The sequence below is a fragment of the Phyllostomus hastatus genome, unplaced genomic scaffold, assembly GCF_019186645.2.
Source record: "Phyllostomus hastatus isolate PE091 unplaced genomic scaffold, TTU_PhHast_1.1 phas_contig_254, whole genome shotgun sequence".
In the NCBI taxonomy this organism is placed as follows: Eukaryota; Metazoa; Chordata; class Mammalia; order Chiroptera; family Phyllostomidae; genus Phyllostomus; species Phyllostomus hastatus.
Genome location: NW_025333810.1, coordinates 20168838 through 20414242, shown reverse-complemented (window position 1 = coordinate 20414242; position 245405 = coordinate 20168838). Strand labels below are relative to the sequence as shown.

Genomic DNA, 245405 nt, shown 5'->3' with positions numbered 1-245405 from the left:
GCTCTGACTTCAGATCTCACGTTGAAACTACAGTGGGCTGTTCCCTTTGGTGGTGACACTTATTCTATCCACTGAGAATGTATGTAGGTGGCTATCTGGGTTACTCTCCAGAAAGTGCTGTTTGGGGTGGTGCAGAAAATAGTTATCATCTCTATCCTCTTTGGTTAACACCCTTAATAGCTCAAAGGTCTGTTGGTTTCTTCATTCATTCACCAAATGTTTACTAGTGGCTGCAGTGTGCTGAGCATTGGTACCAGAAATGTAGCAATGAACAAGACAGACAAGGTCCTAACACATAGGGAGGTTTCATTCTCATAATAGAGAGAGGCTATGAACAGGAAAATAAACAAAGCAAGTACTGTTTGTTATGAGCACTTTGAAGGAAATTGTTTGGGTGATGTGATGTACACTAATTGGGGTAGACCACTTCGCATAAGATGAATGTGAGGTACTTCTCTGAGGAGGTGGGATCTGAGAACAGACCTGCAAGGAAGCAGATCTGAGGATATCCGGATAGGAAGCAAAGCACTCAAAAGCTCTGAGGGAGGGTGCTTGACACATTTGCAAAACAGTAAGGAAACTGGGACTGAGAAAGTGGTAAGAAATCACCTCAGAGAAATAGCAGAGCCAGATCATATCCAAGCTTGTGGTCTGTGATGAGGTCTTTAGGTTATATTCTAAGAGAAATGAGAAGCAGGTGGAAGATTTGAGCTGAGGACTGACAAGATTTTACTTCAATTTCAAATTACACTCAGATTGCTATATAACTTTAAGGAGTGCAAAGACTAAAGCAGGATGGCCAGGAATGAGAAAATGGTGGTTCTGAGTAGCTAACAGGACAGGAGGAGGTGGTGAATGGTCTTGGACACATTTTGAAGGTTGAGCTGTCATGACTTACTGATGGATTGGATGTGGACTCTATTAGTTTCCTAACACTGCCTAAGCAAATACCATGCTAGATGGCTAAAAACAACAGAAATGTATTCTGTCACAGTTGTAGGGGACAGAAGTCCAAAATCAAGGGTTTGGAGGGCCTCAATGAAAGCTCTAGAGAGAATCCTTTGCCAATTCCAGCTTCTGGTAAAGCCCAATGTTCCTTGGCTTGTGCCACCATAACTCTAATTGCTGCCTCTGTCTTCACATGACCATCTCCTCTGCATCTCTGTGTCTCATGTCTCCCTCTGCCTTTCTCTTATAAGAATACCTGTCATTGCATTTAGGGCCAATCCAAAATCCAGAATGATCTCATCTCAAGATCCTTGAGGAGATAGACCCCATTTCCAAATAAGGGCACATGTACAAATTCTAGGTGGATATATCTTTTTTTTTTGCGGGGCGGGGGGGAGGGTGGAGAACTATACCACCAAATGGGCCATGAGAGAAAGGAATCAACTAAATAAAAAGATGGTTTTTGATGTTGTTAACCTTGAATTCCACTTATAATATTTTGTTTTATTCATCACTTCTTATTTAAATTTCAGAAGAATTCTATGTGGCAGGTATTATTACTACTCCAATACTAAGAGTTATTATTCCTAAGGAAACTAAAGCTCTGAAAATTCTCTGTAAACCTGGAACTGGAACTCAACATTATTTAGCTGCACCCCAACTTCTTGCCTGCTTTTGGGGTGGTAAGGTAAGAGAATGTGGTAGATGGAGGGCAATGAAGGACATCAATGGAAAAATTACAGCTTAATGACAGAACAAAGATGGCTTCATGGTTTTATTTAGTTGTCTCTTTTTGTTGTTGCTAACAGAACACTTGAAGTTATGCCTTCAGGAAGTTTCTGATATATAATAGAGTTCATTTTGAGCTGTAATGTGAGATACACTGTAATGGTTGAATTTTCCTGTTACTGCACACAGGCGAACAAAACTATTTTCCACTTCAGTTGAAGGTTTTTTTCTAGCTCAATTCAGAGTTAATAGATCTGTCCTTAAATATCCCTAAAACAGTTCTCAAAGTCTGAAATATTTATGTTAATAGTGAAATGTATATTTTCAGGTGGAGAGAAGCAAGGCTGAGACTGAGCATCTGCAGTATAACCAGGAATAGAGGCAAAGCCTCTGGTTTGAGAGATGACGGCTCTGCTAAAAGAACAGTCAGTGAGTTATACAGCCACAAAGGACACTTCAGCAGATGTGTCAAGGGTGTGGGCCAATACAGAAATCAGGCCCATCCCTACACCCAACCCATGCAAAGAAGATAGTTAATTCAGCAACTAGGAAGGAGGTGGAGGGTTGCCCCCACACATTGCATGGGACGTACTTGTACTAAAAACTTACTCGTTGTCTATCTGGAATTCCAATTTAGGAGCCAACAAGCCAGTGACTTAGAGTCTAAAAGGCAATGTATGGCTAAATGATTGGGAAAGAGATATTGGTACCAGACAACCTGGATTTCAATCGTGGCTTTAGTACCTGCTAAGTCTGCAGCTCGCCTTGGGCTTGACTTTTAAACTCACTGTGTTTTGATTTCTTCACTTATAAAATGAGAGCTTATATTAATATGTACCTCACAGTTTTTTATTTGAGGATTAAATGATTTAATATGTGTGAAGTGCTTGCAATGGTACCTCACATAGTAATTGGCATGTGTTAGCTCTTGTTCTTTGACTTTTAAGTTATCTAAATATTCATCTGGCAATAACTGATATAAACCAAAAAGATTTTTATTGAGTCAGTCTGAATTCTAATTTCTGAATGAAGATTTTATTTGCTGTTTTTAAAACAACTGAAGAAAATTTAGTTTAAGTATAAATGAGTGACTCTACCACTTAATTTGCATAGGACACTCCCAATTTAGGGATGCTGTCCCAGCATAATTATTAAGTGTACCCACCATTTATTCTCAAAAGTGTTCCAGTTTGGGCAATAACTCTTAAGGTCATCTTAGTTACAGAGATATTAACAAGTTATTCTTTTTGCACATGTGAACTACAGGGGGGAAATGTCAGTACCTGTGCCTACCTGCACGCACATAACCCTTATTACCAGAGTCCATTTCACTTTGCTTTAAAGTCACCAGTGAACTATCTTTCTAAAATATTTATTTATAAAAACATTCAATGACTCCTCATTGCTTACACTGTAAAATCTTAAAAACTCAATTTACTCTTACTTTCTAGACTCTTCTCCTCTTCCTGCATTTTCCTCCACATTCAGCTGTAAGGATGAAGCCATGTGCTTGGTCCCTTTCCTTCTCTGCTGGTAGGTGCTCCTCATTTCTCAAGGACCAGATCAAAGTTTTCTTTCATCACGAAACCTTTCACATTGCATTTCTGTTGACTGTACATATCTATAGTCTGTATTTGTTTATGAGCTCCTTGATAGTAATACTTTGTTTTCTGAATCCTGATACATTCAAATTTTTGCATATGATTACTCTGAGAATATTTTTAAATTGATTTTAATTTCCTAAAATTCATGTGTAGTACATACATCACAAAAAGTTCTCAAAATCATCCTTTTCCCTGCTACATATGATTTTACTAAAAATAATCTTGTCAAAGATAGAACAAATATGTTTCTTTTGGAAAATTTGAAATTTTACTTTGAATAAGGAACCATGCAACTAAAATTAGTTCCGAGGCCAAGGAAATACTGTTAATATGCAATAAAACATTATAAAGGATTCTAAATTTTTTCTAAGCTTTTGTATTTTTATAAAGTTAAAATCTGCATGACTTCAACTAATAGCTCTCAATGCATCATAAATCCTAAATAGTTATGCCTGTGGTAGTGTTTCTTAAGCTTTTGAATTCACAGAATAGTACATGTTTCCCCTTCAGATTTTACATCATAGTTTAGAAAAGAAAAGGAAACAGCCCTGGCTGGCGTAGCTCAGTGGATTGAGCGCGGGCTGGGAACCAAAGTGTCCCAGGTTCAATTCCCAGCCAGGGTACATTCCTGGTTGCAGGCCATAACCCCCAGCAACCGCACATTGATGTTTCTCTCTCTCTTTCTCTCTCTCTCTCTCCCCCTCCCTTCCCTCTCTAGAAATAAATAAATAAAATCTTTAAAAAAAAAAGAAAGAAAAGGAAACAACACAATTGTTCTTACAAGCATCTTCATCTTCAAGCAATGTTTAAAGCTGTTGTATTCATTCTTTTGGCAATTTGGCATTTCTCTAAGGCTTGGAAGAAAAATCTGGGTAGACAGCCTAGGAGATCAATGGATCCAATTCACATAGTCACATATCAACCTACCAACCTCACTGCATGTAAATGCCCACTTTGTGCCCTCCCACTTGTCACCTCACAGAACTACTTCTAAGAAGATCATCAGGGTAAGGTGGGCAGCACACTGGGTTAGGGATAGAGCACTACAGTCATTAATTAACAGTGCAACTCTAGGGTTATCTTCTCTGAGCTTCACTTTCTTCCCCGGGCAAGTGCAGTAGAGCTAAATGATTTCTGTAGTGAGTGTCAATCATGATTAGCTTCCTAACAGGACAAGCAAAGAAGCTGAGAAGTCATTACTAATGCAGATGAAATGTTAGAAAATGCAATTGAGGAGTTTGTGATGATGATGACAATATTCATTGTGATCAAGTAGGTTTTCTTAAGGATGGTTCTACTTCAGAAAAATTTGATCATGACTTAATACATTTCAAAAGAAAAGAAACCTGATAATACCAATCAATAGATGCAGGAAAAGGCATCTGATAAAGTTCCACTCTTATTTCTGAAAACTGTTGATAAATTAGAAATAGAAAGAAACTTTAACCTGATAAAGGACATCTATGAAATAACATAGCAAATATAATTATGAGAAATTAGAAGCATTTCACTTAAAGTTATAACAATGTAAAAGGAGATAAAAGTTTTTACAATGAAAGGAGAAGCAAAATTATTCTTATTTGCAGTAAAAATTCCTGTTTAAATCTCCCATACATAGTCCTTTCATCTCTTTTCCCAAGTGCCTAGTAATCTCCCCAAGTCTGTGACTTTAAACAACATCTACATCCTAATGATTCCCACATTTATATGCCCAACCACACTTCTCTCCTAAATTCTACAACTATTCAATAGCTTTACTTTGGTGTCTAATTAGGAGGTTAACTAAAACTCTTGATCTTTCAAAAAAAATTCCTTCTCCACTTTCACTGTTCCCACTCAGTAAATGGCAGTGATAAAGATGGCACGTTACCTCTGTGGTCTTCCTCCCCCAAGTCCATAATCCTGATATAATCGTGAGAACAGAGATATCTATAACATATCTAACCAGTATTTCTCAAAATGGTCAAAAGTCAGGAAGGTCCAAGAAACTGTCTCAGCCCAGTGGAGCCGAAAGTGACCATGACAACTAAATATAATGTGGTGTGGAAATAAAGAACACCAGAATGAGAATGAGAATAGACTATTTAGTCAGAGCCCCCAAGGGATTCAGCCACCATCACTTGCATTTGGCAGAGACTCAAAGGCAGAGGAGTGGAAAAGCTTTATAGTGGAAAAAGAAAGGTTTCAGGTACACCTGATTAGAGGCTGTGGGCAGGGGGAGGCTGGGAGCAGGCTAAGTAGAAGTGGGGCACTCTATGCGTGACTGCTTAGGGGTGCATATTTGGCTTTCTCCAGTTGGCCCTAAATTGGAAGTAGGGCAAACATTAGGGAAGCTGTCAGCTAATAATTAAGTCCTGGCCTTTTGGGGATGATTGCTCCAGGTGTTGCTGTTTGGGTTCCTAGGCAGGTTGCTATATATTATGAATCAGAGCTCTATTTTTATATATGGTGTGGCCAGTATCCATTTGTATTTTCAGTCTCTCATTAGTATCTGGATGAGATCCTGCAACTGAAAAAGGACATTAAGTAAAACTAAGGAAATCTGAATAAAAATATACCAATATATCTGTAGTAGTGTTTTTCAAGCTTTTGACTTCACAGAATACTACATTTTTCCCCTTTAGATTTTTACATCATAGTTTAGAAAAGAAAAGGAAACATAACACAATTGCTCTTACAAGCATCTTTATTTTCAAGCAATGTTTAAAGCTGTTGTATTCATTCTTTTGGCAATTCAGCAGTTAATACTATACTAATATTGGTTTATTAATTATAGCAAACGCACCATTGTAAATGTAAGATATTAATAAGAGAACTGAGAATGGGGTATAAGGAATTGTCTGTACTACCTCCTTGGGTTTTCTGTGAATCAAAATCTTCTGAAAAACAAAGACTATTTAAAAAAAATAAACACCTTTGAGATATCCTGGACTCCTAACTTTCTCTGACCCTCCATCTCCAATCCTTTAACAAATCCTTAGTCAGTATTTGACCACACCCCCTCCACTCTACTGTTATCATCTCAGCTCTGACTTCATTATCTCTCATTTGGAAGTCTTCATTAGCTTCCTGAGGGCACACTCTGCTTCCATTCCTGCCTGTAATGTACTTTCTCACAGAGCTTTACTGTGGCCTACAAGTTTCCCAGGACCCTGCCCCTGGAACCTCTCCACCCGTGTTTCCCACCCCCCCACCCCCACTAACTCTATTCCCCTTGCTGTTCCCCAGGTGCACTCAGCTCCCTCACACTTTGGGCTTGCTCCCTCTTCCTGAGCACTGGTTTGCTTCCTTATGTCATTTCAGTCCTAGAGAGACCATTGCAGTCCCTAGACGCCTGATTCATGTTTCCTTTTTTTAAAATAATTTTTTATGTTTTCACCATAACACTTAGCACTTCTTAACATCCCCATACATCTATTTGTTTACTGTTCATCTCACACTGAGAATGTAAGTGTCCATGAACTCAAGGACAACTTTTTGTTTTGTTCAACATCATATCCCTGTTGATTCCAAGTACTTCATAGGCACTCAACCAACCATTGACTTAATAAATGAATGTATTGAGTATCATAATGCTGCAGAATGCTTTTATCATTCTTTACACAAAGCTCATAATTTCAATTCCATCCAATCAAAAGTATTTTTTGCAGAGACATTTTGGTTCTTTATTTCCTTCATATATATCGAGTGTATTTTACCCAGTGTGGGTCAATTTGACTTGGCCTCAGAAATGTGATCTGAAATGGAAGTTAAGATTCCTTATATAATTTGTAAGTATACACACATGTCATTGTCCATGACTTAAATTCCTAGATGGCACAGTTCCCGAAAACACTTTGAAATATTCACTCAACCAATGCTCATTGACCAATACACTGTTCTAGAAGCCATGGACCAGAAAAAAACATGAATGGATTCCTGCCCTAAAAATGATCACAGTCAGTAGGAAAGCTATGTACCCAAAGCACAAATATCCAAGAAAGAAAATTTGGGGTCTTTTGACAAGTACACATGAAATGATAGGGGAGAACCCAAACCATGTAACATAACTACACAGAACTATACAAAAAAGTTTACCTTTTCATACAGATTTTGGGGTGGGTGTAATTGCAGCTGGTGATTAGGAAGTGGACCTGTGGGTATGTTTGGGTGTGCACCATTGCTTTTGTGGAACAGGCCATCCCCCTTTGAGATTCTCTCTTCCCTTGAATCCATGTCTCTGAACTAATCTTTTCTCTTACTCCTTTCTGACCACTACTTCTGTCTTACAAAATTTATTACTATTTATTTTAGGTTCTCCTGTCTTCTTATTTGAGAAACACCTATTTCACATGCACTGGAGTCATTTAACAAGGGTTTAACTGGCTCTGTCAGATTTTGTTCCTGCTGTCCCCAGACACACTGTTAGAGCCAACACTGGGACTCACATCACATTCCTCCTGGTGAGGAAGGCAGCAACCAGCATATAGTCAAGAAATCTTACTCTCTGGCTTGCAAGAATCACTGTGTATCACCCACCATTGCTCCCCCTGCCCCACTACCTCAGATGGGAAGGGTTCAGACTCTTGGCATAATGCTTTTAAAGACTGCCAATCCCACTTGTACATTCCCTACTTAGGAACAAGAGAAAGAATCTATTCTTTCTCTTTTTATATACACAAGAGAAACCCTCTATTCTACATGTCTGTCTCTATTCTTTCTCCAAAACTTGAGTTCCAGTTTCTAACTAACTAGAAAACTCACCATCTTTTCAATTTCAATCAGGTGAGAGATAAATTCATCACCTTTTCCACAAAACTATTTTCATATTTTGCCTTTTCAATTTTGTTACTATTATTATTTGTATCCAGTCTTCAGAAAAAGCATTTGATAGCTCTCCCTCCTTCACCAACCATATTCATCAAGCCCCCAAATCTGTTAAAGCATTTTATTGCCTTGTATACCACAGTAAAATTCAATGAGAAAGTACCTTAGAGGCAGGAGAGAAGGCAGGTGGGCTCTTAGGGGGATTTGCAAGTGAGAGATGATCATGGTCATCTAACGTTGTAGCAGCTGTGTAAAGGAGACCTGGTAAAATCTGGACCATGTATAAGTCAGCAGTTTGCTCTTTTCAGAGGCTGTATTCTTCAAGTACAGCCCCCTCTTGCTTAGCAAGCATAAGTTCAGATTTTTATTTCAGATGCTATACTTTTTAAAAGTTTGATTTGGTGTTCTTTTCTCAAAGGTAATATGTGAACAAAACTCAAAGGTACAGAAAAGTATGTAGTGACAACTTTCTTTCATAAGGCTATTCTCCTTATCAGAGACAACTACAGCTCTTTATCTCACAAGTATATACACACATTCTTTTTATGTGGTTTTTCATAATTAGAAAATACATCAGGTAGGACTTCTGGCCAAGATGGAGGCGTAGGTGGACACACTGTGCTTCCTCACACAACCAAAATAAGGACAATAATTTAGAAACAAAAAACAACCAGTACTGACAGAAAATGGAACTGTATGGAAGTCCGACAACCAAGAAGTTAAACTAGACATATTCATCCAGACTGGTAGGAAGGGCAGAGTCTGGCAGCTTGGCAGAGAGGGGTCCCAGCAAAAAAATCGGTGGCTGGCAGACCCTCGGGCACACAAGACAGCGGTGGGTGGACCCAGAGAGGTGGCAGATTGTGGAGGAGTGCCATATGCAAGGTGGCAGATGGTCCCACATTCGCATGCAGATAAACCAGGTGAAACTGGGGAGCGAGACAGACTGCACAACCCAGGGTCCCAGCATCAGGAAATAAAGTCTCAAAACACTGATTGAAAACACCTGTGGGAGTTGAGGTGCCAGGAGAGACTCCCAGCCTCACAGGAGAGTCCATTGGAGAGACCCACAGGGTCCTAGAGTGTACACAAACCCACCCACATGGGAATCAGCACCAGAAGGGCCCAGTTTGCTTGGGGGAAGCGGCAGAAGTGACTGAAATCCGTCAGAGAGCAAAGCAAGGGCCATTGTTCCCTCTTGTACCCCTGCCCCACATAGAGTGCCACAACCCAGCAACTAGGTTGCCAGACCCAGGTGAATAATGAAGGCTCCGCCCCTCACTACGTAACAGGTGGGACAAGACAAAAAATAAATGGCCCAAATGAAAGAATAGATCAAAGCTCCATGGCAAATACAACTAAGCGATGAAGAGATAGCCAACCTATCAGATGCACAGTTCAAAGCACTGGTGATCAGGATGCTCACAGAATTGGTTGAATTTGGTCACAAATTAGATGAAAAAAATGAAGGCTAAGCTAAGTGAAATAAAGGAAAATGTACAGGGAAGCAATAGCAATGGGAAGGAAACTGAGATTCAAATTAATGGAGTGGACCAGAAGAAGAAAAAACATACAATCAAACAAGAATTTTAAAAAATGAGGAGAGGCTTAGGAACCTCCAGGACATCTTTAAATGTTCCAACATCTGAATTATAGGGGTACCAGAAGGAGAAGAGGAAGAACAACCAGTGGAAAACTTATTTGAACAAATAATAAAGGAGAACTTCCCCATTCTGGCTAAGGAAATAGATTTCCAGGAAGTCCAGGAAGCTCAGAGAGTCCCAAGGAAGTTGGACCCAAGGAGGAACACATCAAGGCACATCATAATTACCTTAGCCAAGATTAAAGATGAGAGAATCTTAAAACAGCAAGAGAAAAGGAGACCGTTACCTACAAAGGAGTGCCCAGAAGTCTGTCAGCTAATTTCTCGAAAGAGACCTCACAGGCAAGAAGGGGCTGGAAAGAAGTATTCCAAGTCATGAAAGGCAAGGACCTACATCCAAGATTACTCTATCCAGCAAAGCTTTCATTTAGAATGGAAAGGCAGATAAAGTGCTTCTCAGATAAGGTCAAGTTAAAGGAGTTCATCATCACCCAGCTCTTATTTTATGAAATGTTAAAGGGACTTATCTAAGAAAAAGAAGATAAAAAATATGTACAGTAAACTGACAGCAAACTCACAATTATTAACAACTACACCTAAAACAAAAACAAATACAAACTAAGCAAACAACTAGAAGAGGAACAGAATCACAGAAATGGAGATCACGTGGAGGGTTAGTAACAGGAGAGTGGGAGGGAGAGAGAGGGGGAAGAGGTAGAGAACAAGTAGCATAGATGGTAGGTAGAAAATAGACAGGGGGAGGGTAAGAATAGTATGAGAAATGTGGAAGCCAAAGAACTTATATGTATGACACATGGACATGAACTAAAGGGGAGGAATGTGGGTGGGAGGGGGGCAGGGTGGAGGAAAATACAGCAGATATATTATATTATACCTTAGTGCTTGATGTATGTGTAAAATACTGCATGCACACACACATATGGGAGCTCATCCCGTATCACTGTATTTATGCCACTTCACTTAAAAAGAGTTACATATGCTTCCATCGAATGTATCTCTTTAACTTGTGCCAATTCCTGAACATTTACCATAGTTTATTCCAATCTTTTGCTAGTACCAACAATGCTATATTGATTCCACTAAGATAGATGCCATTTTACACATGTATAACCATATCTGTAGAATAAATCCCCTTAAGTAGGTTTGCTTGATCAAATGATATGTGTCTTTGGAATTTTAATAGGTAATGCAAAATTGCTCTCCAATGAGGATGTATCAGTCTGTACTCTCCACAGTGAAGTATGAAGCCTGCTTCTCTACTCCTTTTCCAACTACGGTTTCTTACCAAATATTTGAATCTTTGCTGGTTTACAGGTTGAAAAGATACCTTTGCATTTATGTTTTAAAGATTGAGATTGAGCATTTTATGTAAAAGCCATTTGTATTTCTTTTAATGTGATCTCTTACATTATATTATTGATTTTAAACAGTTTTCAGAAGGCCTTTATGCAATAAAGAGACCTATTCATGCAATACATATTGCAAATATTTTGTGTTCTTGATAATTTCGACTTTGCCTGAGTGTGTGTTATTTTCCATGCAGAAAATTTTAATCCTTTTGAGGCAAATTTATTAGATCTTTACAATCATTTCTTCTATATTAAAATAAAACACAGCTGACATTTTTGAGATCCTATTAAATAGAATACATCAGAGAGAAATGACATGTTTATAATACTACACCTTCTTATCCAAAACTCTTTTTATGTGTCCTGATAGCATTTGATTATCTTAAAAGATAGAGTTTAAATATTTATTCATAAGTTTTTCTTAGGTCAATAGAGTATTGGAATAGAGTATTTTCTTCTATTATACTTTGTAATTTATTATTGCTCATATATAGGAATGCTCTTTAATGTAACATTAATTCTATAAAGGTCACCTTACTGAATTGGCTTGTTGTCAATAGCCAATGAATTGATTTGTTTTTATTTACTCATCTTTTACAATATTTACACTTATTTATCTTATAATTTTCTTAAATTGACTAAGGTTTCATTTGTGTCCTAAAATACGGCCAGTAAACTTCAATGAGTCATGGGTACATGAAATGAATGTCAAATCATGAAATGTAATTCCATGCAAAGCAATTACACCTACCCACTACTTGTGTTATTTATGTGTTCCATTGACAAATATTTCATATTTACTTGCTCTGCCATGAACTGAGATATGAGAATTAAAATATCCTATAACGAATGTGTTATCTCCCCTTGTGTTTCCTGTAAGTTTTGCTTTAATTATGCAGATACAAGGTTAGTTGATTCATAGGTATCCAAAGTGATGAGATCATCAAAGAGGATTGTACCCTTTATAATTTTCTTCACATTTGTCTGACATGCTTGTTCATCCTTCAATTTTTAATTTTTATGATTTAATCTTAGATGTACCTATTGAATTTGAAAGTATAATTAAATATTGCTTTATGATTAAATTTGAGATATTTTTCTTCCACTGAGGAGTTCTCAACTTTTATTTACATGACATGTATGTTTAGTTTTCATCTGATATATTTTCATATTATGCTTTCTGTTATATTGATTTTTTCTTTTTTATAATCTTTTATTACATTGTCTATAAAGTTTTGTATGTTTGTGTATTGTCTGATGGTCTACAGTTTATGGCCTTGTTCTAATGATTTCCTTTATAATCATTACTTTATGAAATATATTTGACCCTCTATATATCCTTTATTGACCCCCTGCTGTGAGTGAAGACAAAACTAGTTTATGCTCCTGGTCTTTCCTAACTGCTACCATCCCCTTTCAGTTGATCATATGTTTTGGGTAGTATCTAACAGGTGGATATCTACTTGCGGTTTTAATTTTCAATTCCCTAACAACATGATGGTGAGCATCTTTCTATATGCTTATTGCCTATCTGTATGTTTGCTTCAGTGATGTGTCTGGTTGAATCTTTTGGAATTAAAAAAAATTCATGTTGTTTTCTCATTCTTGAATTTTAGGAGTTAACTTTTGAAGATGTAGATTGTATCTTTTCAAAGAATTATTCCATTCATCTGGGTTCTCAAGGTTGTGGGCATAGAGTTGTTCCTAGTATTCCTTTATCATCTTTTTAATATTTATGAAATTGTGGTGATGGTTCTGTTTTATTTCTTATATTAGTAATTTGTGTTTTCTCTTTTTTATTCTTAGTTGGCCTTGGTAAAAGTTTATCATTTTATTGGTCTTTCTAAAGAACCACTTTTGGTGTCATTGATTTCCTGTCTTAATTTGTTGTTCTCAATTTCATTGATTTCTGTTCTGATTTCTATTATTTCCACTTTCATTTAGTTAAAAATATTTTAAATTATCTCTTGAGATTTCTTTGGCCCTTGTGTTACCTGGAAGTGTGGTGATTAATCTCAAGCATTTGGGATTTTCCAGTTTTCTTTCTGTTATTGATTCACTGTGATCTGAGAGCATACTTTTTGTGATTTGTATTCTTTTAAATTTCTTAAGGTGTGTTTTATGGCCCACAATGTGGTCTATCTTGAGATAGACCAGGTAAACTTGAGAAAAGTGTATATTCTGCTGTTGTTGAAGTAGTCTATAAATGTCAATTAGATTCATCTGATTGATGATGCTGTTTAGTGCAACTAGGTCTTTATTGATTTTCTGCCTGCTGGATCTGCCAATTACTGATAGAAGGATGTTGAAGTTGCTAATTATAATAGTAGATTCATTTCTTTCTCCTTGCAGTTCTATCAGTTTTTGCCTCACTTCTTTTGATGCTCTGTTGTTAGTTGCATATACAATAAGACTGTTATGTCTTCTTGGAGAAATGACTCATTTGTCATTATGTCATGTTCCACTACAGCTCTGATAATTGTCCTGGCTCTAAAGTCTACTCTCAGTGACATTATTAAAGTTACTCCCATTTTCTTTTGATTAGTGTTAGAATAGTATATCTTTGTTCATCCATTTACTTTTAATCTATATGTGTCTTTATATGTGTAGATTTCACATAGCAACGTAGAGCTACGTCTTGTTTTTTTTTTTATCCACTCTGATAGTCTGTCTTTTAAGTGGTACATTTAGACCACTGATGTTTAAAATGATTATTAAGATATTTGGATTAACATCTACCATATATTTTTTATTGTTTTCTATTTATTGCCCTGTTGTTTGTTTCTTTTTTGTCCTCCATTATTTTTCTGCCTTCTGTGATTTTAATTGACCATCTATATGATTCCATTTTCTTTCCACTCTTAGTATATAAATTACACTTAAAATATTTTTGTACTGAAACAAGCCAGGTGGTGAAAGACAAATACCATACGATCTCACCTATAACAGGAACCTAATGAACAAAACAAACAGGTGAGCAAAATAGAACTGGAGGCATGGAAACAAGGAACAGACTAACAGTGACCAGAGGGGGGTGGGTTAAAGAAGGAAAGAAGGAAAAGGACCTAGTCAACAAATGGGTATGAATGACCCATGGGCATGGACAACAAGGTGGGGATTGACTGTGGGATCAGGGGTGGATGGGGTGAGGGAGAACAATGGGGGAAAATTGGGACAACTGTGATAGAACAACAATAAAAATATTTTTGTAATGCTTTCCCTAGAGTTAGCAATATATGTTTACAACTAATTCAAGTTCACATTCAAATAACACTATAGCACTTCACAATAACAAAGTATTCTCAATTCCTCCCATCCCTTATAACACTATTCTTAATCATTTCACTTAGCCATTGGTTATAGTCACTGAATACACTGTTGTTATTATTTTCAACTATTAAATTAAGAATAAGGAAAATAAAATATTTTATTTTACCTTCATTTATTCCTTCTCTAGTGCTTTTTCTTTATGTAGATCAGAGTTTCTAACCTATATCATTTCTTTCTTTCTGAAGAACTTCTTAAACATTTCTTATGAGGTAAGTCTACTGGTAGCAAATTCCCATGGTTTTTGCTTCCTCAGAAAGTTTGTATTTCTCCTTCACATCTGAAGAACAATTTTGCTGGGTACAGGATTCTACATTGGTGGTTTTTTTTATTTAGTGCTTTAACTATTTCAACCACTCTGTTTTTATGCATGTCATCAGGCTACCTTGAATATGTGCAGTTCTTATTTTTCTGTCTTAATTTTTACTACTAATAAATACTTTATGAGCTAACATTACCTCATGAACATTCTATTTCACAATTTGAACTTAAGTACAACTTATATATGTGGTACACAATATTTCCTAAGTGCTGACCCAAGCATTTTGCCTAGACTATATTCTTATCACAGCAACCCTCTGACGTAGGTAGGTGTTATTATTGTCCCATTTTACAGCAGAGGTACCGGAGACACAGAGAGAGTAGCTGAGCTTACCAGGTTACAGAGCATGTACTGCTGGCACCAGGCTTCACCCGAGCCCTCTGCACCCAGAGGGCTGTCATCAACTCTTGGCATGGCCAAATCACTGATGAAAGAAGCACTGCTGGCCTCTAGTTTACCCATTATAAAATACCATTTTTCAACTGTCTCTTGGTTACATGGAATTTATTAAAGTTGACATCTCTCTCTATTAGACTATAAAATCCATAAGCCCAGGGGCTTTGCTTTATTTATTGTTGCAGCTCAAGGGTCTGGGTACTCAATAAATATATGTTGGCTTGAAATAAATGAGATCATGATGCTTTACCAATAATTACACACTTTATAAGAACATTAAAAGAAAAACGGAACTCTTTTGTTAATAAAGTGTAAAATAATCTAAAAGAATTTAGAAATACAAAAGTGTTGTTTAAAAATAAATATTCATCAGCATATACACATTAGAAGACTTTCACCTCTTTTCATAAGTAGGTTTGTTATATCTTCTCAAACACAAAATCACAGATTGGACTAAATAATATCTAGATTCTCATCCAGTGCTATCTAAATTCTAGCAATAAAACCATAAATCTTCTAGAAGAAAACATAGGCAATATACTTTTTGATATTAGTCTTAGCATCTTTTAGATACATCTTCTCAGGCAAGGGAAACAAAAATTAATAAATAAATGGGACAACATCAAACTAAAAAGTTCTTGCACAACTCTGACTGGTGTGGCTCAGTGAATTGAGTGCCAGCCTGTGAACCTAAGGGTCACTGGTTTGATTCCCAGTCAGGGCACATGCCAGGGTTGCAGGCCAGGTCCCCAGTAGGTAGTGCTTGAGAGGCAACCACACATTAAAGTTTCTCTCCCTTCCTCCCTCCCTTCCCCTCTCTAAAAAAATAAATAAATAAAAAATTTTAAAAAAATTCTTGCACAGCAAAAGAAACTATCAACAAAACAAAAAGACAAGCTACTAATGTGGGAAGATATTTGCCAATGATACATCTGATAAGGAGTTAATACCCAACATATATAAGGAACTCATACAACTTAACACCAAAAAAATTGATTAAAAATTGGGCATGAGGCCTGAATAGACATTTCTCCAAAGTGGATGTACAGATGGCCAATAGACATATAAAAAGATGCTCAATATCACTACTCATTAGGGAAATGCTAATCAAAATTACAATAAGATATTACCTCACATCTATCAGAATGTTTATCATCAGTAAATCAACAAAAACCAAATGTTGGTGAGGATGTGAAGCAAAAAGGAACCCTTGTGCACTGTTGGTGGGTAAATAGTGTAGCCACTGTGGAAAAAAGTAGTTTCCTCAAAAAATTAAAAATAGAACTACCACTTGTCCCAGGAATACCACGTCTGGATATTTGTCTGAAGAAATCCAAAACTCTAATTTAAAAAGACATATGCACGCCTATGTTTATTGCAGCATTATTTACAGTAGCCAAGGTAGGAAGCAACCTAAGGGTCCATCAATAGATGGTGGATAAAGAAGATGTGGTTCATACATACAATGGAATACAAGCATTACTCAACCATAAAAAGAATGAAATCTAGTGACACAGTGGACCTAGAGAGTATTGTGCTAAGTGAAATAAGTCAGACAGAGAAAGACAAATGTCATGATTTCACTTACATATGGAATCTAAAATACAAAATAAACAAAACAGAAACAAACATGTAGTTACAGAGAACAAAGTGATGGTTGTCAGAGGAGGAGGAGAGAGTTGGGGGGGTGAGTAAAAAGGCAAATGAACTAAGCACAAATAGCCAGTTTTAAAATTAGTCATGGGATGTAAAGCACAGCATAGGGAACATAGTCAATATGCATGGTGTCATATGGGCACTAGACTTATTGGGATGATGACTTTGTAAGTTATTTAAATGCCTAACCAGTATGTTGTACACACAAAACTAATGTAATATTGTATGTCAACTGTAATTGAAGGTTTTTTTATTAAATAAAAACAAATTCTAATTTAATTTCCTAGTTTGAAAGTATCTTTGTGTCATTTTTGCAAATACCCACTAGGGGGCGAGACAATGTATCCCTCATGAGTTACTAGTTGAGAAGGACAGACTATTACCCCTGCAACGTCTTCATCACCAGGGAGGCTCCACTTAAAAGTGAAGCAGCATTTGGAATTGTTCTAAGAATTTTTAAATATCTTTGTGTGACATTTATTACTTAACAGAAGTTGTCTTGTTTCTGGGAATTGTTTCTGGGAATTTTCTCTCTGGGCCAGTAGAGGGAGCACAAAGCTTAATTTTTTTTCTCTCTGTCTGAGCTTTTAGAGCTTAATTGCAGCTGCTGACTTCTCATCTTTCAAGACCCTGAATTTTCCTAAAATTTTTTTAGATCAGCTGAAATGTAGGAAACTTGCCTTCATGTGTCTACCTAGTTGAAGAAAATAAATTGCTTTTAATGAATTATTTATTGTAATAATATGAAAATATTGTATTAACAAACAGTATTTAGAGAATAATATGCTTGTTTTCCTTTTAACCATGCAAAGGATAAGAAATTACTTTAGACATCCTCAAAAATTAAACTGAAAAAATAATGAACCATTTTTCTAAAAAGGCACAAAGACTGTACATGGTCTAATACAATATAAAATCGATAAGCAACATCCTATTGACATAGAATAAACATTGGCATAGGTAAATATTTTTACTCTATACAGGTAAATTTTTTCCTAGTATAAACATTTAAATTTTCCTTTAAATTAGATTTTAGATGCATAAGTTTTGACACATAGAGATATTCTTTGTAATTCTTTCTAATTATTTTCTAATTTCATTATTTATCTGTGACCCATGACTGACAGAATTATTTTAAATTTTTCATTATATGAAGATTTCTGTCTTCTTATCAATTGATTTCTAATTATATTGTAAGATAAAATTAAAAAGAACATGGTCAGTATCACATCAGTTCTCCAATATGTGTGGAGACTTGCACTGGGTCTTTTTTTTTTATGGGGTTAAATCGTGTGTGTAGGGTGGCGTGTGTGTGTGAAAAAAGATGTGAACTCTGAGTTTTTGTTGCTGCAATGTTTCAGCTGAAAGTGGTAAAGCTCATCAATGCATAGCTTTGCTAGCCATTCTAAGAATATGTGAGCCAGCTTTTACAACCCTTAGGTCCTCACTCACTTCAAGGTTGTGTGAGGCCAGCCTAGGGGATTGGTTGTGTGTGTGATAAGAGGTCAGAAAGGAAATGCTTCTTTAGAGAGTTTTGAGAGCCTCAGTGTTTCTGCTCTCCATTCAGATGTGGTGCTACTGCTGCTCTCATTTTAATCAAGGAACCCATTTCAAAAGAACCAATCAGAGAGCTAGACAGAGCTCCCTAGCATTTGGGACACAATAATTGGTACCTGACTCAGGAATAAATATTCTAAAGGTAAGACCCTGGCTAAAGTGGTCTTCCTGGAAATGGACTGCACTTTCATAGGGCAAATGTGGATGCATTGTTTTCTCAAGATTTATGGATGGTTGGGAGGGAGTCACCCCAAGGGCATGACTTAGGGGGATTGGGTGACTGCAACAGAAGGGTGGATGCCAGAAGCTAGTGGCCAAGCTATGGATTTAGAAACTGCCAATAACAAGGGGGTCTCTTAAAATTTTTCATAGGACTCTTTAAAGACAAGGCCAGAAATTGGTCTGGCACACAAAGCAAAGCTTCATAACAGTGATATACACATGTATAAATTAAATTTAACTTCTAAAATTCTGTGCGTGGGTGGATAGATAGATAGAATATCTGTCTATATATCAGGACTACATTTTTATTATGTAGAAGTAACTGGAAGAGCTGAATTTGTCAAGATTATATTCAGGAGCAAAGTCCTTGAAGTAGAGGGATTAGCTGGTTTCTCCTTGCATTTTACAATAGCCAGCTTGAGAGTTCAATAAATCAGATATAAAGACACAAAAATATATACCTACATCTTTACCCATACATATGCCTATATATTATATACACATACATACAGTCACACATGTATCAGCCCAAGATAGTCAATTAGATTTTAAATACATGTTATGCTTTTCCAAAACGTTTGACATTTTCCTCTCTTCCTTGAAATTCTTTCAATTTTTTTTTATATAGTTTGATGTTGCGTGGGTCACCGGCCAGCAGTGACCACAGAATGCTGCGGATGGCTCGACGATAAACACGTGAGAAAAAACATGCACAGAGACAAACTAGTTTCTGTGGGGAAGTAGGGACGGAATGGCCACCCCCCCTAGTGGGGAGCGCGCCGATTTACAGTCCATACCTGCTTTTATTGGGCTCATTCTGCATAATAATTCAGGTAAAGTACAGTACTCATTAGGGGGAAGTAAGGAATCATAGAAAACAAAGAACTCTGCTGGTCTATTGAGTCGGGGTCAAAGAGCTGTAAGACTGAGGAACAAAATAACTTCCTCCTAAGACCCTTCTCATTCAACTGAGAGCATTCTAAACGAAGAAGGTTTCACAGTAATTTACATATTGTTTCTTAGGCCTGATCACCCCGGGGAATCCGCACTTCTCAGTACAGAGCTGCACCACCCTGTCATTGTTTCAGGCTTAGGTGGAGCAAGGGAACTAAGGCAACTGGGAGACAAGGAGGTTTTTTTCCCAGACGCTGAGAACTCAGGCTATGTCAAAGCCGAGGAGTGAGGGTCCATCACCCCCTTTTGCTGCAGCCCCCAAAGTCCTTCTTTTGGCGGCCTCCCAAAGTGATCATGCCTGTCTTAGGTCGTTCCCCCCGTGGGGAATTTTACCCGTCTTTGGCTAACTGACCAAGCTTTTTGGGGATTCAGTTATGAATAAAGCAGCAGAAGCAGCATTCCTGCCAGGAAGATAAGCTTTTGTCTCCTTGCTGGCTTACAGTTCCAAGGGCGTTCCCTTAGCCTTAGCCTAGGTGGGGGTTTCAGCTTCTGATACCAGGCAGGGTGGTTCCCAACAGTTTGAGGCTGCATTATTAGGCTTACATGAATTCAGAATTATTACTTCTGGGTAAATTATTTTAACCATATGTCAGAATTAGTTGCTCCTAAGCCTTTTGCCTTACAATCTGTTTGGTTTGACATTAATATAATAACAACTTTCTTTTGGTTATGTCTGCTTGCATGCCTTTTGCTGTATTTGAAATTTCTATTTTCCTGTATCATTATGTTTAAAGTACTGTATGCCTCTTTTAAATAGCACAGAGCTGAATTTTGTTATTTTATACAAGACTTTGACTTTTATCTGACTTTAATCCATTTTATTATTTTTATTTGTATTTTAGATTTATTTTTATCAACATTTTTGTGCTTTTGATACATAGTTTTGCTTTTATTTTTATATGCTTTTATCCTCCTTTCCTGTTTTCAGTTCATCAAAATTTCCACATTTCCTTTTTTCCACTTCACTGACTGCCGCCCCACTGACTTTATTTCCATACTTTGTGGGTACACTTAATCAAAAAAGTTATTTTAAAAAAATATTACAAGAAGGTTAAAAAGTCAAAGCTTTTGTGTTTAGGCTTATGATGAAAAAGAGCAGGCCCAGCTTCCCTGTTCTTTAATCCCACTTCTGAGAAGCAGCCTCCTCAAACACTCTGAGCTCTTTCTTCTAATAATTATCTTCATATTTCTAAATAACATTGTTATGCTACTTTCAAATATTTTTAGACATTACTGACTCACTATTTTGACTGTTAGGCAGTGTCTATTGACTTACTACTATGATCATTTTCCTGGGTTTTCTGCTTTACCATTATCCCATTATTTCTAGGTTGGCTCCCCTGCCTACCAGACCCAGTGATTCCTGGTTTCTTAGCTTGCCAGCTGGTTTTGTGAGAATGCACCCTTCTATAGATTACTAAAGATGGGGTGCTCAGGAGGCCAATTTTTCTCACAACTTGCATGTCTAAAAACACAGGGTGGTCAAAATAAGTTTACAGTTATGAGTACATGAAACAGAGTTTATTCTTGTATTATTAATTATTGCTTTATTTTATATATGAACAACTGTGAATCCTACTTTTGCACCACTCTGTATATATATATTGTCTGTCCTTTCACACTTGATTATTTGGCTGGGGATGCAGGTATGAAATTCTAAATTGAAAATAATTTTCCCTTAGAATCTCTAAAGCACTTTCCCTTTGCCTTATACCACGGGTGGCAAACACAAGGCCCACAGACTGAATCCGGCCTGCTACCTTTTTTCTACCTGGTGGCAATGCCGAGCTCCTTGCCCCTAGTTAAGCAGTAGTTACATTTATGCAGTCCTAAAATTACTTTCAGCCCTTTGAAGGCAATGGAGAGGCTGATGTGGCCCCCGGTGAAAATGAGTTTGACACCCCTGCATTATACCATCCAGTATTTCTGTTGATGAGTGCAATGTCATATCCTATCGGATCCTGTGATTATTTTTCTGGAAACTTTCAAATTTTTGTCTTAATTATTCATGCTCTGGTAGTTCACGGTGATGTGCTTTGGTAAGAAAGTTGTTTCTGTTTTTGTTTTCCTGTTCTGCTGTGCATACAGTAGGATACCTGCATCTTAGAGTCTCATGTCCTTTGGTCCTCAGATTTTTCTGTATTACGTCTTTGATACTTTCTCTTCCTAGGTTTTCTGTTCTCTTTTTATGAAATCCCCATATGTGGAAGTTAGAGCTTTTGAAATGGTCATCTAATTTTCTTGTAAGTTCTCTCCTATTGCTGATCTATATTTTGTCTCACTTTCTGGAGTGTATTTTGAACTTTGTACTCAAATTCTCTAATTTATTGGTGAAAACCCCTGATAATATTTCCAGTGTGTAATAAGTTTTATCTTTCATAGAATAGTAATCATAATTATATTAAAATTTTGTGTTTCATCCTCCAAGTTCCTTTTTTAATGTTTATTCAATTATTTTTATTGTTTCACATTGGAAGTTCTTTAATTTCTAGTGATGGCTGGCTGGCTGTGTATTCATATTTAAGAACAAGACCCTGATAAATTAACTAGACTTTGTAACTCTCTTGTCAACATCCAAATTTTAGAGGATCCATAGTTGTGGTTTTGGTTTTAACTTTGTTCTCTTGAGCTGGTCAGCTTCATCATAAAAGGGATTTCGTATCTTCCATCTGAGACTGTCAGCCAGGTTTTCAGCATTCCAAGAGCCTGGAGACAGGAGAGCTGAGGAGAGAGCTTGTGGAGCTGAACTCCCTCTTTGCAGCTCAGCACCTCGCCTCTGCTCCCAGTTACGTCCGGCATCCATCACATGAGAACTTCTGTTGGTCAGTTTTTTCAGAGAATAAACTTTCTATTTTTTGGTGTGATGAGGGAAAAACAGTTGCCTTGTATGGATCATGAAAGCCACTTGAGGTTCACACTGTTTTTTTTTTAAGCTGTCTTTCCATCAATCCTCCCACGATATTCACCCCACCCTCCAACGAACAGTTTAGCCATACCTGTTGCCTCCAGTTTGTTAGCTTTTCTGATTCTGTAGAGTGAATGAAACTGTTTTTTATTGGCTGCATCCATTAAAGGCTCTTGCACTTCCTTCTTCTCTGCTCTAAGATAGTCTCTAGTTCACACATTTCAAGTTGCCATTTTTTTTTAAATCATGCTGTTTGCTGCTGTTTTATTTTTCCTTGTGGGCTTGTTTTTCCTATTCATTTACTGCCAGTTTAATGGGATTTGGACAATAAGTGGTGATAAACTCGTATGTTCAATCTGGCTTGCCTAGTTGACTTATAAAGATATATTTATTCAAATATATCTACCTTTTTCCTGAGTAATAAAAAGTCCATAGACTTAAGTCACTCTATGTACTCTCCCATCTTTCTACAACCTAATATCTTGGGTGGTTAAAAATAATCATTGTTGTACTTGTTTTATATTTAACCCTCACTTAAAATATCCTTATATTTATCATTATTGATTCTAGGATGAATTCCTTTATTTTGGGCTCAGTGTTCTTATTCCTGAACTACATTAGCAAGGGTCTATGAGTAAACTGTTTATCTCTCTCTCTCTCTTTAAAAACTAAAAGGTTTTCTTTTTGCCCTCACTTTTAGATGAATACAGCTTATAACATGCTTTCACATTCTGGATAATTTTTCTCAGATCTGTATTTCAGATCTTGTTTTACATTGATGGGGTCCCTTGAGAAGCAGACATCAAGAGGAGATTGGACTGGAAGAGGTTTACTGAGGGGAATGGCGGTGAAGAAAAAAGGGAGGGAGATGGAGTCTGAAGTAGTTCTGACTCCTGTGAAGGAACTAGGGTTGGGAGGAGTGTTGAATAAGCAGGGCCTTGAACTGCCCGAGAAAGTTGCAGCCCAGCCAAGGGGAAGTCTGGGGAGAAAGTCACCCATCTGAGGAGTCCTGAGTCTCACAGGACTAGGTCTGCATTAATGTCCCTAGAGCACTCAGCCATTGGCTGGGATCTGGCTGCTGGAAGCATGGACTCAGCACAGATGTGGTTCTAGCTTCAGAGCAAAGCACCTGGGCCGTCTGTCTATTTTGGTCCCCATAGCAGATCTAAGTGACACAGTTTCATGGCTGATACAGATTCCTTACTTAACTGTGTGGCATCTGCTGTTTACCCCTGACTGTTTCAATGATTGTGCATTTTGTTTCTAGAAATATCATTTTATTCTTCCTCAAACCTGCTTGTTCTTTTGTATTGCCTTTATTTTCCTCATGAATTTCACTCCTTCTCTTATTCCTGTGTTTAGTATAAGCATAATTATTTGGTTTTCTCATACAGATCGCTTTATTACCTCACATTCCTGGAGGTGTTACTCCTCTGTTCACTGTGTTTGCTGATTTCCCCTCATGTGTATCATTTCCTTATAAGTTTTGTAATGTTTCTTGTGAGCTTATCTTTAGTAGGAATTATTTTATCTTTGATAGTCCTATGTGGATTGGCTTGTGGAAGTGACACTCCACAGTAGTATTGATTATTATAATGTCTGGCACCCTAGGGCTCTCACTAGCCTCTGAATGACTTCTATGTCAAATCTGAATCTTGATGATTGTTTTACCAAATGAATTACATACATTTTTTCTGGATATTTTTTTCTATGCATTGCTCTGGACATTCTTTACCATCCATGCTCCTAAATATGTACTTTTTCTAGCTTCTTTTTGTGAAGCAAGTAGCTTGTCCTACCTTTATGGTTCCAGCTCCTATTTTTCACTAGGAACAAAAGCTTTGTCTCTTGTTTCTCTGTAGACACTGAGCCTTTAGCTTCTAGGACTGTAAGACCTAATTGTAGGTCTAATATCCCACCTGCTAATCACAGTGTATCAGCCTCTACTTCTACTGTTCTAACTTTCAAGGGACTCTTTTTTTCCCCAATATCAGGAGGATTCAAATTCTTTCTTTTTCCTCTTACAACATCAGCCTTGCATTTACATTATTTTTCTTACATATTTGTTCAGAATCCTCAGGTGTTTGTAATATGAAAGGTTCCATGTTAGCCAAGTCTATTGTGTTTTGGGAACCAGAGAAGTCCTGACCACTTTGAGTATCCCTTCTATCTGAAATGGCCTTCTGCATCTTTTTTTGTAAGTCATTCTTCATTCAATCTCATTTAAAGAGATATTCTTCTGGGTCTGTTGTTCTTTCCACAGCCTACTCCATCAGTCAGAAATGATTATTTCTCTGAGCAATAATGCTACATTATTTAATATCTGCCTTAAGCACAGCATGGGCTCCTTTGATCATAGCTATTGGATTACTTAGAATTTTGAAGAGAAAACATGTATCCATAACCAAGCACCCAACCCTGTTTTGTCTAAATATGCACAGTGTAGAGGAAAAACTACTTAATTGTTACACACTTGTGAAGTACCTTAACATCTTTCCACTTTAATTATCTATAAAGTGAATTATTACACCCACCCTTACCTTGCAGCATTGTAGGGAGATAAAATAAAAACTGTACATAGAGGAGCCTTATTAATTTCAGTGAGTTATGTAAATCTGAGATATTTTATACCAATGTTTGTTGAATCAATGGGAAATATGTAGAAGGTTATACTTTTATGATTTCATTGTATGAAATGCAGTGAAGGACAATCTGATGAGGAAGTGATTTGCATGTTAATTAATATGAATTATTTCATTTAAAGAGAAATAAAGTTAGTGATGAAAATAGGAAACTTAAATTGCATATGATATTCTAAGAGAACTTATAAATGGAGAGTTTTTCAACACATACAAAAGAAATGTTGCCTTAGTATTTATTTAATTTGGAGTAGCACAAAATAAATTAGGTTTGTGAGAATATAATCCAGCTGCCACATCTGTTGAGTTATCAGATCTCAGCACCCCAGCAGCTTTCCTCATCACCCTTTCAGCAGTTTGGTCCTGAAATCTGTGAACGTGTGCGGCAGAATCAGTCAGTTTGCTGACATCCATTTGTGGGAGTATGCCGACCTCACTGGTTGAGAACACGGGACTGGGAGACAGGCTACCTCAGTTTTAAGGCTGGCTCCTCCACTTTCTAGTTATATGACTGGGACAAGTAATTTCACCTCTCTGTTTTGTTATCTGTAAAGTGGGGAGAATAATAGTTCTTACCATTAATGCTCCTTGGTCTGAGTATTAACTGAGTAAGAACTATTATTATTCCTCATTATATTAAATGAGTATATATAAAGCTTGGAACAACATCTGGCACGTATGCCGGTAAGTACAATGATAAGATCTACTACTGGCCAGCCACTGGGGTAAGTATTGGAAATACAAAATTGAACAGAGTTCTTAAGAAGATAGGAAACTGATCTTGAGCTAAATATTTGTCAGAGACCATAGATTAATGGTTGGGTGGAAACAGAAATGAAAGAAACTTGGCAAAAACCTTGATGTCATTCATCAAATTACCTTTGATGCATTTAGGGGGAAGTGTGTTTAACTCTTCCACCTGTGGCAACAGAAAAGCAGGAGCAGTGGTGCCAATAATTGCAAACAGAAAATGATCTGAATTCATTTTATTTGACTTTGAAGAGCATGATGTTATCATTAGGGGCCAGTTTGTCTTAAAGTGTCTTGCTGAAGTCAATTTAAAATGATTTTTCATTTTACGAAGACGATAGTCCATCATAGAAGGAAGCAGCGTGTAGCTTGGCAGGGGGAAGCCAGTCTGAATCACAAATTGATCGCAGAGCCTTTGCAAAGCACACAGCATGGGTGGAGGGAAATCAGCATTGTCAAACCCTCTCAACTGCTGTGTAAAATCATTTTTGTAAAGAGAGGGGTTAAAATCTAAGAACCTGTTCTATTACTGTATTAAACTAAATTTTCAATGTCAATGAAATGGAAGTTTATTTTCATTTAACACAGGTTAGGTTGCATTCTTTGTGCTGTTGTATCATGTGCTCTTAGTAGATACTTAAAATGATGATCAAATAATGTTATGATAACTTAGTTTCTAACATCATCTAAACTCTATCTGTTATGAAATACAAAAAGACCTGCAGCTTCATACTGAAATGGAAGGTTCTAATATTAGAAATAGTAATGTATAAGACAATGACAAATAAGGAATGATTCTAAGTTGTGTTTGTCATTTTTATAATCTTCATTTTGAGTGAAAAATCTTTTTGGAAATGTAGAATGTAATGTTGATATAATTCTGATCTTCATTCAGAAGACTTGTAAATTCCTATTGACTTCATTTCCCTTTTTGCTTTGTCTTTTGTTGCAGACTGGCTGTTAAATAAGGCGGAACAGTATACAAATTTCCTCAGTATAGGTATTTTCTGCTTTTACCAACTAGAAAGCTTAAAGGGGTCATGGGAGAACACACAGAATATTCAGCTGGATATTTTTTCCTATTAATTTTGACTATATTAATTAATGGAATTATTTTCCTTAGTAACAACTGAGATGAACTCTAAATATAGGAAATAAATTCACTTTCAGTGGTTTTTTAGACAGCAAGAAGAAAAATAGAACAACGAAACATGCAGACACATAAAAACCAATCAAGCATCTTTTTATGACAGTGCAGAAATGCAGTGACTTTGGAGTTGAAGTACATTTTAGAATTAAAGGAATCAAAATTCAACATGAGATCCTGAAACTTGCAAGGGAAAACTGTCAAATGAGGGCCTAACCAACACAGTGCCTTCTTCACCCATATAATAAACTACTATGTTTCGCACATTTAAGCATTCCATTCTTTTTTTTCTTTTAGAAGCATGGGATTCTGAACTCTAGCAGACAATGAACAGACCCACAGATCAATGTTTCTAAAGGATTGTATTGCTGCCGATGCTTCCCAGACTGTTTATTGTGAGAAACTTAACTCCTCAGGCTTTTCAGGAATTCGCCCCTTTTGTCCAGGCCAAGATGAAGCGGCCCCTTGTTTCTAACAATGAACCGCAGCATCAAAGTCCCTGGACGTGCACAAAGCAGGGAGCATGTCACACTGTGCAAAGGGCCTTCAGCACAACTGCAGCGGCACTGTCACCATTGCATCACATGCGGGCAGAGCAGAGTGGGCGCCACAGAGCAAACGGAGCCATCGGGCTAAGGCCGTCACTCCAGATAGAATTCACTTAAAATACAAACACAGGTGTGACCATTTGTGGGACATATTTTACTTTACTTATTGATAGCAGCAAACTGTGAACATAATTCTCAATGCTGCCGGAAAGATGCCTAGAAAGAAAAGAAGACAATGGGGAAAATAATCAGAGAACACCGCATGAAAGAACGCTTCTCCCCCACAGCGAGAACGGCGCCTTCTATTTAGAAACAATTCCTTTTGGGTTTTTGCTCCCTTTGTTCATGGGTAGAACAGAATTTCATGTTTCAAATTGGCAAATGAGGCCTATTTTCCAAAAGAGTTAGGTGCTAACAGTGTAGGAAGAAAAGAAGAGGGGGAGGTACCATCAGGCAGCACTTTCTCCTATTTCGTAAGAAAACCGCTGCTGCAGTGAGGCGCCTCCTCCAGGCCCCGTCTGCAGGGATCCGTTTCACCGTCTCTCTCTTTGCATTGTGTTTTGATGTGCATGTCTCCTCCACTAGCCTATTGGCTCCTCGGGGGCACATAGGGTGCCTGTCTTATTCATTGTTTTCTAGTCTTTTTGAAAAATTGCAGAACTAATATTTAGACATCAAAAATCAGTATAAGGGTATATTTAATAAAAAATAACTTTCCTTCTCTCTCCATAATGACTATCTTTTCACCAGAAGCAACCACCACTGGGATTTGTGTACATGTCCTTCAAGAAGTTTTAAGTGAGCATCGAGTGTTTGTAACATGATGATGTAGGGTACAGAATGAGCCACCCAAGATATGACTCAGTTGTGCAGACTATTTTGAGCTAAAAGCAACCACGACCCCTTGGGCTAAAGGGAAACTTCTGCCCCCTCTCCCTTAACTATTAAGAAGAATTTAAGTTAGTGTTCTGGCCCATGATAAGAGTTAAGGGAGAGGGGGGCAATAACTTCTTACCTCTCTATACAGCAAAGCAAACTAATAATTATTGATCACGTGCTCACCCAAACTTACCTCCTGAAGCCCCTTGCTGCCTCACCTTCCCCATAGCTCAGAATGTCACAGACCTCATTTTCCCTGTCTGTCCCTGAACCTCTCACATTTGTGGTGTCCTTGATTCTCTGATATGTGTGGGGTTCTGATATATATGTATGTAATTATATTTGGTTATTTTTTCTTGCTCATCTGTCTCATATTTGAGGGTAGAGGAATGTTTCTTACAACAGATGTAACAGAACCTATGCTGAACATTCTTTATTTTCCTTTAACAGTATTTTTACGAAGTGTTTCACATGAGCCTCTGCTCAACCTCGTCGTTCCGAAAAACAGCATGGCGTTTCTTTTTATGGATATGGTCTCTTGCAAAGGGGCATTTGGATGGCTTCTAGTTGTTTTTGTCATAAACATGCCTCACTAACATCCTACTTATTTCTATGAGCACGTATTAAATTTCTACGATAGAATTCTTAAAGGTGGATTACTGAATTTTACTTCCATTGACAGTGTATCATATTCTTTTTCCATGTCTTTGATGATACTGTGTACTACTAAACACAATGGTCTTTTCCAATCTGCTGAATGGCATCTTGTCTAAATTTGTGTTGTTAAAACTTATGGATAATGTGAGCATTTAAAAATACGTCTTAGTCAGTTTGGGCTGCTGTAGCAGAAGTGCCATAGAGTGGGGTGGCTTAAACAACAAACACAGTTCTAGAGGCTAGGGAGTTCAAAATCAAGGTGAAAACTGATTAGGTTCCTGGTGAGAGCCCTCTGCCTGGTTTGCAGATAGCCACTCTCTTGCTGTGTCTTTATGTAGATGAGACAGAAAGACCATCTCTCGTGTCTCTTTTTACAAGGGCACTAATTATATTTACAAGCACTCTACTTACATGATCTAATTACCTTCCTAAAGGCCCCACCTCCAAATACCATCATTTTGAGGATTAAAGCTTCAATATATGAAGGGGGAGGCATAGACATTCAGTTCATAGCATATGTATATGTGCCACTTGTATTTTCTAAGATATTTTGTAGCATAATTGTGAATAGTTTCATAAAATACAACATGGCAGAATTTAATGTCTGTTCTGTGCCTTTATAGAGTTCAATGTATCCTGTGGGTTTTTTTATTTTTTTTATTGTTGTTCAAGTACAGTTGTCTCCATTTACCTGCCACCACTTCCCACTGGCCCCCCCCCACCTCCCACCCTCAATCCTGCCCCCCTTTCAGCTGTGTCTCTCCTTAGTCATTATGTTCATTGGGTCCCTTCTATCCTTACCTTCCAGCCTGTCTTGGACTGACTGGAAAAATTCAAGTCTCCCACGTCTATTGTATTTCTCCCTTCTGTAGCTTATGTTTCAGATCATTTTGATTTATTTGCTGTATGGTGTATTTGCTTGGATAGTTTACCAAATCATGGTTTGATATAAATTGGCTTTCTTCTTTTATTTAGTGCTTTCTACTCTGAATTAAGCATAGTTTGATATTAACATCAAATTCCTGATTTTCTGTAATATTTCCCTGTTATATTTTGCTCATCTCATCACTTATAACATTTTGGACTTCTTTTTGTCAATATGCATTTTGTATATCAAATATGGTTGGATTTTACTTTTTATTTATTCCTAAAACCTTTTATTTAAGAAACATTTTATAGTATTTACATTTGTATATGACATCTATTTTCAATCCTTTTTTTGCCATTTTGCTTTATACCTATTTCAAATATTGATTTAAATTTTAATATTTTGCTCTAATGAATAGGTTTTGTTTACTTTTATTCATGTTTTCCTTCTAAAAATTTGTTCATTTTCTTTTTCTTTCAGTGAATTGTATATTTTATTTTTGACATAATTCACTTATGGTCTTATTCCTTGATTTATGATCTTTTTGCAGCACTTATTAACTTTCCACTACAAAAATGAGGAATATACTATCCCCTCCCACTGAGAGGGGGCACTCCCCACACTGCACCATCTTATTTTTTGCTTATATTCCTTCTAGTTCTTCTCAGTTTTTCTTTAATTAACACATTATAATATACTTTTCCTGAGCTATCACCTGGAGACAACATATTTTTAATATTCCCCACTGTGAAAAGTATGTCATCAATATATTTAAGTTCATTGTATTTCACCTTTTCTCTCTTATTCCACCCATCTGTTTTTGTTATCACATTGCTTGCTACTTTTATGCTGTGGTGGTTTACAATATTTATATTTTACTTAAAAACTTTAAGTCCAATTTTTATTTAGCCTATATTTTATCCTAAAGTGACTTTAATAATAGTCAACTGTTTTTTCCTGTGTTCATATTGAGTAACCATATTTCTTTCTTAAGTTGATTTTTTAGGTATTGGAAATGTCTTCTTAGTATCTCCCTAATTTATTGAGTATTTGAACATGTCTGTGGAGGATACCGGCCAGCAGTATCCATCTCAGCTGTGGATATTCGTTGAAACATGCTAAAAAAAACATACACAGGGACAACCAAGTCCTGTGGGGAAGTAGGAACAGAATGGCCACTCTCTCTGATGAAGAAAGCGCCCCTTGCCCACTCTCCCTGGTGGGGAGAGCACCCCATTCCCCCTCCGGAGAGGCTTTTTATTGGTTTCATTTGAATAAGAATTCAGGTAAAAGCTTATTAAACATTGTCAGGAAGTAAGGATCAAACAATAGATAGTAAGGAAGTCTGAGGGCCTATTTTGAGTCAGGATCAAAGAGCTGTAAAACTTTAAAGAACAAACTTACTTCTTCCTTGGACCCTTATCATTCAACTGAGAGCATTCTAAACAAAGCAGGTTTCACAGGATTTTACATATTCTTTCTTAGGCCTGATCACCCAGGAACCCACCCTTTCCAGCACAGAGCTGCACCACCCTGTAGTTGTTTCAGGCTTAGGTGGAGCAAGGGAAGTAAGGCAGCCAAGGGATAAGGAGATTTTCTCCCAGACAATGAGGACTCAGGCTATATCACAGCCGAGGAGCGAGGGTCCATCACCCCCTTTTGCTGTAGCCCCCAAAGTCCTTCTTTTGGGGGCCTCCCACGTGATCGTGCCTGTCTTAGATCGTTCCCCCCTTGGGGAATCTTACTTGTCATTGGCTAACCGACCAAGCATTGGGGTTCAGTTATGAATGAAGCGGCAGAAGCAGTGCTCCTGCCAGGGAGATAAGCTTTTGTCTCCTTGCTGGCTTACAGTCCAAGACCACTCCCTCAGCCTTAGCCTTGGGGGGGGGGGGGGTTACAGCTTCTGATATCAGGTAGGGAAGTTCCCAACATATGTCTTTCATTATCTCCCTCTGCCGTGACTCTGCCTCCCCTGTGGAGGACGGAGAAGCCTGCTTGGGTAGTAGAGCTCCATGTGTTCAGATTTTCGTGTGATTAGGTGACCTAACTATCATCTTCAGAGCTGGAAGGTCATCTGCTCTTTGCAAAGACAGCATCTCTGATTGTGGCCCCCTCACCTGCCCTTCAGTGGTGTGTATGGAATCCAGGAGACTTGGGCAGCTCCCACACAGTCAAACTAATTGTACTTTTCTAGACAAGAGGTTGGTTCAAACTACTTTTTGGAAAGCTATTGCCTGGGATGACCAAGATAAAAAGCATCCTCCTGTGGCTATCTCATTTGACCACGCCAATTTTCACAGCTCTTACCAACATTCCTCCGTAGATGGAGGCTTTGGGCAGGGCTGTTGCCAAAGTTCAAAGAAAATAGAGCACAGGGAGCAGAAATAGCTTGTCATGCCATATTTTAACTGAAGTCTATTTATTTTTCTATTCTTGGTACCTAGCACAATGCCTGGCACAAAATCTTATTCTTGGTCAACATTTGTTAGGTTAAGGCAAAGGATACATAATATTTCTGGGGCATATCTATAGTATAATGTATAGTTTGCAAATAAGTGATATGAACTGTTAAAGAAAAAAAAAACACAGACCTAAAACGGTGTCACTCCTACTAAAATCCCATGATAACAAACCTAGATTGAACTCCTGATCTACTTGCAGTTCAAACTCTCCCAGACACATAATCTTAATTAACCAGTCTGGAATTTACGGGTCAAGCACCAGGAAGGTAACCTGTCCCACAGGCCCTCTCCATCTGCCATAGAAAGAAGAGGCAACCTGCATGATACAAACCCTTCCCCTTGCTGCCCCCAAAGAAAAGATGTCCTGGCCCCTGAACCAAAATCAATCTCTTTTTTTTTTTTTCTTTCACCAACAGCTCCCTTGGCCCACCCTGCTTCCTACACAAACCTTCCATTTCATACCATCCCTCAGAGCACCCTTCTAGCTGCTAGGTGGATGCTGCCTGATCCATGAATCACTAAATAAAGCCAGTCAGATCTTCACATTTATTTGGGTGAAGTTTGTCTTTCAACATCACACTTTACCTTAATGTCAATTACCTTGTCTCTGTGAGTCATGATGTTGTTTTTGAAACTGTGTATTTTCTTGTATCTTTAAGTCCAGAGTCAACATTCATGACAAATGAGACAACATGGATTTGGTAAAGGAAATGCCTTCCCCTTGGTAATGACTAAATGTAAGAAAATTAACTTTTAAAAACATAAATCATCTTTCACATTTGACTTTAGTCATTAACTGATAGTGTGATTTATGGAATCACATTAATAATTATTAAAAATATTCACTTAGAAAATTATAATAATCCAGGGAAGACCTCATTAAAAATAGTTTTGTTTGCTCTCTTGCTTGTTTTTGCAATTTAAACCCCCAATTTTCACACTTCACAAGCCTGTCATCTACAACCCACACCCTGCGCTCCCTCACTTCCCTCCAGCCACTCCTTTCCCGGACACAGTCAGCCCTCGAAAGCGTGTGGTCTTGACAAAAGTGGGCTAGCAGAGGCTTTTAAGTGTGAAGGGCTCCTTGGAAATCTGGCCTTGTTGGCTTTTCCCAGTAGTTTTCACCGAATGTTTAATGATCGGAGAAACTCAAGGGAAGGAAAGTAGCCTTCTTCTAGGTCCCCTCGTCAAGTTCCGACCATTTGTCTGGATGGGAGGGCTGCTTCTCAGTGTGCGCTCTGAACAAACATGCCTCCACTCTGGTCTTTCCTCCCCAGACCTCTGCGAAATGGCCCTATCATTACCCCCTTTGCTGCTAAGTAGCCCCTCCCCATCAATTTCTTATGGTGGGAGGCACCAGCAAAAGGCTTTGCAGGTGATTTTGCCTTAGGTGTTTGTCCTTCTAATAAAGGAAACTTGGCTCACTCTGCAAGAGAGAGGGGCAGCGAGAGAAGAGGAGAGAAGCTGGTGCTTTCTGTTAAATGCATGGCCCACAGGTCGACATGTGTCACCAGACAGGAATCTAAACTCTACCCAATCTTGTAGCAACCTCTGAAATTTTCAAGTAGGAAACCTAGTCACTTACTCGCTGTGGAATGGGAATTTACTATCCACTTGTTCCCCAGCCCTTTCTAAAAGGTTAAAACATAGTATAGATATATTGATACTAAAACTTCCAGAGAAAAATAGGGCAGCAGGCAGCACATGCTTTGGACTATTTGTGTGTGTGTGTGTGTGTGTGTGTGTGTGTGTGTGTGTGTCCTTTGAGACAGAACTTCCACATTTAAACACTTTTTTTAAGTTTATGATTAAGGCTAATGGGGTCTGTATTATAGGGCTGCCCCTTCATATGCACTGGAAATTTAGAAAGTAAATATCTGAAGATAAGTAATTACGTAAACTATATGAATAAATAGAATGGACTAGTAAAAACTATTACAAATATGTATAGAAGAATATTTAATGATAAAAATGCACAGCTGAAAAAGAGTACATACAATATGATTCTTTGTGCTGTGTGCTTAAGAACAAAATGTTCTTATGGCTGTCTCTGAAGGTGACTTTCTTTTATATTTTTCTGGACTAAAAAAATTCACAATGAGCAAGTACTAAGTTAGTAAATAAAAATAAAGTAAAATAGTCATAAAATAACAAATAAGATGAAGGAGTTTGGGTTTAAAACATATTATAAGATTAGGTAAATTGTTTTCTAACTTTTTTTTTTACCATTTTATCATCCCCAACATATGTTTACCGATCTTATGACAATGGATTTGAGTACACACACACACACACACACACACACACACACACACACAAATCATCTAAAACTCCTATGAGACATCCTCAGTTATAAATTTCATGCAAATACAGAATCAGTTTTAGGTACGTAATTGGAATTTTTCTTTAAGTTTCCCTTCCCATTTTTGACCCTGTAATCTTGACAGTTGAGTTAAATTCTTTATCAAGTCCATGAAATGAGTATCTCTGGTCCCTTTTAGAGAATCTCCATTGAGGACTATAGGGTTATTTCCTCACAATGAAAACAGATTAGTAGGTTTAGAGACAAATATTAACTTATATTCCCAACAGCACATGACAAGGCAATTGCTGCAAAATCCCAGCTCCAACCTTTGTTCTAAAAAGTGTTAGAACCGTTCAAATTAATTGCCTTTTATTAAAAATTTGCAACTACCCCAAGGCCAGACATCTAAGAAACTCTTTAGATCCAGTCATATCTTCACAGCCCATTTCAGTTCAGGCACAGATGCTAAGCCAGAATTGAAGTGAGCATTAGCTCACTTCAATTAGGCTCAAGGCAAACTGTTATCTCCCTGAGTCTTGCTTGACCTGGGTGTCCACACATAGGAATGTTTGCCAGATTAGGGAGCACTCATCAGATGCTTATGGGATGCTTTTGCAAATCAGGTTGTTAGTCTATGCTGAGTTTCTCCTCTGATTGGATACAAATCTATGACAGCATAGATTCTTCATTCCGGATCTGAAAGGATTTTGGCTCCTTCCTGAGTTTGCACTGAGGCAGAATTCTACTTCCTGCCTAACCCCTGTGGTTTCTGACTGAAGCTCTGAGCTAAGAGAATTCAAAGCTCTACAACAGAAACTGCCAAGTTATCATGAGCTTGGACTTTATTTAATATTGGCTGCCTCACAGAAAACACAAGTAGTAAAGCTGTGGGGCATTATAACTGTGTGGACATGATAATACATTACACTCCTCTGTAAGCTCTGAGCTGTGGATCAGCCATGGAAAGCCTAGCCCCATCTCATGGGTAAGCTGAAGGACTATGAAAAACTCATTAGCTTTCAAAAGTGATAAATGACCATATACCATTTTCATTTAAGTCATGATAATACCTTAAAAAACTTGAGATTGATTATGTATGATTCTGAATCTGGGCAAAACATTCTCTGATAGAGGAGCACAAATGATAGCAAATACTAAAGAGAAATGAGACCATTGAACAAGATATCTGAAAATAATTGCAAAGAAATAAAAGGTTTACAGAGATACTCAACCCCTATTTCTCTTGGGTTTGTCTTACCAATTTACGCAACTGTTTGGACACCCTGATCAGAGATAAATGAAGCAACTTACTGCTTGAAATAGAAAGTGATTTATTACCTAGCAGTGTCCTGACAGGAAAGGATTCAGCCACTATTTCATACATGTTTGGATGAAAAAAACCAAAGGAAAAAAGTGTAGAGTTGGGCAGTTTGAATGATTTTTACACTCTTTTAACAGAATAAACAATAGTCTGTCTCAAATCAGCTTACATTTATTTTAATGACTATTTTAATAAATATTGTGACCCTATATCCTTAGAAAAGCTGCATTGTTGCATTTTAACACTTGAGGGCTTTTAATGGAATCTAAGACTAGAGGTACTGAGAGGAAAAGGCATTGATATTTTTTCCTCTGGGCTTTTCTGTCATACACCAGAAAGAATGGTTGCTATACAAGAGGAAGAGAATTTAATTTAGACTACAAGTTCCCAAAAGGTAAGAACAATTTTTTAACGTACAATGTTCCACACCACACTATATACATATATATGTATGTATATATATATATATATATATATACCATTACATGAAATGATAAAAATGAAAATTTCAAAGTGCACGTTTCTTCTGTTATTAAAAGGAGGAACAGCTGAAATGTTAATCATTGAAAATTGCCAGTAACACACAATAGTCCCTCCTAAATATAGCACTGACCCAAGGACTAAGGGTCTTTTGCATATTCAAGAAGAAAAAATTAGCATTTATTCTGCATTGCAATTTCATACTCATTTTAGGATGTATTAATTTCCTTGATATAAAAATGATATCTTGGACTTCCATTTTCCATTCCTTCATATAAAGATCTTAGAAGCCACCCCACCATTTTACAACCAGTATAAAGCTGAACAAACTGAAAACCAACAACTTTTCTTAGCTCCATCAGTGAAGTGAGGTCACAGGGTAAACCACTCCTCCCACATGTGAAGAGACAGACAGGTGGATAAAGAGTCACAACCCACCCGAGCAGAGGCCTCCGCACGGACCAGAGCCAGTAGGAGAGAACGAACTGCAGTGAACCTGTTGCTGGAGGCTCAGGATGAACAAGTCTTGGAGAGCAGAGGAACCCCAGGGGACTCCGTCATCAGGGGCACCCATACTTCTGCCAGTTTTGCTGCCACGACCTCAGAGCAGGTTCTCACAGAGAATAGTGGAGACAACCCCCCTGGTGCCTCTGTCAGGGGAAAAGGAGCCATTTTGAAATGTACCAGAACATGCTATTCTTAACGAGGCCCAACCTCAGGTGAAACTACCTAACCAGAGCCTAACTCACCTGGGCTCATCTCCAGGCACCCACTCCAGCCACGTTTAGCCTGTCCCACCTAACAGGAGCAGGGAGGGAACTGAGGAACTCTTGTGAGGTTCAGAGCCCAGGGGCACAGACTCAGGAAGAGACTGAGAGCCATCATAGGACTGTATATAGAAGACTGCCCTGGCCTCACACTTTACCACTGTAGTACGGCTCCTGTTTACCTGACATATTATGTTCATTGTTCAACAAAAAGCTATCACACATAGTAAAAGGCAAAAACAAAGTTTGAAGAGACTGAGTAAACGTCAGACCAAAGTCAGATGTAGCACAAATGTTGAAAGTATCAGACCAGGAATTTTGCAAGGCTATGATTAATTAATATGCTAAGGGATTTAATGGAAAAGTAGACAGCATGCAAGAACAGGTGGATAATGTAAGCAGACATGGAAATTTTAAGGAGGAATAAAAAAGAAATGCTAGAGATAAAAAAACACTAACAGAAGATTGCATTCGATCGGCTCTGACTGGCCACAGCTGAAGAAAGCACCTCTGAGCTTGAGGATAGGACAATGGAAGCTTCTCAAACTGAAAAGCAAAGAGAAAGAAGACAGAAGAAAACAGAACAGAATTTCGAAGACCTATGGGGTGACTACAAAAGGTATGACATACAATGGGAATAGAAGAAGAAGAAAAGAAAGAGACAGGAAGAGAAATGGTACTTAACCAATAATGACAGAGAATTTCCCCCAAGTTAATCAGACACTCAGTCACTCAGAGGAAATGGAGATAGTTGGTGCAAGAGTAGACCAATAGATTAGCAGAACAGAATCAGGAGCCCAGAAATGACCCACGTAAATACAGTTTACTGATCTTTGACAAAAGAGCAAAGGCAATATAATGGAGCTAAGACAGTATTTTTTAACAAACAGCCATGGAACAACTGGACATCCACATGCAAAAAAAAAAAAAAGAATCTAGACAAAAACCTTACACCCTTCACAAAAATTACCTCAAATGGATAATAGACCTCAGTGTAAAATGCAAAACTATAAAACTCCTAGAAGATAACACAGGAGCAAACTAGATGACTTTGGATATAATGATGACTGTTAGTATATCATCAAGTATAATCTGTAAAAATAAATTAATAAGCTGGAGTCCATTAAAAACTTCTGCTCTGCCCTGGCTGGTGTAGCTCAGGGGATTGAGTGTGGGTTGCAAACCAGGCATCGTAGGTTCAATTCCCAGTCAGGGCACATGCCTAGGTTGCAGGCCATGGCCCCCAGAAACTGCACATTGATGTTTCTCTCTCTCTTTCTCTTTCTCCCTCCCTTCCCTCTCTAAAAATAAATAAATAAAATCTAAAATAAATAAATACTTAAAAAAACACTTCTGCTCTGTGAAAGACAATGTCAAGAGACTGAGAAGACGGGCAGAGACGGGAGGAAAAGATTTCCAAGAGACATTGGATAAAGAACTATTATCCAGAATATACAAGGAATTTTTGAAACTCAACAAGAAAGTAAACAAGCAATTAAAAAATGAATGAAATATCTTAGCAGACAGTTCATCAAAGAAGATACATAGGTGGCAAATAAACATGAAATGGTGCTCCACGTCATATGTCGTTATGGAAATTCAAAACAAAAACAGTTAGATACCACTGTTCACCTATTAGAATGTCCAAAAATCTGGAACACTGAGAGCACCAAAGGCTGGTGAGGATGTGGATTAACAGAAGCCTTCCTTCATTGCTGGTAACAATGCAACATGGCACAGCCACGTCAGAAGACAATTTGGCAGTTTCTTACAAACTGAACATGCTTGCCATATGATCCAGCAATTGCACTCCTTGGCATTTACCCAAATGAACTGAAAACTTATATCCACACAAACTAAAAACCTGCATGTAGAAGTTTATAGCAGCTTCATTCACAATTGCCCAAACCTGGAAGCAACCAAGATGTCCTTCAACAGGTGAAGAGGTAGAATGTGGTACATCCAGACAACACTCAACACTAAAAAGAAATGAGCTATGAAGCTATGAAAAGACCATGGATGAACCTTAAATGCATATGGCCAAGTGAAAGGAGCCAATCTGAGATGGCTACACAGTTCCAACTCTGTGACATTCTGGAAAGGGCAAGACTATGGAGACAGTGAAAGGACCAGAGGTTGCCTTGGTTATCAGGGAGAAAGGGATAAATAGAGGGAGCACAGAGGATTTTTAGAGCAGTGAAACTATTCTGTACAATACTGCAATAGTGGACACATGGCATTTGTCAAAGCCCATAGAATGTCTAACACGAAGAGTGAACTCTAATGTAAACTATGAACTTTGGGTCCTGATGCTGTGTTGATACAGGTTCCCCAATTGCAGCTCAGGTGCAGGAAGTCACTACTAGGGAAGTTACACACGTGAGGGAAGGAGACCTGTGGGTACACTGTACCTTTCCTCAATTTTGCTGTAAACCTAAACCTTTACTTAATGAGATTATCCTTGTACTAAAAATTATATTTATTGTTTTTATAGCAGCATTATTCCAAAAAGGTTAAGACCTTTCCAGAAATTATCTCATGGACATTGTTTTCCATCCTTTTAAAATCTGATGTGGTCAGCTTCTGGAAATGCCAGATGTCACTGATATGCTGGGAGGTAAACTGATTTTAACAGATATGCCTAGAAAGTTTACTTTAGAATTGAACAGGTTAAATCAGGATTTGGGCCTACTAATTTTCTCTTTCCATGACCCCATTCTATAAGAATCTACAGAGTGAGGAGTCAGCCCAGTAATGTATTTTATGCCATTCTGCTAATTTCAGAAAAGTCACATTTATGTCTCTTTCTTTTTGATCCTTCTACGATAATAATTTTGGCAAATTTCAGTTTCAACAAAACATTTCAGTAACTGTTAAGGCTAATTTATATCATTTTCTAGTTGAAGTTTTAAAATATATTACGCCACTTCCATGAGAAAAACAGTGTCAATATTTTTCAGGTGAATCACAACTAGAGTCAAGTGAGATGAATTACCTTGATCAAGACCTCATGAGGTGTCAAAACTGAACTCTGTTACCAATCTGAACAACTACACATTCCCTCGTGTTTCTATCATTCCCAAATGATATCACTTTAGACATCATTTCAAGGATATTCCTCTCAATCCTAGAAAGAATTTACAGTTTACAACAAAAGCCTCATCTATAGCAATGCAAAAATAGACAATGAGTATAGTAAGGTATAGCACGAGAGGGCAAAATAAATAAATATGGACATTTAAATAATGACTGTGACTAACCATAAAATGACATCAGAATTCTTTAGGTACAAGAGCGAAATATTCTTTGCATGGTAAAGCAATGCTTGGAAGTGATGGTGTGGTCTGTGTGTGGCGGGATGAGAGGGGTGTGGGGAGGAGTTCAAGGAAGGGTGAAAAGACCCTCCCTAGACTAGCAGAGAGAAATCACATCGACATCTATCTTTAAATTCTACTTTGGAATGCTGGGAGACTTCTGTTCTAATCAGCGAAGTAATGGCTGTGTACAAGTGACATTCTCCACTTTTGCATGCTTGAAGTAACAAGACGCCGAGAACAGCTGTGAGTAAAAATGTCAAGAAGGAATCCATCACGACCAGAGGATTTGGGTTCTGGCTGATCACACCCATAAGGGCCGAAGTCACCAGCCAGCTCTGTCATCAGACCAAGGGCCACCGCTTCTCCAAGCAGTTGCTAGTTTTCTCCGGTTCCTCTAAGGCTTTCCTTGGAGAACTTGTTTTCCCTTCGCCTCTGAGCCAATTTCTAACAATGTAAGAGCTCTGACTATAAAGCAAGGAGTCTAGGTTTTTAAAAGTGAATAATTCAGGATGCAAATATCCAAGGAAATGTTTTCTTTGAAGTCATTGTCTTGGGTGGTGACAAGATTAGTCTAAGACAGGCTGTCTTGGCCTAAATCAGTCTGCCTTTAGAACCAGTAACAGTCAAAAAGGAAATTTGTCTTGTGTTATATAATATATAGAATTATATGATGATATTTTCATAGATTATGCTCAGTCTTTAAGGTTTTGTTTAAAGGCACTGTGACTTTTCACTGTTCGTTTATATTAATACTGACTTTTGATTTTAAATTGTCAAAAACATTTAATGAAGTACATAATGTTATGTTTGTTTATTTAATCAAAATCACTTAATAGAAATGTATTTTATATATATCAGGTACTGAGTTCACAGAAGAATTAGTTACCTTACTAAGGGAAATGGCACTCTTTGAATAACCAAAAGGCATTTTCTCATAATTAATATGTCCACATGGTTCCTCATTCCAAGTTTAAGGTTATTCATTGGTAACCACCTTATACGTTTCTTTACAAAAGCAAATAGCAATGTTTTGGGCTTCTGCTTATTTCTCCAAGCTTTTCTCCTTCCTTGTCTCCACTTTTTAAATAATGCATTCTTTCTAGAGATCAACGTTTCAGCTTAAGCTGTCAAGATTTTCTTTTAACATCTCAGACATGTAAGAAAACTCCTGCCTTACATTCTGGTGTTTTAAAATTATGTTTGTGTAGTGACTCAACACTAGTTTACTTTCTATCAGAAATAAAATCTACCAGCAATGCAAATAAAATATTCAGGACTTTTAAAAAATAAATTTGCTGACATTATTCAAGCACAAAGGACAACTGTTGCTTTTATCAATGCCCAGCTATTTAGTGAATAGAAATATTAAAGTGAATCTTTTTAAAACAAGTACACTATGAAGAAAACAGTCGATCCAGTTCTTATAACAGTCATCCATTTTTAATAGTCTCTGACAGTTGGGCATTCACCCTGGAAAAAGTGTCCTGTGGGTTCTGTGACAAAGTGAAGGAATTCTGTATAGTTATAAGCAATGGCATCATTAAATAGCTTTGTGCATGTGTGTTTTTTTCTGAATGTCAATCCATTAATAAAGTGTCAGGCTAAGAGTTCATATATTATAAGAAGCCCAGGACCCTTGAATAAAGTCACCCTTCAATTCAAGGCTTTGCAGAAAAATCACTAATGAGGAGGACTCCTTCATGGCCAAATTAGTCTGAGAAGATTTTAAGAAAGAAGGAATCTAGTTTCTATAATTTTTTTTCTGGTAAAATGAGTATATTGGACATCTTTACATTTGAGAAGACACATCTCATGGTATTTTCAGGAAATAAATGCTTGTTTGAATGAATAAGTGAATGAACCTCAGTTTTTTTGGATGTAAAACTAAAAGATAGGAGAAAATGTACTCTGCTCTCCTTGTGTGAGTTAGTGTCAGTCTCAGTGATGTGGTGAGGGTAGGAGCTTGTTGAGAGCCAGCCAACTGTTAACTTTTCAGGAATTTTGTGAGCTAGTTGTTAGACATAGCCATTATTAAAATTAAGGTATATAAATTCATAATTCAGTAAGTTACAGCTTAAAAAGCAATACTTAAAATTCAACAATTTTAATGATGTTACTATTTTTTCCATTAGCTATGCTCTTGGTGATTTTGCATTTACTGCGTCTACATCATGGAGATGCTCTACAACAGTGTGCTACTGGGCATCTGTTCCTAATCCACACCCAGTGATGTCATGTTTGTGGCTTCAAATCGGCCCTGGTGGGGGTATGTATGTCACGGAAGTGGGAAAATGCTGAAGATCAGTGCTGTTCAATGTTTTTCAGAGACCTGATTGTTAAACATTGACTCCAAACACTGCTGGGGTCACCAGGCTGAAACTAATGAAAGGACAGGCCTTGGATTTCCATGAGAGAACCAGAGTGCCACCTTAAAGCTGACCACACAGGTGTTTCCACAGAGCTGATTCCACAAGGTATATTTTTACCTCAGTGCACCTGGGTCATATGTCCTCTTTAGCTTTAGGCCAGTCTGGTCCTGTGAGGAAAAAGAAAAAGAAGAGTCTTCAATAGCAAGTGCAGTTCTAAGGAAGCCTAGGTCAGGCCCATAGGAGTCTTTAAGCCAAAGACACCTGTCAAAGGAGTCCCTCATTTTGCAGAAAAGGGTGTTCCTTAGTTTTCCCCTAGCACTCAATCACTGACTGAGAGCAGCCTGGTGATAGCATGACCTTGGTGCACATGTTACAGGAATAGCCACAGGGACAAAGGCAGAGATGGGGCAGCACAGGGAAGAAGATGGTGTGGACTGGAAGGAGAATGCAGACCAGCAACTAGTACAACTTGGCTGTAATGTAGGGCTCATGGGAGCAAAGAGTGAGTGATGCTGAGTGTAACATTTCCAATTAAAATGCATTCCCTAGCAATAGCTATTGAAAAATACAATGGAAATACTCAACATTCAACACCTCTGAAGCTGGGGCTCCCTGCTTTGTTGTTAAAGTATCAGAAAACTCACATGAGCTTTGAAGTGAAAGAAGAAAATATTTTGCTAGATAGACAAGCTTTTGTTATCCTATATTCCCTTAGGTTGCCAGTTTCCTGAACTTGTAGCCCTCATCATGAATTATTGCAACTGTGGGACGAGACAGAAGGGGCAACGCTTCCAAGTCACCTAAGAAGAATGCTGAGGAAGAGCAAAGCCAAACTGGCATTGCCAAACTTAGCAGAAGCCATTAGTCATTCATTCATTCATTCATTCATTCAACAAATAATCAATGAATATTTATCGAAACCCTGGTATGTGCCAGATACTATTGAGTGTTTCTGGTGATACAGCAGTAGACCATACAGAAAAAACTCTTACCTTCATAGAGCTTACATTCTGTTTGGAAAGACAAACAAACAATAAACAAAAAGGTTAACTAACTTTCCATTAGGAAAGGCCTTCCTCAAGAAGTGGTGACTGAGCAGCAGCCAAGATTAGAGCTTCACCTTTTCCTTTTGAACCTATACCGGTACTTGAACTCCCACTATCTCAGCTCCCCTTGACTCAGAAAAATTGCATACAAACTAACAGAACCTCCACTTTATATTGACTTCATTTCCATTTACCACCAGCTCAAGAGCCAATAGATGTTCTGGATGAACACATTGAAAGCAGAATTATCTGTACTAGTTTCTTAGTTCTAAAACCATTTATTTAAAAAAAAATTCCTTCCAATATTTTTGGGTGATAGCAAATTTTTAAGACTGATAATAACTAGAATTCCATGAATGTGTAGGCAAGACTATAGGGATATTCACATTTTTAAATTTTTTCTCTAAAACCAACAGTGTCCCTTTTGTACTTTCTCCTCAAAGTGTAAGAGGTGTGAAAAATAAAAAAGTTTTTGTATATTTAGACATATATGACTCAAGCATTATTATCTTGAATTATTACATTTCATCCAATTTTAGATAATTTTTAATATTCAAAACATCAGGGCACATAAAAAACTAAAACTGTCTTCTTTTAAAAAACATTATCTTATTGTTGTTCAAGTACAGTTGTCTGCATTTACTTCCCACCCCAGCCACCCCCACCTCCCTCTTTGTTATTGTTACACATAAGATTTAGATATTTAATCTGAAGCAAAGTAATTAGTCATTTAGGCTTTTTTCTACAGTTGCATATTGATATACTGATTAAATTATTATATAGTATGAAAATATATTAGTGTCAAACCAGGTTTACCAGCATTTCATGTGAAATAGGTAATAACTATAAAATCAATCTGCAACGTGACTCCAAACATTGGAACGTGGTGACAAATACTAGCTCCGCTTTCTTCATAGTCCTTTGTGCTGTGAAATGATTGGTAGAACTCAAGAATGGAAGCCACCACTAAGCCCCCAAACCTGCATACAATATGTAATAACTACTGTGTCAATAAAGTGTGGCTTTCATTTACACTGAATTCTTTACCTTATTTCAGTATGGCATCTAAAATTTTATTCTAAACACTTGGGAAGCAATATCCCAAGTCCCTGATCCCGGCTGGACCTTCAGAGAGCACAGCGTTCCTGGCTGTTCCCCTAATTGTCCTAATGTCCAAGATGCATCTAAAGTGAAACTAGCCTACATACTTAGGTAGAAGCCTAGAAAATAGAAAGGCTCAAGTGTTAGTTCAACATATATTGTTTTATGGAGTTTTTAGTAGAGCTTACCAGTAATTAATGGGCTTCAAGTTCCACTTTTAGGTATTTATAAGATCTCTTGTTTCATTACTCTATCATATGTCAATCATCACATATACCATGGCAGAACGGCCACTTTGTGGCATAGCTGGGTTTTTCTATTGCTTTATCATCAGTAAAGAAGTGCAGGCTGTCAGCTAATATGGAGTCAGATTATGGTCTAATCTTGGCTGCTCTTCAAGGCTTCTAATTTTGATCACACTTTTGCTGATTCCTTGATAGCAACTCAGTTAATAATAAAAGAAAACGGTAAATTGGTGCTTTCGGATCTGTAGCTTATCCTGCATCTGTCTTCCACATAGGCTGCTTTTCTTTCTCCTGCTGCCACTGATGCTTCCTGGTTGTGCCAATCGGGCCAGAGAGTTCAGGCAGCAGAAAATGGGGCCTAGTTACCAGTCAGTGTCCAGGAGCCAGCTGTCACGGGCAGAGGGGCAGCCACTGCAGCAGGAGCACGGCGGGCAGCCACACAACCGATCTGTCAGGTAGTCTCGCCCTTTCCCACCCTGCACTTTCTCTATTCAGTCTGATTCTCTTTTCTTTGGAACAGTCTGTCAATTCTGCTTGTATCATTTTAGGTTTATTTATCTATCCTTAGAGTTCAGCATTTTCACCAGGCTGCGTCCATCCATACTTTTTCATTACTTCTGGTTCATGTGCTCAGCAGGCCCCTCCCGTCTGAAAGACTGGAGTATCTGAAAAACTCAAGTTATGGAAGGGCATAGTTCAGGAGCATTTTCTTCTATCATTTATTTGATCACTATGTCTCCATGGTTTCTTTTGTTCTCTTTCTGGATCAGCCTTTCCTGTTTTTCTCACCCATGATTACCACTTTTGGGGTTTTACTTTTGATTGCATTTCACCTTTCAAGACAAGAATTCAGTCTCTGCAGTTACCAGACTCATTTGGTTTCCACTTTCCCCATCAGTGTTTTTCAAATTGGGAAATCATTGTCTTTCAGTTCCAGGAAACCTTCCCTGGCCCCAATTATATCCCTCAAAGAGTTTTAATTATATTTTATCTAGGTTTTCTTCCTCTTCCAACTCCATGATAGAGGTTTATTGTAGTTTTCCAATTTAGCTTTTCCTTCTACCTGAGCTGCTGTTCCCCTCAAGTGGTTTGTGATCTTTCTCTGCCAATTCATGCCAGTTTTCAACACTCCCGTGGATCTCTCTGGTTCTTTCTTGTGTATTGACAGTGAGAGTAGGGATCTCCCCTGCAGTGGGCAGCCAGTGGTCCCCACTGCCCCTTTGCCAATGTAAGTGGCAGAGGCCTCTCAGTATCCAAGTCCAAGTAGGGAAAGTCCGTTCATAGCCCAACATGGAAACTAGCCCTCCTGAGATGCCATCATGCGAGGGACAGTCCGCCTCTCTCATTATTGCAGAAGCAAACAGCAGAGACATTCTTCCCTTTCTCTGTCTCTGTGCCTCTCCCAAGCCGGCTGGCTCTCCCTGGACACCCTCTCCGCAGTGCCCCCAGCAACTCCCTTTTACATTTTACCCCTACCTACACCTTCTTTCAAGGACTTGTTGTCTGTGTGTAGAACCGGTCCAGGTGACCAAGGTCAACCTTTGACGTTTTCTGGACAGTTGTATTTGCCCAGATGGGAACGCAAGGCCAGGCGCCCCTCTTCCTCGAGTCCCACATCCCAACATTTTAAAGGCATTCACGATTCTTAGGAAGAGAACATATTACTGGAAGATGAAATCATATTATTATTGTTTTCCTAAATTACTACTCCAGAAATAAAATATGTATGGATTTTTTTCTAGCACAAAAGTAGATTATGTTATAGTCACATGGACATGTAGGTTTTATAATATTCATTTAATGCTCACTTCTGATTTACCAGCCTCATAACTCATCTGGTTATTGTAAAATGGGTCATATTATTAGCTAATTTTTCATAAGAGGCACACAGCTAACATTTACCAGCTATCTACCACGTCAGGCACTGTAGTGTTTTGTGTGTATCAAGTTATTAAATTCTCACAAAACCCTTTGAAATGGGTGCTATTATTTCCAGCATAATACAATACAGAAACCAAGGCCCTGAGAAGTCAAGTAACTAACAAAACTCACACAGCTAGTAACAAGCTTTATTTCTCTAATAAATAATAATAATGATGATCTACTTGAAAATAGCCCATGTCTTCTGTTTCTCTGCCTCCTCAACTGTGCCTGCCACTTGGACCCTCAGTCAAGAAACAGTTACTGAGAGAAGAGGGAAGAGGCAATGTTTTATTCATGTTTGATACCTAGAACACTGTTCTATAAAGTGAATGTTTCAAAAATGTTTTAATTATAAAAGAAAACATTAATAGGCTACTGAGATTTAAAAAGCAAATGCACATAAGATAACCCAAAACTGTGTACAGAAGACCTAACTATCAGCCACTAACCAGGGTTCCAGGGATCCAAATGTGAATGAAACGTTGCCTCTGTCCTTAAAGAACAAGAAGTCTGAAGGGGAAGCAGGTACACAAGCAATTCAATATAATAAAATATAACTGCTCTCTAATGTATATATAAAGTGCTCTGGAACCACACATAAGGAAAAAACATTAATTTTTCCAGTAGGATCATAAGTTATTTCCTCTATTTAACTAATAATAGAATGAAACATGGAAATAAACAGTATTTTAAAATTTTTTATTAAGAATTTATTGCATTAATCTATAACTGATGATATAAATGACAATGTAGGCTAATACTGATGAAAGTTTCTTATCTTTGGAAATGAGATATTTTAACACCAAAAGCATTTTTTTCTTTGCTACAATCAAGAAAACTTAATGTATTTTAATTTTTTTCCTTTTTAAAATATGTTATGATTTTTTCATATCAAAATGAAGCCTGGTCTAAATACTAAACCTGAATAAGCAGACCTAGTGTTCGAACACCAATTTCAAGCGGACCCTAAAGGGCAGTTTGCCGTCCATCTTTAGCTGATGAACAAGTGCCCCTCCACAGCGTGTGATTCACACTTGCATATCTATATACACTTCCATGACAAAAAGCCTTTGCATTTATTCTGAATGATAAAGGCATTACCCAGGGATAGAAAATTCATTATTTAAAAAAAAGTGACCTCAGTCCCCCCTCTGTGGAGAGGGCACAGCGCGGACCTCAGTGGCCACATCGGTGCTGGAAGCACTTGCTTTGGGGGAACCAGAGTGTCCACTGTGACATGTCCACACCACAAATGACAACAAGGCCTGGAGAAGTCCTTATTGTTTAGATTCAATTGAAGAACAAAAGGAAGTGATGGAAACACAGGTAGATGCCTAGTAACCAATTTACGAATTCTCTGACACTCTTTGGCATTTCCCAGAGTCAGTCTTTCAATTGGTTACAACTTTATATTGAATGTTGCAACCTGGCCTGATAACTCTAAGTTACGAGGACAAACTGAAGCTCTTTATATACTAACAGGGTGAAATAGCACTTGTTTTGAGTTTATGTTTACAAATTTGGTTCCTGAAAATTTTAGACTTTATGTCTGTGACTGCAGTACACAGAGCATGTGAAACTTCTAACATGTATTGTGATTTTAAATATAGAAGTACATTAATTCAAAATAAGCAACTAAAGTTAATACCAGAAGAACATGTATATTATAAAGTCAGTGGAGTATGGAATTTATTCAGTAATCAGGGAAATTTATGAACCTTTTATGTTACCAACATGAGAATTATGTGGTGTGCAAATATGAACAAGTTTCAACGTCAGTATACCATGTCTGCAAATTCCTCCAATAAAGTTTAGAGATTCAAAATTTAGTTTAGCTCTTGTCACTGAAAGCTCTCAGCACAGTGGAGAGATTCCAAACTTGGTTTGCTCTTGTCACTGAAAGCTCTCTCAGCACAGTAGAGGATATGTTCTTCACTTTAAAATAGACCCTGTGGAAAAACTACAAGTATTAGTTAAGGAAATCAATCCACTTCACAAAGTCTATTCTACCAGTCCTGTATTCGGAGTAGATTATGAGATGGAAGGAAAGTCACAGCCCCTTGAAGTTCTGAAAGTTGCACAAATTCAAGATGATGTAGAAATAGATTTGGATGAGCACACAGATGATTTTGTGGCTTATTTTGCTGATGGCAATAAACAATACAGTTGTGAACCTGTATTATCAGAACTGGGGCTTGCAATGGAGAAACCAAAGGAGAGATTCACCCTACATGGACTTTGGGAAGTGATGGGTTGATCTTGAGTTGAGCTGGATTTTTATTTAAAGATATTTCAAGATTAAAGATGCTAGTGCCTGCTACAAGGTATAAAATAGTTTTTACATTTACAGGAAGAGCTTTTAAGAAAGAATTTTTAAATGATTAAACAAAACTCATTTACCTAAGATTTTACTGTCAGTTTTCTAGAAATTATATTTAAAGCTGCAATCAAAATGTATCTGGTTTGTAAATATGTTTATTTTATAGCTAATACTTGTCAACTATTAGTGTGCAGATCTTAAATCACTGTATCATGTTGGGTTTAATTAACAATTTGTGCAGTACCATTTAATGTTTTGAAAGCATTATTTAAAAGAATAGGACTATTCTTATAAAGTCATCAAAATAGTTTTTAAACTATAAAAATCTACATTAAATATATTATATAGCTCCAAATGTAAGCCAGCTCTAACATAAATTACAGCCCTTAAACTTGTCATTTTTGGTGATCATTTATCTAAAAACTAAAAATTATAACTAACTATGGAATATATTAACCCCTATGTAAAGTTTTGGGCACTGTTTTGTAAATAATGTCAATATCATTTTAGCAAAAGTACACTTATTTCATAAGTAAATAATTTTAAATAATTTGTAAATAAATAGTTCATTTATTGACTTAAAAAACATAACCTTAAAACTCATTTTTTATGACTTAATCTTATTTTAAGGGTAAGCATATATCTAATACTAGCATGAATTCTAAATGATAAAGTGATACTTTTGAGAGGTTTTTGCAATATTTATGGTTTTAAAATCCCAATAATTTAACTACTACTGTGGCTTTTTGGAGTCAACTTGATCATATCTTCATAAAGTTGTCTACATTTCTCACAACACAGAATCATTATGTTAATAGATTTGATTAGAATAGGTTATAACAGTGCATTATAAAATTTTATTCTGGTTTTCCTAAAATTTGTGAACATAGTTTTTCATAGAGATAGTGCTAAGCACTTTAAACTCTCTGTTAACATTACTCTTATACCATGGGAGAGGAATTTATATCAAGCATGGTAAATAATTGTGAAATATTCCTTATCATATAATTAACTGAAAATAACATTCTCCAATTAAAGTAAACCTGTGAGCTATCATTTGGGCCAGTTCTGATGTATTTATAGATAAATACAAATACTAGTTTAAAGTGTTTTCTGAAACATCAACCACTAGGGGAAGAACGGTAATTTTACAAACACTTGTACACGGAAGGCTTGAGCCAGGCAACACCAAGACCACCACTGTTTTGAGCACTGTAGGACATAGAAAATCATCTTTAGGATCCCAAATCAATAGGGATTCAAAAATCATGAGAATAGACTCACTGTGTATGAAGAATCATATCATCATCAAAGTATGTTTCGTGTATTTGGAACAATTCCTAGAGATCATAATTTCAGGGAGGAAACTTGCCAGGTCCTTTTCACTTCTCTTTAGTTCTCATTCTGACCAAAGTATTTCTTTCTTTAACCAACTCTACGAGGTCTGTCCAGAAGGTAGCCAGCCATGTGATATGAAAAATAGAGACATTTATTGAGGAAGATACAAGAAACAAGAAGCATTGCACGTAGGACAATGATGCCTCAGTCCCCTTCAAACTAGGCACGGTGGGACCTCACACGGTTTTCCCAGTCACCATCAGCTGTGCTGTTGTATTTTCTTGAATCTGATTGACAGTCTGAAATCTCTTCCCTTTCAAAGGTGATTTTACTTTGGGAAAAAGCCAGAAGTTGTAGGGTGCCAAATCTGGGCTGTGGGGGGGCTGAGTCACCTGGGTGATTTGATGTTTCACCAAAAAACTCTGCTGGGTACCTTGTTGTGAGGGAGCTGCCAATCACCAGTTGGCCATAGCTGTGGCTGTTTTTTGTTTTATTACATCTCTTAACCAACAAAGAACAGGGAGGTAGTATTCCTTATTAATTGTTTGGCCTGGAGGGGTGTACCCATGGTGCACAACACCTTCCCAGTCAAAAAACACAGTTAACATGTTCTTGGTCTTGCTGCAACTTTGCTGTACTTTCTAATGGCATGAAGAACCAGGTGACTAGCATTGGGACAACTGGGCCTTGGTTTCCAGATCGTAGCTGTAGACCCACAGTTCATCTCCAGTTACGACCTTCTTGAGGAAATCTGGTCCATTGGCAGTAATTTGAATCTAGTTATTAGCAACTGCAGCACAAGGATCCTTCTGCTCTGGTAGCAGAAGCCATGGAACGAATTTGGCCGCAACATATTTCATGCCAAGATCCTGTGTCAAAATCTCAGACACAGTAGTTTTTGGAATCCCCAGATCAGCTTCTAGTTCTCACACTGTCAGTCACTGGTCTTTGTTGATTGCAGCCTATAGACATTCAACATTCTCAGGTGTTCTGCTTGTTGCAGGCCTTTCAGTACATGGATCACTTTCAACAGATTCCTTGACCATCTTTGAAACATTTGTGCCACACTTTTATCTGTGCTGCACTCATTGCATTGTCCCCAAAAGCCTTCTGAGTCATCTAAATAGTTTCCATGGAGGAATGTTCAAGCTTAATGCAAAAGTTAATGCAGATTTGTCACTCTACTCGCTCATTTTAAATGCAATGGCCACAAGGTATGCAAGCTCACTCAACAACATCTATGCTCCCCACCGACTAGTTGAGTGAAGTCATCATTGTTCACACATGTGCATTCCAGTCCACTCTCCTTGGCTGCCAGGTTACATCAATGTTGTGCAAACCATCCTTGTTGTATTAGCGATGGCTGGACTTTTTCCGGACAGACCTAGTAGTATATCAAAATATCTAGAAAATTTTGACTTCTCAGCTAGATCTCTCCAAACATAACATACAGTTTTACAATATCCAAAATGCTGTGTTCTGATTTTTGAAAAGTCCTGAGTGAACCCTGATCAGTAAGAACCCCTTGCTCAGGACAGTAGCCATCCTGAGCAATTTATTTATCAGCAAGAATGCTCAGGGAGAGGTGGTGGTGCCACTTGGGAGTCTGTATCTGCTGCCCAGGTTTTTTACTTAACTTGCTGTTGCCCTTCCCTCCCTTTCTTTCTTTTTGTAGTAGAATGAAAAAAGAAATAGGTGTTTTTCTTTCTTTTACTTATCTCTAGGGAATAATGAGGAAACAAATTTACCATGGAGATCTGAAGAGATGATCCTTAAAAAAGAAGGGGAAAATGTCATTTTTTCTTACCAAAAAGGACTGTTTATGGCTATTGACTAATAAGTGCCTCCATTAGATGCCTACCCGCCATTGTCGAAGAAGAGTCAGGGAGTGGTTAACTGTTGGAATAAATCAATTGTTTCTAAGGTGTGTTCCAGGCAATTCCACATTTTCTTGAATGAACTTTGGGGCTTCCTAAATGAAATAGACATCAAAGGAGTGAATGCTCTCAGTGTTTGTTCTGTCATCCAACTGACCAAACCACCACTGCAGGTGCACGTGTGTGATGTGAAGTCACTGGACTTCCCCACTTGGTAACTGGCAGGGACAGAGCCATACTACCGGCAGAATGGGTGTACAATATATATTTTTAATTGACTTACTGAGACAGGACACCACACAGGGTGTCTTTAAAAGATTGAGGACCACTGTTTTCTTATGATGTTGCTTCATCTCTCAGCCCTCACACCATCATTCTCATGAGACAACTGACCTGCAGTGAAAATGTTAGCGCCTGGTAAGTACGCACAGGATGAGCATCTGTTCTGGTCTGCCTGGAGCAGTCCAGATTAAAGCCCACTGCAGGATAATTATTATAATGCCCTCATTTACTCTCAAAAGTGTCCCAGTTTGAATGACCAATTGTATGATGACCCTAATGAAGGTGATCATCTTTTCAGTTTGAGGCACTCAGTTTGTGGTACTCAGTAACAATAGCTTCCTACTCTCCTCCTCCTTGGTTTAACAAAGACTCAAACCCCACAGATCAAAGAACTCCATTTTGGAATACTAAAAAGCTTTTCTGTTTCAATTATGTCATTCACCTGTGGTTTCTGTACTATTTTAGTAATGACCAATTATAATATATTTGATTTATGTATGTCCATCTCCTCCCTCCAAAAGAAAATAATGCATTTTTATCAAGCAAAAAGTGGCAGTAATAAAAGAAACAACAAACATATAATATTTTTCATTAACAATTCAAACACTACAAAACATAGAATATACAACTTAAAAATGAAAATACAAATTAAAGAAAAATGGGGTACATGTCATATTAGCAATGCAAAAGACCAGCTTAAGCATACTTTCTCTAAATCAACAATTAATAAAAGAAAAGTGCCCTTTTCTCAAATACGCAGAAAAATATTTCAGTCACTTCTAGGGGAAAATTAATAAAAACTTTCTGCTAATTCTATATTACAGCACGTATTACTAATGGCTTATAAAACTTAGGTGTCTCCTTACACTTAAAATTTACAACCTTTTCCAATCATTATACACTCATTCAATCCAGCCCATCAAAAATAAAATGATTTCATTTCCATATTTATGAAATAACTAATGATATGCTGTGGCTCTCAAGTGGTGTGTATGACGGGGACAGTGATCGGAATAAGGGCATGGATCTAAAGTGGGCCAACGGTCAAACAGAGCGAAAAATCACTTGTCTGGCACATAATGATTCCTGTAAAAATTCCAGTATTCCTAAAATAATCTAATCATACATTCTTTATTCTAAAAAAAGTCTAAAGTGTTCATATTTAAATTTTCTATCCACGTCTAGAGTTCATTCAGTCTATCCAGTTATGCCACTTGAGAGAATGTTTCCTCCTGGGTTTATATTATCCCTACAACTCTGAGTCCAGCTGAAAAGAAATAAATGAGTAATTGGGACTCGATAATATGCCCCATTTCTCCTACACGTTTAGTGATTCACACTAAATTTTGTGGTAAACTGCATAATCCTAGGTACAGATCTACAATGCAAGTGAGAAAGAAAACATTTTAACCTTAGTATTCAAGCAATAATACCAATGTCCACTGCAACCCACATCTTTGAAGGAGTTCTGCAAGTTCACGCTCATAGCCAAGATTTTACAGTAAGTCATACTTCATGGGTGCAGTTCTAAACTAACAAGAATGGAAAAAAAATCACACTGACATTTCCTTCCAAGCCACGTGTACAAAAGGCCTTATGTACAGGTGGCCTGTACATAACTGCCAAAGCCTCAGTTTTGACCTTTCTGGTTTACATCCAGCAACTGCCTACCAAGTGGATTAACATTCACATAAGGTGGCAAACTTGAGGATGGAGAAGAACTGAACTGCAGTTCTGGAAAGAATTCCAGTGGCCTCCAAGTGGTCCTTTGGTGTCATTCCCTGCTGCTGCTGCTGCTGCTGCTGCTGCTGCTACTGCTGCTGCTGCTGCTGCTGCTGCCTGCATCCTCTTGCATGGGGGAGGATGAACTGTCTCGGACTGGCAGCAGGTCATAATGGCAAGGGATGTGACTGTTCTTTGGAAGGTCATATGGATCTTGGATGAGATGCCCATTATTGCTGAATATTCCTTGGACCACACTCACTGTAGGTTCTGTGACAACCAGGGACACATTAATTTATCAGCAATGAAAAACACTTAATAAATAGAATATGGCATTGCTTACAAATATCAAACACATAGGAGGAGTTTCTTACAAAAATAAAAGAAAATATTTTAATGACAAATTATCCTATTAAAAGTAATCACTACAATACTGTGAGCAGACTCACTGGTGCCCACAAATGGCATTCAGAACAAACATCATTGGTTGGGATACAATACCATTGGGTACGGCTGGGATGAAGACATCAAGGGAATATACAGAAACCCTGGATATGAACCACTGCCTGAAAAACCCTGGAAATAATCTAGTGCAACCTCTTACTCTACATATAAGAAGACTGAGATCCTTAAAAGTTATCTCAACTCAGGAAACGCACATTTATAATGTTAAAACTCAGGCTTTCAGTCCAGTTCCAATCTTACTGTGGTGAGTTTATGGGACAGTTCAAAGGGGACTTGTTACTGACTTTTCTGTAACATTTAGTTCCCTATGCCTTCCATTTAAAAAAGCTGTCTTAATACTTTTAAAATAGTTATATGTGTTCAGTGACATGTCTATAGCATAAAATGAATTACTAGCTACTGGAGTTAAATTAGCCACTTCATTTACAAGCAGTACAGAATTTTTAAAAATTTAAATAATAAATACTGATAAAGAGATAGAGAGTAACAAAAGTTAATATATATATTATATATATATACTTATATATAAGTATATATATAGTATATATATATAGTATATATATATACTATATACTAGTATATATATATACTATATATAGTATATATATATATACTATATATATATACTTATAGCCCTGATATATTTCAACTTTCCCCAAATTGTATTTGCAAAGAACAATCAACATATCTCTAATTTTAAATTGAATTCTTATTCATTTGTATCAGATTCACATCTTAGACTCTTACTGATATATTAGGCAAATTTAAAAGTAAATTGCTTCAATCCTGCTAAAAGCATTATATGAGTATAATGAATGCAGCCAGGAATTGGAAACACCTGTTTAATCTGTGGAACCATTTGTTTTGGCTAAGTTGACATATTAGCTAATACGGTGTACATGCTAGCCCACATGCGGGCTAAAATACTCACTACGGCTTCAAAAGAAAGGCTGGATGACCATGGGAAATAAGAAAACCTTCCTTTAAATGTTCTAAATGGTGTTACTCTGAATAATTATTCATTTGACACCAATTAGTATGACCACAGTAAACACAGCTTACCTTAAAAATATGGGCTATTATTGGTATGTGAAATGCTATTGTATAGTCAAAGACTTTGAAGCTGTTTTTTTTTAAAAAAGGTCTAGAGGTTCTTTTTAGGTTAGGAGAACTTACCAACTTCATAGACATTCTTGTTGGCTGAAGTGGAGCTATTGATCTCTGCATACGGGGAGTCTCGCCGTGCTGGGGACTTCATCTCCACGTAGCCACACTCTGAGTTTTTGGGGATAAGTACAGGTGGGTCTTTAATCGTGGCATACGGGTTTTCAGAGCTGCTTAGGGAGCAGTTACTTGAATTATACTCAGAATTCTTTCCCAACTCTGTAAAGAGAGATGGTGGAAAAAATGAAATGGTATTTCATGAATGTTATTTTTTCATTTTACTTTGCAATTACAGTTTACATTCAATATTATTTTGTATTAGTTTCAGGTATACTGAAAAATGTTATTTTTTTTCTTAGTGATAATTAGTTGGACAGTTTTTCTTTGTAGCTAGTTTTCTAAATTACATACACTGAATATAATATGAAATGTTTTTCACTTGTGTTTGGAGCATATTTGCTATAAAATCAGTATAGAATATACTAAAAAGCTACAAAGTAATTTTAACTCTCCTCTAAGGTAAGTACCAATATAAAAATCATGGATTTGATTTCATTTTGATGATCACACTCAAATAAAATTAATTCCATTCTATTTTACTAATAGTCTCCAAATTCTGAAAGGCTTCCATCAAGAAACCACCTATTGATGGATCCAGGAGCCCAAGAGGGTTCTGTTATCATAGTGAGGAAGGCATCTGTGCTGTGAGGGTTCCTTGCAAAACTTTCATCCTGGGCACCTGAAGTTATTACTCAAATTCTTCCTGAAGAATAAATAGGTGAACATGTAACCATGCTGATCTCTTCCTATTTTCCCTGCTATTTCTCTTTCTCCCCCATCAGACATATTTCTTTTGAAGGAAATATGAGTGTTTCCCTAGCAAACTGAAACCTCTGTTTTGTCGAGATTTCATAGACTTAAGCTCTAACTAGATCTACCTGTGGCCACTATCTTGCAGTCAGTTAGACTTTGTTTATGTGTTTGTTGGAACAACCACATGAACAATTCTACATTTTCTCTACATTGCCACTCTTGTTCATTTAGCAAATGAACAAGATTATTTCAGTCTCTGAAATATATTAAATTGTGATTTTGATCAATGTATTCCTCAAATTCACACCATACCTTTCAAGGATTTTCCCATATAACCTCTGTCCAGTCCAAAAGCACCTGTGTTAAAGGAAGAAAAAAAATACCCAGTGAGCCCTGGCTGGTGTGGCTCATTGGATTGGGTGCTGGCCCTGTGAACCAAAGGGTTCGATTCCCAGTCAGGACACATGCCTGGGTTGCAGGCCAGGTCCTTAGTTAGGGGTGCGCAAGAGGTAACCACATACAAATGTTTCTCTCCCTCTCTTTCCCCCTCCCTTACCCTCTCTATAAAAATAAATAAAATCTTTAAAAAGTACCCAGTGAGAACTGAAAGCAAGAGAAAGCCCATCTGACATCCCAGGATCATATCAGAGGAAGGTGGTTGGGCAGCCACTTCCTTCCCATGCAGGTGATCACCTAGGCTGCTGCTTTCCAAACCGTGACACCAAATCTCTCCTGCCACATAGCCCCAGTGTTCAGAATTTAAAAACACATGTATATCATTCTCTTCTGCTCAGTTACTGTGACTTTGGGAAAGGCTGGTCAATATAGGGTAGAAACTGAGGGTGAGATGAATCAGTACACAGGATTCCAAGTTGCACCGTAGAAAGTACATCTCAGGACTGGAACTGAGACGAGAAACTTAAATTTCATCACTTGCTAGCCACACAACTTTTGGCAAGATGATTGACTCCCTGACTGTCAATTTTCTTAACTCAAGATGAGGAAAACAAAACCTGCCTCCCAGGCCTCACAGGGCTGTGGCAGTCACCACGTGAAAATGAGCGCAGGCTTGGTAAACTTGGACGTGCCACAGAAACGAATGGTGTTTCAGCCACTGTAACATATACTGTGTCTCAGCTTCAGTCTATCTGTGAGCCTTCCATAGCCTTTTAAATTATCTTTGAAGGGAATGTGATGAATTTGGCTTAAAAACAGAGTAAGTAATGACTCGTGATGAATGTTCAAATAAGCATGAGAATGGAAAAGAGATGAGTCCCTACCTACTGTGTGTGTGTTTCTTAGAGTGATGTTCAGCTCAAGTTCTGGTGGTGATTCCCTGTTAGGGGCACACATTTGTAGACAAAGGGGGGTTCAATATTTGTGGGACAGGAAATGGAAATGTTTTCCTTTCTCAGGCACACTTTCTTTGCTTTGGGCTGTGAAGACTAGACCAACTCTCGGCTGGTGGGAAAGGCACTGAGTTACATAGGAAGGCAGAACAAAAGGATGTGTAGGGAAGAATTAACCTTACCTAAGAGAGGTATGGCCCTTGCCCTTGGTTCCTGGGAGGTGGTCTCTAAGTCCTTGGAATGTCCTGCCCAGTAAGAGTGTTTTTGTTTACCTGGGGGCCTAGGGCTACACTGAATAGTCCAACAAAGTGATTGATGGGGGAGGGGGCTGGGCCACTTGGTATCAGCTCAACCTCCAGAGGGGCTGGAGACTAAAGGTCAACCCCATGGGCAGTAAACCATGTCTACGTGACCAAGCCCCCATAGAAACTCCAGACACCAAGGCTGAAGTGAGCTTCCCTGGCTGACAATATTTCATGTGTACTGCCACACACTGTTGCCAGAAAGGGTCAGTACTTTCCATGATTCCATTGGGAAAGGACGACTGGAAGTGTCATGCTTTGACCCTTCCTGAACTCTGTCCCGTATCTCTTTCCTTGACTGAGTTTAATCGGGATCCATTCATTGTGATACACTGTGACTGTGGGGATAACAGCGCTTGGTGAGTCCTGTGAGTCTTTCCAGCAAGTTACTGCTCCTGAGGGTGGTCATGAGGATTCCCAGACTTTGTAAAGGGACCCAAAGAAGATGGGCAGGGGCTGTGGCTTCTGAGAGCCACCTATCAAGGAACTCTATATTACTCTTTGCCAGATTCCCTTAGCCATTTCCAAAGTGTGCCACAGTCTTATCAAATGTACATCTTGGCTTTAGCTTACAATGGGCCTTCCCCAGAGGGTTACAAAGAGCAGCATGGGGTGGAGGGTAAATTCGGGAACAAGAGTTGGGGCTGTGAGACCAAATACCCCCACCAGATTCACTTCACTGCCTTTGAAAATCAGGGTGCTGTTTTAACAAGGGAGCAGGTAGGTTTCTCCATAAACTCCCATCTGTCCAAATCCCTGGACAGGTGCTTTCAAATGCTCAGTTTAATCGACAATGAGCCAGAACATGATCATTATCCTGATTTTACAAATGAGCAAATCAGTCTTGAGAGGAAGCTTGACCTAGTGTCATATCAAAGAACCAGGAACTGATCTCTGGGCTTTTTTGTCAAGTTCAGGGCTCTTTCAACAATATCACCACATCTTTCCCATCATTTAAAACACCTACACACTTCATCATCTACCATGTGCCTTACTCTGTTCTTTGTAAGAGAAGACATTTTCTGTGCAGCAATTTTAAAAAGACATTAAGTGCAGAATTGTTCTTGGAATAGAACAAACCAAGGAGATCCAGAATTTCCAATGAAGATGTTATGAGCCCTGGGTCTCACTGAGACAGAAAGCAGGGGTTTATTTGTGACAACTGCAATGACTGTGTGTTCTGGAGTCAGAACAAATTACAGTAGGTGAAGGTGCAAACAGAAGACTTTTCCCTGAGGAGTATTTTGTTGTATTTTACTGAATGTCAATGTAGGTACTTCTTTGAGCTAAATTATTAATGTAATTTGGAATTTTTCAAAGCCTCCTTCATGTTAAATAATCTCACCAAAAAGTATGTTATAAATCAGTATACTGTGAATAAGTATATCTTTATTTTTGAGAGAGAGGAAGGGAAGGAGAGAAACATTGATGTGAGAGAGAAACATCAATTGGTGGCCTCTTGTGTGCACTCCAACTGGGGACCAAACCCACAACCCAGGCATGTGCCCTGACTGGGAATTGAACCCATGACCCTTTGCTTTGTGGGACAATGCTCAACTGACTAAGCCATATCAGCCAGGGCTAAATATACGTATCTTATAATTTTACTATAAGTGTATAGAAATACCATTCAATTGATAATATTGGTATAGAATGCAAATAAAAATGAACAATTTTTCCTTCTCATACTCATACTCATTTTCCTTCTTAAACATTTGCATTTCTGTAGCAAGAGGGGATGTCAGAGCCCATGGGATGGGTTCCCACATCTGGCTCAGGAGACTGAACACACACGGTGTTCACAGAAAGATCACAGGGGGAGCAATCGGAAGCCCAACTGTGGGACCTAGCTGTACCTGCTTCCTTTCGGTTAACCTGTCTGTGCTTCCCAGCTTTTCCCTCCATAAAACAATGCTCATGGAAGGGCTCATCCATTAGCGGTGCCAGACTTAGCAAACAAAAGCACAGGGAGGCCAGCTAAATTAAATTTCAGAGAAACAAGAAATAGTTTTTAGTATAAGTATGCCCAGGCTTATTTGAAATTCAGATTTAACTGGGCTTCATGGCAACCTTACCACTAAATACACACACATAAAAGGGTTTGTTAATCATAAGGCACCACACACACGTTAGTTACTGTATCAACAAGCTCCTCCTTAAAAATTAGGTACACATGTTTGGAAGTGGCACCCCCTACTTGCTGGGGTATCACAGCAGTTCCTTGTGTGTGGTCCAAGATCCTTAGCCCCTTTGCAGAGGGCTGTGTGATCAAAGCTTTTCTCGTAATAATATAACAACACTTTTTGCCTTTTTCGCTGTCCTTCTCTCTCGAGTACATGGTGGAGTTTTCTAGGAGCTGTACCACGTGTGAGGTCGCTACTGTTCGAATGCAGAAGCAGAATGAAAGTCTAGTTCTCCTTTACTAAGTCATATGTTAAAGAGATTTACAAAGGTGTTAGAGAGTGCCACTCTTCTCACTTTTTTTGGAAAATGAAGTAATTTTAAGAAAATGCATCTTATCATGATATGAGATGATTATTATAAACAAATTAATAAATATTTTAAATGTTCTCGGTTTTAATTTGTAATATGGTTAATATCAACAGCTATTCCCCATGTTGACAGAAGTTCTTTGGGGTCCTTGATAACTTTTAAGAATATGTGAAAAGGTTTTGATTCCAAAATGCTTGAGAACCACCGACTTACTCTATTCCTGTTGGTATCTCCATTTCCTCACCAAACAGGGGAAGGGGCCTCAAGTGCGGGTGCCCACATGAAAGGAGAACCAAGAAGAGTCCACAAGCTGGAACCCAGCTGATTAGGTTTAACTCCCAGGTCTACCATTCAGCAGGATTTGAGACTTTGCACAAGTTACTTAATCTCTTTAAGACTCAGTTTCTTAATTGTAATGTGCAGATGAGGATGATAAATAATAATGCCTCACTATTAGAGTACTTAGGATAATTAAGCAACTTAAAATAGAGAGTTCAAATGTAAGCTACAAGCAGGCAGACATCCTTATTTCATTTTATCATTCCTCGAACACAATGGAAACTCAATTAATGCTGAATAAATAAGGCACTTGGGACAGTATTAAGCCCCATATGGGGGCTAGGTATAAGTCTGTTATTTTGTTTTTTTCATGCATGTTTGTAAGAGATCACTTTGGCTCTGTGAGGTGACTGAGACAGCGTGATGAGCACAGTGGCGGAGAGCTCACCCAGCTCGTTGAGGTAGCCACCGTGTTTCCAGTCCGCGGGCAGCGTTCCTGTGCAGTCCACCACGGGGCCTCGCTTTCCAGGATTCACGTTTTTCAGATTCACAAACAGCTGATTATTTTTTGACTGTTAAAAATATAAACAACAAAAGGTGTAAGAAGAGACCCCAATGTGGCACAGCACAACACTGCTGATCTGGGGGAAACCAGTCCATGGCAGGTGTCACGACTGGTTCTTACACGAGGCTGGGCTGAGGGCCAGGGGTGCCCGTGTCTGACCTGCAGGGACATCGAGGGCAGCTGGAGTGGATGTCCCGTGTCCCCAGCTGTTTCCTCTACTGCCTTGGCTTCTTCATTTCATGTTGTTACTCTGTACCAGCTAGAGCTTTTTGGGGTTTACACACATGGAACTTGAAACGGAAAAAAACAAACTCCTGGTTGGATCTCTCCCATCAAACACTGTATGATCTTGTATGAGTCACAAGTGACTCTTAGCAATTTTCTTAGCTATAAATATGAGGATAAGATTATCTACTTTGCCTCTCTCCCGGAATGTGAATGAGAACAAATGAAATGATGCACATGAAAGTCTCCGGAGAATGTGGAGTGCTATTTAACTCTGAGGCACTATAATTAAAATCCAGCTGCATTAACTTAATTGCAAGTGAATTCATCTTATTAGCTTGGTTTTCTTCTAAGAGAGAGCTGGAATTCAACAACGGAGACTGGAAATATAATCTGGGTGCAACTGGAAGGGAGAAGTGTTTGGGATTTCGGAGAGCTGTGGAAGGGACCTGGGGTGTGCTGGGTGGTTCTACAGAAACAGCTCAGGTCCCCGCCAGCCCTGGGTCTCCACCCTCTCTGTACATCTGCGAAACAGGGGTAACACTTCTGATTCATAAGATTGGTATGAAAATTGAGGTAGTTTCTTTTGTAAAATAATTAGAAATGCTTGCTATTTTGTTTCTGTTTGATCATTTTTGAGCTACAAAAATGCAGTTCCATGTGGTTCAGCCTAAACAAACATAAACATACACTATTGTTGCCGTCATAGAAGTACCAGCCAGGAAAGGGCACCAGGAGACAGGTGGTCAGAAAAGACAAACTTGGCAATTTTACCCAGGATTGAGCCTGCTATAGTTCTTCCATGTGGGATATTATTTCTACACCTCATGCAATATTAGAAACATTTTTCCAAAGAGGAGCAATGGAAACAGCACACACTGCAGAGACAGGGAGGCCTGGACGCACAGTGCAGCTGCCTCCCCTGCTCGCTGGGAGCTGTGTTTAGAAGTGACTTACATCCTCCATTACTCAGGGTTTTTATCATTAAATTTGAGATCCTGACACACACACACTTTCCGGATTGTTTAGAGGAATAAATGAGGTAATAGGGAGAAGAGCCTGGAAGAGCCTCTGGCAGACAGCGGCCATCAATACCTGCCATTCGTTTCCCTCCCCGCTGCCGACCTGCCACGCCGGAGCCATTCCCTCTCACCTTCGTGATGGTCATCCTGTCCCTATTGTCCACGTGAGGGGATGTGGCGCACTGCGTAAGGGTGTGGTAACTGGGGTTGGTGAAGTAATGGCTGTTTGCGTGTCCGCCATTGCTGTGAGGAAGAGTTTCTGCAAGCAGAGAAGGAGAGGATTAGGATGGCAGGCTCCCCTAAATCTGGGTAGAAAAAAAGAGAAGGGACAATGAGAACAAATGTTTGGACTGCTTCCATTGCACAAGCCGGGCAGAATACCCTCCTGCCCAGTACACTCAGCAAAACTTCTAGACGCAGCGGGAGTCTGACTTCCTACCTGTCTCCTCGAAAAGTGTGAAAATATCCAGAGATAACAACCTGCTTTTTGCTGTGGGGCTTGTACAAGCTGGGAATGCATCACTTTGAAGCCACTTCTGCTGTAATTTTCCTCTTTTTTCTTCTCTTTTTTAAGCACTTGAATTCTTGACACTATTTTGCACTACAGCACTCTGTACAGCTACTTCATGCATTCCCACAATCAGTACACATATAAACATGTGACACCCTTGAACTCCTTGAGAAATTGCCCCAAAACTAATAAATATTTTAAGTTTCTAAATTCTTCATTTTAAGTGGCTACTTCTGATGACTGACCGTGTCACTTAAAAATTTACTTTTATGGGGACTTGTTACCAAAAGGAAGATTTAATAATTTTCTTAAAGAAATGCCCTGGTTCTTGCTAAAACCAAAATACTGTTTCTTATATATCTTGGTTGCTGTGTAGTTAATGATGGGTGTGGGCTCAGGGACAGGCTGCAAGGAACGTGGGAAGAGCCCAAGGCCAGAGACAGAAGACCTGGCCCTCCTGCTGGTCCGCCCCATGGCCTTGGGAAAGTTACAGCCACCCCTCCTCTCCTCTCCCTGTCCCCCTCATCTGACAAAAGCTCGGGACTGGGCACCCAGTGAAGCTTCTTCCAGGTTAAAATCTAAGTCTAAGCAATCGCATAATGAATCTAACTTAAAAACCCTCCCAGAAGATAACAGTAATGATGTTACTACTGTTAACATCCAAACCACATCTCTAACAACATATCTTTTCCAAACATAAGATTTTCTCAGGGCTAACTGACTGTAACAGCAGACAGCACCACCAAACACTCAGTTTCAGAGGGCCAGGTAAGAAAACCTTACTTTTCAAGGAGGAACATGCTTCTGAGGACCGCAGTCTTACCTGAGATGGCATAGTCTGCATTCATGACCCTCAGGGCGGGCGTGTAGGTCACCGCGGGCATGCTCGACTCCTTTCCCTTCTGCTTGTGTCTATAAATAATGAACAGCGCCAGCAGGAAGAGGACAACCAGGATGAGAATGATGATGCCCGCAATGGCCCCGATCTGGTAGGAGTCAGCAGGGAGGGCCGTACTGGTTCTGCTTAAGCTATTCAGATTTCCAACTATTATAACACCAGCTGAAAAAGGGAGAAAAAGAGATTGCAGTATGGATGACAATGCGCTGGAGAAATGTTTGATCTCTAGCTATAAAACTCTCCCACTGTGCTAAGACCTGGATATTTTCAGTTCATGAAATGTTAATTTGGGAATAAAGTGGGAAGGAACAACAAACCTTCCCTGTTTTCAGATGTTGTTGGCTTGTCTGTGCCCAGAGAAAGGCTGCTTTAAGCCTCAAAAAAGAGGAGTTCCTGAACCTTAAGATTCATCAGTAGGATTTGGGAGCTTCTCATATATTTCAGATTAAACACTTTGACAATGAATTGGGATTAATACCTCATCTAATTTTTATTGTGCTTTATTATACAGTATTGAGGTTATGAAGGGCTAGCGCCTAAGAGTCTCAACTAACTTAATTTTATGTCTATCTTTAGCATTTTTAATAGTAATTTTCCTTCCAAGAAAGAATAACCCTATTTTAAATCTAGTCTAAGACCAGGAGTTATGTTGATTTCAATGGGTTTTTACTTCGGAAGATACTGTTCTATGCAGTTATTTTCCATGATAAAGATCTGTTCCAATAGTACCTGATAACATCACCCTAAAATCTTACTTATTAAAAGTCAAAATTCAGTTTTCCACAGCTCTTCCCCTTGTTTCATCAAGTGAAGACACAAAAGGTATGGATTGGGAGTCAATAAAAATTGATCCAGATATTCTGAACCTCCCCTTAAGTTCTTAATCTGCAATTTTATCACCTGAAAATGGGGAACTGGCCTCCATGAAGGTGCTTCTAGCTCAATGTCCCTACAACCTTACGATTCTCCATGCCAGACCCTATTGTAAGACAGCCTGCCCTGAAAACAGGGCACCAAGGCCAGCGTGGTGTGGCGACAATGCACGTGTGATGACGATGTGACTGTGGAACACAACCCCCTGCTGCTGTGGCAGTCAAACATAAGCCAAGGCATGTAAACGTTGCTGCGTGAGCAGAGAGGAAGTGAGTCCCTACTTGACCTACAGTCCAGGATGACTGCCTGCAACGCCAGGTGAACTCTAAAGCCTTGACACCCCGTGAGCTCATTACACTTACCACCTCTGAAGGGCACTGCACACAGTAGGCACTCTCAGGGGTCATGCTTGGAACCATGAGAAGCACTTTCTCAAAGGCCCCATTGACCCAGAAGCCGACCAAGTGGGACGATGATGACTAGGAGAAGTGTCCCCAGGTGATTGTGACACACATCCTAGTCAGAAACTATGGGTACACGTTTCTTAACAAGATAGACACATGACTATCACGTGACCCAATCATTCTACTCCTGCTAATTTACTCAAGAAATGCAGGCATGTGTCCATATAAAAATGTGTTATGCTATTGCAGATAGCAGCCTTATCTGTAACAGCCAAAGGCTGGAAACAATCCAGATGTCCATCAACAGGTGAACAGGTGCACAAAATATGATATCATCCATGCAGTGCAATGAAAGCAATGAAAGACAGTGGAACCACTGACGTACACCACAACACGGTTTCATTTTGAAATAATTACACCAAGTAAACAAAATCAGACCAACAAAGTATACAGTATGATTCCATTTATATAAAATTCTAAAAACTGCACTAATCTATAGTGACAGAAAGATCAGTGATTGCTTGGGACGCAGGGTTCTGTAGTGGTGGCAGGGAGGGACAAGATGAAACTTTTGAGAGTGATATATATATTAATTACTTTTATTGTGGTGACAATTTCATGGATGTGTACATTTCAGATTTTATCAAATTGTATAATCTGTGTTACTGTACATATGTGTTGTATATAGGTATATATATTGTGTATCTTTATATAGTATAGTTATATGTGTATTGCTTTTTATAGGTTATTTATATCTCAGTAAGTCTGAAAACAATTGTAGGCACCATGGAAAGTTCATGAACTTTGGAAAACTTGACATCAAAGCCCTGACATATGCTATAGGAGCTGTATGAACTTGGGCCAATTACTCAACCTCTCTAAGTTTTAGTGTTTTCATCTGTAGGAGATCAACAATCAGGCATCCACCTGGCAACTAAATAAATACCCAGCTGTGCCTTGCAGAGTCCTGGAGAGAAGAACGTCAGAGAACACAGGTGAAAACCCTCAATGCCAGGTGGCAGGTGGCAGTCAACATGCGGTGCTGGCTATTATTTACTAGCATCCTTACCTTGATCACACCGTGCCCCCTTCCATCCTGGGCTGCAGTAACAGGTCCCAGTGATGTGGTCACAGGTGGAGTTGTTCAGACAGTCGCATATCTGGCGGCAGCCGTAGCCATACGTGCCTGCAGGGCACTCTGAGAAGGAAATGGAAGTCCAGGACAGCTCATCAGCCCTGGGAACCTGGGGTACGGCTGCCTCATACAGTATGACCCTGTGTGTCTGAGGGCCAGCTCTCTCCGGGGATCCCTGTTCAGGAAGACTCATACGCCTGAATCACAGTGGGAGTCACAGGCCAGGTGACACACAGCTGGAGACAGTACCCCTTGTCACAGCTCCTAATACTTCCAGCCTCTATGTCCCCACCTCGAGGATGGGTGGGTACAGAGTCTGTGGCATCCCAAGGGGACTGATAAAGATGGTCACTAAGGGCGGCCTGAGATGACCTCACCAGACAAAACTGTGGGATGGAAGGGGGCTAGACTGAAAAGTAAAGTAAAGATGCTTCTTCATGAACAAGCATATCCTACTATAGACTCGGGATCCTACCAGCGGCACATTCTGACTCGGGTTAGCTGGCAGAGGGGAAAGAGGGAGGGGATGAGTTTTGTTCATTTTCTAGGTAAGAACTTCACTTACCATAGAATGGCTCAAAAATAGGATTTGCAGGTGGAAGGCTGACAGACTGAAAGAATGGGATTTTTACAATGTAGTCTTACTAAATTTGGACATAAATTTCAAAGACTAGCATAGGTATATGAAATCTAAAAATCATGACAATACAGTGATGTTTTTGTAAAGTGAGCAGCAGGGGGCAATGTGCCATTACTCTCGGAGTTCTCTGTCCGACATGGGGCTTCCGTCTGGAATGAGCACTGGGACGGTCTAATGTGACATTCAGAATAATCACCGAAGCACTTATGAGTCTTTTATGTGATAAAACTGGTTACAGTCCACCATTCAAGTGAAAGTCATTTTAGAACTTATTTTGGTTTTCATACATGTACTGGAGTGGGCAAAAGTAGCTTTACAATTGTTTGCAAAAAAAAATAATTCCATAATGAATAAATAATAATATAATAAACTGTTTCACCTACTTACAACTATAAAGCTACTTTTGCTCACCCCTGTATGCATGTGCACACATGTTTAGACATTTGTACACATACAGACAGTATTTACATATACATAGGGGTGTGCAAGTAACTCTGACTTGGTACCTCTTTCATGATTACATGAACTAGCAGAGCAAAGCTAAAACTCGGCCTTCTCCATCCAGGCAGCTTTCTGGACGCCACTCTTGTCATAACTGCCAGGCGGAAGGATGCACACAAATATTCTAGGGTTTAGCACATGTCATCGGGCAGTCCAGTGGTGCAGTGAGGTGCTGGGGGGTGGCGGGAGAGTGATGCTTTATTGACAAAGTCCTGCTCAGCTGATCCATCTCTCTAGGCCACGTGGCTCCCACACCCCATAATCTTTGCTTCTTCCTTCCCAGGACCATGCCCTCTGGTGAGCAGGTAATCTCCTGCTCCTTCCCCTGCCAGTACGATTAGAAAGTGAGTCCCACAAAGCTCCTCTGAATACCAGAAGTCACAGAGGAAAAGAACAATAAACTAGTCTGAAGTACTTAGTCTAAGATGAAATGTTCTCATAACCCTGTGAGCAGAGGCACAGCTGGTGGGACAGAAATGGGAAGCCAAGAGTGGGTAACTCCAACGGAGCATATTTTCCCAGGATGAGGCTTTTGGAACAAAATTTTAAGGCAATATATTGTCCTGAAGGAGGTCGTTGAGATTCCAATGAGAAGCTGTTAGTAGAGATGTAGAGAAGCACTTTCTAAATGAGGTTGTTAAGAGTGTGGCTGTGCTTGCATGGCCTTACGTGCTCACCCTTAGTGGGCCCCTGCCTCCTGCACACCCAGCCTGGCCCCACCAAGAGCACCCTCCTCCCATGAGAGACTTTGGCTCTGCCTTTGCCGTGAAGAAAGCTCAACTGGCTCTTTTAAAGCTCTGAGCATCCACATTCCAAAAATAAGGAGAGGAAGAGGGAGCCAGGATGAACAGATGGAAAACTTGAATTCTGTCTTCAGTTGTGTAGCCACACCCCCTCCACCCAGAGCACTGAGTAGTTGGTTACTCAGAAGAAGAATTTCAAGAGAAAAGACAGCCAGCAAAGATCCGAAGGTGGCCAGGCCTTTGAAGGGGAAGTCAGCTATGCTGGTGACCAGCCATCAGCTCACACAATTTCAAAGTTGCGAGTGCTGCCTTATTATCTTCAGGCATCTAGGAAAAGTGATTCTGGACGGAATAAAGACCGTCGAGAGATGTCACGCTCTCATACTCACTCTGTTCACAGTGCTTCCCCATGAACCCCGTGCGGCAAGTACACTGCCCAGAGATATGGTCACAGTCTGCTCCGTTTTGACACTGGCATACCAACGCACAGTCCTTTCCATAAAACCCCAGGGGACATCCTGTGTGGGGGAAGAAGGACAGCAGGGGTCAAGAGGCTGAGAAGAAACACAGCTCTTGCTTCCAGTGTTTTAAAAAACCTTGAGCCACTAGAGAGTGAATGAAGACAGTAATACACATGTCAGCTTGTCACAAAGCCTTCTTTGAAGTCCCAAGAAGGGGTTCTTGTGAGGAGGTTGTCATTCATAAGCAGGAGGCAGAACAGTTTTATACCTGGCAGTTTAACCATTCCTGGTACCCTGGAGGCAAGGCTGGTTGGTGTCTTCTAACAAGGCATCCTCAACCCTGCAGAAGTCTGGGGCATTTCCTTTCATTCAGCTACTAGAATCCTGGACTCAAATGCCATGGACTGAAAAGAGTAGTTTATATTCAAATGGCCTGTATATGCTTTTACTTTTGGTACAGAATGTCTTCAGTTCTGCTACTCACCCTGCCTGCTGTATCCGGTACTAACTTCCGCGATATGATCTCCTGCACCAGCGTTATGTGGTAGAGTGCTGAAACCCTGCACTCCACAGGACCTTTATAAACAAGCAGTAAAGCTTCCCACTGCTGCAGAGTTTTCAAGATGCAGACCACTGGGACCCTGGGGCTGAGCACCTGCACAAGCCCTGCTGGTGCTCACAGGCCTGCAGCCGTCCTGTGAGAGGGTTTCACGTGGCACGAAGAGGGCCCCGTGGCACAAAGAAATCTCCCATACTTGGTTCATGGCTGTTTCCCAAGCATCACGTGTGTCTTTTATTTTAAGTGTTTCTTAGAGGGAGTTGTGTTTTTTTTTTAATTTTTGAGAGCTCAACTCTCAGAAACAGAGGCAGACACAGATGTCAGAATGCGACCATGACCACCATTGCCATTGCACTTATTTAGAACCAACTTGTGCCAGATTCTTCTCGCACATGCTCTCACTGCAGCTTCACGGCAGCCCAGAAATGCAGGGGTGGGAGAGCCCCCCCTGCATGTGGGGACTGAGCCCTGTGTGCCCTGTCTCCCAGCCAGCAAATGGCGGGGCAGCAGGGCGATGACCCACACGCAGGGGGGCCTGGCTCCAGACCGCGGCGCCTCCCACTGTGTTGTGGTAATTCACTTCAGAAGTGCCTCCGACTGAGGCAGGTCCTAATTCAGGAATTATAAATAATAACATAAGTGCTTTTCCCTAAGGAGCTCAAAAACCTGTGTGTACATATATAAATAAATATATATGTGTACATACACACACACACCATCTCAGCAGAAAATGCCTGGGACAACCTTCCTGCTTGCCAATTCTCCCTTTCAAATCATGGCTCAAGGCCCTTACCTTTTCCCAGAAAGTTTCAAAAGACTTGTTCAGCCTCTTCTTTATGTGCTCTCATTAGTATTAAACAAGAATTGCCTAATTTCTAACTCATCTTTCCTCCTCCACTCATCTCTATGATTTAAAGTTATATATTAGTACTAATGATAATCATAATACATGCTTTCCTGTCTTTTCTCATTTATTCAATCAAAGACAAGGGGGAAGAGAATAGTTTTTTATCCCCAATGATGTCGAGCTGTGGAGTACTTTGCACATTATGACCCGTGACACTAATAACCTCATTGAAGAATAAATGGTTAGGAGACAGTGGAATATAAAATGGACAAAAAAAAACCCCTACTGATTTGAAAGCATGGTTCCACACTGGTATCACCACCTGGAGAACTGTAAGAAATGTGAATTCTCAGGTCCTACCCCAGACCTGCAGAACCAGACAGTCTGGGAGTGGGGCCAGCTAAGCGAGCCATCAGGTGGTTCGGAAGCCCCCTGAAGTTCGAGGCCCACTGAGCCCAACCTTCTCCGAGAGCACACATTAGGTTGGGCAGCCAGGCTTCTTGTCTTCACTACCTTTCTAATCACTGTCACTTATCCTAACCTCTGTGCTGATAGAATGAATACTCGGTAAGGAGTTTGAGCCACATAAATTGGGTCTGGTTACAGAAGAGAGGAGAAACAAACTGCCCACCATAACACATAGTCCTGATCCACCTCAGTGCCCTGATGGGACACGGAGACAGAAAACTTGGAATGTGGCAGCTCTTAACCTCTCAGAGAGACTTAGATGCCTAGAGGTCATGGGTAGACGAAACACTCCAATGCCAGGAAAGCCTTCTGAGCTCTGCTCGTGTGTGCAAAGGGTGAGGCTGTGTCCTCCAGGGGTGTGGTTCTCTTGGTGGGTTTGGATGGCTGGCCGCTTACTCTGAGTGCAGTAGAGCCCCGTCCAGCCGGGAGTGCATTTGCATTCCCCGTCGTAGGCGCTGCAGAAGGCCCCGTTGTGGCAGTTGCATGTGTGGATGCAGTTCGGGCCCCAGTGGGCGGGTGGACAAGCTGAAACCACAATGTACATGGGGGGATCGGTTAGAGTTCTGAGGCCAGCACCTGGCAGGGAAAATTCTACCCACTCTCCCATACCCTTCATGTGAGAGATATGCTGTATGCATCAGGATTGGGAAAGCTAGCTGCTCCAGATCTGACTCAGACCCAGATGGCAATGCTGACTGCAACAGGACCCTCATCCTTGACACATGCGTCCATTTGCAGACTGCAGAGTGAGGCAAAAATCATCACCAGTTTACAGATTTGGTCATTTGCCAAAGGCACATTTAGCACCTCTGTGCCCAGCACTGTTCAGGGGACAAAGGAGATAGCAGGGCACAAGATAAAGTCCAGGCTATCCTCTGGAGGTTTATAATTAGTAGCGAAGGCATGAAAACCAACCAGCCAACCGAAAAACCAATGGCGATAAATACTATGAAAAAAAATAATAAAACAGGTTCAGGGGGGAAAGAGTGATGAAGTTGCTTCTTAATGCCTCTCTAAGGAGGGGCTGTTTAAGCAGAGATCAGACAGAAAAAATTATGTGACTTGAGAGAGGTTAAGGGACTCAAGGTCATGTAATTCATGTCTTTGATCTCGAAACCTAGCACTTGTCAGCCTAGAGTTATCACTAGAGGCTTGATTTAAATGTTAAGGTTCCCAGTTGTATGTAAGAATTTGTTTATTTGTAAAACTTCTTAATTAGAAAAAGCAGAAAACCATACTAAATCTTCAGTTACCTGAGATTCAATCTAGGAGTTTTAAAATCTTAGGTTTGAAAAAAGGTGAATTAAGTCTTAGAAGGGGGTCATAGTCCATTGAAGGGCCGTCAGAACCTCAGATAAAGCGTCTGTGAAATCATAATGTAAGGTTATGGGGTAAAATGATTTCATTTACAAAAAATAACAATAAAAATCCTTTCATTCATGCTAATGCTCCAAGAACATAGCTACTTAAAAGGAGGACCACCTATAATTTCTCCATGGTCACCCAGTTGGGAATATGGCCCAATACAGACAATGAATAAATCTGAAATATTTTTTTAAATGAAAAAAAAATCTTCATGGTTGTGTGACCATTTTTCCCCCCTAGAAGCAAGGGAAAAATAATATCTGACACTTGGGGTCTGGAATGAATCTTAGAATAGATTTTCTGAGAACAGGACCCCAATTTTACAGATGAAGAATCACTAAAAAGTAAATAAGCAAAACTACTATTTATTTAGGTTCTTTTCAAGACACTATTTAGATTTAACTATAGGACCATTGCACAGAATTCTTAATGGGGAAAGAAAGCCATTTAAAAATTAAGATAATGTATCTTATAATCACTCACATACTTTGCTTGATTATGTAACCACTCACACTCATACTTCAACCCTAAAGAACGTGAAAATGAACGAATAAAATGGTTGGTGAGTTGTTCTCAAACAAGACTCACGCTGAGAGCAGTCACTGCCGATCCACCCCGGGTAACACTGGCACGATCTGTCGATGGGGTTGCAGGTTCCATTGTTGGTGCAGGTACAAATTCCTGCACAGTTTTTTCCAAATCTGCCACTGGGACACACTGTGAATAAGTTAGAAGTCAGAAACTCATCACCACATCTGATCACACAGAACTCTGGACTCTTGGGTCAGGAAACAGCTCTAAAGGTCATCAACCCAGGTGTGCATTTAGTAGCTGCCTCCACTTCACAGCATCCCGCATCCTCAATGGACTCATTTTTACAAACACATGGAGCCAACCACCCCTATGAAGACAGCATCACATTTCTAGAAATCTGACTTCATAACTTTTCACTCAGGAAGCCAAAATCCTTCCTCATACTGATTTTTCATGGGAGGCTGTTTCCAATTAAAACTGAAGAGGAGCACAGCTCAGAGAATGAAGAGGTTTTGCTGGAGTGGCAAGCCAGCTTTTCCAAAGCTCCAAGTTGTCTTTACAGAAGCTGCAGACACAGCGCAGCAGAGTCTTGGGTAGCTGGTAACTGCAGACGTGTCCTCGGGGAAGCCCGAGAACAGGCTGCGTGGGGCTTGCTCCTCGGCAGGCGGCTCTCCAAAACTGCGCTCACCTTCGTTACAGAGGGCGCCGGTGAAGCCAGGCAGGCAGTCGCACAGGCCGGTGATGTGGTGGCAGGGTCCGCTGCTGTGCACGCACTGCGGGCACGTCTGGCTGCAGCGGTGCCCGTAGAAACCAGGGGAGCAGACTGAAAAGAGAACGGAAACGGACAGTTCGTCTTACCGCAGATGTGTTTCTTTCATACGCCACATCGAGATCTACTTCAAATTTGGGACAAAACATTTTTTTAAAGATAGTTAAACTTTTCCAAGTGTAAAATAACGGCCACCAAAGAAACAAGAGTATTCTTTAATGCTGAAAAAAGCCATTAAATTCTGAGTTGCCCGAAAGCAGGTAAATAACTTAGTCTTCTTTATTTTTCCATTTACTGCCCCAGTTAGCTTGAGGTTTGGCATGGAGCTAGAGGCTTTAAGAAATAAATGAAGGAAGGAAATAACATTCTCCATTCTAACAAGGCCCAAATAAATGTTCTCAAGCCATGTGCTGATCCTTTATTCTTTGAGTCATTACTGGCAATAAATAGATTTATAGCCAGAATTAAAAGATGGTTCCTCCTCAGCATCATCCAAGTTAATGATTGTGGATGAAAAGTGAATAAGCAAAATGCTTCATAATTAGGTTCTTCCCAAGGCAGTATCTGGATTTAAATATAGGAAAACTGCATAGAACTCTTCATTTAAAAAGTGATTAAAAATTTAGAATAACGTATCTTATAGTTAGTCATATATTCCTTTCCTGAGAACATTTACAAGAAGATGCAGTAAAATCTTATGGCATATTTCCTAACTTAAAATTTCAACTGACCAGTGTCAACAGCCCCCATTTGTAACTCAGCAATTCTATTTTCCCCACAGGACTAACTTCAAGACTGCTAGCAGGATGCGTGATTTGCCTCAAGGTTTGGCTGATGTTGACTTCTAGTAATTGAAATAGGTCCAGTGCCAAAACTGCTGAATAAAATATTTACAGGTCACTGGATTTCTGGAACACCATTTGCAAGATTTAAGGCAGGATCAAGAAACATATCCTATCGATGATGCCAACGAGGCAATGAAACCACTACTGGGAAAAAATGGTAGAGCCACAATCTGTTCTGCTGGTCCTGAAGGTTGGACGGAATAAAACTCGGGATGTGCTATCGAGGACAGCTCTGCAAAGGACAAGATGACCTATTACACTTCCTTCTGCCCTCGACTACAGCAGCACATCCCTACGAACTGAGGAGCGGGACAGAGAGGACGCTGCGCACACACGGTGCCCTGAGGAGAAAAGGGAGCTGCTGCCTTAGGAGCACTTACTTCTCTGGCAGGTGGTGCCTCGGAACCCCGGCGCACACTCACAGATGCCGTCGTCAGGGGAGCACGAGGCCCCGTTTTTACAGTAGCAGGGCAACGAGCAGTTGGGGCCCCAGCGCCCCTCGGCACACACGCTGTCACAGTGGATACCTGGAAGAGCACAGATGGGCAAGGCTAGTGAGAGGCTGGGCAGGTGGGCGCTTCTACAATGTGAAGTCAGAGACAAGGTCTAAGGTCAAGATGTCAAAGCTGGGTCATCCCAGACAACAACGAGCTGAGGTGGCATGAGGTTTAAAATCCACTTATACACATCAACGTGCCACCACATAGTGTGTGATCGAGTATCATCCTAACATGAAAGTAATCCCGAGACTATTTTCTATAGTCATAAAAAAGAAGGAATAAAACACCTTTGTTATACCGATGATTATTCCTCTTCAGGAGAAGAGAACAAAGAAGGAGCCCAATGGTTCTACTAAAAGCAAAATTTATAAAAAATATTGTATCCTTTAGCTCATAGTGACTTCCTGCCTTCCCCTCCATTCTTTATTTTTACAGATAAATGGGAAAAATGTAAAAAGATAAGGAGAAATTGCCCTGACTGGTGTGGCTCAGTTGGTTGAACATTATCTTGCAAAGTGGAAAGTCGCTGTTTCGATTCCTGGTCAGGGCACGTGCCTGGGTTGCGGGCTAGTGTCCCACTGGGGCGTGTGAGAGAGGCGAGGTTGCGCTCAACTCTTGATGTTTTTCTCCCACTCTTTCTCCCTCCCTACCCCTCACTCTAAAAATAATAAATAGAATCTTTTTATAAAAAAGATAAGGAGAGATAAAAGGTGTTTAAATTGTTTTACATTTTTTAAAAAAGTCCCCCTGGAGCAAGGAAATAACACAATTTTAAAGTATTGTGATGATACATTGTGTAGTGCAGAAGTCTGTGCCACCAATTCCTCTTTAAAAATTTAATCTGATTCTGGCAGCTATAGACAATATTTTAACAGGGTGCAGCCAAGAGGGGTGCTCCAAATAAGGATTTGGAATGGGGTCCAGAACTCAAGGTGTCCAGGAAACATTAGAAAGATATATAGGATGTCCTCACCCCTTCCCCCCCACAGGTGTGAGTTGGGGGAAGGGACACATGGAGCAGGAACATGCAGAGCTGTTTTATACAGCCATAGCTTTGCAGACAATCTCTGGCATGGTCATTTAACATATCTATAACCTTTAACTGGTTTCATAAATATGTTAAATAGCTGTGGCCATGCTTTGAGCCAGGGGGATGAGAGTGACTTCCACCCAAGATGTAAGTGGGAGGCAGCTCTCCCTGGTTACAGCACCTGCATGAGAGCTTGGAGATGATTGGCTCCACGCCATGAGGCCACGCCTGCCCAGACTCACTAGGGCACCCCAGTAAAGCTGGAAGAATACAGGAATGCTGGCAGGTGTAACCGATTGTAGGAGTACTCAGAAATGGGGCTGTAGAGGAAGATTGGCGTGGGGATTTAAACCCAGACTTGGCAGCCATGTAGGAGAGAATCATGTGGCTTTGGCAGAGTGGGGACCCTGCAGCCTTGATGAGAGTGAGGGCCATGTGGCTTTGGGGTGCTCCCTTTTGCCATGTGGCTTAGGAAGCAGGAGAGACTTTGCCTGGAAGAAAGGGGGTAAAAGGACTCTTGCCAGTGGGCCATGAGAAGTTCCACATGGCTTTGCATTAACTGGAGATCATGGCAGCGACACAGGTGATGGTGCTGGGAGCCCAAATCACAGACTTCTGCTTCTTTTCCTGAGATACGGTACCCCAGATTAGGGCAGAGGGAGAAGGAAGGACTGTGTGCATCTGTGGGTATCCTAAAGGACTTTAATATTTTAATGAAGACATTGGGTCACTACTTTAAGTCTGTATAGCTTTAAATAAACATTTCCTTTCCTTTTCACAAATCTCTGGCATTGAGAGACTTCTTTCCTTTGGCAGCAGGCATAGCAAACCTAGTGGGGGGTCCTTCTGGTAATAGTATATCATACCCGCCCTTAGCTCTGTTCTCTAACAATATCACAATTGATGTGTTTTACAGCTGTTGTCTAAGTTATTGATCACTATGAAACTATGTAGGTGTTTAATTCTCACTCTGGACATAGAGAAATTTCAGAGTCAGTCATGAATGATCAAAATGCCTAGAGAAAACATAAAGAAAAACTCAAGTTGCAAAAGTACAAAATACAACTAGGTTTTACTGGAGGTAAATGGAAGTGTCTTTTGTAAGTCTGCATTTGCAATACAACAGGGAACTCCTTTCTTGTAAGTCTGAATCCTTCACAACTCAAAGAAATGCTCTTTGCATTGACAGGCAATAAGAATGAGTTATAATTAGTAGTGAACTGCTGCCTGCTGGCCTTAGACCAAGAAAAAACACAGTAAGAACAAGCATGCACGCACTCCAGAACACTAATACAACCCAGCACCAAGGAAGCTGAGAAAGCAACATTCGTATTATAGGTTTTGCTTCTATGTTGATTAGGAGAAAAGTTACCATGGCCCAAGCCTTAAAACAGAAGTAGTCCCAAACCAGAATGTGAACATTGCTGACTGATACACAGACATATCTGCTGAACCACATATTCCACTTTTGACTGTTCTGATTTTTCCTTCAGAAAGTCTCCCACATGGTAAGCAGGCATGAAAGCACACTGGCCTCACTGTGCCTGTCTTGAACCAACAATAGATAATTATTTAAGCTCGGACTGCTGGCTGGAGAAAGGAGATCAGGCCTGTTCAAAGCTGATTAGAGTGTAAGAGTTCCCCATAGACTGAGATATGGAATTTTGGCCTACTACAATTATTTTTTGTGCTCACAAATATATAATCTTTTTAAAAAAATCATATCTTTTTTTGAAAAGCTGAGACGGAATTGCAAACTCTATGCCTCCCACACGTAATTCACCAGCCATAGAATCCTATCTGGTGTTTTGACTGACACCCTACAAGGCAGAATGATCAAATGTGTAGAGGAGTGAACCATTTCTAAAGAACCTGCAAACCTAAACTTCGCTTTGTGAACATGAAGGAAGTACCAACAGAGCTAATCTGCTACAGGCTTTACTCTATTCAAGTTCAGGTCCTGAGCTCTGCCCATGAACCAGGACTCCTGTTGATCAACAGCTAAAATAGGGACTCCTGCTCCACAGAGATTCAGACGACGCCCTTGCCCTTTTGGTCTGGAGCCACCCAGGCAACTCCCCGTTAGGACTTTGATGTGGAAGCTGAGTAATGACTTTGCCACTCTGAAAATCATCGTGAAAATTAATCTTGATTTTTGGCACTTTTTTTTGTGGGGTTGGAGCTTGGGGAAAAGGGAGATTTAGTTATTGATAGTGATTTAGTTTATCAGCAGACTGCCATACCTCTCCTCACATTGCACTTAATCAATGTTGTTAAGATGGAATGGAGTACCCTTCAGGTCAAAAAGTGTATGCTGACTTTTGCCATTATAGATCATCATGATTTATCTATGACTTAGCACATTCTCAATCAGAGCACGTTAAGAAAAATGACTCATGGGCAGACTGACAAATGTGAGTAAGTGATCTTTTATTTCATACCTGATTCTTCTTGCCTAATAGGTTTGTTCAGTTGATTAGCATGAGCATCAGTCATAATCAACTTTATCAAGATAATTATCATACATGTAACCAGGCCCACGATATAGAAGGAGATCCATTGCAAAGATAAGCTTTTTTCACATGATTTACTCATCATTTCATTTGTAGACAATCACAGGAAATTCTAGAGATCACCTATCAAATCTTCTGCCTCCCACCATGTACTCTATACACACATTTCAACAGAATCAAGCTTCCTTTGACATAACTTTTATTTTATGATTGCAATGAAGTCTTTCCTTGGAAAGTGTGTTATAATAATTCTATTACCAACTTCCCCTAAACATTCCATCCATTTTCTTTTTCTCTGTCATCAGTAGAAAGGAGTCATTATTTTGCAGATATTAGTGCCTCATCTGCTTGAAGACAAACATAAAGGATGTCACAGTCAGGGGGTGACTCCAGGGGAGAGTGTGAAGCTGTCTTTTCTGTGCTCTTGAAGCACCAGTTTCTCCTGTTACTGTATTTCCCCTTTCACGCCCCTTGTATCTTCTTGCTATCTTTCCCTTCATCTTATAGCCAGGAAAGGATAAGACAAATTTATTATTGCTGAGGTGTTACCTTCTCTAGAAAATATTAATATTTTAAGAAAACATACATTAAGAGCCTTAGAAGTAAATCTCTAAGTGTGAGGTTTTAAGCAATGAGACTCGCAGAGGGGATACCAGAGTCCGTGCTACCAATGTGACTTCTATGCAGGCATACAGTGACATTTTCTCTGGGACAGGGAGCCATAAGTTTGCTTTAACCATTATTTTTGGCTCTGTGTGTGTGTGTGTGTTTTATTCCTGAATTATTTCCACTGATCTCATCCTCATCTTTGCCAACTTTGCTAGAGTCCTATAAGACATCTTTTTATTTCCTTGCTTGTCAAAGACAGAAGAGAGACTTCAACTCAATAAACATTCATGGGGCCTGATGGCTGCTGGCTTGCTGGTGAGGGGTCCTTTCAGAAACAACCTCTAAATCTAGGCTGACAATGGCCCCAGAACAGGCACAGCAACCCTGCTGGGGATCACGGTAGGAGAAGCAGGTAGCCTGTGAAGGCTCCAAGCTAAAGGAGAGTTGGGTGTGAGGCTCAGAGGCCCAACGAAGTTATGTGTCTCATTGTTCAGGAATCCCAAGTCGGGGACCACTGAAACTGGGGCTGTGGAGAGTGGGGGAGTCGGCAGGGCAGCCAGGCAGTGGGCACGGAGAGAAGGGCCAGGAATGCCACACTGTGGAGTGTGAGCTTCCTCCTGGTGTTGTGACCCCACAGAAACTTTGTATCTTTAACATGATCTTTTCTCCTTTCCATCCTTTTGTTAAAACTAGCCTCATTCAGTACCCTGGCTCAGCCACCTCCCTCTCCCTTGCGTGTCCACTCCCTTAATCATAAAGCCCTCAGGACAATGAAGTTTCGATCAGCATCAAATAATCTTAGGAACAAGACTGCAGGTCTGTTGATCAAAGAGACAGAGTTTTAGTCAAATTATAGATAACATCTAGTTTTCAGTTGTGCTTCAGGTCCAGACCCAGAAAAGCGGAATGACCCCACCATCCCACACCCTTGTGAAATCAGGCTGAGAGACACGGTAGCCGACATCAGGCCCAGAGACGCCTTGATCAACTAACTATGCCTACCCTAGCGCTGACCAATCAGTAGGGACCATGACCCTAACTCCACCGTGATTCATAGTTTTCCTTTTGGGCGCCGTCGGGGAGCCAGGTCTTAGAGCAATGGCTCACCTGTGACTCCAGTTTGGTGCCATTTTTAAAATAAAAAGCTACTTTCTTTGCTGCAAACTCTTGTTCACATTTGATTGGACTTTGATGCACACAGGTGAGCAAATCCCTTTAGTTTGGTAACGGTGCTAATAGGGACCAAAGGGACAATTAAGTAGGGGATGTGTGTAATTAAACCTGTGTTTTGAAGAAGAGCAGAAGATGCTTTGATGGTGAACTTGGAACAAAGACCTGTCAGTAATGGGAAAATATATATATAATAAAAATAATGGCAGTTGGGATGCAGGGAAAGATGAGTTCCAGATAAGTACAGGAGAGGATGCAGATGCAAGGAGCAGCCCCCGCCCCCCACCCCACCAGGGTAACTAATGGAGGCTGGCAGCTCTGTGAAGGAGAGACAGAGCCTGTTTCAGTTCACTACAGTGCCTGGCACATGGAAAGTGTCAAGTATTTGCTGAATGAACTCACAAGCCCAGTCCCTTTTTCGATGTGATATTTAGGACCATTTCCAACCGGATGGAGGAACCAGGCCATGCTTTCCTTCCCTGAAGAGGTGCTGAGAAGTACTTCACCAAAAGTAGGAAGCCAGCATGTTCACATTTTGTACACCTAGAAAGGTGGCCCTTCCCTCAAAGGGGGTGGAAATGTCTGCCTTGCTTATGTTTGAGAAGATTCACTTTCATGAGCTCAGGTCTGTGTTCTTTGATGCTAGCCCAGATTATAAAGCAATGGAAGAATTATGGGACATCTTGAGGAAATCCTTGCGGAATGTTTCCTAAAGTACAGATAAAGGCTCTAATATGAGTTACTTCAGGAAACAACTTCCTAAACTATTTGGCTGAAGAGACAAAATAGGAAGTGGGTATCTTTAAATTTGCAGGACTCTGGCTCAAAGGAAGCCTTTTTCCCTGATAAATGTTCTGATGCTGATAAGGAGATGTGTGAGGGACTGTTTTTGCCAGGCCCGAGGACAAAGAGCTCTTTGATAGCCTTCACAAGTTGCTAGGCAATGGCTGAATGATCGTGATAAACTTCAGCTAAGCAGCTCTAAAGAAATGTTCGTGCCTTTAATGCCTGATGCCGAATGCCAGGGGCCTCAATGTGAAGTCAGCATTCACTAGGCACTTGTGATTCCATGAATGTGGTAAATGAATCATCTGGGGTGTCATTATTTCCCCCTCTCGGGGGTAACACCCAAACTCCTTGTCCTGTTTAATTGTTTATATTCCTTATGCCAGTATTGCAATATTTGGGGTGTTAGCAAATGAAGGAAATGATTTCAAGTTGCTGTCTCGTTCCTGAGCAACAAGCTGTTAAACATACAGTAGAGCCAAGAGAGAGATTTGTTAATAATCGTTGGGCTTGGTGATTATAGAAGAAAGGGACTACAGTACTTAGTCATAATACTTTTCTGCTTTTTCTAATCCTCCGGCCAATGAAGAGGCAGAACACTATAGTGTGAGAAGTTATTCGCTGGTGTGCCTACCCCTGCCTGTGCAGTGCCTGCCTGAGAGACTGGGAACGTCTTTCTGCAGTGTGGCAGCTAGTGGCACTTAGCTTCATGTGCCCAGCACCTAAGCATTGTGGCTGACACAATTTGGAGACACTCAACAAATGGTTGTCAGGTATTTAGATACTGTGAATTTCAAAGATCCATTAGAAAAGAATCTACTTTATACAAAGAGCCAAGTTGAAAAAAGTACTGAAAAGTCATATAAATCAAGCCCTGGCTAGCGTAGCTCAGTGGATTGAGTGCAGGCTGGGAACCAAAGTGTCACAGTTTCGATTCCCAGTCAGGGTACATGCCTGGGTTGCAGGCCATGACCCCCAGCAACCGCACATTAATGTCTCTCTCTCTTTCTCTCTCTCTCCCTCCCTCCCTCCCTCCCTCCCTTCCCTCTCTAAAAATAAATAAATAAAAAATAAATAAAAATCCTTAAAAAACAAAAAAGATTGCTTAAAAAAAAGAAAAGTCATAAATCAGAGATGTTTGCATTTGCATCTGTAAGACAAACACATCAGAAAACATGGCCTGCCTTAGAGTGGACCCAGACAAAAGCAGAGAACAGACCACGAGGCAGGCTGGGAGATCTGGGAACTTCGTGTTTTTTTTTCCTGCAGCCTTTCTTTTGTGAAGGTGAGCCCTTCCCTCCACCACCCCCCCTTTCAGGGACCCCACATTCTGCTTTTACATGACCCCTTTTCCCCCAAAACCATGTAAACAGAGAGACATATGCTCCTGCATACACATTCTCCACCCTTCAATACCCTAAGGAGTCAGATACTGTGTCACTTGCACTTGTGGATGATTAGGTATGTTCTTTAAAACTCACTTGCACTTGAATTTGCACTTACATGTCACTGGACAAGGAACGGGATGTCTCCCCTTATTATAACAATTCAGGTATCTCTCAGCTGCATGAGAGATCACTTTAGGATAGATCAGTAGTGCCTGAAGTAGCAGATCACTTACTCAAGTGGTCAAACTTGGTGTGTTTGGGGAAGGTTTCGAAGAGGAGGTATCCTTCTGGAGAGGGGCTGGTACCACTACAGGCCTAGTTCTGCTTGCTGGGCAGAGTAGAGAAGCCAGCCTCTTCTCATTAACTTGCCTCCAGGTTTTCCTTCTTCCAATGCCCCCCTTCCTGGCTGGGCTCAGAAGAGCAGCCCACCTCTCTTCCTCCTCTCCTTTGCACTTCTTTCCATAATACCATGCCCTGCTAGTCCCTTCCTCTTTCCCAAGACTCCTGGAGGTTGATGTGGCATCCTAATCTCTTTTCTCTCCCTTTACCAAATAATGTGTTTTTTTTTCCTCACATGAATTCATCCCTCAACCTCCTATAGTCTTTCACAACTGCTTGTAAGACTCTGTCACAGAAATGGTCTCCTTCAATAATAGGAGTAGCAAGGCAGAGTAGAGGCCAGTCTACAGACTGGGAACTGCCAGTGCATGGACCGGGGCAAAGTCAGGACAAAAATCCAGCCCACGCTCTACCTCCCAAGAAGTACACCCTTAGGAACTTCCAAACCTTTTCCAAATTTGTACAGAAAGTGCTTCTGAGCTGGCAATGGCACCATGCTCCTCCTCACCCACCCTCCACACTGCCATTCAAGAGGCAGTAGATGTGCAGTGGAGACTGGGAACATGCAAATTAAAAGAGTTCCTAGGTCACAGTAAGCTCAGCCAGGGTTGAGAAACAGGCTGGGACTGCATGTGTTCCAGAACGCTGGAATGAGATCTCGAAACCCTGGCTGACTGAAGTCACAGCAGAAAGGAAGAAATGTCAGCATGTTTCTACTGGTTTTGAAAAATACTTTGTGAAGCATACCGCTCCACTGCTTTGGGAATACATACACACATGCCTCAAATTATATTTCATTGACATCTGGAATTTCAGAATGCTCATTTTGAAAAGCCAGTCTTATTTTATAGCTCTATGTGTGTGTGTGTGTGTGTGTGTGTGTGTGTGTGTGTGTGTGTGTGTGTTTGTGTGTGTGTATGGCAGAGGTGTGGGAGAAGGAGCCCAGGACATAGGTTAGGACATCCTGACAGGTGTTTCATTTTCCCCCCATGTTTTTTACTGAAATCTGCCCCTTCTTGATAAAGCAGTCCACTGGTTAAAAATGTCAATAAACTGGGGTTTTAAATAACCACATATAATAGAAGTGCACGTGTTTTCCTTTGGAAAATGGGACATTTCTTTTGGAAATGGTATCTGGGATGTCAGATGCAACTTATGTTTTGCTTAACCTATGTGGTAGTACATCATGAAGAATTTTTTATGACTACATAAAATGGGGCTATCAGTTATGGTAGAAATAAACAAGAGTTCTGGTTCCTTTAAGCGAAAAAGACAGTCAAACATTATGAAAGAGGGTGAAGTTACAAGAAGTGGAGGATGAGCTCAATGGTAAGAAAGCAAGGCGAATTCCTTAGTGTATCAGGCTAGCACACGACTTGCTCAATTTAGGTGTATCCGTTTCTTTGGAAAGACGGACACAACTCTTCTGACCCCTGTCTCTGGCTCCAACCTCAGAGGCCTGATCAGCCTCCCTCAGCCAGTGACTGAGCACCGCCAGTGCCCCTCTGCCACCTTGTTGGCTTGGTCAGGGGAAGAGCCCAGGTCCCTCTGTTAGATTTTACTGATTCCATCACAAAAACCTCACTGTTATCCCACACATTGCTTCCCTGTCTGGCAATTCTTAACATTCTACCTCCAGCAATCTCAGCAATGGGGAGCAGAGGAAACAGAAACACTTGTTTCCCTGAGCTGATGCTATTGATTTGTCCCTGAAACTGGTGTTTAAGTAGAAAGCAAACCTTTCTTTATACTGGAGAAGGTCCTTTCGAGGTACTTAATCAAAACAAGTTTGTGAGGAAAAATCATGAGCCTACACAGCGTTGATGATGTGATGATGTTCTGTATAAATATACAGAGGCTATGCTTCTTTTATTTTTTCTTTTAGAAAAATAAGCCAATCCTTGACCCAATTGTAGGGTGCTTTCTGGAACTTCAGGAACTCTCTTTCCTTGACAGACATTTGCTTATACCATGTGTGTTCTGTGAGTAGAGGGGTGACCTCTCTAAAAAAACATTTCACGGCAGCCTTCAATACGTGCAGACCCAACGCCGACACCGGAGCCCCAGGTGAGCAAGTCTCTAGGGCTATGAGCAAAGAAATGGCGGGCAACACGTGACAGAGCCACACGAAGCAGCAAGGCTTCCTCTTCTTTGGGAAGCAGACCAGTCACAGATGGACAAAGGATTACAAGATTATGTTGTGTGACAAAGCCACTGCATTCCCGCAGGAGCTCCCAGGGTCTAAGGCCAGATGTGATAATTTGTCTTACCCCATGACCCAGACTGTGGAATGCAACGAGCACATTTTGTGACTGGCTCCAGGCCAAATCCCAGCTCCTGGTTTTCTCATGTACATAAGAGTATGCCTCTCACAGGCTGGTCCTAAATCATCGAAGCAGGTGGATACTGGTGTGTTCAGGAACACCTCACATTTCCTCTATATTTAAAAGACAAGTGTAGATTTGGTGGAGTTTTGACCAAGCAACTAATATGGCCTCTCTGTAAGGAAATTTCTGAATTCACTGGGGATTAAAAATACCACTTAGCTTCATGGTGGTCATTGAGAACTTAGTGTTGATCACTCCAATTGAGAACTTCAAGAACTCATGTATCACAAAATCAGCTCTAATTCCTGCAGTAATGGTTTTAACATTTAGTCACTGAGAACCAAACAGAAGCATGAGAAGAGGGAACTTCATATTGTGAAGTCTGAGTTATCTCAGCTTTTGTAAATGAAGGAGGAACTAGAAGGCCAGGGAGTCCTTGTGTCTGTGGGCAGCTCCTATTAACAGAAAAGACAGGCCATTACACCAGCCACAGCCTGTTTCCCAAGGTAGCTCTCAGATGCTGGGAATCAAGTAGTGACAGTTGGTCTCAGTTCATTCCTGTCAGAAGCCAATGCAGCTCTCAACAAATTCCAAAGGACAGAAAGACACCACTGAAGAGGTTACTAATGACATCCTATGTTCAAGGATCTGAAGACCTAATGGTGTTAAGTTGGCAATACTCCCCCGATTGATCTATAGATTCAATCCTCATTAAATTTCCATCTCATTTCTTTGCAGGAATTGACATGCTGATATGTAAATTCAGGGGAACCAGAATGGTGAAAACAATCTTGAAAAAGAAGACCAAAGTAAGAGAACTCACACTTCTCAATTTTAAAGTTTTCTACCAAGCTGTAACAGTCAAAACAGTATGGTACTGGCCTAAGGAGAGACCTATATATATCAGTGGAATAGAAGTGAGAGTCTAGAAATAAACTTTAACACATTCATGGCCAATTGATTTTTGACAAGAATGTCAAGACAACTAATTGGAGAACAATCTTTTCAACAAATGGTGCCAGAACTAGATATTCATATGCAAAAGAATGAAGTTGAACGCTTAACTCATATTATATATAAAACAGTGAACTCAAAGTGGATCAAAGATCTACACATAGAGCTAAAAGTGTAAAAGCTAAAACTTCTAAATTCTTAGAAGAATAAAGAAGCATAAATCTTTGTGGACTTGAATTAGTCAATGGTTTCTTAGATTTGATGGCAAAGGCATAAGCAACAAAAGGAAAAAATAGACAAACTGAACCTCATCAAAATAAAAACTTTACTACTGCAAAAGGCACCATCAAAAGTGAACAAAATAGGTTATAGAATGAGAGAAACTATTTGCAAGTCATGTGTCTGATAAGGGACATATATCTAGCATATATAAGAACTACTACCACTCAATAATAAAAAGACAAACATCCCAATTAAAAATAAACAAAAATGTGTATAGATATTTCAACAAAGAAGATATACAGGTGGTCAATAACCACATGAAATATATTAAACATCATTACTCATTGGGGAAGTACAAATCAAAACCAATGAGATACTATTTCCCACCAACTATAATAGAATGGTTATAATAAAAAAGGCAAATGATAGTGTACACATGAAAAACTTGGAACCCTCATGCACTGCTGGTGGGAATGTAAAATGGTGCAGCCGCTTTGGAAAAAATTTTAGCATTCTTTCAAATTTTTAAAAAGGTTAGAATAATCATATGACACAGAAGTTCTAGTTCTAAATATATATCCAACCTATATATATCCACACAAAAACTTATATATAAATGGCCCAAAAGTGGAAACAACCCAAATATCTATCAATGATGAATGGATAAATAAAATGTGGTCTATCCATATAATGGATTATTATTTGTCAGTCAAAATAAATGAAGTACTTGCATAGACTCCAATATACATGAAACTCAAAAACAAATGTTGAGGGAAGGAAACCAGTCACAAAACACCACAGACTGTATGAGTCCATACAATACCCAGAACAGGCAAATCTACAGAGACAGAGGGTAAGATTAGTGGCTGCTTAGGGAGGGGGAGGAGGCAGTAGAAAGGATTGGGGGTAAATGGGGAATTAATGCTACTGAGTACTAACTTTCGAAGGTGATAAAAATCTTCTAAAATTGATCATGATGTACTATTATTTGAATACGCTAAAAACTACTGAGTTGTATACTTTAAATAGGTGAATTCTATGGTATATGGTTATATGTCAATAAAGCTATTATACATATATACATATAGAGAGAGAAATTGATTGATGGACAGATAGCAACACCGATCACCATGGTCCTCTCATATAATTCCTAGAAGTCTTCATCCAGAGTGAAAATAAATCTCAACATAACTGCCCTCTGCACCAGCACCTCCTGGAATAAGTCTGCATACAGCAAGTGGGTGCAGTAGTTAAAAGAGCTACATACGCAGCAGGGAGCATTAGTGCAAACCCTCTCACATTCATCGACTCTGGGACCTTGGCTCAGGCACCTAACATTTCTTTGCTTCAGCTTCCTGATCTGTAAAAAGGCGAAAACAAATATTTCCTAGGGTTGTGAGCCTGTAGTAAGCACACAGTAAGCTTTACTTGTTATTACTTCTCTAGAGTCTTCTTTGTATGTGTTTTTGCTAAAGAGTAAGATCATCCTGATGCCACAATTTCCTAAATGTGACATCGCTGGTAGGGAGGCTTAAGAGTCTCTTCTCAAAGATCCACCTTCTGAAAATATGGACATCACTAAAAGGATATTTAGCTCATTACTACCAATTTCTTTTATAGGATAAGTTGAAAATGTTTTGAAGGACACTGAACCATCATCATGGAAAGAGTGCTCTTACAAATTTCCTCTCCTCTCTAAATTTAGATACAAATATATTTAGATATGAATACAATATATATAAAATCCACATGCACACACCAGTGATTTACAAGGGAAAGTAATTGTAGAAGGAAGTTCTGGTTCATTTATCTACCTCTAATCCTGTCCCTAGTATAACAAGGTTTCACTTTAAATTGGCAAATCAGCAATCAGTATTTTATTTTACTTCCAGCAGAAATGGTCATCAATATGTTTAGTTCATTCATCCCAATATTCAGTCACTGTTCTATTGCCATTTGTAGCTTTTCCTAACAAGCATTTAAAAAGGTCGTTTGGCTTTTTTTTTTTTAAAGGATAGGCTTGATTTGATGTGTGAAAAAGAGCAAGATTCCAATTTGCTTGGACATTTGGTGCCATTCTTCCATGTCTATACACCATGAGCAAAAGCTATTCTTCTTTAAGACCCCCATTAATTTGTTAAACTTCCTGCTGAAACCATGGAGTTATATAAATCAGGAGAGACTTGGTTAGAACATTGGTATTCAACCATATTATGAATTTTTATGACAAACATTATTATAAGAAAAGGCAAATTTGACAACTTTAATTTCTAGCATGACTATTTTAATATTTGCATATTGACCATATTAATATTTAATATTTCTGTCTCAGTAAAGTGAGCTTAATTACATTTTTATGGTTCAACAATTCTTTTCTTAGTGCTCAAAAATACCACAGAGATCCTGCTCCACTCTTCAAAGCAATTCACATTTTCTCCTCTCACTGGCCTGAATTCTGACAGTTGGACCTTCCATGAAGGCTCCAGAGAACTGCCCTTGTACCATTCAACAAAAAGTCACTCCTTGATTACAGATGAATTAGGCCCAATAGTAATATTTCTTGGGTAAAAATCTGTCAGCTTACCAGAGACAACTGCATTTTCATTTTTTCTATACAGCTAACCTGTATGTGTGTCTTTGCAAGAACAAGGAGCAGTGCTAGGCATAGAGTGGCGCGCTCCTGTTTCCTGGGCTCACCTGACCATCCGGGGAGGCAGCGGCAGTGGCCCGTGGTGGGGTGGCAGCCATCTGCGTGGCTGCAGTCACAGCGCTCAGCGCAGTTCAGCCCGTACGTGCCGTCCTGCGTGGAAGACAGCAGTGAGGACGGGGGGAATCCGACAACGGGAGATCAAAGGGGCCTCGGTCAGTCGTTTCAGGTGCAGCACCCTCCTCTTCTCCCAAACACCTGTCAGCAACATCATGCCTTCCAGCCACCTCTTTCCACATCTTCATGGCCCCCAAACTATAGGCTCCAGGAGGCCAGTATTTTAAAGTCCCTCAGACCTTATTTTAGCATTGACGTATGGTTGGGACATACGACTGGTGAAATCAATGACACTAATATGCTGATATGCATAATGCAGAGGTATGCATATATGCCAACTAATTCAAATAATCTTTTTTATCTTACCGTAAGCCGTGACTTATTAACATATTTTCTTTGCTCCTAAAAATTTTTGTAAAACAGTTTAATGTTCCCTACAAGGCTTTCTATTCTTTACTGCAAGGTGAGTAGCCTGACCCACATAGAGAAGCTCCAAATTTTTAAGAAGTTTTATAGCTCTGAGCTAAGTTTGTTTCCATAAGTTGCCAGTGGGATATGTGGAACTGTAAGGGAGACGAAAGTCTTCTGTTACTTTTCCTAAGTAACACCCCCCTTTTGAGGCAGACATCTAGACAAAATGGGGTGTTCTGATGGAGGATTCTGAGGACACAAAGCCCGTGCTGGCTCGCCCTCCTCCCCGCCCCACCCCGGACATCCGCGTTCTCACGCGCAGTCAGTTTGGGCGTCCACGGACAGGAGGCTCTTTGTGGGCGTGGCCACTTAGTCTGTGGGCGAGGAGTGGAAAGCTGTGCACTGACAAGCCCTGCTCTTTCCTGCCAGATCCCAAGGAGCGGAGGGCGAGTGCTAGAAACCTCCTGCGCCACCCAGCACTGAGGAAAGCAGGGGCTCACAAGCCCCAAAGGGGAGGAGCCTGTGCACCACCACAAAACACCCATGGAGTTTAGGTGGCAAATCATTGTCTACCAGATTATTAAACTTAATAAAATAAAATAAATAAATGACTTTTTAGGCCCACTAATGTTTGATCGGGTTGCATAGGATATAGCTGTGCTACCATATCAGCCGCCAAACTACTGGCTTAGCTGGTTTAATAATGCACCTAATATATGAAAAAACAAATAAATGAAAGGATGAGATTGTGACAGAGGCTTTGCTCCAGCCACAGCCAGGCTGGGTGTGAAAGGAGATCTTCAAGCCCTTTTAAGAGCACAGATACTGTGCTCACTGGGTGAGAGGCAGCATGGCTAACTTAATTTTGTCCCCTTTAAATGTTCGCAGGACAGGAAATAGGCCAGGGCAGGCCCTCTCTGCTTTGGGAAATGGCTTGTACTTAATGAGGAGGAAGCCCAGGGAGAAAAGAACCCCTGTGGATGGCCCTTCATGAGGGGCTCTGTTCAGGAAGTCACAGTGTCCTCTTGGCTATTCGACATTCTCCAGGAAGCAGAGAACACACACCAGGGAGAATGCTTAAGGGCTCAGGAGAAAAGAAGTGTAATAGGAAGAAAGAATGATGGAAAAGAAGGAAAGAAACGGCCACGTGCTTCATTCAGGAAGAAAGAGAAATCACGTGACTATAGAAAGCACTTTCCAGTTGCACCCTTTGTCAGCTGGCCTGCAGTTGACACAGTGTAAGATTTCTAGTGATGAAAATCTCCAAAGCAGGTTAAGGCACTAGAGTCAGCACTGGAAATCTCTGTGGACTCTTGTGACTCCAGAGGTATTTGCATTAAATGATGGCTGTTTCCAAACCTTCTCTTACCACCTCTGTGAGCATGTCTGTGACACCTTCACCACCCCTTCCACTCCCTGCCTCTTTCCAGCCCAAAGGCTGGAGGATTTCCATCACAATGGAAACACACTATTGGGAGAGTAGGGAGACATACACTGGGTGATGGACAGATGCTGCTGATTGGCTGCCAGGAAGCGATGTGTGTGTAAAAACAGAAAAAAAATAGACAGGGGTGGGGGTGGCATTGGGGGGAACCTGAATAGAGACGAAGGAAAAAAAGAAAGTGATTCTCACAAAGCTACCTAACCAATTTCCACGTCTACCCCTTTACCTTAGTTCTTCTAATAATTCCTGAGGTTTGGTTTGCACTCAGATACTTTCAATCAGGGAAACTGCGAGAAGAGGCTAACCCTCTGGCATCAGCTCCCAGGCATTCCCAGCTGGGGTACTGGTTTGATCGTACCTGGCAGGGCAGCTCACATTTCGCCCCGCGCCATCCAGGTGCACAGGTGCACGTCCCATCCAGGGTGTTGCAGGCTCCGCCGTGGAGGCACTGGCATGTTAAATTACAGCCAAAGCCCCATGTGCCACTGGGGCAGCTGATGGAACAGTCCACACCGTGCCAGCCTGCCACGACAAGGATGCAGAACGTGTGAGGGAACAGAGGCAGCAGGGGCTTTTGCTCAGCCCTCCCATGTCACTTTCCCTTGAGAAGCATCTTCGAGATGCACAGCGGTGTCCCGCAGCCCCAGCAGAGATGTGCACTGTTGATCCGTCACACAGATGCTAATATGGAAAGTGCCATTGAGTACAGAGGTATGGAGTGCGGGTCCCTTTAATGCACAGTGAGACTGAGTTTTGTTCAGGTTGGGAAAGTGAAATATTTATCTGCCTTTAAGGCAGGACCCTATTAACCATGAACACTGAGTATCTGGGATCCTGGCCACTGCAGGGACTCCAGACAGACCATTCTGGTGCTCACGTGAAATCGGTGCTTGGCTGCACTTCTCATCATGACTCCAGGTCAGTGAATTTAGGGGCATGAACACCTGTCTGCTCGGCTCACTCATCCCCAAAGTGCAGAGATGCACAGACTGTTGGAGCTGGCAGCAGCTTCAGAGATTATCTCCTAAGAATGAGCCTCTGCCCTTGACTCAGGAGCGCAGGAGAACCCACCCTGGCTGAAGGGCTTACTGAGGCCAGGCACTGAATTTTGGAACAGCTGGACCTAGAAACCTAGTCAAGTTTTCTTCCCTGCGATTTCAGGACATGGCAGGGCCAGGATCAGATAAAGGACTCTAGTACTCACCTGCCTTGCAAGAACACAGCCCATCCACAGGAGAGCAGACAGCGTCGTTCTTACAGCCACAGAGAGAGGAACAGTTCACCCCGTAGGTCCCCAGAGGGCACGGGGCAGAGCAGTCAGTCCCCTAGATGGAGGCAACCAGGAAAGTGCACACAGTTCTACCAACTGATATAAGGCCCACACCAGGAAACAAAAATATGTCTTGGTGATGCTGATTATAGTCTCTCTCCAATTGTAACACATTGTATATTAAAGAGTTGCTGTAATGTCACCACTATACAAATTTAGAAATTGAAGGGCAATGCTGGTTGGCCTGTTTATGATGCAGTATTGAATAATGCCCAAGAAAGCCTGCTGCCTTCATTACTTTTCCTAATGTATTTGTAGCAGATACAAAACCTTTTGTCCTTGCTCAGGCAAGTAGATATATAACAATAAACCATAGCTGTAAAATTACTGTCCATAAATAAACATAAATATAAACTGTACATTACATTGCAATGCTTCCTAAACTTCCTAGTATAATAAGTATGTAATCTGATCAGTGGGTGCAGCAGAGGAACGGCCCACATGATTCAATTTATTATCTGACAGCGCAGTATCTGAAACATAGAAGTTGGTTACCAAAGGTGACTGGAGGTCACTTACTTTAAAAACAGAAGGGACTCTTTAAGTCAGATTCCTGGGCTCAAGCAAAGGATTGTGACATAGATTAGAAACCCCTGCCCTGGCTGATGTGGCTCAGTAGATTGAGCACCAGCCTGTGGACTAAAAGGTCAACGGTTTGATTCCCAGTCAGGGCACATGCCTGGGTGGCAGGCCAGGTCCCTGGTGGGGGGTGGGGCATGAGAGAGGCAACCACACAATGATGTTTCTCTCCCTTTCTTTCTCCCTCCCTTCTCCTCTGCCTAAAAAGAAATAAATAAAATCTTTTAAAAAAAGAAAATGCACCCTGGCTGGCATAGCTTAGTAGATTGACCTCGGGCTGCGAACCAAAGTGTCGCAGGTTCGATTCCCAGTCAGGGTATTTGTCTGGGTTGCAGGTTATGACCCCCAGCAACCCCACATTGATGTTTCTCTCTCTCTCTCTTTCTCCCTCCCTTTCCTCTCTAAAAATAAATAAAAATAAAATCTTAAAAAAAAAGAAAAGAAAACCCTGTAAAGATTCCCTCAGCTCAAAGACTTTATGATCCCCTTGTTCTGCATGATGTGCCCTGGAATAATCATCAATGTCCTTCACAGTTTAGTGTCCTCCTTTTTCAACTGGGAGAAAATTACTCAAGAATAATCCATTTTCCTTTAAAACAAATATTCCTGGCCCGTAGCTAAGATAGCCTAGAATCTAGGCAAAATTCTGCTCTATTGGCATATGTGGGCATTTTTGTTAAGTCCTAGATTCTCAAAGAGACCAAAAGGCATATGTATTACTAACCATTGCATGTAAATACATAATACATGCTAATTTAATACATTATGTGCTTTCAAATTATATAGAATTAAGACAGAAACTGTTGACAATAAGATATATCCTACTTGGAAAAGTAATTTCTTTGTTACCTATAAAACAGTAAAACAATTATGTAAAAATAACTACAATACACCATATTTTATGACATATATTAATAATTAACTATTAATGGCACACTTATTGTTTTACCAGATTTCTCAGTCATCATTCTAAGGTAATTACTTATATCACCTATCACTAGTTTTCTCTTTCCTCTTCTTGTTAATTGTGGGGTTGATTTTAGCATATTCATTGCACTTCAGGAAAGGTCACGGTATCAATGGACTCCACCCCACACCCTTGTCTCCTTCCTCCTGAGCCCTTGCCACTTACTTTAAATCCTGGGGCACAGGTGCACTTTCCCGTTACACTGTCACAGTCGGCCCCATTCTGGCAGCTGCAGATCTGCTGGCAAGCTTCCCCATAGAATCCAGGAGAGCATGTCTCATCACAGTAGAGCCCCGACCAGCCAGGCTTGCAGGCACACTCCCCAGACATGGGGTGACAGCTGAGAGCACGGATGAAAGGAGCAAGTCACTCTCGGGCAAACATGACACCCAAGGCCCATGCAAATGTGGCTTCAGTCATGATCACCAAATGTGTGGGTAATTCCATGCACAATCATTTAAACTTCATTCCCAGGCTTGGCGTGATTTAATTAATTGGCTGAAACTTGATGGGCACTACAGAAATGTTGCATGAAATCAGCATCACACTCTAAGGCAATGACTGTCACTCAGTGTCCTTTTGTCTGAAATTCACTTTAATTTTCATAAACCAAAAGCCCTGATGCAACAAAAGGGTGACACGATGAGAAGGTCTAAAGGACCCCATCCAAGGAACAACACCAAATTGGTTCACCAGGGTAATATCCAAAGAGCTCCAAAAGCTGCAACCTTTTCAGCCTGTTTCTTTTCTCAGCTCCCCCTACCTGGTGTCAGTGCAGCTGTCCCCACCTGAAACAGCAGCCATGCTGATGGGCCAGGCAGCCGGCTGTCACTCCACAGCAAATGGACACGTCAGCTGTGCTGAGATGCACTCGTTACTGAGGTTGACACAATAGGGCACTCTGTGGCACTCAAAACACATGTGCTTCCCACCAAGGAAAATGTTCACAGCCAAACTAGCTCTGCGCACAATTGGAAGACTGTTGGAGATGGGCTTCCTCTCCAGAGGTTAAACCCTCCCCTTACATAGAGGCAACAACAAAACCCATGGTTGCATCCAGACAGTTGCTGAAGAACCTCTCCCTGGAGGACTGTTCCTAGATTTTCTACACTTGGAGAGAGAACGCTTTCCCGGGGTGGATGAGGGCTGAGGGTTTAAGTCCGGCTGTCCCACACCGAGGTACCAGAATGAAGGCACACAGCCTCTGGGCCCCATGTCCCCACCTGTCAAGTGAGGGTCTCAGCCACACCCTTACAGCGGAGATGGTTTGTTCCCCACTTAAGAAATTTATATAAATATACTTTTAGGCCCCTATTGCAACTAAATTCCCGCAAGCAAAGGCCTAGGCATCCATCAAAAGCTTTACTCAGAAACCATGGCATAAAGAAATACCTAAGTACCACTCTACATTTAAGATGGTCACTTAGATATAAAAAGTTTGAATTTGGGAGACAAGGGTCCGAGTCTCAGATTTCCTTACATGGATGCAGATTTCGTTATCTGCTATTTATCTGTGGGCAAACCCCTGGCATCTCCGTGGCATCTCCAACTTAACCCATCGAACACTGCGCCTGTGCTCTTCCCCGTCTTCATGCCTCACTGGGGGCTGCTCCAGCTGTCCCCACCAAAGTAACGGCGCCTCCGGTCTCTCGGTTGTTTACACCACACCTTGGAGTTTTTCTTGATAACACCTCCTTTCTCATCGCCCATACCCACTCCATCACGAGGACCTGACCACCTTGGATCCAGCCACAGCTCTTTGTCCTCACTGTCATCATCATGCTCCCAGCCAACACCATCTGTCCCCTAAACTCCTGAATAGCCTTCTCTAACTTCCCTCCCTGCATCCACTCCTGCCTCAGTACCTGAGAGTAGGTCATATTGTATCATTCTCCCTGAAACTCGTCAGATGCTCCCCACTACACTTAGAATAAAAAATCCATACTGTTTAATAGCTAGAGTGATCATATAATTACAGAAACCAGGACATTTTTAAGAGTGAAAAAAAGTTACTGATAAGTACATTAGGACGACAGTCCTAAGCCGGATGGCCCCTGGGACACCAGACATGGGGTCGCCCTACACAGAGTCCAAAGGCCCGCCATTTGACCAGCCTCTTCTTTCATCTCTTTCTCCTTATTACTATGCTCAGCTGTAATGGATGTGTTTTAATTGATTAAAAAAAAGGAGTGAGATTTTCCAATTTGGGGGCCTCGCATGGGTTATTCCATATACCTGGAATGCTGTTTCCCACTTTGCCTAGCTCCCTCCACCCTCCCCTTCCAGTCCGAGCTCAAATAGTCTCTTCCTTCGAGAGGCCTTCCCTGACCGCTCATATTTAAAACAGGCCTCTCCTGTCCTGCTCTTTCATAGCACCCTGTTCTTTCTCCTCTCACTCATCATGGTCTACAATCCAGTTTACTTTCACAGTCTTTTAATGCCTTCCTTCCCCTCTAGATTCTGAGCTCCATGAGGGCGAGAGTTAAGTGTGTTTTTTCACCTGTCCCTGGTGCATAGGAGGCCCATCGTATATACTGGTTGAGTGAATAAGTGAAAATGTCACAGTTGATGTGTAGTGGGGGTCTGACTCCAGGGATCTTATTTCCCTGAGCTAATCTGCTTCTCCCTAATCTCTGAGTCATCTAGCAATGTTAAATGATAATCTGTATGTATCTGAATACAAAGGCAAGATCTCCCCTAAAAATAGATTTTAAAATGTCTAAGTCATGGCTTAAAGGGGATCGATCACCATGGAACACTCACTTATATGACACTTATGATGACATTGCAAGTGAGGGCACAGACTGGTGTCTAGCGTGTGCTGAGCGCCGAATGAGTGCTAACACCAGGCGCAGCAACCCATGTGCATCACTTCGCTGAATCCCCACAGCCGGCCTAAGTATTAGGTATGATTCCATTCTATAAATGAACGAACAGAGACCTGGAGAGAGTAAGTAATTCATTCAAAGTCTCACACAGGTGCTGACTGATCAAATTCAAACCCAATTTATTAATTATTTGTATACCAAAGAAAAAGAAAGTTTAATAGCAGCCTGCTAAGAAGACTAGCTTATGAAAAAAGAATTGCTATTATTTAGGAAATAGCCTAGGTAAAAGGTTAGTAGGACCAATATAAGCCTGCACTGTGCAAAAAGCAGGGACAATTTAAATTTACTTCAGTAAGGCCCTACATTTGAGAAAAGGAAATGTTTCAAGTAATGGATTGGTTATCTAAGCATGCTATAAAAAGGGCATCTTTTAGTATAAAATATTACTTTTTCTAAAAGTGAGACAATAACTTTCATGGTATAGACATAACTGTTAAATAAAACAGACAATTTGGAGACAGGGAATTGAACGAAGCTAGAGGCAGACGGAGAAATTGACATTCAATGCCCCCCAGTGAGTATTAATGCAGCACACTGGTTCTCAGATTGATTGACACCAAAATTAGTATTCTGCAATTTGTAATTAGGTATAGGAAGCCAGAGCACTTCGGAGGCATTTGATGTGTTCTCACGCAGGCAGCTTAATTGGTAATGAGATTTGCGTGCTGATGTTAGTGCAGCAGATTAGAGGCTGAAGGATAATAAATATACTCCTACTTTGTTCCTTTCTTCAGAACAGGTGGCTTTATGTATGGGAAAATAGGATTATACACATGTAGGAATACTGATCATTTTATACACATATACAACAAGATACCCATCTTCTAGGGAAATTTTCAGTTTAAGAGTTAAATTATTATAAGTACAATAGAATATTGGCTAAATAGAATGAGTTGTTGAAATTCCTTTTATTCATTTCCTTAGATGTTATTAATATTCAAATGTAATGACAATTAAGTAGCATTTGCAAATAGGCATATCCTGATTGCCCACAGCTAGTAAATGTCCTTATTAACAAGAGCTAATACAAATATCTCATGTGGAATCTTACTAAATCTCAAATTTTATTTTCAAATAAAATCATTTACTTGATTTTTATCAAATGTGATTGTTATCAACAGATCAAAATCATTTCTACCATAAAAGTCTTCATTGGAAAAGTCCAGGTTACAGTGTCTGTCTTTAGGCTCTGAAACAATGCTAACATTTTAAATACGAATATCACCTATAACTGTATTTAAATTTATGTGAACCCTATAATAGATACTGAAATAAAAATGGCTGCAACTCCTCCCATCACGAGGTTGAGTACACTGCATCTGGACTTGGTGGTGTGACTGGCTTGGTCTAAAGGAACATTAGCAAACATGCCATAACCAACGTCTGCAAAGTGTCTGCTGAGTGGAGTTCGCCCTGTCGCTTGATGCTTTTGAAAGCCAGTCACCATACTAAGAAGGCGAGGCTAACCTGCTAGATGCTGGGGACATAGGGCTCAGTCACCCTTTGTCACCCAGACGAAGATCAGACACGTGAGTGAGGATTTTCAGGCCCGCCCAGGCAGGCTCTAGTGGATCTGCCATCTGAACATAGGGAGTCCAGCAAGAGGACCACCAAACTGAGCACCGCACAAATAGCCACACGAGAGATCACCAGTTAATAAATAGTTGTTTTACATCACTAGACTTGGGAAAGAATTTTAGTTTTAACGCAGCAAATGCTAACTGAGATAAACCTCTACCCAAATATGTGGCTGCAATATATGTGAATGTGTGTGTCCACATAACTCAAAATGTACCTAAAGATAAGGTTAACTAATAGTTTGCATTGTAGTGGTTATCTCATTAATTATAATGAAAGGTTTTAGGATAAATATACATCATGAATTATGGAATAGCAAGCTCCACTTGCTTGATTAAATGATAAAATGAACAAGCTAGACTTTCAATTAACACAAAGATTCTATGCCTTTTAGCTCAAAGGAACAGTATGTTTCCAGGAATTTCAAGATACAAAAAATCAGATGGATGGCACCAACTGTGAGTTCAGCAAGATACAGCCATGTAATCAACATTCAAATGGTTTTAATATAAATTTGTAAAAGCTAATTTTTAAAAGTAGCTTTTATTATTAGGGAAGCACTGCAGAGACTATTGGATTTTTAATCTTCTGATTGTCATACATTATGAGACAGGTTTTAATGTTCTTTCCATCTATGTGACTGCCAAAGAATTTCATGTACAGTTGGCCCTCTTTGTCCAGGGGCTTTGCATTCAGGATTCAACCAAATGCAGATCCAAAATATTCACGGGGGAGAAAATCCAGAAAGTCCCAAAAAACAAAACTTGAATTTGCCGTATGTTGAGCACTATGCTGAATCCACCTGAAACAGTGATGTGTAGACATACCCTGATATAGCTTATAAGCAAATATTGATTTGCTCTATAAGCAAAATAGGGTTGTATTTGCAAATACAACCCTATTTTATATAAGGAACTTGAGCATCTGCTGATTTAGTACCAGGGTGGGGGTGGGGCTAAAACCAATCCTCCAAAGATACCAAGGGGTAACTATACTTCCTTGTTAAAGCATGCATGTGAAGGTACACATGAGCTATGTCAAAATTATCATGGTGTTGATGCCAATCAAATGACTGTCCATGTGCACCTGCCACTGCTAATATGGGAGCCAACAACAAAACCAACATTTTACCTGCCCCTCCAATTCTTCCCAGAGCAGAGCTCCTTTGTAGGGCATAGTAGTCTATTTGACTTCAGGCTGCACTTCTTCGATATGTCCCACTAAAATGTGTGTGCCCACACATACACAGAACAAAGTCCATTTTTTTTTTGTTCCTAACAATGGTTTAAAGAAGAGACTAACCATGGGCTTCTGTTTACTCTTAACCTTTGTGCATTTGAGATTTGATGTGGCCACAAGTTGTCTTTTAGAATCATGAATGAAATAACAGCTGTGCTGAATGCAAATAAAAGTAATTGTTATAATGTCTGAGCTGCTGTATAATGCACAACATTTTTGTCAAACTCAACTTTCCCAGCAGTTTACAAATGAAACCCAGAATTCTAAGTGATATGGATCTGGTCCTTGGGGAAGGGAGAGGAAGTAAGGGGGTGGGAAGATATTTTCAGGGGCAGACAAAGTACAGTAGGGTGGGTGGGATCATGGTTTCCTGTTCTTAAATTCTTCAAGAGTTTTGAGCTAAAAGACCCCTGTGAGTTCCATGTCAGAGTAATCAATTCTGAAAACATATTTCACATGTGACAGCCACATGCGAAGCACTTTCACAAAACTTCCACCGGTACACTTCCTCTCCACACAGATGTTCTTTCTGTCAAGCACAAGATACTGCCGTGAGAATCATTTTGTGAGATTTTTACATACTAAACTGGACTTACCCCATCTCTCTCACTGCATCTTTGCTTCTAAGGGAATGTCACAGAATCCCTCTCTTAGGGAAACATTCTATTAACCTCAGCAAACTTAATTTTTGCTAGTAACCATTAAGAGAGGATAGAATTTAATATCCACTGACAAGCATCTAACAGCTTTAGCACCTTTGATTTGGACCATCACCCACTCAGGACAAAAGTCTTCCATTTCCTTAGTGGTTCCTGCCCAGGAAGACTCAGAGGCAATGAAGGTCTTGGGGTGGGAATCTCTCTGCGAATCTCTCCTTTCAAATAGTGGACATGTCCTTCCAGGGGCAATGGACCCTCACCTATGAGTGTTGTCCAGGTGGCAGGGGCACCGCTTGTCACACTTGATGCCGTAGAGCCCTTCTGGACACAGGCGTGCCTCGCAGTGCTCGCCGGAAAAGCCTGCTTCGCAAAGGCAGGAGCCACTCACGTGATAGCATTTCCCTCCATTGACACACTGGCAGGTCTCGGCACAGCGAGCTCCATAGGAACCCACAGGACACTGGTCCTGGCACCTGCCAAGCATGACAGAGGGTGGTTAGTACCTTGCGGAAACATTCAATTCAGACAATTTTACATATAAATTGAAACTACTTTTTGAACTTCATTATTTATTTAGTGATTACCCCTTTACAGGTATGAAGAACATTAAGATGAACTCCTGTGAACACAGCTAGTAGTAACAACAATATGACCTGATCAAAGAAATAACATAAACAAAATAAAATTATGAGCCTTGGACACGAAGCACAGTTTATACATAGTGCTTGCCAAAGGTTTATAACATTTTAGTAGGTATCAGGAAAGAGAAAAAAGAAATTGTCCAAATGTTAGTCCCAGTCCAAATCGGGAAATTAAAAAATGTGTTTCCCAGTTCCAAAGAGAAAACTTTATAGCAAATTCAAAACTAAATTTTAATTCTGTTGGCTTTCATGCTGACATTAATTTTTAATCTCAGCCATGAGATTTAGATCAGGGGAGCTCTGAGCTATTGAAATCAGGTGTCCCAGATTCCGACCTGGGAGCAGGGTACCGGTAGGTTGCAGGAAGGCGTGGAGTTCCCTAACACAAAATTTTTATTAAACAGGGTATTGTCCTCTGCTGGGAGGAAGGGCTGCCAAATGGCAAGGAAAAAATATCAGACCTCAAAAATTCACTTTATTGTCTTTTAAAAAAATAACGTTAGAGCTTAGTCCCAGAGGAGAGACTGCTCTGGATAAGCTGGATCAGGTGGGAAGCAGAGTTGTTGAAGGGAATTGTGACAGAGAAGCGAACATTTTCATCGCTCCACAGAAAGCAGGACTCGTTCCTGGCCAGCCAAGCCTGTTTTCGACCAAGCAAGGTGACTTGATGGAGCTTCCTGCAGCAGAGGGAGTGCTTTTTGCCAAAGGAGAGGGAGATGGGTCTCACCTAGCCAAGCACTTGCCACAAGTAGGGCAACATTGTGAGTCTCAGCAGCCACTTCCCATGTGGCTCTCGTCATGCCAGACCCCGTGTCTTAAATGTAGGTCAGCACTGCGCTGTTTCAGATGGGCATGGGGCAAGCAGCAAGTGCAAAGCAAACTCAAGCATACTTCAAAGCAACTGCAAAGTGGCCGAAAAGGCAACATTTTTTCCACATGACTTTGCATAATTTTAATGGTAGGATGTGATTACTAGCAATACCAGGGCTGGGCAGGAATTCTATTTAAGAAGGATAAATCTTGAGAATCCTTTGATACTTTTCTGGTAAACTCTGGCTCTCAAATATATATAATGTGATAGAGACAAGAAAAAGAACCTTTTGCAAATTGGGTTCCGCAGACTCTAGGCATGTTTAGGTGTGTTTGTTAATAGGCAAAGCCTTCAAATCAACAGCTCAACAAATTATTAGATAAGTTCTTCAGTAATTGCTCTAACATTTAGCATAAAATCAGATGTGTGCTTTTAAGTTACATGAGTCTGCCTATTTTTAGAGCAGAGTGTTTGTAAAAGGTACCCTATTTTTAGCTTGTAAGAAGCTTTCGTAAGTGACATCACTTAATTTTTTCCTTAAAGATGTAAACTTCAGAGAAAGAAATGCTGAGGTATAATAATTGGGCCTCATCATGGCTCTGCTAAATGTTAGCAAGACAACATATCTATACAGATTTTTTTGCAAGTCAGTATCAAAAAAAAAAAGAGAGAGAAGGTACAAGGGTTTCTCCCTCTTGTACGGATTTAAAACAAACCCAAATGCTAAGCGTTGGACTGCATGATTGTAACTTAGTACAAAGCACAGCTCTTTCTGGGTGAACTGAGTATAGATCGGAAGACTGGAAAAGCATCAACTACCAAATGACAGGGAACCAGTGTGCATATTTTATCATGTCTTGGCAGAGACTTCCTTTTCTCTGGGAAAACAATATTCATAATAGCTGGTCCTGGCCATATTTATCTTTCTAACCTATAATTAAGTATACTACTAGTTTGTGTTATAAATGGCAAGAAGCCATTTGAATTTTATTTACTAAAAAGTAGCCATGATGTAAAACTTGCTTCATATTCCTGCTTCTTTTTCATCAATGTTGCACTTGTAAGAGAGTCCTGTTAATAACAGTTATGTCTATTTCCATCTACCAAACCAAAATGGTAGAGTATCTTTCTCGAAGTAGACATTTTCCATCTTGAAAATAAACACAATCAGAAAGTACCGTCTACTTTTCTGATTGATTCAATGAAAAGTCTTTGTCAAGCTGTCATATCTCTCTTTCTCTCTCTTTTCTTTTTGGCCCCTTTATGGAAAAGAGGCATCATTTCCCAGCCAAATTAATGCCCTTACTGTTGCTTTTGTGGTACCAAGTGGAACAAGAAACACTATCTTAGGAATCAGGAGAAGAGGAAATAGATGGCAGAGGCAGATAAAGATATTGCAATAAATATTGGCCACAGTAGTACTATAGAGATACACAGTTTCTGTGTATTTTTTAAGATTTTGAATAATGCCCTGGAATTAGGAAAGCAGCAAATAGAGATAAACTAATAAAGCATGACACCAGTCCTCATTGAGGGTCATGGGATTGTCTTAACAGCATTTCAATAATTACATTACGTCTCATTGTGAACTTGTGGAAAAGGAGTTGAATTTGTATGGAAGGGGTGTCAGCTTCTGCTGTTCCCTTGTCCTTTTGAACATGAACCTTCCCAGGGTGCCTGGAAAAATTAATTGGGCCAAACGATGATACAGTGTGAAAGAATCACATCCCTCATTAAACCTGGATTGATGAATCAGACCCCTGCCTTTCAAACTTCTGGAACTGCTGCTCAAGAGAAGATATAAAAAGCAGTGGGAAAAGAACAGACCAATCAATACATGAAAAAGAATAAAAGTCCAGGAAGAAGCAAGTGTATAAATCACAATTTGCTCTTAAAAAACTTGCTCTTAAAATCCTCCACAAAAGTTAGTAAGTGGTTTCTGTATAAGTAAGTGTAATTTGTGGATTAAATATAAAATGCTACTCTTGCTATCTTTAACAAAAATAAACTTTAGATGAATGAAAAATTTACATATAGAAATATAGATTACTAGAAGTAAATATGTGGTAGTATTTTTACAATTGGGTTGTGAAGAGCCTAAGAGTGGCAAAATTTCCAAAAAATAAAAAAAATTATAATTTTCACTATTTAAATTTTTAAAAAATTATATTGCAACCCCCATCTATAAATTTAAAGCCTAATGAGACTTGAAAATTATTTGCAATACATTTCATACAGGACCAATATCTTTATATACAAAAGGTCTCTTACAAATTGATAAGAAAAGGAAAAATAGGGGGAAAAAAGCAGCACTGGACAAGAGCCAACTTTTCTCCAGTCCTGATACAAGAAAGAGTTCCTCCACTGGAGACCAGCACTGCACCCTCCAACTTCTGTCTGTGATTTCTGGCGTTACCTCATGTCACACACATTCTCCTTTGCTTTGAGGGTGATATGGACACAGGCTGTCTTGGGATAGTCCACAGCTGACCCAGAAGTCTGTGCGCCCAGCAGACATTGACGGAGCACCCACCTGTTGAGTGCAGGGACCCCAGCTATGCATAGATTCCATGATAGCCCATTAGCATTAAAAACACTTTTAACCCCTTCAGAAGCATTTTTGGGAGGATCTGGAAACCATCTTCTTACTCTTGCTTGGCTGTGACACTATACATTTCCCTAGCACAATATCCGCTCAACCTTTCCACAAACCACAAAGCCTATTATTTAGGCATCCCACGAGCTGCTCTGCCTGCCCACACGGTGCCTGCTTGGTTTTTTCTGTTCACCCTCTGGCTGGGAAAGCTGTTTTCACGTCCTGCTCCTGCGTTGCTGGCGCCACCTGTGGCAGTACCTGCTCCTCCAGGCAGCAGCCCTGGCCTTGCCTCAGTCATTGAGTTACCGCTCTGACTTCTTGACACAGGGGAAATAGCAAGCTGAGAGCCTAGGCCCTGTCCCCACACCTCCTGCCACTAACTGCCCCAGAGCCATACATCTATGTTCCTTTCACAGTGACAACTACGCTTGTCCTCACTGTGTGTGTGTGTGTGTGTGCATGCGCACACGTGATCTAGAACCCAGATGGGGAGAGTCCATCTGAAACACAGATCAGGTCATCAGTTCATCAGAAAAATAATAGTTACAAGAACAACAACTCAAGAAGCAAGTCCCCTCTTCATTTTTCTTCCCTTTCTCTGGCTCTCCACCTTCCTTGCCTCAGATCTAAAATTCACCTGAAAATGAGCTGTTATTCCCTTTCCTTGTATTCTAAGTAAAGTGAGTATAAGCTTGCCTTGTATGTTTGTTATTTTTGTGTCACCTTGAATTTGAAACTGAAATCCCTAGAAGGCAAAAAACAACTGCACTTAAATTTTTAGTGCCCTAAAATATTACACAAACTATTATTTAGGATTCTGCTTGATCTTGTGCCCCTCCTTCCCTGACTCGCCTTTCTACGATAAGATGTTAATGATACAGGGAACTCACCTAACAGCCTTCTCTATCTGAATACAACCATAACCAGGATGCAGGCCACAAAAACCTTCTGAGTAGCCTAAGTACACATTATAAAAACCATGCAGTAAAGGTGTCAATAATTCATAATATCAAAGAATTAAAGGAAAACTGCATAATAATATTAACAAAACATTTAAAAGCCTTTAATGAAATTAAATATATACTAACAAAAATACAGTGCCATATATAGATCTTATATCATAGATCACTTGAAATCTATATGATTCTATTAACCAATATCACCCTAATAAGTTTAATTAAAAAAATTTTTGAAAACCCACTTGTGCATGAAAGACAGTCTACTAAAAACCAATAACAAACATGAAACTATACTGAAGTCATTTCCAATAAAATGAGGAGCAAGACAGGAATTCCCAATTTTACCTCTTTTTGTCAAAACTGACTTAAAGGTTTTAAACAATGCAAGAATTCAAAAAAAATGAAATAGTCATCATATATATTGAAAAGAAGAGACTAATTTCTCTTTATTTGTAGATGATGAAATAACTTTAGCATTTGCCAAAAAATAACATTTAACTAAAAAATGTGTAGAGTGACTGAATAAGCAAGTGAGTACAGGGTGGGGCAGAAGTAGGCTTACAGTCTTTGCTGTGGAAAACAATACAATAATTAATGAACAATAATACAAGAATGCACTCTGTGTTTCATGTACTCACAACTGTAAACATACTTTGCTCCACCCTATATTCAAAAGTAAGTTTTCCTTTATATAAAAATACCCAGTGAGAAACTGAAGTGGGATTTTTCAAAAATTGTAAGATGCTTACAAGTAAATTGAACAAAGTGCAGAGTCTAACTGAGGGGAAAAACACCCCGCAGTGTCTTATCAAATGTCATAAAATTAGACCAGAATTTTAGAAAGAAAAAAATTAAGGAAGAATGTCGAAGGAATTCTTAATTCATAGATATCAAAAATAATGACATCTAATATTTATACAGCCCTAGACATCCCTCAAATTGAGATCACTAGTATTTATACAGCTCATAGAAATCACTCAACTATAGTAACAGCTGATACTAATGTTTCAGCACTGTTCTAAGTGTGTCAATATACTCATTTAATCCTTAGAATAATCCCAGAGGAAAGTGCAATTATTATTTGAACATTATTGATGAGGACACAGGTTCCAAAATCTTTGTTTTTAGCCATTATACTCTTCTGCCTCTCAAGTCTCTTTTCTTTAATTTTATGCACACATCCAATGAGCTTGATTGCCTTGCCTTCCAGAATGTAACAGATTACAGAGCAAATCAGAAGACCTAGGGAGAGCAAAGCTCTCTGGGTTAACAGCTTATCATCTACAAAAACTGACCAACAGTGAATGTAAGAACCACATGAACACAGAGTACAGGGTACAGATGATGTAATGTAAATTGTACACCTGGAACCTGTATAGTTTTGTTTTTTTTTTTTAAAGATTTTATTTATTTATTTTTAGAGAGGGAAGGGGGGAGGGAGAGAGAGAGACAGACAGACAGACAGACAGACAGACATCAATGTGCGGTTGCTGGGGGTTATGGCCTGCAACCCAGGAATGTACCCTGGCTGGGAATCGAACCTGGGACGCTTTAGTTCCCAGCCCGCGCTCAGTCCACTGAGCTACGCCAGCCAGGGCACCTGGAACCTGTATAGTTTTGTTAGCCAGGGTCACCCCAACAAATTCAATTAAAACAAACAAGCAACAACAACAACAAAGAATCACGTGAGCTCAGTCCCTTTCTCCTATTTCATGAGGGACCAGAAAGCCTTGTGAGTCCCATCCAAGCACAATAAAATGACTGATATTCTTAATAGAATTCTGACTCATAAGAAGGCAACATTACGTGTCACATACTTTTTAAAGATATCTAAGTACACATCTCATTTAAAAATAAATCTATCTGAAAATATGTATATGGTAAAAAGTCTGGTGCTTGAAGTGGCTGTCCCGAACACTCAACTGTTCACAATGACACATTCATTGTAGGTTTTGAGTGGTTGACATTTTTGTTGTTATTATTTTTAGTGCTTTCTCTGTATCTTCAATTCACCATCACTGTCTATGATTCAGTTTCTGTGCACTGAGTTGGGAAAGAACCTGCCAATTATTCAAGCACCTCATTAGTGCTGTGGAGTATTAGAGAACAGTCACAGACACACGGTAGCGGAGGTGTTCTCCAGACCTTTCAAACATTTTCCTTTCACGCCATTACAAACAGAAATACAAGACTGTCCCTTACCGTTCCCCTGTGTATCCTGGACTGCAGTGACATTGGCCTGTGGCAGCATCACACGACCCTCCATTATGGCACTGACATTCTTGTGAACAGTTCTTTCCAAAGCGACCCTCGGGGCAAGGCTGACCACACACTGTGCCCTGCATTCAAAGAGACTTGGAAAATTAGATGGGCCTCCAGCCAGGGAAGGGCCAAAGGAGGAGGGAGAATCGAGAAAACAGAAAGGGAAGGGGAAATATGGGAACAGAGTTGCAAGAAAGTCGGAGGAAGGGGATTTTAGAACAGAGAAACTCTGTTCATTGTCTTAAAAAAAAGTTAGAAATTTTAAATTGACTTATTTACTTGGTAAGCCTAAATCTCAAGACACACTCAAAGGTGCTGGAGTAGCCCTGGCTGGTGTGGCTCAGTGGACTGAGTGCTGGTCTGAGAACCAAAGGGTCGCTGGTTTGATTCCCAATTAGGGCACATGTCTGGGTTGTGGGCCAGGTCCCCAGTGGGGGCACACAAAAGGCAACCACACAATGATGTTTCTCTCCCCCTCTTTCTCCCTCCTTTCCCCTCTCTCTAAAAATTAATAAATACAATCTTTTTTTCAAAAGGTGGCAGAATAGTAATCTTAAGAAATGCTGACCCATATAAAAAAACTAAACCTTAAGATAGAGTTACATCAAATTATTACAGTAACCTAAGGAATGTATAAATCCTTCTAAGTGTTCTTCCTTGTGTCTTACACATACAATAAGTCAACAATGCTGACTGAGCAGCCAGTACAGAAACAGCAACATCTGGTCCAAATGGAATATCCAGATGCTTTCCCATATGTTCTAGAGAAAATACACATTATCCTTGGCTTTATTTCTTGTCATGTAGCATAACATAAGATTGAAATTTTGTGTACCTGAATTAACAATAGCATTGCCCAATAAATACTTCTAAAGGAATGAACCTGGACACTTTATTTCAGAAGAAAAACACTTCTATTTTCAGCAGGTTCAACAAACATCACTGGGCCAAGATCAATAGGAAGGCTTCTTTCCCAGTGAGAAAAATCAAGAGTAACTTGGACATGTCTCCCACCCTAGAGACTGTCCATCTTGTCGTATTTATTCCAATCCCATGCGGAAGAGAATAAGATACTGTACCCATAAATCTAGGAAATATTCTGCTCTTTTCTACCTCACTTGGCTACATAACTTGGCCTTATAGCTTATCTATTTATTGGGGGTGTCGTTAGAGTAAACAACATGTCGCAAGTAATAGGAATTTTAAAAAATGTTTTTTAACTGTTGGAAGCTGTTGCTTTGTTCTCCTTCTCTCTAAAAAAAGGCAGACTGTGGGCACTGTGAAATTGGAGGCTAGCGAGCACCAGATGGTTTTGTAAATGTTTATTCTGGAGAGCATAAGAAAATACATTTCCTCTAACTCCTGGCTACCCACAAAGGCAGTTGGTGTGCTAATTAAGTCTCCTCTGGTGGTTTCTATCTATCTACAAACAGGGAAAGTTCTTCCACAGACTCTTGGAACAGAAAAAGCCTTTGAGAGATGATTCAAATCAATGTCTAACTGAGAATCATCTGTGTGCCAGGCAGAGTGCTGAAACTCGGAGAATCAAAGATAAGGTCACAACCCTTATTAGCTGACAATGTGGTGAGGGGGACGGATGCAAAAATAACTCTAATCCCTCCATGAGCCCAACGTATAAACATGACTGAAGGAATAATATACTAAGGACCAATCTGGGGAAGCAGGGGTTCTGGTAAAAATTCTACTCTCTTAGGGATTTTATCTGCTCAGTTTGTAACAGACTGAGCAGCAGAGATGCTGTTGAAATGTTTATGAATAAGGATTAATGTAAACAAACAGCTTTAAAGAGGACATTATTTCTGCTCGTTGAAATACATATGCATGTGTAAGTGAATAGAAAGTGTGTTCATCTGTGAAAAACACCTAGGATGATGGAGCAAATAAAATGCTTAAAGTAGAAGGATAAGATGGAAGCTCAGTCGCACACTGGGAACAATGACCTGAAGCACTTGGTAGGGAACATCGACCGAGGTAGGGGGCCCAGAGTAGAGGCGAGGCTCCCCCGGGCTGGTGGAGACTCTCTCACCTACTGGGACGCACAGTTTAAGCCTGTGATTACCATTGTGCCACATCATGACCTTAATCAAGAAAAAAAGAGCTTCAACCTCAAGATGAGGCAATACACACTTAATGACTACACAAAAGTCCTAGGAGTAGGAAGCCTACAGCTCCTCATTCAAAGAACACATAGTTCTCCCCAGCAAAATCCTGCTCCTACCAGGGACAAAGCAACAACCAGTGTTAACAAAAGGCTGAATATAAGAAATGAAAGAAGAGAGAGTAAAAGATAATTCAACATTTCTACCTTGGGCCACTAAGAGAAAAATGTTGGTTTTAACTAAGATTGTTTTTTTGTTTTTGTTTTTTTTAAGGTAGGAGAGGAGTAGCCTTAAGGAAGCCTTGGGTGTGCCAGTTTGGTTTCATCAACCTTGACTTTGGTGGGCCTGCCTGAACCACCTCAGTGCTCCTTCCCCTGTTCACCTTATCACTGGCACTCAAGAAAAGGCCCCCTCGCTCTGACTTTGCTGCTTCACTGAATTTCTTCAGGCCCTTCCTCTAGAATCAGACTTTGTCTTACCTGCTTACCATTCCCATCTTGGGTCTGCTGTTTGTTTTTCGCTTGTCCCATTGGTCTGAACATCTTGACCTCCCCCTTACTTCCTGTGACTGCCACAGGGAAGTGGACTCCAGTTCTCCTTTGCTCTCTGCCTACCACAAGGGCAATACCAGACCAATTCCATCCCAAGTCTGGGTCCTAAGGCTCCAACTTGGGCATCTCCCAGGCAGATGGTGGCTTCATCCACAGGTAATTGAGGTGGGCGTATCTAACAGGATAGTGAAAGATACACGTCTGGGCAAGTTAAGATCTGGGAAAATCAGCATATGATTGTTAATGCCACAGGTCTGGGTGAGATTTCCAGAGATTTATAGCAAGAACAGAGAAGGATAAGACTGAAACTAGATAATACTGCAATCAAGTGATTTGGAGGAGGGGGAGGATCAGGAAAGAAGATCTCTAGTGGGAGGTAGGAGAGGGGATTATCAGAAAAATGGAAGGAAAAGAGATTAGGAAAGGGAGGGGGAGAAGTGAGGAGGTCAAAAGCTTTGGAGAAGTGAAGCTAATGAGAATGGAAGAGTGGAATGAGGATGGATTTGGCAATTAAGAAGTCACTTCTCTGTAACCAAGCAAGAGCAGCTCCCCAGCACTCACAGAGATAGAAAAGGACCATGAAGTCAATTGCTCTTTTATTTTTTGTTTGTTAATGAAGGAAACAGACATTGGTCATTCATTCTTCTGCCTTCACAGACTTATACACAAACCAGCTGAGAGAAATATAAACCAATAATACTTCCCCATTTCAGAGAAATCTAGTTAGTAAACCAGTTCTGACATTGTGCATTCCACAGAACATTAAGCTTCTGTGATGCTACATAAAGGAAGAGTATCACGGTCAAGGTCAGGGAAGTATGCTGAGTTATAGCTTCCTCTTGCCTTATGATTCTAAAGGCTGAAAAGTTCTATAACACTTGGGAAACCTGGTTTACCTGACAGTGCCTCCAGATTTATATGACCAGATAACGCTTTTCATATAACACATAGTCTGTTGAGAATAATGTTCTCAAAGAACAATAGTGGTCCACAGAACATAGTTATGAAAATGATTATTTAAATATATCCAGAGTTTAACAGCTCTGGCTGCCGGGTGTTAAGAGGAGTTTATATCCTGAGGGGAACTGCAGAACAGATGGTCTAGTATCTTTTCCATGAGGACCCTTCATGCATTTCAAGTTTAGGATTGAATCCTCTTCTGCCTTCTCTGGACTGAAGTATTGTAGCTTTGAAATGGTTCGTATCTCCAGCCATCAGTGTAACTCTACTCTGTGCTAAAATCTTCCACATGCATTTTCACTTGAGTTTCATGAAACAGGTGACTTTGGAAGGGAGGAGGGGAGCTTACCAGCCAGCCAGGAGGGCAAGAGCACTCCCCCGTGACGTGATGACACACTCCTCCATTTTGGCAGGGGCATCTCTGCTCACACTGTGGACCGTGCTTGCCAGGGGGACAGAGATCCTCACAGCTGAGGGATTAATGGGCAACAAAGAACACCATTATTTATCCAACCACACAACCCTTAGGTTCACAGATACAACGGCACCCAGGGCCCTAACACAGACACGCTTTCTCTGTTCAGTATTGTCCATTTCATCAATTTCAAGAGCATTAATCATATTGGCTGGTAGGGCCTCAGAGGGGTCACCCAGTCCTTCCCTTTGTTTTGGGGTATTAGCTGTGGAAAACATTTCAGTCCGAGGAGAATCTGTCCTGAGAGTACCAAGGGTGACTCTCAGCTGGAAAAACACTCCTCAGTGTCAGGAGCTTTCCACGTAACTCTGATAAAGCCCACACGCTATGTTTGAAGTCTACTTTTGTTTGTGCATTTGTTCTGATCTCAAAGGAAATTGAAATGTTTGCACATCCCTGCTTTGTGCACATGTTCTTCATAATCAGTTTCCAGCATTCTCTCCCTCAGACCGACCAGTTTCCATGCCTTCAACCCCCTGCCCCATGTTCTGTGAACAAAACTTCTTCCCTAAGCTTTTGTCTGTTTTTGCTCTCCTGTGAAATCGCTCCAAGTTTCCCAAAGCCCTATTCAATTGCGGCCTTGATAAAAACCCATAGAAGCAATATTAACAATTAAGTAGGTTGGGATGATCATTCATTCTTCTGAAAATCAGAGTTTTCTAGGCTAATGCACTTTTTTCTTTAGCTCTACTTTAGAGCCCTAGCACTGTCAGCAGGAAGTACTTACCTAATCAGCCCCATTTCTCCCTGCCCCCAAGTTTTAGTTCTGTGATTTACAAGTGTAATTTTCTCCGCAAGGGAACAAAATTTTTCTGTCTCCTACTTTTTTGGCAAATTCTGTCTCTTACTACATTTGCTAATACAGATGCTCCTCAACTTACAATGGGGTTACATCCAGATAAACTCATCATACATTGAAAACATCATCACTGCAAAATGCATTTAATATACCTAACTACTGAACATCAGAGCTTACATAGCCCGCCATAAACATGCTCAAAACACTTCTCTTAGTCTAAAGTTGGGCAAAATCGTCTAACACAATGAATATACTACAGAGAATCAGATGTTTCTGAGAGGCGGCTGGGGAGTTGCAGCTCAGTGTAACTGCCCAGCATCACCAGGGAGTATTATAGCACATATCAGTAGTCTGAGATAATGTCAAAATTCAAAAATTCAAAATCTGAAGTACGGTTTCTACTGAATGTGTATTGTTTCATTATCCTGTAAGTTGAAAAATCACCAAATTAAACCACTGTTAAGTTGGGGACCATCTGTACAAGCGAACCGAAGAAGGCCCCTCCCACAAAAGGAAGTAGGGGAGGTCAAGGGGTTGCTTCATCGTTCTCCAGAAGAAGTTAAATGATCCATGTGCACATATCCCACACAGATGTCATGTACATGCCTTGTATTCACAAAGCAGCATTCGTATCTATGGGCATTAAATAACCCAGTTAACATTTTATCCTGGGCTATTTCTAACATCTTCTCCCTTTCCTCTTTTCTAAGGCACTGAACCCATCCACAGAGAACAGAGCAACATGGACCATTAACGCCTGCAGTGTAAAAGGAATGTGGTTGTGGGAGAATCAAAGTGGAACTTCAAATCTGCCCCGAACAACCCCCAAATATTGCCATCCAGTACAGCATCCTGCCAAAGCAAAGCAGGGAAGCTGGCCCATAGACTCTGCTGGGCTCTGGCCCATAGACACTGCTGAGTCAAACAACAGGATCATCTCAGCGACCACTGCTGGCCTCCAGATCTGTGCCTGGACTCAGGCAGCTATGGAAACAGGAGCCCAGGAATAAGACAGCAGCAGCAGCAGCGGGGGAGCGGGGATGAGCTCTGCGTGCTGCTCAGCACTATGCCACTTACAAGGCTCCAGTGTATCCAGGTGGGCAGCGGCATTCCCCTGTGACGTGATCACAGGTGGCTCCGTTCTGGCACTGGCATTTCTGGTGGCAGTCGTTACCGTAGGTGCCCTGCTCACATCGGTCCTCGCAGCGCCAGCCCCGGAAGCCTGCAGCGCAGTGGCAAGCCCCCGTGATGGGGTTGCACAGAGCCCTGTTTTTGCACTGGCAGCGGCTGCTGCAGTGAGGCCCCCAGTGGTCGCCGTCGCAGGCTGAGGTTGGGGAAGAAAACGTGGCATCAGAGTGTGGGATGGGTAATGGCAAGCTCTTCAGAATTAGCCTCCCTCTCCCTCGGAGAAAGTGGCTTGATGACCCCTTCATCACCATTCCTTAACTGAGCATCAGGGCCCCAGCACTGACCCAGGGCAGTGTCTCACACACTAAGGCTCAGTACTAGGCGAGCCACTTCCCATCTCGCCACTGCTTCAGCGTGGCTACCTTTTCCAGCCGCCTTCACTCAGCCTGTTCCATGCACTTGGAGTGTGGAGTCTGGTGTGACTAGAGTGACTGGCCAGGGGAAGGCGTGAGAGCTTGTGGGTAGAGATGAGGCTGGCTAGGTAGGTGGTAATGGTCAGCTCATGCAGGGGTTTGATGTGTGTAAGAAGTTTGTACTGCATCTTTTCGACAAGGAATTGATAGTAAAGGATTTTAGACAATGAGGAACACTACAGATTTGAGATTTGTTTCATGGTAAGGTCAGCTGGCTACAGTGTGAGGAAGGAGCTGCCACTGAGAGAAGGGCAGTAGACCAGGAACTCAGTGAGGGGCTGACCTCAGGTGGTGGTCATGAAGACGGGAGGGGGGGGCTGCCCCTCTCCTGCTGCAGGGCCGGGCTGAGCTCTCTCAAGGGAATAACTGGTCTGCTTTCCAGGTATCACTCAATTGGGAGGCAAGCAGAAAAGGCTGGGGAATAAAATGACTAAAATGTTTAAATTCACTGACTTATTTAAAAAATAAGACAACTCTGACACAGAAAATGAATAGCAAATAAAGAAATAATAGGTCCACAAAACCAAGTAAGACAAAGGCAGAAAACAGCATTTGAAAGATAGATCTAAAAGTACAGTTTCAAGGAAAAGGATGAATGGCTGTAACTCATGTCGGTGAGTAGGAAAAAGGGGAGCGAGGAAGGAGAAGAGAAACTCAACCCCAAGCAGTCTAAAAATTATAAAGGGCAACAATAAGCAAAACCTACTCTTAATATGCATTGCCTAGCCAGCCGTGCATTTATTTATTAATTAGATGCTATAAAAATCACTAGGGAAGATGCACCCTACCTAGAGCTGTTAGGATAAATTGCTTTTATGATTAAAAAAAAGTATTATTTCATAAAGAGTTTGTGACTTAAACAGATCTGGAAAAAACTATTTTAAAAAACTAGGTACACAGCAAACAATGTATTAGACATACAGGATTCATCTTCCAATATGAGCACCTACCTTTCATTTCATAATATCAAAAGGTTTAAATGAATAATTCTGTTTTTAATCAGTGTGGCTTTCATCTCATTAGTACTTTAATAAACATACTTTAACACAATTAAAAACAATGAGAGAAAATTATTGAACCTAAAGCAGATTAAGAAAGCAATTACCTAAGAACTCAACAGTCTTCTTTCACAAAATAAGATTAGGAGGTAGTTTCAAGATGAGATTTAAGCCTAATTGTTATTCATAGGAGTTGTTGCTTTTATTGCCTACAGATATGAATAAAGAAATTTTTTTCCAATTTTAACTCTTTCCATCTAGAATGTATTCTTTTTTTTTTAAATTACCTCTCCTGTTCCTTTATATCGTCTCAGTTATCCCAGTTAGAGAAGTATCTAGCCTGTTTTTAAGGTCCACCAAAATAAATTCCATAGTCCTATTGTGTTCCCTGGTTCATCAACCCTAAGAATACAGAAAAAGCTACACTCCATGCAAGCCGAATCTGATATCCTATAATTTGATCCCTTTTCCTCCTTTCCTCCTTACAGGACAGTTGGTTCATCACTATTCTCTATACTGTATATAAATGATCTCATTCCTGGAACATGGATGCATCCGTGACCCTGCTCTTTGCTAGACTAAATACTATAGCCCGATCCTTTCACTTATTTTTTGAAAGTTTATTCAGCTTCACTCCTTTTCTTTACTAAACCCTCTCCAATGTTTCCATATCCCTCTTAACTTCCAGGAGCCCCAGATATTAAATACCTATTTTTTTCCCTATGTATAATGGAGGAATAATCAATTGACATAAAAAAAAACAATTTCAGCTAATAAAATTACCTTGATAAGGGCATCAAGATCAAGTGAAAAGCATTCAAACATGATCAGTTATCCTTTTTCCCCACTACGCACTGTGGTGAGAGTGGGCCGGAGCCCACACATTTTAGGGAATACGACGACGACAACAGGCGCGTGGGAGGAAGAGGTGCTGAGGGGACAGAGCTGGTCCTCTGACCCGTTTCCACATCCCATTCAACAACTTCCTCCCAGCAGAGCAATCAGGCAGAAACCAGTTCTATCTTCTTGGGATTCAGTTTAAAAAAAAAAAGGGAAAACCCTAAATATATCTCATGATAGAAGCAAGTTTATAGCATGAATTGATAACTATCAGCATCAAAGAAAGGGTTTCAGGCTTTTAAAGAATCATGTCGATGCAGCTAATGTCCTGGCTATGATGAAGCACTGTGGCATGCTTTGAAGTGACAGTTTCTCCCCTCGGGGCTGGGTTTCCCTAAAAGGTCCCTGATACATGGGCCTCGAAACGTGTTCACTGGGCACCAACATGGGCTATGCTGGGCGTGGGGGGGATCCATATACAGAAGTTTACAGACGAATAGGCAGGAAGTGGAAGGAGTAGGACACAGAAGCCTGGCTTATAAATTTAGCATCACTGTGACTTCCTTTCCTTTCTTCAGTTGTCATGTTTAACCACTACAACACACCCGTCTTTCAATGTATCCCAGTGAAATGCACAGTTCATCGCACGAAAGCAAGCTTTCTTCTCTGGTTACTACAAATACAAGGGTCTGTAGACTGTGTAGACAAGAGGCAGAATGTGTTCCTTATGTTTAGTGCCAAGCTAACCAATTATCCTGAATTTAAGTACTGTGTTTGGAAAGACAGTTTCAAGAGAATCTGAATTCAAATCATCTGACATCTTTTACTTAACACTTCACCCTAATCTCAAGGGACGAGTGTTCCACTCCACAAGAGAAAGTGATTGGTGTGTTTGCTCAAGCTGACCACTTTTTTTTATGTAGTTAACATTGAAATAGCTTGAATATCCTAATAGGAAAAGGTAAATGAACAAAATTTTGTTTCAGATTTGAAAAAACCCAAATGCAAGTAAGGGAGTGATGACTCACTTTCAGCATCACTGTCATTTTCTGTTAGTACAGTTAGAAATGAGCTGTTGGATGCAAGGCACCCAGATTCCTGCAGGCATTTCAGGAGACAGCTTAATGAGGGTCCAAGGCAGCATGGACAGCTTGCTCTATTAGGCTCTTCTAATAAGTTGGAGATAAAAGGGATTTATACTACCGAGCAATATCAGAAGTACACGGTCCATGCTACAACCCTTGGTGACACCTGGCAGAGCACCGAGCCCTCTGACCCTGGAGCCCTGATGACTGTAACTTCCGGTGACTACAGGAACCACAGGTCGCATTCATGGGCTGGGTGTGGAAATTTACTCAAATGATAACCCTTAAGTACCTGCCACGTGCCAGCCCTGGTACCAGGCCTAGAGCTGAAAGAAGAACAAAAGGGCGTGCTTCTAGAACCTTAGACTTTAGTAGCAATGGCAACAAGTTACTAGGCAATAAAATAGCCTGGATAAGCAGTAAGGTAAGGATATGGACTCAGTGCAACTGAAAACGCAGAAATGACAACCAGTGTTGGTGAGTCAGGAAAGGCTGTCCAGCTAAAATGATGTCTCAGCTTGGACTTAAAAGCAGAGTGTGCCATGTTCAGGTAAAGGGTAGAGGATTTGTACTCACAAAGAGGGGGGAGTGGAAGGGGAGGGAGGTTGTAGGAGGTATTACATTTAGAGTGAATGATATATGCAACCACCCAAAGGCTTTTAAATAGCAATCTATGAATGCCTTCTTGGACTTCTACACTGTGGTGCCATGGCCATTATCATCTCTCTTAGCCACGTGCACAGCAAGAAGAAACAGAAAATACGTAGAGATGGAGAGATACTAGACAAGTCCTTCCCTCCATCTGTCCTCCCTAGTCTTTTAAAGTCTGCCCAGAAGCCTCCGGTTTTCAGGTGCATTTCTCAGACCCAATCCGAGATGCTCTCTGAAAACAGCACCATATATGTTCTATGACACCCACTTATATCTCCTCATACCTCTCAAATAAGACTGAATTTCACAGGTGTTTAGACACACTGATACCCTTTCTTAATCTTGGCAGTTAGCAACAGAAGGTTCCATGCCACCATGGTCCATCAGTCACCTGGCTGACTGTAGTGGTTGGAAGCCATCTGACCTCAGAGACACCAAACTGTGGAAAACTTCATACCCTGAGTGAGGAAGTAGGGTAATAACAGTGATGAAGCTGATACAGTGGTGGCAATAACCTCTCCCTTCTCATGAGAACCAGTGCTCTCAAGTGCTACTAAGGGTGAACAGATTACCACATCCATTTTAGAGATGAGTCTGGAAAAGTGGATCAAAAGCTCTTCATTCACAAATTCCTCTTTTGGTATTTTTCCAAAAGACATAAATTTATGTGTGTAAAGACAGTAACAATGTACAATAATTAACTAATTAATAACATTCACCATGCACCCATAGCCACCATTCGGAAGCACTTGAAATAGAGGAACTCTCACAGGGACCCTATGAGGTGTTGTTATTTCTGTTTTATAGATTAAAAAACTGTGATCCAGGGGACTTGCTCAAAGTTGCACAGATGGCAGGCAGTGAGACACAGGACCTCCTGTCTTGCGAGTCTGTATTTTAAACCACTGTACAGGGTGGGAAAAGGAGATTTACAATTGTGAGTATGCAAAACACAGACTTTTATTCTTGTATTATTATTTAATTAATGACTGTATTATGTATTTGTGTTATGTCCATACAAACAACTGTAAAACTACTTTTGTCCACCCATGTATTTTACATTTTACTCCTTCCAAAGCTATAAGGATGTTTATCCAAGCACTGTTTATAATAACAAAAAAATTAAAACAACCTAATTTTCTAGTGATAGAAGACTATTCACTTGGAATAATCATATAATGGAATACTATGTATCAATTTAAAGTGATATTATAGAAGAATATTTAATGAATTTGAAAGACATTAGCAATATCATAATTATAAAAAGTAGATTAAAAATGATAGGTACCACATGATTCAATTTTAGCATTATATTAGAATGAACCAGATGAAACTGTCATTAACATTAATTTTAACTGTCATTAATAATTTAGGTCAAAAATGGCCAAATATCAGCACTTATATACAGCTGAATCCAACGTCTGGGGAGGGAGGGGGAAGCAGGCTAATGAGAAAGACAGAGGCAGAGAGACAGATGTTGAAAAGCTCCATTGTCAAATGGTCCCGTCGGATATCTCCAGGTCTTAAGAGTGTTTCTGAATTTGTGATTTTTTGTATTCATTCACTAACTAGATGTTCTACATTTTCTGCAATCAACATGTGTCCTTTCGGCACTCTGAGAAAAGCAAGCAAAAATTAGGCTTAAGTGGTTTGATATGCTGAACATTTACGTTGTGCAAGGTCTGTGCTCCATGCTTCGCACACCTCCTTCCATTCCTCACTGCAGTTGTAACAAGGTGGGCATCATGATCACATTTACCACCTGGAAGGTATTCAGGATGAGAACATTTCGGTAAAATGTCCCAAGACACCCAGTTAGTAAGTGGTGACACCAACATTCAAATCTAAGACTTTCTGCAAACAAAAGTCCAAGTACTTTTCAGGAAACCATTCTGCTGCTGAAGTAGTAAAATTATATATTTTGGTTAAACATAATTTCCCACAATTGTTTTTCATCCAATGTGATCTACTAAGGCAGAGCAACAAATGATAAGACCTTTCATGAGCAAGCCTTCGGGGGGTCAGCCAATGACTCGATATTTAGGGGCAATGAAAGGAGGAAGTTACCTCAGCAGTAGGAACACAGGGAATTTCTCAGAAAGAAAAACACTTGAGGAGATGGACAGATGTGAAGAGCTTTTGTAAGCTGATAATGATTGTATGCAAACAAAAAAGCCAATAAGCTCACTGTGAAAACAGTATTGATGTCATTAGCTTCTGGAGTACACAGATCTGAAAACCAGGCCCAGTATCACTGAGCACACGGCTGGTGTGAGATGTACTTGGTGAATAAACGAGTGTGCCTGTGAATGTAGGGCACTGGAACTCTCACAGCACAGAAGCCTGTAAAACCACCATAACAATTCTAGGCACATTCTCTTCTCCTGACACACTTCAGACCCTCAGCCTACTTTTCCATGCAAAGGATGGGGAAAGAGAGAAGGGGCTCTAAGACAGACTGAGTTGCATGCATTGTCAGCTTTATGCAGCTATTTTACTTAAACCCCACAATAACATTCAATGTTATCAGGTATAATTATTCCTACATTTCATGTGCAGAATGGACTCATGATAATTTTGCTCAAGATCACTCAGTGCTTAAGGGGCAAAAGCAAGGGAGAGGCTTCCATCTACCACAGCCTCCAAAGCTGTGACCTTCCCCCATCACGCAGACCATCCCCAGCAAGGGATGCTCATCAATTAAAAAACTAGTCTCAGTGCATATTAACTGCTTCTGCCTGGTTTCCAGAGAAGAACATTCTTGGACAAAAGTCTCCCATGTGTTGGGGAAAGAATACTTGTTTGCTCCAAATGACAGTTCCCAGGCTTCATTAGTAGCAAGTTCGTCAGAATGGTGTTGATAAGGAATGTTTCAACGTGTCCACAGCCACATAAAGTATTAATAAAAACAAGGCATTAGGAAACATCCTTGAACAAAAGGAAGACAGGTTAGTAAATAACTTGCCTTTGTGTAGACAAAGAATAAGGAAAGGAACACAGTTAGTCCTTTCTAATGTGGCTCAGTGGATTGAGTGCCAGCCTGCAAACCAAAGGGTCACTCACTGGTTCGATTCCCAGTTAAGGCACATGCCTGGGTGCAGGCCAGGTCCCCAGTAGGGGGTGCATGAGAGGCAACCACACATTGATGTTTCTTTCCCTCTCTTTCTCTCTCCCTTCCCCTCTAAAAAGAAATAAAGTCTGTAAGAAAATAAGAATGCCTATTTTTTTTAAAAAAAGAATACAATTAGAGATAAACAGGAAGGCCAAGCTGAGAGATGCTGGGGAGAAGAAACAAGGGCATGTTAATACATTGTTTCATTCAAAGGGCTCCAGTAAAAAAAAAGGGGGGGAGGAAGAGGATGAAGTCATTTTTCTCTTTGAGAAAGGAGTGATGGAGTCATGTTTACCACCAAGTTCACCTTGTTACAAAATTCATCAATCACCAGCTGGCTCAAGGAGGAAGTACCATGATTTAGCATCAGATGCACCTGGACTCTAGCTAGGCCACCCTCACTTCATAGCCTTAGAACCTTGAGCAAGCGCCCGATCTTTGTTCTTTGATCTATTTCATTCTTTCCGTGTAACATGGGGATGGCGGAACATACTAATTACACAAAAAGTACTTGTTGTTGTGTGTGACACAGCACAGACCTAACAGGAGCAGAAATTTTATTCCACGGTTGGCACACTGGAACATCCACCCTAGGAAAAAGAAAACACAAGAAAAACATCCTTCAGCTGTACGTGAAGCTGGAGTAGCAGGCCTGTCGGTGGTTTGTGTTCTTTGTTTGTCTTGCATGAATCATTCATGCCAAAAAGGACAACTTGGTTCTCACAATGTGAAGTTCAAAAACAAATTTACCAGTAACTCCATGAAGTAAAAACAAGCCCTGGCATCACCCTTTTCATCGTGTTCACAAAGCCAGTGGGATAACACTCGGGCCTGCAATGAACCCCTGCATTTTACATCATGGCCTTTATTGCCATTTCAAACTGGACTTAATCATTTCCCACTTGAAGACTAATGTGTCCAGAGGCAGAGGCGATGGGGCCCAGAAATGGAAAAGGAGAGTCTTACAAACAAACACATGAACTCCTTAGTCATCCCCCCTTAGCATAAAAAATAGACAGTCATTAACAAAATCTGGATAATCTTGCCATTTTCGCAGGCACCAATCCCAATGACTTAATTTTACCTCAGGTAATCTGGGCCCACTAAGACCACAGAGTGGCTGGCCCTGAAACATGTTTTGAAATATAAGATGCTTTCTAAAAGTAATTGGTTCTGAATTACAAAGAACAACAAAAGTGCCCAATTCCATGTACTTGTGTTAGGTCTAAACAAATGCTAGATGAACAAACAGTCCATCTTTTATTGTTTTTGTTGTTGTTTGGTTTTGTTTCTGTTTTTTTTTTCTTTTTGTATTGATTTAATACCTCTGGGATCTAAGAAATCAAACTGTAGAACTATACAAGGTTTGGGAACCTTGTGGATACATCTCTATCAGATACAGCAGGATAATGTACTGAATCTTGGAACTCCAGTTCATCATAGGAAAAGTGGTATCAGCTAATAATACACAACTACCCTCACCAGGGTTGCTGTTTGAAGCAAGGAAGACTATAAGTGCTCTTAACACATAAATGTCAAGTATCTATTAGGACACATCAGTCAGCTGTGCTAACTTGAAAATAGATTTTCACATGGCATCTTGCCATGACGCTCTCCATTGACTTTAAACATAGGAAAGTTTGTGACTCTGAGAGAAATTAATAGGGAAGAAAATCCAACCCTTCATATTCTAATACATGGATAAAGCACAAATAAATCACTTTTAAGAAAATATCTCTACAGAGTGAGTGTCTTTTAGAAGAGACCAAAATAATTTTCTGTTGTCTCAAAGGACAGAAAAGCACGGTTCTTCCCTGAAACACGCACCCTTTCTTCCTAAACCGGGTTCCCTCAGGGGCTTTCATCTCCCTGCGATTTGGCTCCCTGTGCTGCGGGCTACCCAGGCTACGGTGTGTCATTCCCTTTGTTAACACAGAAGAAAAGATCCTCATTCAAAACATCAAGTGCTTTAAAAATAAAACAACTCTGTATAGCTTCTATATCCATGAACAAGAACAATAAAAATGTATTTTCCAGATCCTCTGAAAGCACTAAAACCTCATGTCCTTCACATGTCAAAAAACCTGCTGGAGAGCTGACATGGTGCCAACAGTCCCTGTGGACAACCACCCAGTGCTGTGCGTATTAATTTCATTCAGTGGCCAAGGGAGGACCTGCCTTCTTCTTTTAAAAAATGGTAGCTAAATAAGTTTTCAAAGCAACGCTGCCAGGTTATAAATTCAGTGTATGCTTATCTCAAATTATAGGCCAGCATGAGATGTTTATTCCTTCATGTGACTGAATATAAATTCTCACGTCTCCCTAGGGGAGCACAGCAGTGACCCTATTCACAGTTTGGAGGGGATCTCAAGGTTCTGTATACTGCAGGCTGGGACTAAGTAAGGGATTTGAGGGCATCACATTTGTTCACTGAACTCAAAGGAATAACAACCTCAGGAGCCATCCCAGGATGTCTTGCTTTTTTAAGTTTTGTCGTATTTTCATTTTTTGCTCATTTATTCTGTTATTACAAATGGATTGAGCATCTTCTCCTTATGGATCACTTCCTCCTTACTCCTACATAACACATGTTCTACAGCTAAGGTTTCCGTATCTATCAGGAGAGACTGGCCCACAGTGAGGTTTATCACAAAAGACCGCGTAAGCGTTGCGTGCACAGGGTGCTGGGGGAATACCGAGGGCTCTGTGCACTGCCCCTGTGGGCAGAGGGAGAGTCGGCTTCCAGAGGAGGCGGGCAAGGGGTGAGCACCAAAGGGTAAGCACTGAGAACCACTGCTATGAAAGTCCTTAGCATCTTTATTCTGGATGTGAGAGACCAGAGGGCAAAGGTCTGAAACATTTTGTTGAAAATCCCACAGTAAGAAGCCTGTCCTCACACCCTTAATGCTAACTGGATGGTCTGAGAAATTTAATAACATTTCCCTGAGAAAACATTTTAACTACAGAAGACTATAAGTAACACTTAAACAAAGGCCCATGAATCCACAATCTAGAATTAACCTATTGTAAATGAACATCCCATCATGTCTAAGCAGACATGGTTGCTTGTCTAGGTTAATTCTAGTCATCATTTGATGCAAGAAGTAAAACACGACAGATACAGTTAAAGTCTCCTCGGCCTCCGTCAGTGAGTTCTCAGTTCCTCCCTCCTCCTTCCCCAGAGGGAGCCCCTGCCATGGTTTTAACGTGATCCTTCTAGTCTGTGTGTGTGTCTAGAGACATACTATGTTATTGTATATATTTACTAGTTTTATGTAAAATGTACATGTTACTGTGCATCTTGCTTTTTTACCCAATATTATGATATTGAGATCTACTAATACTGATACATCTGGTAATATGGTATAATACTACACAGCAGTTTATAGGAGGAATTAATGGCTGTGCACATGTCACTATATTAACAGCCTCCAGTAAATCAATCTTTCCCCATATTCATGGCCACTTTGTTTTTCTAAATTCTCACTATTACAAAGATGGAAAGACTATATCATCTAGTATATGTATGCAAGGGTTTCTCTAAAGTATATAGATACATTATAAAGAGGTAGAAATAAAATTAATGAATCATATGGTGTTTACAAATTAAAATTTTACTCTAGAGATAGCCAAATTGCTCTCTAAAGTTACTCTGCAAATTTACTGTCATGAGAGAGGTGTGTGGAAGTTTTCTTTCACATCCTTGTCAACACTCAATATTGTCACACTTCTTATCTTTTGTCAATCTGATGGCAAAAATGACATCTTGTTCTTTTTTATGCATTTCACTAGTTTTTACAAAGATAATCATATTTTCATATGATTATTAGTCAATTACGTTTTCTGGTCTCTGAATTACTTTATTGTATCCTTAGCTTATTCTAAAGTTAGGAGTTTTTTCTTATTGATTTGTGGAAGTTATTTACATCATCTATATATGAATCATTTTTTTATACATTGCAAAAATATTTCCCCACTCTCTTGCTTCACATTTTGCTTTGCTTGTGGTATATTCTGTCTTAAAGAATTTTTTAACTTTGGGACTTCCAGCCAAGATGGAGGCATAGGTAGACACACTGTGCCTCCTTGCACAACCAAGATAGAGACAACAACAATTTAGAAATAGAATAATAACCAAAACTGACAGCAAACTAATCTGAATGGAAGTTGGAAAACTAAGAAAATAGACATGTTCATCCAGACCGGTAGTAGGGGCAGAGTGAGGCAGCCAGATGCAGGTCTCGGTGTGGAGAACAGAGAGCCCTGGGACCGGGTGTGTAAGGCAGCTGGGGCACACAGGACCTCAGCGGGTGGACCTTGAATGTGTAAGCAGCAGCTGGCAGACCCTGGCCAAGGGGTGGCAACTGGCAGACCCAGCGAGGTGGCGATTGTGCGCAACCCAGGATCACAGCACTGGGAAATAGAGCCTTGGGTCACTGATTGAGGACACCAGCAGGGATTGAGGAGCAGGGAGAGGCTCCCAGCCTCATAGTAGAGGTCCTTGGAGGGTCCCACAGCATGCACAAGACCACCCACATGGGAATTGGCACCAGAAGGGCCCAGTTTGCTCAGGGGAAGCAGCGGAAGGGACTGAGGTCCCACGGAGAGTGGAGCAAGTGCCCCTGTTCCCTCTCGGACCCCGCCCCCACCTACAACGTCACAACCCAGCAACTGGGGTGCCCCGCCCTGGTGAACACCTAAGGTCCCGCCCCTCATACGTAACAGGTGCAACCAGACCAAAGGGGGGGCGGGTGGCTCAAACAGAATTGAAAGCCCCTCAATCAGTTTTTTTAAGCGGCTGAGAGATAGCCAACCTATCAGATGCACAGTTCAAAGCAGTGGTGAGCAGGATGCTCACAGAACTGGTTGATTTTAGTCACAAATTAGATGAACAAATGAAGGCTACACTAAGTGAAATGAAGAAAAATGCACAGGGAACCAATAGTGATCAAATGAAAGCTGGGACTCACATCAATGGAGTGGACCAGAAGGAAGAAAAAAACACTCAACCAGAACAGAATGAAGAAACAAGAATTCAAAAAAATGAGGAGTGGCTTAGGAACCTCCAGGACATCTTTAAAAGACCCAACATCCGAATTACAGGGGTACCAGAAGGAGAAGAGGAAGAGCAACCAGTGGAAAACTTATTTGAACAAACAACAAAGGAGAACTTCCCCAATCTGGCAAAGGAAATAGACTTCCAGGAAGTCCAGGAAGCTCAGAGAGTCCCAAAGAAGTTGGACCCATCGGACCCAAGGAAGCACACACCAAGGCACATCATAATTACATTAGCCAAGATTAAAATGAAGGAGAGAATCCTAGATGCAGCAAGAGACAGTAACCTACAAAGGAGTTCCCATAAGACTATCAGCTGATTTCTCCAAAGAGACCTTACAGGCAAGAAGGGGCTGGAAAGAAATATTCCAAGTCATGAAAAGCAAGGACCTATATCCCAGATTGCTCTATACAGCAAAGCTTTCATTTAGAATGGAAGGGCAGATAAAATGCTTTTTAGATAAGGTCAAGTTAAAGAAGTTCATCATCACCAAGCCCTCATTTTATGAAATGTTAAAGGGACTTATATAAGAAAAAGAAGATTAAAAAAAAACATGTATAGTAAAACGACAGCAAACTCACAATTATTAACAACCACACCTAAAACAAAAACAAAAAGAAACTAAGAAAACAACTAGAGCAGGAACAGAACCACAGAAATGGAGATCACATGGAGGGTTAGCAACAAGGGAGTGGGAGGAGGAGAGAGGGGGAAAAGGTATGGAGAATAAGTAGCATAGATGGTAGGTAAAAAATAGACAGGGGGAGGGCAAGAATAGTATGGGAAATGTAGAAGCTAAAGAACTTATGACACATGGACATGAACTAAAGGGAGGGGAATGAGGGTGGGAGAGGGTGTGCAGGGTGGAGGGGAATGAAGAGGGGAAATAGGACAACTGTAATAGCATAATCAAAATATATTTAAAAAAGAATTTTTTAACTTTGATATCAAGTTCAAGTAAATTTCATTAAAATTTAAACTTTCTTTGGAAGTTACTTTGCTACTTCTATAGAACAGTAGTGAGTAGTAAAAACATCAGGTTTTCACAAAATTTTAAGTTGATACCATTCATTTACGGTCCAAGAGCAAGGATCTCATAACCTCTACTATTTACTCTACTGGAATAGTTTTCATTGCTTTATTGCTTTCTAACCCTTATTCGTTTTATACATATGAACCATGATTAATTTGCTCCAGCACACAGATACAAATATTCAAAGCTTAAAAAATCAACAAGGTTTTCAATGAATTAAAAGATACATGGACCAAAATAGGAAAAATTGTGGTTAGGGTTTTTTTTCTTATTGTCACTGAAGTATTTTTTATTTCAAGCATTAAACAAAATTCTTTGACACAATCGCAACCAATAAAAAACCAGATGTAGTCATGAAAGGTGTGTATGTTATGTGCATTGAGTCAGCTCTGACTCCTGGCCACCCAAGGAGGAGTGATGTCCATAATGCCCCGTCCTCAGCAGCCCCACTCGGCTCCTGCAGACTCATGTCTGTGGCTCTTTCACGGAGTCAGTCCACCTCATCGTTGGTCTTCCTTTTCCCCCTTCCTTCCATTTTTCCCAGCATTACTGTCTTTTCCAAAGAAGCCTGCCTTCTGCTGATGTGCCTGAGGTAGGACAGCTTCAGTTTTGTCATTTTGGCCTCCAGCAATGATTCTGGCTTAATTTGCTCTAGGACCCACTTGTTCATCATTCTGGTGGTCCAGAGTGTTGATAGAGCTCTCCTCCAACATATTTCAAATGAACCAGCTTACATAATAAACCAGAGCACTTAATTCCAGCCAATTAGCAACATAACCCCATCAGAGGAGAGGTATGCATCTCTACTAAAATCGGGTATCAGCCTATCCCATTTTACAGGTACAGTAACAAATGAGGCTAATACATACAGTATCATTATTTCCCTCTAAGCAGAATGGCCAGGAAGCACATTATTGCCTCCACCAGAAAATGGCTGATAATATGATTTGGAATAACTTGTAGTTTGAATTTCTTTGCCTTATTTGTTACTGTCCATACACTGTGTTTGTAGAAGTTCACAGGTAAGTTCCATACTGTCATACCAAATGTCTGCCTTGAGAAGCAATATGTGAACGTTGAGATGGCACATTGTTAAACACTCTCCTTTCAAATAAGGGCTGACTTTAAACGCTGTTCACAGTCATGAGGCTGCCCTTTCAGGAGTCACTCCCCCACGGGGTTAGAACCTTGATGTTTATAGTACAACTTCCCCCTGCTAAGGGTGAGGAGCTCCCACAGCCACCTCTTCCTCGCCATTCATGGAAACACACCTGGTGCATCTCTCCTGTCATCTGCAGTGTCAGGGCAGTGGCCGGTGGATGGACAAGGAAGGGATCTTCGCTAAGTCACAGAAATGAGTGAGCCCGCAAGGTACAAAGCCACAGTGAACCCTGAAGCCAAACGGGCCTGAGTTACCTTAATACCACTGGAGGAAAGACTTTCTCAGGAAGACCTCTGACCACTTCTCAACTTCTCTGAATACTTTGCTTATACACTTGTGTATGTACTTCTAGTTCCTCTGTTAAAGTGAAAGTACCTTGAAAGAAGAGACAAAGTCTTACTCATTTCTCATTTGTCATTTTTATGTCATTCCTGCTTCTGGAATGATTATGTCTTTATTCCTTCCTTCCACAAATATGTATTGTGCATCACTGTGTACCCAGCACTGTGCTGGATGTTAGGTGAATAAATGAGCTAAGAAGCAATGAATAAAAGAGACAAAACCTACATTTTCAAAGGGCTTGCATTCTGGAGGGGAACACAGACAAAAAACAATAATTTCAAATAGTGCCATTAAAAAAAGCTAAAAAGGAGATGTGATAGAGAGTAACAGGGGAACACTCTTTATATGTGGAGGTCAGGGAAAGCCTCTCATGGTGGTGGCACTTGGGCTGAGACCTAATTGACCTAAAGAAGCCAGTCATGTGAAGATCCAGGGAGAAGAGTTTTCCAGGCAGAGCAACCCCCAAATGCAGAGGCAGAGGTGAAACTAGTGCGCTCCAAGAAAGGAAGGCAGAGGCCAAGCAGTGTGATGCCCACCCAGAGCCGCAGTGTGGTGACAAGGGTTCAGGGAAACAGTGTGGGACAGATCCAATGGGCCTTAGTGGATCGAGGTCAAGGCTATACTGCAGTTTACTCTAACTACAATGGGAAATACTAGGGAGTTTTGAGAAGGGGAGCAACATCCTCTGAAGTACATTTTCATAGGTTGCCTGGTCTCACTAGAGAGAACTGACTGTAGTGGGGCCCTAGGAGATAAAGCAGCAAGGATATTATTGTGACCACCAATTAAAAGAGCAGTTCCACTTTGGGGTATTTATCTGAAGAAACACAAACACTAAATCAACAAGACATATATACCTATATGTTCATTGCAGCATTATTTAGGACAGCCAAGATATAGAAGCAACCTAAAGGTCTATCCATACATGAGTGAATAAAGAAGTGGTGCATGTATACAACAGAATACGACTCAGCCAGAGAGAAAGATCAGTCTTGCCATCTGCAATAACATGGATAGATCTGGACTGTATTGTGATCAGTGAAATAAGCCAGAGAAAGACAAATGTCACATGATTTCACTTCTATGTGAAAACTAAAAACCAAAATAAACAAACAAGCAAATCAGAAACAGATTCGTAGATACAGAGAACATTTTGACAGTTGCCAGACAGGAGTGTAGCTGGAGGAGATGGGTGAAAACCTGAGGGATTAAGAAGTACAGATTGGTAGTGACAGAATAGTTATGAGGATGTAAACTACAGCACATGGAATATAGTCAGTAATATTGTCAAAAACATTTACGGTATCAGATGGGCACTAAATTTATTGGGGTGATTACTTGTAAGTTACATAAATATCTAATCACTAAGTTGTATACCTGAAACCATGTAATATTGTACATCAACTGTAATTGAAAAAATATTTTAAGTGAATAAATATATTTTGTTACTAAAAAATTAGAATATCTGCAAATTCCAAACTAATCAAAATATAGTAGATATTTTAAATTGCTGTCTGTGAGAACAAAAAGGAAGGATCTAAGTCTTTTTTTCTTTTTAAATATATTTTATTGATTATGCTATTAGAGTTGTCCCATTTTTCCCCCCTTTACTCCCCTCCACTCTGCACACCCTCTCCCACCCACATTCCCCCCCTTTAGTTCATGTCCATGGGTCATATATATAAGTTCTTTGGCTTCTGCATTTCCTATACTATTCTTACCCCCGCCACCCCATCTATTTTCTACCTACCATCTATGCTACTTACTTTCTGTACCTTTTTCCCTTCTCTTCCCCTCCCACTCCCCTGTTGATAACCGTTCATGTGATCTCCATTTCTGTGATTCTGTTCTTGTTCTGGTTGTTTGCTTTTGTTTTTGTTTTAGGTGTGGTTGTTAATGATTATGAGTTTGCTATCATTTTACTGTTAATACTTTTTATCTTCTTTTTCTTAAATAATCCTTTAACATTTCATATAATAAGGGCTTGGTGATGATGAACTTCTTTAACTTGACCTTATCTGAGAAGCACTTTATCTGCCCTTCCATTCTAAATGAAAGCCTTGGGGATACAGCAATCTGGGATGTAGGTCCTTGCCTTTCATGACTTGGAATACTTATTTCCAGCCCCTTCTTGCCTACAAGGTCTCTTTTGAGAAATCAGCTGATAGTCTTATGGGAACTCCTTTGTAGGTTACTGTCTCCTTTTCTCTTGCTGCTTCTAGGATTCTCTCCTTCATTTTTACCTTGGCTAATGTAATTATGATGTGCCTTGGTGTGTTCCTCCTTGGGTCCGATGGGTCCAACTTCTTTGGGGATTCTCTGAGCTTCCTGGACTTCCTGGAAGTCTATTTCCTTTGCCAGATTGGGGAAGTTCTCCTTTATTATTTGTTCAAATAAGTTTTCCACTGGTTGCTCTTCCTCTTCTCCTTCTGGTACCCCTGTAATTCGGATGTTGGAACATTTAAAGATGTCTTGGAGGTTCCTAAGCCACTCCTCATTCTTTTGAATTCTTGTTTTTTCATTCTGTTCTGGCTGAATGTTTTTTTCTTCCTTCTGGTCCACTCCATTGATGTGAGTCCCAGCTTTCATTTGATCACTATTGGTTCCCTGTACATTGTTCTTCATTTCACTTAGTGTAGCCTTCATTTGTTCATCTAATTTGTGACTAAAATCAACCAGTTCTGTGAGCATCCTGCTCACCAGTGTTTTGAACTGTGCACCTGACAGGTTGGTTATCTCTTCATTGGTTAGTTATATTTTTTCTGGAACTTTGATCTTTTCTTTCGTTTGGGCCTCTTTTTTTGTCTTGACGCACCTGTTACATAGTAAGGGGTGGAGTCTTAGGTGTTCACCTGGGCGGGGCAACCCATGTCACAGTGTTGTGACACTCTATGTGGGGGAAGGGTATGAGAGGGATCAATGGCACTTGCACCACTCTCTGCTGGATTTCAGTCACTTCCCCCACTTTTCACCAGCAAATTGCACCCTTCTGGTGCTGATTCTGGGTGGGTGGGCTTGTGTACATTCTAGAACACTGTGGGTCTCTCCAACGAACTCTCCTGTGAGGCTGGGAGTTTCTCCCACTGCTGCCTCAACCCTCCAGGTGTTTTCAATCGGTCGTTTGAGGCTTTATTTCCCTGAGCTGAGACCCTGGGTTTCACAGTCCATCCTGCTCCCCAGTTGTTTCTCCTGGTTTATCTGCTTGCGAATGTGAGACCACCCAGTCCGCAATCCACCACCTCGCCGGTCTGCCCACTGCTGCCTTGCCGGCCAGCTGCAGCCTTACATGCCCTGCTCCACAAGGCTGCTGCCTCACTGGGTCTGCCAGTCACCCTCTTGCCATGAGTCCTCTGCCCAGTTCCTCAACTCTGCCCCTCCTACCCATCAGAATGAATATTTATCCTTAAACTCCTTGGTTGTAGGACTTCCATACAGTTCGATTATCTGTCAGTTCTGGTTGGGTTTTTTTTTGTTTTTAAATTGTTCTTGTACTTCTTTTGGTTGTGTGAGGAGGCACAGTGTGTCTACCTATGCCTCCATCTTGGCCGGAAGTCTCCTCAGGATATGTTTTACTAAAAACCAATTTTGCCTCTAAACGAAAAGATGGTGCCTCGAATTTGGCAGCAGTAAAGACAGTGAGAAAAGGTTAGATTTCGTTACATTTTGAGGTTGAATAAAGAATTTCTGATAAATAAATGTGGAAATATATTACACAAAGCAAAAAAAATCAATAAATGATGTGCAATGGAGTTACAGCACATGACAGCCCAGCCTGGTCTTTACGCCCATGGCGAGTGAACTGGTCGCATGAGTCACATAAACATCCAGCATTCTCACTGCACCCAGAGCAACATGAGCTGACACAAATTCATCTTGTAAGGAGGACACCACGGTCAGAGGCTGGAAATCACACAGAAGGATCTGCACCAGGGCTGTCTGGGGAGTCCTGGCATGCAACTCTGGGCAGAGAGAGATTTGCACTAACAAAGGGTGTCGCCTGCAAGATGAAACGAGAGGGCCACAAAGGGCCACCCCATCCGTTGTCCAGTTTAAGGCCTAGAACGATGTTGAGAAGCCTGGTGGAAGCCCACTTGCCACACAAGACAGTGTAAGTACCACTTACTTAGCCATGCGTATGCTGCCAGGCACAGTGCTGAGCACTGAATGGGTATTGCGTCATTTAATCCTCACAAGCAAATAAAGTAGGTACTCTTCTCCTTATTTGATGCATGAGGAAAGTGAGGCTCAGAAACAGCACAGAAGGGTGAGCAGCAGGACTACTGCACTTCAGTTCCAACAGGGGGGTTGGAAGAAGCAGGGACGAGGCTCCGTGACCCTCCAGAGAGTAACCAAGAGCAGCCCAGATGTCAGACTCCTTCAGAAAGTCAAAATCAGCAGTTTCTGTTTGTAACCTCTATCAGAATATTTGGGCAGTCCATCGGTGAAATTGCTTTTGGGCAATTCTGCTCGACCATTCTGAAGTCAGTCCTTCGCACCCATCATCAATGCCCTGCCCCCATGCCAGTGAACCCAAATGATCTAGTCTTATTCTCCCTGCTCCATCAACCTGATTTCTAAAGTACTTCTGACAGAGAGATGGGCATGTTAATGACTTGCCTCCAGGGCCGGGCTCTGAGTGCCTTCTCTTCCCAGACAACATCGATCTGGCTATTGTGTCCAGTCAATAGACCTTTACAACAAATCTTGCTGGGGGATAAGTCTGCTTTTTGTGTCTTATGTTTCTGGCTTGCAATATCCTTCAAATGAATTCCCCAATTGGAATATCCTGCAGGCGAAGTCTTATTATTTACTCAGTGCTTCACAGCGGCAGGCCTGCTTTCTGTAAAAGCTTATGGGTATTCCTAACCTGGGCCTGAAAATGTTTGAGCTAGTGTTGCCTCCTAGGCAAATTTTCACCACTTCCAAGTACATTTAACCAGAAATGCTATTGGTGACTAACAGTTCCAGTTTGCATCTTCTAAAACAAAGCAAATTTCCACTGTTGCCTCTATTTGGGCCTAATGTCCAAATCCTGGGGACCAAGCATTTGAGAACACTTTGTTGGCTGCTACTGATTTAGGACTTTCCCATGAGTTTTGGAGGTGCCCTATAGCCAGAGGGGAGATACATTTCTCTACAGACATTTAGAAAATCATAAATAGGATTATACAGTTTGAGAGGACAAACGAGTTACTGCTACTCATATAAAAGTTTTAAAGGGTTTCCTTTGAACACAAAGTCAGGTTTTGGGGACTGCATACACGTACTGATCGGAGTGAATCACTCACAGAATCACAGACTTGAAAGGGATCGTCAATGTAATCTGGCCCAACATTTTTAGGAAATTAAAAATTACAAATGAGGCCAACCAAACTGGTGTCGTTTGAAAGTCCTCACCTTTAATGTTCACGTGCCCCCCTCAACGTCTCTCAAGAAACTCGTTTTAGGGTTTGCCTGGCGTTTCCATCCCTGCCTCCCGCCGTCATTCCTCTCAGTCCCGCGTCACTTTCACTCAACCTCCGTCCCGACTTCAGGAGGCACAGACCCTTGTGGTTAAAGTTCTGGCTTTGAATGAGATGTGAGTCTGTCTCCACCCTTTACTAGATGTGTAAGCTCAGGTAAGTCATTTAATTTTTCTGCACCATTGTTTGCTCATCTGTAAAACAGGAACAAGAACTGTAACTGTTTCTCTGTTGTGAGCATTAAATGCCATTCTTGTAAAGCCCTTATAATGATGCTTAGCACATACCGAGTGCTCAGTGAAGAACTGTCTGTCATTGTCATCATCAGTGTGACCCCACTTCTGCTCCCCTTAGTATCAGCAGATTACCTCTCTTCCAAGTTCACCAAGAGAAGAAAGGTCATCAAATATGAGCTTGCTCGCCCATGAGCACCCCTGATACTAGACACCCGTGGACATCCCTGCCCACCACTCTTTCCTCCTTATTCTGTTGGGAGTGGGAAGTACTTCTCCTCACTAATCAGTTGCTGAGATCCCAGCCCATCCCCCAGATGTCTTCTCAGAAGCCTTGTTCCCACAATTACATGAGCTTCTCTTTCACCTGAGTCTCTAGCCTCTCTCTTCTTTCTTTCACCTCTCTCTCAGCCTCTAAGTCTTTCTCACCTTAAAACACAAACAAAAGCAAACAAACATAAAACTTCCCTTGAGCCTACATTTGCCTTTTTCCTAACTCCCTCTTTGCTCCTCCTTGCTGGAGTCTCAGCTAAGTTTCTGGAAGGGCAGCCTACACTTTATCATCTTCGTTTCATCCCCCCTCACCCCACAGCAATACATCAGGTCCCTCTTGCCCTAGTCCACCCAGGAAACCTTGCACTACCTTACCTAACTCCACTTTGTGTTTCCTCAAGCCATGGCTCTGGCTCAGGCTGCTCTCTTTCTTGTGATGGGACACTCACACTGCTGTCTGCTTTTCTCCAAGCATGAGCTTTGTTCCACATTTGTTTCCTACCCCGGCATCCAGTACAGTGCCTTGCACGCTGTGATCTTTCCGTGGAAGTTTGTGTCATGAATATACAAATGACCTTCTCAGAATCATAGAGAATCATATGGTTCATTTAATCTAATTAAATGGAACAAACCAGGTGCCAGGCACAATGGAGGCTAAAGAGATTAATAACATGCAGCCCTTGCCTTCAGCAGTGGTTTGTCATCAATGAGGGAGGAACAGGTAGAGGATTGATGATGGGACAGAGAGACGGATGGGGGAGGGGGACAATCAGAGAGCAGGAGAGAGAGGAGCAAAGAGAGAGATGGAGGTAAGGTAGATTAATGTCATATAGGCTGGGGTATACATTTGGGTGCCAATAAAAGTAAAATATATATGGGCTTTTTTAAAAAATCATTTAATCAAATCTAAAAAGAAGCACTATGTCCGAGTCTAGTCAAATAAATCCTGATTTCACTTTGGGGGCACAAACGCTGTGCAGTTCTCTGACACACTGACCAGGGACAACACTGGTTGTTTACACAGAGAACACACTGAGACCCAGGGACACTGATGATATATCACAGACAGGAACCTTCCCTCCACTGACAAGGAGAACAGATTCAATCTCCGAGGGAAGCCTTTCTTAACCTGTACATGCAAATGTATCTGTAGTTCCTTAATCTCCCAAGTATATTAGGAAGAAAAAAAATACAGATAGTTCTATGTGACAGTTACTAATTTATTACCATCTGGGTATTTTAATCTCTCAATGTAAATAAAAGTACTCCCTCTTCTAGATGAAATGATCATCCTGACGACCCAGAGGAAACTGGGGTGCCACTACACAGCGGGAGGGAGGAAAACCACGCCTGAAAACCGAGGGACTCTGGGGGTCACCTCTTCATACCTCCATGCCCACTAGTAAAGGGTAATAGAAAACATCAACAATTTTTTTAAAAGGCAGGACAACTGAGAATTCAGGCCCTTCAGGAATGAAGCTTTAGTCACCCACTAACGGAAAGAACCCCAAGCAGGTGGGGTGTGGGCTGCCAAGGGCCACATACGCCCTGCTGAGCGAAGGAAGGAGGCCGCACATAATAGCACAGCCTTGTGGCTAATTACAGAAAAGGGGCCTGTGGTAGGCTTTAATACTTTCCATTGGTTTGCTATATGGATATGTTAATTTATAGATGCTACTTTCCTTTTTCCTCTTTCTATGTTTATTTTACTTTATAAACAAGTTGTTGGGTATTAACTTTAGTATCTAAATAACAATATTCAGTGGAGCTATGACTGAATTTGAGAAAATTTTAATTTAACCAGCAGCAGATACACAACTGTTGGGACTTGATCTCATCATTTGAGGAAGAGGGTGAAAAGGTCTTTACTTAGAACATGGTAGCTGTATCTTATTAGATGGAAATGTAGAGTTGCTTTGTTGATCAATAAGAATTCAAGTGTGTCTAGAAATGTAAGTAAAGGAGCTGTGTAACCCAAGGCATGGATTGCAATAGTTATTACTCTATTGCTGCTCAGTGCTAAATTCATTCATTGCCTGCTCTGCAAAAATGGATATGGGCCCTTTAAATATTTTTTCCTTTTCCAGCTGGCCAGATCTTGAGCATTTTCTTTAAAGGGCACTGGAGAGACATTCCAGGAGGAAAGTTTTCCATGGTGGATCTAGTGTGCTAGCCCAACTGACTCCTGAGGCGCATGTGGCTACGCCAGCACCCAGATCCTGCCCTGTGAGCACAGTGGGTGGAGTGACTTCTCCAGCATCCAACTCTGTGGCACCTACAGCTTTCACAGTGCCAGGTTTCTGCAAAAGAGGCTCTAGCTTCCTGCAGCAGCTTCTCCAGCATCTAGCTCCTGCCAAACACCAAACACCATGGCTAGCAGTCCCCATCAGCCAGCAACTTCCCTGAGCATCCCTCTGGGGCTATTTTGTAGCAGAGAGCTTCTGGTAAGACCTTTTCCATTAAAAGCTTTCCCAAGTGTCCTGTAGGGTAGATTTCTAGCAAGTTCCAGAGGGCAAATTTCTAGCAAGTTCAGTAATGCACTAAGGTCAGTTTCTCAGCTGGACAAGCCAACGGTAAGATGTTAACAAGGGGGAGAACTAGATGCAAGTATATGGGGACTCTCTACTATGTCTGCAACATTTCTGTAAATTTAAAATTGCTCCAAAATAAAAGCTTTACTCAAAAAAAAACATTGTGATTTCTGTCTCATGATTGGACACTGACTGATATAAGGAACTACTCTTATTATCAATGCAATCATTTTATGGGTCTAATATGTATTATCAAATATATTTATAAGACTAATGAGAAAAATAAGATCTTTGAAAATGAGGCCATTCTAGCTATGCTACTCAGTAGATTACTAGAACATGCATTTCATTTCAATAATTACCTGGCCAAGAATAAATAAATTCTACCACCCCAATGAGAGATAGTAGAGTAACAGCAGCAGCTACAACCCAGGCAATGAGACACAGTGCTCTGGCTCAGAAGAGCATTTTCTTATGCATTTGAAAAGGTGCCAGAGAAGTTTTTCTCTGAACATCTTTGAAGATGTCAGATATCTGTCCATGTTTATTTATGCTTTTGTTCATTATTAGTAAGCCAAAACATGAGTTGTAGAGAATAAACTAAAAGTCGTAGCAATATCATCTTCCAGGAATGAAAGAACACGTGTTCTCAGAGTTCTAGAGGCTTCCTTTAAAAATGAGTCAACCCCAAAATAAAGCAGTTACTTTCGAGAAGGCCTACCCTGAAAACAAAGCACCCGTTTACTTTAGAGATGGCCTGAACCAGTTCTTGGGAATCTGAGACCCCTGTGCGCCCTGCTTTGTGTACACAGACACGCGTTGGCCTGACGTCTGAGCCCGACATGGGTGCAGTCCTCAGGAGATGGTGCTTGGACCCACTGGAACTCTCCAGAACACACGCTCGCCTTGGAATCAGCAACGGGCCTCACTTTACAAATGACAAATACATCCACTCTTCTCTCTCCTACCAGTTTATATAAGAATGTTATTTTTCCTCAAAATGTGTAGGCACAACTGATTTTTATGCTGGAAAAGTTCATGAAAGCCACATCACATTTGAGGTCAGTCGGCCAGAAAAATGGACATGAGCCAAAGCCCACATCCCAGACACTCTGCCTCCACGGCATGTGAACAGAATGCCCCCTCTCCTCCCGATCTCCAGCAGAAGCAAGACAAAACCCTGCGAGACAGTTACCCATTGGAATTGGGAGCCTGTCAGGGGCAGACACACACACACACACACACACCTCCTGTCTAAGATACAATAAAGGGCTCTTTCAGGCAAATGTTCTGTGCACAGACAGCGCAAGGGACGGCCAAGCGATCGCACAGCTGAAGCAAACAGCTCTAACAAGATCACAAGATCCCGACTCCAAGTGCGTGCAAGTAAAAATTCTCCAAACTGGCTCCCTAGACGGCAGGAAGTCCTTTCAGACTAGTTTCAGAACATTGTTTCATAGCCATGAGGACACATTCGTGCTGTCGTGAGGCCCTGCCAATTTTTAAAACTATTGTTTCCTTTAAACATAATGATTTGTGCATTACCATTTAGTTGCACTTGGATTCCTTCTCATATTTTCAAGGGGAAACGAAGTATGAAGGAGCAGGAAGTGTTCACAGTCCTACACACAGCAACAAGTTAGCCGGAAAACTAACATTTTAACTGTGAAATTTAGAAAAGCAGCTGTGTTCCATGACATCCCATCATTTAACACTCATAATAAAGAAGATGAGACTTTAAGTGCAACCTGCTTATAGTGCAAAACATCATACTGTACAATTGTAATTCTAACATAACAGAGACAGGTTATATACAATATTATGTTTTAATTAAATACCAAACTGTTCATGAATTTTCATACCAATATTTCTCCCCAAAGCTATCTCAGCAAGTGCTCATTATTTGCATTTCAGAATGTACAGAAAAATAGCTTCAGCACTGAAGATATCAATTTTACTTCTGAGTTAAAACCAACAAGTGGTACATTTTCATCACCAAGAAAATATCATAGATAAATTAACAAGTAGAAACAGGAGCCAGAAGACAATAACTATGTTACCACCGCTGCCCTACTCTGGAAAATGCATTCGTGTTCACAAAAATAGATTTCACATCAGATTAGTGAAATGTCCTTTATCCCAAGTACCTTTCTCTAAACTCAGTTCTGTATACAACGCATACACAGATTGAGAGGAAATTGTATTGCTGAGTTGAGTCCGGGAATCCACAGCACATTCTGCAGAGGAATGAAGAGGGAAGCCCGTGGTTCAGGGTAATCTGCAGACAAGGGGGCCCTTCCAGCACAAACATCCCGAGACAGACAACAGCAGGTGGAAACTCACCACTGGAGCAGTTGGTGCCCCCCCAGCCAGGCTCACACTGACAGGTGTTTGGAGCAATGCAGCGACCATGGACACATTTATCAGCACAGTGGGCTGTCAGAAAGAAAAATCAATCAAATAAGGAAAGTTGGCACAAGAAACCGCCCCCCACCCCTCCACCAACAACACAGCTGTTTCATATCCCGGTCTCGAGTATCTCTTAAAAACAACATGCATGCTTGATAATTTTCTTCAATCCATTCCTCAGCCCTCCTACAGTCTGCGGTGTAACCAAACAATTCTCCTTCCTATTTTGATATCTCCGAATAAATTCCTTCATTTCTACTATTTAATTCTACTTCATGCTCAGTTAAGAAAGAAGTTTCCAGGAAAACTGCCTAATCCACTTAAAAAGTTATCAGTGACTATCAAATACATCTTCTTTGTTTTGGAAGAAGCATATGGGCAATGAACGCAGAAACAAATCACAAAGCAAGGTGTTAGGACTCCAGGGTGACCAAGCAGGCCGGGAGGTATCCCCAGTCAGCTTCACCAGAAACAACAGTCAGATTTCTTTGGGCACACGCTGTTCACAACTACGACACAGAGGAACTACATGCCCTTTTCCTATTGGAGGAGAATATTTGAAAAATGTCACCCAGGTGTTGGGAAACAGTAAATCTCAATTCTTCTCTCATTAGTGACCATCCTAGGTGTCACCCAACCCGTGGAGGTTAGAGGTGTCATTGAATTATGAGCAGATGGGCAGTCTGATCATTTCCAAAGCAAAGCTCAGTGGACTGACAGGAAAGGACATCAAAAATACTATTCTGTGCTGCACGTTAATGAGCATTACTTTCAACCTTAGTACCCCTAACACTGATGAAACATTTTTGAAAATACCTGAATATATGAGTAATTTTGAGAACAATATGAAAGAGTTTTAGGTTAAGATATTCTAAAATGTTACATGAGGATGAAATAAGATACCACATGGTTTAGAGATAAGTTTTTAATTCATGCCTTATTACATAAACAAAAATAAAACAGGTCTACTGTCAAAACATACCATAAACAAAATAAATTTCATCTCCAGTTCCACCAACTAGTAACATTTTTGTGTAGGTAGAAACTTTCAGCAATGTTTTCCTATAAATTTTTCTCCTCCAGGAAAAGAAAAAAACAAAATAATATTTTTTTCAATTTGCCTTCCCACTTAATATAATGGGGAAATATTTCCATGTTATTAAAAATTTTTATGAGCTTTCTATTTTGGGCATGTATGTGTATCTATATTACCTATATTGCTGCACCAAAAGTGAAAATGACAATCATTTCTAAGCTTTTTATTAAAAAGATTTAGACTTAAGGGAAAGTCATTTTAGGTAAGAAGAAAGCAAAGCAAAATGCAGAAAGAAAAATAAATGAAAATGAGGTCTGTTTGGGTGCACTGTTTGGAGAAATAGCTTTAAAAAGCAAGAGAGGGACCTTGAAAACCAAACTAAGGTGGTAGGGCTTTAGTCTGAGAATTAGCCTGGAATATGCTAATGAAAAATATAAATTTATTACAAAAATCCATCAGGTAGAGGGCACCAGAGCAGAATAAAGGGACCATAAATTTCAGGAAAACACAGGCTCACTTATATCCCCAGAATAATTTTTTAGCACCCAGGCAATTTGGTGAGGGGTTCCAGGCCAGCTGAGCTTGGGATGTTGGTACAGAGCAGAAATTGTGACATTAGAGTTTGAAGGAGATGCATGGGAACCTCCCAGTATTTGATTCAGACAATTACATGTTTATGCATGTGTTTGACTATAGATGTGTTGTTCATTCATAAGGACATAGCTCTGCAGTGTTCTTTCTTTAAGATTTAGATGGGTAAGGACCAATTAAATGGCATGGATGGCTCAGGTCTAGGGCATGCTCTGGACGCTGTATCGCACTGTGCTGTGTGGTGGAATGCGCACAGGACACTGGCTTACAGAGAGTGCTCACACCCACTGAAAGTGTGCAAATGCAGGAGTGCTCACTTGTCATACATACTGATGACGTCGCTGTTTGCAACGTGCAGCAATCAGCTTTCAGCCCCAGATTTACCAATTTTTCCTCCTTCAAAAACCTAAAACTATTTAAAATCCTCTGTGTATGTCTTGAGAAGTTTTAACAGTCAGATACTATTTGCTTTTAATATGAAACTAGAGTTTTCTAATACACTGCATTTAAAAAAAAACAAAACTTGGGCATAGTGGTTGACAAAAAAAGAAGTGTTACCTATTCTCTCGAATTTCAAATTCTTATATTTATTTAAGAGTCCTGTTGTTCTTGACAATTTTATGCTAAGGCAATGTTACAAATGTTAACTTATAAATTTATATCAATAAAACACTAACTTAGAAGACACACAGATGGCCAACAGGTACATGAAAAGACACTTGACATCATTAACAATCAGGAGAGTGCAAACCCAAACCGTAACGATCTAGGTATCACCTCGCAGCTGTTAGGATGGCCATTATCAAAAAGACAAGACACAGCAAGCGCTGGCGAGGATGTGGGAGCAGGGACCCCTGCTGCACCGCTGGGGGGAATGTCAGTTGGTATAACCAGTATGGAAAACAGTATGGAAGTTCCTAAAAAGTTAAAAATAGAACTACCATATGATCCAGCCACTCCACTTCTGGGTATGTAGCCAAAGAAAATGAGAATACATTTGAAAAGACACATGTACCTCCATGCGCACTGCCGCATCACTTAACAACAGCCAAGATATGGGAGCAATCTAAGTATCTGTGGATGAATGGATAAGGAAACTGTGGTAAATACACACAAGGAAGTATTATTCAGCCATAAAGAAGTAATGAAATCCTCTCATTTGTCACAATACAGATGGGACTCAAGGGCATTATGCTAAGTGAAATCAGTCAGGCATTGCAAGACAAATACCGTATGGTCTCTCTGATATGTGTAATCTTAAAAAAACAAACCCAAGTTCATAGGTACAGAGAAGAGATTGGTGATTAGGAGAGGCAGGGGGCGCAGAGTAGACGAAATGGGTAAACTAGTTTATTTCTAGTTTAAATGAATTTTAAAAACTACTACTTCACTTGTCTTTATATTTGGGGCATCTGTATAAGACTTCTTTGGACGAAAGAATCAATTTCACTACTTGAAAATTTGAAACCCAAGACACTGGGTTGGGTAAAGGCAGCCTGGCATTTCCTCTCTGCCTGGGAGAAAGGCCATGAAAGGAGAACGTGGGATCTCAGTTTCTTGCTGTCCATCTTTTCTATGCTTTCATTTTTTCATTCCTTTTCTTCCTTGTACATTCTTTTACCACTCATCTTTCTCTCCCCATGAACCACTTCTTTGATATGCATAGTTACCATAGAGACTGCATATTAAACTTTGGGTTGAGTTGTAGTTGTGTGGACTCTTAACCCTGGTGTGACCCCAAATATCCTGAAGCACCCACCTGAATCAAAGTAGGAAGAAAGTTAAGATTAAACAAGCAGGTCTAGTACTCTTCGTCCAATATCAAGATGGGTAAAGAAATGCATATGTTGAACACAAGCCCCAGAGGGTAAACACTCAGAATTGCGTGTGCTAGGATTCCAATCAATTGTTTCTTGTTGCTCTTGTTTTGTTAATTCCAAAAGAGGGGATAGTAAGCAAATTTCTACATGTAAAAATCAAAGATCTGCTTCAAAATGCTTTCAGATGGCTGAATAATCATATGAATGTTCTCACGTTTGATTCCGGATGATACAATGTTTGTGTTTTATGACATGAACATCAAGAAGTTTAATTATAATTGAAGGGGAAAAATCCTATGCAGTAATTTGAAATTCCACATTATATTTATGAGAACCTGGAAGTAACAAACTAACATGTGGCCAAAGTCTGAAGCAAAATGTGAATAGATAGCAGAAAACAAATTTGTCTGTAAGTTAATTAGGAATTAGAAGGGGGAATCAGCTTTTCTAGTAATTTTCTTAATTAAAGCTTAATGCCAATGGAATTGCTTCTGAGCACCGAAGCCTAAAGTCAAATAATGATCTAAATGATGAGCATTACTGTTGGTAGGGATTCTAAATGGGAAGAACACCAAATTCTACATCCATGGTGCAGAATCTACACACAGCACTAGACTCTGTCACGCAAGTGCCACCTCTGCCCCAAGTCCTTAGCCCACCAGCTCCTGGCTCTGCACATCCCCTGACAGCCTTCACCCAGTCCCTCTAAGACCAGCAGGGGCGACCGGAGCTAACAGGTGAACAGAGGGAGCTGTAACACTCTGTGTTCTCTGATGCCCAACTCACCAAGTTGCAGGGAGACTGACTATGGCATAAGTGGTGGCAAACACAGACTGTCCCCTCCAGGAGACCAGCTGTGCTGGATCCCCACCCCAGCCTCATCCTCTCTCTTTCAGCTTTAAATGCCACCTACTTTGGATGTTGAGGTTCCATGATGAAAACACGACATGAGAAACCAAGGTACATTAAACCCATGAATTTGTCGTGTGGAAAATCCCAAAGTGAGCTAGCAAAGAGAAAGAGAATGGAGGTCCCCTTAGCAAATGTTCAACAGCTTAGATTTCAAGGACAGATGCAAAAGAGGCATCATAAGTGTGGCTTGGGCATCAGTGGAAACAGTCATTTTATTTCTGTTCACATCTTTTCTTTCTCTTGTTCTTAAGAGTGATTTCAACCAGGAAAAGCTAGCAAAGGTGATATGACCTATATGACTGATCTCTCACATCTCCCCCTAAGAAAGTCATTAAATATCATATTCTGAGTTTTCAGTAGTCTCTGTTAGAGGTCAGATGGAAGCTGAACCTCCAGACCCACAGTAAGTACACTGCTATGGGCCCATCAAGTTGTAAGGGACAGCCAACCCCTCTTTTCCCTTAAGAACTGGAAGGCAAGAGACACTGATGAGAAGAATCCGCCACGTGTTTGAAGTGAAAGCTGCGGACAGCCTGTCTGCCTGACGAACAGGTGAGGACTGACATGACGACCCTGGAATCTTTTCTAATTATGCTCCTGTTTCAGCCTTAGTTCCTAAATCCATTTAAATCCCATTACCAGTGCCATGGACCTCATTCCTTTCATTTGCAAATATTTCGCTTTAATACTGAGACCCACTGACTATGCTCAATAGCTTTCTCTTCTGCCACGTACATTTGCCTTTGTATTTACACCTAGGGCATGACAAAGAGGGGAAAGCAAGAGTGGGCAGACAAAAGACTCCTCTGTAAACCAATTATCTCTCTAAATGTGGGCACCTACTATCGTCCTAAACGATATAATATAATCAATTCATTTAAATTAATTTGAAAAATGTTTCTATGATCCAAGTATTCCTCAAAAATAACTAAACAAAGCTTCCACCTAATCCATCTTTCCTCAGAAGTTCCTTTTACTCTGGTCTTATGAATAAAAAACACAAGTCACAAAACGTATTCTTGCTCATTTATTTATTCTGAGCTGACATTGAGGAACACAGATGTTTAGAGTTAAGGATGCCTTCACTGAACATCATTCCCACATTTTTCTGACAAGGAAGCTGAAGCTTGGGGAATGGAATGATTGTCCCAACATCTATAGCTGGTATGAGAGGCAGACGTAGGATTAAACCCTGGTGCCTGACTCCCACAGGAACAAAAGTGGTGATAGGTTTTAAAGGGTGGGGGGAGAGGCAGGGGTAAAAAAGATGGGACAGGTTGTGCTGAGCCAGAAACCAGAGCAGATGTGCTACTACATGGCCAGGAGTCAGAAGTTAGAAGATTCAAATGAGGAAGACGTAAAAAGCAGAGAGTCGACCTCCAAAATAAACTTTATCCATTTCATACCTTTGTTAGAGGACAACTACATGCAAAGTCTCTACAAAATCTAATTGCCTCAACAATGTTGATGTACAGAGAGGAATAATTTTGTTCCATATTTGTTACATTGCAGTCTACCCTTCGTGTTTCATCTTTACTAATGTAGCAGACACCTTGCTGCTGTGGATATAAAGACAGCAGACGAGGAACACAGTCTGCAGAGTTAGTCACCTACAGGCCCCTTACACCGAAAAAACAGAGAGCAGAATGCAGGGGTAATAACAGAGGTGTGAGCACAATACTGTGAAAGCACTTTTAATAATTCCATTAATATGAAATGTCCGTGTAGTCAAATCTATAGAGAGAGAAAGTGTATTAGTGGTTACCTAGGACTAGGCGGGATCAGGAGTGAATGTGGGGTGGTAGCTAATGGGTACAGGGTTTTTTTGTTTGTTTGTTGTTGTGTTTGTTTTTTTGAGGTGATGAAATGTTCTAAAATGGTGTGATGGTTGTATAACACTGTGAATATAAGAAAAATCATTGAACTGCACAGTTTACATGGTTGAATTATATGGCATATAAATTCTATCCCAATAAAGCTGTCATAAAGAACCCTGCGGGTGCTGTGGGAAGGAAGCCATTAGTTCCAACTCCAGCGAGATCAAGGTGGGTCTCACGAAAGAGAGAACATCTGAACAGAGAAAGTGGACGCCTTTGTAAGCAAGTTGCAGGGTGAATGGCAACGACAGCTGCCTCATACTCCGTTCTCTTTCCATTCCATCCTCAAAGTTGCATAACCCGCCGTGTGGGGTCAGGGACTCTTGCCTCCCACTGCTGGTGGTTCATGTACACAGCCTGCATACGTGGCTGATCAGTCGCGGAGAGTGAGACAGCACTGGGGGTCCACCAGTTTGCACCTAGTAAGTATAATGAAAAAGCATCCACATCTGAAATTCCTTTTCCTCCATTCCTGATAGGGCCTTTAAGACTCTTAAGGACACGTACTAAGGGTGATGACTAGCAGTGTCTTTGGCGAACGTTGCTAATCACATACCAAATGCGCATTCTTCCCTCCACTCTTATTAACAGAATGCCACTTTCTCTGGGAGAATAATGTTGCCAGGAACACAGGAAATTTCCCAGCCCTCATTCTGGCCTGAGGTGTCCCTGTGGAAAACAGTGCAGGGGACAGACTTATTTGTCGGTGTAATGTCCCTTTTATTTCTCCTTTATATGCCTGATGTGCAGATAAAATGACTGAATTTGCCAAAATCGGGCAAGTCTAAGGGAAGGACCCAGAGAACCATGTGAACCTTTGCTCCGAATTCCTTACACAGATGAATAAATACCACAAAGCACCCAGTTTCAGGCTTGCCAGTACATAAAGATAATGAACCCCAAGTGTGTATATGTTCCCATTTTTTCAGATATCTATTTATTGTAGACAAACATGATTCCTGACTAATATACTGCCTCTTTGGGATACATTTCAGGTGAGTCAGTTCCTAATTAAAAAAGAAAAAAAAATCCATGATAGCAGAAAACTATCTCCAAAAATGCCAGAAGAAAAGCATTTGGCAAAATCCAATACCCATTCCTGATAAAAAAAAATCTTTGCAAACTAGGACCAAAAGGAGCTTCCTTACACTGATAAAGGGCAAATACAAATAACCTGCTACTGATACTATACTCAGTAGTAAAAGAATGAATGCTTTCCCCCTAAGATTCGGAACAAGACACAGATGTCTAGCCTCATAATTTCTATCCCGTATTGTGCTGGAGGTTGCAGCAAGTGTAATGAGGCAAGAAAAAATTAAAGAACATCCAGACTGAAAATAAAGAAGTAAAACTACCTTTATTTACAGATTATGTAAATATATGTATGTAGAAAATCTGATGGAATCTACAAAAAAAGCTACTAAAATAAGAGAGTTTAACAAGGTTGCAGATAAAACCAATGTACAAAATTTAATTATAACCCCATATACTAGCAATGAACAATCAGAAATTGAAAATTTTAAAGCCATTTACAATAGCATCAAAAATATGAAATACATAGGGATATATATGACCAAAAATGTGAAAGTAATGTACACTAAGAACTAACAATACTGCTGAGATAAATTAAAGAAATGAGCAAAACTATCAACTGATCTGACCTACTGCATGTTTAAAGAATATTCCATTTAACAACAGTAGAATATATGTATTCTCTCTACAGAGACAGCCCTTGTCTATGAGTCGGATGACTCAATACTGTTAGGATGTCAATTCTTCCCCAAACAGATGTATAGATTCAATATAATACCGATCAAAACCCAGCAGCATTTGTTGTAGAAATTCACAAACTGATTTTAAAATTCATATGTAAATGTAAAATACCTAAAATAGCCAAAACAACTTTGAAACAGAAATACAAAGTTGGAAGACTAATGCTATTTGATTTAATGGCTTAAAAAGCTATAGTAATCAAGAAAGTGTGATGTTGGTGTAAATGTAGACAAACAGATCAATGAAACAAAATAGAGTTCAGAAATAAATCTACATGTACATGGATAATTATCTTTTGACAGAGGCACAAAGGCAATTCAGTGAAGAAAAAAAGTCTTTTCAACAATGCTGGAAAAGTTGGATATCCATACACAAATAAACATGGATATATAATTTCATACCATATACGAAAATTAACTGAAAATGAATCATAGACCTAAATGTAAAACCTAAAAAGTATAAAACCTCTAGAAGAAAACATAGGAGAAAATCTCAGTGACCTTGAGTTAGGCAAAGATTTCTTACATATAGCACCAAAATACAACCTACAAAAGAACAAATTAATGAATGTGTCCATCAAAATTAAAAACTTCTGCTCTTCAAAAATCACCATTATTGAGAGAATAAAAAGATAAATCACAGACTGAAAGAAATGGTTTCAAAAAATACTATCTGATAACTTGTATCCAGAATATATAAAGAACACTAAATAAAAACCAAACAGCTCAGTTACAAACAAATGAGCAAAAGATTTGGACATATCACCAAAGATATACTAAGGGCAAACGAGCTCATGAAAAGATACTCACTGTCATCAGTCACTGGAACAATGCAAACTAAAACTATGACACGGTAATGCTACATGTGTAGTGAAGAAACTGAAATTTAAAAAACAACTGGATCAAGTGTTGTCAAGGGTTCATCTGAAATAAGTGCAGCTCTCATACATTGCTGGTGAGATTATAAAATAACAACCACTTTGGAAAAGTTTGGCAGTTTCTAAAAAATATTCACAGCCCTGACTGGTGTGGCTCAGTTACTTGGTTGGAGGGTCGTCCCACAACAGGAAAGGCTGCCAGTTCGACTCTCAGTTGGGGCATATTCTTGGGTTGTGGGTTTGGTCCCAGGTTGGTGCGTGGGTAAGAGTCAACTGATCGATGTTTCTCCTTCATATTGATGTTTCTCTCCCTCTCTTTCTCCCTACCTTCACCTCTCTCTAAAAATAAAATCTCTAAGAAAATATTCAAGGACATTCAGATGATTTCCAGTTTGGCTATTTCAAATAAAGCATCTCTAAATGTTTGTGTACTAGTACCAAATGATACAAACACTCCACTCCTAGGTATCACACAAGGGAAACAGAGGTAGATGTCCATATGAAGACTTGTACAGGAATTGTCAGAACAGCTTTATTTGTGATTGCCAAAAACTGGCTACAATCCAACTGTCCATAAATACATGAAAGAGAAATAAATTGTGAGATATCCATACAATGAAACACTACTCAACAATTAAAAAAAGAAAGTGAACTAATGATCCAGACAAAACAGATGAATCTCAACGTGACTACTCTGAGTAAAAGGGATCAGACATTAAAAGAAAAAAACAGGCTAATTCCATATATATAAAGCTCTAGAAAATACAAACTAACTTTGAGTGACAGAAAGCAAGTCAATGGCTATCTGCAGCAAGCGGGGTGGGGGCAGGTAGGAGTGGATGGGAGGAATTACAAAGGGGTGTGAAAAAATGTTTACACATTATGAATAGTTTAGCATAACTGAGGTGAAAGTTTCATGGTTGTACATGAGTATATATGCCATACCTATCAAATTGTATGCTTAATTTGTATAGTTATTTTATGTCAATGTTAGCTTAACAAAGCTTTTCCAAATAAAAGCTACAGTGTGAAGAGAGCTTCCAGGGAGGGACAAAAAAAATTCTCTATATACAAATGAAGGCAGATTTTTTTTATATAAAAATATGAGCTAATACTGAAATACTACACACACTTTGCAATTCCAGTAAGAGTCTTTGGTCACTGATGGATGAGCTCTCCAAATGCTTATGAAGGTATTGGCTTTAGACCTTCCCAGGAAATATTTATTTGAGGAAAAGCTAATACTAAAATTCACAATGCAATACTCTACTAAGCTTTTCCTTTGCAAAGTGAATGACTTACACAGGAAAAAAAAAGTCTGTGTTGAAATAGACTATTGTAATGGATTCCACACAAGGGATTGAAATACCATCTGTGGAGCACATAATCCTATTCATTTATTTGAGAATGGAAAGAGTTTTTAGCTTAATTCCACCCATATACAGGCATTATCTATTTTGGCCATGACTCTTGCATTGTGTCTCTTTAGGTTAAATTAGATTTGAGTAATAAGCAATATGATCCTAATGGGCCATAGTTTCTAAAAATCAGCAAGCACTGAACAACTTTCCTAAGCACAACTTCCTAACAACAGACCCTGTCACTGGTCTGATGATACAACTACAAACTGATTCAACTGGGAAAAGATTTCAAAATCGTCAGCATACAGCTTACAGAAGAAACCAGATGGAAGGTGCCTTCATTTGGGATAAATTACTTCCCTCCTGGAACTGTTATGTTTATGTCTGTGAGGAAAGAATGGCAATTCTACGGGAAGTGCCGCACCAGGCTCTTCTGTTTTTAGAATGGCATTCCTCTTGGTCCAGCCACTGTCTATGGAGTCACGGAATTCTTTCACAAATATTCTTCCCCACAGCATGTTTTCCACCACATGGCATTTCCCCCAGTCTGTCCTATTTCATCTTGCTGACACTGGTCTCCAATACTTTGCTTCTGGTCCTCCACTACCTCAACCACATGTTAACAGGAGAGGCCGGCCCAAGGGGAAGTGAGGGGGGCAGTGGTGAACATCAATGTCACCACTTTCCCATTCACTGTCCTGCCCCTCCTCCCTCCTCGGTGCTGGTCCCTGGACATTTCCTTTTGGGTTCTGGTGCCCTTAGGTTCTTTCTACTCCCTTTTCCTCTCTACACTAACTTCAGAATAAGTGGAATTCTCTTACTCAGTGGTGAATGACTAATAATGACAGCTTTGCTTATTTCCCTTGTCAGGGACATCTGCCTTTCAGTGTCATAGCCTTAAACCAAATGTGTAAATTAGGTGGTAAAATTTCTTCAAAAAGGGCAGGATTAAGGGTGTGAGAGAAAGCTAGTAGCAGGACCTTCCTTATTAGAACACTCTGCCAAAAACCAAGGAACACAAACTCAGATGCCTCCAGAAACCAGATAGGATCAGAGAGACGGAAGCAGGTCATGTAAGGCCTGGGAAAACTCAGGACCTTACTTGTTCATCTGAAAGTACAGCTCTCGGGGATTGAAAGGTATAAACTTCAGTTATAAATAATGTCATGAGGATGTAATATACAGCATGCTGACTATAGTTAATCATTCCATATTGCATATTTGAAAGTTTCAAAGAGTAAATCTTATAAGTTCTCATCATACAAAAAATTCGAACTTTGTATGGTGATATGTTAATGAGATTTACTGTGGTAATCATTTTGCAGTATACACATATATTGAATCATTATATTGTACACCTGAAACTAATATAATGTATCAATTATATCTCAATAAAAATAAATAAATGGAAGGACAGCTCCCTTTCATTGTCTCCTGTCTATTGGCACATAAGAATGTCAAGCCATGAACCCACAGAGGCCCATGCCCAGGCACATCATGATTAAAATGCCAAAGGTTAAAGGCAAAGAGAGAATTTTATAAACCACAAGATAAAAGCAGTTACTTACCTACAAGAAAGCTACCATAAAAATCAGCTGATTTTTCTACAGAAGTTGCAGGCCAGAAGGGATTGGCAAGAAATAGTCAAAGTGATGAATAGCAGGGACCTACAGCCAAGATTACTCTACCCAGCAAGCTATGATTTAGAATCAAAGGACCAATAATGAGCTTCCCAGATGAGGAAAGGCTAAAGGAGTTCATCATCACCAAACCAGTGTTACAGGAAATGTTAAAGGGGCTTCTTGAAGAAGAAGAAGAAAACAAAAGATAAAAATATGAATACTAAAGTGGCAATAAGTACATATCTATCAATAAGTATACTTGAAATATAAATGGATTACATTTACAACCAAAAGACATAGGGTGGCTGAATGGATAAGAAAACAAGACCCTCACATATGCTGCCTACAAAAGACTCACTTGAGATCAAAAGACACACACAGACTGACAGTAAGGGATGGAAAAAGATCTTTCCTGAAAATAAAAACAAAGAAAAAAAGCAGGGGTCGCAATACTTATTCCAGATAAAGTAGACGTTAAAACAAAGGCTATACCAAAAGGCAAAAAAGGATCCAGCAATTCCATTTCTGGGTATTTATCCAAAGAAACCCAAACACAAAATGAAAAAAATACATGTATCCATATGTCCATTGCAGCATCATTTACAATAGCAATATATGGAAGCAACCTCCATGTCCATTGATAGATGAATGAATAAAGAAGCAGCGCAGATATACAATAGAATACAACTCAGCCATAGAAAAGAATGAAATCTCGCCATCTGCAATAACATGGATGGACCTAGAGGGTATTGTGTTGAGTGAAATAAGTCAGACAAATAAAGACAAATGTCATATGATTTCACTTATATATGGTATCTCAAAAACAAAATAAACAAATAAGCAGAACAGAAACAGACTCATAGATACAGAGGACATTTTGACAGTTCCCAAATGGCTGGAGATAGGTGAAAAATCTGAAGGGATTAAGAAATACAGATTGGTTGTCACAGAATAGTCATGGGGATATAAAGTACAACATATGGAATATAGTCAGATGGGTACTAGATTATCAGAGTGATCACTTTGTAAGTTATATAAATGTCTAATCACTGCGTCATACACCTGAAGCTAATACAATATTGCACCAGCTGTAATTGAAAAATAAAAAAAATATTTAAGAGGAAAGAATGTCAAGCTGTCATCAATCACTTGTTTTTCCATGGAAAATGAAACTTCAAACAAAATATGGTTATACATCAAATCATCCAGCCTGCTAGTCTGCCATAGCTGGCATGGACTATTGGCCTACTTTATTAAAAACATCACCCTGGCTGGTGTGGCTCAGAGGATTGAGTGCTGGCCTGCAAACCAAAGGACCATTGGTTGGATTCCCAGTCAGGGCACATGCCTGGGTTGTGAGCCAGGTCTTCAGTAGGGGGACAGAGCACAAGAGGCAACCACACATCGATGTTTCTGTCTCTTTCTTTCTCCCTCCCTACCCCTTTCTAAAAATAAATAAGTAAAATCTTTTAAAAAAAATTTTAGAAAACATCAGTGAAGGTCCTAAAATGTTCAGAATAAAGCTTTTAAGATCTTTGACAGGTTGCATTTTAAACTTAACTGCCCTTTTTTCTTAATTTTAGTTTTTCCCCTGTAAATCAACTGCAAATCTCTCATTGATAGAACTGTTTTGAACTTAATATTGATATGTTTCATAAGCATACTAACTGACAATTTTACTTTTGGTAAACAACTGTTGCTATGCATACCTCTGTTTAATCACAGTTCAACACTTGGAGGGGATGCCCAGCAATGCTGAACCCAATTGGTAAAGCCAGTAAATGCGTACATCTTCTATACCATGGTAAAGAAGGAAGGAAGTGTCTGCGACATCCTGTCATGGCTCAAATAAAAACTTCCCTTTCCCCAGTTGTGCAAACAGACATGATTGTCCTTAGAAGTTAAAGAGGAGTCACATCAGCAACATGCCCGAAAAAGACATGCATCACGGTAACCCCCTCTATCCACAAGAATTCAGCATCTATCTGTGGACAAAAGTGCCTTTGTGGGAGCTGTGGGATCCAGCACCAAAGGCCAGGGACCCGGAAAGAGCCTTGCCCACCCACACATCAGGTAATAGTCATGAACTAGTCCCAGCCATGAACCCTGCAGGGGTCATGAACTGTCTCTGGTCCATTTTGGCCATGGTTCAGGAGAACACTGTCTTAAGACAATCACCCATGGATGAAAGACCCTTTGTGGAAGTCTAGGTTTCCAGCAGAGAAGCTCCAGCACATCATTGGAGTAAAAAAATACAAGTTTGGACACACTGGAGAGGAAAAGAGGAACAGTTAGACTTTACCCACATCACCCCTCCCGCAAGGTGGCACAACTCAATGTCTTCTCAACCTGTGATTTCTCAGGCAGGGGAAAGTGAGAACGTATGAGTGAGAGCTTCCCCAGCTGTGGACTTTGTCAAAGAAGCCCATTTCTATCTCACCACATCCAGAGCATGGAGGTATGAGCTGCATGACTGGAGATGGGAAAGAGGCTAGAAAAGCAGCAGGTAGGGATCTCAGAGGGCATTAAAGGATGTAGATCCCACTAGCTGTATAGCAGAGTTCATCAAGGAGTCCACCCATGAGCTACTGGGAATGCCTAGGTCGTGGACAGCCCAAACTGGCCCACAGGTACTCTCAAAGCTCTCTGCATATAACCTACAGAAAACCCCACTCCATCCAGCTCTCTGTCCATGCTCTCAACAGTGGTGAGAGTGAGCTTTGTCAGATGTCTAGTGAGCACAGAAGAAAGCCAGCTCATATCCATGAGCCAGGAAGACATCATGAACTTGAGCTTAGCTCCACCCTTGGGAAAGCACAAAAGAGAGGCTGTCAGCACCTGGCCTGGTGTGTTGCAAGATGTGGAGAAGGTATATGAGCTTAAGAATTCTGCCACAAGAGGGAGCAAAAAACGTGGAGCAGACTTATCAATAGTTCCGAGAAAGCCTCACAGTCCCCAGCAGAGCTGACAAAAGATAGTTGTCCCTTTTTTTTTCAGGAAAGGATGAAGGTGGCGGCTGCCATTGGCAATGTGAACACGGCGATACAAGATCTTTGGGAATATTAAATATCAAGGAAACATGACATCACTGAAGAAACAATATTCTTCCAGGAACCAACTGACCTCAAGGACGTGGAGATCTATAACTTACCTGATTAAGAATTCAAAATAGCTGTTTTAAGAAAGCTCAGTATGTTATAAGAAAACACAGAAGACATTTGACAAGATCAAGAAAACAACACATAAACAAAATGAGGACTTTAACAAGAAATAGAAATCATTTAAAAAAGAATCAAATAGAAAGTCTGAACCTGAAGAATATAATGAATGAAATTTTAAAAATGCAAAAGAAAGCATCACGAGAAGAATGCATCAAACAAGATAAGAAACTGTGAGGTAGAAGACAGATATTTTGATATTATCCAGTTAATGGAGAACAATGAAAAAGAGTGAAGAACGCTACATAAGCTATAGGATACCATCAAAAGAGCAATTTGTGAATTATTGGAATCCCTGAAAGAAAAGAGAGGGGTAAGAGGGCAGGAAGTTTATTTAAAGAAATAATGGGGTATTACTTCCCAAATCTGGGAGATTTAGATATTTTAAGTCTCCAAACAAACTCAGGTAAAGAGAAGAAATAAAAGTCATCAAAATCAGAAAGGAAAATAGAAAACTGTCTCTGTTTGAAAAGAACATGATTTTATATACAGGAAATCGTGAAGATTCCACCAAAAACTGCTAGAACTAGTCAATGAATTCAGTAAAGTTGCAGGATACAAAATCAACACATATAAAGTAGTTGCATTTCTATATGTTAACAATGAACTCTCTAAAAACAATAAGAAAAACAGTTCCATTCCCAATGGTATCAAAAACATAAACTACTTAAGAATAAATTTAACCAAGGAGGTGAAGACCCCACTGAAACCTGTAAGACTTTGATGAAAGAAATGAAAGGAAATAAACAAAAAGATATCCCATGTTCATGAATCAGAAGTACTAATATTGTTAAAAGGCCCATATTACCCAAAGCCATCTACAGCCTCAGTGCAATTCCTATCAAAATGATGATGGCATTTTTACAGAAATAGAGTAAGTAATCCTAATATTTGTATGAAACCACAAAAGACCCCAAAGAGTCAAAGCGGCCTTGAGGGATCAAACTTCCTTATTTCTCACTGTATTAAATAGCTATCCTAATCAAAACCGTATGGCATCATCATAAAAATAGACATACAGACCAATGGAGCAGAATGGAGAGCCCAGAAATAAACGTTTGCATTTATGGTCCACTAATATTTGATGAGAGAGTTAAAAATACTCAACAAGGAAAGGATAATCTCTTCAATAAATGGTATTAGGAAAACTAAACAATCACATGCAGGAGAATGAAATTGACCCCTATCATAAGCTATTCACAAAAATTAACTCAAAATGGATTAAAGACTTAAATATAGAGCCTAAAATCATAAAACCATTAGAAGAAAATATAAGGGAAAAGCACATGGACATAGATCTTGGCAGTGATTTTTTTTTATATGACACCAAAATCACAAGCGACAAAAGCAAAAACAAAACAAAACAAAACAAAAGCAGGACTACATCAAACTGAGAAGCTTTTGCACAGCAAAAAAAACAACAACAACAACAATTAACAAAATGAAATGTCAACCTGCTGAATGGGAGAAAAATATTTAAATATTTTCTAACCATCTATCCAAAATATATAAAGAACGAATACACTCCAGTAGCCAAAAAAAAAAAAATCTAATTTAAAAATGGGCAGAGGACCTGAATGGATATTTAAGGTTCTTGATATCACTAATCATCAGGGACACACTAACCAAAATCACAGGGTGTTATCACATCACACCTGTCAGCATAGCTATCAAGAGGTAACAAGTGTTCGCAAGAACGTAGAGAAAGGGAAACCCTTGTACACTGTTTGCACAAGGGAATGTAGCTGACACAACTACTTTGGAAAACAGTGTGGAAACTTCTCAAAAGATTAAAAACAGAACTACCGGCAATTCCACTTCTGGGTATATATACAAAAAAAAAAAAGAAATCAGGATCTTAAATAGATATCTGCACTGCCATGTTCATTGGCAGTAGATGTAACAGCCATGATGTGAAAACGACCTAAATGCCTGATGAGTGAGTACAGACAACGTGGTTTATAGGCACGTCTCAGAGACGCTGCAGGTTCCATTCCAGACCACTGCCATAAAGCGAGTCCTGTGAACTTTCTGGTTTCCTAGTGCATAAAAAAGTAATGTTTACACTATACTGTACTCTATTAAGGGTGAAAAATAGTTTTGCATCTTAAAAAAACAATGTGCACACCTTACTTAAAAAATACTCATAGGTAAAAAAAAATGCTAATCATCTGAGCTTCCTCAACTGTTTTGCTGGTGGAGGGCCTTGCCTCGATGGGGACAAAAATGCAATAATATACATATAATGGAATATTATTCATAATATCCATAAAAAAGAAGGAAATCCTACCATTTGTGACAACACAGATGGCCCTAAGTGCAATAAGTCAGAGAAAAACAAATACTATATATGCTATCACTTATATATGGAATATCAAAAATTGAACTCCTAACAGCAGAGGGTAGAATGGTGGTTGATGAAGCTGGGGAAGGCAGTGGCACAAATGAGGGATGTTTGTCAAGGGGCACAAAGTTCCAGTTATAAGGTGAGTAGGTTCTGGGGAATCTAATGTACAGCATGGCAACTTAGTAATGCTGTATTATAGACTGGAAGTTGCTAAGAGAGTTGATCCTAAATGTTCTTACCACAGAGAGGAAATGGTAATCACAATATGCCAGATGATGGGCGTGTTACTAACCCTACTGTAGTACTCATTTTGCAACATATAAGTGTACCAAATCATCACATCATACCATTTGTACATGTTAAACTTAACAATGTTATATGTCAATCATATCCAATAAAACTAAAAAAAAATTCAAAGAATCTCTGATAAGGTTAAATATTTACAATTACCAGTCCAAAATTATTTAAAAGCAAAGTAAATCCCTTAAAACATTGTTTTCCAATAAGTACACTCTGAGGATTATTAGTTCCATCACGTTCTTGAAAAACATGGGGACGGGGGAGGGACAGGCAATTCCATGGTCAAATAAGTTCGAGACATGCCTTAACTCAAAGCATGCTCAGAGACTTGAACAGACTACATAAATCTTTGAAAAGGGGGATCTAGCAGAAGGCATTTTCCAATCTTGCTGGGCAATATGACAGTGAATTTTGCAGGACGAGTACTCAGTAGCTCACAACAGGGGCATGCAACTACCAGGTCCAGGTTTCTGGAAACCTAGTCTTCTCTCTAGCAACGGGGGAGGCAGATTTTATTTAAAGTGGCACATATCCTTTTCTGTCCCTCAATTACACGCTAAATACAGTAAATTAACTGAGTTCGTTTTTAGGCTTAAACATCAGGTTGGCTGCCATGTCTTCAGAATCCCCGTAACGGCCTTTGCCCCTTCAATGTGCCCAGTTGGCCATGGAGGCCCACCTTCAGAGCAGGCTGCCCTCTGAGACCTAAATGAGAAGCTTCCTTTTCTGCAGGGTGGTTCTCTTGGAGCTCTAGCTGATTTCTCTCAAGAAAAAAAAAAGAATTAGAATTTGGGCTATGACTGCAGATTAAGCAAAGAATAGTCTCAGTGCCGCTTTGCTTGTATCAATGCATGGGTCTCTCTCGTGTTGGCATCCCTGTGTGTTGCCCGCAGGTGCACTAGGTGTACCACTGGATCATCTGTAAAAGAATGAACAGTTGCTATCTCAAACTAAAAAAAACTCAAGTTCTGACACCACCTGATGATGTGAATGTTTTGCAGTTTGTCACTTAGATCAAAATATGTTTGTTTTCATCACTTTCAAATTGCTTTGCTCTAAAAAGGTTTGAATGATTGTACAATAAACATTGCTTCTCGGTTCTGAGACTTTATATTAGCTATTATTTATCCCTCTAAGGGGACTGCATAAATTATTAGGCCTATAAAAATTCTACCTGTCCTGCAAAGACTGCAATTGCAGGAACTCATTTTCTAGTGAGAAGGCAAAGGAATTTTCACTGTTTCCCTCAGCCTTCTCTCCATGGGACTCTAAAGCCAGGCTTCCTTAGCGAAAAAGAGTAGCAGACATGATTTCCGTCTGTTTAGACTGAGCCCTGACTTCCTCTGTTGAGACTGAGAATATCTTAAATTTCTAGTACTTTTAATTATTATTAAGTTCATGGTTTCTACTTATAAAATCCTAACTAATGAGCATACATCAGCAATTAATAAGGCAACAAAGGTTTTCTGCATTGTTTACCAGATGTCACACCTTCACTACTAGCAGAGACCAAGGACCAAAATTGGAAAACGGAAGTTTAGGTTCCAATAGATGAGTGGGGAAATTGGACTTTCTGCTAGTGCAGTGTGTAGACAAAGGACCTTCCCCAGTATTTACTGGTAGGTTCCTCTGAACCAAGTCGGGCTCCATAGCAACAGAATACAGGGTCCCTATGGAAACATGAAAAACTCCACTGTCCCTGGCAGAAAGGGCATCAGGAGCATGTATACTTGAGAACATACCATCTGATCACTGTCAGTTCAGGGTCTCTTTGGCTAGCCTAACCGGATTATCTCACTTTCAGCTGTACTCAAAAGGGTCTGCTTAAAAGGGTCCACACCCTATGCTGTTTGAAAATATTTAACAAGATCACAACTTTATTGTTAAACAAGCCTGTGAGAGTCAATTGAACTCAGAGCAAAGAGTTCAGATTGCCTTCAGCCTCTCCTTAAACCCTGCCCATGCTCCTCTAAGGCCCCAGAGAAGCCCAGCTCACCCATACGCAGCCCTCACTGAGGGCTGAATGTTCACAGCCCCGAACACACATCCTGTCCCGCATTCCAGCTCTTCTCGGCCTGAAAAATCTGTGCCCCAACCTTTTCAGCAGCCAAAGACCAGAGTGACATGATGCCTGGATAAAGAACTAAATGTCTTTCACTGCCCGCTGCATAGAATTCCATTGTGTAAATGTAGCATAGTTTTTGATCCATTCCTTCACTTAAGGGGACCTAGGTTGCTTCCAACACTTGGCTATTGTAAATTGTGCTGCTATGAACATTGGGGTGCATAGGTTCTTTTGAATTGGTGTTTAAGGGTTCTTAGTGTATAAACCCAACAGTGGAACTGCTGGGTCAAAAGGCAGATTCATTTTTAATTTTCTGAGAAAATTCCATACTGTTTTCCACAGTGGTTATACCAGTCTGCAATCCCACCAACAGTAAAGACAAATACCATATGATCTCACCTTTAACAGGAACCTAATCAACAAAACAAACAAACAAACAAGCAAAATATAACCAAAGACACTGAAATAGAGAACAGGCTGACAGCAACCAGAGGGGAGAGGGGAGGGAATTTCAGGGGAAAAGGGGAAGGATTTGCAGGAAGAAGTACAAAGGACACACATACAATAACAAGCGAGGATAATGGAAATGGGAGGGAGGTGGGGAGGGCTGGGGCGTGGGTTGGGGTGGGGGTAAAAGGCAGAAAACTGTACTTGAACAACAGTTAAAATAAAAATAAAATAAATAAAATAAAATAAAATAAACTTAAAAATGGAATTAAATGTACCCTTCCATGATCTCCGTGTCAGAGAAACAAGTCCCTGCTGCCCAGCTCTTCCCAAAAGCATGACCCATTTTAGTCAATTTGCCCAAGTCTAAAATAGCCTTCCCATCACATCCTCCTATGGCCAACACTGAGGCAAAATGTAGCTATTGGACATCTTTTTTCATTCCTAAACAAAATTTCTGACAATATAAGCCTGAATTAACTTGGCAAATATTCCAGTTCACAAAAAGGAAGCTCATTTTCTGGAGACAACAGCAAGAACAAGTGCATAGGACTTCCCAGTTAAATGGGGAAGCTAGGTGTAATAGGAGCCTGTGGCCAAGTGCATGACTCAGGAACCTCAGCCACCTCCGTGACTCAAAGGGTCCAAAATGCCATAGGATGTCAGACAGAGTCTCATACAGGGATGAGAAACATGGGGTTCTCAGGCGAACCCAAGACCATGACAGAAATTACCCATGAGTCATTCTGTTCTCTCTCTCAGCACAGACATAGCCTCAGAATCCTTCCAAACACAATGCTCCAGGTAGCCACTTCCAAGAGATGGTGCCCTTACTCCCCAAGGGGAGCTTTTTGTTAATTTCAGTCTAACAATATTCCAAAGTAAAAAAAAATAAATGGGGGAAACATGGATTACATGATAAATAGCTTAATGTGGTCCCCTAGAGTGCTACCTGTGTGGTATATCTGTGACCTGGAGGGAAAATAGTCCTGGTTAAGTAAGCAGCAGATGTCTCTAAGCCTTTAACCCAAAGTTTGGGTTTAAACCCCATTGCTTACCAAAGCATGACATTCAAACAAAAATTCTTCTGTAGGAATTATTTTTATATAAACACCAACCACAGTTCCAACTCCTTATTTGCCTACAGCCAATTCACTTTTTTTCATAAAGTTGGCCAAGTTAAAAATCAGCTGTGAATATTCATTCACTGCATGGTAATCAATTGTCACACTCATCTCTGCTAAGAACAGGAAATCATATACAGTTCAGTGTGTGGGAGTTAAGGCTTCTTATTTACGGTTCCAAAGTTCTCTTAACAAGTGCCAAAGACATGCGGGGCACATCCATGGGAACTGATCTTCTACCACCAGAGCTGGCCTACAAGCAATCGAGTGGGTGCCCCCATCCCAGACCTCCCCTGGGTCTTCCTTGCAAGCCACACTGGCTGCAGTGCCCGCATCACAGCTGTAATGTGAAGTTAGCATTTGACCTCCTCCATCTAACAAAAACAGGGTAACAGAGCTGTCTACCACAAAGGAAACTTTCTCAGAACATTCCCTTCCTTTGCAGTAGCATCCAGCAGGAGAAGACTGGGCATCTTAGCAAAAGATGGAAGCTGGACTGTAGAAGGGACTCCTCCTTGGCCATGCTTTTTGTCCATTCACAGTTCTGCTGCAAGTAGCCCTGCTTAAAATAATTTACTTTCTCTCCCATCAGCCAAGGTGAAGCCAAGGACGTTGGAGTGAGAATGTATGGTTGGCCCTGTCTTAGGATCAACTGATCCTGCCCAGAGAGGGTGAGATGCCAACTTCCCACTCTGCTGCTGCTTTTCCTGTGATCTTTCCCTGGTCCCATAAAACCAAGTCTGTAGGTAATCTCTACTTGCTAATAGGTTTGGTTCCAAAGATGTGTTTGGAAATCAGTTGTGCATACCTCTAAACACATTTTCCCAGAATTCTAATGTTGTAAATAATGGTTAGGTGCCTAAGGCAGCCTCAAATGTGCATTTACTCCATTATTTATGGCAGCAATTTTCAACTGGTGTGCCACGGCACCTGCACTGGTATGAGAATTTTTAAAACATGTAGTACCTGACTATATAGTCAGGGGCACTGACCTCTTTTCCCTTAGATTGTCAAACAAAAAAATGACAAGAGCCAAGACAACAATAGCCATTGGTGTCAATGAATCAAAATTATACCTACATTTTTAGTCAGATAGGGGAGAAATATTATTTTTGGAGTGCAGCAGAATTTTAGCAATTAGTTTATGTGTGAGGTGAGATGAAGAGGATTGAGAATCACTGATTTACAGAACTGTGGACATTAGGAGGGTGGGCCTCTACTTTGTCCCATGGACCAGACCATTCACACTTCAGTTTGGGCTGCCTAGAGCACTCCTTGCTGCCACAGGACCAGAGATTAGTCCTCTTGTCTCAGCACTCATGATGGGGGGTCATGGAAGAAGAGAAGAGGCAGCTTTGGCTCCAAATCACCCTTGGAGTTGCAAACAGTTGAGATCTTGGGAGAGAGGACCCGTGGAACTCTCGGGTGTGGAAAGAATGGACCCCTACAAACTTGGTGAGGGTAAGGAGCTCCAAGGGCTAGGCCTTCCTCTGGTTTTTCCCTGCTTTTGTTATTCAAGTCTCAGTCCAACTGTCTCCTTTACCAGCCTCCAAATCAGGCGGTTTCTTTCTCCAGTGCCACCTGTTGCTTCTAGTCAGCACTTCTGTGGCTCTTTGAGAAACCAATCAGTCTCACTTCATTCCCAGCCTGTTCCTGTCACTGAAACTAAAACACAAATGGCACTAGGAACTTAAATCTAAGTGATACAGGATACAGCATCTAAATTAGACAATGGGCTCAGTATGTTCCATCAAGGCAAGGCTCAAGGACCATGTTTTCTGGCATTTAAAAAACTTCCAAAAACTGCAAAGAAATATTATGTAGCCCTAAAAAAAGAAATCCTGTCACAGGCTGCAACATGGATGAGGTTGAGGATATTACATTAAGTCCATCCTAAAAGGCCAAATACCATATGATTTCTAAAGCAGTCAAGACTCTAGAAACAGAAAGTAGAAGCAAAAGGTGGTTGCCAAGGGCTGAGGGGAGGGCAGAGGGGGAATCCTGCGTGTCCACAGTTTCCGGTTTGAGAGATGAAAAAGTTCTAGAGCTCTGTTGCCCAATGACATGAGCATACTTAACACAACTAAACTGTACACCTAAAAATGACTAAGACAGTAAATTTAATGTTATATATTTTTTACTAAAATCTAAAAACAAATAAATCACTTCACAAACAGAAGAGACCACCAAAATTTTATTTAAAAGTGAACTGAAAAACACGAGATGACAAAAAATATTTGCTTAGAAATTAACTATCTTTTAGTCTTGTGAATATTTTAATTTAATGTAGAAATGTGTAAGAATTAAAATATATAGTGTTTATCATTTTAGATTACAAAGATATTTGTAATATTTAAAAGAATGTGACTTATGATAAAAGGTTAATCTTTTAATTTCATTTTTAAATGTGCAGTGAAGTAATTAATTGGAACTTTTTAAGTTGCAATCTTACAAATACAGTATTACAACATTTAAAAGAACTTATTTTACCTTATTGATAAGTTGAACTTATTACATTTACAAGAAGTATTTAAGCACATAGGACAGTTTATCAGCCTGGAGGCTGGGTTACTTAAAATGAACATTAAAGTTGCTAAATACACACATTCCATTTTTAAAATTTGATGGTGTTTATATCTAGAAAACATTAGTCAAAGGCCTCTTAATGTGTTTTTAAAAATTTGTGAAACTAATCAATGAAACACCTATAAGCTAAATTTAGCTTAAGAAACAATGAAGTTTTGGATTTATAACTTTAATAACTCAAAAAGTAATTAGCACTACTAAAAAGCTATCAGAAAGAGAAATTAGGAAAAATTTCATTTAAAATTTCATCAAAAAGAATAAAATACCTAAAAATAAACTGAACCAAGGAGATGAAAGACCTGTACACTGAAAACTATAAGATATTGATGAAAGAAATGAAAGAAGACACAAATAAATGAAAAATATTTCATGCCATGAATTGAAAGAATTAACATTGTTAAGATGTCCACACTACCCAAAGCTATCCGCAGATTCAATGCAATGGTCATAAAAATTCCAATGGCATTTTTCACAGAAATAGAACACACAGTCCTAAAATTTGAGTGGAATCACAAAAGATCCCCCTTAGTCAAAGCAATCTTGAGAAAAGAGAACAACAACAGAGGCATCACACTTCTTGATTTCAAACTACATTTCAAAGCTATAGTAATCCAAACAGAATGATACTAGCATAAAAGAAGACACATAGATCAATGGACCAGAATAAAGAGCCCAGAAATAATCCCATGTATATATGGTACAAGAAATGGTGTTGTGAAAACTGCACAGCCACTTTCAAAAGAATAAGACTTGATCCCTATCTTACACCATACACAAAAATCAACACAAAATGAATTAACTTGAATGTAAGACCTGAAATCATAAATCTTATAGAAAAAAAAATGTGGTAAGCTCCTTGACATCAATCTTGGCAATAATTTTTTGGATTTGACACAAAAAGGAAAAGCAACAAAAGCAAAAAACTAAACAAGTAGGATTCCATCAAACTAAAAAGCTTTTCTGTACAGCAAAGGAAATTACCAACAAAATGAAAAGGCTGTCTCCTAAAAAAAGAAAATATTTGCAAATCATATATCTGATAAAGGGTTAATATCCAAAATATATAAATATCCAAGTTATATTTGTGTATAAAATATATATAAACACAACTTGATAGCAAAAAGCAATCCAATTAAAAAGTGGGCAGAAAATTCGAATAAACATTTTTCCAAAGCATACATACAAATGACCAACAGGTACATGAAAAGGTACTCATTGTCACTAGTCATCAGGAGAATGCAAATCAAAACCATGATGAGATATCACCTCATGTTAGTTTGAATCTTTGTTCACTGTTTGTCAGAATATAAATTGATGTGGCCACTATGGAAAATCGTACGGAGGTTCCTCAAAAAATTAGAAACAGAACTACCATATGATCCAGCAATTTCACTTCTGGATATTTATCCAAAGGAAATAAAAACACTAATTTGAAAAAGTATATCCAGCACCCCATGTTCACTGCAGCATTATTTACAAAATAGCCATGACATGGAAACAACATTAGTGTCCATCAAGGGATAAATGGGTAAAGAATATGTGAGATACACACACAAATGCACACAATGGAATACTACTTGGCCATAAAAAAGAATGAAATTTTGCCATTTGTGACAACATGGATGGACCTTAAGGACGTTATGTTAAGTGAAATAATTCAAACAGGGAAAGACAAATACCATATGATCTCACTTATATGTGGAATCTAAAACAAACAAATGAACAAACAAATGAATAGCTAAACTCATAGATACTGAGAAAAGATTGCAAGTTACCAGATGAGGGCAGGTGAAATGGGTAGAATTGCTCAAAGGTACAATATTCCAGTTATAAAATAAGTAAGTCCTGGAAATGTAATGTACACCATCTTTATTATAGTTAACATACTGTATTGTATATTTGAAAGTTGCTAAGAGAATCAGTAATCTTAACAATTCTCATCACAAGAAAAAAATTTGTAGCTATGTGTGGCAATGGATGTTAACTAGGTTCTTTGTGATGGTCATTTTGCAATATGTACACATATTGAATCATTATGTTCTATACCTAAACTAATGAAATATTATATGTCAATTACATCTCAATTATAAAAACATGTAAATACACAAACACACATATACAGATATGTACACACACTATATGCACATACAAATGTACATATATACACACATTAAAAACATTTCATTCCTCTGGGCATTTCTTCATTAGTACTTGAATTTCTCTAAATCAAAAGTAATGAAATACAAGATTAGGTAAGAATAGCAACCATGAAGAATGAGTGAACTTAAAAGTTTAATTTTATGAACAGGTTAAAACATCATCAAGGAATCACAGGCATCTTCATGCCTAGTAATATTTTCTTTATGGAAAACATTTTAACCCATTCTTTTTTTAAGCCAGATTCCTAAGAAAGGCTATTCCCTTCACCATCCTTTTGGGTTCTTCCCACCTGATGGCATACATTTGTCTTCTGGACACAGAGCCATAGAGCCATATGACTCAAGTGTGCTCTGTACAGCAGGAGCTTTACACAGCCCAAGAGTTTAGCAGAAATGTATAGTCTTGGGAAAGATGAAGCGGGGGTGGAGAGGTACGGAAAGATGGGACTTGGTCTCTGGAAGGAGCTACTACTTCTACCTAAGAGAAACTTTGTTCAAGTACAAGTTTTTCCATGAAAGCATCCTTTATTGCCTTCTAGGTAAACTGACTACTAAAAATTAAACAGAACATATAACTGGCTCCTGTGTCTAAATTTATTGGTAACAAGAAACTGTTAAAAATAGTGACTGTGCTTTGTGCCTGGCAGCAAAACCTGGTTGAAAAAGAGGTTATGAAAGCAGAACCAAGAATGGTACGTTCTCTTCTTCCTTCTCTGCCTACAAGGGTGCCTCACCAGCTCATGAGCTGTTCAGAGTATGGATTGACTGCAGGCAATCCCAAGAACAAGGAAGTAAGGGGAGCTTGACTGCTCCCTGGGTTAAGCTATGAAATCAAGACATCAGAGGGAAGATGCAAAACACCCTTAAAGAGACCGAAGAGCTCCCAGGCCTCTGAGACTAGACAGTACCCTGATCAAATATATTAATGTATTTGATTGCCAATATTAACAAGAGAAAAGTGTTTCAGTCTCCGGCCAAGAAGTCTTAGAAAAAGGAGAGCTTTATGGACAAATGCCAGCGATATCCTTCGAAGCAGGAGGAAAACACCTTGCAACCTGTCTAAGGTAAGATAAAGAAATTTTTTTCCCATTGTAATTTTCAGATACAACAGAGCAGATGGAACTGCCCAGCATTCTGAGATGGGCTGCACTGCTGAAGAAGGAGACAGAGATGCTGGGCTGTGGCAGCGCTGAGACTCTGTCTATCACTGGCCTTGCTTGGAGCCACGCTCTCCATACCAGCTTGCCGGTAAAATCTAGTTTCCCACGTGCAAGATCTGCCTGAAGGCAAGCCCAAGCTCCTGGCTACATATGTATTTCCATGACCTGGGTGAGCAGAAATAAACCCTGGGAGAGAGAACTACTCGCCCAGTATGCTGACCATTGTGCTTGTAAGTTTGAACACGTGCAAAGGCACCAACATAATGTTACCCCGAAGCCTGGCAGCAAAGCTCTGAGGAGCCCGAAGCTCTGAGGAGTGGCCGCTCGGCCAGCCTGGCCTCCCCGCTCTCCACTCTGTGTGCACTGAGACCTTTCCTTTGAAAATGTCCCCTCAGCCGGGGCCACAGAAACCAGCTCATGATTATCCTTGAAGGTGTTCATTATAAACACGGAATTTTTCTTACTAAGCATCATTTTAATCAAAGACATGCAAATTAAGAAAAAAAATTAGCCAAGAAAAAAACTGGCACAGGGTATAAACAAAAAAGCATTCCCATATATTGCTGGTTGGAGTATAAATTGGAAGCATACCACACATCTTAGAAATGTGTGTATGCCTTTAACCCAGCAATATTACTTCTAGGAATTTATCCTTACCTATTAAGGATATGAGCAAAGATTTAACTACAGTAATATCTTCTAGACCAGTCAGTACATAATAGGCAAAACTTGGAAATCACAAATATTCAACAGGTGAAACTGGTTAGGTAAATATCTATAAAGCAATAACACTAACATTTGCAATATGTACAGAAGTACATTTACTGACCAGGACAGACAGTCACAATGCACTTTTATTTCCTTCTTTTTGTTTAGTTACATTTTCTAACTTTTTTCAATGAACATTTATCATCATATATAGTCCTGGCTCTGAATAGAATCCCGGGGTTGGAAGGAAGAGAACACATACACTGATCCAAGCTGTGTGTGTGTGTGTGTGTGTGTGTGTGTGTGTGTGTGTGCGCGCGCGCGCGCTATGTGCCACTGAGTCGGCTCCAACTCCTGGCAACCTTATGAAGAAGTGACGTCCATGTCTGGTTCTCAGCAGCCTTGCTCAGCTCCTGTAGACTCATGCCTATGGTGTCTTTTTTGGAGTCAATCCATCTCATATTTGGCTTTCCTCTTTTCCTGATGCCTTCTCTTTCAGAGGAGCCCCAAACAGGTATTAATGACTTATCTGAGGTCACCCAGCTGAGTGGTGCTATTGCCCGGCTCTGCAGATTCTTAAACCAGATGTGTCCAGTCATTTCTAGTTTGCCTTCAAATTAGAGCAGAGCCTTGTCTCTCTCTATGCTACTAAACACAAGTGTCTCGGCTCAGAAGCAAAGGTGCCCCTCTAGCTGTGTATTGAGACAAGACATTTGAATGAAATCATTTTTAAGATCTCCCTTCTATGTGTCCTATGCACAATAGAAAGAAACTTGCAATTGCAAACTGCATTCCACATGATAGTCTAGGATTTTCTAAAGTGTATGACAAAATATCAAACTTCTCTCAAGACATCTCAGAGTGGATTTGTGACATGGGGAGGGGAAGGAAGAGAGAAAATGGCAATGAAAAAAGATCTACTTTGTGACCCAGATTTACAGTCATTCTCATTGTGAAAACTCCCCTACTTTTAATAAGCCTCAGGATTGTATTCACCAGCAAAGAACACATTGGCCTCTCAGGAGCTGACTCAGAGCTCTGGTCAGCCACTATGGGAAAATTCTCTCTGTTCTCCTCTGTGAACTGAATCTAATGACTCCTTGACCAATTTCCAGAGACATTTATTGAAGAACTGTGATTAACATTACTGCATCCGGCCTTGAACCATTCTTTTATAACATCTGTTTTCTCCTAAAGTGACATTCTTTTGGAGAATTTTAATAGGACAGAAGGACAGAGTTAATGCTTCCCTCTTCACACAGAGCAAAAAAGCAGCGGCCAAGAGTGAAAGGGAAAAACCCGAGACACCCCATCTCCCCAGGCCTCCACCTCTGCTGCCATGAACAGACGCAAACCAGCAGGGGGAGAAATAAGTGAGCCTCAAAGCAGTGAAGGTCTTACTTACGGACACACATTTCCCTGCTTTCATAAAATCCAGGACAACACTGGGACTTGCGCCTGTACATCGTCTTCTCCCCGTGTCGGTAGGCTGTCCGGTAACTGATTCTGTATAGAGGGGAAAGCACACTGTTACCTCTTTTGACCTGCTATTTGATTAGAAACAACAAATTTACATTTTAATACAAAGAGCTATTGAATATAAGTACAAAAGCAAAGTACTCCAAAATCATTAAGAAGAAACACGGACTATCTTTCTTGACCAATATTATGCTAGCTCTTATCAATTTGCTAAGAATATATTAAGATTGCCCATTTAAGCCAACCTATACTTTATTTCAAGAGTTCTAGCCCTGGCTGGTGTAGCTCAGTGGATTGAGCATGGGCTGCGAACCAAAGTGTCGCAGGTTCGATTCCCAGTCAGGGTACGTGCCTGGGTTGCAGGCCTTAGCCCCATCAACCGCACATTGATGTTTCTCTCTCTCTCTCTATCTCCCTCCCTTCCCTCTCTAAAAATAAATAAATAAAATCTTTTAAAAAAAAAGAGTTCCAAAGTTTTATGACTTCCCTATTTCACTAATTTTGTGATACCTTGAAAAGTACTGATTAAATAAGATATGTACTCATCATTCCCTTAGCATATGTTTTAAAGGAAGAGTTCAGAGAATTCCTTCAAAACTCTATGCCATGCAATCTCATCCCACCATAAAATGCAGGGAGGGGCAAAAGTAGATCTGCAGTTGTTCATATGGAAAATGATACAATAATTAATAAATACAATACCAGAATAAAGTCTGTATTTCATGTACTTACAACTGTAAACTTCCTTTTGCCCCACCCTACAGAAGACTTACAGAGAAAAACCCTTAAATTTAACTAAAGCCTCATTCACTCACTGATTCATTTATACAAAACATGTTTAATAAGCACTACTATCTTTTACGTACTACTCTAGCCATCAGAGAAATAGCTCACAGTGAGAAAAAGAAAAGAAAAAACATAAAGCCCACCCTCAAGGAACTTAATTCTACTGGGAAAGACAGACCTGAAGAATTTAATAGAGATACACATTAAACAAATAAATCTATCATGTAATGATTGGTAATGGCTAAATGGTGAAGAAAATAAAGCCCAAGTAGAGGAATAGAAGGGAATGCTGGTTTAGACAGAGTGGTCAAGGAAAGCTTGTCTGAAGAATGACATTGAGCATAACATCATTTAGGGCAGTGTCAGTTGGCAGGTGCTGCACTAGCCCCATGACTCATACTGTTGTAAGGATTTTACAAGTGAAATTAAGGTAACACAGGTCACTCTACATTAACCTTAATATTTAATACATTGTTTTGTTTTCTGTTTTCACATTTATGGGAAATATATATATAGCTTATTTTACTAAGTCAAAATTTAGCACATTTAACTTAGTCTAAATTGAGTCAGATGTTCAAGTAGAAATATATGCTGGGATACGAGTTTCTTGAGAGCTGGTGATGTCCACATTTAAGACTGTCTCCCCCAATTATGCACAATACAAAAGGTGGATGAATCCTTAACAAACAATGGTAACCAGTGGACATTTTCTCTGTAAGTTTCTTAAGAGCACAGACAACCTTTTTGCTGTTCTGTATCTCCTGTGATCTGCATCAAGGGCGGGACAACAGCAAACACTCAGTAAGTACTCACTAGATGGATGCATACACCTGCTCAAGTATTTGATGACTCTGTTATCAACTCCTTCCCAGTTAGTCAAAGCCATAAACCTATCTGTGCTTTCATTACCTGTGCCGTGTACATTTAAACCAATTCAGAATGTCGGTGCAGCTGGTGTAGTAAATTTGATCAAAGGGATGCGGGTATGACTCTTGCACAGTTACTGAGTAGCTGAAAAGAAGAGGGAAAGTAAGGAATCAGTATTTCTCTTTCTTACGTTAATTACATACCATCTATATCAATTTGTTTTCCAATACATTTTCACTAACAATTCTTTCTTTTTCTCTTTTTTCATTATTGTTCAAGTACAGTTCTCTCTGTTTTCCCCCTACCACTACCCCCCACCCCAGTCACTCCACCTTTCACCCTTGATCCTAACCCCCTTTGGCTTTGTCCATGTGTCCTTTATACCTGTTTCTTAATGACCCTTTCCCATCCCCCCCAATTATCTCCTCCCACCTCCCCTCTGGCAGCATCTTATTAAAGTAAAACCATGCACTCCTCTTGGCTTAAGAATGTGGGTGAAAAACACCCGTAAAATATAAAGAACTTTCAATGTTCAATGCCACACTTCTCCATTGTAAAGCAGTCATTACATGCTCAAAGTTTTGAATTCCTACCTACAGGCAAATCTAAAGAATCCTCCTTTCCAAACAGTTTTTCTTTTCTTTAACATTCTTTTAAAGATTTCCACTAAAATCTTTAGTTCACACTAACAAATAAAATGAGCCACAATCACGAATTCACTGGCTACAAATCAATAGCCTAAGTTTATTAAAAGGAACTATCAACTAGAGAAAGTATGGAAATAATGAGGTCAAAATTTCAGCACGAAGAATTCAGGTAAGATATAGGGCAGAACCTCCTCATTTGAAAAGCTGTGTGGCACAGGCCTCACAGAGAGTGGGCCTTCTTTCCCCAGCTGGTCTGTTAGTCACTACATACTTAGCCAGCTGGTCTGTTAGTCTATAGGCTTCAACAGGACATCGGTGAAATAATCATACAATCAGGGGTGTCCAACCTGCAGCCCACGGGCCTCATGCGGCTCCGGATGGCTATAATGTGGCCCAACACAAGATTATACATTTACTTAAAACATTATGAGATTTTTTTTGTGATTACGTGTCACAATGTATTTAATGTGTGGCCCAAGACAATTCTTCTTCTTTCAGTATGGCCCTGAGACGCCAAAAGGTTGGACACCCCTGTGTCACTTTTGAGTTCACCCTTTGGAGCATTGCAACTTGATTTCTAGGTAAATTTAGGGATCCTCCCCAGATCTTTGGCAGATGTAATAGGCCCTATTGAAAAGATCACTGGATTAGAAGCAGTCAGGGTTGCATTTCTGACCGGACACTGAAAAACTGGATGCCCTTTAGAAGGTAACCTCACTTCCCTGGGTTTTATGATCACATCTTAAAACCAGGGGGTCCAAGGTGATCTTGAAGATCCCTTCCCACTCAGCTTTCTGAATTTCTACCACACATTTTAGATGAGTATTCCCTTCTACTCTAGTCAATGACACCTGCTGTTACCTGCAAGAACAGGTTCAGAAAAGCATGGAGTATACATATATGCAATTGCCTACCTCTGCAATATTACTACTTTTGGGTAAAGCGAGAGGTCTCCATTAAAATATAAATGTTCTTGGAATGAAATTTCACATTAAGCTATTAATATTTTCCTCAGACCCCTAGAAGTATCCTCAGGTTTGGTTGATGTAAACTCTGGGACTTTCTTGCCAAATTTTTGTCCTTCCTAAAGTTTGAGGCCTGCCTCGTTATTTCTCCATTCCATTTCAGGTGAAGAACACAGCCAATGAACATCCTCTGTGCATGAACTGTTGTAGAGGTAAGTGCAGTCCTACGTTACCTGTGACCAAACAGAGCAACTTTCCACATGTGCTACTGGAATAAGAAACCACTCTAAATTAGCACCAGTTGGGGAAAAAATGCACTCTAGTGAGCTCTACGGTACTAATTTAGCTTAACTAAATTACTTCGTTGGAACTAGGCCTGATGCAGTTTTCCTAAAATTTCAAAGGGCATGGTATGTTGTTAAGGTCTGAATGCCTTAGAGCAAAAGTGATCATCAGCAAATAATCCTGGCCAGGCACATCCCATTTGATGTGGATGGGGGCACTGATTCCATAAGCAAACATGAAAAATATTTTCACTGACTTCTAGCAGCTTAGAAGAGGGCTTAAGTAAGAGTACATTGTAAAGTACAGGAATTTCCTCTTCTTGCCAGCTGCTGCTCACCAATAGTATGCATTTGCAGGATGCTTCTCTGGTTTGAGGATATAAAAAGCTCTTTCCTATAAAAGGATAATCAAAGCATTTAGGATTCCAATTCAATAAACATTTATTGAACAAATTCTATGCAATTCCTGCTCTCAAAGAGTTCCCAAGAAAAGCTAGCCTGTAAATACTAAAAATAATGTGATACAGCATGAATGTGATACAGGCAGTTTGGGGAAAACAGGAGTATAAAATTCACTATGTCTCGAGCATTTCTCTTCAATCTTGACTCTTCGCATTAGAATTACTCAGAGGTTCAAACTCAATTCAGAACTGACTGAATCTGAATTACTTTTCACTTGGTCAGAAACTGAGGCTTCCACCTAAGTTTACAGGAGAAGAGTTTTAAGCTCTGCTGACCCAAAGTTCTTATTATTCCTTCTGTTTTTTAAAATAAATTTTTCTTTTCTATACAATCTTTCTTTTTTTCATTTTTAGTGGTATTATAATAACACTACAAAATTTCAAAAATAAATTTTAAAAAAGAGAGATGAGAGAATTCTGTAACTCCTTATAGCACCATCAATAACATTTTGCTGTACTTCTTTTAGTTTTAGTTTAGTTTTTTTTCTTTTCATATTCTTATAATCATGCTGTGTACCTGATTTTGAAACCCACTTTTTAAACTTAACAGTACATATTTCATAAACATTTTTCTATGTTAGTAAACAGTCTTCAAATTTTGACTGCCAAATACTCCCTAAGTGACTCCACCTGATTCACTCAATACCCACCTACTGTTATACAATTAAGTTGTCACTTTTCTAGGGGCTGTTTTCTGGAAGCTGTGTGCTCGTACCATGAAGGGAAACATCCTCAATATTTGGCCCGCCCCCTCCAGTCTTTATCATGGCTGCTCTGGCCAATGCCTGGGCTGCTGTTTGAAATTAAATAGCACCTTTGCTAACAGTCCACATCTTCACATTCATCAACAGCTGCTCCAAAAGTCAGAGTGGGATTGTCTAGCCCAGGGATTTTCAACTGGCATGTCGCAAGAATTTTTAAAAACATGGAATGCCTGACTATTTAGTCAAGCGCCCTGATCTCTTTTCCCGTAAACTGTCAAATTAAAAAATGATAAGAACTGACACAACCATAGCCAGCCAGTGTGAATGAATCAACACTATACCTACTTTTTTATCAGATCAGCAAAAAATAAGGTAGTTTTTGGTGTGCCCCAGAATTTTAGTCATTAGTTTATGTGTGCCATGAGATGAAAAGGCTGAAAATTGCTGGTCTATTCTAATCCCATTCTCACCACAAACACTGAGCCCCCAGTGCTATGGGCAGTCTAGAGACGACACTAACGTCACCACCCCAGACACCCTTCTGCCCCTCCGTCTCCTCTCAAAAGTCACCAGAAGACCTGAAGCTTCTAAAGCGGAGAGTGAGTGGCAAGTTGTGGTATAAAAGGAATCTAATCTCAATTCTGCACTATTTGAAGTATCCAGATGCAAAACCCTTTATCTCCTTGTTTGTTTAATCTTCTCAACACACTGAAAACATTTCATCACTGTGATTTTAACCTGTTAAGTATTATCCGGGGAGAAGCCCTAGCAAGATAATTTAAGGTCAAAGAACAGGGGGAAATCAGCCATCATCACTTGGACAGATTCCAAAGTGGTTAATTACATTTTATCTGCTTAAATTATCCTGTTACTTTAATCAGGTATGGTAATGATCATCATTTCTTATCTCTGCTTGCTGCAGGACTGCTGCTTCCATTACTGCCAGGTCTGTGCTCCACCCCCAAGGGGTTGGTTGGGCAAAGAATGGCTTCTCTTCCTCTGTGTCTTCTTTAGAAGAAACCCCGGTAGATGAAAGAACTTAAAATCACAGTACGAGGAAAGAGGATGGAGAGAAGAGGCAGAATGGTTCATGAAATTATTCACTTTCCAAAAGAATGCTGTGCAGAATTCCTTTAATAACATGCACCCCTGTGTACTTTAAATTAATTAATTGTCCTTAATTTCATTTTATGTGCAACTTTGGAGGATCAGAATTGCAGCATTAAAATGAGGCATACTTTCACTTGAACATAAATCACTCAGTAGGCCGGGGGTGGGGCCTGAGACCTGAATTTCCCACAAGCTTCCACAGGATGCTCACACTGCAATCCCACACACCACAGGAGGAGAAGCGAGTCTCCAGGTGACCCCATGGCCCAGAACCACTGGGGACAGGTGGGTTTCAGTATGAGGGAAGCCCACACTGAGCCCTCTTCGGCCCTCCCACCAAGGCTGTTGTCTCTGAAGCCAGTCATCCTCTCCCCATTTCATTTCAAGCCCATTTTAGTTTTTGAAAATACACAGGAACCTGTCATCTGCACCCTTATTTGATCATTTTCATTCATGCTCTGTTCTGCATGCTTGTCAAAGTAATTCCACTTTGTTTTACCTTTCTTCAAAAAATCATTATCTAGCCTTGTAACAGAAATCTATCAATAAGAAAATTGTAGCTGTCTATCCTTCCTTCCAGTAGTCCATGTAATGTAGAAAAAACATAGTCGGGAAAAAATATCTATCATTTCTCTATTTTTTTCATGGTCAATTCCCTGCCTCATTAGTGGACATTTTAGAGGTTACTCTAATTACTTGTGCAACAGTGGAATTACATTACATTTAAAAATGAATGCGCCCCTTGTCTATCTCTCTTTGCCCTCCCCAGCGGATGTTCATATTAGTCATTCTGTTTCCTATTAGGAGGTGAAAGCTCACTCAACAGTTATTTACTGAGTACATGCCATATGCGAGGCAGTGTTTTAGACATGCAGAATAGTCAGTGGTGAATGAAACAATGCAAGTAAGTGTTGGCAAATTTGGTCAAATACTGAGCAAGGAATCAGGACAAAATGTGTACATTGGAGTGGGTGCTAGATTTTTTGAAGTCTTAGTCTCTTCTTTTCATAGCCCTTCCCTCAGAGAGTTCATCTGTTCACATGTTATCATGATCCCAGATCTACATTCTCAAACACTTCCAGGCCCATATTTCAGATTAATTTTATAAACACAGCAGGGCAAACCACACCAATCTCTTCCCTCTCAAAGCAACTCTCTTCCTTTTATTTTTCCATATGTGCAATGACACCTCCACTCTCTCACACAGCAGGTTCTAAATCTCAGCTTCTTCTGCCTCCTTCACATCCTATCGTCAGTATCTCACCAAGATCTATTGACTTTTATTTCACTGTATCTCACAAATTCATTTTTCCTTCCATTCCAAAGCTATTCTCCTGCACGAAGTTCAACCACCAGTGGACTCTCCCTTTTCTAAATTTGCTGAGTACCCATTCATGTATTAATTGATTCATTTTTATTACTTTAATAAATATGTACTTTGTTGGTGAAATGTTTTATGAAAGGTGCTATGGTGATTGTAAAGATAGTAAATAGGAGGTCCCTCCTCTAAAATTCCATATAATATAGTTAATACCACAAATATATAGAACTCTTTTGCATATACATATCTCTTCTACAGCTTAAAGTTTCATAGTGATATATAACTTCATTGATAGCTCAGGAAAATATATTTTTGTTATCCTGGTTGTAATACTGCCAGTGGAGATGGGAACAAGCCCTCATTGAAAAGCAATGCTGTGAGTGAAGAACCAGGGTGCCCCTCGAATAACAGAGCTGCTGCACTTGAAAGAAAGGCTCTGAGCTTTGGGCATCCTACCAGTGAGTGACAACAGTGATGAGAATGCGTGCTCTGTGGGGTAGTGATCACGGTGCTGACGGTGACAGGAAAAAGAGACCAAAGTTTGATGTCATTATGCTTACACATATTAAAAACATATATTACTCTCTAGTACTTGATGCCTCCTATTTGCTTGAAAACTCCCATTTGCCATGTTATTTTCAGATAAAGATACTTTCTTAGCAATACAAGTGGCACATCAGAGCAGAGTAGGCTGCATATGACCGTACTGCACTCTCATGGGATTTGTGCTATTTTTGTGTTCCAGAAGGGACTGTAAGATCTCCGAGAATGGCTTAGTTTCTGTACTTCCTCTATGTTTCCTACTGCAGATGGCCCCGATCTGGACATTACCTCATCTGCTCTTGTATAATCATTTGAACCTTGCCACCCTCCAGTACTGCACTGGCTCTAGTTTTGCTGGGCACAGGCCCTAGGGGTCTGCACATCTCTGGCTTCAAGCCACCTCCCATTCTCAGAACCCTTCCCAATTTCTGCCCCCACTCATCTCAGTTCTTCAAGAACATCTCGGGTGACACTGCCTCCATGGAGCTTTGCTAGTGTTTCCAGACATCATATGTCCTTTGCAGGCCACCTACAGCACAATTTTTTTTCATGCCATATGTTTCAAATACATTATTACATACTCCTTTCCACTGCTAACTCATTGGTTCCCATACAGAAGTTCAACTTCCCCAAATTATTGCAAATAGACTCAGAGCAGGGAGAGGCCCGGAGGGAGCTTATTTTACATGAGCTTTTCATGTTTCCCCCGAATCTTACAATTGCACCTGTGTAAGGATCAATATATCAAGTTTTATTCACATAATATATATTCTGTAAGACCAAGGTGAATAATACTGTCTGAGTTATTAGGCATAACTAATGATTTTTAATAAAAGTAATTTTACAATCTGTTGAATTCTAATTTACATATAAAACTGATAAGGACAATATATAAAGGAATTTATCAGAAATTAGTTCTATGATTACTTTCAGAACCATTACCTTTCCCAGTGGCTACACACATTGGGGTCTTCGAGATTCAGAGGTGACGCTGTCCTTACCCAGTGGCATAACAACAAACAGACAAAGCCCAGGCATGTGTTCAAAGAAATAACCATTTTTTTTTCTGAAGAACAACCTACAAGAAAAAAGATCCAAATCAGATATTCATTAAAATGACCCACACAGAATTCCTTTCAGTAGAGCAACCCTTCGGTACCAGTTGTCACCAGGGCTGAACACGCATAACAAGCCATGTATTCAAGCAGACGCGGCACCAGATTTCACGGTCCAGGGGAGAGAGGTATTTCTTATGTTGTGCAGGGTGGCCACCGTTTTGTAAATTACTAAAATGTGCACATCGTCATTAATTGCCACCACAACCAAAGCCCTTCTCATCCACGCCAGCTAACATGAAAGGACTCTACCCGGACAACTCAAAGCAACACAGCCTTCCAGATTCTCTCACCAGGCATATTTCCCTTCTGGAAGAAGAGGGCTCAGAGAGGAATCTGGCCTCATTTGTCCCAGAGCATCAGTGATGAAACAGAAGCTCCATTGACTCAAGAGAGAAGAACCTCAGGCTCAAACAGAGATTCATTCAATAATTCATTCAAATGCGCTGAATATCTACTCTATCTTCAGCACTGTGCACACACCGGACATAAAATACAGATCTAGTTCCTGTTACTACCCTTTAAGATGTTTATAATTTAATAATCATGACATATATTTCTTACGTTTAGTGCTTCAGTTTTCCCATCTGCGAATAGAAACAAAACCAGCTATTTTACAGAGGTTTTTATATGGATGTACTGGGGGGAAAAAAGCATAAAGCTGTTTGGAGGTCAGTGTTAGAGAAAATGAGCTTGGTATGATTTAGAGGAAGAGAGACCCTAATACAAAAACAAATAGCAACATGGCATTTTTGCAAAACAAGCCAGCGAAGGAGATAAAAGAGGGAGGAGAACATTCCACAGAGAGGGGCTGAAGGTGAGGAGGGTCAGGCACACTTAGGGGGTCAACTTACTTCAGTGGGAGAAAGAGACAGTGGGCATATCACGAGTTTTCTATGCTATTTCAAAGAAGGTGAACTGCACCCATGGATAGGGGAGAGCTAGTAAAAGGTGCAGAGGGACATCAGAAAGGTCACTCTGGCTGCAGGGGAGAGTGGCCTGAAGGAGGAGACTATTAGAGGGCGATCAGGAAAGACAGGACTGCAGGGTGAACCAAGGAAGCAGCATTGGGATTTCAGGGAACTGACTGAACCTGGCACATTTTTACAAAGTAGAATCAATAGGGCTTGGTGACTAAATGCAGGAGTGAAAGAGAGAGAAGGGACTTCTGGTATAGTCCTTTGCGTAGAGGTGGGTCCCCACTGAGAGGGGAAGCCCAGAAGCTCTCCTCCTCTGGGGGATAAGCTTTAGTTCAGTTTTAGGTATGTCAAGTTTGAAGTTCCTGTGAGATATTCAAATGGAATCAGTGCAGGCACTTATCAAAACCTAGCACGTGCCAGGCCATCCCCATCGTGTCACAGCTGTGACGGCGTGTGCCTGGGGATCACACCCATCTCTTCACCACCAGGGACAGGAAGAAGGAGAAGTTTGTAAAACTATGTAAAATGATGTTATATAATCATTATACAAATGGACCTGGAATTACAAACAGCTGATCCATTTACTAATTAAAAAGAAACTAAGCAATAACTAAAGCTGAGTAAATAATTAAAATTAACCTGCCTGTTGGTATACCAGTGAAACCAGCCACATCAGGCCTGATTACGTGACCCAAGCAGTTATTCTCTGAGTGACAGCTGCATTTTTAGATGTTACCCGAACATTCCACACCATGAAGTTATCAGCCTTTAGTATTTCAGAACCAAATTTATTAAAAAATAAACTTGTGGTTTAAAAGGGTAGGTTTATCTGAAAACAAACACATAAACAAAAATGCCAACAAAAACCTAACCTTAGGAAATAGTTTATCCTTCAAATTTGAGAGAAGAGATGACAGGAAGAAGTATTAAATTCTTCAAAATCAAGATTGCTTATAGGGACAAGTACATTTAAGTATATTATGACAAGTTACCTATATCTAACCCCACAAAGGCTAAACCCACAGAAAATGTTTAATTGGAAAAAAGAAAAAACATACCACGAATTTGTAGAATAATTAAAAGATAGTGTAAACTACTGTGAGAGATTATGAAATTTTTAGAGGGGGTTTCAACCACCATGACATAATTCCAACATGTAGATAATAAACGGGTAGTGAAAACATGGCTTGTAAATTAATTCAAGCTATTGACGCTTCTCACAGGCTAACCATCATGCAGCTATAAAATCTGAGGCTTAATGTTATATAACTAAAGCTATTCCACTTAATAGGAGTGAATAAAAAGTAATGATGACAATAAACAGCTAACATTTCCTGACTGATTACTGAGTTCCAGACCTAGTGCTGAACATTTTATTTGATTTATCTGTTTAATCCTCACAGTAATGTACCTAAGAAGTAGGTATTTTTATTACCTCATTTCATAGTTGAAGATGTGTAAATATACTGCTTGTGATTTCCTCATCCATCAAAATAAGAAAACCTTTAATACATTTGATTTTAACAAATAAGTTTGGCAAACACCTCTCTGCCTCATGGCTTTATCTTTGTCGGGATAAGTATTTCATTTCAATGAAGTGTGAAATGTGTATATTAACTTTCCTTCTTTCCTCAAAGACAAAACGAGGGTTGGTCAGCAGTAATCGGCCATCCACTCACAAACAATTGGCCCAAATTGAAAAGTTTATACCCTGAGTCACCATCTCAGATTCAAACCATCCATTTTCCAATTAGAAGTGTTTAGTCTGCAAAGTTAGAAATTGCTGCAAGCAATGAATCAAACTGCCAGGGGGGAAAAACAGGCCCGAATGCTCTCTTTTCATGTAAAAACCTTAATACTGATCTTTGGTTTCCCGTCTTGCTTTGCACTTGATGTGGGGCTATCTGATGGCTTGAACTTCTCTAAAGCAATAATGAGGTGGGGGAGGGTGGGGAAGCAGAATTTAGTCACCTCATTGCTTTTGTAATTCGGCATACGGAAAAATCAAACTGCATTGCAAAGTGACTGGCTGTGCTCATGAAAAAGAAAATATCAGTACATTTAAAAAATATATATGTGCTCCATTTGTTTTCTTATTCCCAAAGCATTTTCCAAATCAAAATCAGAAATCAACTGGGTTCTAGAATAATATACAGTAAAGTGTAAAATGTCAAAAGCAAAAGGAATTGCTAGAGCAAGAGGCTCAGATCATGCAAACTCAAAAACAAGTCGAGAAAATAACTCAAATGTTATGCAGGGGGTGGGAGGAGCAGACAATCTGTTGCAATGCCACTGCACCTCAGAGAACTACGGACGGGCAGCACTGCACTCGTTCAGAAACACGGATGGTCTTTTCTTTGGTTCCAGCTAGTTTAATAAAGGCACTGACAAATAATCCAAATAATAAGTAGATAGGGCATTACATATATTCTTTCCCTATCTTATTTGTTTTCTTTTACAGGTTTCCATGAGTAAATGTGGGTATCTTTTTTTCTTTATGTCAACTTTGAAGGAAGAAAGTTCGATGCATTTTTCTTCTTCATTTCTCTCGTTTAAGCTGTGTCATCATGTCTCACGCTATAATCTTCCGCTCTGGAATGCAACCGAAAATGAAATACTGTCTTCAGAAAATTGCATTATTTCTATTGAAAAATAAAGGTAAGACTGTGGGGATTTACTTTATTGAAACAGACAGTTTGAAAATATTCAAAACTCTAAATTGGGTGTTAATCTACTCCACCCACGCAGTCTTTGGTCTTCAGATAACTTTCCTTACGGTTCCATTTAACCAAATTTAAAATGTAAAAAAAATAAAGTCATTTGCATGAACCCCCTACTGCCAAACTTGATTGCATTCTATATCATTTACTTAATTATTATGGGAAAATCAAAACAGAAAATCAGTACAACTGATTAGCATTGCTAAAGTGCTCCTATTAGAGAGAGGGAACAGCAGGCAGAGTTAACTCTTGCTGCCTATGAGGAAGTCAGGCTTTGCTTCTGCTACCACAGAAACCTCAGTAATAATCAGGTTGAATAAGACCCTTAGACAATGCACGAGTCCTGAGTTCTGATGACAGGGAGTCATTTCTCTATCAGGGCATTGGGGAGAAATGGATAATGGGGTGCTGACTAGCTAATTTATTTTTGCAGCAACAGAGAGATAAGTGATTCCAGACGATGCACTCTAGCTCTAAAATCAATTTCCTTCCTAGAATCATTAAGGGCACACATAGAAATAACTGGGGTGCCCTCACTCAGCTTTTGTCTCAAGCTCATTTCCCTAAAATCCTCACACAGTTCTCCAAATGAAAACTAATCTCTTGATTAAGAATAGCCATATTTCCAAAATTAACCCACCCCCACCCCAGGGTACCAAGGGCCACCTATGTTCACTGTACTTTTGTTATCTGCAAAGGATGTTCTCACTTTTCTCTGATCTACTCAGAAAGGCTGCCCAGGTGGGTCAGAACCTGGTGTGCCGTGTTCTTCCTGCAGCTTTGAGCCTGGGAATAGAGTATTAGATAACAATTTTAACAGAGTACTAAAGATGTCAAAAGAGTAATGCTTGCTGCTTGCCCTGAGGAAAGCCCAGCGGGGGACTCCCCTGGAAATACTACTTTGCTGATAAAAAGAAATCCTTGAGGCACTGTCATGATTTCTATTTTCACCATCCAAAGCTAGGTATTCTACTAGCTTGTTCCTTTTCCCAAGCATATGTTCATCTGGAGCAGCACAAGGGTTATATATACTTTTTGTCAGGGGAGGGGAAGGGGGCTCATGTCCTTATGCAGACATCAAATATCACAGCAAAGATATTCTTCTAAGGAAAATTAAATCATGTTGTAATGGCAGTCCCTCAGCCTACCTTGGAAGCTTCTAAGAATATAAGTTGGATGAGTGCAGCTATTAACATTAATTTTAAAAATTCTCAAATCCTATTTTATAAATTTATAATGGTTCCATAAACAACCCAAAAAATCCCTAGATATTAGCATGAAGTGAGTGTTTAGTAATAGTTCTGGCACTTCACATCAAGCGAACCTCGGCAAAGCCCTGAGGATGCCCGGCACTGAGCTACCCCAAGGGAGCTCACCACCCTACATGGAGATGGGCCACAAACAGGCCATTTCAACACACATGATGCAGCCAAGAATAAGAGCAGAAGAGGATGCTGTGGGAATAGAGGTGCAGCTTCATCAGCTTACCCAGCCAACCCCACAGAGATTGCCTGGGGAGGGCTTAGTTCCCACTTGTCATCAACTTTGGGAAGTACTCTACAATGTCCCTATGAATCCATCACCCACAACACATGGGGAAAATCCCCAAACAAAACTCACTAAGGGTCTATAGTGCAGGCAACTGTGAGGACTATTGAGACTTAAAAGGCAGGGTTGCTGCCCTCAACAGTTCAAAATGTACTAGGGAGAAGAATTATAAGTAAAATGTGATATTTGTCTGATGAGCCAATGTGGCAATAAATCACTAGAGTTTTAAGAGGAGGGAAAAAGGTCAATGTGAGTAGCAAGGGCTCATGACAGAGGTCAAACCTGAACGAAAGCTCACAAAAGAAAACCAGAAATCACTGAGTTACTTACCGCATGCCTCTCATCTTATATATGTAATCTCATTGGCTAAGATTAATATTTCACCTGAAATCAGACAATTAGAGCGGAGGTTTGAATGAGTTTGGCTGATGACCAGTGTCCGCAATCTGCCCTCAGCATCACATGTGGACCAACAAAAAGAGCAGTTGGGTAAATGAAAGCCATGGCTGTGATGCAAAGACAACGGTGTGAGCCAGGCCCTGACAGTGGGGAATCTTGAGAAGTGGTGCTGGAAAGGTAAGCAGAGTTGGTGATGAGGGATCTTGAGCACCAGAACGAGGAGTTAAGATGTATTTTTTCTTATCTACAGTGAAATACACTTAAGTCTTTGAGCAGGGTGAATTTTTGACAAAAGAGCTGTGTTGGAGATGAACACAGAGAAGGTGTGTAAAATCCAACACGGGAACAGAGATTGGGGGCTGAGAAAGTGGGCGGAGGTTAGTGCATTCAGGTGTGGGGTGGAACTGCCCATCCCAGGGTAGTAGCCGAAGGAATGAGAAGTATATGAGACACCAAGGAAAGGGAGAATTAGCAGGACTGGGAGAAACAGTACAAAATATGGTTGACATTAGAGACAGCTGTTGGGGATTTAAACCGTTCTGAATCCCAGTTCTATTTTCTCGGTTCATTCTATCTCCTACTGGGAAAACAATCTCTCTCTTTTTTAGTAGAAAAAAAAAACTTCAAACACTACTTCTCACTCCAGAATTTGGTGGGTAAAATCAAATTTCCCTAAACTTCTCATGATTTAATATTCCACAATAACATACCCATTCATTCTTCTCAACCTGAAGAGTCCTTTTTTTTTCTTTTTTGGCCTTTCCACCAAAATTTTTTTGAAAAGCCCTTTTTATCCCTTTTATGAAATGTACTCCTTCTTTCCTTTTTTCAACAACTGTGCTCCAGCAGCCCTAACTGTATCCTATTGGTATAGCTAGACGACGGGCCAGTTTCTAATGATCCCTGCCCTCTGTGACCCACTTTTCCAGTGAATACAGGGGACTTCTGTAACCAATGGGACATGGCAAAAATGACAGAGTGTACTTCCAAGCTAGGCTACTGAAGGCACTGCACTTTGCATCTTGCCTCTTGGATCACCATTCAGCTTCCAAGTCATCAGGACACTAAAGTAGAAGATATGAAGATATGCACAAAGTGAGGAACTGAGGCCTCCAGCCAACAGCCGTGTGAGTGGATCCTCCAGCCCCTGCCAAGCCTTTCGGTGACCACAGCACCTGTTGACACGGTGACTCCAGCCTTGTGAGAACCTGAGCCAGAACCACAGCCAAGCTTCTCCCAAATTCCTGACCCACAGAAACAGTGAGGTAATAAATGTTTGTGGGCTTATGCCACTAAGTTTTTAGGTACTTTGTTACACAGCAATAGATAACCAATATGTCTGTATTTTAATATGTCTATACCAAAAATACTTTGTTTGACTTCTAAAGAGCTCTCAATAATGCCCACTATTTTGCTGCATCTTCACTGGCACTAGCACACAGAAGAAACCGCCTGCAGTGAATCCAAAATCTTCTCCCTACATTATAACTTCTGGCAAGAGCCCATCACCTTTTAATTGCAGTTTGAGTTATTTTGTTCCTAGAGGCATGATCCTCAGGATGCCTGCATCTGAAGGTGCATCTGCTGCTTCTCCACACAAAGCACTGCCCCAGATTATCCTGCCATTTATCCTTAACCATTCAGCATTTGACTCTCTGGAGAAGTGACCTGCCTCACAAAGACCCAGAGAGGTGACCATGTGTTCACCGTGTGTTCTGTGGCATGGCGCGTGCACAGAGTGTTGTGTGAGTGGCTTCTGGACTCCTCTCTGGGTCACCTTTTTGCCTACAAATAAATGTTTTCTTTTTTAATTTTCCTGCAGTTGAACTAGTTTTCTATGATTATTTCTCGTTAGGTGGTATATATAACATTTAATTATTTTTTAAAACTTTTTACTTTAAAATAACTTCAAATTTATTTGAGAGCTACAAAAATGAAAGAGAGAATGCTCTTCACCCAGATTCGCCAGTTCCTCACATTTTGCCACATTAACCTTATCAGTCTCTATCTATATACACACATAAATGTAATATATTGGAGTAGATGCATATTGTAACCAGTTGAGAGTAATTTGTGCACATCATGCCCCTATTCCTCTAAATACCTCAATGTACATTTCCTGGGAATAAGGACATTCACCTATAAAATTCTAACACAATTATCTAAATGGGAAAATTTAACACTAGTACAATACTACTACCTAATCTACAGACCTAATTCTATTTTTGCCAACTGTCCTAATAATGTAATCATTGTAACAATATTTCACACAGAAATTTTTCAAAGCCTTTGCTGAAGAACAAACATTTATTCTGCCAATCACCAAACACTGGTGAAAACCATCTTTGCCCTCAAAGACTTGACAATGTAATGTGAAAGTAGTATCGTGTGGAAGATAATGACAAGACAATTTAACAAACGATTAGGGTCCAGAGAAAGTTACAAAATAAGTATGGGCATTCAGAAAGTATTTCCAACTAGTGAGTGGGCATAAGCGATAACATGACTGAAGATTTTGCTGAGTACATGAAGCTGGGGAGGTTGCACCCAGAAGAAGTAGTAAGAGCAAAGGCAAGAGAGAAGAACATCACAGAGGGAATGGCAGATGGACAAGGTCATCTGGAACACAAGAGTAGAAAAAGGAGTGGAAGAGGAATTTTGGAGCCACGTCAGAAATAGTGTTGAATATCATGGTGGAAGGTAAAATATCCAAATACTTCATGAGAGCTCAGGTAGTCCAAGAGTGAACAGGTTTGAAAAAAATGAACAAGAAAATAGAACTTTATGAGCCCAGGAACAAAGGGGGACTTATTAATTTTTTTTTTCAATCAACAATACTGATTAAAGAAGCTGAACATTTCAGGTTTAACCAATCCCTCGATAAAATAAGCAAGGAAAAAATCCAATTGCAACACCATAAATGACAAAAGAAGGCAATTTCCTTTAGAAAGAAAAAATCAACTGTAATAAAAAGAAAGAGAAAAATATAATTCTGTGACATGAAGCAAGCAGGATGCCAAGTGTCATCAGACTCTTCGGTCTCGTTGCATGGAAGTGGGACAATAATGGGAAGACTAAGAATTTGCACAGTCCCTCTCTTGGGAAGGTCCTTTTCAATTGTGTGTGCTGATAAGGTAGGAAAGATGACAGCACTCATTCTGTCCCCATCGCTGGCATGACAAGGGACATATACATGGTCACCTGTTTCCCTAACTCTGGGTCATTATGCTAACCCTCAATTTCTGAGATACTCACTATTAAGGCACAGCTGAGCAACCCAAGTCAAGCCACCCTTTTTATCAAAGGCCATTTCTTAGAGATGAAAACACAGAGGAACTAAGACTCTATGAGGAAAAGAATTTCTGCATCTATCCAGATTCTATGAAAACACACACAGCATTCCTCTGTTTTTAAATACTTCAAAACAGATCATATAATTAAGTTTTTAGCCTTTATTTGGCTTCCAATAGTTTCCAAAATACCACATATGTCCTGGGTTCTATGCAGCTCTTGTGCTCAAAAATAGAACAGAAAGTTACAGTATAAGACATTATGGGATCCCATCAAAATCTTTCATTTTATGGACAAAGTAATTGTCCCAGGTTACGGTGACTTGACCATGATCACAGAGCTAGTATGCGGGTGGTCAAACACGAGCACCAGAACTCAGGTTTCTTACCTACAGTCAGATCATCTCTCTGTCAGGTAAAACAGACTCTTTCTAAAACAGTATTCCATTTGTGTGTTGAAGCAACAAATACTTCTTGAAATGTAAATTCACTAAAAGTTAGATTCTGCAAGTGACTAAACTATTTCCCGGTCAAACTGATAATCTGAATGAGAGAGTGCCTGAGGTATTTCCACATTTATACCATACAGTTGTTTCAAATAATCAGTGGCATCAGGAGTCAACTGCCCCTCTTCCCAAGGTTACGCAGTTCTGAACCACAAATCCACGCCAGAATGCAGAGTGACCACAGACATCAGTGGGCATCAGACATTCCTTTGTGCCACAAAGGAATTTGGACACATTTATCCTTGTGGTTTTAAGTCCACATGGTCTAAAGCTTTGAAGATTTGAGGCAAAATGTGAGGAAACTGCTGAGGAAGTGTAAGTAGGTGGAAGAAGGTAATTATTCAAAGTTGCATTTGGCCAGGACGTGCAGGAGAAAATTCTTGGGCAGCCTTTCCTTCCACCTCCGCTTCCTCAGCAATCATATATACATGAGAATGTAAGAAGCCACAACCCAAACCCCAACTTCATCACTCTTAAAATAGGGCTTTGTTTTAGTAGATAAAGTGCCACATGCTGAAGTAGCAACACCACTTCCTGTGGTAGCCAGACAGATCTTTTATTCAGGAAGTGACCCTGTCTGACCCTAAATAACAGTTCAAGAACAATCAGACATTGATAGGAAAATTAAGAGCCATTCTCCATACTACTTTCCTTCACTCACATTATTCATAATTCTCTCTTCTTACTTCTCTGAACTTCCTTACTTGTCATTCTTTGCCATTTATAGGGAAATCTGGGACCTGGGTGCCATGGGGACAGAAAGAAATAGAGACAGGTAAAGTCTATTCTGGCTCATTGTCAAACTTTGATCACCGATGAGTCACTCTGCTTTACATCCCTTTCAGAAATGTCAGCCAGAAAAGCAAATGCATTGGCACATGCTTATAAGGAGAGTTGTGTTTTCCATTTTTTTCCTTAGAAACTTTCAGAATACCTAAGATTCACTAACTTTTGTGTGAACATAGCCATTAGCAGAAAGATGGGCCAGTATCTAATTTTACAGATGATGATGCTGTGGTTCAGAAAAATTAAGTGCATGCTCAAGGTCATAGAGTGATTGCATCAATAGCTTCTCCTTAGGATAATATTGGGCCAAAAATTCAAGACCCTATCAGTTTGTCTTTTGCCATATTATAAACTGCTACATATAAAAAATAATAAAGATGAAGTCACATTTGTTTTCTGCAGCTGGTGCCACTCTACATAGAGTGGCAATCTACATATAATTTGCAAATATACAAATTATAAACCCTAGGGCTTTTAATAAAAGTTTAACACTAAAGGAGTGGTGAAATGACCAATACTTTAATAAGGCAATTTGTGAATGCTCCTTTTCATTCCAAGGAGTAGGTGCTCACAGTGAGTTACATTTACTCAGCCTCTATATCAGAGGAGCAGATTAGACACAGGCCTCATAAAAGTTTTTTAATACCAGTGGCAAAAGAGCTAATGACAGATAAATGGTCATCCCCCAATTTCTTCAGTGCCATGGTGCATTTCTAGTTTTCTGTGGTATCTTTGGTACCTGGCAAAGAGGAGGGCAAATGGATAAATGAGTGAGGGAAGGATGGAAGGAAGAAAGGAAGGAAGGAAGAAAGGAAGAAAGGGAGGAAGGAAGGAAGGAAGGAAGGAAGGAAGGAAGGAAGGAAGGAAGGAAGAGATTTAGAGAATAAAAAGCATAGACAGGAATGCGAACTTTAACAGAGAAGTTAAGAAAAGAAAAACTCATTTGAAGAAGAAAAGATTGGAGTCTGGTAAGACTTCTCCAGCACGTTTACAATTGGTCAATAGGACAAGTAAAAATCCCATTGAAAAATCCTGTTGAAAAATGTAAATCTCAAGTCACAGTATTATCAAGATTTAATACTTTTCATGAGCCATAAAGCAGTTGTGCGTTCCTATATGCCCTTAAAACATTTCTTTTATTTTTTAAAAGCTCTAGGGATGACTTTCACTTGTTAGTTTAAAAATAGGGCATAGTTTTACAGGTTTTATGAACACTACAGTTATTTCTCTCATCATCAGCCAATTATACTTCATCTGCTTATCAGAAATGTTTTTTTAAATTTACTTTTCATTATTTTTCAGACTTAAGTCAATTTCCCAATGGCAAGATTGCTGCAAGAGTAGTCATCTCCCACCTCATGTAAGTTTTGTATAATTAGGGTGCATTTACAACTTTTTAAAAACATATCATTTGGCATTTTTATCTGCTTTTCAAAGTACTTTTAAGTTCATTTCAGCCAGTGATGCCGACTGTACCTACTTATTATAGTCCTATCATTTTAAATTGCTTATTGCTTTTATATTTTAGGAAAACCTTCTATCAGAAAATAGGAAATAGCCAATTTTTAGTTAGCTAGTCCTAAAAGAGTAAACTTTTTACATTTTATTGTAACATTGGAAAATGAAATAAATAGTTGAGAAATATATGCCTCTATCATTTATCAATAATTTAGTTTTATTCCTCATTCTAACTACAGCAATAGCAGTTAAGTAGTATTAGTTCTTAAGTTTGACTTCTTATGGTAAAGATAAATGGGTTTGCTGATAGAATGTTTCATTTATTTATTTATATCTGTATTGAATTTATTGGGGTGACACTGCTTAATAAAATTATGTAGGTTTCAGGTTACAATTTTATAATACATCATCTGTATATTGTATTGTGTGTTCACCACCCCAAGTCAAGTCTCCTTCCATCACCATTTACTCTTCCCTATACTTGAAATAAAGAATACACTAGAAAGAATAAGCAATAGGTTAGATTGAATCAGCAATCTGGGAGACAAGGTAGCAGAAAACAATCAGAGCAGCAAAAGAAAAAAAGAATTTTAAAAAATAAGGATAGTTTAAGGGACATTTGAGAAAACAATAAGCATAACAACATCCATATCATAAGGGTACCAGAAGGCGAAGTGAGAGAGCAAAGAATCAAGAACCTATTTGAAGAAATAATGAACTTCCCTAATGTGGTGAAGGAAAAAGACATACAAATTCAGAAACCTCAGACTCCCAAAGAAGATGAGCCCAAAGAGGCCCACACTGAGACACATCATAATTAAAATGGCAAAGGATAATGACAAAGAAAGAATCTTAAAAGCAACAAAAGAAAGACAGTTACTTACAAGGGAGTACCCATTAGACTGTCAGCTGATTTCACAACAGGAACATTTCAGGCAAGAAGGGACTGGCAAGAGATATTTGAAGTGAGGAACAACAAGAACCTACAACCAAGACTACTTTAGCCAGCAAGCCTATTATGTAAAATTGAAGAAGAAATAAAGAGCTTCTCAGAGAAGAAAAGCTAAAGGAGTTTATTACCACCAAATAAGAAATATTAAAGGGTTGTCTTGAACAAGATGAAGAAGGAGGAGAAAGAGGAAGAGGAGAAGGAGAAAGGAATAGAGCAATATACTTACAAAGAACAAAATGACAATTAATGCATACCTATTGATAATTACTTTTTTAATGTTATTCATTTATTTGTAGAGATAGGGGAAGGGAAGGAGAAGGAGAGGGAGAGAAACATCGATGTGAGAGAGAAAAACCAATTGGTTGACTCTCATAAGCACCCCAACCAGAGACCAAACCCACAATCCAGCCATCTGTTCTGACCAGGAGTCAAATCAGTGACCTTTCATTTTGTGAGACAATACACAACCAAATGAGCCACATTGGTTGAGGATATCAATAATAACATTAAATTGAAATGGTTTAAATACTCCAATCAAAACCCCAGAAAATATACAACTAAGCGATGAAGAGATAGTCAACCTATCAAATACAGGGTTCAAAACACTGGTAATCAGGATGTGCACAGAAATTGTTGAGTGTGGTCACAAAATAGAGGAAGAAGTGAAGCCTATGTAAAGTGAAATAAAGGAAAATATACATGGAACCAACAGTCAACAGGAAGGAAGCCAGGACTCAAATCAACAGTTTGGACCAGGAGGAGGAAATAAATATTCAACTAGAACAGAATGAAGAAATAAGAATTCAAAACAATTAAGAGAGAGGCTTAATAACCTCCAGGACAACTTTAGACATTCCAACATCCAAATCACTGGGGTGCCAGAAGGAGAAGAGGAAGAGCAAGAAATGGAAAACTTATTTGAAAAAATAATGAAGGAGAACTTCCCCAATCTGGCAAAGGAAATAGACTTCCAATAAGTTTAGGAAGCTCAGAGAGTCCCAAAGAAGTTGGACCCACAGAAGCACACACCAAGGCATGTCATAATTACATTACCCAAAATTAAAGACAAGGAGAGGATTTTAAAAGCAGCAAGAGGAAAGGAGATAGTTACCTACAAAAGAGTTCCCATAAGACTATTAGCTGATTCCTCAAAAGAAACCTTACAGAAAATAATGGGCTGGAAAGAGGTATTTGAAGTCATGAAAGGCAAAGACTCACGTTCAAGATTACTCTATCTACCAAAGCTATCATTTAGAATGGAAGAGCAGATAAAGTGCTTCCCAGATAAGGTCAAGTTAAAGAAGTTCATCATCACCCAGCCCTTATTATATGAAATGTTAAAGGGACTTATTTAAGAAAAAGAAGATGGAAAATATGAACAGTAAAATGACAACAAACTCACAACTATCAACTGAGCCTAAAACAAAACAAAACAAAATAAAAAATGAACTAAGCAAACAACTAGAACAGGAACAGATTCACAGAAATAGAAATCAGATGGAGGGTTATCAGCGTGGGGGGTGGAGTGCAGAAAATGGGAGATAAAGTACAGGGAATAAGAAGCATAAGTGGTAGGTACAAAATAGACAGGTGGTGGGGGTTTTAAGAATAGTATGGGAAATTGAGAAGCCAAAGAACTTATATGTATGATCCATGGACGTGAACTAAGGTGGGGGAATGCTGGTGGTGGGGTAGCAGGTGGAGGGGAATAAAAAGGAGAAAAAAAAGGGACAACTGTAATACCATAATCAATAAAATATATTTAAAAAATACTCCCATCAAAAGATATAGGGTAGCTAATGAATAAGAAAACAAGACCCATATATATATATATATATGCTGCCTCCAAGAGACCCACCTGAGAATGAAAGATACATCTAGACTAAAATTAAAGGAATGGAAAAATATATTTCATGCAAATGGAAATGAAAGAAAAAGCTGGGATAGTAATATTTATATCAGAAAAAAATAGACTTCAAAACAAAGGTTATAATATGAGACAAAGAAGGACACTACATAATGGTAAGGGGAGCAATCCAACAACAAAATAAAATGCTTATAAACATTTATGTACCCAATATAGGAGCACTTAAATATACAAAGCCAATCTTGATAGACAAAGGGAAGATATCAACAGAAATACAGTCATAGCAGGGAATTTTAGCACCCCACTGACATTAACAGGTAGATGTTCCAGACAGAAAATGAACAAGGAAACAGTGGCCTTAAATGGCACACTAGATGAGATGGCTTTAATGGATATCTTCAGAGCATTTCATACCAAAGCAGCAGAACATACATTCTTTTCATGTGAACATGGAATATTATCTAGGAGAGACCACATGTTAGGTCACAAAACAAGTCTCAATGAATTTAAGAAGACTGAAATCATGTCAAGTATCTTCTCTGACCATAATGGTATGAAATTAGAAATCAATTGCAAGAAAAAAATCTGAAAAACACACAAATACATGGAAACTAAATAACATGTTATTCAACAATAAATGGGTTAACTATGATACCAAGGAAAAAAATCAAAACTACCTTGAAACAAATGAAAATGAGAACACAACCACCCCAAACCTATGGAACACAGTGGAAGCAGTCCTAACAGAAAAATTCATAGCATTACAGGCCTACATAAAAGGCAAGAAAAAAAATTCAAATAAATAATCTAATCTTACACCTAAAGGAATTAGAAAAAGAACAACAAACAAATATCAAAGTGAGTAGAAGAAAAGGAATAATAAAGATCAGAGCAGAAGTAGATGAAATAGAATAGAACACTATGCAAAAGATCAATAAAAACAAGAACTAGTTCTTTGAAAAGATAAATAAAATTGACAAAGCTTTAACCAGACTCAGCAGTAAAAAAAAAGAGAAAAGACCCAAATAAATAAAATCAGAAATAAAAGAGAAGTAACAACTGACATCACAGAAATAAAAAAGAATTGTAAGAAAATATTACAAACAACTATATAACAACAAACTGGGCAATTTAGACAAAACAGATAAATTCCTAGAAATATACAATCTCCCAAGCTTAATCAGAAAAAATCAGAGAATCTGAATAGACCAATTATAACTAATGAAATTGAGATTAATCAAAAAACTCCCAACAAACAAAAGTCCTGGACTGGATAGAGTCACAGGTGAATTTTACAATACCAAACATTCAGAAAAGATCTAACATGTTTCCTCCTCAAACTATTCAAAAATATTCAACAAGAGAGAAGACTCTCAAGCTCATTTTATGAGGCCAGCATTATCCTAAGTCCAAAACCAGGTAAGGACACTACAAAGAAATAAAATTATAGTCCAATATCCCTGATGAACGTAAATACTAAAACACTCAACAAAATGTTAGCAGACCCAATCCAGCAATTAAAGAGATCATACACCATGATAAAGGAGGATTTATTCCAGAGATTGCAAGATTGGTACAATATCCACAAATCAATAAATGTGATACATCACATAAACAAAATGAGTGATAAAAACCATATGATCATATCATTAAATGCAGAAAAAAACATATAATAAAATCCAGCACCAATTTATAATAAAAACTCTCAGCAAAGTGAGAATAGAGAGAACAAACCTAAACATAATAAAGGCTATGTATGACAAACCCACTACCAGCATTGTACTCAATGGGCAAAAACTAAAATCATTTCCCTTATGATCAGGAACAAGACAGATATCTGCTTTCACCTCTCTTTTTCAACACAGTGATAGAGCTCCTAGCCACAGAAATCAGACAAGAAGAAATAAAAATCATCCAAATTGGAAAGGAAGAAGTAGAACTACCTTATTTACAGATGACATGATACTGTATATAGAGAACCCTAAATATTCTATCCAAAAATTAGAACTGATTTAAAAACTCAGTAAAGTAGCAAGATACAAAATAAATACACAGAAATCAGTTACATTCTTATACACTAATACTGAACTATCAGAAAGGGAACATGAGAAAATAATCCCATGTACCTTTAAAAATACCTGAGAATAAATTTAACCAATGATGTAAAAGACCTATACTTGGAAAATTATAAGACACTGAAGAAGATACAAACAAATGGAAGTACATACCATTTTCAAGAATAGGAAGAATTAACATCATTAAAATGTCCATACTACCCAAAGCCATGCATAGGTTCAATGCAATTTCTATCAAGACACCAATGGCATATTTCACAGAACTAGAAAAAATATTCCAAAAATTTATATAAAACCACAAAAGGGCACTGGCAATAAAGAACAAATTTGGAGGAATCACACTACCTGATATCAAAGTATACTACAAGGCCAGAGCAGTCAGGACAGCATGGCACTGATATAAAAAAGACATATAGATCAATGGAACAGAAGAGAGAGCCCAGAAATAAACCCACACCATTATGGTCAATTAATACTTGACAAAGAGATGAGAACATACAATGAGGTAAAAACAACCTTAAATAAACTGTGTTGGGAAAATTGGACAGATACTTGTAAAATAATGAAACCAGACCACTTTCTTATACCATACATAAAAATAAACTCAAACTGAATTAAACACTTAAATGTAAGACTCAAAACCATAAAAATGCTAGAAGAAAAAAAAGAGGCAGTAAAACTTCAGACATTTCTCATTGTAATTTTTTTCTGATATATCTCCTCAGGAAAGATAGACAAAAGAAAAAATAAACAAATGGGACTACATTAAACTAAAAAGTTTTTGCACAGCAAAGGAAATCATCAACAAAATGAAAAGACAACCCACTGAATGGGAGAACATATTATTCAATGATACATCTGATAAGGGGTTAATATCCAAAATTTATAAAGAACTTATACAACTTAACACCAAAAAAAACAAACAATCCAGTTAAAAAACAGGCAAAGTAACTGAATAGACACTTCTCCAAAGAAAACATACAGATGGACCACAGACATATGAAAAGATGCTGAACATCAATGATCATTAGAGAAATACAAATTAAAAACACAATGAGATATCATCTCAAACCTGACAGAATCAATAATGCTGGCTATCATCAATAAATCAACAAATGTGTTGGTGAGGATGAGCACTGTAGGTAGAAATGCAGATTGGTACAATTTACTGTGGAAAATAGTGTTGGGAACCGCCCTGACTGGTATCAGAAGCTGAAACCCCCACCTAGGCTAAGGCTAAGGGAACGCCCTTGGAACTGTAAGCCAGCAAGGAGACAAAAGCTTATCTTCCTGGCAGGAATGCTGCTTCTGCTGCTTTATTCATGACTGAATAAAGCTTGAATAGACCCAAAAAGCTTGGTCGGTTAGCCAAAGACGGGTAAGATTCCCCACGGGGAGAACGACCTAAGACAGGCACAATCACTTTGGGAGGCCCCCCAAAAGAAGGACTTGGGGGGCTGCAGTAAAAGGGGGTGATGGACCCTCGCTCCTCCGGCTTTGACATAGCCTGAGTTCTCAGCGTCTGGGAAAAAAACCTCCTTGTCTCTCGGTTGCCTTAGTTCCCTTGCTCCACCTAAGCCTGAAACAATGACAGGGTGGTGCAGCTCTGTACTGAGAATTGCGGATTCCCCGGGGTGATCAGGCCTAAGAAACAATATGTAAATTATTGTGAAACCTCCTTTGTTTAGAATGCTCTCAGTTGAATGAGAAGGGTCTTAGGAGGAAGTTATTTTGTTCCTCAATCTTACAGCTCTTTGACCCCGACTCAATAGACCGGCAGAGTTCTTTGTTTTCTATGGTTCCTTACTTCCCCCTAATGAGTACTGTACTTTACCTGAATTATTATGCAAAGTGAGCCTAATAAAAGCAGGTATGGATGGTAAATCAGCATGCTCCCCATTGGGGGGGATGGCCATTTCGTCCCTACTTCCCCACAGAAACTAGTCTGTCTCTGTGCATGTGTGTTTTTTCTCGCGTGTTTATCGTTGAGCCATCCACAGCGTTCTGTGGTCACTGCTGACCGGGTGACCCATGCGCAACAAAATAGTATGGAGTTTCCTCAAAAAGTTAAAAATGGGACTGCCTTATGACCCAGTGATTCCACTTCTGGAAATATATCTGAAGAAACCCAAAACACAAGTTCAAAGGAATGTATGCACCCCTATGTTCATTGCAGCATTACTTACAATAGCCAAGATTTGGAAGCAGCCCGTGTCCATCAGTAGATGAGTGGATTAAAAAGCTGTGGTTCAACGGCTATACTTTCAGGGATCATTTCTATAGTTTGTTAAAAAAAAGCTGTGCTTCATTTATGCAGGGAATACTACAAGGCCATAAAAAAGAAGGAAATCTTACCTCCTTTGACAGAATGGATGGACCTGGACGGTGTTATGCTAAGTGAAATAGCCAGTCAGAGAAATACAAAGGCCATATGATTTCCCTTACATGTGGACTCTCATGAACAAAATAAACAAACACACAAAATAGAAACAGACTCACAAAAAAACAGACTGACAGCTTTCAGAGGGAGGGAGTTGTGGGGCTGGGTGAAACACATGAAGGGATTAAGCACCCCCACAAAAAAAATCTCATGGACACAGACAACAGTGTGGTGATTACCAGAGGAAAGGGGAGATAGAGGGGAGATAGAAAAAGGTAAAGGGATAAATGGTGATGGAAAGAGACTTGATTTTGGGTGGTGAATATACAATGCAATATACAGATGATGTATTATAGAATTGTATATTTGAAGCCTATACATTTTATTAACCAATGTCACCCCAATCAATTCAATAAAATTTTTTAAAACAAAAGAAAACAAACAAAGAAAAAGAATCAAATGTTTCTTCTTTCTAGAAGAGCTGCCAGGCCAGTGGAGATATCCATCTTTGTGCCCATAACCCCCGAGGCATCCTGGGAGTAGATGACATGGACTTTGTCAGAGTAGTAACACACTATTTTACTCACCATTTTCTGGCTCATCTCTTGCCTAGGTAGAGAACTCCCTCAAGTCAAAATAGCACAGTGTTCCTCTCTACATGTTCTTGCCACATATGCTGTGTGTAACTTCTCAACTACTGATTGACTAATTGAATAAATGAATAAACTATAGGGAAAATAAAGCTCAGATTATGCAAATCAATTGTTCTGGATCTTGGAATAATTTTCCCAATATAAAAAAAAAGAAATAAAAGGTCAAGATTATCCCATTGGATTTTTAAACTATACACTTGCAAAGGAAAATCCCAGAGTTGCAAAATGGTTGCAATACCAGTGATTATAAATACAGGAAAACCATGAAAGCTTTGCTATAAAAATATTGTTTTAATTAGAAAAAAATTATGTTGTTTCTGAAGAGAACCTATGGATACTTTCAAGTGCTTAATTAATAGTTATTCTGTAAATTCATTTAAAAGTTTAAGGCTTTCTTCTCATTGGCATTCCTTTACTCTCAGTAAGTAGGCCTGCTCAAACATGGGTCACAGTTGTTGTAGAGCTGGGATTCATCTCAGCTGTGGGCAAAGTGAGGAGACCATGAGCAGACATTTGGGAGCAGCAAAGGGAGGGTCCAAGATGTGCTGGGAGTCGGGCAACAGAAGCCACAAAGGAAGGTGCAGGCGTCAGGAGCAAAAGAGCAATAATAGAACCAAATTCTCAACGGGCTGTGCTAAGAACTCTTTGGAAGAGTAGTATCCCCATGAATAAAAAGCACAATTCCTAAGGCCTGCCAGTGCAGGCTGGCAAAGAGACCCATCTCAGCAAACTTCATTAGAAAAACAATGTCTGGGAAAACCCCAGAATGAACCCTCAGTAATTAGCAGATTATTACTGCCTAACGTAACTGAAGATCATCCTGCTTCAACAAGTTCATGGAGAGTAATACAAATACAGTTTAGAAATGAGAAAGGTTATATCATCAAGTGATTTAAAACATATGCTTGAAATATGGATGGAAAGGAAATAAAGGGATTCATATATATTTTAAGACTTAATTTTGAGAAGTAACTAAGTAACTTTGATGGTTTTCAGTGAAGGTCACATTCTGATTACAAGTAAAAGAATCTTGTAATGGACCCCAAATGTACCTGTGCTTGTACATTACCCAAATGGGGCAAGAAATGAAAAGCCCAGGTGGGCACAAGTGTATACCAAGCAGAATGTTATGAATAAATAACTATAACATTAACATTAAAATAATTACAGGTTTCATGGTAAATATCACCTTTACTTGTAAGCAGATTCTGATAACTCTTCAAGGGCAATCTGAACCAAAGAAACTAAAGGTGTCTGAACTAAAGCCTTGAGTTCTGAATTCTGCGGGGCCATTGGCTTTGCAACTTACGACATTTTCTTTAGTCACTTCCCTTCTTCCATTCATTCTCTTTTAAAATATCATTTCCCTTTTGCCTTTACAATAAGTTCTCTTCCTTGACTCTGTTTTTATTTTCAAAACCTCTAATGGCAATATCTTGACTTTATCATAAATGTTGGAAACTACAATTGGCAGAAAACATTCAAGACTAACTTGACCCCATCACACTGAATACATTAGTGTCCTTCTTATGAAGAAGCAATTCCTATAAACTGTATTACTGTAACTTATTCAAGGTTTTTAACTTTCTGATCATTTAATTTAAAAAGGAACAATAAAATCTAATGAATTTAAACTATAACATGAAGACTATCTCAACTGAAAAATCTATGGAGGATGGAAATGGTTTCCTGAATTACACTCTTCCTGCCCTGCTAATTTGAAAGGGCCTATGATTCATTTCTATGAATCCAGGTCAACATGTAAGCCTCTTTAATTGTTCAAAATTCTAACCATTATATAAGCTTCCTGTCAACTTATTTCTTAGCAATAATTTATGTTCCTATTCCATATCCACTTCATGATGTGTTTAGGACATAAGTAAACATATCCCTAAGCCTTTTCACTAAAAACGTAGTAATTTCTGATGGGACCAACCCTCCACGTCCTTCCTCCGATGCATATGTGCTACCCTGGGCTGCTGGTCATCTTTTGACATAACCAATCCCATCTCCTCAACTAGACTATAAGTCTAGTCAACTAGACTTTCTCCTTGAAAGCAGAGCCCATGTCTTTGTCTTATATTACACTCCATTCCTCCCTGAGATTTCTACTTCTCTCCCATCTGTAAGAATATAACAGATGCTCAATAAATGATTGAGTTAGATCAAAACTTGGGGCTACAGTGCATGCAATATTCACATCATCTTCAAGGTTAAAAGGCAACTCAGATCATATCCTTGACTGGTATGGGTCAAGACAACTGGTATGAGTCCTGAGGCTTGAGATAAGAGATTAATAAATAACTGAGAATGAGATCCATACCTGGGGAAAACAAATGCCTCAGCTGGAAGCCTGAGTTAACTTTGAGAAATGATTCCTGACATGATCTACTCTTCCAGGATGTGGCACTCTAGTAGGGCCACTCTTGATCGGCCAAGTTTCCTCTTGCCTAAGAAGGCTTTTCTATGAATTTATAGAACTATTCCTCCAACAATGGAATTGGAACTGAAACATAAACTGTATAATCCCAGAAGATCTTGTTATTGTTAGGGAAGCTATTAAAAATAATGAATCTGAGTCTTATTTAAAGAACAGCTTTGCTCTTCCCACAGCTGACTAGTTCTGGTGATGGTGTTTTTGCTTGAACCACAGGTCGTACTCACTGTACCTAGATAGCCTTGCTTTTTGATGTACAGTGTATGTAGAGATGATTTCTTAAAATGCATTTTAATGTGGTAAAATCTGAGTGTTCACATGCTTACTTTCATATATGGCAAGAAATACAGTTGAGATCAATGGCATAAAATGTTGTCTTAAATGCATAAAGGTGGTAAAAAGTGAATTGTAAATATTAGGTATCAGATGAGTAAACAAACATGGAGTACCATTAAGGTGGAGTACCATTAAGTTTGGTAAGGCCTTAGATGTATGTGTGCGTGCAAAGGTTAAACACACACATATAACTTGTTAGGGCTAACCAGATGAACAGGTCAAGTTTATGCTTTACTAATTTGAGAACTGGAATTAAGTTAAATTTTGATTATGCTTTAGGAATCATCTGCTTCATTGGGTCCAATTAACAGCTTAATTTAAGAATATAGTCACCCACAAATTCTCTTGGAAATATCCTGAAAACTCAAATTATGCATTTAGGATTCAAGGAAACAAATCAATAATTTTACATAATGGGATCCAAGACCTTTTCAAAATATTTAATTTGAAACGTCTGCCCAATCGCTATGCCTATGGTCATACTGGAGTAGGAGCAAATAATCATCTCCATGATATAAATGCAGCTTCCAAATCCACACCATCCAACAGTGCAGCCACATAGAGACGTATCAGAGATGGGTGGAGCACCTGGCTGTCCTTCCCACCACACGCGGTCACAGACAACCAGCACTGAACAACCCAGGAAGGGCTCGGAAGGACATCTGAGCATGTTCTCTTACTGTCGAGGACATGTATCTTCTACCTGTCCCAAGTCCTTAAATTTTTAGATTCATTTTCTTTAATGATGAGCCAGACTCTTGTTCATCATTAAAAAAGAAAGAAGGAAAAACAAACTTAATGAAGACATTTGCTTTAGAAACTGCCACAATCAAAGACAGACCTTTTCAGATGTAATTAAATTTTTTCCAAGCTAATGTAGCCTATTAAAATATGGTAATTTACCATGGTTTCAGGTTATCTGAAACCTTACTAAGATTAAAAACTGAAGTCAATTTCTTGCTATAAGCAGTATAATTTGAACTGAAGAGAATCAGGGAGCATTTTATATTCTCACAAGCACATCCAAGCTAAAACTATTTATATCCAAGGTCCTTAAGGAAAACTGGTTGTACCCCAGGAGTACAACCAGTACTGCATATGCTTTTTATTGCAGGGACAATGGCAGCCCAGAAAGAACAGAACTGTCCTCCCCCAAACTGACCCAGCTTTCCCCTGGCAGCTATGGACTTGGGAAGGAAGATCTTGCAGAGATGTCATTTTTGAGGACCTTGGTATGCCCGATTCAAAAATCAGCGTGATTGGGGGTTTAATGAGGCACTTTGTTATTCCCTGCAATAAAAACGAAAAAATAGAGACAGAGTTCTTCAGGCTTAATTACCACATCTGTTATTAGGCACTTTACTGTGATTGACTGGAGTGTATGTCGGACACGATGCCAAAAAAGCCTTCCCATAAAAGCAGCTTCCTGCTCACTGCCTGAATGGCATTGGCCTCTGTTACAACCAGGATTTCCATGGCAAACAAGCAAAGCTGGGCACGCACAAGCTCCCATGCCAGATGAAGGCACTTTCTCCTGGTGCCAGTTAAGCTGGGAGCAAGGCCTGGGCTGCTTGCTCTACCGTCTGCTTCTCTCTCTCTGGGTCGGGCTCCACCTTGCTCCCCTGCAGCCCATGACTTGGGGGCACAGTGGAGAAAGGAAGGAGTGAGGCGAGACTAGGAGGGGCTGGGCTATGGTTCTGTTTTAATGCCTACTTGCAGTTATTAAGATCTGGGGGCATGATGGGATGCTGCAGGTGAAAAGCATTTTCTGGCCCCTGAGGTTATGATGACTTTCAAAAGGCAGCTCCCATGCAACATGGAGAAGCCAATTTCTCAGGCAACCTAGTCCCTTGGATGTGTTGGGCACTATGAGCCAACCACCAAATTGAATTCTAGGCATTTAATGTCTCATTCTGTAACATACATAATTAGAGAAACGTATTGCCATCATTCCTTAACCCCAGTAACGCTGTTCATAGATTCCTGCAAGTCTGTGTATGTAGGCAAGTGAGATCTACTAATGAAACTGCAGTTCATTTTAAAAGGGTTGGTTGCCTTCATAAAGTAGGCCAAAATTCAACCTTTTTATTTTTTATTTTATTTTTAAAATTATATTTTATTGATTATGCTATTACAGTTGTCCCAATTTTCTCCTTTTATCCCCCTCCACCCAGCACTCCCTACCCGCTCAGGCAGTCCCCATAATGTTCATGTCCATGGGTCATCAAATAAGTTCTTTGGCAACTCCATTTCCTATGCTGTCCTTTACATCCCCATGGCTGTTCTGTAACTGTCTATTTGTACCTCTTAATCCTCTCACTTCTTCACGCATTCCCCACATCCCCTGCCTACCTGGCAACCACTAAATCACTATCTGTATCCATGATTCTGTCTCTGTTCTTGTTAGATCAGTTTGCTTTTTAGATTTTATTGCTGATAGATTTGTATTTTTTGCCATTTTATTATTCATAGTTTTGATCTTTTTTTTTCTTAAGTAAGTCCCTTTAACATTTCCTATAATAATGTTTTGGTGATAGTGAAATCCTTTGGTTTTTTCTTGTCTGGGAAGCTCTTTATCTGCCCTTGGGTTCTAAATGGTAGCTTTACTGGGTAGAGCAATCTTGGCTATAGGTCCCTGCCTTTTCATGACTTTGAATATTTTTTGCCAATCTCTTCTGGCCTGCAAAGTTTCTTTTAAGATACCAGCAGATGGTCTTATGGGAAGTTCCCTGAAGGTAACTAACTGCTTTTCTCTTGCTGCTTTTAAGATTATTTATCTTTAACCTTTGGAATTTTAAGTAAAAAGTGTCTCAGAGTGAGCCTCTTTATATCCATCTGTTTTGAGACTCTGTGTGCTTCCTGGACTTACATGTCTATTTCCTTCACCATATCAGGGAAATATTCTTTCTTTATTTTTTCAAATAGGTTTCCAATTTCTTGCTCTTTCTCTTTTCCTTCTGGCACCCTATGATGCAAATGCTGGGACATTTAAAGTTGTCCCACAGGCTCCTTACACTACTATCCTTGTTTTGGGGGGATTCTTTTTTCTTCTTGTTCTAATAGGTTGTTGTTTGCTTCCTTATGTTTCAAATAATTCATTTGATTCTCAGCCTCATCCACTCTACTGTTTTTTTCCTTCTAAATTATTCTTTATTTCAATTAGTGTATTTCTTTGTTTCTGACTGGATCTTTTTTATGCTGTTGAGGTCTACACTAAGTTCCTTGAATATTCTTATAACCAGTGTTTTGAACTCTGTATCTGACAGATTGCTTATCTCCATTTTGTTTAGCTCTTTTTCTGGAGTTTTGATCTGTTCTTTCACTTAATTCTTGTTTGTTTTTCTCTTCATTTTGGCAGCCTCCCTCTGTTTGTGTCTATGTGTTGGGTAGAGCTGCTATGACTCCCTGCCTTGGTAGTGTGGCTTAAGTAGTAGGTGTCCCATAAGGTCCAGTGGCACAGCCTCTCCTATCACCCAAGCTGGGTACTTAAGACATGCCCTTTGTGTAGGCTGAGTACACCCTCCTCTGTAGCTGAGCCTTGATTGTTGTTGGAAGGTCAATGGGAGGGATTTATCCAGGCCAGTAAAGGACTAGCTGTGAACACTGAACACCAACCTCTGCCCTTTGTGGAGTATCAGCTGTGCAGAGGCAGGGTGGTGGTGCTCTGACTTGGTCTGTAGCTGTCCACTGAGTTCACAGGTTTTGGAGTTCCTTAGTTGGTGCAGGCCAAGGTCAGCCCCCACCTGTGTTTTTCCTGGGGTCACCCTACGTAAGCTATAAAGCAATCTGAGATAGTGCTACTTGTGCTAGAGACACCCAGGCAAAGCCAAGCTGTAAATCTGGGCTGGCTATTGCTAGTGCATGGCCTGGGACTACTTTAGAAAGAGGTATGGGGACTGGACACTCAATGAGGCTGGCTGCCGCCTGTTTAATAGGATTTAGGTAGTTGTGAAGCATGAGCCAATACCTGCCATTCGTATGGAAAAGTCAAGATTAACAGTTTGGGTGGGCCAGTTAGTTGGGTGGGATGGAGTCTCAGGGGATCTTCAGGGCAAGGCAAACAATGTTAGCCAGGTTGATGAAGTCTCAGGTAGGGTACCTGCCTGCTGGCTCTGTGGCTTTGTGTGGGGAGGGCTCTGAAAAAGGACATTGGCCTCTGTCGGCCCTTCTGTCTGGGAAAAAGTTGTCCCCTAGCTCTAGCCTGGATGCCTGACAGTTCAGTTCATCCCCGTATGGCACTGGTGCCTTTCAAGCTTCTACCCCAGTGCTGGAGCTCAGAGGGAGTGAGTCTGTGTGTGAGTTCTTTAAGAGGAAATGCTTGGGACTCCAGAAGTTTCCCACTGACTCAATCCCTGCTAATTTTTGCAGCCAGAAGTTATGAGGACTTATCTTCCTGGCACTGGAACCCTGGGCTGTGGGGGAGCACTGCTGTGGGGCTGAGACTCCTTGCTCCCAAGATATCCCTCCCGGATTTTTATGAGGGACCAGCCTGTTCCATGCCTCTGCTGCTCCTAATCAGTCTGGATGGATGCAGTTTCTTTAATTCCATAGTTGTTAGACTTTCATTCAACTCGATTTCTGATGGTTCTGAGAGATGGTTGTTCTATATTTTAATTGTAATTTTGATGTGGTTGTGCGAGGAGGTGAGCTGTGTTTACCTATGCTGCCATCTTGACCAGAAGTCACACCCCACCTCATTCAACTTTTCTAAAGTGCAAAAAATCCAGACACCCATAGCTATCCACATCCCTGAGTGAGTTACTATGCAGAAAACAGCATAGGGACAATTATTGGCATAGAAAACCACTCGTCAGACCAGATATACAGGCAAGAAAACCTCAGCAAGCAATCTGATCTCCGTACATTTACCAGGTGTGTTTACAGAAACACACAAGTACTCACCTAACAATAGCCCAGAGCTACAGAAATTGTGACATATGATTGTGACATAAGTAATGAGAAAAGACTAAAATATATATATCCTGTTAATATGTTCTGGAAAAATCAATTATAAAGGACAATGTCCTTGAAGCATTCTCTCTCTGTGTTTAATTTCCTCGGTGAGAATGAGGTTGTAGAAATTCATGATGCACTACTCTGTTGCTTTTTTATACCAAGCAACATCCATGGTGTTTTGGATGTGTGGCTACTAGTAGTGGAGATTTGTGTACAAACTTAACCCAGAAATAATGAGTGAAGTATGAGAAATTGGCAAGGAGGAAAAAGGACTTTCTAAGCTATCGGAAATCTTACCAAGATTTAATGAAAGTAAAAGGAATATTTGGTGCTTTCTAAAAAGGAATGAACATTTATAAAAGCCATTGTCTGTGTGCTTGGACAAAGTGTGCATGGAACAAGTGTTTCTGTTCTTGGGATGGAGTCAATTTATTAGAGGTTTGCCCCCATGGCCTACCACTTTTCAACAATCTTTCCAGCTTGAGGGGAAAACGGGGGGTTTTGGAAACAGATCTCAGCCTCCTCAGACAAACGGCAGTCCTCTGTGGTGTCACACACGTCCTGCAAGTTGTGAGTGCTGAAGAGCCCTCACCGATTCCTCAGACTGCTTAAACCTGGCCTTTCTCTCCTCGGCCCTGATAATATAAATGATGGAGGTTCTTTTCAAACTAAGCCTTTCCTTCACTCTCTCTTTCTTCTTTATCCACAAATGAGCCTTTGTGATCCCTTGAGAAGAGAGATAGCAGAGCATGGCAAAAAGGGAAATTAACCAATTCTGGAATCATACAAAGGCCACTCTCCAAACATGTAAAAAAAGGGCCATTTCAGAGCCAATTCCTTTAAAAATAAATGTCCACAAGTAATGGTTTTGTGGTATTAGAGAGAAAGGGGCTATATGTCAAAATATCTAAAAGCCATTTGGCAATGGTTTCTTAGATATGGCACCAAAAGCACAAGCAACAAAAGAAAAAGAACATATAATTGGACTTTATAAAAATTAAAAACTTCTGTTATCAAAGGGCATTATCAACAGGGTGAAAAGGCAGCCCACACAATGAGAGAGTATATTTGCAAATCACATGTCTGATAAGGGATCAAAATTCAGAAAAAAAAAACAAAAACAAAAACCTACAACTTAACATTAAAGCAAACAACCTATCTGAAAAATGGCAAAGAACTTGAATTGATATTTCTTTGAAGAAGATATACCAATGCAATACACACAGGAAAAGATGTTCAACATCCATAATCATTAGGAAATACAAATCAAAACCACAATGAGATACTCTGGAACATCCATTAGGATGGCTATTATCAAAACACAAAACAAACAAAAAGCAGAAAATAACAAGTGTTGGGGAGGATGTGGAGAAGCTGGACCCTGTGCATTGTGGTCAGAAATGCAAAATGCTGCAACTCCCCTGGAAAATAGTGTGGCAGTGCCTCAAAACATGAAACATGGAATCACGGTACGATGCAGCAATCCCACCCCTGTGTGTACACTGTAAAAGAGCTGAAAGCAGCGACTCCACCAGATTTGTACACCAATGACCAGAGCAACATACTCACAATGCCCTGAAAATGGAAACAACACAAATGTCTGTTAATGAAAGACCAAATAAACAAAGTGTGGCATATCCACACAGTACAATATCATTCAGGTTAAAAGAGAAGGACATGCTGGCACATGCTAAAACATGGATCAACCCTGAAGACATGCTAAGTGAAATATGCCAGTCCCCAAAGGGCAAATATTGTATGATAGTATACATACATATTAAGCAAGGTATCTAGAATAGTAAATGCAGAGAGGCAGAGAGTAGGGGGATGGCTGTCAGGAGCTGGGGGCACAGGGACAGGGGGAGCTGCTGTTAAATGGGGACAGAGTTTCAGTTCTGGGAGATGAAAAAGTTTTGGAGGTGGACGGTGGTGTTGGCTGCACGACACTATGGTTGTAGTTAATGCCACAGAACTGTACTTTTAAAAATGGTTATCACAGTAAGTTTTATGTTATGTGTATTTCACCGCAATAAAAAATAAATATCTAGAAGCAAGCCAAGTCCTGAGGAGTAACAGATGTCTGCCCAAGAGGTAGGGACTTCTGCTTGCTGCTTTCTGAAACAAGCATTCACGTGTTCCAGGGATCACCCGTGGACTTGACATCTAGTCACTAGAACGTGAGGGTGGAAGGAGGTGAATGCCAGCAAGTGCAGTAACAGTGTGACCCTGTGCCCGCCCAGCCCCATCACTGCCCTTCTCTGTGGGACAGTTGGCCAGAACATCCCCTCTCAGCTCTCCTCGGGAGCTGTGAAACAGAAGACAATCGCTGAGAACTTGACACAGAAACCAAGACAGAGCAATTTAACTGTCTCTCGACTTGAAGCAAGCAGAAACGGAAGGGCAGCAGGCGTTTTGAAGCCACTGTGTAATGTCAGAATGCCAGCTCTCCACTGCTGTCTGCCTGAATTGAAACTGTTGATTTGATTGTTTAACTTGGAATGAATGGCTTTAGGGATCTGGACTTGTGTATGCTCCTTACTTTCTCAGAGAAAGTTCTAAGGAATTTGAGGATTTAGAGGACCTGGTCTTCCTCCATTTCAATTTTAAATTCTTCAAGTTGGATTTTCTGGGTCACGAAGTAGCTTTGCTTTGGGGTTTTATTCTCCCTCCACCCCTCTAATTGCTAACGAAGTTAAGATTACACAAAACAATGGTGTTTTGAGTCTAGAATGCAGATCTCAATCCCTTCTGGCAGGTACTCCTACAGACCAGTTGTTATTTAAATACCTATAGGGAGAAAAAAAGATTAAAAGATCAAGTCACTCTGCACTTCCTAACAAAGAAGGACACAGCTGTACCAGGGCTTCTGAGCAACTGCTCTAGAGGAGACAGCGAGACTTCTGTTGTCCTGCAGGGTCTGCTCGGGTCACGGCATGTGGCGTGGATTAGAGCGAGCCCTGGCTCTCTGCTCCCAGGGCGGCGGGACTGGGGCTTCTGCACCACACTCCGGAGCTGCGCCTCCGCCATCACCTGCCACTCTTTTCAAGGTCTCTTGAGAAACAGAAGGGGATGGCACACTTCACAACCTCTTAAAAGCCAACAATTTCTTTTCTATTTTAAAATATTTTATAAGTTTAAAAAAGTGAGTAAGAGAGAGAGAACAATTAATTTTTACATATGTTCCGAAAGATCTGTCATAAGGGGTAGAAGAAAATGTATCTATCATGGATAGAACAAAGATTTAGATTTGGTCTGAAGACAGCTAAATGTTGAGACTTAGGTAAATTTATGCTTTAAGAGGAGAGACTTCCTCCCTGGCAAGGTAGCCCAGCTGGTTAGAGCATCATCCTGATAGGCCAAGATTGTGAGTTCAAACCCTGGTCAGGGCAAATCCAAGAAGCAACCAATACATGCATAAATAGGTGGAACAAAAATCAATGTCTCTCTCTCTCTCTCTCTCTCTCTCTCTCTCTCTCTCTCTCTCTCTCTCTCTCTCTCTCTCTCTCTCTCTCTCTCATCAATAAAATAAATTTTTTAAAGGAGAAAAGAATTCCACAGGTGGATTTCCCACAGGTGGGTTCTAGGCTGCATCCTACCTAACCAGGAGCCAACACAAAGGAAGAGCCCCAGGAAAACAGCTGTCCCCAGACTCATACTCTGCTTCTCTAGGGCTCAGCAGAGAGCAGAGAGAGCGAGCTATATGTGTCACACAGTTATGCTTCTTCCATTGGTGTGTGGCTCCGTGGCCAGGCCAGACGCAGCTCAGGCAAAGCAGGGACTCTGTTCCAGGTGCTGCCAGCAGTGAGCCCTCACTGACCCCACTGTCACCCACCCGCTCAGCTGCACCCCTGCACTCAGACCTGGACCCAGGCTCCCTTAGGTAAGTGCATGGAGTTGGAAAGGGCCTTCATGTTCTCTTCATCTTATAAATAAGGAAACAGACACGAAAGAGTTCTGGGGGGGTTAGGTGCCTAAGATGGAACTGTGACAGAAGCAGATCTCAAGACAAGATCTGCTGGCTCCAGAAGCAGTGACCTTTCATCCACTCTGGGCTGCCTGATGGAGTGCTGGGGAGCGAAGTTCGCTCCCTCACTCTCGCATTTGCTGGTGTCACTCAAGGACATACCAAAATAGTAATAAGTTCGATTATTACTAATGATGGATTAATGAGGCTGACCTCGAGACATGCATCACTATTAGTGCCCTTCACTGACATCGAGATTAGAAAACAAAAAATTACCTCAAATTACTTGTAGAATTGGTGCAATTCTACAAGAAGGCAGCTAGCTATACTCATGAGCAATGCTGGAACTTTAAATTTGGGTGATTCCACCACCCCCCTCACCTCGGCATAAAATATATTTAAGGTAGAACTTGAACGGAGCCCATGAAGTGAAACTCTCTAAAAATCCACCTCTCCTTAAGGACATTTGCTTCCTCTGGAGTTCTTTCCTCTGACCACGGGCTCCCTGTTGGGCCTTCAGCAACAATTCTAAGGCCTGACACGGACCGGACCACCTGCAAGCAACTTCACTTTTCAAGCTGCTCTGCTGCCAAGAACCGTGGGGCCAGAAAGAATGGGAGGGCAGGCCAGAGCACATAGCTTTGTCTCAGCGGGCACAATGGCCACAGCCAGGCAGAGGCCCCCTCATCTCCTCACACCTCAGGGAGGACACCGTGGAGGGAACCATACTGTGCCTCCCAGCACACACTGAAGGGGCTCTGCCCGGCCTGGGCTCTGACCAGCGATGCACCAGCTCCTGGGCACAGACTGGGAAGCTGCTTTTGTTCTTAGAACTCAGTGACCAAATTCGGCTGGCTTCCACAGCCCTTCCTTTACCCACTGTTCTGAAAATCTGCCTGCCAGGCCTTGGTTGCCATCCTGCTCAGCAGTGGAGCCTGACATGCTCACCACCAAAGGAAGTACACAGCCCACACCACAGAAACACTGTGGTCTCCCTTACGTGCCAGCAAGTGAATCTATATGCCATTGGAACCCTAATTACATGGCCTGATTGTCAAAAATAGCACAAGAAACAAAAAACGTTCTTCCAAATTCTCTGGCTAGACAGGCATTTCCTTAGATCAAGCTTGAAGAAATTCTTCGTAAATAGAGGGAGTTAGGTGTCTGCCATACCTAAACTCTGGAAACATTCAAAAAGACCAGAGTTTTGTCTTTTAGGGAGAGAGCTATATATACATAAGCACATGAATTTCTAAAGCAAGCTGAGATCACTTTTAGAAGATCTCTGGATTTCTTAACAACACAGTATCTTCAACCATGGACAGCTACATTGCGAGGTGACAACTGGACCCAAAGGGTTGGCTTATAGGACACATAAAAATCAAGCTCCACAGCGGTGGTGGGATGTGGTGGTGGGGTGTGGAGGCCCTCCCAAGGCCCCCAGTGGCTTCATAAACACAACTACAAAGTTTCATTTACATACCGCCTTGAAAGAAGGACAAGGATTTTTTCTTTTGCAGCCCTAGTTTGGCAGGGCTCTACATTATAAGCTTTTTATTATTGTTGTTTTTGAATGTCGGAAGAAAAGTGCCTTTGCTGCAGGCTGGTCTTCGCTGAAATAAAAGTAGGCCATCTGGCCAGCTAGGCGGAGGAGGTCTCTGTACCTGAATCTTTGTCTGGGCTCCGGAGCAGGCGTCACCCTTCTAGAAGGAGGATGTCTCGTCCTTGTAACAAGGAAACACCTCACCTCTCCCGGCCTAGATCGTGTGCTTCCTCGCTGGTGCGACCCCCATTACATCCGAATCCCTCGCACCACTTTGATGCTGCAGCATCCCAAGAAGGAACAGCTGGAAGGTCATGTTCAAAACTTGAAAGTTGAACGTATAAATGGCCCAGGCTCTTCCCTACCTCATGTGCTCCAACAATGGTTCTCACTAACCACTGACTGCTGCACAGCCCACTGGCACCTCCACTGCAGGGAAGAGTACGTCTTGGGAAAGTTTTCCTCAAGCACTAATGCTGCCTGTGGCCTCACGGCTGTATGGTGGGAGACAAGGTCAAGGATTATCTATGTAAGTGAGGATTAGGACTATGGGTCATATCACCTTTACATATTATTCTTATGTCCCCATAGTTCTGAATAATCTTGAAATCAGTCAGATCCACAGATATTTAAGTTTCTGTTGTATTTATGCAGCAAAGCTAACATATGGAATGGAAGGGCAGATAAAGTACTTCCCAGGTAAGGTCAAGTTAAAGAAGTTCATCATCACCAAGTCCTTATTATATGAAGTGTTAAAGGGACTTATCTAAGAGATAGAAGAAGATCAAAAACCATGAACAGTAAAGTGACTACAAACTCACAACTATAAATAATTGAACCTAAAAAAAATGAAAACAAAAACTAAGCAAACAATTAGAACAGGAATAGAATCATAGAAATGGAGATCACATGGAGGGTTTTCAGTGGGGAGCGGGGAGGAGAAGAATGGGGGGGAAGATACAGAGAATAAAAAGCATAATTGGTAGGCACAAAATAGATGGGGGGAGATTAAGAGTGGTATAGGAAAAAAAGAATTCAAAAAATTTATATGTACAAGCCATGGACATGAACTGAGGAGGGTGGGGGATGATGGAGGGCTGGGGGGTGCAGGGCAGAGTGGGGATAAAGGGGGAAAAATTGGGAAAACTGTAATAGCATAATCAATGAAATATACTTAAAATAAATGAAAAGAGAGAAAAAAGTGTACATGTCTTGGTCTGCTTAAGCTGCTATAACAAAATGCCACAGATAATTTACTTCTTACAGGTCTGGGGGCTGGGGAATCCAAGACCTAGGTGCTGGACAAGGTTCACTTTGTGGTGAGAGCCCTCTTGCTGGCTTGCAGCTGACCTCCTTCCCTCTGCGTCCTTACAGGATGGAGAGAGAGCTCCAATGTCTCTTCCTCTTCCAGTAAAGGCATCAGTCTTGTTGGATTAGGATCCCACCTTTACGACTCCACTTAACCTTCACTGCCTCCTTACAGGCCCTATCTCCAAATACAAACAATTTGGGGGATAGGGCTTCAACATGGGAATGGGGAATAGGCTGGGGTGGGGAGGCAGACACAATTGAGTCCATAACACTATGCTTGACCATTTGGGGATGGAAAGGTAAATAAGACAGATGCTGGGTGCTCAAGGGCCTTACATTCTAGAATCAATTTATTCTACAAGTAGAAAGGTCCTCAACATTGATGTAGTCTCTTCCCACAAGCTCCAGGGATTCTTTCCAGACACACTCCAGCAGTGCACTTCCTGATGAGGTGGTTGGCTATTTCACCCTAATCACAGAAAGGGACACAGAGGCACAGAGAGTTTGGGTGGCCTGTGGCACTCGAAATGAGGTGACGTAAAGAAATTAAATTCACACTGTAGCTGTGTCTCCAGAGGAAGACCAGAAATGCTCAGGTCGGGGACATCAACCACATTCTTTATCACCAGACTCCTAATTCTGACAAGTACTGTTCACATAAAAGGTTTTTTTATTTTACTTATTTATTTATTTATTTATTTATTTATTTAATTTTAGACAGAGGGGAAGGGAAGGAGAGAGGGAGAGAAACATCAATGTGTGGTTGCCTCTCGCACACCCCCTACCAGGGAACCTGGCCCACAACCCAGGCATGTGCTCTGACTGGGAACCAGTGACCCTTTGGTTGGTGGGCCAGCACTCATTCAACTGAGCCACACCAGCCAGGGCAGGTAAAAGTTTTAAAAGATTCTTGACTCAGAATATAGAAGAAGCATTATCTAGAAGCTTTTGCCCAGCAAATATCAGGACTGTAGTTGGTTAGAGAAACTTTGCTGTTTCCCTGAATTATGAACGCAGAGTTTATGTGCCAATTAATTCACCAAGTTCAATATACAACATAGTATGACATATTAAAGACAGCATAGACCTAAGATGCAACACACCAGAATTTGGCAATAGGCTCACTGAATTAAAAACAGAAGGGTCCAGGCAAATCTTTCAGTAGAAATTAATCAGATACAAACAAGTAAATAAAACTTACTGAGCATTTACCATGTCAGATGGTGTTCTAAGTCCGTTTCACTTATTATCACAATGAAACCTCATAGCAACTCTATTAGAGGGCTACCATTATTATACCCATATACCTGATACAGAAACTGAAATCTAGAGTAACTGGCATAAGGTCATACAGCAAGCAAACATGGAGCAAACCAGGATTCAAATGCAGGGAATCTGGTTCTAGACCTCACATTCTAAATCACTACACTACAGCACACCTCTGCCTTAACTCCATTTGTCCACTGGCAAAGCAGTCAATGCTTGGAATGTACACCACAAGGCAAATCTGAGAGGTTGGGACCTTGTTTATCTTAGGTATTGCCCTACCTACACCCTAGCATAGAAAATCATATGGAACATAACAGATGCTCAATAAATATTTGTTGAATAAACAAATAACAGGTTGTGTTAGATTTAGTGAAATTACTGCAATAGTCAGTCTCCTTATTGTCATCCCCATTTTCATTCCATTTTCGACTTCTTTCATCCATGAAAATCCTTCGCATTGCCCTGCCTGGTGAATTTAAGCAGCTTTCAAAAGTTTTCCAACTTGGCTTCAGCCTACACTTCCAACCTTGTTTCTGGGTAATTCCATCATACAAACATCCACCCTGACCGTCTCCGCCTGCTCCTGCCTCGCCCACCCTCACCCTGGCCACATGCATTCCTACCAAGTGGCGTGCTCTCTCCCACTTCTCTGGCTACATGGAGCTCACTTATCTTTCAAAATCTCATCTCTTCCATGAAGCCTTCTCACCAAAGCCACAGTCTTCTCACCCTATTATAAGATGGGTTCGCCTGAAATAAATCACCTGCTTCCTCCTCCTTTGCTGTCTTTACAAAGAGACTGGCAACATGCTGAGGGCAGAAGCCGTGCCCTCTCATTTTGGCATTCTCTCTAACATGGAGTAAAACACTTGGCTCCCAGCAGACACGTTATGAGCACAGATCGAATGGCTGAGGCAGACACAGCTCATTAAATGTAAAACACCTCCTTATGTTTTTAAAATAAAGGTAAAAAATTATAATTGAAGTAAAATCCACATAGGGTAAAATTCATCACTTTAACCACATTGTGCAACCATTACCACTACCTAGTTCACTATCTAGTTCCAGAACTTCTCCGTCACCCCGAAGGAAATCCCATGCCCATGGCACAGTCTCTCCTCACAGCATCTCCCCTCAGGCCCTCACAACCACTGCTTTCTGTCACTATAGCACATAGCAGATATTTTACATAAATGCAATCACACAGTACATAGCCTGTTGTGTCTAGCTTCTTTTACTCAGCATTAAGTGTTCAAGGTCCATCCATGTCCTAGCATGTGTCATACTTCATTCCTTTTTATGGATCCCATTCCTATGGACATTCCCTTGTACAGACATACAGCATTTTGTGTAGCCAGTCTCCGGTCATCAGCTGGTAGACATCTGGGTCGTTTCCACCTTTTATTATCGTGAATAATGCTGCTCTGAACTTGTGTGCACAAGTTTTAGTTTGAACCCTTTTCATTCTGCTGACATCTTGCTAAGGAAGAACAAACTCATTAACTGGAAGCTTCATCCTTATTTTACAGTTGAGATAAATAATTTTTTAAAATAAAAAACTACCACCATTAAGACATAGTCATTCCCAGCAATTAATTTAACTATTCTTGTATTATAGAATATTTTAAACTCCTTAGAGCTTTTATTGGGTTGGCCAAAAAGTCTGTTTAAATTTTTTTCCATGAAATGAAAGACACATTTTTTATTTTCATCAATAACTTTATTGATTTGGATATTTTGAGTATGTTAGCTATCTCCCACGTGGTGTAACACTGATTGTTCTCAATTAATGTCTGAATTTCATTGCTATCAACTTTAACTTGTCTGCCCAACCATGGAGCATTATCCAGCAACAAATCTCCAGCACAAAACTTTGCAAATCAATTTTGACATGTTTGATCAGTCACAGCACCTTCTCCATACACTGCACAAATCTTTTCTTGCATTTCAGTTGTGTTTTTACCTTTCCTGAAATAACAAAGCATAATATGCCCAAAATGTTGATATTTTCTTTCATCCTCAATATTAAAAAGACTACACCAAAATTCACCAATTTTGGTAATTTTTTTAATGCACGCCAATATGACCATTGTCACAATACAATGTAGCAAAAATGTTTCAAAGACAACTAAGTTACAGACAGCTAAGTGCTATTAGAGTCATCTTACAGAAAAAAACAAACGGACTTTTAAGCCAACCCAATATTTTGTATCAGAGACTACCCTTTCACCTTCTGTATTTAATTCTAGGATCTTACTTAAGCACTAGGATGATTCTTTCATAAAAAGCATAAGCAGGTCTTATTCTTAGATGTGTTAATCTTCTTCACTATTTTAACATTTTTGGTGTTATAATAATAACTGATATTTATTGAGTCCTTCATATGAGCTTACCAGTATGCTAAATGTAACACTCTTTGAAGTACATACTGTTATCATTTCACAGGTAATGAAAAGAGGCTTCCAAGGCTTACTTAGGCAGCCTGCTGAAGGCCATGAAGCTTTAAGTGGTGGAGAAGGGGCCCTAACCCAGGTTGTTGCATTTCACACAGTCCATGACTCACACCATCAAAATCTCATCTCAACTCACCACTTTAATCATGTTTCCATGTAAATCAACAGTTAACTTTAAGACCGATGCCCAAAGGAAGTATGCAGAATGGATACTCAGACCTCGAATAGATGTGTTACCATAATTTCAAAGCCAAATTCTCCTTCAGAAAAAAAAACTGCTCCTTTTTTCTTCATTCAAGTCTACCTGCTCTGTATTATACCAGCAAGCCAGGATGTTCTGTAAGCACAATGACCCACACTGCTGATGACAGATGTCCTCTAGATAGAAAAGGGACCACAGCCTCTCTCATGCCAGAAGCACCGCTTTGCTGACAGTGCTGCCCCACCCTCTCGGGCATGGCCCCTGGAGCGCTCTGTGGCGCCCAGGCAGTGATGGCTGCAGTACGAAAGAGAGATGAGCCAGAAGCCTCACACCTCACATCACCTTGTCCCAGTCAGAAAAAAATGAGAGAGAAAAAATAAAAGCCTTACAACATTAGACTTCAGGAGATGTCATCTGAAAATTCAGAGAATACAAGTTCAGAGAAATGTCCATGATCCACAGAGCCTTAGAGCCTTTCTCTGATGTTTCTGGACAGGTGACAATGAATGGGTGGAGGCTAGAGTATAGAAATGAGAGTTGCAAGTTGGCCAACTTGGAAGAGTGTTCGTGTTTTAGGTCTAAAGACCGGGTCTCTGCTAACACTCTTGGCCTCTTAGGCACTGAATTTTCTGTCTAAAAGAAGTAAAACAATCCACTATGATAGTGCTGGCCCATGATTTCTGACATAAAGCTCTTTCCGCTATGGACATAAGGGCACATTTATGGATATTTAAAGCTCTAGGCCCTCCCAGGCCCTCTAAGCCCCAAATTACCTGACAGTTGGATTTCCCAGAATTTATCATTTTCCATCATTGCTAGAGCTTTAATTCTACATTAAACACAATGCTTTAAGAATTCTTGACCTTTTACTGAAGTGTAAAATACACGCCAAGAAAGAACAGAAATCAAAATGTAACGTCTCAGTACACGTTCACAAAATACACATGCCCACACAACCAGTGCCCAGGTTAAACGGAACAATGTTAGCCCCAGGAGCCCTCCTGGGACAGGGCTCTCACTCCCACACAACGCTTAGTCCCAGCAAGCAGCCGTGCCTAAAAAGCATTAGTATTAAATGTGCTACTTGGGAGTAAAAGACAACATATCACTTCTCTGTTTTTTCAAGTAGAGCACAGCCCTCATCCCTCACAGCACAGAGGCAAGAGCCTCTCTAAATCACAGGAACGAGCTCCATGAATAGGCCTAATGACAGTGAACGGAAAATTAACTAATCAGAAGCATGTTTAACACAATCCAATTGCCACCTGCAAAGAACGGTTTCCTTTTCGCCTTCTCCACTTCAAAAACATCTATATCATCGGTAAAACCAAATATCCACTCAGTAAAGTATAAACAAACAGCAAGGAAAGGGGGGAGTGGAAACATAATGAAGAAAATAAAGCCACTTGCCTCTCTGCAATCCACTTGCTTCTCCTTCTTTAATGGATTTGCAATGAAAGTCTATAATCAAGGTGCAGTGATAGACTTAATTACACGAAGCTCTAAGTGACCTCAAGCAAATCACATGTTGCCTTCTCCTGGGTACCAACTCCGTTAAGGCTAATACTCCCAGTCAGAAAACCTCTCATTTGAGACAAAAGGATTCCTACGGCAATGAGCACCAGCTGCCTGCGCACGGTGAACGGGCTCTCGACAGCCCATTACATCCAGAAAAGGCTTTCTCCACTCTGCACCACTCAAGGCTGCATTCTGTGCCTAACTTTTCTTTTTATTTTTTTAAAGCCACTTACAAATATCCACAGGAACTGGGGACTAAGTTTCCCTTTGAAAGAAACCCAGAGGCAAAGGCTGAATGAATGACATACTTTTTTTCATAAAGGGGATGATCAGGCTAAAAGAACAATCCTGGGCAAAAAATGTCTGCGACCTTCGCTGAGGCTATGACCTTGAATATATGAATCTTCTTCTGACACAAAGAATGTAGCTAATTGTTAAGCTGCAGATTGGGTCTTTACAGGAAGTTTGCAACCCTTTCCCTCCAGGGCTAGAGTCCAGTTCGGAGTTGGGGGTGAGGAGTGGTGTCGATGACATCTGGGCCGCCGCCCCCCAGCCTCGCTACTGTACAGCTAGATCAGTAACTTTCTAATGGATCTAACTGTATTTCAGTCAAAAAAATTGTCAGCTTCAAAACTGATATCTGAATCTAGATTCCAAATGAAATGATTAATACATCGTATATGTGGTGACTACCCAACAGCAAAGAATCATTCTCGGAGCTTACAGGCCTTGGTTTAGATGGATTTCCAGAGCAGATACTTGTCTTTGATGGACCTGTTGAAAAGAGGTTAAGAAATGTACTTTTGCCTGTCATGGACAGAGGAAGATCTTTTTTATTTTAAAAACAATAGTAAAACTCTGCAGTTAGGTAAGTCAGTGGCCCTCATAGGAAATAATTCTTCCTTGGCCAAAGATCAGTCGGGAGTTCTTATAGACTTCTGCTCCCCTAATACCGTGTGGCATGCTCCCACACCAGCAGATTAATGATGCTTCCACAAAATTTTTTTCCCTCCCCAACTCTACCTCTGACCCTTTGCTGCAAGTAGTTTAACTCTGAAAGGCCTTGACCTCCTTTCTGTGTCTCTCTGATTCAAGTGTGTCTGTTTCCTTGGGGCTACCAAGCTCAGTTGGACGGCTGGCTGGAGCAGAATGGAGCATCAGCCAACCCCAGAACAATGGGCCCCTTTCTCGGGCTGTCACATGAACAGCGTTGCATTACAGCCATTGTCCCTCCAAGCAGAGGCCGAAAGGCACGGGTTCTCACAGACCAGCTATTCTCTGTGACCTACTCTCACCAAGTCACTATAATATTAAAAAAGAGAAAAAGGAAAAATCGTGCCTTCTGAGTAGAGCAGATGAGCCCTAACACGGGTCGTGGTGCATCCATGCACCACCTGCTTCAGGATGCCTTGTTGAAAACACACACCTTTGGACTCCACTGCACCCCTTCTGAATCCAAATTGTTAGATGGGAGCCAGTATCTGCCAGTGATTCTCAGGCCCCTGAAGTTTGAAAACAGGCTAAAAGGAGGCCTCGAACATTTCTATCCTCACTAGTGGACTGATTTTGCACATCTATCTGTTCAAGGGATGTACAGGAGATGGGGGAGTTCTGAAAAGGCAAGTACTTTATAACATGGTAATCACACCTCACTGTGGGGGAAAACACCAGGGGAGAAGGTAGGTGAGAAAGATGAGGGCACCACAGAATGTGGGGAGACAGGAAATGAAATAATAATAATAACAACAACAACAGTGGGGTCCGGTCAGCGATGAGCAGAAAGAAGGAGGTGCAGGGAGAGGAGACTGCTGAAGCAACCTGGCAGAGGCTGGAGCCTTCAGACAAGGGTGGATGGTGAGAATTTCCTTCAGAAATGGAAGTTCCAGTGGTGGGATGGACAGATGGCTCTTAAAAAAACAAGCATGTTTAATATTCAGCTTTAAGAGGTGAACTTCCTCCACATTCCCAAGGCTTGTTGCCAGCCACTTCAGAGCCACATGTTTGGTAGTATTTTATGAAGTCAAGGAGATGTGAGGTGATATCCGTGGTGGGGCGGACCACTTCATGCTAAAAGAGACAGTAAAGTGGTGTGGCAAGATCATCTTTCAATTAAACTTCTTAAAGGAAAATACAAACTCAGAGCTAGCTGATGCTAGCAGAAACATGAGCCCTGTCTCCACTCCCAGGAGCCCTGTAGTGGCTGAAAGAAATAAGTTTTCTCATTTCACACCTTTGCATGGAAAGGGGGCTCAGGTTTTCACTTGAACCTCCATAGGGTGCCCCAAACCACATCTGGTATATAGAATAAACTGTAGCAGTGTAAGATGAGGGGTTCCTCTAATGCCCACAGAGATGTGGGAACACGCGGAGTCCAGTCCTATAGCCCTATGCGTGGCTGTCATCAAGCAATTCTCAAACATTAACTCACCCCTCCTGCGGTACAGTTTAATCGCTACTGCTTGAAGATTTCATGCGAATTCCTGCAGCCACATGTTTGATGAGCTCACTCCCCTGTTTAATATAACACCATCTACTCAAATCCTCTCTCCTTCAAGACCCCACACTACCAGGAAAGCCCAGAGCACACAGAGTCCTCTCTCTGGAATGCGCCCTCTCGGACCTGCTCTCACAACTGCCCACTTGGTCCTTACTCCCCGTCTCACACAGTCAGGTGTATTTTATCTTTTTTGGTTTTCTTTTAGGCAAGTATCACGGTAATTCCACATAGTATTTATCCTTATGCCCTGTACACCTAATAAATAACTGATGGAGCAAAAGTAAAACTCAAACCAATTACTTTTTGAAAGAACACAAAAGAATAGGTTATCTTCAATTCCTCATCTTGAAAATAAAGTGCCCTTCTGAAGATATCGATGAAGGTTTAAAAAATTTTTTAAACTTTTTCATTTTGATTGTAGAAATAATCTCTTGGGCCCAAAACAAAGATTTCATATTTCTATTTTGTTCCATAAGGACAAGTTTAATTTGTGTTTTTATTTTCAATTTGCCATAAAAAAATTTTTTTAAAGACGAATATGATTCTTTACCAGAAAACATTTAAAAGATCCACTACGGGAATGGCCACCTGTGGCGAGGCTTTAGAACTCACCAAATCTGTGCAGCAAATTCAGGTCAGCCAGGATGTTAATGACAAGGCACTCAGTCACTCTCTAAGATGAGGTCTCCTTGCTCCCAAAGATAAGATGTGTTTAACAGATGCTAATATCCTGCACATGGACCTATCAAGATGAGGCTTTCCATGCTGAAATACTGTTTTCTTTGTCTTAGGAAGGAGGAAGAGTATAATTTATTGCCCTCTGAGTAGGAAATTGAGGTGGTTGAAATGCTTTACATAGTTTCTTTATCTAGGAGTATAAATCACTGGAAATGAAACAATAGAGGAAATCATTAGAAATGAACACTGTTAATAACAGGATATATTAGCACATTCACACTTTCCAGAATGGCTAATGGTGCATTATCAAATAACATCCACACGACAACTTTCAATTGTAGAAATAAAGTCGTGTAAACTGAAGTTACACTGGTTTGTATCTTATTTTTATTTTCATCTTCATACTATGAGAATTCCTCTATTAATTAATTAATCCTCTGCAATAACTAAAAAGACAATGATCACAGTGAAAAATAATATTAAATTGGGAAGAAAAGAGAGGCATAAGAAATATAAAATCTTGGGAAATTCAGATAGAATGAATAAATGAATGAAGACATTAGGAGACTAAGAAACTTACAAAAAGTGTAGCCAGATGCAGCTTAAAAAAAGGTTAAAAAGTTCATTTTGGAAACAGAATTGAAAATGAAGACAAATCAACAGACCCAAATGAACCTTAGTTAATTCTTCAAACTAAGCTAATTTTTAGAATGAAATGCTGGATGCACATCCTTGAGAAATTGGGATCACAGGCAGTTGATTGCTTTGTTTGGAATCCAAACAATCTGGTCCTTTGTACTTCATGCATTAATGCTGTTACCTTCCTACCCTGTTATGTCATTGGAACTCTCATGCAGCAGCCAATGAATGAACTTTCTGATGTTGTTTATTTTATGGTAGGGCTGCCTGTGAGCTAAATACTCCATTCTTGCAGCAATACCATCTCTGTCATTACCCTATGTAGTTTTTTTTGTTGTTGTTGTTCATTGTTCCAATCTTATTGTATATTATTACCATTATTACCAAAAATGAGTGGGAAATGGGAAAATTTTTAAATTAAAAAAATAGTAATTACAAGTGTTGTCTTATAACCTTAATGTAAGTTAGACAAAGATAGAAGTTATTAGTCATGCCAAAAAATCTTTATTCAGAATCAGACATTTATCGAATTTGAACAGGTCAACTGTTATGCAAATGGAAATAATTTTGGAAATAACCAAAATTATAGAAAGTTTAAAGACAGGGACATTAAGGAGAGGAGTAAACACCAAATGTTTTGTCTAAATGTCAAGATATAATTACAGTGAAATAAGCCAGGTGGTGAAAGACAAATACCATATGATCTCACCTTTAACAGGAACCTAAACAACAAAACAAACAAGCAAAATATAACCAAAGACACTGAAATAGAGTACAGGCTGACAGTGTCCAGAGGGGTGAGGGGAGGGAATGTCAGGGGAGAATGGGAAGGGTTTACAAGAACAAGTATAAAGGACACATGGACAAAAACTAAGGGGGGTGGGAATGGGAGGGAGGTGGGGAGGAATAGGGGGGTGGGCTGGGATGGGAGTAAAAGACAGAAAACTGTACTTGAACAACAATTAAAATTTTAAAAAATGTTACAAAAAATTTTTAAAAAATAAAAGTAAAAAAAGATATAATTACAAGCTTCATAATATATTTGGCCCTCTAGGGCCAGCGTTCCTTATAACATATAGGATTTTGCACAATCAGTCTTTGGACCAATTTTTAGAAGTGCATTCTGTATGAAAGTAGGAAAAACAGTATGGAGCGAGTCGCCATGTTTTCAATCAAATACAAAAACAAATGCACGGTATTTATATGCTGAAAAGCACAGGGTGAAAGCTGCTTATTTTTGTTGGCACTGGCATTTCCATTTCCATGCCCTGACACTGTCATTCACAGCCCAAGCCACCTAGTCGCACGACACTCAGGTCTTGTATCCGAGTGCCGCCCTAGTGTTGGACATGTGACGTTTATTCGGTGACCTCTGGCATTTCATCGGAGTCTTCCTCGGATATTCTATCTTGTCCTTTCTGTCGCTTTTCCATTCCACATTATTCATTTTATAGACTACGTCTAGCCAAATTGCAAATTCTTGACTGTCTTCTCCACAACCCTCAGTCCATTCATTGTGACGTCGCAAATACTCAGCGTGCTGAGGCTGCGTTAACTGGCATTCGTTCATTCTTTCTCCCCTTACCTTTTTTTAGACATTTATCTTAAAACTACTATGTGCCAGCCATTTGGATAAAGGCTTGAAATAAGAAATGATCATCTCACTAATCAGTTGGACAAATCTCCAGACAATAAATACAGTTGATTCAACATGATGGGGGACATTAAAACTACCTGCAATGTAGAATAGGAATTATGTGAGTTATCACTAAGTTTATATGAGAGGACTAGGAAGTGTTTCAGAAGAAAGGTCTTGAAGGAGAAATGGGTAGTAAAAAGTTGATTAGACTGAAAAGAGGAGCAAAGACGTTTCCGGCAGAGGGAAGAGCATAGGCAGCTAGGTTGGAGGGGGAGTGAAAGCAGATAAGTATTCTCCAAGGTCAAGATCAGTGGGGCTTAGACGCTTAGGGAACAGGGGAGCAGAGAAACAACCAGAGAAGACAGTCAAACCTGGCGTGTGTATCACGTTAGAGTGGTTAGGCTGTGTGCTATAAGTAGTGTTTCTCCAGCTGAGATTTGAGGTCACCCCCATTAGATTCACCCAGAATCAAGTGCAGGGGACCTGCTAGGTACAGATTTTGGCCCTTGCATCCCAGATACAGCCCTGGAATCCGAATTTTCAATCAGCTCCTGGGTGACTCTGACACTCACCATCTGGGGAGCTGCCAAAGGTTTTTAAACAAGGGAATGACGTGATCAGGTTTGTATTTTAGAAATATGCCTTTAAACCAAGGAGACTATCATGAGGAAGGTGTATCCACTGCTGCTAAATGAGCCTATGACTTGGGTTTGTATTAGAATAGTCTTGGGGAACTTTAGTAAAACTGCAGATTTCACACCTTACCCAAGACTTACTGTATCTGAAGCAAAGCAGAGGGGGCTAGGATTTGTATTAGGCTGAACGATATGAAATTGCCATTTTATGTAGGTCAAAATGGTCAAATTTTGGCAATTTCTCACAATTCAATCTAACATTTTTAACAAGCCCCCTCCTTGCTTCTGATATCCATCAAAGTCTGAGACTGGCTGATGGAATCCACACCGAGCTGAATACTTCTCCTGTTTATTAATTATTACTGTCACTACTCACTTTGATTAACCTGCAACAATGGAAATGACATATTTATGTGCCCAAAACAAATGTTTTTTAAAAAATGAAGTTTAAAAATAACCATCAAAGAAGTAAGGCTGCTGATTTAAAGATTTTAGAGCCAGAAGGAACACTAGACTATCCAGCTTTTTCCTCACCATCCCCCCACAAATTTCCTTGATGAAGTTGATGGGAGAAGTACTCTGCCATAAGTTAGACTGAATGTTTTTTCAACTCCTCAGTGACACATGCTTTTCATTTTAACAGATAATGAAATAAATGTAGCTAAAAAGTATTTGGGATTTAATTTATAGGTGCTAGTATTACACGAAGTCCTAAAATACCTGAAATAAGATGGGGGGTGGGTAGGGTAGATACTCATGTGTGTCCATCTTTAAAATAAAGCCAATGAATTTAAATGACATAGAACCGAGAGCAGTGCTTGAAATATACTAGGTGCTTAATAAATATTATTGAATAAACAATTGGTCTGTTTAAAAAATAGGTTAAAGGAGATCTATCAATGCAAAGAATTTCTAAGGCAGTGTAGTTTACACATTGTAAACTATGTATAGTTTTTTTTAAGATTTTATTTATTTATATTTATTTTTAGAGAGGGAAGGGAAGGAGAGAGAGAGAGAGACAAAGAGAGAAACATCAATGTGCGGTTGCTGGGGGTTATGGCCTGCAACCCAAGAATGTACCCTGGCTGAGAATTGAACCTGGGACACTTTGGTTCCCAGCCCACGCTCAATCCACTGAGCTATGCCAGCCAGGGCACTATGTATAGATTTTCTGCTTGCTAGCCTCACCCAATAGCCCTTTGGTCCCCAACCATGACCCCTCCTCTGTAAGTGCCAGATCTGTCACATGCACTTTCTTTCTTCTGATGGAGCCCCAACAGAAAGCAATGCAAAGGCCATGCCTCAGCTAAGTCTGACAGTACAGTCTGTCCTGGGTGGGGGTAAAGCCCACATGAGTATGGCCTTCAAAAGCCATCCGAAGAGAAATAATAGCTAACAATCACTGATAGCCAAGAAAGGCTATGTCATCCTAACACAGCAATAGCTACCAATATTAGCTTAGTAATAGTTAATACTTACTTGCTTTTTACAAGTTATCTGCCAAGATTGTTAACACACCACATGTATTAAATCATTTCGTCCTTTTAACAACCCTGTGATGTAAGTAAGCACTGTTATTATCCTTTTGATTGTATAGATGAGAACAGAGAGGTTAAGTAACACTCAAAATCACACACCTGGGAAATGCAGAGAGATGACACCAGGCTACCAAGTCCCAGATCTTACCATCTACTCAACTCTCAAGCTCAGGGCAGCAAAGCAAACAGGACCCTGCAAGCTGACCTCTTGCAGCCGTCACGTCAGGAAGACGGCATTTCTGGTGACTATGACCTGGTTCCAGTCTTTTCTTCCACAGAGAATGAAGCCTCTGCAGTTGAGAAGACTCGACACAAAGTGAGGCCCCAGACATAAAGGAGAAAGGCAAGGAGAACCACGAAGGAATGTCATTCTCCTCTGCCTTGTGGACAGCATGGAGAGTACTCCCTAAGAACTTCTGGACTGATCAAATCTCTAACTTCAACTTTCCACTAAGGAATTTGGGTCCTCACGTGAGGATATTTCCTACAGAAGCATCAAAGATATCATTATACTTCATTGCTCAGTGGGATCATTCTTCCAGAAAGAAAAAAAGAGGACAAAATATTTCCCTAAACCAGGAGTAAAATCTTAGATCAAAGGAATTTAAAAGACCAGCATGAGGTAGATCTTTCTATGGCAACTGTGGCTTGAAAAATCGCCTCCCACCCCACCATTCCTTGAGGAGCCAGGCATGCACAGAAGGAAGAGAGCCCTCTGGTCTAAGTCACCCAGCCTCTGATTCTGACTCCCCTGCAGGATGCTGAGAACGCAAGAAGAGGGACTATCCCAAGTCTATCTGCACCATCTGAATATCAAGTACTGGAGAAAGAAAAGTTTAGAAACAAGTCGAGATCCCAGAGGAGAAGTGAAGCTGATCTCAAAGGAAGGCGCTGCTGAAACTAATTTCCATTCTCAGTCTGATCGCCCCACACCTCTCTACACCCATTAGGACACCTGTCATCGTGGAACAGAGAGGGCAACACAAGGGCAGAGATTCTGCAAAATAAAATGCGTAATGGGATGTCTCCCCATGAAAAATACTAGAAGAAGTTCCTACAAGCCCCAAATAACAAGACCAAATGCAAACAATAACAATAAACCCTTGAGACATAAACAAACCAGACGGGGCCGGTCTCGCCCCAGACTGGGCCGGTCTCGCCCCACCTTACGCCGCACTGGGGAATCCTGGCAAAGGAAGATGTGCCCCCCGCCCGTGAGAAACCATCCAGCGTCCGGCTAAGGTCCAGTGGCTGCCAGAATCAGGTTTACCCAAATCTTACCCAGATCCTGAGATCCTGAGATTCGCAGCGCAACCCTTTTCCCCTGGTTTTCACTGAACACCAGCCGAGAAACAGAATCTGTCCCAAACAGAGCACTTGGCCTCCAAGAGGCGTCTCTGAAGAGAGTGATACTTGGCAGTCTTAGTTCAGATTCAAAGGTGGAGGCACCGAAGGGAGGCCGGTCTCGGTGCGTTTCCAGACCCGCAGTTTTGCGCACCAGAGAAAGTACCCGATGCAAACTTGATTAAGGTTTTCCCAGTCTGGCCCGAGATGCTGGAGAAGGAAGGGAGTAACCCGAGCCGGGGCCGGGGCCGGGGCCGGGGTGCGAGCAGTTGCCGCTGCTGCAGCTGCTGCCGCCGGGGCAGTGACCGCTGGAGGGGGGCGTCGCTTGGCGCCGCGCACAGTCCCTGCTGCAGCCCGCTGGATCCGCCGGCCCAACTCCTGCGCCCCGAACTTAGGTGGACAAGCTCTGAGCTGTGTCCACCGTCCGAGAATGACCCGCCAATAGTCCGGTCCCGAAGTTGGCAAACCTTGGAGGTCACCGTATTGGATGGCAGAGAGAGCACCGGTCTGCGCCCGTACCCACGAGCGCCCCCGGGTCAAAGTCCGAGAGCTGTTCTGGACCCTCTAGGAAGATTTGGGGGAGTGGGGACAGCAGGAGTGGACGGCACGCCCCCAGCAGTGCCAGTGAGGGAGTGCAAATGTGGGGCGAAGGGATGGTGACCTAGCGGTAGCAGAGTGCGTGAAGCAGCAACGAAGTGGTCGGGAAGAGGAGGCGAGGAGTTGGGGGGATGGGTAGGACTGAGGGAGCCGCTTCACGGAGGCGGGGCAGGGAGTGAATTCCCCAGACTCTCGAAACTGTCTCCGCGAGGCCTCTCGCGAAAATTACTTGGGGAATGGCTCCCTCTGCCGACTCGCCAAGGAGGTCCCGGGAGACCCAATCACAGAAAGTTAAAACCAGGGAAAGTCTTTCTCCATCTGCGGATTGGACAAGAGGTGAATTCTGGAGTCTACTTCTCTGACTGCCCACCTTCCTCTTTCTTACTAAAGAATTTCACTGCCTCTGGACGACCCAAGCAGGTACAAACTTCTAATTGCTGGAAAGTTCTTTCCTATGTTTAGCTGAATTCTCTCCAACCCCCACTTACAATCCCCGCTCCCCCCAAAAAAAACCTTGTGCTCCACACCCACATCAAGTGATCCTTTCCTACCAGATTTCTCTTTCTTGCATTAATATGGTCTCTTTTTCTTTACAGAGACCTCAAACGCACCTCCAGTCAGTAACTTGACCTGGCAAACAGTCCCTGCTAAAAATTGTGCTTGAATAGAATGAACATGTACGTGTTTGGAGTCTCACCATTCTCCTTGGTCACGCTGGGAACGCAAGGGGGAGACTGTGTTTTGTTTGTTTACCAGGTATCCTTGCCTCCTCTTCTGTTAACAGTACCTACGTTTTTCTCTGGGGACCAACCCCGCCACACTTAGCGAAGTCTGGACGGGATGGTCAGCCCGGATCACCGACCCAGGACTTCACCTGGTACCCTCGGACCTTCTCTGCCAGGAGTCTGAACTTTGATTAGAGTGCCCCAAGAACAGATAACTCTAGGGATGACTGATCCATATGACAGTGTTCTAGAAATTGGCCGTTAACTTATGTCCCTTAATCCCCTAAACTACCCTTCCTTATGCTTTATGAAATCTGGTTGCTCCACTTCCGTTTATTTTTTTTAAATCAACTCTGAGGTATGACTTACATTTAATGTACTGTACTCATACTGAGTGTACAGTCTGATTAGTTTTGGAAATGTACACACCCACGTAACCACTGCCACAGTCAAGACAATGAACAATTCCATCACCTCGGAAAGTTCCCCTCCACCCCTTTGAAGTTAGTTCCCCATCTTGTCTCATCCCTGGCCCACTGGGCTGCTTTCTGTAGCTCTAGATTAGATTTGTCTTTTCTAAAGTTTCTAGAATGGAATCATACAGTATATATTCCTTTGTGTCCAGGTTTCTTCACTTGGCAGAATTTTTTTAAGATCCATCAATGTTTGCATAAGCAATTTGTTTCTTCTTATTGATGAGAAGTTTCCCGTGGATGGATACCCCGCAGTTTGCACATTCATCAAATGTTGATGGGCATTGGATTTGTTCCCAGTTTAGGTTTATTATAAATAAAGCTTCTAGGGACATTTTTGTATAAGTTCTTTTGTGGCTATATGTTGTTATTTCTCTTATTTCAGAAGCAAGAGATTACTGGTTTATACAGTAAGTGTGTGTGTGTGTGTGTGTGTGTGTGTGTGTGTGTGTAGCTATCTAATAGAGATTCATGGTTTTCTAAAGTGAATACATAACTCTATATTCCCCTGGCAATGTATGAGAGTCGCTCCATGTTTTCATCAACACTTGATATTGTCTGTCCTTTTATTTTAGCCATTCCAGGGGCTATTTCATCATAGTTTTAATTTACATTTCCCTAATGACTAATGATGGATTAAAGACATTTCCCACATTTTCATGTGCTTGCATGCCATTTGTTCTTTGATAAAGTGCCCAAATTTACTTGCCCAATATTTAACCAGGTCATTTGTGTTCTTATTATTGGTTTGTAGGAGCTTTTTTTTAATAAGTTTTGAATACCAGACATTTGTCAGGAATATGTACAGGAAATATACTCTTTCAGTCTGTTGTCTATCAATATCTTAATGTATTTTAAGCAGCAGCAGTTATTTTTAATGAAGTCTAAGTTATCAATTTTTTCCTTTTATGGTTATGATTTTTACATTTTATCTAAGAAATTTATCCCAAGGTCATGAAGATTTTCTCTTATGGCTTCTTCCAGAATTTTATAGTTTTAGCTGTTATGTTTAGGCCTGTGATTAATTTGGAGTTAATTTTTGTGTCTGGTCTGAAGTAAGGGCAGAGGTTTATTATTTTTCACATAGATCTCTGGTTGTTTCAGTGCAATTTGTTGATAAAATTATGTTTTCCCCATTGATATAACCTTGCGACTTTTACTGAAAGCCATTTGGCCATGTGAGAGTGGGTCTATTCCTGTAGTCGCTGTCTTTTCGTGTGACCTACACATCCATTTCTATTCTTGTGCCTCAGCCACGGCGCTGTCTGGATTACTCCCTCCGCTCCCACACCCGCCTCTCCTGTGCTCACCCGCACTGTGCTCCAGGGAGTCCCTCCACGTCAGAAATCCAGAGTGAGCCTAGGGTTCACCTCATTTGTTACCTTTTCTCAAGGATCACAGCCCTCTTGACCAGTGTCTGAAAAGAGTTGTTTCATGTATTGTGTCCAAGTTTTGGTTGTTAGGGCAGGAGCGTAAGTCCAGTCTAGTGCCTCCATGATGGCCACAAGGGGAAGTTGTTTTCCTTTGATTATTTAGGAGCCACTTTTTGAACAAATTCTTTCACATTCTTGTTATGTTTTTATTTATTTTTATTGAGTTGAATAGACTTGGTTTTTGTTGCGTTCATCCAAAAAACTCAGGACGATACACATGTAGCACCAAAACGAACACGTGAAGCATTTCAGGTGAAGCCCGAACAACCTGGATTCGAGTGAGACTTTTAACACCTTTTATTCTGAATACTATAAACACCATTCGTGTCATGTGAAATTAAATGGGCCTGTTTGTTGTTGGTAAGTATACTGTTCTGTTACCATAGAATTTATAGTCTACTAATACTCCAATTATTTTTCATGTTTGCCCTTAAGTCTGACTTTTAAAATATTTATACAATTAGTTGGGATTTTCATAGTAATCTTATAGGACTATTCACTTAACCCCATGAAATTATATTTTTCTACATGTGGTCCCTTTAGACTTCTTGAGATTTTGATGGAGCTCATTCTGTCCCAGCATATTAGTTAGCTCAAAATCAAGATATGTAAAATTTGACCAGCAAGCCACAATACTTTTGAGCAAATACATATTAAACATGAGGAAGAAGGTAAAAGTCAAAGGCATATTATAACAAAGACTTTATTTTCCATCTGTATTTATCCACATCCTGTAATAAGGTGATTCAACCACTTATAAATACAACTCTGCTTTCTGCACTCAACCTGCTTTCTGCTTCTGAACCACAGGATTTCACGGGACTTTTTTTTCAATTACATTATAAATCCAGAAATATTCCAATGTCTTCAATTCACCTGTCTGGAAGTATTTCCAATAAAGAAATCAAGTCAACCCAACAGTTCTCTCTCTCAGCAAACAAGACTGGCTTCTTGCCCCATGGCTCCCTCCTGCTCTGTAGTGCTCTCAGTTGTGCTTTCCACCGATGATTTAAAAGCTTGCATAGTTACAATAGCAGACTAGAGCTCACAGAATTCACCTCCTATGGCTGATAGGCAGGCCCCCTGATGGAATCTGTGGCACAGTCGGCAGGTGCCACCTTCCCTTTGATATGTTTCAAACCCTGGCTACTGTTTTCCTAGACCCTGGCTGCCCCTCAGTTGTGAAGCTCACAACCCAGTACCCTGGATGAGGCAGCAGAGAAATGGATCTCCTGTGGCATCCTGCACAGCTCAGAACACCAGATACTCACTGCCATGCTCTTGCTTTCCCAAGCGAGGCATCTCAGTGGACAAGGGCTACCTTGGCAGTGAGCTGTGCCACCTTGAGGGAGGAGTAACACATGTAAAGCTAAAGTGTTCCTCTTACGTTCTCTGGTGTGTCCAGTGGGAGTCATTTGCTCCATGGGTGCACTGGAACTTTGCCACTAGACTCCTGGACCTCGCAAAGGCTTTCTCATCTGTGAGCAATAGTCCAAGTCAGTGCTCTCCAGGGCCTCTTGGACCTCGCTCAAAGGGACTGTACTGGTTCACAGGCCACTCTAGGGCCCAAAGCCGTGACCAAGATGTTTACAACTATTACTTGACTCACGGGTGAGAGAGACTCCTCGTCCATCCTTTGGTCATCTGGGGCCAGATCCCAAAGCTCCCGCAAAGTCACCTTTGTCCGTGGATTGATGCCAAATGACTGTTGTTAGAGAGGGAGGATATGACAAGGGGTGTTTTATTAGGCCATCTTGCTTATGCCACTCTCTCTAAATTTTATTTTACTGAAACAGTAATTTGCCATGGTAAGAAGTACATTTCTTCATCATGACCAAATTCATATCTTCATAGGTATTTAATTGCAGCAAGTTTCATGAAACAGTACACTTATATGTCATGTCCTCTGATATTTTCTGCCCCAGAGCTTCTCAAACTTCAGTGTGCATGTTAAACAGCTAGGCATCTTGTTAATATGTGATTCAGTATCTGCCAGGGGTGCGGGGGGGTGGGGGGCCTACATTTTAATAAACTCCTAAGTGGATGTTTCTGTCTCTCATACTGCATCTTGAGTAGCTACATTCTTTTCTATTTCATTCTATTTAAGTGCTAAATTACTTTTATGACTTTCAAATGTGTCTGGACTGTCAGTATGTAAAAACACTACTGGTATATTTCTTAGAATAAAACTGTGCTTGAAGGAGCTCTTGAAACCACAACACACCTATCTAGAATATTCTTATAAACAACTACCTATGAAAATGGTTCAATAGGAAACAGCCTTCACCTTCCATATGCCAAGACCAGAACATGATAGAAGTGAAGAGATTGATATCTTCCTGATATTGCTTTTTTAAAGTATAACATTTGACTCAATAAATAAATCTATTCCAGTTTGGAATAAATAAATCTAAGTGCTCTGCATATTAAGGGCTCTCTTAACTGTGTGGAAAAGAAAGTTACAGAAGGTGACCAAAAGTAACCATGGCAATGATATGAGTGGGGGGGGGATGGAACAAAAATCATTTCCTGCGGTGTGATCTTTTGTCTCAAGCATCAGTGCTTACTGTGTCCATCAAGGTTTTTGTTTTCAAGTAACAAAAGTCAACAATGACCAACTTGATGAAAACAAAACTGGGGGAGAGGGGCTACTGAGGGGATCCACACAGAGATGGAAGCTGTGGGATCAGAGCTGAAAGGCAGAAAGGAGGGGACTGGGCAGAAGGAATCAAAGCTGAGGACTCATAGCAGAAACAGCCTGGTCATGCTGTCCGCACTGAGATTAATGAACTTGAACCATTTCTTTCCTTAGTCTTCATATCATGCTCTCAAGATCAAAGTCACTGGACAGAAAATCCATTAGGTTGAACTTGGGTTTTGTGCTCCCTCTTGCCAGCCTTGGGACAACAGGAAGTATTTGGCCCTCCCAACTTTCCTATGGGATCGGGTACCTGATATACCATCCCCACCAAGAGCATAGAAAAGTGGTATGTGACACAGAGTATTTACAACTCTTTCAAATTTTGCTCTAATCTGCAGTAGGGAAATGAAGCAGTAAGTATTAATGAATACAGGGTCTAAGGAGGGTTTTGTGAAGTGGCAAGGGTAACTGTGTTTTTGCATCTTGTTGGTAATCACCCAGTAGACAGCCTGTGTGGGTGAAAAAGTGGCTTCTTGTCACTCTCCCACTATTTCTGAGAGTTCTGGCCATTTTAGCCACCATCCATTGCCAGAACTCTATCTGCAAAACTGAAATTCTACACCCATTAAAGAATAATCCTTCATCCCTTTTCCCAGGTCCTGGCAACCACCATTGGACCTCTGTCTATAGGTGGAATTATATAGTATTTTTCCTTTTGTGACTCGCTTATTTCCCTTAGCATGCTGTCTTCAGGGTTCATCCACAGTGTAGAATGTGTCAGAATTTCCTTCCTTTTCAAGGCAGAGTAATACTGCATTGTATGTATAAGCACAGTTTGTTAACCACTCACCTGTGGATTGACGCTGAGTTGCTTTGCCCTTTCGGATCTGCTGAATAATGCTACTCTGACCATGGGTTTACAGATATCTCTCCGAGGTTCTGCTTTCAATTCTTTGGGATAAATACCCAAAAGTGATCATTCTATTTCTGATTTTTCAAAGAACCCTCATACTTTTTTCTTCATGACTGCACCACTTTACATTCCTACCAACAGTGCACAAGGGTTCCACTTTCTTCACATCCCACCGACATTCATCTTCCTTTTTTTTTTTATAGTAGCCATCCTAATAGGTGTGAGGTGGTATTTCATTGTAGTTTTGATTTGCATTTCCCTAATGATTAGTGATGATGAGCACCACTAATGTTGTTGGTCATTTGTATATCTTCTTTGGAGAAATGTCAAGTCCTTGCCTTTTTCTTTTTTTTTTTAATTAGGTTATTTTGTTGTTAAGTTGTAGGAGTTCTCTATACATCCTGCTATCCTCTTGCTCACTCCACTCCAGACACATTGGTCCCATTTCTTCAAACACACCGGGCATATTTCCTCTGTAGGGCCCTGGCCAGTCCCTCTGCCTGGAGTGTGCGGCTTACTCCCTCATCTTTGATTCTAACTCAAATGTGCCTCCTCAGTGAGCCTTCCTAGCGGCTGTGGAAACTCATCCCTGCTCCCCCAGCAAACCTAATCCTCTTCAAAATGCTCTAACTTTTTCTTTTGTTAGCATTGCTTTTCACCTTCTAATATCCTATATAATTTACATATTCATTATGTGTATTGTTTGGTATCTGTCTTCCCCCATTAGAATATCAGCTTTGCAAGGTCAGACAGAGATCTTTGTCTGTCTTGTTTACTAATATGTTTTGAGTACCACTGGGTGTCCTTGTGCACAGTACTTTCTCAGAAAGAGTGGGTTATTTTAAGTGGAAGTTTTATAACTCAGTTGAGAATTTTATATTTTACACTTGGAAATTATCTTTTCTAGGTAGAAAATTATTTTAAGAGCAGAGGCTTCCAAACATGAATTTTTTAAATTCATTCAACATTTGCCCAAATCACCAACTTGCACAAATACGACTCAGCAGATTCAGGCTTATCTCTCAGATTAGAATAATTGTCTCACGCTGCTATAAAAGTAAAGAAAGGGAGGAGGAGATGCAGATAAAGAATTAATTAATCAAGCCTTTAACTTTTCTGAAAACCCAGGGAATTTTTATCAGCCTGCTTCATTATTTACCTAACATTACTCCCTGGAATATTAATATTATACCCTGAGATTTACATACAGCTTTATATGGCCATGATGTATTCACACAGGACTTTGCTTTAGCCAAGTGCCCTGAAAGAGTCTTTCCTTACACTTCTTGTACACTACTAATTCACTTTGGAGCCTTCACATTCAGGAATAAAATTCACAGTAAAACAACAGAAGCCTGTTTTGCTAAAATGCAGTGCTTTTCAGACTTTTTCATAACACATTAGAGGATAGTTCTGTTTATATGGCACACTGGGATAAAGAGGGGAATTGAAGCCCTTGGCAAGGCTTCCCTGGTGAGGACCAGCCTGCTCCGACCCTCCCAGCCACTGCTAGGGCTGGTCCGCCCTGCCTGAGAAGCTCTCCTGGATTGGATGATGTCATGGGAAGTTAAGTCTTGCCAGCTGATGGGTAAAACCAACCCTCTATGACAAACATGGTTTAAACTTCAAATTGCTTTCTTCAACAAATATTCAAACAAATGTTTCATCCTATGTAGTCTACTCTTAGCCTTTCAGTTTAGCAATCCTTTGAATTTTTAAAATAAACATTTGACTATTGTAGGAAAGCTCCTCACCCCTCTATGGAAGGTGTCTGTTGATATCCAGCTTTGAAACCCCTTCTATCTCTTTCTTACAATGAAGAGGCTGGAAGATGGAGAAGTCTGTTTCTCTGGCCCCGGGCAACAAAGTTCCGCTTGCATCTTCAGACTCCATCTTACAGATAAACCCCTGTGGTCCTTGGAAGGTAGTAGGGAGGGAGGCCAAAGCCAATTTCCTCTTTCTTTGGCAGCAGTAGAAGGCATGACACAGGCTCCCCCAACATGAGTTTCTGGGGGGCTTCTGGTTCACCTGCCAGTCCACCTACCTTGGAGCTATTAAGTACCAGGAGACGAACAGGAGTTTCCCACATGTTCCTGACTCTGGTGAACAGAGGCTCTCCCACTTGTGGTGCTCCTGAAACTGAGTGGCAGTCTCCTGCCTCGCCTCTTCCAGCCTCTGGGGTGACTGTGTGAGCACCCGAGCCCTCGTGGTGAAGCCTCTGCCTGAAACAGGTATCATGCTGTTCACGTTCTTGTCTGAGCCTGACTGAGCACTCATAGGAAACAGACACAGAACTTCTTAATATAACACGTATAACGAACATACAGTGTTCGTTATGGTAATGAACATTACATTTTATGGTAACAGATATGGTAATACTCTCTAAACTTTCTTCCTATCTGTTTAATAGGATGTAATGGTTAGCACCGGGTGTGTCTGCTCTTGTCTCAACAGACTCATTCTTTACATTTCCTATCAACCTACTAACAAAGATGATAGTCTTTCCCAGCTATTTTTTAGCCAAGAGTACAAAACATCAGGTTTGTAATGCTCTGCTTCCATACCACCCAAACACATGACCAGAAAATGAAATGGAGGTGGGTCCCTCAGTGAAAACCAGGGGCTCTTTCTAGAAAAAAAAAAGTGAGTAATGACCCATTAAGACACTAGAAGATAATCTCAGTGGCTTTTAAAACTCTTGCTTAAGAAAACATTTTTTAAGTGTGACACCAAAGTCAAAACCATTAAAAAAAAAGACAGGTTTTTTTGAAAATATTTTTATTTTGACAGTTTTAAAATACATCAAAATTAGAAACAACAGTATCCACCACCTAGATTTAGCAATTACTTACATGGTGCTATAGTTGCTTCATCCCTCTGTATTGTTTATATTATTCCTAAGAAAATGAAAAATGTCAAGATATTTCTGTTCTAAATACTTCCACACAGATACCCCCAAAGTTGAAATATATTCTGACAAAACCACAGCACCTAACAAAATTGACAATAATTCCACAATATCATGTATTATCTAGTCCATTATCAAACTTTCTCACTGAAACAAAAATAATCTTAACTGATTCTGTTCAGACCAGTATCAAACATTACATTTGCTTGTTATTTCTCTTAAGCCTTTTAAAATCCAGAACAATATCTTCTGCACCCACTTTTTTTTTGCCAATGATATTGACTTTTCTAAGAGCTTGGATAAGTTTTCTTGTAGAAAATACTACATTATGGACTGATTCTTTCTTCATAGTGTTATTTAACATGTTTTAAGATTGCAGGATTTCAAAAAATAAAATAAAATAAAATAAAAAACACCACTAAATTTCATTTCAAAATAAAAGGAAAGAATTGAGATGGACTTCCAGAGCTGTCCATTAGAACTCTGTGCAGTGATGGAAATGTTCTATGTCTATGCCATTCATCATGGTAGCTCCTAGTCACATGGTTTTCACCACTCAAAGTGTAGCCAGTGCCACTGAGGAACCGGACTTAATTTTTTAAATGGCATTTTTTTTTACTGTTGTTCAGGTACAGTTGTCACCATTTTCCCGCAACTGCTCCCCCACTACCCCAGCCAAATTTCTTAGAACATCCAAATCAGGAGATCAAAGAGTGTGTGCCGTGGGTGTTCCCTCTTATGGGGAGAGACAAAAACCTCGGGTGACAAGCCCATCATCTTTTTTCTTCCTTAAAGGGACAAAGCACAGAGTTTCTGTTTGCGGCTACCCCACCTTGGGCCCCAGCGAAGGGAGGGTGGCATGGAGTGGAGTTGCCTGAGTACAGTCCAGAGTGGGAGGCCCTAGGCAGAGTTGTTGGGGAGAAGCTGTGGGATTTTCAAGGCCGGATATATCTGGGCTCCACGACAGCCATCTGCCTTGAGAAGAGCTAGCCCCTCCCAGGGAAAAATCAGTTAACTTATCCTGTGGGATACAGCTCCCCCTACCCTCTGGAAATCTGGCCAAAAGCTCTGAAATCCTATTCACTCCACTCAGCAACTTTTTTTGTTCTTTTTTTTTGTTTTTCTCTTTCTTGATGTTTGTTTTATTTATTTGTTTGTTTTTCTTTCTTTTCTCCTATCTTGCATCTTAACCCTTGTTGAGGAGACAGCAACATAAACAGACTCAGGGGTCATCAGAGACTGCCTGTAGGGAGTAGTCAACTCATACACAATCCTGGGAAATACACTGGTGCCTCCCCTTCATGGGAGAGCCATAGAAACATCCTCCCAAAACATCGTTTGAGAGACCCAAAATCTGGGTTCTGGAAGACTACTAAGGGCCGCGCCCTGCCGAGTACAGGGAGATAATACTGGACAGACTCAGACTAGTGGCTTAGGGAAGGGGGAACATACCCACCATCTCCTCTGAAGTCTGAAAAGACACCTGCTATGGGAGATCCAAAAATCAGAGCTCCCTGTTTCTACCAGAAGCCCTATAAGGTCTGTGACTAGTCTAAGATTAACAGCAAGCCAGCATTCAGACACAGGCAGAGGTTGATCTTATGGTAACTTGGAACATTGGCTGACACACCCCCGGACCCAGTACTGATAAAAGCCAGCTTTGCAGAGTAGCTTGGCCCACCCTGGGAGCAGCCAAGACTTGAGGGATCAGCCACAAACTGGATCACCTATAACTCTGAAAAGGCGGCCGAAGGCCAGATGTGGGCAGCACCTGACATTGGCTTATGCCAGACTCAGCCATCAGAGCTGTATCCGAAGGGAGAAACCAGAAGGCAAGATCTAAACTGTGCTGAGACAAATTCACTAGGTTCTTTTTTCATTATCTTAGCTATTTTTTCTTTTTCATAGCCTTTTGATTTATCTTTTTATCTATTTTCTTCTTTTTCTTTTATTTTTGGGGCTCTGATTTTTCTATCAGATCTCTTATTCTACTCTTATCTTTAATTACCCCACTGTTCCCTTCTTTCCTTTCATTATTTTTGTTACCTTTTCTGTGTTCCTTTTCCCTGTTTTCCTCTTTCAGTTCATTAGTAGTTCTCTTCCCCTTCCTCCTTTCACAACCACTTTTCTTCCCTTGGGTCATATTCTTTTTCCTTTCCCCCTTTCTCTACTATTACATTTTGTTTTCTACTGTTATTATTCTTTGCTCTCTTGTGGTTGATATTGCTGTGGTGGTAGGGAGGGTTGCTTGTTTTGTATTGTTTTTCTTTGTTCTTCCAGTACCTATACAACAGCTTACAACATGCATTGGGGGTTGAGACTCTTAGCCAACCAGACAGAGGGGAGTGCCCACCAATGAATGGGTCAATAATAATCGGGACCCAAATACAACAGGAGAGTCCACATAACCCACACATAGGTCACTCCTAGAGCATCCAGATCAGCAGATCCAGGAGTCTGTACCACCGGGACTCCTAACACACAAGACCACTCCACAAGACAGTGAGTCAAAGCAGATCAATCTAATACATAGAAACAAATAGAGACAGCTAAAATGGGGACACAAAGAAACAAACCCCAAGTGAAAGAAATGGAGGAATCTCCAGAAAAAGAACTAAGTAACATTGAGACAAGCAATTTGTCATACATAGAGTTTAAAATAATGGTTATAAAGATGTTCAAGAAACTTAGTGAGAACAACAGGGAGCTTAGTGGGACTTACATCAGCATGAAAAAGGACATAGGGACCTTGAATAAGAACCAGTTGGAAATGAAGAATGCAATATCTGAAGTGAAGAATACATTAGAAGAAATTAAAAGCAGGCTAGATGAAACAGAGGATTAAAACAGTGACTTGAAAGACAAGGTAGAAAAAAATACCCTAACCAGACAACAAAATGAAAAAAGACTCAAAAAGAATTAGGATAGTTAAAGGGAATTTGGGGACAACATGAAACACAACAATATTTACATCATAGGGACACCAGAAGAAGAAGGAAAGGAGTAAGGGATAGAAAACCTGTTTGGAAAAATAATGACAGAAAACTTCCCTAACTTGGTGAGGGAAAAAGTCACACAAGTCCAGGAAGCACAGGGGGCCCCAATCAAGATGAACCCAAAGAGGCCCACTCAAGACACATTGCAATCAAAATGGCAAAATTTATAGACAAAGAGAGACCCTTAAGGGCAGCAAGGGAGAAACAGTAACATACAAGGGAGCTCCAATAAGTTTATCAGGTGATTACTCAACAGAAACACTACCAGCCAGAAAGGATCGACATGAAATATTTCAAGTAATGAAAAGCAAGGAACTGCAACCAATTTGACTCTACCCAGCAATACTCTCATTTAAAATAGAAAGTGAAATAAAGAGCTTACCAGACAAAAGAAGGCTAAAAGAGAACTACTCCACCAGTCCAGCACTGCAAGAGATGCTAAAGGAACTGCTTTAAGAAGAAGATGAAGGAGTGGGGGGGGAGAGAGAGAGAGAAGAACACAGGTACAAAGGAAAAAAATGGCAATGAATAAGTACCTATCAATAATAACCTTAAATGTAAATGTATTAAATGGTGCTATCAAAAGATATAGGGTAGCTGAATAGATAAGAAAATACAATCCACATTTATGCTGTCTATAGGAGACCCACCTCAGAACAAAAGGTATTCACAGGCTGAAAGTGAAGGAATGAAAAAAAAATTCCATGCAAATAGACATGAAAAAAAAACCTGGGGTAGCAATACTTATATCAGACAAAATAGACTTCAAATCAAAGGCCATACCAAGAGACAAAGAAGGACACTACATAATTCTTAAGGGAGTAGTCCAACAGGAGGACATAACTCTTATAAACATGTATGCACCCAATATAGATGCACCTAAATATATAAAGAAAATATTAGACGAGTTTAAGAAAAAGATAGACAGCAGTATAGTCATTATAGAGGCTTTTAACACCCCACTGTCAACAATGGATAAATCTTCCAAGCAAAAAAAATCAACAAAAATATTGCAGAATTGAATGACACTGTAGATCAAATGGGTTTAATTGATATTTATAGAACATTTCACCCCCAAAGAAGCAAAATACACATTCTTCTCCAAAGCACACAGATCTTCTCAAAAATGGAACACACAGTAGGACACAAAGAAAGCCTTAAATTCAAGAAAAATTGAAATCATATCAAGTATCTTCTTGGATTACAATGGCTTGAAATTAGAAAACAATCTCAAGAAAAAACTCGAAAACATTCAAAAACATGGAGGCTGAATAACATTTTATTAAACAATAAATGGGTTAACAATGAGATCAAGGAAGAAGTCAAAAAGTATCTGGAAACAAATGAAAATGAATACACAACAACCCAAAATCTGTGGGACACAGGGAAGGCAGTCCTGAGAGGGAAGTTCATAGCAATACAGGCCTACCTACAAAAGATAGAAAAATGTGAAATAAACGACCTAATCCTATGTCTACAAGAACTAGAGGAACAACAACAAACAAAGCCCAGAGCAAGGAGAAGGAAGGAAATAATCAAGATCAGAGTATAATTAAATGACATTGAGACTAAAAAAAATAGTTCAAAGGGTCAATGAATCCAGAAACTGGTTCTTTGAAAAGTTAAACAAAACTGACAAACATTTAACCAGATTCATCAAGAAAAAAAGAGACAGACTCAAATAAATAGAATCATAAATGAAAGAGAACTAACAACTGATACCATAGAAATACAAAAGATTGTAAGAAATTGCTATGAACAACTATATGCCAAGAAATGGGACAACCTGGGCAAAAGTGGGTGAATTTCTAGGAATATACAGTCTTCCAAAACTGAATCAGCAAGAAACAGAAAACCTGAATAGACTGATAACAACTAGTGAAATTGAAGCAGTAATCAAAAAATTACCAACCCACAAAAGCCCTGGACCAGAAAGCTTCATAGGCAAATTTTACCACACATTCAAAAAAGAACTAACACCTATTTTTCTCAAACTATTCCAAAAACCTCAAGAGGAAGGAAGACTCCCAAACTCTTTTTATGAGGCCAGAATTATCCTAGTCCCCAAACCAGGTAAAGACACAACAAAGAAAGAAAATTACAGGCCAATATCTCTGATGAACATAAATCCTAAAATCCTCAACAAAATACTAGCAAATCAAATCCAAGAAACATGAAAAAGATCATATACCATGATCAGGTGAGATTTATTTCAGGGATGCAAGGATGGTACAATATCAGCAAATCAACTAATATGATATATCGCATACACAAAATGAAAGCTGAAAATCACATGATCATATTAATAGATGCAGAAAATGCATTTGATAAAATCCAGGACCATTTATGATAAAAAGCACTCAGAAAAATGGGAATAGAGGGAGTACACCTCAACATATAAAGGCCATATATGAAAAACCTAAGGCCAACATCATACTCAATGGGCAAAAACTAAAAGTGTTTCCCTTAAGATCAAGAACAAGACAAGGGTGTCCACTTTCACCACTCTTATTCAACATAGTGCTGGCAGTCCTAGCCATAGCAATCAGAGAAGAAGAAGAAATAAAAGGTATCCAAATTGGAAAGGGAGAGTTAAAACTCATTATTTGCAGATGACACAGATAATGTACATAGAAAACCCTATAGGCTCCACCAAAAAACTACTCTACCTAATAAGTGAATTCAGCAAAGTAGTAGGGTAAAAGTCAATATTCAGAAATCAATGGCACCTTTGTACAACAACAATGAACTATCAGAAAGAGAAACTAAGAAAAAAACATTTATTATAGCAATAAAAAATAGTACCTAGGAATAAATTTAACCAAGGAGGTAAAAGACCTGTATGCAGAAAACTATAGAGCACTGTAGAAAGAAACTGAGGCAGATGCACGTAAATGGAAGCATATACCCTGTTCATGGATTGGAAGAATTAACATAATTAAAATGTCCATACTACCTAAAACAATCTATAGATTCAATGTAATTCCTATTAAAATACCAAAGGCATATTTCCCAAATCTAGAACAAATACTTCAACAATTTAGATGGAACCAAAAAAGATGCTGAATAGCCACAGCAATATTGAGAAAGAAGAACAAAGTTGGAAAAATCTCAATACTTGATGTCAAACTATACTATAAGGCCACTGTAATCAAAACAGTCTGGTACTGGCATAAGAACAGACCATAGATCAGTGGAATAGAATGGAGAGCCCAGAAATAAACCCATGCTTTTATGGGTTTATGGGTCAATTAACATTTGACAAAACAGGTATGAGCATACAATGGAGTAAAAATAGCCTCTAAAATACATGGTTTTGGGAGAATGAGATTGGTACATGCAGAGGAATGAAACTAGACCACCAATTTACAGCAGAATGAACTCAAAATGGGTAAAAGACTTAAGTAGAAGTCATGATACCATAAAAGTCCTAGTGGAAAACATAGGCAGTAAAATTTCAGATATTGCATATAGCAATAATGTTGCCAATGTATCTCCTGGGGCAAAGGAAATAAAGGAAAAAGTAAACAAATGGGACTATATCAAATTAAAAAGTTTCTGCATGGCTAAAGAAACCATCATCAAAATGAGAAGGGAACCAACTATATGGGAGAGCACACTTGCCAATGATACATCGGACAAGGGTTAATCTCCAAAATATGTAAAGAACTCACACAACTCAACACCCAGAAGACAAACAATCTATTTTAAAAAATAGGCAAAGGACCTGAATAGACACTTCTCCAAAGAAGACATACAGATGGTCCATCTTTGTGTCAAAATATGCTCAATATCACTACCCATCACAGAGATGCAAATTAAAACCACAATGAGTCATCATCTCATACCTGTCAGAATGGCTATCATCAATAAATCAATAAACAAGTGCTAGCAAGGATGCAGAGAAAAGGGAACCCTAGTGCACTGTTGGTAGGAATGCAGACTAGGGTGGCCACCATGGAAAACAGTATGGAGTTTCCTCAAAAAATTAAAAATGGAACTTCCTTCTGACCCAGTGATGCCACTGCTGGGAATATACCCAAAGACTCCCAAAGCACCAATTCAAAAGAACTTATTCAACCTTATGTTCATAGCAGTGCTCTTTACAATAGCCAAGTGCCCAGTAGTAGATGAATGTATTAAAAAACTGTCATAAATTTACACAATGGAATACTATGCAGCATAGTATATGTGAGAATTCCTACTCTTTGCCACATCATGGATGGAACTGGAGACTATTATGCTAAGTAAAATAAGCCAGTCGGTAAAAGACAAATACCATATGACCTCACTTATAAGGGGAATCTATTGAACAAAATAAACTAACAAGCTAAACAGAACCAGAGACATGAAAACAGGAAACAGACTGAGAGCTGCCTGAGAAAAGGGGGGAGAAAGGTGGAAAGAAGGGGAAGGAACTAGTCAAAAAACATGCATGAATGACCCATGGACATGGACAACGGTGTGGGGATGGACTATGGGAGCAGGGTGGTGGGCTGGACAGAGGAGGGCAACAGGGGAAAAATAGAGACAACTGTAATAGAACAAACAAGGATAAAAAAAGTTCTTTAGAGAGGAATGAAAATAACATAGGTCAGAAACTTGGAATTAAATTAAGAATGGAAGAGTATCGAAGAAGAATTAAGTGAAAGTCAAATAAAAACATTTATTTTTCTTATTCTTACTTGATCTAACACATAACAGTGTTCAAAATACTAATAGTAATAATGTATTTTATTATGATGCTTATGTATATTATATATGCCTACTTACAAGTGAAATGGTATTTGAGAAAAAATGAATAGCCACATGTGGCTAGTGCCTACTGCATCATTTGTGCAACATGAAAATAAAGTGCCTACTTTCTGCCTATACATACTAGGTGTTAAATAAATGTTGGCTTTCCTCTCTTTCAAATATATTGTGTTTTTTAAAGCATACTATGCAATATATTATCATATAGATTCAAATGAAGATGCATATTTGATCTTATAGTGTGATTAAGATCTTTTCAACAACAGAGAATTAAAGGTCATCTGTTTACTTCAAGAATCTTATAAATAGCACCAATTGTTGTAATTATCTGGTTATACCCATGATCCACATGAAAAAAAAATCTCAGAAATAGTCCAGTCATTCTGCAGTCTATATCTGCATCTTTAAATCTATACATAAAGCTTAAGAGTTAAAATTCACATTTTCTGAAGTGTCTGGCCCTGCACATTTACTTTGCTTTGAAATTGCTTATAGAATGTGGTTAGGATTACTTAGATCAAGTCCAGAATAATGAAATTTAATACTGGGACTTTTATTCCAACCAAGAAAGAGGGTCTCTTTTTCCATGGTATTGAAGCTAGAAAGACTGAAGCCGGAGTTCCTGAGAGCCTGCCTGATAGTGAATACACTGCTGAGAAAGTAGAACTGGAACATACAGACAAAGAGTTCCTTCCACTTGGCCCCTGGATCCAACCATGCCTGCAGCTGACCGCTGAATGAAAAAGATCGTGTCTATACTTTCTAGTTTTACAAGCCAATAAATTCCTTGTTTTTCCTAATTTAAATTGTGAGTCCTTCTGTCTTTTGTAGCTGAAAGAGTGCTGTCAAAATGTAACAACCAACCAAAAGAGCATAGAATTTGGAATTAGACACACTAGATCCTAATATATCTCTGACCAGTTTCCACATCAGGGATAACGTGCCTTCCCCTTAGGCCTGTCATGAGTACTGGTGCGTATTAGAGGCACTCTGAGTATGCCAGCTCCTTTTGTGAATTTCCCCTAGGAGCTGCATTGTTGTTATACCCTTGAGTACTCACACATTTTTTTCCTTTCCCTATTGATCATTAAACAGTTCTTCACTAATAGCCATGTGTAATATGAGGTCATCTGGACCTAAAATGAACATGGAGAGAGGCATTTCATACAATTAGCGCTGGAATGTTCCCCATCTAGTGTCATAAGAGAATCAGTTGAGGGAGCAATATTTGCCTTTGTGTCGTACAGAGCCACTGATGGCTGTGAATTTGTGTTGCTCTTCACACAATCTATTTATTCCTTTCTGGTTTCTGACATCAATATAATGGGGATTTAATCTTGTGCAGGCTCTGGTCACACGGTGTCATTTCTTTTGCCTTCTCCAATGTAAATGTGTAGCATCTCCTCTGTTGGCACTGAACATTTACTGCCTTTTATGATCTCACTGGATTTAAATTAAGTAGCTTGATATTCAGAGAGAATATAATTACCTAATCATTTACAGGATTACCTAGGCTAAAAATTGACACAGTAAAA

General features: G+C 40.1%; 1 protein-coding gene and 1 pseudogene across 2 annotated transcripts; one reads left to right on the top strand and one right to left on the bottom strand.

Moving 5' to 3' along the window:
• Window positions 1-25716: 25716 nt before the first annotated feature.
• Window positions 25717-49482, top strand: LOC123818070 (annotated as a pseudogene).
• A 3293-nt stretch (window positions 49483-52775) lies between these two features.
• On the bottom strand, window positions 52776-226610 carry MEGF10 (multiple EGF like domains 10). Of its 2 annotated transcripts, XM_045838135.1 has the most exons (25): window positions 226367-226610; window positions 177744-177879; window positions 170809-170910; window positions 169040-169140; window positions 139586-139678; window positions 113941-114187; window positions 111939-112059; window positions 107899-108035; window positions 100950-101162; window positions 94491-94665; window positions 92654-92774; window positions 91808-91971; window positions 89528-89630; window positions 75373-75519; window positions 74067-74201; window positions 73433-73561; window positions 71876-72004; window positions 69534-69662; window positions 67195-67323; window positions 64774-65010; window positions 63571-63698; window positions 62076-62199; window positions 57517-57561; window positions 56404-56610; window positions 52776-55032 (listed from the first exon to the last, which is right to left on the bottom strand). In XM_045838135.1, the coding sequence occupies exons 2-25, from the start codon at window positions 177857-177859 to the stop codon at window positions 54815-54817; spliced, it is 3450 nt and encodes a 1149-aa protein (XP_045694091.1). In that variant the 5' UTR covers window positions 177860-177879; window positions 226367-226610; the 3' UTR covers window positions 52776-54814. The 2 variants fall into 2 exon arrangements, with proteins under 2 accessions (XP_045694091.1, XP_045694090.1); XM_045838134.1 differs by lacking the exon at window positions 57517-57561 and having other exon boundaries at window positions 226367-226443.
• Between the last annotated feature and the right edge of the window lie 18795 nt (window positions 226611-245405).

Bases quoted from the DNA above. Each gene is read 5' to 3' on its own strand.
- MEGF10 (XM_045838135.1), bottom strand. From the start codon at position 177,859: ATGGTTATTTCTTTGAACACATGCCTGGGCTTTGTCTGTTTGTTGTTA. The intron at 92,775-94,490 runs GTAAGTGGCAAG...GCCTCCATCTAG, and splicing joins CCTGTGCCCCAGGATTTAAA to GGGACTGACTGCTCTGCCCC. The intron at 75,520-89,527 runs GTGAGCCCAGGA...GTGCTCTTCCAG, and splicing joins CTGCCTCCCCGGATGGTCAG to GTATCCACTGTGACAGCGTG.